The 288,358-nt window shown below is 41.1% G+C and overlaps 2 protein-coding genes across 5 annotated transcripts; one reads left to right on the plus strand and one right to left on the minus strand.

Annotated features, from left to right (window-relative positions):
* The first annotated feature begins 3,848 nt into the window (after positions 1-3,848).
* Positions 3,849-184,324, plus strand: DYNC1I1 (dynein cytoplasmic 1 intermediate chain 1). 4 transcript variants are annotated; one of them, XM_075704604.1, is made up of 16 exons: positions 3,849-3,956; positions 6,502-6,616; positions 9,231-9,372; positions 27,758-27,817; positions 31,836-31,951; positions 95,939-96,028; positions 104,899-105,061; positions 106,224-106,323; positions 111,313-111,438; positions 133,419-133,565; positions 137,807-137,920; positions 140,704-140,837; positions 143,496-143,640; positions 158,950-159,090; positions 165,384-165,509; positions 184,214-184,324. In XM_075704604.1, the coding sequence occupies exons 1-16, from the start codon at positions 3,849-3,851 to the stop codon at positions 184,322-184,324; spliced, it is 1,938 nt and encodes a 645-aa protein (XP_075560719.1). The 4 variants fall into 4 exon arrangements, with proteins under 4 accessions (XP_075560719.1, XP_075560720.1, XP_075560721.1 ...); XM_075704605.1 differs by having other exon boundaries at positions 9,282-9,372; XM_075704606.1 differs by lacking the exon at positions 27,758-27,817.
* An 11,828-nt stretch (positions 184,325-196,152) lies between these two features.
* On the minus strand, positions 196,153-272,604 carry SLC25A13 (solute carrier family 25 member 13). The gene is made up of 17 exons (XM_009484815.2): positions 272,557-272,604; positions 268,419-268,561; positions 261,751-261,866; positions 245,791-245,930; positions 239,468-239,614; positions 237,758-237,896; positions 236,835-236,928; positions 236,574-236,658; positions 234,308-234,392; positions 233,691-233,849; positions 226,706-226,758; positions 225,585-225,665; positions 213,022-213,162; positions 201,320-201,458; positions 197,398-197,556; positions 197,227-197,317; positions 196,153-196,342 (listed from the first exon to the last, which is right to left on the minus strand). The coding sequence occupies exons 2-17, from the start codon at positions 268,526-268,528 to the stop codon at positions 196,153-196,155; spliced, it is 1,929 nt and encodes a 642-aa protein (XP_009483090.1). The 5' UTR covers positions 268,529-268,561; positions 272,557-272,604.
* Between the last annotated feature and the right edge of the window lie 15,754 nt (positions 272,605-288,358).

Here is a 288,358-nt window from a genome sequence, read left to right on the forward strand (position 1 = left end):
GGCACTTTATCATCAGAGAGGAATTGGTGGCTTTGGGGCATGCTTAATCTTAACTGCTTGTAGACATCTGCTTTGGGAAAAGTGGAATCACATCTTAGGATACCTGGATTCTTTTGACTTTACCTGCATTGATGGTAAGGATATGTCTGCATCTACACTGCGGGCATCCAGATTTAGTGAGATAAGTGCAGTAGATGGTGAAGCCCCAGAACGCAGTCCTCGGAAGCCTCAGCGCTGCATTTGCACGTGGCCAGGTGGCTGCCATCCTGACAGGTCTGGTAACCCTTTGATGTGTAAGGGGAATTGGCTGTATTTCCACGCCTAAGAGCAGACTCTGAGACATATGTAATACGTACAGGGAAAACTGACATTTTGAAATGCAACAGTCCGTTTCATTAAAAGTCATGCCAGGAGGAGCATGCTCCTTTCTCCAGTAGCTCAAAGAGAGGAGAATTCCCTCAGAGTATGGGGAGTGCACGCAAGTGCTCTCTGTGCAAGGTGGTTCATATCCACGAATCCTGCTACATCTCAAGAACCTGTCTTAGCACTTGGGTGGAAGCTATTCTGGAGTGGGAGGACTCTCTCCTTTTAAAACTGTGTCACTTGACAGTAAACTGGGCCAAACAACATAAAATTTGAGCTAAGGTTCTACACCTCCCTTGGCGAGGGGAGCCCTAGGCTGCTGCCCTGCTATGAGAACTATTTCTACATTTAATGCAGTGTTCAGTGTGTTTGTTCCTATGTGTTCCTTCTCCCAGATAGGTGATTTAATTGTTTGACTACAAAATGTGCTCGTTACTCTTTCCCTCTGACAAATGCCTTCTCCCAGGCTGTAGAAGGTTAGGTCATACGTAAGCCTTGGGCTGTCATTGTGCACCAGAGAAGGTTAAAAGTAAATCTTTTTTACTGTTTGCCTTTATGTCTCTTGGTGTGGCATGCTTTTTGGCACACAGGGTAGCAATTACTAGAAATTTGTTCCCAGTAATGAATACAGAGTCTTAACTCCGTGGTTAATGCCAAGTAGAGTGATCAGTATGCTTGCCTCCTTGCTCACTGCTGACTTGCTGATGTCTGAGAAAGGTGGTTACATACCTGTGGTGTTCAATTTGTGCTAAAATGGTAAACAGCTGGTTTGAAGGTTGATGATAAGCTATTTGGGGGGCTAAGGAATGACTATAAAATATGCAGGATGAAAGTAACTTGAGATTAATTTCTTTCTATAACTCAGCTCTGGCAACATTCTTTGAAGGAAGTTTAATACATCATCTTTGTTGTATGTAAGATCTGTTTTGTTATAAATAGGGCAAAGTTATAATAGGATTTGATCACCCTGACTGGAGCATTGTAAAGAAAGGGCCAGGCACTAAACCGTTGATGCTCGAATCAGGGAAAAAGCTAGTTAGTTTTCCTGACATTAAGGGAACGAATTTTTAGAAAGCTGTTCATTGATATCTGACAAACAGCTTGAAAGGGATGCCAAACCCTCAGGGTTTCTGTCATGAGCCTTAAAACGCATTTGCATATTTTCTGCATAGAAACAGGAGCTCGCTCTCTGTTGCCAAACTGCAGAACTAAAAGGATGCAAAAACTCTTATCTAGTCCGAAGGGCTCTGAGGGGGAACGTCATAATCAGAATTCAAATGTGTGCAACAGATTAGGAAAATGACTTCAAATGGGATTTCAACCGTATCTGAGAGAGACCCACAAATCCTGAGCAGGTTGGTAGGCAAAGTACTTCCTACACTGCCATTAAAAAGAATGTTTTCTTCTCTGGGCATTTTTCCTGTAAAAAATAGCTCGCTGATGTCAAGTGATCACACAGATTAATGTTGATTAAGGTGCTACTGCTTGGTTTTATTGATATCAAATGCAGTTTTTCTGACAGTTTTGATTTCTCTTTCTCACATTGAAAACAATATCATCATGAATAGGACCAAAGTGGTGGAGGAATAAATAAATTTTTGTCCTCTGCCTACCGCCAGTGCACCCAGTGGTCCAGTTTGTTCAAGTTTAATGTTCTTCCTAGCTATACCATTTACTGTGAGTTGTTGTGGATCGAACTGGGAGTCCCCAAGCCTTGAAAGGGCTGCAGGGTACCTTGCCAGGATGGGAAGCTCTGCTGAAGTAAGTGCAGAATCTTTGACAGTGTGAGCCAGACTGGTGTAACTCCTGCTGGTGGGCTTCAGCTGGGAGTTTGATTGGCAGTGTTAGCATCTGGGGTGTGCTCCACTCACATATATGGCTACGCTGGCCCCTCTGGCATCCCTCATGCTGCTCTTATGCCTGCCATTTTCATTGAATGGTTTCCTCTTCTGATTCCACATATTATTCTTTTCTTTCATTAAAGGAAAATGCTTGCAGAGACAACAAAGCATTTGGGGCCAAGATTGCATTTAATGTGCAGGTGATGTTTTGTTGGCAATATCCTCCATATCATGGACTAAATAAGCCTTTATCATTTTGAGGAGGAAGCTGATGACTGCAGAGGAATTTATGATGGATGAAAGTGCCGTATGATTTTTAGCATACAGATTTACTCCCTGGTCACCCACCCACCCAGGCAGTAATGCAGGTGGAGTTCTCGTTGCTATTAACAGAGAGTTACCATTTAAATTTCCCATGCATCAAGGCAACAATAGACTTCCATTGCATATACGAGGCACTGCAATTGATCTGATTGATTCTGGGTTGCAGTGGTGGATGCGGTCAGTGGTGTGTGAATTAATAGAAAAGGCACAGTCAACTCTTTTTGTGAATGCCTATGTTAGTCAGGACTGTCTTTGCAGTAAAGGGCTAATAAGGAAATCAGTACTGATACAGTTAGGTGACAGCCCATAATGGTGATGTTGTTAGAAAATAAATAAATTATTCGTGACTTGTTATAGATTTGTGCAACACTGGTGGGGTTTTAAAACTGTAGAAAAAGATTGATATCGTATGTTCGTTAGAGATCTGGCTCTATTTCTGTACGATGTGACTTTTTATCTCTTTACCCTTCATTTTCAAGGCTCATATAACAACAGCATAAGTTGACAGGGATTTAAAACACAAAGAGTGTACATGGCTTCACATCACTGTCCTACAGAGAATTGTGTTTCAATGGTGGGGGAGTTCTTTCAGTAGCTCAGAAGAAACGGTTTTGCCAAGTTTGTGTGATTGGAGTCAAATCAGGAATATTAGGCATGTCTCTTGCCTCTTGGAAAGATGATCTGAGCACGAGACTGTTGGCGGAACAATGTGCTGCTTTGTTAAAGAGAAGCTCAGGTTTGCTGGGTTGCCTGGTTTTATGCCTTGTCTTCAGCTTTTTGGGGGAATGGCCCAGGTTTCCCTGGAAAGGGTGGAGGAGGTTGCTGTGCAGGGTAGCCCGTAGCTCAGTGAAGGTGCTTCCCGGAGGGGTGAATATGTGAAGGATACTGAGATGGAGCTGGTGGTCTGCATGGGGCTGTACCAGTGGACCAGGAGAGGATCCTGGGATGGCAGCCGTTCAAGGCACCTGCAGAAGCAAAAGCTATCATGTTTCCATTTTTTGCAAGTAAAATTGTTACTTGTCTGTGATATATGGGGCTGTTTGGGGCAGATGTAGTTCTCATAGTTAAAATTTAAATCCATTTGTGGATCTGGGTCCTACAGTCTGGCAGAGCTGCTGAAATAAAAATTATGAAACAAATATCCTGCTTTCTGCAATGTCCGTGTAGTCCAAGGGCCAGTGTTTATACAGAAATGTATTCATAGCAATTTTAGAAGCACTATTTTTGATATCATTAAGTATCTTTTTTTCAGTAAATAGGGAAAACATTTAATTCTGTTTTCACCTTGGTTTCCATAATTTTGTTTCCAGCAGAGTCAAAATGTCTGACAAAAGTGATTTAAAAGCAGAACTTGAGCGCAAAAAGCAGCGTTTGGCTCAGATAAGAGAAGAAAAGAAACGGAAGGAGGAAGAAAGGAAGAAGAAAGAGGTAAATATGCAAAAGCACCTTTTAGATAGCTCACGCTTGCAGAGGGGGCTTGCTAAGGTTTTGACATCTCAGTATTGTACACCCCAAGGTATCTGTCATGTGGAATGAAATTCTCAAACCCACATCAGTCTAACCTTAAAATCAAAATGCTTATTTTTAGTCAAGAAAGTTGGGGTGAGGGAATTGCTTTTAAAACCAACGCACTGTCAGATGACAACAGTTTAGACAACATGATGTGTATGTGTGTGTAGAAAGAAGAATTGATTTGCCACAGTGCTTTTTCCTGGGCTCTCCTTCAATGGAAAGCGAGTGGAGAGTGGGGAAAGACAGAAAGAGGGCTTACATTTTTTTCAAGCTAAACATGTATTTTAATCTAAATATGTATTTTTGTACTCTGAAGACTAGTTTGATTACTAGCTAAGGTAACAGATTTACAATTATTATTCTCCAGCAAAGTAAAACATAATTGCAATTGCATTTTCATCTTCTGGCATGGGTGCATCTTTCAGTTCTGTTAAAGTTTGATTGACATATTAGTTTATTTGTCCTTGACAATATGCATTAGGTTTTTCATTAAGGGATTTGTACTTCTTTTTATTCAGTCACTTAGTGGAATAGAGGTGAGAATTGACAGGGAGTGGATATTCATTTTCATGCAAAGTCAGAGAAGCATTAAGTGATTATGTTTCCTTTCCTTCAAATGTCAACACTTACCATAGTTTAAAGCACCTGTTATCCTTTACTAATAACTGGTTTCCTTTTAAACTGACACTTTAATATTGTACATGAATTTCATGGAATTACTGTGGAAATGTGATGTGATCCAAGAAATCAGCATTCTAGTCTGGGCTGTCTTTTTAATCTTTTTTCATTTGAGCCATTTTTGTGCAATTACCAGCACACCCCCCAGTGAGGCTCCTGGAGTCACTAGGGGAGTCCTCTGCAAGCAGAACTTTTAATGTTAACATTTTCAGTGTTCATTACTAGCCTGTTAATGAATTAGAGGGAAGGGAGCCAAGCTAATGGCTCGAGGAAGCTATTAAGTCCTTTCCTTTGTCCCCTGCCTCTGATTTAATGCCTCGTGGAGATCTTGTGGTGGTTGGAACTTTCCACTGGCCCCGATAGCCAGATTCAGCTGGGACACCCAGCTCTACAGATTACGCTGCGGTGCCTAACAGTGGCACCATAAATGGGATGCACTGGTATGTCTGATGGCCTCCTGGAGTGAAGTCTAACATTCACTTAGGTGCTTAGCCATGTACACTGGTGCAGAAGAGCTGTCTGCAACCTTACATACTGTGAGATACTTCAGGCTAGCTCATGGGAAGAGCTGAGCACAGTAACGTGCCTAGACTTTGTTGTTGTCTGCAAAAGCAATGTTCTTCTGCATCCTGGCCATGTCCAAACTGGAGAACAGGGGGATGCTTCTGAACTTCAAGGTTTTCTGTTGTGCCTGCACCAACATCAACTCAGGCACTGTGTGAGTCCCCTGTGCCCCACACTCTAGTTTCGGCAGAAAGGAAAACTTCTCTGTGTGGAGGCTAGAGAAGAGCAGTCAATTTAGAAGCAACTTCATGATCCAAAGTATAGACGCAGATGCCGCCAGACATTCTTTGTAAGAACTATGCTGGGATTGCTATATTTAAGACATGATAAAATGATAGACGTGACCACTTCCATTTTGTTTCACTTGTGTTAGTCGTTACTGCACCAGACTCCAAAGTGGGACATGGGTTCAGTTCCCTCCTCTGCTTGGGAGAAGGGCTGCAAGCCTGTTTCTTTCAAGAGAGTGCTCTAACCACTAGGCTAGGGTATCGGTGTTTTCCTTCCACCTTACTAAATTGGGGAATGATGAGCCAAATGTAAGGGATTCTGGCTAATGCAGATGTTGCTCCTCCTGTTTCTAAGTCCCAGTAGGCCAGAGGGGGAGGAGGCTAATGTGTGGAAGCTCCAAGTAGGTACAGATATCTAAGCAAAGAGGAAGGGGTCTTGTGGACCATTAGTTTTGGCTGTTAGTGCCCAGGGCTGCCAAAATCCTATTTTAGACACGTTAGTCCTTTCCTTTGCTCCTGTTAGATGTTGACATTTATGAGAAGGTATTTTTAGTGTCAACAAATGCTTGGGACCAAATGTAGGCCCTGAAGCTACATCAGTAAGTCCAATGGAATTTTATTTCTTGATCCTTGAGTAGGTAGGAAGGGGCCATTTTTATTCAGGGTAGTGATATCTGTTATTCTATGGCCAGCTTTTATATTAGCTGAATAAGTTGCATCTGATGAGTGAGAGGCAGAAGATGTCCATCAGTGTACTGTAAAAATCCTTACAAATATACTTGTAAAGATCAGTTTTCCCATTCATTCAGGGAAAAATATTGTTACTGATATATAGAGTATAAATTATCTAAGTTATAAATTATCTAAACGTATCTGAGTGAATTTCAAAGTGTACCTAAGCAGTGGCACATATATATATTTTCCACACACTTAATTACTAGAGCTGATTATATGTGGATGAAACTTTCCTGTTTTGTTTTGTTTTAACTCAGGCTGATCTACAGCAAAAGAAGGAGCCAGCTCAGGAAGATTCTGACCTAGACCGCAAAAGAAGGGAGACAGAAGCTTTGTTACAGAGCATTGGTATATCCCCAGAACCACCTCTAGGTATTTAAGAGAAGCACAATGAATGCATTCTTTCTATTAAAGCATGCTTGGCTTTTTTGATTTTTGGCTGTATTAGTGAAGTGAACTCTTCTGTTTGAATGCCTGCCATACCATTCACATATACCAGCTCATGGCATTTTGAGTACTTGTCATTGCCAAGAACATCTGTTTCATTTCTTCAAGAAATTTTTGTGAACATAATGCAGGTTGGTTTTGCATACCGGCAGTGATTTCTTTTCTGATGGACTGTTTTATCTTCTCTCACATCTACCTGATGACCCACAAAATAATATTATAAATGCTGTACTTCATTAGTCCCAAGTTTTGTTTCAAAAATTCAGATTAAGCATTCGCTAAGGAAGGAGGAGCATAGTCATTTGGGAACTCCCATTGATTTTCTTTTAAAATCAAGCAAAACTGGAGAGGGGAAATAAAAAGACAAATCACAACTAGCAAAAAGCTTATAATCAGATCAGTATTGTAGATTTTAGATCTGGTTTCATGTGCTCAACCTCTTTTTTGGTTTTGATGTTTCAGTTCTAGAATCTGAAGTTCTCAGTTTAAAAATACTTGTGGCGACATTTATAGTATCTGAATATTCATTACCTTGATTAAGTTCTGTCTCACTTATTGGGTGGCCCTAAAGTGAGAAATTTCCTTCCTTCCTTCCTTTCTTCCTTCCTGTGCTTTCTTCTCCCTTGAATCCAGAATCACTGTCACTATTTTAGCTGAAATATTGGCCCCTCTGGAGGTACCAAGCCTTGGCATTAAATTCATTGGGGCTGAATCTAGGATTTTACCCCTAGATATTCTTGCCTGTAATATTTAGGAAAAACTCCAAATTTGACAAAATACTGAAGCCTTGATTTAGGAAAGTACCTTGATGGATGCTTGGCTGCATATGCAAGTAGATTGTGACATTCTGAATTCTGAAAATGAAACTTGCATCAACCAACAGTTATTGAGAAAAATTACTATTTTTATAAGTTATGATACAGTGACTGAAGCTTTTAAATACCACTTCTCAGAAGAATTATCTGACAAGTAGTGGTTAGGGGTTTTTTATGTATCATAAAATATGTTTTGTAAATTGTATCGTGATATTATAAAATCAGATACATTTTTAATGTTCTAGCATTTAAACTACTCATTTTTACCTAAAAATGAGGTTATATTTCCTTATATTATCAACTAAATGCATATATTCAAGTTGCAAATTATCAATTCTTATCTCAGTTAATTATTTTGTGTTTGATATTATCAAAAGAACATGAAAATTCACATATGAGATGGTTTGTTTTAGTTAATAGTATTTTGTCCTCTTTCATTCCCTGTATATACACTCGCAATTAATATACAAAGGAGACTTTAATTCTGCCTTCACACATGCACATGATACCCAGATCCCACTGTGAATATGGAATACATAAACAGCCACGACATACCTGTAACCTGCCAAAGGGCTGTCACGAAAATGAATTCACTTTTCATGCTGCAGTCATTTCTGTGACAGTCTCTAGTAAGAATCTGCATGAAATGTTTGACCACATGGAAAATCCAAATCTCTTGACAGGTCTGTCATTGTACATTATAGAGCATAACAAAATAGTTTAAAGTTTTACTCCGTTAAATCTATAAAAGGAAATGCACATGATTTAAATCAAATGGGAAAGTTCACTCTTGCATTAAAACTCCTTTTTGTGTTTTATCTAATGTGGCTGCTTTGAAGAATACTTGCATTAAATCTTGACTGGAGCCATCTCTACATTTTAAATATTTTTGAGAAACCATTTTAAAAGAAATCAGGATATTTTTACTTTTTTATTTATTATTTCCTTGCTGAAGAGCTTTAACTCAGGCTGACCTTGAGCTATGAACTTCCTTTCCTGTTTCAGGAAACAGAACTGCCTTTGCATGAAATATGCTTCAAAAGCCCTGGCAAGCCGAAGAGAAAATCATTTCTAGAACTTTGGCAAATAGCATCTAAACCAAGGGAAAATTTTCCTTGAGTGTTGAAATCATGTCCCACCCAAAATGGAAACTTTACATGACCTAAATTACTTAAGAAAACATGATCACTGAGCAAACTAATATGTATTCTCACCATCTTTGGGAAATGATTTTAACTTAGCTGGATTTCCTTATTTAGCTTTTATTTTTGATGTCATATCCACACTGCAGCCTTAGACCATATCTAATGGACACTGGCTTTTGATTTAAATTCAAAATTTTAAAAGTATGCTTGTTCTATTGCCTACTTGACTTTACCAGAAGAGTTCACTTAGTTTTTTGACAAGACAAGCCCCTGATATTTCTTCATACTTTTAAAATCTTTTGCAAGTCAACTTTAAACTATACCCAAGAAAACAAGTGCCATTTTATTTCCACAGATATCTCCTCCATTGATTAACTGTAGATTCCCCTTGGGCTTTCAGTCCTGTCTAAATTCATGTCAGTTTTAACACTTCCAAAAGACTTAAAATTCACTTGACTCTCTTCCTTTTCTTTTTCTTTCCTTCCTTATTTGCTTTCACCATTTCAAACTCTCCTACTCACTCATCCACTATCATTTTGGTCCATTGGTTTTGATTTGTCTGACACTGCTCTTCATCAGTGCAGTCGCTGCATGTGTTAACATGGGATACCTGTTATTTTCATTATTTAGTCCCAACCCCTATGTCTCCCTCTTCGAAATCAGTGAGCACACCCAGTGATGCAGGCAGCCAGGACTCGGGAGATCTGGGACCCATAGGAAGGTAAGACACAGAGTTGATAGTGTTGAATAAATGTGGTTTTTTCACTTTGCTCTTACTTCCCATTTTTACCTTTGCTTCTGTAAATGAGAACGTGCTGTATCTAACGTGTACTTCTGTTTCTGCATTTTCCACTGTATGTTACCATCCAGTAAGACTGGTCACAGATGTGAGGTAAATAAATGCATGCAGCAAGCGGATCTTAAGCTATGAGCCCCACACGTCATATTGGAAGCAAGAGCCAAATTTATGCTTCTAAAATGGCCCACAGAAAGCTGTTAATTCTGTGTGGATATATACTAAAAACAGGGAAGTGCCCAGTGGCAGAACCTGCCACAGAATTCTGCCTTGGAAACTGAGGGAATCGGAGTTCTGTGCAGAATGGGTGGGATGCAGCATTCTTCTGGTTGGAAAGGGGTGATGAGGTGTGTGTAAGGGATGGGCACAAGAGCAACCTTATCTTTGTTGGTATGGATGAAACAGGAAATGCAGTGGCAATCCCAAGATAATTCCTACTGTGGAGTAGAAAAGAAAGGAGGATGCTTCTGGTAAAGGACCATATGTTTAAGTAAGAAGAGGCCCAAGCAACTATACTGTCTATTTGGAGAAATGTAAAACACAGGTCCTAATACCTCTTTTTGTATCAAACTAATTCAACGTAAAGGTGAGCTGCCAGCTCATCCAAATCTGTGAGCCAAGACTCTGCTAATCGCTTGAAAACACGGAGATTGCTTTCTGCAGTTAACAGTTGTCAGGAGTAGACACCATACCTCTACAGACATCAACACTAATGTCACAGAGCTTCAGGTCACCAGATTTCATACCACAGCAGCCTTTTGCTTAGAAAAATCACACTTCTGTAAGCTGAAATTATATTGTGTCCCCCTTCAGCCGGATGCAGATACCGTCCGTTGTGATGTGGAGGTTGCATAGCTGCTGCTGAAATCTGCTCAGCCCTTCTCCCAGGTCTACCCTCTAGAAGAAATGGAGGTTGTTAAGTAGAAAAGCCCTAGCCTGTAAGATATGGCAGTTCAAAACACAGAAAATAGTGTAATGCTACATTCATAAATAAATGCAGTAGACTTCAGCAAATCAAAGTACTTTGAACAGAACAAAAATTGGTTTTAAGCAAAGTACAGCCTGCTGTTCAGGATAAAGTTATTTCCCACAGTCCTACATGAAGCTATGACAACACTGGCTGGTGACTTCTAAATTCCTGGTTTTCTTCTGAACCTTAATGGTGTAACTTTTTTACTGTTAAGGTAGTGTAATGCCATTGGAAGAATGTACTTTACTGTGATCTACACTAGCACTTTGACTCTCTGTCAGCAACAAGCAATGAAAGCACATGACCACATGTCCTTACAGAGGAGAACAGAGTTTGTCCTCTTCAAATCTCACAATGTACTGCATTGTAGGCTTTTGTTTTAGATCCATGTTCTGGCTTCTTGTGGCCATACTAGGAATTCGGTCGGAATTCCAAGACCTTGTTTGTAGTCCACCAGTTTGCTTGCCATCCTCTCTGGTGTTGAAAGGGTTGTGTTGTGTGCCAGGAAGGCCAAGGGTGTTTTGTTTGCCTGGAGCGATTGGTTTGTCGTAATGGAAATTCAATGATGTCTGGTCCAGGCCCTGGGGAATCTCTGTAACCTGTGGATAGTATTGGGTGGCAATTAGTTTGTCACTGGGTGCAGGTAGATGTGGTTTGTGTGTGGTTGTGTGAATGAGTACATTCAAGCGTGCATGTGTGATAGAGCAGTCAAACTCGGAGAGGAAGATGTTGGTAGACCTGTCATCACAGTGGGTAAACAGGATGAAACCACCTCAGCTGTTTTCTCTCTGAGAGATGCCTAGACCATACTTCTGACTTATTTTTGATGACTGCATATATGAATGCCTGTTTATCTGTATAAGCAAGGTTACTCTGCTTCATTTTAATATATCTTTCCATTTCACTCTCTGTGATAGAGGGCACTTTCCCCAGATTCCCTCTCATGCCATCGTGCTTGTAAGATCTTCCCCTTTTTGCCATTCTGCTGCAAATTTGCTGTGCAAACAGTAGACTGAGCACAGGCATTAGAGGAGAGCAGATTAGTTCCAAAGCTGCTAATGCCCCAGTCTCAGAGATCAGGGCTTGTCTGTTGTTGCTGCTAACACTGCTGCAGAAATAACAAGCTCGCACAGGCTGGCAGAAATCCTGCATACAGTCTGATTACTCATTGCTGAAGTGTTCTCCAGAGAAGATATGGATATTAAACAAAAAGCTATGAAATCATAGATTTTGGTTCATTACAGGAGAGAGGCCCTGCTGAAAGCTTTGAAGAAAGCAAGGGATCTTCATACATTCCCGTTTGAGGCAGCAATTTCTGGTGCAGACCTAGGCTGGATTCATAATTCTGTGAGTTGGTGGCACTTCTGGTAGTTGTCAGACTTAATGTATTGGTCTTAATATTGCCAAGTATATCTGAGGTATGTTTTGACTGGCAAGCACCTGTGATTTCTTATAGAACGGTGAATGTAGTTTAGCCAGAAGTCCAGGTTTCTGACATCCACTTTTCAGGAAGGACAACGGATAAATCGGAGAGAGTTTGGACAGTGTTGTAGTAGTTGTTTAGTAGCGCTTAAGAAATAGGTTGGGTATGTGCTGCTCTTAGTTATCAGCCTGCTCTGAACAATTCATTAGAGCCCTGTTGTTGCACAGAGAGCGACTTGCCTATCTCCACATTGCTTTGCACACCCTGTTCTTCTGATGGCAGTGTTGCTTGTGCTACACAGATAGGACAGGAAAATGACATTACAGCCTGAACAGATACCTATCTCTGGATAGATGGGTTATTAGTTCACAGGGCTTTCTGTTATGATCTATTCAGACCTCACTCTACCTTACTTTGCAAGATGAAAAGTAACTGGTAACTTGTTCACCAAGTGTAATATTTATATGGGAAGCAACGGGGTTCCAGCAGGCAATGTGTAAGAGCAGCAAATTGTTTGGCATTGAAGCTAGACAAATATAAAACCAGAAAAACTTTGTAAAATTTTATTGGTGAGACAAATTAATCACTAAAGCAATTTACCTAAAGACTCTGTTGGATCTTCTGTCACTGGACATTTCTCATTCAGGATAATGTGCCTGCCCAACAGGCAGATAATAGGTCAAACAATAATTCATTCAGAAAAGTCTTACAGCTTTTTTGTTGCACAGGAAGAAAAGCTGCATGGTCACAATGGTCCCTTCTTCCATACGATCTATAGACTAGTAGTGCTGCTATCCTGCAGGACCATTGTCCATTATCTCCAGCACAATAGCTAGAGCAACGTTGTCTTTTCCCTGATGCCATTAAGCTTATTAGGAGAAGGTGTAGGGTATGCTGTGTAATAGCACTAAATTATGGAACCATTTCCGTCCTGTGCAGCCCAGGGGTTTATGGGTTTTTTTGCGGCTTGATCTTTAGTACCACATTTCTGTTTGTCATAGCCTTTTCACTCAGGATAAGACTAGGTTTCAGGAGCGTTCCAGCTTCCCCCTGAGCCATGACAGCAACAGTAAGAATGAGAAGATGTTAGATGAATAGCAGTGCTAGAAACTACTGACAGTTTTCTTTGAATGCTTTCAGTTGGACAGGAGAGCCAACTTTTTTATTTGGTGGTCTTGCAGATCCACAGATTCTGGAAGACTTTACTACCACTGTGCACTTAAGAAATAGGTTGGGTATGCGCTGCTCTTAGTTATCAGGCTGCTCTGAACGATTCATTAGAGCCCTGTTGTTGCACAGAGAGCGACTTGCCTATCTCCACATTGCTTTGCACACCCTGTTCTTCTGATGGCAGTGTTGCTTGTGCTACACAGATAGGACAGGAAAATGACATCACAGCCTGAAGAGATACCTATCTCTGGATAGATGGGTTATTAGTTCACAGGGCTTTCTGTTATGATCTATTCAGACATGACTCATTTTCCACAAGACAGTGTTGTAGGATTCCATGAAGATCCTGCTTGGAATAGAGTGTGCTTGGCTCTTTCAGGGTAAGTATTTTATTTAGGGACATTGATGCCCAGTGTCCTATTGCTGATGGTCAGCTTATACAGACATGCACAACTGAAAGGTAGATTTCAGCTAACTAGATTTGAGTAAATGTTGTGAAGAAAAGGACTGAGTTAAAGGCATTTGCTGAAAGCTTCTGTGCTGTAACATGGTGTGAAAGACAGATCTGCCTCTTCAAGACTATCAGTATGGAGCTTCTTCATGATAGCTGTATGCATCTCAGCCCTCCCTAGTAGGTACTCTGAACTTTTGCTACCTTAGTGTGCCAGATTGGATGCTAGCTATCATAGTACAACTGTCGTGAAACAGTGCCCATGGGGAGGCATGTTTTACTATTCAGCATGCCTTAGACATTCATGAATCTCATCATCTCACCATGCACACCCATGAACAGCATGTTTGTGTTGTCTGGGAGCATACACAAGGACAGACCTTGTACAGTACTTCAGAGCCAGGCAGTGCAATACCAGGTCTGGTGGGCTGAGCCAGCTCTCTGGAAAAACCCATGTCCTGTCACAGGTAGAGCCAGAGCACTAGGGTCTGTTCATGCTTTGCATACCGGCTCAACATAAGATAGCAGAAATATGTTTGTGCTGGAAGGATGTGCTCCTGTGTCTGGGTAGCTCTTGTGCTAATACTAGCCTGCATTGGTATGTATTCTTGTATTACCCACAGGCTTTCTGTTTGTTCACCCTGGCATATTGCACGCTTGGAGGAGTTGCATTTGTGGACCAAGGTGTGATTTATCTGTATGGTCCATTTTTTCCCTGTATCCTTCACTGCTCCTATATGTTCCCAGCTGCTTCATTACCCTACAATGGCAGGTTTGCACAGTAGCATCCCATTTATTATTGAGCTGGGTTGTGTGTGCGTGCGTGCAGTGAAGTCCCATGCATGCAGCACTTCCCTCTGTGTATTTTGTACTGGAACATGAGAATCCCATTAGGCTGCGTATAAGGTTTCCCACCTTCCATCTGCTCAGTAAACTGCACCGGGCTCAGCTGTCTTGGGCGTGTAAAGGTTAATGGTTGCCCTTCTTTCTGCAACAGCTTCATCTGTGCTCTTTCACTTTCTAACTTGCATATTTTGCTGCCCGTACATTTAGATACTTGATTGTTTTGTGGGCTTCCATAAAGACAAAGATAATAGGAAGCATTCTTCATCTTCTGGTAGCTTCTTTCAGAGGATGGTTATTTCAATGTGGTGTTTTATCTGCTGTAAAATCATGCAAGGTGGATTATTTTGTACTATTTCTCTCACAGTCCATTGGTTTTGGTGGGTTTGTCTGGCTACAGCTGCTCATTCTATAATTATTGTTCTTACTTGGATTAGGGCACTACATAATACTTAGTTTAAATGGTTCTTCCCTGAATTATGTTGTTGTTCCATTGCTATCACAGTTTTGAGATGTGTTTGATGCACTGAAATCGGTTAGCTTCCTTCGGTATGTGAAGTTTACTTGCAGTAAAGCAGGGTTAGTCCTTATTTAGATGAAGATGTAAATATTTAATGACAGTTCCAGTGAGAATGAGTTTGAACATAGCATTAGGTAGCAAAGAAAAGAAAAAAATAAAGGGAAATTGGATTTCTCAACAAGGTTTTGTAGCAGTAATATGCCATTTTTGTAGCAGTCATATGCCATAGAATTCAGACCACTCTGGAATCCTGAATGCCTCGTCATCACTACAGTTTCTTATTTCTAGATAAAGTACAGTACATGAGCAATCCTAGAAATAGAACAGCTGTCTGTAATGCTGGAGGACTTTTCTCTAAGGATCTGTATTTGGCTTCAGCTGTTGGCATAGTTTTTTGTCCACTATGTCAGTTCATCTTGCAGTTACTGTGACCTCTGAATGTGTTCCCAGTTGTATTCCAGACAACATAGTAGCAGCTGTCACATTAGGTTGGATGTCCTTACTGATAGTCAAGAGCATGTCTTCTTCTCTCTCATTCTATTTTGAAGTTTGTTGATAATATTAGTCTGCATTCATGTATGTTTTCATCAGATGTGATTCTGAGTTTCTTCCATCTACCATGACCACTTCGAGCCATTTGGGTATAAAAAGAAATACGCTAGGATATGTTTTCTTTCACTGTGTTGATGTCCACCCTCAGTTTGTACTGGCCAAGTGCAGGGAGAAACAGATGTAATTCCAGTCCTTTTTCTCTGCAGCATATTATTTACTCATTTTTGTATAGTTATTAGGTGTTTTGCTTTATAATGCAATATCTAAACATACACACGAGACGTGTGTTAATCCTGCATTGCTTCATGTCTGACTCTCAAAATCAAAAGGAAGGAGGTAGCTCTGGAGCATCTGGGCACTGAGTGAGTCAGAGCATGTCATCATTGTATTTACACTTTTACAGTTTTGTATTGAATCTTGCTCACTGTCAGTCAAGTTAAAAAAAAAGGCACCTCTAGTTAAGAAGTGTGCTCTTACTACGTAATATTTAAAATCACAAAGATTTTGTTTGCTGATCTCTCATGAGTGTATCTAAATGTCACCAAAGTCTTTAGGTTCTGCGCTTCTTAGGCTTTTTGCCTGAAAAGTCAGACTTGGCAACTCAGCTTTTATTTTCACTGTTTTATTTTTAAACAGCTCCTTACCTACTACAGTAATATGACACATTGACAAGCTGAAGAAAGGGTATCAGAATGCCATTCTCCCTTTTAAATGTCTGCTTTGCTGTTTAATTAGACAGATAAAGAAGGCAAAAGAAGGTGGATCCTGGTCTCTATTTCATTTATATGGGAAGGTCGGATTATTGTAGTAGATCATCTTTTACAGTCCATGCAGCATAGTTCCTATCTTCTCTTTAGTGATAGGAAACATCTCTTGTAGACATCTAACAAAACCATGTTTCTGTAAGATCTGCTAAAACCTCTGCTAACATAATGGTATCACCTAGGGCTTAGCTACTTTATCATTAAGTAAATGCATTTGACAGGTTCTGTGCAATGATGCTGTTTCATCATTTCCACTCAGCTTTGCATTACCAGCATTTCATTGTGTTACCATGTTCATAAATGATAGGGATCCTTCTTCAACTGCGACCAGTACAAGTGGGCCTGTGTTGTATTGCCTCAGGAGCAGCAGCTGTAATGATTATTAGTAGAAAATTTTTTTTATGGTGTTTTTTTAAGCTCAGTTTATATGTACAAAATGATTTTTAAATGGCTGTTTTAGTGGCATACGTATTTCATAAATGGGCTGAGCCAAAGGGAAGCACAGAACAATGTAAAGACTAAGGGAGCTACAGGAAAGACTGAGGGGAAATAACTGCTTTATGGTGACCTTCACTGGAATGGTATTTTATTCAGAAAAAGAAGGATTGCAACCCTGGGGACCATTGTGTAGTGCAGACATGAGTCTTTCACAGTAGAGAGTCAAGAGAAACATTTGCTTGGTGGCTAGAGGCAAACGGGATAACCTGTGGGATGCTGGCATTGCCACTTCATTTTGGTGGCTTTGGGATTGGTATGGGATGTTTGCCATTACATGGTAAGGCAGAAATAAACACCCCAGTTGTTACAGTTTTTCCCATATAATTACTACGACACCATCGTCAGGATCTCTTGGCACCCATGTTCTATCTTACAGTTTCCAACACTGTTAGAGGCCGAATTGTGCCTTAAGCCTTCTTGACCTGAATCATGCTGGCATCTGTGAAGGAGTGACAGCGTCAGCCTCCTCCCCTTGGCCGGGGTTGGGGGAAACCCTGGCTGTCTCAGCTATCTTTGTCCTAGGAACTCTGCTGCTTTTTAAAGCGACGCTGCAAATCTCTCACGCTTCCCACCCCCAGCCCATTTAGAGGACAGTAACAGGGCTGGCTGGTGCCCGGTCCATGAGCATGGGCTGCTGGGTGAGAGTGGCTGCATTGAGCTGCTTGCACACATCATGCCTTGCCCTGCATGGATTAGTATACGAGGCTGGAGTAAGGCAGGTTTCTTGCAGTCTTTTCCCTCCTTCTGTCCCTGCACAAGAAGAACCACAATCCTTCTCCTTTATATTCAATGTGTATTTAGGCCTAGATATCTGAAACCTCTCCCTGCCAGGTTTGGTTTTTTTTTTTTTCCAGCCTATAAACATAAGCAGACACCTTAGGGACTGATACTTGGCAGTTGCTTTCAAGTGTCTGTACATCTGACCTAGAAAGTAGGGAGTGTTTTTCAGTGCATGCCAGTTACAAAGTCAGAATGGTCCGTATTAATTAGAATCATCTGCAATCCTTTTAGCATGTGAGCCTGTGGCATCATTAAGGATTTTCATGCTTTCATTCCTAAAGGATGGCTAGAGTTCAGTCCTCCAGATCTTTGATTATTTTTCTCATTAGCAAGCATCTCCATGCTATAAATTAAAGGAGAAGGAAAGATTGCCATTCCCAGGGTGCTTCATAAAATGCCTTGGAAACCTGAGCCCCAGCTGCATCCAGAAGAAAATAATATTAATGTATAAAGCCCCACTTAACCGTTTAGGTTATCAGCCCAGCTGTAGTTACTTCTCTGTAGTTATTTCCAGGCATATCATGCATGTATTTAGTCAGGCAATCAGATGATTTTAGGGACTAAAACACTAATCCTCTTAAAACAATACAATTTACTTGCTAAGGCCAGCTCGGCTTAAACAGTTCTCTTGCACAGAATTTCATCTTGATTTAATTAAATTGTGTGAGATCACCTCCTATGTTAAACTGTTTAATATAGTTAAACTGGTACAGCTTGTGCGTGTAGATGTTTTCTCCTTCACTAGCCTATTGAAAAGCCTCTCAGAAAATCCCTATTCACAATTTTATGTTTAATCTGGAAAAATACAAAGAGCCTCTGAATAGCTACTTCAGTAACTCATTTTTTAGGAATTTTCTTCAAATCTGTAAAATGGGAATTGCTGCCACTGGAAAGATATTGGTAGATCTCCAGATAATTTTTTTTTCTTTTTTTCAGGGAGTTTTGAAACAGTTTAAGCATCCCATATTAAATTTTTCATAAGCAGAACATTTTGGTTTTCCATTTAAAACTGATTTTGATTAAGAAATTTTAGTTATTTAATAATTCAAAATCAGAATATGATTTCTGAGCTGGTCTATTAAAAATCAGATAATTGGTTCATGAAAACTTTTGACATTTTGACTGTTGATGTGAAAAATTTTTGATAGCTCTCTCAGTGAGCTCTTGTTTCAACCTAGTTGTAGCAAAAATCTCATCCTGTTCTGAAATGATTTTGCTGTTTCTAGCACAAAATAAATTGTATAAAGGAAGGGAAACACCAACTCTTCTTCCAGCTAGTAGTTACTGGATTTTAGCACTGAAGCAAAAATGAAAATTTGCTGAAATCTTTCACTACCTGCTTCAGCTGAATAATACCAGACCTAAAAATTGTAGGTTCCAGCCTTTGTGTTACCTCTTTGACTCCTCTGAAAGGCTATGGATTGTCTTTCCTAGATTTGACTAATAAATGTCACTTTGGCTTTTATGTGATTGTATCCAAAGCCCCTTGAAGTTTATGAGAAAACTTTCCTTATATGCATATCCATGGACTAAGTGTCCTCACATGAGTACTGCAGTTCCTTTAAAGCATCTGCAGGAGCTGATAATTTGTAAAACTTCTCCTGCCAAGTTTTTCTTTACATTTGTGACCATTTGAGTTCTATTTTGTCACATAGACTTACTCTTGGTGTAAAAACCAAGATGAAAATATTGTTTTAAAAAAGAATTTTCAGGGTTTGCTACAAGAACAAAACAACTTGTCCCTTTCCCCTCCTGAACATGGTTTTTTATTACTGCACTTTCAAAATGACTGCTCATACTATCCAGCACTTACAGTAAATCTGTGTCAGTTCACAGGCTCAGCAGAAGCTTCTAACTGTTTGACCTTCTGTCCTCGCAGATCCGGCCTGCTGCTGACAGTGACCCTCCTGGTAAACAGCATTAATTTGCAGACTAAGATTTCTGTAGCTATAGCATATAAATTGTGAGAATGACAAGGTTCATTACATTGCCAGGAGACCATATTCTGTAATGTAGACCTGAATCAAAGGACAAACTTTAAATATCTCAAATAAGTTCAGCAGATTGGGTGAATTTAACTGCTGATTTAATTAGTGGAATTCTGTGAAATGGGAATCAATGAGGTGTTGGTCCTGTCATATGTCCTTTACAATTAAAGGCATGCCAGAATTGTCCGTTCTGATTTAAACGTCAAATGGATTTTGAAAATTATTAAATACATTCAGCAGCATAGCCTTGATTTAAAAATTACTTTGGAACCTACATGTGTTTTAAATATTATTTGTCCATGATTTTTTATAAATATACCTTAAAACAAAAAAGAAGAGTATTTTAAAGTCATGCCCTTCTGAGTAGGGCTGTTATGGTTGCCAGGCAGCTGAAAGATAGTGCTGTGTGCTCAGGGAGGTCATAGTTGCTCTTTTTATTGGGGAAGACTGGAAGTCAGAGGTGTCAGCCTGCTTGGAAGTGTAAATGCAAACGCAAGTATCTGGCTGTGCTCCAACAGTGGTGCCAAACTCCTTGCTTGCTGAATGTATTACAGCATTTTATTTTATGATTAGCAGCCCAGCTCCAAACACAAGAACCCGCGGTGGTGTCAGAGCGTACTACTCTACAAGCATAAGTGAGCGTCTTGTTGAGAGGCACAAATCCTCCCTAACTGCTGATAACCATCTTGCTTATAATGTGCTTTCAGAAAACAAATAGCACAAGGAAGGTATTTTCTTTTTGCCAATCCTTTCAAAGTGGAACAGATCTGCAAAACAGAGCACAGATGGCAGCAGAGTAGTGGCTTAAATGCAAAGCATCAAGTGAGGCAAGTGGTATTTTTCCACCTCTGAGCAGTAGCTTTGAATCTTCTTTTTCTTGATGTATTTTGTTTTGGAGACACATTTTAAATGTACAAAAAATATCAGCAAGTGAAATTTATAGTGGAGACAATTAAGATTATAAAAATCTAGAATGAAAGGAATAAAACCAAACAGCTTATCTATACACATATATATTTTTAAACATCTGCAGTAATTTCTCACCAACAGTTTCTTAGTTCAGATTTTCTAATTAATGAAGAGTGAAGTAGGAGCTCTGGAGAAACTGATGAAACAAAGTAGGTAGAACTCTTTAAAATTTTATAGTTAAGTAATTATGCAGCCTTAAATCCATTCTGGCAATATTGAGACCTTAAAAAAAAAAAGTCTAGATACATGATAGATTACATATTGAAATTGCAGATAATACTGGATTGTAATTTGGTGACAATATTTGTTGTCATATTGAAAAAAGGCATTCAAACACATCTTAAGCGTTGTATTCTACTAGTGATTTTAAACCAGTTCTCATATCTCACAGTTGTTATATCCAGTATTTTTAAGAATATATGAGTTGGGTGGAACCTGTTTTTCAGTATATCATCCATGTGCAGGTGCACAGTTCTTAATGTAAGCAATTCTGAATCTTTTGGAAATTGTAATGCAGGCCTGCATTTTAACCATGGGGCTCCTTATTGCATTGAAGTAAAAAACAAGAATCCTGTTATTCTTCACAGTTTTGGGCTTTTTGGTTCTCTCTTTTTTCCTAATTCATTTGTTTTGCTAGAAAGAAAGCAAGAAGCAGACTGAACCTTGCAGGCTTTCAAGTAGCTCTCCTGTCAATGCTGTTAGCCCCTTGGCTCTTCATCAGGTGCTAGCAGGGACATGAAAAGGAGAGCACAGAATCACACCACCAAGAGTGGCTGAGGTGGGAAGGCACCTCTGGAGATCATCTAGGCGACCCCGCTTGCTGAGAGCAGGGTCACTTAAATCAGGTTACTCAGTCTGTGTCCAGTTGGGTTTTGAGTCACTGAAAGGATGGAGACTCCACAAACTCCCTGGCCAACCTATTCCAGTGTTTGACCACTGTCCTGGTTTCAGCTGGGATAGAGTTAATTTTCTTCCTAGCAGCAGGCATAGTGCTGTGTTTTGGATTTAGTAGGAGAAGAATGTTGATAACACGCTGATGTTTTTAGTTGTTGCTGAGTACTGCTTATGCTAGTCAAGGACTTTTTCAGCTTCCCATGCTCTGCCAGGCGCACAAGAAACTGGGAGGGGGCACAGCCAGAATAGTTGATCCAAACTGACCAAAGGGCTATTCCATACCATATGACGTCATGCTCAGTATAGAAACTGGGGGGGGTTGGCCGGGGAGCAGCGATCGCTGCTCGGGAACTGTCTGGGTATCGGTCGGCAGGTGGTGAGCAATTGCATTGTGCATCACTTGCTTTGTATATTATTATTACTATTATTATTATATTGTTATTATTATTATTTTACTTTATTTTATTTCAATTATTAAACTGTTCTTATCTCAACTCAGGAGTGTTTCTCACTCTTACTCCTCCGATTCTCTCCCCCATCCCATCAGGGTAGGGGGAGTGAGCGAGCGGCTGCGTGGTACTGAGTTGCTGGCTGGGACTAAACCATGACAACCACCCTCAAAGTAAAGAAGTTTTTTCTTATGTTTAAGTGGAATTGCCTTTTCTCAGTTTGTGTCCATTCCCTTTTCTCCTGTCACTGGGCACCACCAAGAAGAGTCTGGCTCCATCTTCTTTACTCACCCTCTCAAGTCACCCACTCAAGTTAGTTGGGCTGTTTCCCCCAAATTCTCTGTGGACAACCACCTCTGAAGTCTACTCACAGTTGGAGTCTGATTTGAGTGCTCAGAACTGCTGCATGGAGCAATCTCCTGTCTTTCTGTTCCTATGCAGAGAACCCACGGTGACATGTTTCATTGCTGGAACACTTCATTTAGGTGCCTGAAGATAGTGTAAATACCCATTTGTAATGTCAAGACCCCCTGCTACCCCAGATGGGGAAAATGAGACTAGTGATTTCTTCCTAACATTCATATAATTTTAGAAGCTTTACTCTGGTAAGCACAGGTGCTATGAGACTTCATATGCTGTGGATGACTCCATAAGTTGTCAGTGAGTGTCTCCTTCAATTCTTGTCTCTCAGTTTAGTAACAATCTATGCTCTGCGTAATGGGATTGGCCTTTGTCTTTGAAAACCTCAGCGCAGCTTAATCTGTAGAGTCATGCCACACTCTGCTGTATTTTACGGTTAGGAGGGCATAGCTATTTCCCACACAGAGGGTCATTTTAGGACATTGCTGTTGCTGCAAGGGAATATGGCTGGGTTTGGGACCTGTCAGGTCTCATGGTGCTTCATTAGGGATACATATGGATATCTCAGTTCAGCAGATAACTTGGGACTTGGTACACTGTCAGTGCAGTTTTCTCCTGGTCTGGAAAGCACAACAGCTCTTGGTGACAGGAGATGCCACAATATGGTGTTTGCTTTCCTCTAGTTCTGCTTGAAGGTGTGATTTGCAATGTGGCAAAGAGATTTCTACCCTGCAAGAGGCCCCTTGGGAAAGCAGGGTTTGCTGTTATTTCTGTGAGTAGCCTTTTTCAAAAGCATGGATTTTCAGGCCTGGTTGCTCTTGACCTGGGAAGGGAGAGTGGGGGGAGAAAAGAAGTCATGCAGAACACATGGCCTGCAGCACCAGCAACAGATGAGGCAGGATTTGATTTTAGCTTCAGGGAAGCAGAGTCAGAACTAAGCTCTCAGCATGTTGCACATGGGTTGAATGAAAAGTGTTGGACTGGGGCATTTACCAGAGCCAAGCTGTACTGCATCTGACCATGATTCTGGATATTAAATATCATTTTATGATGGTGATTTAATAAGTATATGTATTGGCACTGATGCCTTACATGTTTCATATACCATCACTGAGGCCAGACAGAAAGTTGTTTAAATCAGCTGGGAAGTTCTCACGGATTCCAGATGGTTTCAGATGACAGACTCCATGCTTAATTAATGCATTCGGAGGTTGGGAACTTTCTAAAAGAGTTCAAATATTTTATTTTATTTTTAGTTTATTTATTTTAGTCTTTTCCACATTTTTAATCTACATAATTGACATTATGCAATCAGAATAAAATCTTCTGGAAGTAAGGTTCCACAGGGCATTGTAACAGATGGCAGAGTGCCTGGTTTTCCATAGTAATAATAGTACAGAAAAGGGAATGCTTCTGTTCAAATTCTTTTCACCTCCCACTTTAAATTTTGCAATGGTTTCTGTCCTCTTAAAACTGTGCTCTGAATATCTCCCTAACGCTTTGGACAGTGTTCAGAATAGAAAAATGTAACAAGTTGCTTTACTATCCAGTCCTTTAATGAATGTATGACATCTGGATCTCTTCCTCCCGTTGGTTTCTTTCTGCAGGTTATTCCCCTACTGACTGGGGAGAAAGAAGATGCATTGTATCAAAATCATCTGGTACTTTTTCAGTACTGAGAGCTGAAACAGCACCAACATTAATGCTGTCCTAAATTTGAGGAAAAAAATAGATTATTGAGATCATAATACAGAGCAAACAGAGAATAGTAAAATATGCCTATCTAAAGGAAGAGAGTGAAAACAGATCAGTTTAAAGAGAGGTAATAACACTCGTACCTTGTCTACTTAGTGCAAGATCTAAAAGCCCTCATTCCTTTCACACTGCTTTAGAACAATCTGTTATTTGATAATAGTTACAGCTTTTTATCCTGCAGTCAGCCAAGGGCAGCCATTGTGCACCAAACATCTAAAAGGAAGATTGATAGCAGGGCTATTGTTTGTCACTATGTGGGAGACTTACGTAGCAACCAGCTTTGAAACAATGTTGGGTAGTTCTCATATAAAATAGTGTCTGTGCTGTCCGGGTGGTGGGAATGGGCTGATCTGGCTTAGTCCTGACCATGTTGCTCATGCTCGGTGCGTTTCCAGGGACCCTTCCCATGCTGTGTGCACTCGCAGGGGGAGGGTCAGCTCAGGTGGTCCGCAGGAGATTTGTGGAAAGACTGGAAAGTGCAAGCAAGCACTGCTTTTCCCTGCTTTGTCTAACGCTCATCTCTTTTGCCCATAAAAATGTTAAGGTAAAATGTTTTGTATCTCTTCCACATAGATCTGTGCCAAAATCCATTGAATCCATTTAGGGGGACTTTCACCAGCTTGTGCTCTCTGAAAGGGTCCAGAGTGGGAGCACCTCTGCCTGAGTGCTGACCTGCCGGTCAAGCAGTTCTCCTGGACCATGCCCTTGGCTTTGGGCTCTGTAATGTTACTCCCTCTGCCCTTGGCTTTGGGTGACTGGAAGTCCCAAAGCTGATTTCAGTTTTCTTTTATGAAGAAGAAAGAAAAAAGAGGAACGGCACATAATCCTTTTCTTCATGAAGAAATCTCTGGAGAAAGAACTCGTGCACTAGATTTGGAAAAGGTTGGCACCACTTTTTCATTGAGATCCAATGGCATTTCACAATCCCCACTAAGAGCTGTCCACAGGAGAACAAGCATAATGGTGATGCGCATCCAGATAATCAAGGAATGTCATATGCTACGTCTGCTCATCACAAACAGATTAGCTTTAATTTCCTAGTCTGGATGATGGCACAGGCTATTCAACATCATCTTTGGGTTGCTAATCCACAAAGAACCTATTTGTTTCTTTTTCAATGTTATTGCCATGGGAACTGGCTAAATTGGAGGTCCAGATTACATCTTTACTGTTCACTCACTTTCATTTTGATCTGCAGACATTCTTCAGGTGCCAGGAAGAGGCAAAGGACAAATCAGTATTGTTCCTTGAAACATCTGTCACTCCCTGTGCTCTCCAGCCAATGTGAGTGTAGCCACTTGCGTTCTGTGTCTCACAGGGCAAGAGACTTGAAACCTGAAGATCTGCTACCTGCAGCCTCATTTTCTGCAATAATACTGCTCAGCCAAGCTTGAGAGGACAACACAGCAGATTGCTTGCTCATCTATTTTTCAAGCCTTTGCAAGTGGTGACACATGATGCAGAGAGAGCAATTACCATTTGGAGCACAAATCTAGGAAATGTTTTGCACATGCACTAAAACTGTTGAAAACAGGTGTAATCAGGCGAATTGCTATTAGAAGTACGTATCGATGTCAGGAATGGTGAAGTCTCTATGCCAGAACCCAGATAATGAAGTACTTAAGGGAAGAACACATCTCCACTACATGTACTGACTGGTCTGCATGTAACAAAATGATGGCCTGAACCATAGGTGTTGCTATTCTCCTATTTTGGGGATTTGAGTGCTGTCTTGAGCGTGTGAAATCTCTGCATTTATTTTGTTTAGGCATTCAGCTGAGTACGAAGTAAATGTGCCTTCTTTTATAACTTGGTCTGGATTCTTAAGAGGTGGAATGTAGGAGCTATACCTCTTTAGAGACCTGTTGCAAGCTCTTGTTTTAATCAGATGATAATGGAGTTCTTTCTGACGGAATGTTTTTTATCCCTTGGGAAATTTTGTAGATTTGAAAGTGGATGGAGGCCGGGGGGTGAAACTGAAATGAGTTATGTATGTTTCCTTTTAAGTGTTTGGAAAACCTGGATATGCATGTATAAGTAGCCCCTAGGCAGCTATAAGATTAGAAACTGGAATCTACATAGCAGGTCCTAATATATGCTACTGACCTTGGTGACATTACAAGAGTCATTTTCACACAGATAGCACATTTAATGGCGTATCTATAATGCATTAGTCACTGATGCCTTTGCCTTGCATCAGGCATTCAGATCCTTATGTCCACTTTCCACTGTACTTGAGCTATAGTCAAGTTACAAGGAAAAATTCTGTTCTTTATTACTGTATTGTTTTGTGTCTTACCCTTTTGTAATAGTTTGATTTTGGAGAAGTCTTTCTGTATCACTGTAAAGTCCTTCATGCCAATACACATCACTATGGATCATAGAAGTTGAGGGGAATAAGTGCCCTCGTGTTGCATGGGAAAGCACCTTTGCATTACAATTCTTCATTCTTTTTGTACATACAGGGTGTTGAGATTGATTCTCTTTCACTCTGACATGACAGAATGCGGCACATGCCCTTGTCTGTCTCTCCAGAGAGTGAGTTGGTAATAGAATGGGTGAATTTACTAAGAGTACAGGAGGTAGCATAATTATATGGCTTTAAGAGATCTATTTCTAACCTAATTCAATAACTTGTTAGTTTATATGGGTGATTCATTGGCAGAGGTTGCTATTGTTGCAGAAAGGCTTGTGTAAATTGAGCATGGCTGGTTATATGGCTGGTTTTGGCTGAACCCAGTAATATTATGTTCTCTGTATCCTCTAAATTTGTATTCAGAAGAAATGAGGGGGAGTTTTTAATTTTGAGGACTATCATTATCCAGTGTGTCTGCATGACTTGCTTGCTTTAGTGAAGGAGTGCTTTCCTTTGCTTTAGCCTCTGCTAGTGAGAGCAATGCATAATCTAGTGTTCATACTACAGCAAAAGGTGCTCAGGAGCCAAACTTGTATTCCTGATTCTGTCATGGATTCTGGCAGTTTTCTTGCATATGAGATGTGGCTTTCTGAGGGAGAAAAAACAAAGTAAAATCAAGAGCCAGGGAATGAGTGGGCACTTTTGAAAATGTTGGCCTCAATATGTCAATTTTTGTATTTCTAAATTGGGGGATAATAAGTATTTTGCAGGACTCCAGAAAGGCTCTGTGAGTGTTTGCAAAGTGGTTCAGAGATGGTAGGATGGCAAGTTGTACTGCAATGCAAGGAACAACATCTTCACTTCAGACCACACCTCTGGAGCATTTGTACATTTGGTGACAGTCCCATATGACGGCAGTCCATTAAGAGACTGCCATAGATCTGGTTTCCCCAGATGTGTCATTCCCCCCTTCCCCAGAAATTTTATCTGGAGGAAAAGAAGAAGAATTTGTTTGTTTGTCCCAGATGCCCACAGAATATGTCAGAGCTGGTGTCAGTGTGCCATTTGTTGGCATACGCACTGTGTGATGTTTGAGTCGAGAGCACTGTTTTATAGGATGGCTTACCGTCAATCTCAGGAATGTGCGAAGGGCTAGACTCTTCAACGGAGTTCATGGCTAGTGCTCAGTCCACCTTATCATAAAAACATGATTACAATAAATTGTGCCTGCAGATTTTACAGATTATTGTGAATGCATCAACCATCATTGGAGAGGTAGAAATCTTTCAGAAAAAGAAAAAAATGTTTCATTAACCAATATCTGAAAGGAAACCCAGCTTCTTCCCTTTGTTTACCAATAATATGTAATTTTAATAAGTTGCTTGCCTTGTCACAGTTTGACATACAAACCTTGTTTGACATACTGTGGCTGTCCCTTGCACTTGGAGGCTGAATGTACTACGTAGAGCATGTAACTGATGAGATGGGGTTTTGTTCATCCTTTCAGTTAATTCTGTGTGTTCTTTTTTTCCCCCCACTTTGTGCTGCACGGCTGATTACCACCCTAGGACCTTGCAATGGGACACAGACCCCTCAGTGCTGCAGCTCCAGTCTGACTCTGAACTTGGGTATATGTCAGCTCTTTTTGTTATTTGTTTATCATTTCTTTGCAAGAATTATGTTGAAAATGCTTTCCAGTTGAGCTGGTTTTATGTGATTTTCATTTGCTTTGTTGACTCGAAAAGACCATAATTTAAGTTTCCTTTTTTTAGTTTCATCAATAAGAAGCTTCAGCAAAGCCATCTTTGTCTTTGAGTAAAAAACCAACTATTTAAAGAAGCTCTTGAAAAGATAAGCTGCTATTTCTGTTGCCTGAAGCACAATACAAATAACTATTTCATTACAGATGAAATGTTATTATTGTGACACTTTAATGCGCATGTACAGTTACATTGCTCTTGTTTGTACCTGTTGATTCAGACTTTTCTCTCTGAATCATTTGCAAGGTACTTTTTCCCCTTCTTCCTGTCATTGCCATAGTTATGCTGTTTCCACATGCAGAAACAATTTTCCCTTTTTCCTTAGGAGCTGTATATGTGCTTATAATTGTGTACTTAAATATGATCATAGTCCAAGAGTGATTGCCATCTTAGTTGAGTTCAGGCCAATCAAGCATTTTTTCAATTGCACTAGAGCTAAAATTAATATTTTCTAGTTTGGAATGGAACTTCTCTACCCAAAGCATCTGAAAAAAATAGTTAATTTAAATAATTTAGAAATGCCTACCTGCAGAGGTATTTAGGATAAACTGTTCCGCTAAAAAGAATAGGTAGCTGTCCCTCAAGTTTTTCAGAACCTGAGTCATAGGCAAAACCAAATCTCTATGTTGAAGAAATTACTCTACCTATGAACTTATGGGCCTGCCTGTCTGAGTCTCCAGGCAAGCGTCTTATTCTTTTACTACTTCATGTGAAATTCATTCACCATTCTATAAGAAAAAACACAATTTCCCTTTAACTACCGATGGACAGTGCTCCCAGCTGCTGTTAGGGCCATTCACCAGGAAAAGTGATCAGAAAGAGTTGAAAGCATCTGGTGAGCTTTCTACACTGTGTTTGTCCACATCCAGAACCATTAGGAATGTTTGTAATTTCCACCTGAGTGTGGCTTCAAATAGACCCAGCTTCTACAACTTTACCGTGACCATATCAAAGAGGTAGGGTTTCTTGAGCTGGTTTAATATACAGATACCTTTTAGAAATCTCAGCTGCTCTTTCCCAGAAGTTTGGATTAAAAAATGAGCACTCACAGGAGCAAGGTTCCTCAAATGGCTGTGCAAGGCAAGGAGGTTTATTTGACTCATGTAAAGATAACCCTGTGTATAGCCACAAGTCTTCAATCTTTTATCAGCAGTCAGTGCAAAGACACAAAAGCCAAAGAGTGAATCTACAGGTATACTCTGTAACAGAAAAATCCTGCCCCTTTTGAAAGAAAACTGTCTTCAAAACCAAGGCAGAGTTAGAGGGAGAACCAGACTTTCTTCTGGTTTCATGAGACTAGATTAAAAAAATACCAGTGCAAAAGAAATTCTGCAGTCAGCATGCAAATTATGTGTGTAGTTAAACATTTCTAGCAGATACATCTTTCTTCTGGCTCCTACAGACAGGAATCCATTTTAATGCATGGACGTTACTTACTGTCCTCCTACTGACATCCCATAGGCAGTTTTGAAAGGAATCCTTCAAAGCTTATGTGCTCTCTAAGATGAATAGTCAGCAGACCATAAATTGTAAGAATTGTGAGCACCTCAGATGAAAAATGGGGATGGGAAAGCAATAGACAGTTTAGTGCTTCCCTAAAAAGAACTGGAGACTAGAACATTACAGTCCATATTTAGTAGAGTCCAGATACTGAAAGGATGCTCCAGTTGTCCCTAAGTGCTTGGGACCAAGGGCTAGGCCAACTTTAGTCATGCAAGAACCATTACAGGTTGCTTAACAGGGGCAAAAAAGAACTAAGAGACCACATTCCTTCAGATGAAGAGAGACCTCCCTGTCTTCACCAGTAATTACCAGGATATGGGCGACACTAGACATTTGTACAGGCATCAGCAATTCCCAAACTAGAAATGTTTTAGATGAAAAATTCCACACATTCTGTCAGCATGGTGCTCTGGGACATAGCTCACTTCCTGGTTAGCAGTCTCTTTGTAGAGACTAACCCAACTAGCGCTTAAACCCAGCTCTCCGTTAGGATCGATGTTCCCCGTCCTAAAGCAGTTGAGGAGATACAGAGTGACCTCATGTGAAACTGTTGTTAGAATTAGGTGAGGTTCTAATTAGGCCCAGATTAGACATGTAATTAATTAGAGATTATACTTAACCAAGACCACAGTCAAAAAGCTCTTTCAATGCAGAAGGCTTAAGAATCTCAGTAAATGGAACCAGTAGCCTGGGGCAGCAGAGGGCTGGTTACATAGGAGAGTCTAACTGATCAAGTAGGCAACAGAGATTTCACATCTGGTGTTGAAGGAGGGAAAAGCACATGGTATTTTGCTGGGGTGGGATATTTGTTAAAGCTTGAATTCATCCAAACCCTCAGTTAAAGAATCTACAAAAATGTAACGCTACTAAAACTTCTGTTAGCTGAAGTATATCGCAAGCTGTAGAAGTTTGTCTGCCCCCATGTAGGATTTTCAGACAATCGTAGCTGTTGTTCATATTGGCAAAGTCACAGATGGTTGTAAGGAGGGAGACTTATTAATTTTTCCTCTTTGAAAAAAAGACTCAGAGCTGTAACAACTATTTCTGCTCTAGTGGTTTGTTACATGATACGGCTGATTCATACTGATTACCTGCTGAATCTAATTGCATTCAGCTTAATAACAACACTGCCAGTAAGATAGATTAGAAAAATAGATAGCTGATGTAGCATTAAGCAGCTGAAGAGTTCAGTAGGTGTCATCCAATGATGACAATTTCCTTTTGAGACTCCCATTTCCTTTGAGATCAATCTTAATTGAATACCTAAACCACTGTAAATGAATTAGACCAAAAAACCTTTGACCTCTGTTCTTCTGACAATCTGGAAAACAGAGAGGATATGGATAACGTGTATGAATTTTCTGCTTTTCCAAATTGCTCTCTCTAATGACATGGCAGTTCCGAAACATCATGTCCATGAATTTATTTCCCATAAACATATGAGCGTGCTTGCACTTGTTGATCTAGGCAACTGGACTTATTCAGTTGATTTGTTTATTCTGTGCATGTTCTTTTCTCTTCTGAAAGTTGGCATTTTTTCCAGTAGAACATTTGCAAGTAAATGTTTGTTTATTCTTCCCTCCCTACAGACAGTCAAAAATATTCAGGAAATAAATTGATTTCCTTCCCCACCCCCCACTCTTGAGTGAACTGTGTATGACTAAAAGTGTTCATGATCATGTTCAGCTGTCCCTCTCCTTTTTCCCTTGCCCACTTACAGTTAGTTGGCTTTACTGATTTATTTCATATGGTTTATTTAAAGTTAGGGAAATAGTAGAAAAAGAAGGCTATACTTGCCCTGTTCCAGCTGTGTCTTGGAGCTCCCCTCCAACCCTTACATTAGGACTCTACTAATAATAGACCTACATCAATTCCACTACTAATGACTCCTGCAGAAGGGAGAATCTCCTTCTTTATGGAAATTACCCACCTTGCAAATTAAAGGCTCTGTTATTGCTCTCAGGTGATCATCCGACAGTCCTAATCCAGTCTGGTTTACACCCACTGTGCCCTTTCTACTATTGTGTATCTCAGGCTGAGCATTAACTCTTTTGAGCAGGCAGAACATTGTAATAATGATGGTATGAAAGAGAATGTTGTGCATGTTATGAGGGGCACAAGCAGGTCATTTCTCTCTCCCATTTACAGAACCTCTCAGCAGTGTGGTCTTAGAATTCAGTGACTGTACTTTATTATGGCAAATGGTTCCCAGGTTAGTTTTCTTCACTGCGATTAGGTACTTTTATGCATAGTGTATTGTGTTTCATCTTAGCAAACACTGAAGTATTTTTTTTATCCTGTTCATAAAAGCAGACACTCTTGTTCCTGCTGCTGATTTACATTTAACATGACTAACCTTTTGATGTCATGTATTCCATCTTAGACGCAGACTGCACAAACTAGGGGTGTCAAAGATTACCCAGGTTGATTTCTTACCTCGGGAGGTGGTATCATACTCCAAGGAGACACAGACACCTCTTGCCACGCATCAATCTGAAGGTAAGATTATTATTATTCTTTTCAAAAAACATTTTCATAGAAAATAATTATTTGAGTAAGAGTTAAAGAATGTAAGAAAAATAATTTTAAATCATAATATAGCTACTTATCACATATTTTCTGCAAGCCAGGTATTGTTTCTGTGATTAATGGCTGTTCTGGTGAGAATAATTATAATAATGACTTTAAATTCAGCTGGAACCAAACTACTTCTGCCTTACAATGGGTTGTGCTTAGATAACAGTATAATGAGAACATATTTTCAAATAAATCATCATGAACATTATGAATATAATTAAAAGAGTGCTTTATTCCATTTTTCTTGCTTTCTTGAGAAAGTTATTCATTCTGTGCTTTGTAAAGAGGCCGTGATAGAAAGTTGCCCTCAGATATTTGGTCAGTGTAATTGTGTCCCCCTCTGGTAGGTGACTCTTAGGAGAAATTACAGTTTAGCTCCATGTGCTGAAAAAGGAGGCTTACATACTTTGATGTGGACAGTCCTGCTTTCTCTCCGCTGACAGATATATCATCTGTACTCATGGAGCTATTTGTTAGCTGTTTGGCTTTCCTGTTGATAAGTAAATATGTGGAGTAGTTAGTAGGGGAGTGCTGATCTATCTGTTCCTTAGACTACACACTTGCCAGTGTTGTACTGCAGAACACTGATTGCAGGTCAGTTGAAGCCATTTAAACTGAATGTAAAACCATACATTAGCCTGATGTAATTTACACACTATTTACACAGTAGAAGAAGAAAAACTGAAGACAGTCTTGACTGTAATTTTTGCTGTTAACAAAGAAGGATCAAGAAAAGTCTGTAGAACTTCACCAGGCTCCGTACAGAAGAAGAAGATTCAAGTCAGTTGCAAAAGATGTGTGAATAAATCTTAAATATAAGTTACTGTCAGGGAAGATACAGTGATAAACGCAGCCATTTTTTTTCTGCAACTGGGTTACCAGCTCTGCCTTTAAGAAACCAGAAATGAAAACTGCTGAGCTAGATACCCAGATTCTACTTTCCCAGAGAACAAGTTTACCTGAGTCACCTGTTGTCTGAAATAGTGCCTTCAAGTATAGACAACCCTGTTGCTTGGATGCTGCTTCTTGAGCAGCATGTCCTGACAGCTTTGCCTTCTCAGAGGGAGAGGCTGTCTCAGAAACCTCCCTAGTTCAACCCAGCTCATCTCTCCTCGTCTCTCTGAGGGCTGCTGAAGCCTCGAGAAGATGGGGCTTTCCCCTGAGGCCTTGCCTTCCTGGCTTGAGACCAGTAGGTGCTCAACCCTGTGGTGTTATCATGGAGTCATTGTTAGATAAGATGGAGAAGACACAGGGCCTTTATCCAGTGCAAGACCCTATGAATACGGGGAGTTGAAGGCATGGCTTTGATGTGTTTACCTCTTTCAGGCCCGCAACTCCAACTCATTAGCTGACATGACTTTCTGAACAGGCCAACCTCTCTTGAGGAAGCAACTTCTTCCAATAAGTTCTTCTTGCTTTTTTCCAAGGAGCTCTTCAATTATTACAAAATCCTTTTCTTGGGTGGACAACAGGACAACCTCCTACCCTTCAAGGAAAAAAAAAAAAACCAACAGTGTGCTGCTGTGGAGCCTGGCAGTCAGGACAGCAAGCACAGAGGGCAATGTGGCTTTTCTTGGTTCTCCCAAGACAGAGGAAGCTCTTGTCCCTCACTTGAATGAAAGAAGATAAATACAAACATAAAAAGTGATGGACTTTAAACTGCCTAAGCCAAACCAGTGATGGGAAAGGTCAAATGGTGATAAGTGGTTTTGGTGACTGGATTTATTATCTTTCATATTCTCTGTGTCATCATAGTCAAGGAAAAAACATCAACAAAAATGAAGTTTTAATATTTAAACAAAGAGAAAATATCATCTGACCACTTCCCTCAGATGCGTGGGGGAGAGAAAGTTTAACTTATACTTCCTTTCTAACCTGCTGCTAGGGAATTCTCTGCATGCTACTTGGACATCAATATGGCCCTGAATCGATAAAGGAGAGTCAGGGAAGTTTGGTTGTTCCACTGAAATGGTATTTAATTGCAAACTCTCTAGGGAGTAAATAAGCTCTGTGATTTTGGTCTCCCAAGTCTGATGGAAATGACTTCTCAGATTTTCAATCTCCCAAGCCTCTTTATGAATGCTGAGCCCTTCATACTATCACTGTAAACATGAACAGCAAACAGAGGGGAATTCCTCAGGAGAGGAGTTTTGAGGAGAAATCTCTGTGCTGTTCCTATGCATTCATGTGATAAAATATAGCCATTATCTTTTCAAGATAAATTGTTCAGCCATTACTATGGTTATGTGCTCAGTTACTCAGTATCTGAAGCCTTAGAGTTTGAGAAAAGAAAAAAAGAAACCCCTTATTTACTTAGATGAGTCTGACTTCAGCTTTCAGAATTCACTCTTTCGCTGCCTGCCTTGGACACTGGAAATGTCAAAATGCAGAATTTTAGGATGAGATTGTCACACGCTTGCCTCTGGTTTGGAAGACAACTAATGAAGTGTACAGCTGGATGGAAAGATCTTTCCTGTATGATTAAGCCACCGAAAGAGGACTTTGAGTCTGTTCAAAGTTCTGCAGCTTTTTTGAAATGTCAGTATCAGGTTTTCTGCACATTGCTTCTCTAGAAAGAAAGAAAGAGACTCTGAGGTACCTTAGAGTACCTGGAGAGGTACCTAGTGCTGTTCTGGAGCTCAGTGGATGTAGGCCTTTGTGGCAGTGACTGTTCCCCACCAAACCATATAAAACTGGTAAAGGAAAGCTTCGTTGTGGTAAGTACAGTGTGGTGCCAGAGAGCCAGATGCTATGAGCACTGAAGTCTCAGCCTGTCAGCTGCTAATTTTAGAAGAAATAGTGTGGCATTATTCTTCACTGTGTAAAAACAGATTAACTCCTCTTTTCAGAGCAGGTAATTCACTTTATTTCAGAGGAATAATGACATGTCATTTCCCCCACCCACTCCATTATTTAGGGAGATGTGTATATGCATCATTCAACCCTTTGATCACAAGGACCTAATTCTTTTGCTTTATTTAGGTCACAGTAAGCTTCAGCCTTTTCTTTTCTTCCTTGTAGGATGACTTCAAATACACCCAGATCTTGGCTCTGGAGCCTGAGAAAAAAAGTGCTCTTTACTTTTCCCTCCTTGTATAATTGGACTTGAATTTAGGTATTTGCAGGCATTAAGAGACATTTGACTTGTGCTGCTTTTTCCATTCTGGAGTTGATTAAGACCTAGACTATGCCAAATGTTTTCTGAGAGGTCTCTGGGACACATTCCTTCACTATACAGAGACTCTCACATTGCCCCAGAATGGCAGCCGCATGTAGCCTTCAGTGGTTGGACCCTCCAAAGCACTGTAGAACTGCCCTTTGCTGAAAGCACACCTAGGAGAAAGCAGTAATAGAAAAGCCGTGGCCTGACTTCTGCCCAGGATGAATCCCTCACTGCCATACAGCAGTGGAAGGAGGTCTGTATGTCGGCCTGCAAGCCACCTTTTCAGAGAGGAAAACAGCCTGCACATTCAAGCTCTGCTGGGTGCCCTTCTCAGCTCCAGCTTACTGTTTTCCTGCTCTCTAATGGGCCAGGAGGTAAAATCTTAGTGAGGAAAACATCGCACTGTACCTCCATTGAGAAGGGAGATACTCCTCTGATCTGGCTCCCCTCAAAACCAGGAGGGCAGCAAGAAGGTGAAGGTCTGTGAGCTCTCTGGCTTTGCTGGCCAGTATCAGGAATGTTGTTATTCCTCTTCTGTGAAGTAGAAACTACTTCTTCACTGGTAAAACAAGATGTTCTCACTTTCCTGGCTTGCCAGAGTGTGAGTGCAAATAGATTAGTCTGAAATGCACTTCTGAAAAAGTAGACGCTGTATACAGAGGAAGAAGATCTGACTTTCTAGAACAATGGAGGTCCTATGTACTTCACCTGTTTATCGTCTTCAACAGATGGTTGTTCATGTGGGGAAAACAAATGTGTTACCTGTGCTCACCTCCTGAGCAGGATAACCTCATCCTACATCACAAATGTTTGCCCAGTTCTGGCAAAGAACGCAATTCAGGCCCATGCTCCATCTGTTTATTTGCTGTATTCAAATAATGAGGATATTTTGGTTATTAGGGAAAGAGGAAAAATAAGCCCTGTACTCCATTTGGGAGTAGACTGGAATGAAGTGGCAAAATGGAGGTGAAACTCCAGAGGCTGGCTTGGGTTCTGCATCTCTCTGACACTGTAATTATCTCAACTGATGTTCCTGAAAGTTATCCTTTTTAAAGCACTGAGGGAGGAGAGAGGAATTCTGCTCACAGTCTAAGGCTCATGAGACCAAGACACACGAGTTTAGGTGATACCAAATGTAAGCTACTACTGTAGGGTGAAACAAAACTCTCTCTAGGCGCCACTGACTGCATTGACTATTTCTTCACTGACTAGCTTGATAGCACAGCATTTCATGTAGACATATTAATGTAGGTTTCTCATTATTAAGTAAACTGCGTATGACTAGAAGTGTCATACACTGACACTGTGTGAGGGCTGTGTTCTACTTTGAGTTTTGGTGATCGGATGAGGAGTTACCTGTGACTAGGACTGACAAACCCCAATGCTGTGAAAACAAGTCAGGCCTCTGGAAGCTCCATGATAAAATCCATAGATAAAGTTATTTTTACTTTGATTGCTAGGGGATGACATTTCCAGGTTTAGTCAGTGCGGAGTTCTGGCTTTGTCTATCCCATAGGATAATGTGCATCAGACCTCTAGCGCAGCAAATTCTGCACCAGGCCTGCTGTGCCTTCCTGTGTCTGAGTGTAGCTCAGCTCTAGCTCTGTGAATGCATGCAGTACTTAAGAAAAGCCAGTCCCAGAATTAGGCAAGATCATACTTGAGCTTTCCAATGCCCAATCTGTCTAGAGCTGATGGATCAGAAGCTGGGGGTTAGGTTGAAGAGCTTACTTTGGCTTTTGCCTTCCAGAGAATCTTAGAGCTCTGCTCCAGTCTGAAGAGGAGAAGACAAGTCTGGACCCAAGAATAGCTTTGAACCCCTCATTTAATAGGAAATGCAGATGCACGTTTCTGCATTGCCATGCATTGCAACGTATGCGTCAGGACACATAAAAATATGCGTGATGGAAAGGCATCGGACATAATTGGGGGGGAAAGCAGAGACCCTCTGTTGTAAACAAAAGGTGGTGTTGGAAAGCAGAGCAGAACTGGGATAGAAATCACTACAAAAAAGAGAAGACAACCTAAAGATGAATCAGTGTTAAAGCAGAAGTTCTGTTTTTAAAGAGACAGAGCCTTAGAATTAGTACTAATGGACACTAATTTTGTAAGAAATATTATGGTCTATCCTAGGCAGTATCGTGTATCACTGAGTGGTTTTAGTTAGCTATAAAAATCTAGTTTGCCTTTTCTTCTCAAGTCTCAGTCCATCAGAGTCATACTGTGGATCTCAATAGCTGGCATAAACACCCTAATTCAAGACCTCTTTGTTTGATTAAATCAACAAAGCTTATTTTGTACTGTTGTACCAGACTGTACAAGATTGGATGAGACTAGAACGAAGCGGAGCAAAGATTTGAGGCGTTGCACTGCATAACAGTCTTTCCATAACTCCCCTTTACGCCTGTCACAACTGCATCCCCTTTTCTAAAGAACAAGATTTCAAGGGTGGAATGTTTATTTACTTACTTTGGGTTAAATTGGGCATAAAGAGCTGTCACAGGCATTCAGGCAGCTCCCTCTGGTGGTGAAGCGATGAACCGACGCGTCGTGCCCGAGGGGGGCGGGGGGGAGGGAGGGAAGGAGGGAGGGGTGCTGCTGTGGCCCGCAGCAAAACACCCGCCTGCTCTTTTGTCTGAGGCGAGAATTATGCTTAACAGAAGATGCTTGAGTTGCATGACTGAAATGCCGTGTGAATGTAAGTGCTGGTGAAAGACGTGTGAGAAGAGACCGAGCTTGTATATAAAAACGTGGAAAAAAAGCAAAAGATATTCTCTAGAAATGTAAAATAAAAGCCTTGATAAGTCAGTTATAGGTATTATGACAAAAATCCAGGGGAATAATACGCTAGTGAAATCGGCTGCAATCCCTTTTTCTTGCTGATCCCTTCTTGAAGTAGAATCCTAGAATCCTAGAATGCTTTGGGTTGGAAGGGACCTTTAGAGGCCATCTAGCGCAACACCCCTGCAGTGAGCAGGGACAGCTTTAACCAGATCAGGTTGCTCAGAGCCCCAGCCAACCTGACCTTCAATGTTGCCAGGGATGGGGCCTCCACTACTTCTCTGGGCAACCTGCTCCAGTGTTTCACCACCCTCATTGTAAAAAATTTTTTCCTTATCTCTAGTCTAAATCTATTCTTCTTCAGTTTAAAACCATCACTCCTTGTCCTCTCAAGTACAATTAGTAAAGCACAGTTTGTTAAAATACACATTCTCCAGGAAAGCCACATCAGGCTGGTACCAGGTATGGTAGGTCTGTGTTCCACTGCTAGCAAGCTACAGACATTAGGTATATACCGCTAAAGGCTTTCTTCACCAGCTGGCTTATGATAATTTTACATAGTACAGAATTAGGGTAGGGCTCGGCTTTGAAAAATGTGTTTCTGTGGTTTTTGTTGTGCAGAATAACGTATTTGACACTGACAAGGGTTTCTTCTGGGAGGAAGAATGAAGAGGCCGTAGTCTGTGGTCATGCACCGTTTGGTGTCTGAGGGCAGGAAGAGACATCAAATGTCTAATCTCCTGAAATATGTAGCACACATGGGCTAAAATAGGATTTCTGTAAGGCAGTCCCACTCATTTCTAAAAGGTGGCCTGTTACATCCACAGTCTACCGGTATATTTATCAGTGATCATTGCTGCAGTATTTGCTCCCATTCTGTCTCCTCCCGGGTCCTCTCTAAAGACTTCTGGAGAAGGGTTTTTCTTATACTCAAGATGGCTTTCAGATAGTTTTCAGCAGAGAGCCCTCTTAATGCTAAACTGTTTTCAACAGGCAGATCTGAGAATTTATTAAGCATCAGTAATTCTCTGGGAATTATCTACTAAGAACTGATTTAACAGAGAGAAGATTGGCTCTGGTCACACACAGTAGGAGGTCTGAGGAAGGAAAGCTCTTTAGGGATCTTAGACTTCATCCCTGATCATTTCATTACATGAGGACAGAGTAATTTGACTCATTGCAGCTCCTTCACAATCTTAACAAAATCCTGGGAGGGTCTTCTGAAAACCAGGCCCACATGCATGGGAGTTTGCTGCTCAAAGTAGCTCAGGCCTTCTGCAGACCCTGGCTTCTCTTGCACAAGGTACCTCCGCATCAAATGCAAGCCCAGGAAACACATCTAATAATTCCCTACAAGGCTGGAAAGAGAACAACAGATTTGTCATGGCTGGGCCTACACCTTCTTTAACCCACTCAGGCTCCAGAAGATGGGAAACAAAACAGAAAGGTTAACTGCCTTTCTCAGTGAAACAGGGAACCGGTTTTGAGGCTGTAGCTGCCTTGGAGAGGATTGTGCAACTGTCTCTGTGCATGGAAGGAATACTGCTTGAAAGCTTCTGCAGATAGCATAGAGAAGGACCATGCTCTACCTCCCCTCCTTGCAGATCCTGCTTGATCCTAATGGATGATCCTTGCTCTGTGCTTTTGAGCAAGTGGATCCCATCCTCCACCGAAGAGATGGGAGGCTACTTTATGCTAGAATAAAATAAAAAATACTGTAGTCAGCTCCCTTATGCAGAACCCAACCTGCTCCTTTAGTTGGAGTGGGAAGTTAAGTAATTGAGTGAGATCCTGGTACATCTGGTGTCACTTGGTGGAAAACAAGAGCTCTGATATTAGCAGCCTTGACCTCAAACTCCTTTGACTAGTTGCAAGTCATCTCACAGTGCCTTTGACCCGTCTTTGTGTCCTGACATCTGAAACTAGCAGTGATCCATGAATTCAGGGAGAAGCCCTGTAACACCTGTATGCAAATTGAATCCTTTTTGGCTGGAAATGAAAACCTTCCTCTAAGCCTTTCCGTTCTGGAAAAGATCCTGGCCATGTTTTACACATGAACAACTGCCGTATTGAGCTGATTTGTTATGTGTTCCCCTCAAGCAACCAAATAGTTCTAAGCTTATTTGCAAATATATGACTATCAGTATGTTACAACCAAGCTTTAACATGAAAACAGAAGGAAACTATCCCACTAATGAACAGGACTGTGATTTCCCCAGTCAACAGTCAGTAAAGAGGCAGTGGCCAATTTTTCTCTATTTGCCATTTTCACATGTTCCTAGTTCTCACTTTACCATACTTTATATTTATCATTTCAGTAGTATTTGAATATACTTTGAATTAACAATGTGTTGTACATATTACAATGCTCAAGTTAGAAGTTAACAGATACAAAAATGTAAAAAGGGGGAAGTTTGGGCTAACAGTGCTTCCAACAGAACAATGAAGACACAGCTTTTTGTTTTCTTCAGAAAGAAAGCATGCTTTTTCCTACCATCCCTGTAATTCCTTCTTTAGCCTAATGGATGATGCCTATTCAGTATATACAAGAAAACTAATACCCAGCACCTTCTATTGCGTATTTAGTAGCCTTTGGCAAACTCTGTGCTTTGTAACATAGACCAATCTCCACTGGAATTAAAGACAAGATTAAGAAAAATGTGCATTGCAGAAGTAGCAGTTATTAATTCTTAGTGCTCTAATTAACACTTCATCTTTCTAATCCTGTAAGCAGATACAAAATCAGTGCTGAAATAGACACAGGCCATAATGTGGAAAGCCCTTCATTAGTAGTGTTAAAAAGATGTACAGAAAAAAACACTGCTCTGTTACTTCACACTTCTCAATTTGTTTCTTGGCACTTGTGACTCAAAGAAAGGAAAAAGATTCACATGCCAAAATCCCCTCCTCTGTTTTAACCCATGCTACTAATGTACTGGGTCAAAAATTATGCAGCTGAAAATTCTCCTGTTCATCACCTCTCTATCTTCAATTCTATAGCTGAGCCACAGCTTAAGAAGCTGGCCGATTGTGCCCCTCTATACTCTCCTTTAATTGGCTCATTTCCATAGGAGAGGCCACCTGCCTTGGATAGAGGAGTGTCAGCTGCTTGCCCTCAAGACTAACTGGAGAGGGAGCCAAGTGGCTGGGTTGGGTAGAGTGAAGAGGGTTTGCCACACGCCAGATTATTCCCCACCTGGAAGATGAATGGGGATGCACCCCAAGCTGGGTCTTTGTTCACCAAGTGTATCTTCTCAGCCTGACCCGAGCACCTGGGCAGAGCCTTCCAGTGGCAACCCTGGGCCCCTCTTCTCCCTCCCAAGAGCCGCTCCCAAGGTTGTGTAAAGCCATGCTATATTTATTATAATGATGAATTGTAGATCTCATCTGAAGTACTTGAGAATCCCTCCTTCAAAATCAGTAGTAGCTGGATCCTTTCCAGAGAATCCTTCTGCTCGCTTACACAAACTCTCAAGAGTTACTATGAAAACTGAAGAAAGGATGTGGATGAAGAAACTTTTAATGAAATGGATATGTCAGTGAAGTAAAAGTCTCAGCATGAATTCCCACTGGCCACTATTAATAGAAGATGGAATTCTCTTTTGCTGCAATACAATAGACTGTCTCCACAAATAATTTCACTTTTCAGCCAGACCCTGGCTGCCACTTGCCCATATATCTTATTTTAAATAAACTTAGCATAAATTCACTCTGAGCCACAATTAATTTAGACATATGTCCTAGCCATAAACCTCCAAAACAGTGCTTGCTCTTCCTGCAAGTTAATGCCCTACTTAAGGCAGAGAATATAATCATTATTTTTCCAAAATGTGTTGCACTTGAGCCATGAAGCTTCACACTTATTTTAAGTCTATAATTGCATGTTGTTGCTGTGGATACTCTTTTCTTTTTTTTTCTTCACCCCGCTTGCCTTGTAAAGTTTGCCACATCAGAGCTCAAAATGGGTCCAGCTCCTCTAAGTTTGGCACAAGCAGATCCCTGCACTTACGAAGCGCCTCAGTAGTGGCTGCTGGGTTTTGAGGACTGTTTCAGGTCTCACTACTTGGTTTGGAGCTGAACTTTTCCAAAGGTCTGGCCCCAACTGTGGAGCTGGAGAATTCTTGAAATTTTAGCCCTTAATCATGTTTTTTTCATGTTTCATTTCTTGTCATCTCCACCCGGATATTCAGGTCTTACTCCCCCTCTCCTAGGCACCAGTTATTCAGCAAAGACATGCTTGAAACAACCACTCATCTGCTGTGAAGCACAGAAAGCACTGAAGATTTTGCCTGTGACTGCGTGAAGAACTCTCTATGGGCTGATGCTGCATCACAGATAATGTGCAGGTTGAAAACACAGCTCAAACCAACCTTCCAAAGTGGAGTCTCAAAATTACCTTGACCTGTTGTTTTCACAAATGGAGGATGGAGGACATATACGTTGTGGTGGGATGACTTCGGTCGCCCACCTAGCCTCTCTCTCACTCCCCTTTCCTGAACAGGATGAGGGTGAAAATAAGATGATAAAGCTCATGGGTTGAAATAAGGACAGGGAGATTACTTACAGTTACTATCATGGGCAAAACAGACTCAGCTTAGGGAAATTAATTTAATTCATTGCCAATTAAAATAGATTTGGTAAGAAACAAAGACAAAATTGAAATAACACCTTTCCCTCACTTCTTTTTCCTGGGCTCAACTTCACTCCTTCATTCCCAGCTCCCCTACTTCCCCTCTGCCCTGAGCGGTGCAGGGGGGCAGGGATGGGGGTTATGGTCAGTCCATAACAGCTCTTCTCTGCCACTCTTTTGTTCTCATACTTTTCCCCTGCCACAGAGTGGGTCCTCCCCATGGGCTGCAGCCCTTCAGGATAAACCTGCTCCAGCATGGGCTCTCTAAAGCAGCCATAGTACTTTCAGAAAATGTCCACATGCTCCAGTGTGGAGTCCTCCATGGTCTACAGTGTGGATATCTGCTCTGGCATGGTCCTCTCTGTGGGCTGCAGGGAAATAACTGCTCTGCTGTGGTCTCTCCACAGGCTGCAGGGGAATCTCTGCTCCAAGCCCTGGAGCAGCTCCTTCTTCCATTTCTTCTCTCACCTTTGTTCTCATAGGCCTGTTTCTCACACTTTTTCTCCTCACTCCTCTCTCTACCATGTGGTGTTTTGCCCTTTCTTAAATATGTTTTCCAAGACGCACCAGCAGCATGGCTGATGGGCTCAGCTGTGTCCTGCAGTGGGTCTGCTATGGAACTGGCTGTGTCCAGCATGAGGCAGTCCCTGGTCTCTTCCCCCAGAACTCAGACTCCACCCCTGCAGCACCTTCCGCTACCAAAATCTTGCCACCTACACCCGATACATACACGTATTTAGAAAAATTGGTAGCTTAGTAGCCAAAATTCAGATGTTTTTTGTATGACCTGCCTGGGATCAAGTCTTTGCTTTGCCTAATAGGCAAATGCTTTAACCAGTAATGTGTTGGGTGATCTGGGATAAGTTATTTGTTGGACCAGCCACCAGAAGTGTAGTGTTTGATACTCTAGCTGAATGTTCATTATCATCATGACATAGGACTGATCTGTCTCTGGATATCTAGAGCAGCCAGCCTGTCTTACCCTGATATTTATGCATCTGAGACAACAGTTTAAGCATCTGAGACAACAGTTTAAGGTTTCTGGCTAATTTGGGTCCCTCTTGTGTTTTCTGGTGATAGAAAACTAGGTGATAGATTCCTTGCCCTGGAGGAGATCCATTACTGAGGATGCTGAGAAATGGTAGATGCTTGCCTAGACCAGAGGTAGGAGCTTGTTTCTGGTCAGGTCAGCTACACAGGCTATATATTTCTGTTGGTGATCCCAGAGAATGATCCATGCTGCCTGTGCCAAATGGTATGGATTGGCTCATCTGACCAACCGTGTTAAAACCTCAGAATCTCTTGGAGCAGTCAGTTGTACCCATATTGCTTCTTGTCAGGCTCACAGTATACTGTGGTAGCTATCCCATCATCTTATATGATGAGACAACATGAACTCTTCTTGTATGTATTTCACAGACTTCTTACCTGTGAGCATGAGAGGTGTTGGGATTCACTTGGAGGGATGATCCACACTAAACCAATCAAGGGTAGACTAGACTAAACCATGTCCCAAAGTGCCACATCTACCCATTTTTTGAACACTTCCAGGGATGGTGACTCCACCACCTCTCTGGGCAGCCTGTTCCAATGCTTGACTACCCTTTCCGTGAAGAAATTTCTCCTAATTTCCAGTCTAAACCTCCCCTGGCGCAGCTTGAGCCCATTTCCTCTCATCTTATCGCTAGCTACATGGGAGAAGAGACCAACACCCACCTCACTACAACCTCCTTTCAGGTAGTTGTAGAGAGTGATAAGGTCTCCCCTCAGCCTCCTCTTCTCCAGACTAAACAACCCCAGTTCCCTCAGCCGCTCTTCATAAGGCCTGTGCTCTAGACCCTTCACCAGCCTTGTTGCCCTTCTCTGAACACGCTCCAGCACCTCAATGTCTTTCTTGTAGTGAGGGGCCCAAAACTGGACACAGTATTCCAGGTGCGGCCTCACCAGCGCCGAGTACAGGGGGACAATCACCTCCCTGCTCCTGCTGGCCACACTATTCCTGACACAAGCCAGGATGCTGTTGGCCCTCTTGGCCACATGGGCACACTGCTGGCTCATGTTCAACCGGCTGTCTACCAACACCCCCAGGTCCTTTTCGGCCAGGCAGCTTTCCAGCCACTCTTCCCCAAGCCTGTAGTGCTGCATGGGGTTGTTGTGACCGAAGTGCAGGACCCGGCACTTGGCCTTGTTAAACCTCATACAGTTCGCCTCGGCCCATCAATCCAGCCTGTCCAGGTCCCTCTGCAGGGCCATTCTAAACTCGAGCAGATTGACACTCCCGCCCAACTTGGTGTCATCTGCAAACCTACTGAGGGTGCACTCAATCCCCTCATCCAGATCGTCAATAAAGATATTAAACAAGGCTGGCCCCAAAACAGAGCCCTGGGGAACACCACTCGTGACCGGCCGCCAACTGGACTTAACTCCATTTACCACAACTCTCTGGACTCGGCCACCCAACCAGTTTTTTACCCAGCGAAGACTACGCCCATCCAAGCCATGAGCTGCCAGCTTCCCAAGGAGAATATTATGGGAGAAATATGTGTGTCAAAAGCTTTGCTAAAGTCCAGGTAAATGACATCCACAGCCTTTCCATCATCTACCAGGCGGGTCACCAGGTCATAAAAGGAGATGAGGTTGGTCAAGCAGGACCTGCCTTTCATAAACCCATGCTGGTTGGGCCTGATCCCCTGGTTGACCTGCACTTGCCTGTTGAGTTCACTCAATATGAACCTCTCCATAATCTTTCCTGGCACCGAGGTCAGGCTGACAGGCTTGTAGTTCCCCGGGTCCTCCTTCCGGCCCTTCTTGTAGATGGGCGTCACGTTGGCAAGCCTCCAGTCATCAGGGACCTCCCCTGTTAACCAGGACTGTTGATAGATGATGGAAAGTGGCTTGGCAAGCTCCTCTGCCAGCTCCCTCAGTACTCCTGGGTGGATCCCATCTGTCCCCATAGACTTGTGAGCATCCAGGTGGCGTAGCAGGTCCTTAACTGCTTCCTCCTGGACTAAGAAGGCTCCATTCTGCCCCCCATCCCTATCCTCTAGCTCAGGGGCCTGAGTACCCTGGGGATGACCGGTCTGGCTGTTAAACACAGAGGCAAAGAAGGCGTTAAGTACCTCAGCCTTTTCCTTGTCCTCAGTGACAATGTTCCCCCCCACATCCAGCAAGGGATGGAGATCCTCCTTGGCTCTCCTTTTATTGCTGATGTATTTATAAAAGCATTTTTTATTATCTTTTACAACAGTGGCCAGATTGAGTTCTTGCTGGGCTTTTGCTTTCCTAATTTCCTCCCTGCATGATCTAACAAGGTCCCTGTACTCCTCCTGAGTTGCCTGCCCCTTCTTCCAAAGGCAGTAGACTCTCCTTTTTTCCCTGAGTCCCCACAAAAGCTCCCTATTCAGCCAGGCCGGTTGTTTTCCCCGCCGGCTGGTCTTACGGCACGCGGGGACAGCCTGCTCCTGTGCCCTTAAGACTTCCTTCTTGAAGAAGGCCCAGCCTTCCTGGACCCCTTTGTCTTTCAGGACTGCTCCCAAGGGACTCTCCCAACCAGGGTCCTGAAGAGGGCAAAGTCTGCCCTCCGGAAGTCCATGGTAACAGTTTTGGTGCCCCTCCGCTTAGCATCACCCAAAATTGAGAACTTTATCATGTCGTGGTCACTAAGCCCAAGACGGCCTCCGATCATGACATCTCCCACAAGCCCTTCTCTGTTAGTAAACAGCAGGTCAAACGAGGCACCTCCCCTGATAGGCTCGCTTACCAGCTGCGTCAGAAAGTTATCCTCCACACACTCTAGGAACTTTTGAGACTGTTGCCTCTCTGCTGTGTTGTATTTCCAGCAGATGTCCGGCAAGTTGAAGTCCCCCATGAGAACAAGGGCTATCAATTGCGAGACTTCTGCCAGCCACTTATAGAACACTTCATCTACCTCTACATCCTGGTTGGGTGGTCTATAGCAGACTCCCAACAGGACATCCGCCTTGCTGGCCTTTCCCCTCATCCTTACCCATAAGCACTCTACCTTGTCATCACCACTGTCAAGCTCTATACAGTCAAAACACTCCCTAACATACAGAGCCACTCCACCACCTCTCCTTCCCTGCCTATCCCTTCTGAAGAGCTGATAGCCCTCCAGTGCAGCACTCCAGTCATGAGAGTCGTCCCACCACGTTTCTGTGATGGCGACTATGTCATAGCCATCCTGCTGCACAAGGGCTTCCAGCTCCTCCTGTTTGTTGCCCATGCTACGTGCATTGGTGTAGATGCACTTGAGCCGGGCTATTGATTTCGCCCCCAACGTTGCCATGCCGCCCCTGGGCTCCTCACTAGCGGGCCCGTTTATATCCCCTTCCCCCTTCAAACCTAGTTTAAAGCCCTCTCAATGAGTCCCGCCAACTCATGGGTGAGAATCCTTTTCCCCCTTGGAGACAGCCTATCTGCATCAGCCGCCAGCAGGCCCGGTGCCATGTAAACCTCCCCATGATCAAAAAACCCAAAATTCCACCGATGGCACCAGCCTCTGAGCCACCTGTTAATCAGGTGAGTTTTCCCATTCCTTTCAGCACTCTTAACTGCCACTGACGGGATTGAGGAAAACACTACCTGTGCTCCCGATCATGCGACTAATCGCCCCAGTGCCCTGAAGTTCCTCTTCATTGCTTTAGGACTTCTATGTGTAATCTCATCACTGCCCACCTGTACAACCAGCAGCGGGTAATAATCGGAGGGCCTTACGAGGTATACGAGGGTATAGATACATATATAAAACTGACCGCTACAAGATCTCACCACCTGGCAAGTGAAAGCCTTGGGGACAGTGCAATGGAGTGAATGTCAGGAGTCTTATCTTTGTTACAATCTATATGTGTAATTCAGATCAAATCACAAACTGAGTTACTGTGACTGCAGAGACATAGGTATATCTCTTCATTTACCCAGAGTGGAGACCACTAACAGTTTAAATATGAACTAAGTGAACTCACAGCAGCCAAATTTATTACAATTTTTAGCTGTCACAGAGCTACCTGATCTGGCAGCATGACTGATGCTAGTCCCCAAGCTAACTAGTTGCATCCTTGTTGAGATACTTCAATATTTCTGTGTAATCACATGCAATAGCTCTACCTTGAGGGGCCTAGCCTATTTGTATAGACTTTCTATGGTCAAAAGAGTGAGACAGACCCTTCCAGAAGGCAATTTACCCTACCTATTGTATTTGTCATAACGCTGAAAGAATTACCTTCTATTTGTGCCTTTCTTCATTGCCTATAGGACTTAGCCAATACATTTCAATTATAAGCTTCATTTTTAGATGGTTGAGGTTAGATGAGATAATTGCCACCATTTTGTGATGGGAATATGGGCAAATGTGTTATGCAGTGTTTTTCTGTCGATGCCTGAAACAGTCCTGGGACTATTATTATTGCTATTTCTTTTCTTCAGCTCCTTCATCTCTTAGCTATTCTCCTTTGAAGTTGCTTGTTGTGCTTGCGTAAAAGCAAAGTGAAAAAGCAGGCATCTGATTTTCCTCTGAAACCTATGTAATTGAGGACAGCACTTTTACAGCTGATATTTAAAGGCAATAGGACAGAGAAAAAATAGAAAAATGACTTTGCTGTTTTGTTTCTTCAATTAAATGGTGTTTTCATACTAGTCAGAGTACTTTATTGTGTAGACTCAATACTACACTTCATGTGCTAATGTTGATTTTGATCCACCAAGCTAATTTTTGTGTTGTATAGTTGCTCAAATGCATGTTTCTGTCACATTTTGTTCAAGACATATGCCTGACAGTAAAGGTAGAACTACAGCCCGTCAAATTCCTTGCCCCAAAGAGCACTGAGCATCAAGTGGATACAGATCTATATCTAAAATTTATGGCACCATGACTAGGAAATGGACAAAACCACAAGTCTGTTTGCTGACGTGTAAGATGGGGAATATACACTTTTGTCTGCTCTTTCCCCACTTTCAACCATGTCACATAGGTTGTGCTACTATTCACTTGACGTGTGATATTTCTTGTATCAGAACATCTTAATGAAGTATGAAACATGAATACCCAACCCTTATGTATTAGCTATGCAGTGAGTATGTTTTCAGACCTAATTACTGAATTAGTTAGTACTAGTTTACAATTATCCTTAATAAGTCTGGATTAGGAATGGTTAGTAAAAGTAACTTTTCTGTTTCACAGTTCATCGGCTTGAGATAATTTAGTAACAAAGGCTCATGTTGCAATCAGGGAAAGGACTCCCACTGACTTCAATGGGACCTGGACTGGGACCAAAATTAAGTGCTTGCCATGAGTATAAATAGCTGACATTGTCACTGACTCATCATGTGAAGCCCTTCAGTACATTGTAGAATCATTTTATTTGGATTTGATTAAACATAGAAGTATTTTGCAAGGCTTTTCAGCTTTGAATAACGAAGTCGTTTACATAAGAGCTAAGCAACCACATAGCTATCCTCTTTTACCCTGGTTAGTAGGCTTGATCCTGGAAATATTTATGCATGCTCTGTGCTCATGATTAGTCCCCTGGCATATTTGATTGTCTGACATTAGGTATGTATGTGTTTGCAGGAGGAGGTATGGTGCTGTAACATTCATTTGTTGTATCCTGCTTTCCTGCTTTGCTGATAGCGTGCAAGCTCTGAAGGGCAGGAAATGTAATTGTATATCATACTTATCAGTATGGGATGTAGAAGTCATGCTGTAAAGAAATACTGATCATTAAAAATGTCTATATACATATATGTATGTTTTAAGGGGAAGATATGCTTCTTTCCTATATTCCAGGTCAATTCACTTTGTCAACTGCTAAAAATGTGCCTTTTATTATTAACACCTTTTATCAATCCAATGAACAATAGAAACAGCGACCCTGCTCCAAGACCAGCCACATCTTGCAATAATTTCTAAATGCCCATATTAAAAATAATACACTTACTCCAACTTTTTCAAAATGTCCCAGGGTGAGCAAATGCTTTTGTATTATTATTAGTTTTGACAAACCTGATTGTGTGCTGGCCGTTGTTAAAGGGTTCTATCTGCCTCCAAACACAGTGAGAGACAAAGAATTTTTAATGAATTTAATTAAAACTTTATGTGGTTTATGGTGTTCACCTCCAGCTGGTGTGCCATTCTTCTCTAGTGAATGAAGTTTCCTCTAATGCATAATGATGTGTTTTATATGAGGGATGTTTGAACCCCCTTCCTAGTAGCCCTGAGGTAGTTTCCATGGTATGACACAGTGGTGAAGTATTTAAAAGCAGGTCTCTTAAACTTAAGTGAATTATGTATATTGTTAAATGCACATGCATGAATGCGTAGATATGAATCTTAAAATAAGTTTAAGAATCCTTTTTTTTCACCAGGAACAGTCTTTGTGGGCAAGCTTGTATGACCCATGCTGCTGAGCATTTGTCTGTGCAAATGGCACATTGACATGAAAGGGTCTTGTTATTTAACTGCTTGTATTGGGAGTAGGAAGTTGAAAAATCTGGTCTCCTTTGGTTAACACACTGAAAACTGACATCTGTACTAGGCACAAGGTCCTGATATTGATGGGCACTCCTAGTGCTGCTGTAATAAAAAGGAACAATAACATGCAGATAGTCCTGTTATTAAATGTTTCAGTGCATTTTATGAGACATGCCGAGACACTGCAACAAGGTGGGTCATTCCCATGGCTGGTTAGCATTACTGGTGGAATTCTAGTCCTCTGAATCTCTCGTGCTGGTGGGGTTTTCATGCAGCATCTCTAAATAGGGCATTGGCTTGTCTGCCTTCCCTGCAAGCTGTGTTCAGTCAATATTCTTCTGTCGAGAAACAAGATCTTGCTAAAAGAGGTAAGCTGTTGATTTGTTTTAAGCACTTGCTTTTCAAAATCTTGAGCCTGGGTGCGGCCAAACTGAAGTACAGAGCTGTCTTTTTGTGGTTCTGTGGATGCTGACATCTCAGTTGTGCAAGAATCTTGAACAAGTTCCCCAGAGAAGGAATGAATGAAGCAAGATGTCTTGGACCAAAGGAACAGGGCTTAGGAAGAACTCACATCTCTACAGGGAGTAGCGTGATCCCTGGAGAAGTCTCAGTAATGGAGTCTACAAACTTTTAGTGGTTTTGCAGAGACCGGAAAAACTCAGATGAATGTTGAAAGGCATCTTCATAAATGACTCCTCTTGTTCTAATGTTTGTGAGGAATTGGATAGGAAACTGGTTACAAAATCACCATGTGCCAGCCTCACCCTTTTATATCATTGACCAACTCACTGAGGTGGGGAGAGCCCTTTATAAGGCCTCATTGGTAGGTGACTAAAAGGAGAAGCTGTTCAGGAGGTGAACCTTCAGCGTATCAGCTGGAAAACCAATAATCAGTGGTTATCTGGAGATAACTCCTTTTTCATGGGGAGGGATTTCAGGTTTTGAATCCACCTGTGATCTTTAACAGTTTATCAAGGACTAGCCAATAGTAATAACAATAGTAAATCACCATATGTATTGTTCCTCAACTGATGAAGAAACAAAATGATACTGGAGAGGACCAGTCATAAGCTAAATCAGAAAAAGTCTTTGGAGAAAATACTGAAAAAGATGACATTCAGTACTTGGTGGAATGACAAAAAGCTGAAGAGATGCAGGAGTATCATAAGCTGGCAATAGGGATGGACAAGAAGTCAAGATGAATAGAACAAGCAGGCAGACAAATAATAGATTGTAAAGAATGAAGAAATAATGAAGAGGAAGTGGAGGAAGTCCTGAAAACCACAAAGACGTATTTGTATTTTCCTAAGAAATTAAGAGGATGCTCCTGGAGGTGGCAGAGGGAAAGGATGTGAGGAGCTGACATCCTGCACTGGAAGAAGTCTGACCACGGACCAATGAGTCATCTTGTTGCATTGCTTCTGATTCCAGATGCTCTGATTGCAGTCTCCACTGCAGTTTTGCTCATTAGAATAAATGAGAAATAAACTTGGTCTGATCAGCTGCAGTGTACTCTTCAGAGAAGGTAAGGCTTCTGTCAGTCAACACAGAGAGCTCTTGGACTAAATGCACCAGAAGCTGAGCCGTCTGGCAGTGTTCTGTATTTGGGGGTCTGTTGTCAGCTAGTAGACTAGATATTGCACACTGTAAATAAGAACAACCTTGATTTAGGCTGGGAGTGAAGGTAGCAGTCTCAGAACTGCCACCCTGTGCATCCCGGCATGGGACGTTTGTCTCTGGAGGTGGGCAGAGCCAGATGGAGGGAAGATCACACAGCTATAAGGTCATAACTTCATCATGCAACATGGGGGTGTGCACTTCACTATGCACTATCAGTCAGGACATCAAAGGCTCTGTAACTCACCTCCTGGTAAATCAGTGCTGCTCTTTGCCTTTGGTTAATGTTGTCAAGTGGTCAGGCTTTGAGGCTCCTGTCTATATTCCTCTGGTCTCCGGCTCTAAAACAACATTATGTTTAACTAGTACCCTTTGTTCCTGGAGTTGCTTTTGGCAAGCAGTGTTGGGAACAAAGTAAAAGAAACCTGAGAAGGACTAAGGCTTAGGACTACAAGGGCTGAGTTTCAGCTGCGTCTGTCCATGACACACTGCTAGTATTTCATCAGCCTGTGGACAGTCTTGACAGTGGACCAGTGGGTCCTTTGCGGGCATAAGCAGAAAGGCAGGGCCATAAGAAAGTGTTGGAGTCCAGGTGTTGGTTGTAGTCTTGCTGTTAAAAGCGGAGAGAGAAGAAATCAAGCAGGAAAGAAGTAAAACCACTGAAACCAAAGTTTTATTTCCATGGTTTGTAGATACTTTGCACAAAGTGGCGAATTAACAAAGGAGGAAGATGCATGAAAGAAGATTTATAGCAGGTTTTATTGGCACATGAAACTGCCACAGCAACAATGAGGTTTGAAGAATGAGCTTAGCTTGAAAAAGGGGAGCTTTCTCAGCTCAGCTGAAGGATAAAGCGCAACCCAGCCTGTCACAGTCCTTATGCAGAACAAGGGCATTGTATAAAATGCTGCTGCTGACAACATTGTGGTAGGTAGTCAAGGTGCAGCCAAGATACACATCCAAGGATGTGCCATAGGAGACACTTGTCCTTCAAAATACACTTCTAGGTGACCCCAGTGGGAAACTTCTAGATGATTTGGGCCAGTGCTGGATTTTGGAAGCAAATCTGTGCATATATGTTCATAGTAACTTTTGGCAGGACAATACAGGGAAACAGAAACAGGAAATCTGTGCCACTCACTCTTTTACCTATTTTAGGGACTTAGTGAAGCACAAAGTGATTTAGTGATGGAATGTCATTAGGAGGTATTTTACATACCTGTCTGTATATACAAATGCCTGTTTCTTCTTCTTTGTTTACTTTAATGTGTCTTAGGACTCAGCCTTATCCTTTAAAGATGAGTTTCTCACACTCTTCTAAGCATACTGTCACTGCCAAATATATTGTTGCAGAGCAGCAGCATGTGATGAGAGTAAAGTGATTTTTGGTGCATTATTTCATAGCTTTGCAGTTGAAATATTGCATGATCATTGGAAAAGAGATATATCTGCATGTACATAGACTGACATGTCATTTTAGGGTGAAATAGGGTAATTTTGATGAAAAATACGGATAATTAGTAAGATATGCTATAGATATCCTTTAAGTATTCTTGGATTGGAATCGCTGATTCTGTTCGAATATAAAGAGAATCTTATAAAGATAAAAAACAATAGGAATAACAGACTTACAAAAATAATGGACATTTAAGAAGTCTGCCTGTATTTTTCTTTGTCTATGGCTTCAGGCCAGATTGTCCGTGTATGGAATGTCCTTAAAAGCATAAGAAAATTATACCATATTTTCTTCAGTAAAAATATGAGATTTGGCTCCTGTATCTTCCTTAAATGCTTGAAAATCCCTGGATCAAAGCCCACAGAATCTCTCCTGAGGAGATTTGAATATGGACAATTATGCAGCAAACTATGAGCACTTTTATGTTTTCGTTTCATTTACTATTTAAGTAGAAGTTAAAATGAAATAAAAAGATGTATCATGTCTTATCTTGACAGGTTTTTTTTCTTTCTTTTGGAATCCAATATTCACACTGTCTCCAAAGACATAATGAAAAATTCTGTGTAGAATTAGTTTAAATCTTTCATCCAGTATTCTTTTTGTTGAAAAATAAACTCTTTGAAAAGCAAAACTTTATACAAAGCTTGCCAGTATTGTCAAAATGACACACTTTTGTGACCTTTGCTAAATCTGCATAAATATTTCAGTCACTTTTGGCTGAGTATTTTTTTCTGCAGTTTAGAAAATACTATGATATCTGTGTCCATGTGATCAGCAAAAATCATGAGCACCTCCTTTTCTGAGGGCAAATTTTTCTCTCCTAAACTTACCCACCCATCTGAAAAACACAGTCTTCATCTTTGAGCCCTTTGACACTCTTGGTCATTTTAGTGAAGCGACAGCAGGAGTTATGCAGGCCAGGAAGCTGTGTAGCAGAGGATGTAATTCCATTGTGGAGGGCATAAATCAATTATCCGTGTAGCATATGAGTCAATCACTGTTTTGGCAGTACAACATACTTGTTCAGTCACTTTGCATTGAATGGCACTTGCCACATCCGACTAACCTTCTGTAGGCGTGTGTCATGTAGCCAGCGATAGCCATTCCCTTCTTGGACTCTAGGGCAGAAATACTTGCTGAAGCCAATTACAAAATCTCCATTGACAAAGGTGAGATCAAGGATTTACCGTAGGGATCTAAATCCCCTGTGTAGCTGGGCTGCTTTAGAGCGTTGTATCAGACTATACATTTACATCCGCTTTAATGCCCTCCTCCAGTCCCAGTGCTGTATAAAACAGCTTCAATGTACCTGAAAGTGAGGCCAGAACAATTTGCATCCATTTGAATGATTTGCCCTGAAGTGATAGCCATTTGAACCATAATGCCATAGGAGGAAAATCAGCAACTTAGTCTGAGACCTCCTCCCCCTGCCCACCCCAGCCCTACCATCCCATTCCCAGGCCAGCTTAATTAGGTTCTGCCATAAGAAATCTAGCCCAGAATTCATTCATGTCAGACGTGGTACTGCACAGGGAACGTGGAAAAGCACCTAACCCTATAACTGAAGGAAGCTGTTTGGTAGACGCTTGAGTCTGCAGCATACAGTAAGGACTTGGTATCGAACAGCTCTTCAGACTTCCTCCCAGTGCACCACTGATTCATGTCAGTGGTCACCATTTACAACATGGATTAATGAAAAAAGACAATGTATGTAAAATAATTAAAGTGCTGATCATTCTGCAGCGTAGGGCTGACTCAGAAAATGATGGTCTCTTTGCCTTGCTGGTGGGATCTCCTGCTCTGTTGAGGTAGACGTGCATGGGCTTCATATCATTAGTTGGTGGTGTGCTCTGGAGTTGTTATAAATATGCTCGTTTTGGGTCAGGATTTAAAAAAAAAAAAGCGGTCTCTCTGATTTGTTGTAATGACGGTGTGCTGTCTGCACTGTGTCATTTTCTTTACCCTTGTAGTGGGATAACATACAATTAGGGACTGATGTCAGCCTGTAAAATTTTGGTGTAAAATTTTGGTCGCACCAAAATACCATACTTCTTAACAAAGCTGGCAGACGTGTCCTTTGGCAGCAGCTGCCTGCCATGTGATTTAAAACTTCCTGTCACTATAATTGATGTGTTTTTATTCTTTCCACTTCCTGAAGCCTGATCAGAATTAAAATTGCTGTTGGAATTTCCTGTCAAAGCAACTCATTTATTCGCTGAGCGGTGCACTGACAGTACTTTGATTGGACGTTGCCTTCAGCTATTCTCGGGCAGAGAGATTGCTGTGAATTATGCTCCTTGCCCAGGTTTGACTTCCCTGCGTGCCACATCTGCAAATATATACAGATTGTCCATCATGTGGTAACCTTGTCCTAATGAAAACTCCACATGTAAAATGTTAATGATTTGAATATCAAACTTGGCCACCTGCTGGGGCCCTGGCTTTTGTGTTTATTTAGGAAACCCCACAGAGTTTTTCAACTGGTTGTCTCACCGTAACTTTCGTGTCGCCTACCAAAAAGGGCTCTGCTACATTTCTACACTAAGGAGAATTTATGCCCTTTTTCGGCTTTCCTTTAAAAAAAGCTAATGTTTGTGTGGGGTTTTTTTCTTTAATTTTCTGCTTCAGTATGCTATCTGCATTCCTTCCCAGAGGTGGCTGTGTTATGCTGCCATGTGGCAGTCCTCAACTGTTACTGCAGAGAGTTTGTCCAGTGCTTTGGGATCATTCAGGGTGAAAGATGCTGTATAGATGCAAGTCATTATTATTTGCAGTGTGAGTGCAATGTGGTGGTAATTCTGCCTGTTAGGAGAGTAAGCCGTTAAATTCACTGATGGATGAATCATTCAGTTGCCGCATTTGTAACTTTGTTTTCCTGCTAGAGTTGCTTAGAGAATTACAGGTTATTTTGGGAAGCTGAATAATGGATAAGTATTGGATTGTTCTGCAGTTATAATTGACACATTGTCACCTCAGAGTAGAATAGATATAGTGATACTTACTTAACTACCTTTGTAAAGCGTTTTGATAACCTAGGCTGAAAGGTACTTACAGCGCTGCAAAGTTTTACTGTTATTATTAGGGGCAATATATTATTTTTAAAGTTTTAACCTACATTATTTTGAGGATGTAGTGGGAGTCTAAATATTCATGTGCAGTCTTCTTTCCTTGGCCACACTGAGTGCCAGGTAGTCTTCCAATATTTTAAGGAAATGACCATGACTATTTTGGCTGATAGTGGTGAGATCCTAAGTCTCTGTATGTGATTTGCGCTCTACCTGCAGCTAACGGAAACAGCCTCCAGTAGAGTCTAGTTGGTGGTGTAAGCTACTGTTGGGTATTTATAAAATCTACCATTTTTCCTACATTTGAAAAAAACACAAGATTTTTTTTTTTTTTTCCCCAAAAATAGTTGCCCTAAGAATATACTTGCCTTATATTCATTCTGTTTTCTTTGCGGTCAGGAACTTGGACTTTTTACCCAGCACAGAGGCAAGTAAACAGCATGCTCCCTTCAAGCCTCTGCAGTGCCTGCAGGAATAGAGCAGTGTCCCTGGGCTTTCCAGGTCAAGAAGTGGGAACGGGGATGCAGCTGTTTCATGGAGATGGGAAAGTACAGTTACAAAGTAAGAGCTGTGGAAGAGAGTGGGTTACAGGGGAACGGAGGTTCAGGGATGAACAGTGGGGAAGCAAAGGAATGGCTTTGCTTTAAAGACCAGCACCTATCTCCACCTGCAGACAAAGTGGCAGGTCTCATTTGTATTCAGGGTCACTCTGCATTTAGATAAACTTGGTATGTAGGAGAAAATACTGAATAATGTGTTTGAAAGAAGATGCCAAAAAGAAAGGTACAAAGTCAGTAAGAGGAATGTCCAACCATGGGAGGCAGGAGCATTAACAGGACCATGAGGTTTCACTGACCAAGTGATACAGTCAGAAAACTGGAAAATTTGTATTTTACTGAAGGAAAGCAAAAGTAAAATCCTACTGGGGAAAAAAAAAATTGGCTCCTACTCTGAGGGTCAGGACAAGCCTAATAACTGCTAATGACTCGTTTAAGTGCAGGATTTAATGAAGACTCAAGCTATTCAAACCTTGGTCTTTTGGGCAGGGCTGGATAGATGAAACCTCTCACCAAAGGGAGGATTACAGAGGTCCACATGCATGCATCATGAGATACGGCAACAGGCGCCCCACTGGCCAGTCCTTAATGGGGGAGATAAAGCCAGGACATCTGATCAAGGCAGAGGGAAACATCACATTTAAAGAGTTTCAATAGGTCACTCACTCACTCACCCTAAGTAGACACCAATTTCTATTTGAGAAGCTGTAGAGATGAGGCTGTGCATTGCAACATGTTCGACAAAAGAGGTTCAAAGCGAGTCTCTGGCTCTGGGCTGGAGTCCTGCCTGCGATGCATGGTGAGGGGGAAGCGCGGGCAGACTTCTGAAAAGGAAGGGAAAGAATAGTCAAAGTGAGCTCAGTTCTCCTGATGTGGGCTGTGTTTTTTTTTTTTTTTCAGGAGGGGGGCCAGGATAAAGAGTGAAATATAATAAAAAACACAAACAAATGCACTCGGTATGCTGCTTCTTCAGCTGCCACGTCAGCCCAGCTGTAAATGCCCAGTGTCGGAACAAGCCAAACCAACAGTGCCTAAGGCTCCAGGAAAGACATAATGCTGACACAACAGTAACCGAGTTCCCAACTGATTTCAATCACTAGATAAATATCAGTTTCAACCCTAAATGATATTCTCAAGTAATTGTCCAATGCCCAGTTGGGCTGGATCGGTGCTCCTCTGGAACCAGCTCAGGCCAACTTTAACTGCTTGGGAGTGCATGGCCAAGAGCAGACTTATGTGCTGGAGCCTGAAATGCCATTAAACGGGCTGTAGTCAAGAGGACAAAATGCCTCGTGTGTTTAGTCTAATACACCATGGGACTTGTTTGCTACAGTTACAGTATTAAAGCTGTAATTATAGTCAGTGAACCACAGATGTACTGTAGCCATAGGGTTTAAACAGGGTGTTATTGCAGTAGAAACCACCCCCAGTAGGTTATAAGTTCAAAGGGTCATTTTCCCCTCTCTGTTTAATCAGATACTCAAGCCTACAGACTTCTTAGTAATCATCATCAGGTATTTAACATCTCAACCTGTTTTATGCAGTCCCCTTGGATTGATTTTAGGTTTTTGTTTCTGTTTCAAAAGAAAAAATATAGCTTAATGCTTGCATATGACTATGTAGTAAGTATTTAGTGTGAAGCGCAAATGGAATACCATTTTTATGATGTGGTCGTTAGATAGAGGTATGCCACCCTGCTGCAGTTGAGCCGCATTGAACCGCAGCTCTCAGTAAATAACGATGTAGATGCTTTGTACTTGAGTGGAGATTGAAAATCATAGCAGAAAATGTGGATTTTGGTGCAGGAAAGAGCAAAAATAGTCTGAGACAGTGCAAGTGCAGCGTATTTGGAGATGGTATTAAAATATGCTTTTTTATAATGTTAGAACAAAGAGATTTGGGGTTTCTGACACTGTCAGTGCCATTGCATTGTGGCAGTCTGTATGGAAATGGTCTGAACGTGAACACATGCCTTTTTGCTAGCAGGTATAGGTGTCAAGTCGCAATCTGAAGTGACTGAGGAAAAATGTCAAAATTCATATTCTTTTTGCTCCCTGCACTTGACAGACAAAATTTCATATTGAACCTAAAAGAGATGATAGCTGAATATTGACTTTCCATTTTAGCAGTGAGCATAACCATTTTTTATTTCTGATTAAGCAGGACTGTAATGGTTACCATGTAGGAAAATATAGGTAATATTAAACTGAAATATGTCTGTCTAGGGATCCATTCATTTCCCCAAAATAGCCAGTTTCTATTTATATATGAATGTCTGTATGTTTATATATATTTAAATGCCCCATTTGCTACACTGGTTTTAGCTTCTTGTTAGCATCACTTCTTGTTAGCATGATGTTCTACAGCACAAGGCAGCTGGAAAAGCGAAACATGTGTTCAAGAATTTATGCAGTGTCTTTACTTTCTTTCATTAAGAGAACTAACAATAATAGGTGCATATTATAAGTTAGCAGTGTTAAGCAGTATGTTATAGCCATGTCTGACAGACATGTTGTTTACATTCATGTTTTATATTGGTGAAACTGTAGCTTTTTTATCAACATGACATTTTTCAAATGCAATATTTATACCTCTTCTTCCATACAGAGGAAACTTAGTCATCTAAAAACATGATATGTTTTAAATCCACTTGTCTCCTTTTCAATAAGAAAATATTTCCAATTATTTCCCCAGCAAAGTACATAAGTCAGCATGTTCTGTATTCCAGGCCTTCTATTAATTGACGAGGGGAAAATTTCTCACCTCATACTAACAATAACCCATCTTATTTTAACACGGCTGAAACCTTCTCTGTGGATACGTACAACCCTCCCTTGTTGCCCTTAGCAGTTTCTTTTGGGCTGTGTGTACCCTCATTTTGTATGTGCTGTCTCTGCCAGTGTCAGTGGGATTTGTTCACATCCTACCATTTTCCCAGAGGAATATCCTTGCCTAAACTGTCTGAACTGTGATCTCTGTGGACCTCGGAGACAGCTGAAAATACAAAATCTTTTCTTACATACGTATACCCCAGGGATATCATGTGATAATGAGCTCCAAAGTCTAATTACACTTTATATGAAATGAATATATACCTGGCTTGAAAAGACATCTCTGGCACTGAAGTAAATATATAAACAAATAGTTAATTAATCTAACTGAATCTCATGTCCTTAAAGAAACATGCACTGCCTGCAGTACTATCTTATTGTGGTATACAATCAACAATACAATATGCCAGAGATATTCAGTAACATAAATGCCAGTCTGGATCAAGCCTGAGATCCATCCAGTGTAGTACTTTTATTTTCAACAACATCCAGAGCAAGGTATTTCAAAGGAAGGTTTCAGCAACTCAGAGCAGGCAGAGGTGGATAATTCCTCCCTCTTTTCATCACGCTCAGAAAAGATCTCTCTCAGTAAATTGAGATTGCTTTAAATCCTGAAGCATAAGGTTTCATTTTTGTTCCCATACTCTTCCTTTTAGCATTAACTATTACAACCTTGGATATTACTACTGTTTCAGTACATGCCTACGCTCTCGTAAGACCATAACCCCAGCAACATCCTGTCATAATGAGCTCCAAGGTCCAATTACACCTTATTTGAAAAAAGTATATTTCCTCCTTTCAAGTTTGAATTTGCTGCTGTTCAGTTGCACAGACTATTCTCTGGTTCTTGTACTATGCAATAGGAACTTTAGACTGCAGCGTAGCAGCTCTGTGTCGTAGACACACCAGTACCTGAAATGTGCCTTTATTGTCAGCTGGCCCTCCAAATATTATCAGCTTTTCTCATATTCACCAGTGGATCAAATCCATGAAGATAAAAGTAGCAAGAGACAAAACCCACCACTTGTAAGGAGAGAAGAAAAATGATGATGCTCAGCAGGGAGTGTTCACCAGGTCAGTGGTTAGTTAGGAGAAGATACTCTCCTAACCTTTTGCTGGGTGCTCCTGGTGAAGGCTTCAAGGAATGCCGTGCTTATTGCTCTTTGAGCCAGCCCCTTTGAAGACCCCAGCTGCAGCCCGATCACCGAACACAGCATCTGTCTTACCTAGCTCACTATGAAATGCCTTGTTTATGTTAGTTGTTAGGGTTGCCTGTATAGTCAGGGACATCTCTAGAGAGCAGCAACATAAGAATCTAAGGTGGGATGAGCTGTCTTCAGGAGATGCCTATTTCAGCCTGTTGACCACATGAAAAGCCCTGATAGCTTGCTTAAACTAGACTAAATTTAGGCAGGAGCAGACCCACCCCATATCAGCAGGCAGTAACTGTGGAGAACACTTCAGTGGTCGTTGGCCCTCCAACACAATCACATGTCACGCATTGTCTGGCAGGCTCCGCTGCAGGCAAAGTGTTTGAAAGATGCTTTGGGAAAGAGCAGGAACATATCCGTGCAGCTGACTATTTGCTTAGTAATCAATTTCCAGTGGTCAGAGTTTTCTTCCACATTTAGACGAGGCAAGTAATGCTAGACAGCCCCCTGATTACTTCTTATTTCATACAATTGCAGGTTGTAGCAACATTTCTCTTTTGCTGTGCTTATACTTCCTCAAGCTTTCAAAAAATACTAGGTCATAAGACAGAAATAAATCCATGCATTTTAGACAGCTATTAACATGTAATTCTGAATATTTTAGAAGAATATGTTTGTGTGTGTTTGATGATGAGCTGATGTGGTAATTAGATTTCTTCTCTACATCGGCATGCTTTTTAAGGTCCTAAAGGGGAATTTTGTGACTGTGTGTATTCCAGAATTTCACTCAGTGATTACACAAAAAGTTATTTGAACAAATTTGGTAAAGAAACAGTAACAGGTACAGTGCAAAGTGCACATAGCTTGTCTCATTTTTGCATGGTTTAGGCAGTCCATTAATTAGAATGGAAAAAGTGTAAGCATGCAGACAGGTTGGTAGCCTGTCACATTATCCTAAAGGAGGTAAGTAAAGAAAATGGACCTATGCAATATTATTATTGCACTTAGAGAAAGAAGAAAAGAAGGAAATTAGTGAGCAGGAATGGGGAAAAAAAAAAAAAAGGCAGTGGCTTTGGTGGTTGTATAGCTTTATAGATTGATTGTCTGTGTTATACCTTTTTGGTTCTGCTTTGGAGAGTGATATTTTTGCACATTGCAGTCTCTGCAGTACTGAACTAAGTTCAAAATCTTCCTTTCAGCTGCTCTGCACATCTTATTTTACCACAAAGCTACACACTTCTTCTGGATATCAAAAAGACATCAATAAATTAATGAAGCTGATTTTTCTCTAGATGTACAAAGTGAACACATTTGATCCTTATCACACTATCCCTGTTCTTTATAAACCTTCTGTACTACTTTATCCTGGTTTTTCTGTTGTTAGACCCTCAATCATAAGAGCATTGACTGCATTTTTATGGAGTTCAGCAGTCAGCTGCTTTGTGTTGCTCATTTAGACCTATGGGATGTACCTTAATTTCAGTAACAGCGAGATGCAATGCGGTTTCAGGAAATCTTATATGGTCAAATGGCTTTGACACACGTACTTGACATGGGAGAGCTCTTTCTGGCAAGTGGCTCTGCCAACGGTCTGTACCATCTGACCATTACAGTGGGCCTGATAACAATGAAATATAATTCTTTCTGGTGAGAACATGAAGGGAAAAAGGACCCACAGATGTCACTCACGCTACTCAATGCTCTACTGAATAATGCATGGATGCTAGAGTACCATGGAGATGCAGATTATAGAAGAAAAAAATAGAAAGGCAGCACCTCTCTGAGAGGAACCCGGGGTTCTGGATGGCATCCTGCTAGGACTCAGCCAGATTTAGAGACACTTAAAACACATGTAATGGGCTCTGTGAATTCTACCTTTGTAAATTCAGGCTGATTGTAATTGCCATATAAAAGGAGAGTCCTTGTGCATCTGACCCTTACTATTATATTTATAAGTGTCTGTTCTGTTAATTGATGCCATTGGGATGCGGAGAGCCTTATGTCATGCACACTCCCCTGCAGTGAAGGGCTCCTAGAGCCCAGCTCTGAGTAGGTCCTCTTTGCTGGGAAGGAATGCAGGGCTGGGAGAAAGTTGTTTTCTGAGATGAATTGTAGTTGTTTCCAGCCAGAACCTGGCCTTATTTTCTGCCAGTAAAATAAAAACAGCTGAATTAGTTTCTGGATATGAATTCCTTTGGCACACTAAAAATCTTAGCTGTCTCAAGCCAACCATTCTTCTGAGCCCATTATGGAGATACACCAGAGGAGAAGGTACAATAGATTGATGCTGTATTCCCCCCAGTTAGTTCTTTGGGAGATAATACTAGCTAAAGTAATTTAGAGCAGCCCTGAGGCTCCTCTAAGCCATGAAACATGCACAGTGGTTCCAAGGTTTGGGAAGGAGGAAGGCATAAGGGTGAGTGAAAGGTATCGGAGCATGGTTTAGGATCTGAGCCAAAGTTGCTGCAGTCAGGGGAGGTCTTTCTATTGACTTCAAAAGGTTTTGAATCAAGCCCTAAGGATGAAGGAATTGAAGTCTGGCTGGTTGAATTGTAATACGAAAAGGATTGAGCTTCTCTGACAGGGGTAAATTTCATCCCTCCTTAGCTGTGAGACAGAAAGAAGTGTGTGAAGTGTGCCAGCTGCCCCAAAGATGCCATTCTCTGAAAACTATCTTACCTGTTTTCCTGTGATACTTTATGTATGCTTTTGCACATAGTGAGGTAGTTTCATGAAGCAAGCTCTTGTCCTGCTTTCTGGATAAAAGAGCTGGGTACTCTATTCATAGGTGTGATTGGTTGAATGTAATCTCTTGTAAACATAGAAAAATAAACTTGAAATTCTGCTGAGAACTTGATAAAGAGGAGTTCAGTTTAGTGCCATTATAAAGAGTCAGAATTTTGTGGAGATGGTATTGATTTGTTTTCATGTAAACTAAAAATTACAGCTGCACATACGAGCCGGTTTGACTTTCAGTGACCCCAGGGAACTGTCTCTTTCTCTGTAGAATAAAAGCCTGGAAGTCTCTTGCAATCATGTTGTCTCTTTTGTAGATTCTGTAAGAGTTTGCTTATATCTACCTGCAAGCAAAAAAGGCAAAATAATGTTAAGTGAATTTATACTAAAGAAATAAGTTATTCATAAAAATGCTTCTGTGTAAATATGAACAAAAGGATTTGTAGGATCTGGATTTTTGTTACTTTTTTTTTTCTTCTCACTTAATTCTATGTCTCTAGTTAGGAAGTTTCTTCTAATAGTGTTATAAAAGTAGTCGGTACATATACAAAGCTGTAGTTGGGGAATGAAGATATGTTCTTTTTGAATTATAGAGAAGTTAGGGCAGAGCTGTGATAAGGAAACAAAGATATCTGTAGTAGTGAAATACTACAAATAAAATAGTTGCATAAAATGAAAGTCACAGACTTGGTTCAAACTATTGCAGTACACTAATGACTACTGATAGTTGTTTGTGAAACCAATGTTTTTGCTTTAGGAGCTGGGATTCTTTTTTTTTTTTTTTTTAATTAGATTATTTTAACCTGCAAGAAGAGATTGCTGTATGTGACATTCAGGGGTGTGTGATATATTTAAGTATGCAAGTTGGTTTTTTAACAGTAACATTTTTTGGAATGTACTGAATTGGTATATTTTGAAAGTAAAAACACGTTACACCAATCAGTTACATGAAACTGGATTCTGTGTACCGGGTGTTAACAGCAGAAACCTCACACAACACTGGAGCACCAGTTTAACTGTTTCTTGTGGTCTAACACACAACTTGGCATGTAGGGCATATGCCTTTGAGATGGACTTTTCATCAGGGTGAATGACATGTCTTTGTAATGTACTCCATGCAAAATCAGCAAAATAGCAGTCTTCAGTTTCATCAGTTATATACTTTCCAGGCAAAATTTTGTATTTGCACAGACACAAAGCTACAGAACAGAAAAAGTTTAACCACAAACATCTTGATAAGTATACAGACATGCATTCTCCTGCGACTGTGCTGTGCTAAAATGTGGAAGAATCTTGAACGGCTGAGCTGGTATGAAAGATGAAATTTAAACCTCGACCATTGTATTTTCACTGTTAATATGGTAAGAACAGTACTAATACTCTCTGTCTGTGCCTTTAAGCTGTGAGTGGCAGTGTGCTTTGCAATGGTTGGTGTCACTCTCCTTATTCTTTTAACATGTAAACTGCAGTGCTGCAAGTCAAGTCGTTTGCCTTGAGTAATATGAGCCAGTGGCAGAAGCAGGACTTGCCATCCATGTCCTTCAGTTTTCTTTCTTTCCAGGTAGACTATATTGCCTCTGACTGTATCAGTGGAACAGTAAAAGATACTGATTTACAGTAATGTGTAGGGGTTTATCTAGAAAACTGCAAGGAAACAGCCAGTAGAGTGTGCTGCTCTCTTATGATGAAACGAAAAAAAAAAATCTTTAGTTGTTGGTTTGCTTAAAACCTCCTTAATAGCTTTTCTTTTTATCATTCCTTAATGTAAAATTATTCTTGCCAGGTTAGAATTTATATCCCTTTACCATTGCCTTTTCTGGAGTGGCACTCACAAAATCAGCAGGTAAAACAACTTTGAGTCATGTAGAAGACACAGTGAACCCCGAGCCAGAAGTACAGTATAGGAGAGCAATGGAGTCAAATTATCTCATTTTTCTTTCAGCCTGAAGTTCCTATTCTGAGAGTCCCATTCATGAAGGTCCAAAAAAAGTGTTTACATTCCCCCTTTTCCAGCTGACCTTACCAGTTATCCTCTGACCCTGTGTTATGATCTCAAAACATCTGTGAAACCCTGGCAACTTCAGTATTTGGGGGAGGGATAGGGAGGGAGAATTGAGGTTGTACAGGATCTTTCATCGCCTTTTGCTTTGGTTATACAGACATTGCAGTATTTTCGTGCCAGAGCTTGCATAAGAATATTTAAAGTAGTTTAATGAATTGTTTCTGAAAGACTCTGTGACACTGTTAGATTATCTTTTATGATGTTGTCATAAGGGTTTGGGTTTTGTTTGCTTTTTTACAAATAACTTACTAGAAATAGCATTTCTCTGTGTGTCCAAACTTTTCCCTACATGACAGTTTCCCACCAACTGGGAATGGAGGTGATAAGCGTCCTTTGCAGCTGGTGGGTGCCACTCTTGGCTGGCTGATTAGCTGGCACAAGATGTATTGTGACAGCATGAAAAATGTCGTGCGTTGGCAAATGAACCCATGCCTTCTACCACGCACGCCGCTTTTGGGCTAGGAGTTCAAAAGGAAGAAAACATGAGTCATGCCTCAGAGTGGATGGGTTTTGCTGTTCACTATAATTTGAATAAGCCTCTATCTTTAATGCAAAGACTAGGAGAAAAGATTGGAATAGTTCTTCATATTTATTTCTGGTAAAAATCAATTTAACGAAAAGAGGGCCCATATCTTCCTAGGTTCCACAGTATCCAATTTACAATTCAGCTTGTTTTCAGACTTTTGTATAACAAGAGAGGATCTCTCCAGATTATTATTTTGGTTTTGTATCAAAAAATACTGTCATTAAAACAAGCCCCGCCGTTAACACAATCTTAATTATTTAACTAGAAACATGAAACTAGAAACATGAAAATTTTCTGTATTCATAGGCACAAAAATAAAACCAGTCTATCAGAAGAAATTTGATTTTAATGTTAATGAGTTGAGATTTCTGGAAACAATGGGAAAAGTAGCCATAGTTAAAAATATGGACTAGATAGGTAAAACTGTAAGTGTGTGTGAGATCAAAAGAGAACAGTACTCAAATGTAGACAGCTCTTTGTGGCTTGTATAAACAAGTGCTCCTGTTGTTACTACCTCTGTTGGAGCTGCAGGCATCATAATGATCACAGAAAACACCATGGAAAAGGGCAGATTTAGCAAATGCCTAAGATGACTGAGGGAAGATCACAGCTTTCTTAATGACATTTGTTTAACTTTTGCAACCATATATTTAGCAGGATAGGAGTGGACTGACTTAAGTCATGATGAGCCTTTAAGAACCTAAATGCATCAGTGCCAGAGGATGTAGCAAAATCAGTGTGAGGGTCTGTACTCCCTAATGTGGGTGCCATTTCTATTAACACATAGGGGAAATATTTCTGGCGTGATTTCCTAAAAATACTCTAGCCATGGCTACACACTCAGAAATTAGGCAAGTCAAGATTTTCCTATATGCTCTATAGCAGGGAAGGCAATACAAAGAGAGTGTGAGCCTTCTCTGAAACGACACTGGCTACGTCTGTGCCATTTGTGGGCACACGGGGCAGGGGCTGAGCTGTAACGCATGGCGGTCTTCCTGACCTGTGCTCCCACTCTCCATATTGTGCACCCTGGGGCATAGCTAGGGCAGCTGTGTTACAGGGTTCCAGGAGCTCAGGCTTCACCTCTTCCATGTTCTGGGTCATACACAAACACATGTTACAGCATGGACCATGTGGCTGCACAGGGAATTCGGGCAGACACAGGAACTCTTGTCCCACACTTATCTCCTGCCTACCCTTAGCAATATGTCATGCTGGCATACCGTGATCATCTCCTTGCCAGAGATGGAGTTTATACGTCTCTCTTTTGACCCCAGTCTTGCTCTGAGTCTTTGTGACAGCACCTCATTCAGATTTCTGGGCTAGAAAACTAGTCCAATTCTTTCTTCACCCCATTAATGAAACATGTTTTCCTTTGTTGTCCATCCTAAAAAAAAAACCAAACCCACCAAAAAACAAACCCAAAAAAACCCAACAAAAAAACCCCAGATGCATACATGTACACACCACTTTTACTGTAATCTGTGGGAGGTGCACAACTGACATGAAGATGAGATTTCATACTGCTTTCATTTGGGGCACTATAAGAATTGACTATATAAAGCTTTTGCAGTATCACTGTATATACATATGACATGAGTTCAGTGCACTAGAACAAAGTGTATAGTGTTCAGGAGGCATAATCAACTGTGCTTAACAGAGTATTTAAGTTAATTAAAAATTTGAAGGTGCAAAATATACGAGATTGCTAAATGAAGGTAGAATTTAGCACTGTAAGAATCAGTAAGAGAGATCATCTCAAATCCTGGCATTTTCTGCAGGGAGGAAGAAAATAGAAAGAGCGTGCTTTGTGTGCTTGTCCTTTGCCTGTGTGCCTTTGTAATATAATTACTAGGTAAAAATGTAACAGCATAAGAAAAAACATGGCGTGTCTGAATTAAGTACAGCCTGCTGCATACATGCATAGGAGCAGAGGCTTCTGTTAAATTCCTGGTGTCCCTGTGCAGCTTGTGAAGTAGGTGCACAATTTTTATTTACCAGCAAAGTCCCGTACTTGTGGTGCAGTTATACAAATACTCAGATTCTGCAATAGATATCAGCATGCTATCGTCGTTGCTGTATGTATTAAAAAGTTTGTGAGAACAAATGCTCCTGCGGTACATGCTTCTAATAACACCCACTGTCTTTTTTCCTTGGCACTTCAGCTTTCCCTTTCATATGGCTTGCTCTTGTTTAAAAGAACAATATATATTTAGTTTGCTGCCAGAGCTATGCTTGAGTAACGCTGTCTGGGGTGATAGACTTGAGTTTCCAGAGGATAATCTGAACATCAGCCTCATTATCCCAGATGTTGACACAACAGACACCTATCCCAGATAGAGGAAATATGTCAGATGAAGTGCACGGCCCTTACAGCAGCTTTACAGTAAGACAAAACAATCTGGAGCACTCCAAAATTTGGAGAAGGGCTGTAGCATGGAGCTTTTACAAGGAAGAAGCAGTTCAACAACAATCGTGCATTGAGGGCTCTGATGTTCTAAGGTGGAAATTCTGCTCTCTTCCCAGCAGGCTGTCGCGTTAACATGGTCAAGGTACAACACACAAAAGAACGTGGTTAACTGCAGGTGGCTTTCGGCATCAGTCCAGAAGAACTCAAAACCTGTGTCTCTGTATGCATAGCAAAACACCTCAACCATTAAGCTCTGTGTGCTCTTGTAAACATCTCTCTTATTTATACACATGTGTATTTGCACACTCCCAGTGTATAGGTTTTGTCCATGTGAATCCCAGTGTTTACATGCCTGAGGGACAGTGTGTAAAAACTGCACCCACAAAATTATGTGTATCTAAACCAGGCTATCTCGGGTCTTTGAAAATATGACATTTGATGTTAGAGAGAGAGACGTATTTTATCCTCAGAAATAAGTGCAAAAGTTATATGACTGCAGTGGGATCTAGGATTTCTAATAAGAGAATGCCTTTTTTGACCCTTAGGAAACTGTAGAATGAACAGTTTTTGAGAAGCTTGTCAAGCTAGGTATAAGTAGATATGTGACAACTATCTGAAAAGATTTACCTAGGTTTCCCAACACAGACAATTTACATTTTAACTCGCATGTGGTTACATTTTTTTTTCCCCAGGTTTAATCATTAAACACTGAAAATCTTAATTTCATCAAATGCAATCAAAGAATTTTGTATAGTAGCAATTAAAAGTATAAAACTAGCATTCGAGCTACAGCAAATTAAACAGCTGCATTGGAGTATTTTTAGCAGTCATCCCAATCAAAATGCACAAAAGGCTTTTATTTTTTTAAGGAGTATCTGCCGGGTGTAGCTCTGGTTTCCGTAATTCAACAACCTCACTAAATATACACACATACTTTTAAAAATTCAGTTACTGATAAGCAAGAAACTGTATTTTTTTCCTACAAGGCAACTTGGGTGAAAAAGTTCAGAGGGCTTGTGCTGACTGAGTTGCTTTTGCAGAAGGGGAGCTTCCAGCTGTAGTTGAAGTGTTTAAATAAGGAAACCAAGAGCTACTTTGTTGTTTCTGTTACTTTTACTGTACTTCATGTGTGGCATTGAGTTTTCCATATTGTAAATGCCACACATGAAGCCAGAGGACCTTGTTTCTCATCATTCCTAGCTCCTGCCACGTTGTGGCAGTAGGTCTTTCTATTTATTTTACTTTTTTTACTGAAATGCCCAAGCTTTTGTGTGTAAGTCAGCCAACAGAGTCCTACATAATCAGCTATATAATTAACCAAGTGGTAGTTCTGAGCTTCAAGTACTGACATGTTCCACATCCCTACTCTGTTTAGAGACCGAATGAAGAAATTTGGAGAAATTTTAGGAGCCTGTGCAATTTTGAGTTGCCCAACTGTGGGAATTTGCCTGCATCCTCCTACTCAGGGAGATTTAAGAGACCCCAGTCCTGTTATGCAATGATACCTAGAAATATAGAGAGGGTCACAAGTTTTGTTTCTGTCCTGACCCGCCTCGAGTCCTTTGACCAAGTGTTTGAATGCAGGATATAGAGAGTATACTCACAAAGAGACAAAGTGGGTCCAAGGCATTGAGTAGAGGAAGAAGTTTTGGAGTAGAAAGGAGAAGGAGCTAGGTGGGAAAGGCACAAGTAGCTCCATCAGTGTATGCACTCATGGAGAAACCTCTGGCCTGCCTCCAATACAGCCATGGAGTTTGGTGTAACTGTGAGGTGGGTTCACAGCTTCTCTGCAATCTGAGCAGAAACCTGATAGCTTGAGTTATCTTGAAACTGTTGTTGACAAACAAAACCCATTTGAGTCATAGTATATGAAATAGTCATAAACTGGCATGGTTTCATATCCAGTTCTACCCTCAGCTTCTCCATACATTTTTTTTTTTTTTCTGAAAAAGAATAAAATAAGTGAACATCCTAGGCACCCGTTGGGACAGAGATCCTACTTTGTCTAGTAAACACTTAGGGAACCTGCATCTTGTTCTTCTGTCTTGCTGGCCCTGTGCTCAGAGACGGTATTCTCTTCCATTCTTCTTCTAGCTTCCTTCATCTTCCTCTGTTTCACCCTTTGCTCCATCTGGCTTTTGGGCATTTCTGATGTTTTACAGATCATCTCCTGTTTATCAAAGCTGTTCTCCCTAGCCTAGTGATTCACTTTGTTGTTTCTCATGAAATGCTGTGCTGGTTTTGGCTGGGGTAGAGTTAATTTTCTTCATAGTAGCTAACAGGGGGCTATGTTTTGGATTTGTGCTGAAAACAGTGTTGATAATGCAGGGATGTTTTAGATACTGCTGAGCAGTGCTTACACAGAGTCAAGGCTTTTTCTGCTTCTCACCCCACCCCACCAGCGAGTAGGCTGGGGGTGCACCAGAAGTTGGGAGGGGACACAGCTGGGACAGCTGACCCCAACTGACCAAAGGGATATCCCACACCATATGATGTCATGCTGAGCAAATAAAGCTGGGGGAAAAAGAAGGAAATGGGGGACATTCGGAGTGATGGCGTTTGTCTTCCCCAGTAACCGTTACGTGTGATGGAGCCCTGCTTTCCTGGAGATGGCTGAACACCTGCCTGCCAATGGGAAGGAGTGAATGAATTCCTTGTTTTGCTTTGCTTGCATGCGTGACTTTTGCTTTACCTATTAAACTGTCTTTACCTCAGCCCACGAGTTTTCTCATTTTTACTCTTCTGATACGCTCCCCCATCCCACTATGGGGGGAGTGAGCGAGCGGCTGTGTGGTGCTTCGTTGCTGGCTTGGGTTAAACCACAACAAATGCATTAGCTTAAACTTAATGAACTTTCACTAGAGCTCTTTCCTGTTACTTGCTGCCATGAAGCATCAATCAGTATCACAACAGTAAGTGCTAGTTTAGTGTGGATGACATCTTTAGAAGGAGGGATGCAGCTGAGGAGGTGAAGGGAAGTGGCTATTTAGAGCTCAAGTCATCAATTAAATTACTCAGTGATAAAGTCACTGTCTTGTTCTTTAGTGATGTTCATGTCATGTTGCTGTGTGGGGAGGTGGTGATGCATCATTGCACTCTAGTGCTTTGTGATGTTGTATCAGCGCTGGAGATATTTTGGGATAGTGCCAATATTCTGCAAGCTTTGTAGGCACGAGATGCTATAATGAACAAGAGAAATAATTACTAAATCGCCCCTCCCCTTACACTGGGAGCTGGGACTGGAACTCAGCTTTTGTTTAAGTGCATTTCCCAGAGTGACAGAGGCGGCCTCCTTGCTGCTACCAAAACCTCATTCTCTGGCTGGCTGGAGAACATGTTTTCATACGTCTTTATGCCTGCTTCAGGAAGTGACATTATGTTTTTCACTGCACTTCTGAAACCTTTCAGCCAATGCTATAAATAAACAAAACGTGTTACTGCTTCGTGTAGGCTACTGCTATCAAGCTGAGGGCCCTCCAGACCTCAGCATAGCTGTTTTAATCCCTAGCATCCGCCTAAAAATTTACTCTGACTTGAAAGGAAGGGACAGGATGTCATTGACAGTTCCTCTGAGAAGGTTCCACAGAGGAAGTTTTTTCTCAGAAGCTGTTTGGAGGCACTAGTGAGTACAGCAGAACTGGGAAAATATGGCCATTCAAAACAGGGAGTAACCATCTGAAGAAGGGAGAGACTCATGAGCCCCCAGTTTACTTCATCAACTGACTTGCTCCACCACACTGTCTGGCATGGTAAGCCTAGAAATGTTAGTGAGGCTGCTCTTAGACACCTAGCTAGGACAAAACATCTGTGCACTGTCAGCCAGTCCTGGCTGTAGCAATGTGCAGCATGTAGTGTTCACCTAAATTCCTATGATTAAACAGTTCTGTTGCGCAAGACTGCTGCCTCTGAATTTTGTAGACCCATGCTTTTGGGAACTGTAGCACACACTGAAAGCCATTTTGCTATTAACTATTGACATGAAAATACCGTCCTAAGTATATGGAACGCATGGTTACAGTGGCATTAATTAAAAATACTTCTAAGTCTACCCTGTTGCCAGTGCCTGAAGAGGTTTCTAAGGGATTTCACCAGCAGCACTGTAAATTATTTGTCAATGAATGATGAAATTGGGTTGTTTATACTTCAGGGATAACGTCTTCATAAGCAACTGCCTGCCCGCCACCATGCTTAATATTTTTTGCCCCCTTCAGAAAGGTGTCTAAGGTGGGGGTCTGTTGTGGGAGTTAAGATACCATGTCCGTATTTCAAAAGGCAAGCCAAAGCCCTTCGATTTGGTCTCCGGCTGAGAGAAGCACACGTTTAGAAATTACAACATTGGTATTGGCTATCTGGAGCTTTAGGAAGTGGCTGAGAGCTGGCAGTCAATTAAAACTGGGCTGGAGTTCAATATCAGAGTTATGCTGCCTGTTTTTGTAGGATGTATTTGAATCCCGGGCTATGCTGCAATATGGTTTTGATGTAGAAGTATGTAAAAAGGAAATGTAACCCTTAAGAAGCTGTCTGCATTTTCTGGTACAGACAGGTTGTTCTACATAACTCCAGTTCAGGACCATATTTGGTCTGGAAAGTTGCACCCCACATACTGTGGTGCAGATTCTGATCCCATTTTTTTGTGGCATAAACGTGGGGTAAAGCTGTTAACTTTGCTCCTTTGAGCAAGAAGCTGTGTTACATGAATATCGGAGTGTGACCAAGGTCTGTCTGTCTGTCTCTAGCACAATCGGCTTTGGCATGAGTGCTGCACAGTGGCAGAAATAAGAGATCGTGCTTCTGTCTGACAAGGAAAGACGTAATCCTTCTACTCTAGAAACAAACACGTATGTCTAGTGGTTCAGCCCCAAACTTCCCGGCTGTGCTGTGGAAGATCTAACTGATCATAGCAAATCTCCGTGCCCAGCATTTTTAAGCAGCTGGTTTGTACAGCTGAATTCACAACTGCTTTTATATAAGGACCCTGACTTTTTCTTTCTTTTTTTTTCTTTTTTTCTCCTTTTTTTTTTTTCTTACTGTGGCACCTTTCAGTGGTCAGCATGTTATGCTTTACTCACACAGATCAGGACCCTAACAGTAATTTGCCCTGTCTGCTCGTTCTGAGAGAGGTGCCCAGATCTGTTAGTGCTATCACATTCGGTGTTCGCTGGAATATTCTTGCTCTTATCAGACAAAGCAGATCAGATTCGTATTCCAGAGACCTGGTTTTTTTTTTTTTTTCTTTTTTTCCCAGTATGGTTTGGGGCTTGTAATAAGAGCACTTGGGAGCATTTGCAGCACTGTTGTGTATGCATGAAAAATACCACCTCCCGGCCCCACAAGTTGGAGAACAAGTTTCGAAAAGGAATATTTGCCCTGAGGGCCTTCCCCAAAGACACTGAAACTAATTAAAAGGCTCCCATTAACTTCAAGAAGTTTTGGATCTGATCCCCAGTGTTTTTGTTTTCAGAGAGCTGACTGTAGCCGTGGTTTTCGAGCCGTGGTGCGAGGCGGCTTAGCTCCGATGGCGTTCCCAGCAACCGATGCCCCTTGGAACAGGCCACAAATGTGTAAAACAGATTTGCCTTTTTCCAAAACCATTCTCAGATGAAACCATTTAAACCCAACTTTAAAAAGAAAGGAAATAATTGTTCCATTTGCTTTAAGGGTTAATTATGCTGGCTAACTAGACTATGCAATAAGGAAAGGATGCAGGGATCTTAGGCCTAGGAGTGAAGTCATGCCCCTTACCAGTGGAGAAAAGAATGGTAATTGCCTGCTGTGAGTACAAACATATTTTGCTGGCTAGCAAAGAAATGGCATTGACAACTGGCAAATCTACTCTGCTGAGGAAAAAATGTATTTTTGAGGCAGGCACACAGCCAGTGTTTTCATTCGGGAAGTCTCACAAGTGGAATCAAAACTCTTGCGGAGGTAACATGAAACTGTGCGTTAGAAGGTTGTTTTTTTTAATCCCACATTTAATTCTGTCAACATTTCATGCTGGAATAAGAAAAATATTCGTTAGGTTCGTTTTAGTCAATTCCTCTCATCTTTTTTATTCCCCTCAGTTCCTTTCTCCACCCTCTCCTCAAGATTTCTTTCAGTGACATATTTGTTTAGAAAGCAGTGGTCCTTAGGAAAATGGTGATACGGCCTCCTCTCAGACATGCTATGTGAGCAGCACCGCACGTTTCGAACTTGGCCCTGATTTGGGGATGTGCTGACAACCAAGGATTCACATAGAAAGGGTGGTCTGGTGGACAAGTGGCAGGTCTGGGGAGCAGCAACCCATCCAGCACCTCTGATGCACCCATGTCTTCTGCAGCCCTTCCTGCCCTCATATAGCGATGGCAGTTTTGCAATTAAATAAGAATTGTAAAATCACCATGTGTTAGTGAAATTCACTGGAGATGAAGGGGCAGAGCTGAGGCCTCAGAGATGGGGCAAGTCTTACACACTGCATCTAATAGTAGTAGGTACAGAAATTAACTGGTTTAGTGTATTTATGGATAGAGTCCTATGGTCTTGCCTGTAAATACATTTAGGCCTTACTTAGGTCTAAGAAAAGCAGACAAGCCTCAAGATGGCCATACTGGGAGTTGTTTGATATTGAGATCTTCCGAAAATCTTCTCTACAACGTAGATTTGCACCTAATCTTTTTTAATGTAATTAAGAAGTGAGCGCTTCTGAAATATTCACCCTCTGCCTTTCTGCTTAAGGATTTATAAAGAGCTGGAACTTTGGCTCATAAATCTGTGTACAGGCACTTAAACAAATAGCCTGGTTACCCAAAGTGCTGAGCACTCAGCCTTTCCGGTTGATTTTCTAGGGTTTGGCCTAAAAAAGGCCTATAGAGCTGAGCTCCCATTCTTTCCTTTCCTCCCACACTTTTTAGTGGTTTAAACTGTGTTCCTCTCTATAGAGCTTCACTTTGCAGTCATCTCTGCTGCATTTCCTGTATATAATTTGCAAAGTGAATCACTTAAATGTTGCATGCAGAGTCTGAAATCGCAGGTATCCTGCAATTGCCAGAACATGATGCCCTTTTTGTACCAAAAGCTTCATTTCAGCAAAATTCTTTGACAACCCCATTTAAACCTCTGCTACTCTTTGTGTCTATCCTGGTCTCGTCATGCTTTGATATATAGCTTGTAGCTGGTGTATGTTTTTGGTATTTGTCTATTAGGAATTAGACTAAGGTCACCTTCTTAATTTATATAGTGTGGTAAACAGCTTTCAGTTAGCAATTCCTTCTTGCCGTTGGACAGAATTTGATCCATAGAAGTGAAAGTTCCTCAAGACCATTTCTTTGTATCATTCGTTTCCCCAGTTGTTACTCTTCCTTATAATTTGAACACTGTAATAAATGCTCTGTTGTTTTAAGGTTTAGCTTCGAAAATCCATTATGTTCAGTCTTCTGATCTTTGTTGATGCTGTTTGGTGTGGTTCTGTATCACAAAGAACCTTAACTTAGGGGGAATAATGTATCTGATGCCATAAATTTCTAACAGAGCATCTTTTTTTCCCCTGTTTTTGAAAGACTTCATAAATGAGCAAACTTGTTGCCAGAAAATTGGTTTGTTCAGGCTTTTCTATTTGTTACAGAACAAGTAGCATAACAAAATACAAATGTGTAACAAAAAGTTGTGGAAGAGTGGAAGAGCTTTTTGAACAGGAGCTATAGAAGGCATTAGCATGGCCTTATTTGTGGATGAACTTTAAAAAAAAATATTTGGAGGCAGGAAATAAATGTTTTATTTTCTCTAGAAATCATTTGCTGTTGTGTTAGAGTTTTCTGTTCTGGCAATTTTGTGATGGCACTTGCAGTGGCAAAACAGAGAACAAAATAAAAATTCCTGAACTTCTTAAAAGAGTAAAAAAAAAATCTCAGATGATTGTTAATGCCAGGAAGAAAAAAAGAAGATATTTTAATAGTCTGTCTGGATTTCCTCTAAACAAAGATGAAAGTAATTTTGGAGGGAATGCTGCTTAGAGTGGATCAAGATTTTTTTACCCTGCATTGTTTTATAGTACTGCCAGAAAAATGTAATTGATGGAGGTAAATACTAAAGATAAAATATATTTGTCGTTAACTCTGGGAATTTTTTTTTGTCTTTTTACAAAAGCGTGTATAATAACTTTAATGGGATTGAAAACTGAGGGGCAGACAGAAGTCCTCTATAGAGTCAGGGATACAGCGCACCTGCCTCCCATCTTATTTGGCCTGGGTATAAATAGAGGGCTTTGGACCAGGTTGCCATTAATCTCTCATCTTTCATTATTATTCAGTAATTTAATCCACAAAATACTTGAAGTGGTATATTGTGACCCTTTGATTTCTAAATTATTTTCCTCACAAGATCTTTTTCTCCCTGTGTGTTTATTGCATTCCTGTGCACATGGAAAGTCTGGGTCTGCTAGCAAGGCCAGAGCAAAGTTTTCCAAACAGAAAACAGTTCACCCTCACTTTTGAATTGTAAAGTACTTCTAAAGGGAGGCTGGGCCCTTTTAAACATCAGAGGAGAACTGAGCGTGAACAGACTTTGCAGGGCTGAGTCCTTCAGAAGCAGGGCTGGCTTTGTGCCTGAACTTGCACTCACTGAAATCATGACAGAGGTGTGAAATAGAGCCATGCCTGTGGTGTGTAAAATAGGCCTCTGTATGGAAATGAAATGTAGAAGGATGTTCTAGATGTGTTTCATTATTGTAGGCTCTGGAAGAATTACAGAAGTAAAAGAACAGCTCTTTCCACGCTCCTTCTGCTAGACACAGATAAATGCAACTCCAGTGGGAGGACGCTGGTCTCAGGCTATCAAAAAGGTCAGGACAGAGACCCCAGCTACAAACACTGTATGGGTAGTTGTTCGTTCAGAAATGCATTTATCATTTTTTTAGTAAGTGCTGCCAATAGGAATGTTCAAATAAAAAATCCCACAGATTCATCTTCTGTCCAAAATTCAAACAACTCATATTTTTGAAGGCCCAGTTAGCTTCATTTTTAGTCAGTTTCCACAAAATCACAGAATGGTTGGTGCTGGAAGGGACCTCTGGAGTTCATCTCTTCATCATTTTCCTCTATTACCTTTTGGGCTTGAGCGAACCCATGAAACAAAAATGTAAGCAAGCTGCAAAATACTGTCTCTGACCTGGATGAAACCTGAATGATGTGGGGATTAGAGAGTGAAATATTTTCTTGTGAAATTTCCAGTGCACTTTCAGAAAAAAATAGATGTTGGAATGAAGTCGTCTAAACTTTGGAGAAACATCTGAACTCTGGGATAGTCACCAAAACTAGACTTAAAAAAATAAAAAAAAAGAGTATTAAAATGCAATGAATGTTTATGAAAGAGGCAAGACTGACATCTGTGGAGATCAAACATCTCTGCTTAAGGCCGGAGCTGCTGGCAGCATGGGTTCAGTCAAGGCTGGGCTGAGGTAGTGCTTTTCCTCAAGTGAACTGTGTGCCCCGTGTCCTTTTAACTCTTCCGTTCTGCTCAAGGATCACTCAAAAAAGTCTCCATATTCCCTGTTCAGAGTGTTAGAAATGTCTAGCTGGTGAATTTTATAATTTACATCAATGAAAATTGTGATTTTGTTATCAGTTTCCATTCCCCTTTACTCATGTCTTTCCCAAACTAGTTGATCAGTATTACTTTGGTGTCATTCCTCCCAGAAGTCAGCTGGTACAATACACATGATGGCTGGGTAGTTTTACCTCTCAGACTGACCTCTTGTGATCTACACCCATGGCTTCTTCTCCTCACATATGTGGGTGGCTCTCAGAGCCACCTACCCCAAAAATCACAGTTCCTACCACCCAAAGAACTTCATAGATACACCTTAACTTTTGTAGAGAAAATATGCTTCTAAAAATAAAAGGCTAATTCAAGATCTTGTCCTTTTTCTGTGACAACCAACCCATGTGTCAGCTACTGGGAACACCTGTCCCTTAGGCTTGGAGAGAGAGACTCAGCTCTTCACCCCATTTCATTGCAATCCTCTACTGGAAATAGATTACGGACCACTTCAATAATTGCTTTCTTTTGTTTGTTTGTTTGTTTTTATTTAATAGGAAAAAACAGAAACATTCTAAACTGAGTTCAAAGGGAACTCGGTCATCTCTATTTCCCCATCCAGGAGAAAAGGGGTAAAATCTGTTTTGAGTTTAGCTATCAATCTAGAAGTAAATTGAATTAAATACGAAAATGTTTGAAAGCCGAGTTGTATTTCATTCCAACTGCATTGCTGATTTAAATGGGGTGGTGGAAGGGGGAAAGGGCTTAAATATTCAGCATTTTTATGATTAAGTATCCCTTGTGCCCCAACCACACCTCCTCTGAAAACAAAACACAAAGCATGTTTGGAACAGCTTGTTACTGCTACGCTTCAAGGCCCCGATGCCTGTTCTATTAAAGTATAGCCCAAAGGAAGGTGAAGTGCTGAGCTGCACCAGTGCATGTTAGCACCGTCTGTTTGAATGTGCATGTGTATGCTTGCACATGCACATTAGACATTGTACAAACATATCACAAGAGCCAGAGCCCATGCTTTATATATGTTACAGTGGACTTCCAAGGCAAATGAAGGAAAAGAAAAAAAATGTTTCCTGAATTAAAAAGCGTGCTAGTGGAAGAAAATGTCATTTGAATGATCAGTGGGCAGAAGGAGAATAAAGCTATTTAGAGTTTTTCAAGGGCAGGGAAAGAAAGCAAGTGTGGCCTTTAACTCTGAATTCCATGAGCAAGACAGGGAGGGAAGTGTATCTCTGCTATTTATTTCATGTAAGGATTTTGTACTCTACAAGTAGTCTGTGTCACTAATTTGTGTAGAATATTCTTCGGTCCTTACAGTGTTAGGCAGGCTCAGCAGGGTGACTGATACACCAGCTGAAATGAGAAAAATGACATGCATAGAGATGAAGACTGCTATTCACCGACATGTAACAAAAGGAAATAGTACGAATAAGCATGTTCATATTCAGCATACCCAGGAAGTCTGGCATGAACAGCAAAGCTGCCATCATCCTGCTGTAGTCTTCACGCAGTGGTACTGGTTCAAAACCCAGCAGATCTTACTCACGTTCCTGGTGCTAAAGACCTCAATTCAGTCACTTACACAGCCTTTTTGTGTAAGGCATCAGATCGAAATACAGAGCCCTGGTTTCAGTTCTCTTCTCTGACACTTGGGCTATGTCTTTGTTGTCATGAGGGTTCACAGTCTGCTGAATGCCTTGATGCTCCATATTGCCTGACTGTTGACTTGCAGTCTGGCACAACTGTGAGCCAGCTGTGATCTCCAGGTGGAGAAACTCAGCTGGGTGGGAACACAGCAAGACACTGATCTGAGCTCAAATCTCACCTCCGCAAGCAGGATGGATGTAACTGGTTGAAGCCACACGAAGCCAGGAACATGAGCAGACATCCAGACATGGCTAAATTGGAAAGGGTCAACACATCCTGAACTGGGGATTCGTGAAATGGGAAATGATGAACTGAAAGGACAGACAAAGCATTGGGCCGAACACTGAGGCATGGTCTGAGTTGTATCAGGGTCCAGACAGAAGGTAACACAGGGAGCCTGTGAGTACTGCTGCAGCAAACACTACAGGAGGAAGCTGGGTTGGTAGTAATATTTATGTGCCTCTGATGAAGCTTATCTCCTTAATATTTGTAAAGAGCTCTGGAGCGCACTACGTGCTAGATTAACCTGCACTGATTATGCATACGTTTATATGGGAAGACACGTATTTTTAACATTAATTCTGCTGCATGTTTAAATGAGACATGCTTTACAATGTAATTAAGAAACCCTTCTTTTCGCACAATTGTCAGCTCGCACTTTTCCCACTTTGCTAATGCCTTCAATGCACAAAAGCCATGAAGAAAATCTTTCCGTGACATGATGGCATTACCAGCTCTTTTCAAGTGGGAGGACTGTACTCCTACACAGCAGATTTTCCCTGTGTTGTGGTATTCATGCAGCAAAGAGCTGTACTTCTGAAGGGTTTCTTGTTTAAGCTCTTTCATGCTTCTTGCCTTGGAGACTTCTTTTAGACTTGTAGCCAAGAGGAGGTCAGGAAGTGCTCCGTGCTGCAGCTTCTTTTTCTGTATATGTTTCTATGTGGTTCTCCACAGATCCATGGAACACATTCCCTTCCATCTCTCTCCCTTTCAGAGTAGTTTATGTTTCATTATTTGCAGATGGAAAAATGACAACTTGACAAACAGGGGAGGATCTTTTTATTTAAATCGTCGTCTTCTTTCAGGCTCCCATGCAATGTAATGGGGTAATACTGAGAATGCAAAAACCGATCGGATTTTATTTGCCCAATGCGTGAAAAATGAACTTCCGTGCACATTTCCATGTGAGGTTATTTTTAGCTGTCATTCTGCTGATGGAATTTGCCCATCTTCGTGACTTTCCAATTTGGCCAAACTACTGATGCGTTTACTGATGCCTTTACTGCCTTTTATTTTAGGAGGCTGAGTTTGGCTTTATAAAGTCTGTATTCTCATCTCTTTTGTATTTCTTTTTTCATTGCTAAGCACACAGAGTAACAACCAGGGATAAATGAAATCTTGAAAAAGCCACTAGGAATTCAGCAGCCCGAAGCATCCCATCTAACCCAAGAAACACAAGCTCCATTCCCCAGTTTTGTTTATTCTTTTCCTACCACGATTTACAGCCAAAACACACTAGCTGCGCTCACTCCTCATATCCCAATCACAAAACCAGGAAAGGCTTTCCTGAACTGAGCAGCACTGTTAAACCTTTGTCTAACAGTTTCAGATTCATTTAACTGTGAGCACAAAGTTAATCAAGTTTCACAAAGATCTGGGTGTGATCTCAGTGATGTTAGTAGGAGCTCTGAAAAGCGGTGGAGTTTGAGGGCAACATCCTGCCCGCTGTTTGCGCAAAACTTCTTCTCTTGTACTTCTTTCCCTGCTATTACATTTCAGTGCTGTAGGGGAAAGCACTGACAGGACAGCATAAGGCCATCAGTCAGAATGGATTCAAAATCTTTCAGTGGCAAAACCAAGCAGTGGGGAAGGATGGGACAGGCTCAGAGCCTGCCTCAGCGTGGAGTGATCTGCTCAGGGAACCGAAGGTGGGCACAAGCTGTCATTGCCCGACCATCACTCTGCCATCTTCCACCTTTGCTGGGCTGCCCATGTGAGAGGCCAGTGCTTCCAGTTTCCTCCCTGCGAGTGCAGGGCCAACGACTGGAGTGCTTTCCTACCCAACTGGCTGATCTTCTTGTGCCTAAAGCCAGCCTATTGTGTAATGCTGTAATCAGGAGCAGCAAGGCTGTAGCTGCATCACAGCAGTGGGGTTGGCAGAGCTGAGCTCGGGGGTTTTTAATTAAAGAGGACATCCTTCTACCTTTCTGCACTACTGGCCCTCAAGTGCAGTGGATGGTCTGATCACTGCATTCCCTACTTCATTTCGCATTTGTGTCCACAGTAAGAGATGTAGTACACCCCAAGGTCTCTTCCAGCATCCCAGTTTTCTAGCATAGCAACTGAGCTTTGAAGTGACTTGTGATCATGAAATCAAGCAATTACTTCATAGCAGCATATACTGTCATGAGTCTGTACTAAGAGCCAGGAGCAACCCCCTAAACTTTCCTGTATCCTATGTTATTGGAATAGGTGTATTTACAGAAATTGATGTCATGGAATCAAAACAAAATGCTTCTTTTTTGTCTGTGTTTTGCTCTGAATCATGGTTGTTAACTGAAGTATAACTGAGTTCTGCTGTTATCTTCCACCTTCTCCCCCCAAAAATCAACCCATAAAAAACCTGTCTGGATTTTAGCCACCTGGTTATAGTTAGTTTCTTATTTTAAAATAGCTTTCAAAATAGATCAGACATTACACCGTTAAAAACAATTTTCCCTGTAGGTATTGAATATCAGACAGGGCTTGTAGTAATAACTGATAGGTATCTAGAATAATCTTCAGTATGGACTGAGACTACAAAGATCTGTCAATCACTACATTTAACTTTAAACACAGATGATTTGAATTCGTGTTAGCAGCATGAGGAAGTCAAAAAGATGGAATGGTGCTGTCGGAGAAAAGATGATAGGATTACCTCTGCTGTTAGCCTTTCCTGCTACTTGTTTGAGATACTAAATCAAGGTGAAGTTTATGAAAAAGGCTACAACGGGGGTTTCTAACTCTTCATTCCTGCTGGGATTTTCCTATTATAAATCTGCTGTCAGAAATAAGTGCTTTACTTGTGGCTTAATTTTATGCAGGCACAAACACCTTGGTTCAACACGTTTTGCCAGAGACAGTTTTCACTGTCTTAATGCAACAGAGTCCTCATTAACAGGGACCTGTGAAAAAGAAAAATGCACACATGCTCTTTTGTCGTTGGTCATTCATGAGCAGTCCGATGAAAACTGAAATAAAACATAAATCCTGAGGTGGTGTGGAGCCAGTGTGGAGACATGAGTGTTTGAATCACACAGCTTATGTGAATTATCCATCTTGAAGAACATTACACTCCACCTTTTGAATGAAGTTTCATTAATGTGGTGGAAAGCTCACAGTTTCTATTTGTTCTGCTGTGGCTGCTGAATTTAGCACTACCCCCAGTGCTCACCCCCAAAGCAAACACCTCTGTTGTGGTGATTTTTCCTTTTTTATCCAACTATATAACAGTACAGGCAACTAAGACAATGGTTTCTGAGAAGCTTGTCAGACTTGCTTGGGCAGTTCTTTCTCCATGCAAGGGCCATCAAGACAGATTGGTAGTACTTTGCTGGCTTCATAATGCATTTGTCCCATTCATTTGGAGTTCCGCGTGCAAAAATAAAAAGTCAGAATCAAGCCTCAAAAATTATAAATACCTGTTTGCGTATTTCCTCCTAATTTTGGCACTGCCTGGTTGTGGGCTGTGTTTCAAATGCGCACCAAGTAGATTTGTCACTGGTGTCTGTTACCTTGTTCTCAGGACATGGATGTGAAATTTGCCTTCAGGCACTCAATACTGGAAGTATGACTTTAAGTTTGTCCCATCTAAAAGAAATTATTAACCTGAAGTCGTAGGAGAAGGTATCTCGGATCACAGGAAAAGAGATCTTGTCATTACTGTGATGAAAGGCATCCTTACCCCAACCCAATGCGTGTTTCTGTGTTACTTTAATATCAGATTTTAAAATCCCCGCTCAACTAAGGCTGCATCCCTTAGGCAGTGACAGCATTAGTCAGGCCCAGAAGGAATTCCTTCTTCATGCAGTGCTGTGAAATTTCAAATTTCAAAATATAATTTTGTTCCAGGTTGAAAGAAGACTCCAGCATACTGAACTCCAGCTTAAGTAAAATTGTGCCTTATTTTCCAGTCTAGTCACTCAACACTTGTATGTTTTAACAAAACCAAAATCTTTTCATTTTTATTTGCTTCATCTCATATTTTAAAACCCTCTAAAAGTAAAAAAATATTAAAAGTACTTTTTAATGGAAAGCCCCCAAAAATCCATTAAGAAAATGTGAAAACAAGCCATTTTGATATTGCCAGAACTGTCTCTTTGTCTTGCTTTTTTTAATCTCCCCCCCGCCCCTGTCTTCCACAAAGAAAGGGGCACCATTTTGCAAAAGACGAAGATTTTATGGAGCTGCACCTTTTTGACGGAATATGGCTCCAGTGCTGCTGGCTTTTGTGATTGGCTGTAGATGGAATAGTCAACCGATGAAATATAATGTGCTTCGAATTATCTCAGCAGAACGCTTCGCTTGCGGTACATTCATTGGCATGTATGCACATCGTGTTTCCTCAGATCAGGATGACAACCTCATTGCTGGCTGGCTTGTGGCATCCCAAGTTAACACATGTAAACTTCGCAGCTGTGAGCTGTGTTACAACCAAAAGGACGTAGGGGCTGAAGCCAGCAACTTCTTTCTTTTGTTGCCCTCTAAAAAAAAGTCTGTGCAGAGATGCCTTTTCAAGTGAAGGACTATGAGGTAGCATAACCCCCTTTATTTTATCTCCGTTTTCATGTGGTTCTCCTGACTTAACGCCCCTGACTATAGCCGAGAGCTCCCAAAAGCTGGCTGAAGAGAGGGTCTTTACAGTGTTTAGGGGGAAAAGGGAGGATTTTGATTTACAGGCAGCCTGCTGTGTGGCACTTCAACGCATCCATTTTCCCAAGTGTGACAGGTATAAAGTAGCCACAGCAATTATTTTCCTGATGCGTCTGAACTGTGAGGTGGGAACAGGGGAGCATATTCCAGTGCATGGCTGCGGTGCAGTTTAATCTTCCTGTGTACCCCATCTGCAGACGCAGTCTGCCTGTTTAGATCGTCCGAAGCTACTGGAGTCTGTTGAGCTTAAGCACAGAAAAACATTCCTCGTCCGCCGAGCTGCAGCGGCTAAGCTGGGTTTTAACCATAGCAATTGGGAACTTGGGGGGCGGGGACTGGTTTGGGGTTTTTTTTTAATTAGTGTCTTACAACCCAAGTTCTCAGAAAAACCTTGAAGTGTTCATCTGAGAATCCAAATCAGAGGGCATTTCGGTGTCAAACAGGTAGCTGCAGGTGGGTATGGCTCTCGGCGTGCACAAACCCCCAGTTGCAAGTAGGGGATTTTTGATATCTGCTTCAGGAAGACCGGTGCCAGGGGGGCTGGAGAGGGGCCAGGAGGAAGGAAAAGGCCTTCCTGGGGGGTCGGGAGACTTTGAAGTGTGACCCCGAGCAGAAGCAGGGTGGGAACGGTGGGAGCGGAGGTGAGGGGCAGCTGGGGCGGGCAGCGGGGTGCTGCGGCTGCGGAGGCAGGGAGGGGAAGGCAAGGGTCCGGGAGGAGGGCGTGCGGGCCGGAGGCTCCCAGCAGCGGGGACAGCAGCGCTGGGACCTGGGTGCTCACCGGACAGGTTGCAACAAGCAGCTGGGGGAAACCGGCTGTGTTTTCTAACAGCTGGTTTGGCATAATGAAGGCTGAGCAGCCTCCAAAGCAGCCCTGATCACATGCCCCGGGGGAAGCAATGGCTGAAGCATCAGCCTAGGGATCAGGAGACCAGGGTTTTATTCCATCGTCTGCAGCTATTTCAGGAGTGACTTTGGGCAAGCAAGCTGATGTGCTTGCGCCTTGGTTTCCCCCCTACCAAAAGGTGTTGCTCACCTTGATACCCCCGAAACTGAGAGGCTAGAAGCAGAAGCCTCTCCTCTCCTGGTGCGGTAGGACAAAAACACTGAAATTAAAATACGGCAAGTTCAAAACTGTCAGAGGGAATTCCTTTTTCACATACGCTGATGCAAATCAGCACTAACACCAGTGACTAAGGGGAACTGGCGTCAGTGGGAAACAGAATTAAGTGGGGTCTGTTCAGCGCCTATATAAGTAATAAGTACACACTCATCAAGCCCTGACCCAGCTATTCTTCTGTAGTTTAATTTTTTAATAAAACAATTTTTTTGCCTGCCTTTTTTAAGACAAACGTTGAAATGAACCTTTGCTCATGTAAAATGCATTTGCCATATGACTAATGGTTATTCTTAAAGCGCTGAGCAAAGTGTATTCATGTGTGTGTCAGGCAGACAAAGCGAGGGACTCTGTGTATTTGCTGTGGTAATTGTTTATGAATATAGTTGTTTTTTCCAATTACCCTTTCCAATTGTAATACATCAGCAGTCTTGTCTCCATTTCTTTCTGTTGAGGTTTGTGTGTAAGTGTAGAGATTTATGCTTTCAGATATTTCAGTTACAAAAGTATATGCTACATCTTAAGATTGATTTTTATTCGTAGAGTGCCATAGAACAGAGAGGGATAGATTTGTGGAAAAGATGGAGTTCAAAGTTAAACCATGGTCATGCAAACAACTATGTGGCCATATGGCTAATTTCAGGGGCTTGGACTGAAATACTATTTCATATCCAAAAAATAAAGGAGAAAGTCTGAAAGGCCAGAACTCATGCTAATGCCTGCAGGAGACGTTATGCCCAGAGTTAGGGCTGGAGAATTTGACCCAAAACATATTAGTGTGGCTTCATGGACGGAGACACAGTATGGAAGTGGAGAATTAATTTCTTCCACAATAGCAAGATTTTGTAACCTTGCTCAAGCAAAAGCATGGTGGAAGATAGGAGAGGTGGCCTGTGGAGTATAAAGTCATTTGCACTTGGAATAAATGAGTCTATGAGCGAAGTCCTAGCCCCTATATGTCAGCAGTAAAAATCCCACAGACTTCACTTGGTCTACGTTGTACTTAAGGTTTTAAGTACCTAGTGCCCAGCTGAGGCAATGGTCTTTGGTGACTGACCTCCGAATCAGGCACTGTGTAAATGCCAGATACATCATCTCTCTGTGTGTGTCTGTGTGTGTGTTTAATATGAAAGCAGCTTTTGTTTTACAATTGCTGCTAGTGCCATAGGTTGTGGGGACTGGTTTTCATTAGCATACTTAGGCTTTTGTGATTTAACACTATTACATGATCTGAGTGTTTGAAAATGACTTGAGCAGGCCCAATCCACAAAGTCTGCCACGTGTCTCAGTGCCCTTTCCCAGGGCAGGAGTCATTTCACACTGCTGGCACGACGTGATTTCTTCCAGCAGCACAGCAGGAAGAAATCCTTACAGGTTTCAGAGGCTATGAAAACCTGCATGGTTTAGCAACCCCTTCTACATCCACAGAAACGAAGGGTCTCCGTTGCTTTCTTCCTCAAGGATAACACCGCCGTAGTTATACTGTAGCAGGATATTTTAAATTTATGCTATTTGGTTTTGGAGCTAGAGGTCTGTAAATGCTGCTGTAAGGCTTCTGCTGTTCGACTATTATTTCATGTTGGCATTTTTATTTGAAGGCCCAACCATGGCCAAGAAAAGGAAACTTCTGTACTTTTCTTTTTGTGTTACATCTTCCAACTGGAATATTTTTAAGCACAATAGAATTGAACATGAGCTTTGGGGAGGGAGGAAGAGGAGAAAAGGGAATCAGCTAGAAGAGATGATGACTCCAGTGGGGTACTCTGCAGTTTAGTTCTCTGGGGACTGAAAAATGCTTTCAACCAGTGTGATGTTGCAACAGTCCAAAAGAGGAGAGAAAAATCCATGTCTGGTCTAGACCGACCAGAAACTAAAAACAAGGGACACTTTGAATTCTGAGACTCTCACCACAACTGAAAACTGTGCTCAGGCCAAGTAACTGGAAAATCAGTTTCTTGGGTTAGAGAAATGCTTCCCTGAAGAATCAGAGGCAGCTTTCCATTTTAATTGGTAAAGAAATTATTATATTCTGAAGCATTGATTCTAACACTTGAACTTGTGCAAAGGTTTGCAATCAAGGCTGTGAAGAGATTTGGATAGTTTCATATGGACCTTAGTGAAATGCTACAGTAAAACATTTTTTTCTGTGACATTTTCTTGCCATTTGGCTGTGATAGTCTATCATTTGTCACAAAATGGAAAAATAAGATCTGTCTTCATAATGTACCAAAAAGAAGTCTGACTGCAAACACAAGTCAAGAAGAGGCATAGGGACTGGAGCTTGAGTGGTGAAACCCTAGATCAGGAGATGGTTATGAGAAATCGTATACCAGGAGACCTGAGAGTCCCCCAACCAGGAGTAATTGAATGTGGTAATTGTTAAGGAGAGCTTTAAAAAGAAATGTTGAGTAAAAATTACTTACAGGGTGCTTGTTTTAAGAGGGAAGTGTAGTAAATTTCAGGACAATTTTTTAAGTGGCAATAGTACAGGCACAGCCTATGCTGTAGGCAAAATAAATTTTCTGAACTAAATGACTGCTCTCAGTCAGTCAGGCTACAGTGTTTGTTTTCAGGGTGAAATATGTATTTCCTTCATTGCACTGGTACAAGGATGGCTGAAGCCTGAGAGGAGGACTCTAGGGATCTGGTTGAAATGCCCGGCAATACCACCTGCTCCTTATGGGATGAGGGGTGAATTTTGCAGAGATTTTCATTGAAGAACAAGGGATAGGATCAGAAAACTCTTTTGGGATGTGACAGCCTGATATGTGAGTAGTATTTCATATTGCAAGAAACAAGAAAATTTGAGATTTTTTCTCTTAGTCCTGCACTTTTAAAACTGGTGTATTATTACTATTCTGCTCACTGTGGAACATGTTAGGCTAAACATGTTAATTCCAGGGAAAAGTGCCTACAATCTTCTGGATTAAAGTGATATGTAAGCACCAAACATTGTCCACGTTATTTTATGATTAAATTTTAAAACAATATTTTCTTCAAAAAGATTCAGTGAATATACTTGAGTCTGGTAAAACTAATACGAGTCATACAGCCTATATTTTATCAATATGTGAAGCCTCTCTTTTACACAAGAGCAACACAGCACTTCAAGATAACAAAGAATCAAGGGAGTTTGAAGATGCTAGCCAGTCCGTTCTTGTAGTGCTGTGATTTATTTTTGCTCTTGCAGAACTGCAGTCAAAGAAGATACAGACAGACCAATTTTTTTAGATGATTAAAAAAGGTATAGATGGAAAGTGGAGGAAGAGTGTCACATGCTTCTGTTCAAGTCCTTTAAGTGCTGTGGCCATATGATAGTTCCAGACATTCATTCATCCAGTTTTACCCTTTCTTTTCCTGATGTTCCCTTTTCATCTGACGGCCATTAGAAAGCATGACTTCTCTGTACTAGTTCATAAGGACAAGATGATGTGTTGGGAATGTGCTGTATCAGGGATGGGGAACTCTAGAAAGATGACTTGGAACATTTTATGTTCCTGCAATGCACATCTAAGTATCTGTCTGGATAGGGGGCAGAGATACCTTGCATGCATATGATTCTTACACGCAAATATGCTTGCAAGCTCAGGCTCACATGAAATTCTCATCTGAAATTTGTTGCCTGTTGCACAGAGCTTAGGCGAAGATCTGTTCACCTCTGTTTTTTCAGTACTCAGCAGTGAGCAGTCTTCCCTGCTTTGGCTAGCTGAAATACATTTTAGGAGGCAGCTGCCTATTGCCAAGAAGAGCCCGCATGCAAGAATATTTCCATCTGGGATGACTAACATGTGCCCAATGTACGTCCAGTCTCACATCCCACTCTGCAAACAAAATCCACTGATGAATTAATTCTCTTCTTGCTTCAAAGGGCAGTCAAAAGATGAAAGTGAAAAACTGGACATATTTCAGAAAATTACATTATATGAAAAATAGGTCATTCAGCCAGATTGCAAATCATAGATTTTCAAAAATGTGAAATGTCAAGCAGTCCTATTTGAAAAAGTATGTGTTTCCTTGCTTGTTGCATATTTTGCTAGTGATGGAAAGAATGTGTTCAAAAAGGAAAGATAGTGTTTTAACTCCTTCTCAGGATAATGCCAACAATATTCAACTTGTTTGATCCCGGCTTATGTCAATATAGACGCAATGCATTTGTCCTTGCTCAGTTTGTAATTCTTTCATGACAGAAACAGCAAAATTAATTTGAACAGTTGTAAATATACAAGTGATGCAACAGTTTCTGGTATTTCACAGTTGCAAATATCAAGTCTGCTTCTTGTGAAGACACTTGATTTTATTGAATGCGTCATATGCATGGCTGATCCTTCTCATGCACTGAAGGAATGTCAATGCTGATATAAAACCCCATATAATAACCCACTGGCTTCTCATATATCAGTGACTCAGGCAATAAAATATATAATTGTGATGCTAATTAAATTGTTATTTTAAAGATATGTCTTTAATAAAGGGATTGTTTGTACCTACCCAGAATTAAAACCAGAGCTGCCAGTCTAATGCAGTATAGCTGTCAATACTTAAAACAATACACAGAAGCTGCAATTTCTTAGCTAGTCTCAGAGGTGCAGGTCTGAGGAGGTGTAAATCCTCCACCCAAGACGAATGCACAACATACTGCCTGCTGTTTAACTGGTGGTACATATATTAGCAGAGCAGAGGCCTATAATTACATAAATCCTCAAAAAAATCGGCTGTTTAGTAAACCATTTGAGCAGTACCAGTGCTAACTGCCTAAAACTGGCAATCCAAAACTCAGCCAACAAAGAAAATGTTGACCCAAGCAAAACAGTATTCATTTCAAGAATTAAAACCCTAAGCCAGTGTCATGGGCAGTCCTCTCAGATGTAATTATTGTATTCTAGATTGTCCTGAATGTGCCCGGTATGTTTTTCCATGCTGTAAAAATAAATACAGTGATTTAAAACCCTGGAAAGTCCAAGTAGGTAATAAATAGTCCAGTTCTGTAGAAATGTGGGGTCTGACTTTCTGAGATCATCTGTGCTCTCTGTGAACATTTCATCCAATTCAGCACATCTGGGCATTTCTTCTGCAGGTGCCGGGGCTTAGCCACATGCTTACAGGGCTTCCCCCCTCCATTTATTGCGATTGCAAAGTGGTGATCCATCCTCGTGGAAGCCAAGGCGAAGGCCAGGCATAGAGCAGGCTCATTGGAGCTAGTAGTTGGGCAACACTCGAAAATTAGTAGTTTGCATGCAGATTAAACACAACCAGGTTTGTAGGGAGAGATCATACTTTTTTATTAGAGCAACTTCCGTAGTTGGAAAAAACAGGCAAGCTTTTAGACAGACAAGACCACTTCTGGTCTGGAACAGAAGCAGGAGTGTTCAAAGCTAAGTACAAGCTGAGAACAATTGCTCTGCTTTTACTTCATCATGTTAAACAAAGCACTGTTAGGACTGATTGGCCACCTCCTAGAGCCTGGAGAGTCATCAAACTGAGTTAAAAAGAAATGGTATTTGGTCCAGCTATGTCAGTCTATATTAATCCCACATACGGCTCCACCAGCTTCAGCAGGCAAACATCTTTAACCTAAGCATTTAATGATCATTTCCACTGAGGAATTGTTTATTCACCGTAAAAGGCAGGGGGGGCCTTAGTGGGCAGGACTCTAGGCTGAAACTCTGAAGCCACCTCTCTATTCTTCACTCAGCTTCTGGTCTACTGAGTGATCTACAGTGATTAGGTCTATCCCTCAGCTTCTGCGTGGTAAATGGGCATAATAAAACTGCAAAGTCCTTTGAGATCTACAAAGGAGAAGTGTTACACAGCAGCTATACACTTCTTCATTACTAGCTCTTTTTCATGTGGTTCCTTTAATAGACATTTGGGTTCTGATTTAGATCTTCTGAACAGGGTGTAACACTACTGGTGCTAGTAGCAACTCTGTGTTTGCCAAATGTGTCTAGAAGACTCCTGCTACTGTGATGTAAGCAATTAAAAAGTTATTTCTCTAAACTTCCCAATGTCAGATATGCTCTTAAATAGGGAAAGGCTATTTGTGTTCAGGAACTACAGAAGCATCTTCATCTCCCTGGACAATTACTGCGATGGCACAGCCAATCTGAGTAGGCACATGTGGAAACAAGTAACCATGTAGATGCTCACAGGTTTTCCAATAAATGTATGATAAATGTTATCTTTTTCACATTTAAGTAAAACACCGAAAATCCCGAAACATTTCCCATTATTCTGTAATGTATGTGTATGTGCACTGTCAAATGTACAAATGCATAACCATACTTAGGCACAATAGCAAATTGATGTACTATGAACATGTATAAGTATGCATAGGTTGGCATTAAATAGTGCACAATATCAAAAAAAAAATATGGCAAATAAACATTCAGGCTGCAAAGCTAAGCAACATTGGATATTGCAGAATGCAGGTTTCCTGGGCATCCGTAATTAGCCCTTTTGAATATGTATGATGATACAGTTTTAATTACATGATAACATGTAGGGGTTTTTTCCTTAACAGATTCTTGCTTCAGCCAGTCAATGAGGAGTCGGTTTTTTAACCCTTATGTTTTTCATCTTCTTCCATTTGGTGCTCTGGCCTCAGATCTCATGTTAATGCACATGGTCTAAGTGTTAACTGAACACAGAAAACATTAATCCCCTTCCAAGCTTTTGTTTCTCTGCTGCTCCCATGACAGCATCTTAATACGCCCCAAATCCTGATGAACATACCTCTGCAACACATCTGCGCGGGGTGAGAATACTATTATCTTCACAATATTATTGCCATCATACAAAACCACTGAAGCACAGGGAGAAAAAGGACAAAAATGTCAGAATGACAACTTTCAGCGAAAGCTGAAAGAGAGGGATGTGGGAGCTTTTGCATGCATATCATTTCCCTAGCACTTTCTCCACTCAAAGCACAGGCCCGGTTGACTTCAGCTCTCACCACTTCTGCATTTCAGGCCCCAGGTGTCTCTTGTTGAGCACCCAGAAAATGAGGCCAAGCACTCAAGAGGGAGGAAATTCCAGAATGATGTCATCATGCCTACACGTGAGGAGAGGGAAGGAGCTAATCGTGCCCAGGCAATCCAAATTCTGGCATTTGCTAACATTTTAGCATTTGGCTCACAACCATATTGTTCTTTTAGCTGAGTTTCTCTATGCATGTGTATACATTTCTCTGTAAATAAATAAGGACATCTGAACTGTGTCTAACCTGCTAAAAACTCTTGCACTGCCTTCCCAGTAAAACTAATTTATTGTTGTGTGTGCCCTTGGAAAAAAGGCATGGCATGTGTTGCAATAGCCTTTACTTATTTTTCCTGCTGCAATTAAATCTAGGGAAAGCTAGGGAAACTTGGTTTTGATCGTTCCCAGAAGAGGAAGGGAAGTGAAGAAGATCTACCTTAATAGGTGCTGAAGTATCAATACACCCCTTGCGCTAGCTGTGCCTCAGCCATTCATTCTTTCTCTGCTTTAGAAGTAGGAAAGGACAATAGGCAGGCAAACAATTTGGCAACCAAAATCCAGGGGATCAAGGACTTCTAGGTGACAGGGATCAATTTGCTTCACTTCAGTCTGAAAACCCGCTACTAAATCTCAAGTTTTACATTTCTACATCATCCCTATCCATTAGCAACTCGGGCATTAAAAAGCATAGCATGCTGCCTTAAAAATCCCCAGATTTTCAATTAAATACTGGTTTATTTTTGGTTTGCTTCCTGCAAGTTTTCTCAAACCATTCCTCTTTTGAATCTTCCCTGCACAAACAGACAGGTTGGAAACAGGTTAAAAATGGAAGCTGAAATCCATATGTAAACAGCTGGCTCCAAGAGCTGGTGCTCTAGGGAATGAAAACTTGTAATGCAAGACTCACAAAACTCTTGTGGGAGTTGGCTTCATTAGGTATCTACCATAAGCGTGTCTGTGTGCATATATCTGTACACCGTTGTGATCCTATCTGTGTGTGCATCTGTACCTGAGGTTAGCAGAGTATTCACTGCCTGCTGTGTCGGTCACTCCTCTCTCTTCTCACACTTCTCATCTGTGCTTTGAAACTGGGAGTGCCTCTCTCTTTCATACATCCCCATCTCCGCTAGCGCCACAGACTGATGGCAGAAGGACCTTTTTTTACCCCTCCTATGTGTGTACAGTAGGTGAGCTTTTCTCACTGACTCTCTGCTGACTGCGTCGGATATTATCTAACTTTCAGCCAGTGGACAAAGCAAGGTGTTTACCCTGCTGAACTGAAATTCCCTGGCTTGCTCTCTAAAAGCTCTTCTCTATAGCCCTTCTATATAGGGTACCCAGGGAAACGTAATTGCCAAGTGAGGCATCGAAGGGAGGCATTGTGAATGCCCTATCTTTGCCCCACTCCTAGTGGCTGTTTCCTCTCATGCTCTGAAAAATCCCTGATAAAGGGGTGGCATTAGTTAGTAGTGTTTTTAATTCTGGAAATGCCTCCCAATCCATGCTGGTTTCCTCCTCCCTTCCCAGCCTGGGGAGCACGTGGCTATCCCTCCTCCCTGATGACTGGGGGGCCAATCTTTCCCTCTTCTCCTCGCTGCACTCACTAGCAGTAGGGGGAGTGATGGCAGATCTTATGCCAAGATTCCCTCTTTTTCCCAAGAGGGAAAAGCATATCTGCCCATGCTGAGACACTTCCTTACAGTATGTGGCTAAGCAATGCTCTCCAGCCAAGATGTCAGCTAGCAACATGTGCTCTGTGGGCTTCTGGGGGGAGAAGTCCTAGGATAGGCAACGTGGTGGGAATAGTATGGTGCCTATTACGTTATTGAAAACAAAATACAGCTGCGTGTTACTGTTGGCTGAACGCAACCTGTCAGCACCAACATCTCCCCAAGAAGCCAGGACTGACTGCAACCAGCCTTCGCAGAAGAAGGTGCCAGTAGCCGAGCAGTTGGAGAAGTGTGACATGTTGCCCCCTGCCCACTTCCAGGCCGCGTTAACGCGGCAGTGTTAGAGCAGGGATTGTGCCTGGAGAAGTACCATGTTGTGAGGAACCGTGTGGTGACAGGCAGATTGCTCAGAAAGCCCTGAAGGAACTGCAGCAGTTTTGTTGACGGCTGAATGCCCCAGGGCTGGGACAACATGCATTCTCTCATGCGATGGACCGACCCAAGACACCAGTGGTGCTTGATATGCCTTAATGGTGCGTCAAGCTCCAGAATCACTCCAGAATAATTCCTCCATAGCCCACAGATTTGCTCATCCTAATTGTTAATTACTGTAACTCACTCTTTTAGGACCAGGTCTATTTTCAGTCTTCGTAGTTCACTGAATCTGGAAGACTGAGCGTCCCTACCCTCTCATGAGTGTGTGGGTTGGGTGCTGGCCCTGGGCACTGGAGAATGAATCACGTTGCTGTAACTGGGAACAAGTAATGAGGGTTAGGTACGCTTTGAGCCATTTTGGTGCATCACTCTCTTTCCAGCTCTGCTTGTATTATGTTTTGGTCTGGACAATCAGAACCCTTGTAACTTCAGACAGACATCAAGGAATGAATGGTTTGCCCTCCTGAATAAAATGAGAACATGTGAGTGTGGGGAGAGAGGCGAAGGGAGAGAGGTATTTGCATAGGTCAGGAAAGGTCATTAAAACATCTGGCAGTAGTAACTGACATGTGTCAAGTTTTAGTGTTCATTAAATTCGTATTAATGCAAGAATGGTTCTTAAGCTCCGAATGCCACTTTTGGTTGCTGTGTTCCCCCAGTTGATGGTGATGACTTTTCAGAGCTGTACCATGCTTGTTTGCTTGCTAGTGGCATCTGACCTGAGGTCAGATTTCTATTTAACCCCTTCCTGTAGGTCAAAAGACAAATTAATCTGGTGAGAATTGAATTGGAAATGAGGTGTCTGGATAGCAGGTGTCCCAACCATGGAATAGCTGCCAGGCTGAAACATGTTTGCATCTGTTCTTATGCCATCCAAGAAGTCATCTCCGAGGTCAGGGAGATATTCAGCTGACATCTGAGATGGGAAGTTGCCACAGGGAGCACAAGTGGCAGGTGCCCTGTGTTAGCAGATTATCTTGCAGTCTGGGGGGAAATTTCTGGGAGTGTCACTTTGAGTATAGATGTAGATGTTTCCACTTACTATGCACTTTGCTTTACCTGTGTTTACTACCACTTTATAATCATAAAGAAGATACACTGTTTCCCTCCCCCTTGAAGAGGTCAATCTCACAAATCTTTTTCTTCCTTTTTTTTTAGAGGATGAAGATGATGAAGAGATGGTGGAGCCAAAAGCACAGGATGACTTGGAGACGGAAAATCAAGACCAGAAGCAGGAAGTGAAAGAAGGTACTTTAAAAAATGAAAAGGATTTTGTTACAGCTTTAAAGGACTGAATCCTGCAAGTAGTTATTCTCATAGGTAGTTTCCATTATTGAGAACACTGTGAAATCGAAACAGTCACCAATTTTACTGATTCAGAACCACAGGAGTGGCATAAAAGCAGAAAATTGTATCCCAGTGACCCAGCTGGTAGGTCTGAGAAGCTTGTGAAAGACACAGGACTTCGGCTGTTTAGAAGCAGCAACATGTCCTCGTAATTTGGGAACAAAGTAGAGATTCTTGGATTCCAGGACTGGTGCTTACTTGTCCTCTGGCTCAAATAGCCTGCTTACATGAAAGATTTAAAACGCAAATGCCAGGCATTCCAGCGGCTCCATAAAGTTGGTTGGTCTTCAGAGGTACTTAGAGCCTATAACTGTCTGCCTGCTTGAGAGGGGCAAACTTAAACCTACTGGTGGTCAGGAATCTTCCAGCAGAAAACCATTTCCCTGGAAAATATTGACTGTCAAAATAAATTTTTTTTGTAGGAGCTGCCCCCAGGGAACTTAAGGTCAAAACTGAAGCCAGGCAGGTCCAGCTCTTCTATGCATTTCTCTGGATTGAGACACTCTCCAGGGTTACAAGAGACAAAAATTCAGGTTACTACTTTCTGCTGCAGACAAGAGACACGTGTCAAAGTGGTGCATGTCAGCACTGGATGTGGTAGATATGCTGGGTGTCTCTTGCTTGCTTCTCTTGGACCTGTTCTAGCTTTCGTAATTAGAAAAGGGGTGTGAAATTTGGTCTTCCTCATCTGGGAATTTACTAGAGTATTGGATAGTCTGGTGTGTCGCTTTGAGCAGTTGATGCTCACCACTGTGTGGAGTCGGGGAAAAGAGCTGAAATATCAGCAGCTCCAGTGGGAGAGGAAATGAGTTCCTTCTCCAGCATTTCTTAGCTCTGTATTGCCAGGACTCCTCACAACGCTGTTTACCCTCTTGAAAGGTAACTTACTTCCTCAGGTAGGGCCTAAGCCACTTCTTGCTATGGTGATCATTATCAGGATGATTCTGTGACCTTGGCTTTGTTTTTCACAAGGTAATCTCACTATGGGAAAAATATGGAGTCGTTTTGCAGAGAAGCCCATGAAATCGTTAACTGTGCATACAGCAGTGGATGCTCCTTTCTCATCCAGGAGAGCCTGGCATGATTTACATCAGTGTCCAAAATATCTGAGTCTGGTGTATAGTGCCCACATTCACTATCCTCACACACTGAAGTGAATTGCAGTACCAGCCATGCTGTTTTGATTATAAATTGATCTTTCTTCCTTCTTAAGAGTATCATAGAAATCACCCGTGCCATAAATCCTGCAGTGTCCGTTGCTCACTAGGTCCTTGTAGAAACACAGAGGGGGTAACTCACTCCTCCTGCTCCTCATCCTTCTGCTTCTCCCACCACCCCCAGCCACCGCTGCCATGGGCACAGGGGAGCCGCGGGAGCCGTGGTGACAGCAGGAACAGGAGTCACACAAGGAGTCTGCAAAGGCAGAACTGAAGACATAAGCAAGAAATATGGCAACACAGAAAAACTTACTTTTTCCTGAAGATTATCCTTCCCCCTAAAACTGTGGGGGGTCAACTCACATATGGGCTCTAGCAGTCACTGGACCTAACACAGTATCTCTTTTACTGATGACAACAGGAAGCCATAGAAACTGGTATCACTGCAGTTACGCACTGTCCTGAGTTGCCGAATGTCTGAATGTCCCTCTAGTATTCAGCTTACAGCTGATCCCACCCCCATTTATTTCCATGTAAAAGTAACACTAGCAGTTATACCTGGGGAGAAAGCACAAACTCCTGCATGAAGAGAAGAAGAAAAAAATCTAACTACATTCCTGAACTGATTTATTTCACTTTTTCGTGGGCTTTCAGGTTAGCCTTTTATGTACTTTGCTGACCAAGCGCCACCACCATCTTTTATTTCTTTGTTGTGTTTTAGTCTCGGGGCAGTGCTCCCCTTCTCTGCCTAGAAGACCCCCCCAGGAACGGTAGATCAACTGGGCTAGTTTAGCACTAGTCTCAGACACACAAACTGCAGGTTGTAAAAGCAAGGCACAGCTTGTTTTAGCAGAACCGGCTTTGGGAGGTGCTAACACTTGACTGGGTTCAAGGAAGAAGAAAGCACGCTCATTGCCTGACAGAAAGTGAATTTGACTTGCAGTATGTGTTGTGACGGATAAAATAGTGGTGTGCTGATGACTGGCATTAAATGCTGTGAATCAAATGAAGCAGTCGTCCCCAAATTGACAGGGAACGGAGTCCCATTTTTAGTATTTGGTGTCGTTCCGTCTCTGTTGGCTTTAGTCCTTTCGCCAACAAAACCCTGTTTTCCTCTCTGTTGTAATCACCCTTCTCATGTTCTGAGCAACATTCAGAGTTTGAAGCCATCGTTTGTGTTTCATGGAAGTGATTAAAACCATGTTACAAGTCAAACAGGAGTTTAGAAGAACATTTCCTGTCAGTGCTGCACTCTGTGTGCCTACTCAGAATTAATAGCTTTTCTGCAAATTAGCACATAATGGGTTAAAAGCATGTTTATGTTGGCATTAAGTACTCTGGCTTCTTTTTCTCTGCAAGGCAAGACAATATTTTGCAAACTTTTTAAAGAATCTCTAATAGATATTATAGTGGCGCCATTCACACTGCTATATAGTAGTTAAGGCTGTGTCAGCACTTCCATTATGAATCCTGTTTTTCAGGGATTTATAACCCAGCCGTAAAAATTTGCTCTGGGCTGAAATTTGGTTTCAGCTCAGGGAGCACATTTTTTAACAGATTAAAAAAAATCAGCATGGCCTTTTTTGAGTTATAGGAGTGTAAGAAAAAAAAACATGGGAGAGAGAAGTGTGGGGAGAGAAAGGCAGACAATTTTTTCATGAATATAACTCAAAAATAGGTCAGGATGAAAAATAAAGATTGGATCCAGTCTGTTCACTCTCCTTCTCCCCAAGCCAACAGGACAGGAGTGCTCTATTTTTATAATGGTATTTTAAGAGGAAATGTGATTTTTTTTTTTTTCTCTGTGGTTTATAGGTAGTCCAATTTAATTCTACAGACATTTATTGCATGCTTAATTTCCTTGTCTTCCCCCCACACCTCCCAGAGTTGCTCTGTGGGGTTTGGTGGGATTATTCAGCAGGCACACAGTGCACCTGCCATAGGGCAGCCTGCCTGGCCCAACACCTCTTGCAGCACTTCAATGCCACAGAGGGGCTAAGGGCAGAGGAGCAGCTCAACCCCGCCAAAGCGTTTCTGGTGTGGGAGGTGAAAACCTGGCTTGTTGACCATTTGAAGCATATGAAGTCTTGGGACATCCTTGTGTTTCTTCCACGGGGCTGCCTGTTGTCACCCATGTCTCAGGTGCATGGTCTCCCACTGTCCTTGGAAGAGCCCTGTGTGGGATACCTGCTGGTGAACTGGGCTGGGCTCTGCCTGTTCCCAGCCTCTCCTGACCACGTAAACAAGAGACCAGTCCCAAACTGTGGCATCAAGTGGGTTGGGGCTTTCCACCACCAGAGAGCTCTGGAGGTCCACCTAAGGCGCCTCTTTGTGTCAGTAGAAACCACATGAACAGCAGGACGGGCTGGGTCTTGAAATTGGGCCTCAACCTGCATGTATCTGAAGCCGTGGATAAATCCACAGAAACCTGCATGAAAGACTGTGATGGGGGAGGCTGGGATCTGCAGCTCCAAAGACCTGCTGTGCCCTCCCCTTGCCCTGGCCCTGTGCACGGGGCTCGGGTGTCCACCCAGCAGGCTGCGATGGGGGAGATGGTTTAGCTCTTACCAGCTCAGGCTTCAGTATCAAAGGAGGAGGACAGGTTGCCAGCTTTGCCCCTGTGAACTCGCTGGAGTTTGTAATAGCCTGTAACGCCAGAGTTTCACCGCGGCCAATGCCGCAGCAAGCTTGGGTGTGCTGACCCATCCTGATAGCCTGGCTCAGGTGGGCTCAGGGATGGTGCTCAGCATGACCCCTGGAGAAGCACCATCAATGGGAACAGCCCTGCCTGGCACAGTTTTGAATTTAAGGTTCCGGACCCTGCTACTCCAGGACTGAAAAATCCCTACGTGCACCTCAAAAATCTCCCTTTATATATATATATGATATTCAGCAATTGTGCCATGCAGGGACTTGCGTTTTAAATCGAGCACAACCCGGGTACGGCCCGTATCAAACCAGGATATGGCACATATCAAGCCTGACATGAAAGTGAGAAGCACAAGAAAAACAAGAGGATCATAGTTCTATCGGCAGACAGGGACTAAAAACTGCTGAGAGCTTCTTAGCACCTTGCAGTTCTCACGCTGTACGTTTCTACCATCCTTGGTCGTCAGCACATCTGAAGTTTACATGGGTTTAAATACATGCTGAAAGAAATAATACAGCTCTTAAAAGAGTTTTACTAATCTCCTCCTGTCTCTCGTTATATCTCTGGGCTCATAACAAGGCTGCTTCCTGCTTTACTGTTTTTATTAGTTTGCCCGTTCTTTCATTCACCTACTCTTTCTGTTCTTTTTTTCTTTTTTGCCTTTAATGGATTTCATTTCTTTTGTCAGGTTTTTACAATTGCTTAGGTTCCAGGAGAATGTTTTTTTATATTCCATTCTACTTATTTAAATGTGGGCCTTTTTTCTGTTTGGTTTTTTTTTTTTTAAATGTCTTTTTGCATCCCTTGGGAAAAGACTCGAATCCTGGTATTTAAATATTTGTGTATTTGGTCCTGCGCTGTTATCACAACTATTTATATTATATTTACTACAAACCTGCTTCTGCCAGATAAGAACAAGTCTGCAGCATTTTTTAATCTCAGATCCTAAAAATCCAAGGAAATGTTTTCATATCAGGTTTTTTTTTTTTTCTGTTTTGTCCAAGGAAATTTGTGGACAAAGGACCTGATGTGAAATACGGTATTTCTGAGGATCATGTTAAATCACATGTGAAATAGAAAAATGCTCTTATTTTTCAGAAGTGTTGAATAAATCTGTTGTTTTCATGTCACATTCAATTTTTGTTACATATTCTAGACCCTTTTGCTCAATGCACAAGTGTACAATGTCTTTCATTATGGATATACCTCACATTTTGTTCCCCTGCGGTGTCCTCTGTGCACATATAACTGCACAGTGTTTTAATTTTAAACGAGAATTCGATTTTATTTCATACAGCATTACACATTAACATGAGTACAGGGCTTCTTTGATACACGTTGTTGATTTCATAACCCCAGAGCCACCCGGACAGCATTCTGCTTGTGGGTGCGCGATCCCATCGATGTTTCAGTGGGTCCGTGGATAGACGGGATGCCCAGTGGCCCTGTTAGGCAGAACCTGGTGGCTGCACCATGGGTCCTCCTGACGTGAGCGGTGCGGGGCCACGGATGGGTTCAGCTCCTCCAGGCGGGAAGCAGAGAACAGGCACAATAGTTCATTACGAAGCCACGGTGTAGAAACAAGAGCAAAGTATGGGTCTTCCTTTGCAGGAGCTTTCATTGCACTCCAGGCAACAAGCACGTAACTTTTAGCACTGGTAAGCTAAGCATCGCACTAGGCTTTGTTAGACACGGAAGGTTAGATGTGGTTTGTTTGTTTTTTATGCCAGAGAGAGCAGATACTTGAAGACAAATGCTGTATTCTTACAGGGAATTTCTGAAGATATTGTCACATCATATAGGTGTCTGTGACAAAACAAAACAAAAAATACTTTGATCAGCTACTTAGGTTTCTCAGAGTTTTCCTTGAAGAGAGCCTGTGTCTCTTGAAAGCTGAGATCAAAGTAACTGTAAGCTCCCAGATAGGAAGAAAAATTGCAGAAAATTACATAGATTCTTTTTATTTTAGTCGAGGTAATGGACAGACAGGGAGAAGGAACAAGGGGAAAACGGAAGTGGCTCTGAAAGATAAATGGTTAGAAAATCTTCATATTTGAAAGAACAAGCCTGTCTGTTTTGGTTTTTTTGCTTATACTTCATGTATTTGCAGTAGTTACAGCAATGTTTTACACTGGAAAAAGTAATGATGTTAACATTCTTGTAAGAAGAGATTGCCTCAAATAAAACTTCAGAGGCAGCCAAATGAAAGAAGAAAATAAGGTTAAAATATGAAGCCTAATATCGCCAGGGGGCATCTGGTGTGTCAGTCAGATGAATGAGGTAAGCTGATTTATGCCCTACAAACTTTAGCCAAGGTGTTTCTGATGCCGAAGAGGGTTTAATAGACTGCTGGCCTCCCACAGATCATTGCTAACTGCAAGGGAGATCTTGCTGAGGTAGAACTGCAATCATGTGTGTCTCCATTGCTTGTGAACACTCCACAGCTCCCAAGCTGTTTATTTTTTGCCTTTTCCCTTTCTATTGATTTTCGGTTGTATTTTCTTTGCCAGTTATAGTTGGCAAATGGCCGAGTAATAAATTTATATTTCCAAGCTGTAGAGAGGATTTGATTTAGCAAATAATTTTTACCATTTGGAGCAGTTTAAAATTAGTTTTCCAGTTGCCTTTGCAGTTATTTTCTCCCCTTTTATGCCATTTTGCTGCATTGTCATGCTTGTTGTCTTTGATTCTCGGAAAGCGATGCTTTAGTGGTGACAGTGGGATATTGCCTCATTACAGGCTTCCTTGCCAGATGAGTTCCCTTAGTGCCAATTACTATTCAGCAGTGGATGCTGCAATAGGTCAACCTGTACTTTTTGCTAGTCATTCTTTTTTTTTCACATGCATTGCTTCTGTCTAAAGCACTTAGAGGCAAATTGTGCTCCTGCCTTGGTAATTGTTGCTCTGCTACTCAGGGGGACCGTGCAGGGGGACGTAGGTATTCTCTGGATGTGTGGAGCTCCACAGGGACCGCTAACCTGGTGGTAGGAGGCATAGGGCCAAGGCCATAGGAGATCATCAAAGGCTAAAGTTTCTAACTTCTTAGCTGCTTTGTCTCCTGAGGGCCAAATTGCTCCTCCACCTTTTGCATTTTTCCTACCCTCTATATTCAGCCCAAGTGTAGTGCAGAGATTTTGTCTTTCAGAGCTAACGCTTCGACCAGTTGAGGCAAACCTAAGCGCAGTGATAACAGCCTCTCCCAACCACAGGGAGTGCTTTGAAAGCAAGTACACTGAATACTGGGGGAGCTGAGTACTGCAGTAATGCTGACCATGTCACTGCTCCTGCCTGCTGTTGCGCCTTTCCATCTGTCCTTGCCCCTTGGGCTTGTGGTGGCATTGTATTTGGGCACTGCAGCTCACGAATCTAGTGTGAACCACAGGAAAATCAGATGGCGAGCAAGGGCTACATCTCCCTCATAGCTGAAAATAGCTGTGTGGCATGGCACAGCAACTGGAAAATAATTTCAAATTGCAACTATAAACCGTGTCACTCATTGTTTAATTAAACACTAAGATATGTATGACAAGGCTGGGAGTTAAACTTCGATGTATGCTGGGTGTTCTCTGAGGCACCATGCTGAACTATCTTTTTTGGCTGCTGGTGTTTTAGCCCAATATGGCCCTGGGAGACTGCCAGGTAATTTTGACAAGTGAGCACCTTAAATCTGTAGTGTAAAGCCAAGGCAGGAGACCTTTGAGTGACAGTTAAACTCTGAGTCTCTGTGATTTTGCAATAAATATGTTTATGATATGTTGTTCAGGTACCTAATTATAAATTTGAACAAAATTCTCTGTTAGCATAAGTTCTGTGATGTCAACCAAGCTTTTCATGCTGGGAATTTAAGCTAGCTGCAACGGTGGTTTGGTGTAACTGTGAAGATACTAATGGCATTTTTTTGAAATAGAAGTAATTCTGAAATATAACTAAAATTATGGTTTAAAAGCACATGTGGGCAAAGGCATAACTGATATACAACATTGCCTCAGTATCAATATAACCCTGCTAATGTAATTGAGAACAGAATTTTGCACCATAGCAATAGCAGCATCCCAATTTCCTTTCCCTCTGATGCTCACATTTGTGTTGGAATTTACCAACAGGTCATCAAACTGGTGGGGGCATAGCATTGGTGCATCCTGCAAAGACAGTATTTTTCAAATGAAGGGCCATACTGGAAACATTGGTTTGGAAGTAAAGGTTTAGCATCTCTGCGTACATGTAAAGAAGCAACTTCATCTCGTGGGGGCCAGGCTATCCTGATCGGTGCCCGAGACGGCTCCTACCCCCTCCCAGGGCAGCTTTGGCGATGGCTCAGTGGCATTTGTTGCTCTGGCTCTTAAGATTCCTCTGCAAGGAATAGAACTGCTTTAAAGAAACTGGTGTTTGGTCGGTTGCTTTTGATTTTGCTGCCTCAGAGAATATGTTTTGTTATTTACTTCATGGCTTCACAAAAGCTCTAAAGCAGAGATAGAATTTATCAGTGACACCAGGGAGAAATGGGAAGAAGTGAAGAGAGAGATTATGTGAGCCCTTTTAACACAAAGAACTGTAGTATAAGTTAAGAAGATTATTTTATCTTTGGCTCCTCTGACAGGTCCCCTGTTACATAAGTGTTCTGCTTTTTCAAGTTAGGTATTGCCTAAACGTCAGTCACAGCCATTTCCTGAAATAGGAACACGGCGTTTATTTAATTTGAGGGGTTTAAGTATTTTCCATTTCAGAATAATAAATATATAAGATATAGGATCTCTTCTATGTAAATGCTAAATTCTGGGAATATACAGGAGTATGTTTATATATACTAAAAAATTCTTAGTCATGATTTTAAGAGTAAAGCTTTGATTTTTGTCCTGACATTGCTACAGCAAGCTTTCATGTCAAAAGAAACCCACTGAAGATGTTGATTCATTGGGAAAGGGGTGAAATGTCATACTCTTAACTACATATTTTCATTTTCCAAGCTCCTCCTAGAGAACTGACAGAAGAAGAAAAACAGCAAGTTCTCCATTCAGAAGAATTTCTGATATTTTTTGACCGGACAATACGTGTAATTGAGCGAGCTTTGGCTGAAGATTCAGACATCTTCTTTGACTACAGTGGCAGAGATGTAGAAGAGAAAGATGGGTCAGTTTGGGGTTTGTTTCCTTTTGTAAAATAACCTTTATAAAAATAATTCCAATGCCAGGAAGCCTTAATTTTTAAACTAAACTAAACATTTTTATAGTTAAGAAAAGTTTAAAACTTCTACATGAAGACCTGGGTCACTTTGTTAGCCTAAATTATTTTGTAAAATAGCTTCATGCTTTATTTCTCTGGGTTTTTTTCTTTGATGTATTATGCAGGTGGTTTAATTTTTTGTTTCATTTTTGGAGATGAAATTTCAAATTCTGAAGAAATTAATAATTGAAATAGATAAATGTGTGTGTACACATGTATAAGTAGATGTGCATGTGTATGTTCCAGTGTGCTTGTATCATTATGTTTCTATAAATTCAAATTGCTGTTGTTTATATTCTACTACTGCCTCAGGTCTGTAATGGATCCCACTGTGCTATGCATTGTGTGGATGAAAATGATGATCTCCCAAAGTGTTTGCAATCTAAATGCATAAGACGAGAGGTGACATGTTGTGTATTCAGCAATTGATAGGGGAGTAGAAGAAGCAAAACTTGTTAGTACAAGAGGAAGTATTTAGATTTCAACAGCTGCATATCCGTTGAAGCCTCATGGCAAATGAATAGCTGCGTTGCACTGAAGTTACTTACTGGAGGTTACTCTAGAGCATCACCCCTGTGACGAGCTAAATGCATCAGTGTGGCAGCATTGGATCAGCACTGAGCTTCAGCCCATCCTAATGGTGCCAGAAGGCATCTGCCATCTCCATTGCTGGGAGGAGGTGCTGTAACTTTAAGATTTCAGGAATCAAAAATAACAGAGATTTGGCTGTGGCTTGGAGGTGAAGGTTCAGAAAAGGGGGAGCTGAATGCCAAGGCCAGGTTCGGTCCTGAGAGACACAGGTGGCAGAGGTGGCCCAGGGTGACCCAGAAGAGTCAGGAAGGCAGTGGGAAATTAAGAAATGTGGTTTTGCAAAACAGATGTAAAATTTGTTCCTTGGTGCAGATTTGTTGTCAGCAAGACAGTCAGTGAGAGCGATGAAACCAAGGTGGCAGACTTCCCCAGGCTGGGCAGAGATTTGAGAAGTAGTAGTCAGAAACTGTTGCATTGCTTTTCACAGCATTTGAATGCTGGTACTTCAAAAAGTGTCACTTTGTTTGAATTCACACAGAGATGTTCAAGCAGGAGCCAACCTTGCCTTTAACCGTCAGTTTTATGATGAGCACTGGTCAAAGCATCGTGTCGTCACCTGTATGGATTGGTCTCTTCAGGTAAGATGTGGAGTCAGGAGGTATGTTTCCATATCCCTTCCAACTTCACCGTAAAAAAATACAGCCAGCCTCAGTTTGCCCTTTGTTCTGCAGACCATGAAGTTATTTTTTAGCTAACAGCAGGGCCTTGAATGAGCAAATGCATGTTTCTCCATAAGGAAGAGTAGTGGGCAATAATGAAGCTGTCATTTTTTTTTTATATGTTACTTGGTTTTCAAAAACAGGATGTTGTATTAAAAGTACAGGCTAACAAACCTACTAAGATGAAGGAGTCTTTGCTTTTCCTCCCCACTCCACTCCAGCACATGGAAATTTTTTTAGGACAAAGGTTTAAAATTAAACCAATTAGAAATAATTTACTAAATATGTAGCAATTGATTTAATAAACAGTTATACATAATAATATATAAAATAAAAAATAAGAATAGTGAGGAATAAAATTTATTTTTCTAATATACTAAAACTCAAAATGTGAAAGTATCTGAGCAACTTGAAAAGATTGAAAAGAGGTCTTTCAAAAAATGCTGGGTCCTCTCTTCAAGCGATGGAAGAGGAAGCTGCAGCTGGCCAGGGGGCATGCTAAAGCAGCGTGCCTGGAACGTATCCAGTTTCTGCGCACCGCAAAACATTGTCATATTGCAAAATACAACTGACGATAGAGCTGCTTAAGCTTCCCAAAACCAATACAGCTGCATCAGCAAAGCACAGAAACCAGGTTAATTAGTTACTTCATTGGAGAGCTAGGATTAGCACACACACACATCACCACAGGTCCTGTCAAATTCATTCGGTCCCAGTTTCGCTCCAGCCACCCTCATCCTCTCTGCTTCGTCCCTGTTAGCCTGTTTCCTAGGTTCCAGCCTGGAGCAAAGCAGCTGGTTTCCCTGGGGAGGAAACCAGGGAGACTCTGCTCCAAGGTCCACAATACAGATAGAACGAAACTGCTCCAGGAGGACATAGGCTTGAAAAATGTGAATGCAAGCCAGTCTGCCTAGCTGGCCCCAAACCCCGCCTCAGGCGTGCCCTGGTGTGTCCAGAGCCCTGATGCAGCCTGGTGTGGGTAGCAAAGATGCTATAGATGTAGCTCAGCCCAGTGCTAAGAACAAGCTTTGCTTAGCCTAATCGTAGAAGCAGCTGCTTTTTCTGCACCATGTTAGGTGGTGTGTGTGGAGACAGCATGTGTTTAAGGCCAAATATGCAAATGGTGCGTGCGGGCACACACGCCAGCGGATAAGAAGCACGGTGACTCTCGCATCCATCCTTCTCCTTCCCCTTGAAATGGCAGCAGGGCTGCTTCCATCCTTCCAGGTACTTCTCAGGTAAGGTGGCAGCTGACTGCATGGAGGACGTGGCAGGCAGCAGGGAGGAGACAAGTTGGAGGGTCTCACCGAGCATCGCTGGTAGACTGTGCAGGTCTGGCTGTCTAACCGGGTGTGGTGCACAACAGCCAGCCACAGTGAGGCTTCTTGTAATATCCAGCTTGCGCCCTGTGTGTGAAATGAAGGATTTATCCCTTTGCTTTCATGCAAAATATCAGCTTAACAACACGTATGCACCGGTGTGACGTGGGTGGCCTTTAACCACATATGGATTTCCACAGAAATCAAATATAAGCCTGAGGAAACACTTATCTTAGGTTGTTCACTTGTTCAGGGGCTGGAAATTACATGGAATTCTTATCTGATATTTTCCTAACAGGCAGCTCTTACTGTATTCCCAGGGCAGCAAGAAAAAAAGCCGCCTCAGAAGAGCACTGCCAAATGTAATTGCTCAGCCTCTGGGGCTCGAAGGCATGTTCTGCTTCCCACCTCTTTGTTCCAGGGTGGCCCCTCCTGCCTTCCCCTCCGTTAACTCTTCACGCTCAGCTCCCTGGCACCCCAGCGGGGGCTTCTCTGCCCCGGCGGCTTCTCAATGCTGGGGGCTTCTGCGCACCACCCCACACTGGCTTGGGAGGAGGGACTTGCCTCCTCTCTTGCCTGCTTCGAGGTGTATCATGTGGCAGGAGCTGGAGCCGGATGGAGGTATTTCACCTAACCACTAGCTCCACTTCTCACTCACGCTCCAGGACATGGCAGTGTCCAGTATGCCAAAGGATAACTTGAATAGTCATGGGAACTGCAGAACACATTGCTCAATTTTCTGCGATAAAACTGTTGCTGCAAAACAGCCTGGAGGCAAATAGAAGCTTAATCAAACAAAGGAACTTGATGCATTGATTAAACAAGTTATTCTGTTCCCAGTCACATGTAAAATATGGTCCCAAACATGTGGGATCATTCATACCATTAAAGCTAACCCACTAGCCCCTTGATTCTTTTGCAGAGCAAAAGGAAAATGGCTTAGATGCTTCATCAAGGATCTAAGGGAAAGGCCCAACAGACTGAGTATAAACACAGAGAGTGGGATCACCTTGCTCTGTCCATGAGGAGGTAACTTAGCTCTTCTAAAGCCAAGAAAACCACAACCTCAGGGGTACTGCTGTGTCTCTCATGAGTCTCAGGTGGCAGCCTCGAATGCTGTTCCCACAGCACCATTTCCACGTTGTTTTCAGTTGCAGTCACGGGACAGCTGGGCACCTGGTGAGGACCAAAATTCTGTAAACGCAAGTAGATTGAATGAAGTGGCGAGTGTGCAATGTCAGCGTGGATTTAGGGTGCTGTACTTAGCTTGGGTTTTTTTAAGAGTCAAAAAGCCTCATAATGGTGTTGCCCAGCTAGGTACGACCCCAGCATATGTATAAACTTGAAACTGTATTTCCAGTCAGATGCATAAACTGTGATTGCAAAACCTATGTATAGACCACCAAGACTTGAGTCAGTGTTTGTTTATGGCCAGATGTGCTGCCAACCAGAACACGCTCACTAAACTTTCCAGGAGCGTGAACCAACCCCAAGGTGCCTCTAAACTGGTGCTTCAGACCTGGTCACACACCCTAGCTGGCTGCAGTCATGCTGGTGGAAGGGCTTGTCACTTCTGCCTGCCAAGGTATCTGCCCCTTCATGACGGCGGCCTCAGCTGCTCGTGTGAATGGTACCTAACCTGTTTGGCCAAAACGAGATGCCCTGACAAAAGCCTACTGTGCACGCTGTTTACTTGGACCTGGGCCATCGTGGGATGAAAAGATTCAAAGGAGAAGCTGAGCTTGCTGTTCAGAAGTGGTTGTAATCTCTGTCAGAGGAAAGAGAGAGAAGACGGGGGTGAGATGGGTGAGAGCAGTGGAGGGCAGGCTGGCACAACTGTGTCCGGAGAGGTGGTGTCTCAGGCGTGGGATTAAACCACCCTCAGGTCTCCCTCAGTTCTTGAGGAAGGAAAAGATGTGATTGGTCTGCTGCATGTTCTAAATCCCATGCAAGTGATTTGGGTGCTAAATTACCCTTACAAGCTGTGCCAGCAGCCAAGGTCTGCCAACAGGTAAGTACAACCCAGTCAGAGCTGCCCCAAAATGGGAAAGAAGCAGCTATGGTGGCCACATGTTGTTGCTGGTTCTCCCACACTTGGGTCCAGGCTTATTTGGAACGATGAGCTTCAATAGAAAAATCATCAGCTCCATGATGTATTATTATCCATGGAAGTGTACACAAAGTGGGAAAGAACAGCTGCTGATGGCAAAAGTTCTAGCTGTGCGCATTATTTCTTCCAAATGGATTTTGAGAGCAGAGAGTTCAAACCCCAATAATAATGCTATAAAGGGTGGTGGTTTTTTGGGGTTTTTTTTTTTATTTTTAAAATGCCAGTGTGGACCAAATTCACAGCTCCCAATAGTAATATTGGCAGTTTCTTTGTCCCACTTCCTTTACATCTACCAGCTGCACTGTTCCCCTATGAAGTGGTGAATGGTTTGGCAGGAATTTACCTGGGAAGACAAAAAGTGACAGTGATTTGCGGGATCATTGAGAAATTTTGAGGGAAAGCATTCCTAGTTTACAAGAGGAGGGTGTGGGTCCTGCGGAGCTTGGGCTGCTGGCTGGTTGGTCTTTTCTCTGGACATGCCATAAGATCCATTGCCTTCCTTTGACTGTTTAGAGGGAAGAACAGAGGCTACCAGAGGTGCCTGGTGTCAAACGTGTAAGTGGAGAACTGGGTGCTATTGTATAGGCGAAAGTAATTGAAGTTTTGTGGGCAAACTGTTACTTTTTATGGTGTTTTGAAACACTACAAGGTCATCAACAGAATGCGCAAATCTGATTATTCATATATGATATTATGTGCATGTGTATATATGTGTATGTATATAAACAGAGCAAATACATATGTGTGTGTTGCATAGCTACTTCTGTACATCAGTGGATAATGGGTGCACAAGAAACTATGGATCTGATTTTAGAGTGCTCATGCGTCGGTCTTACTGAGTCAGTGGAATTCAAGGTCACCTTGTGCTTTACAAGATGACCTCAGCATCTTGCAAAATGGAGCTCCTGTGAAGAAAATGTTTTGTTTGCTATTTGAATCATCAAGAAGAGCTTTCAAGTTGATTCTACGTGTAAGTTAATAGGAAGAGTACATAATGAAATAAGAAAAAATAGTTATCAGGGATGCTGAAAAAACTGTGAATTTCAGAATAAAAGCAAGTCAACGCCATGGTCATAGTGTTTTTCTTATCAAAATCAATTAAGACAACAGTTTGTCCCTGAAGAAATGGTTAAGCAAATGCAATAGAATTACTCAAGCTTTCAGATTTTTCCTTTTCCTTGCTTTGCATTCCCTTTATAAATATCCTGCTAGTTCTCTTTTCTGAGAATTACCTGCAGAAAATAACATTGCCTTTGTGGTATCTGGGAATAACTGACAGAGAGCAAGGAGCAGGGGCTTTAAGGATGTCAGGGACAAGTAAAATACCAAAATGAAGCTGAATACTATGATTGGACTTAGTGTGTAGTATAATTAAAACCAGATATTGCACATGTAGTGTGAGATTATTTCTCTCATCTGATTTTGCATAGGTTCTTCATCATTCATCTTATTTCATTTGCTTTTTCTTTTTCTTTCCAGTACCCCGAGTTGATGGTTGCCTCTTATAACAATAATGAGGATGCTCCACATGAGCCCGATGGGGTAGCCTTGGTATGGAACATGAAGTTCAAGAAAACCACACCGGAATATGTTTTCCATTGTCAGGTAAGACTGAGGAAGCCATTAATTTCATGCTAGACAAAACAGAGTTTACTACATGGTGCATCTGCCCACTGTTTATATGAAGAGGTTGAGGTTAAAAATAGGCATTTTTGGAAAAAGTACAAGCGGCAGTCCAGTGTTTTTAGAAGGCAGCCAGCCTTCTCAAACAATACTGAAAGCCTGTCAGGGCTGCGTGTCATTCTTTGTCTATTTAAAACAGTCCCTAGGAGATTTAGTTTATAAAGCCCCTGCACTTATGAAGTAACTGTGGTGTACCACTTCCTCATCCAGGCAGCAACATATGCTTTCCCACCCACGTTAGCTTCCTCGCATCCTCTGCACTCCAAGCTGCCTACCCTTGCCTTGGTTCTGCTCAATATCATGTTTTGCCTTTAAAATTGGGAAGTATAGTTTGCATTTCTGGGCATGCATCTTACTTACAGCTTGATAAAAATGGTCTCAATTAGAAGGACTACTCCACCGATTCCTGTTTGACTGTCCTTTAGATTAGCAACCGGTGTTTCACTCCACTCAGTACTACTTTGTGACCATACAGTTTTAGAAGTTTATGGACAATTCAAAAATAGTTGGGTGTTTTATTTCTATAGGTCTGTTTACTCCTCTTTTGCCACTGCTTTTGTGCGTGAAATGGCACAGCCTCATATTGACAGAAATGTTCTGCTCATTGGCTCTATCTCCATCAAACTGTCCAAACTGTGGAACAGGGCTTGGGCCAAATTTCCAACCTCTTCATTAATATCCGTCTGTGGTAATTAAATACAGGACAGTGGCATTCAAAAAGTCATATGGAAAAGTTTCAGCAAGTAAAACTTAACAATCAGAGATTAGTAAAATGCAGATTATTCTGCGGTAAAAATTGCTTCTCTTGGAAGGATATGTATTACCTGGCTAATTGTGTAAGCTAAGTGTCATTTTACATTCAAGGACCAAACATCTTTTTGAACTAAGTTTATGTTTGGACTTGGGTACATTATCAGATGTAACATAGTGGGAGGGAGTTGCTGGAATTGAAGTTACTGCTTCAACCCGATTAAGTAACCTTTAATTCTGGGCATGTTTTTCTAATTTGCTATACTGAAAAACAACTTCACAAGGAGTCTAGGCCTACACAGCAAATATGCCATACAGATTTATATACATATATGTGTGTGTGTATTACCTTTGAAATGAGAACTTGTATTTTTCTGGATATCATATTCGGCGGACTGATGTGTTCTTTCAGACTGCTTAAGATCTTAGCTCAGACCCCATGTTTGAATTCTTCTAGGATGCACATGCAGCTTAATGTTTTAAAGAAAATATTCAAGAGAAGAGATTGCCCATTGCATCTTCAAGAAGAATAATCCTTAAACTAGATTGATTTTGCAAGATAATAACCAGATTCAGAGTAGCCCTTCTGAGAACACAAAGGGGAGATTGACTATAGACATAACAATGCGCTCTGTTAATTAAAAATTCTATCTAGGTTTAAAAGCAGGTACACTTGAACAGGGGAGGTATGAATCACTAAATTGAAAGCATTGAGACAGGCTACACTCTCCATTAGAAAAACACACATAGGACAAAGTGGTGGCCAGAGATTTGGCCTGGCTGAGCTTCTGTCTAATTCTCCCATTACGTTGGATGTCCCCTTTTTTAGAACTGGAACCTTAAAACCTGTAAATTGAGAGACACATGTGGCACTGTGCTTTCACATGCATCCTGGATTCATCTTTCAGTTAAATTAAATCAGTTCTTCTGTCCATGAGAAATATTTATTTTCTTGGTCAAACTGTCCCACAGATAATTTGCATTGTAAGACCGTTATGAGTTGGAATCATGTTTGAATCACCATTATGGGGCTTCTGACATGTGGAGTATCTTCTGCATCTCAGATCAGATGGGGATACCCACATGAGATTAAATGAGGAAGCAAAAAGCTTGAGACTTGGTCTCTTGAACACAGGTTTTGTTCTAACTGACTCAGATGGAAAATAAGAAAAAAAAATTATCTTAGCTCAGAGTCTGGAATTCAGTTCTGTAGATCATCAAGTTATTCTGTTAGTTAGTGGAAACCAACTGTATTATTAGTCAGCCCTATATCATTTATATTACCATTTTGCAAGAGAAACATTCCCTTATTCAGTCCTGATTCAGTCATTTCTCTAGGTCTTCCGTGAGACAAGCCCAATTTTTCTTCCACAATACATGACCTTATAAAAGTCCAGCCCAGCAGCTAGAGATGAACACACACCTTATCATTACAGCTAGGTTGCCCAGATATGACAAACGCAGTACTTTGAGTGTATTTTCCCAATAGACCTCTAATTTCCTTTCCAAAGACTTTCTATAAAAACATGGTCTTAATAAATACGCTATGGTGCTGACTAATCTATCTTTTGCATTTCAATTTTGGGGCTCTCAGAGTGAGATACAAGCAAGTAGAAACTCATTTCAGATGTGACTGTTGAGGAACTCATGCAAGCCATTTCTGAGAAGCCAAATCAATAAATAGGTTTATGAAGCCATTCCTGAGGAACTTCTAAGAAATTCCACCTCAGGAGTTCTGATAACATCAATAGAAATAAATATGTGAAACATCTCTGGACAGCTAAAGAGCTGGTTGAACTTCAGCAGGTAGAACTTCAGATACCTCTTGTGCACATTCAGTAAAATCTTGAACCTAGGAACCACAATGTTTTTCTGTCTTTCCTGATATATTATACAGATTTAAGTGAGATGATCACCAAGGAATTTCTTAATTTTCTTTACCTCTTTCTATGACTTTTTGTAATTTTACATAGGATCATTGAAATTGTCATACTCAGAACAACAGGCTTTCCCAGTGCCTTTGCTGAAAGTTGCCAGAACCCAGGGGCTTCCACTAAAGTTGTCTATCAGCCATGGCAGACAATGATGCAAAAATTGACCAGCAGTGATGGTTTTTCCTAACTCCAGTCAGCAAAACATTTGATTTCAGTCCTCAAATGTGAGGGATGATGTTTTCTGTAAATGTTTATCTCAGCTGTTGTCACTAATGATCTTACTGTTATGAATTTTTTGCCCAATTTAAAGTCATATTAGGTTGTTGGCTCATTAATACAGTGTAGGTGGTAGTAAATTTCATAGCTCTACAATATGGTGTGCTACAAATACTGGGTTCAACTTTAGTTAGTATGCATTAAGGAAAAAATTACTCTCAGCCAAATGGACATGTTTACTCATTAATTCATGTGAACTGCCATGTGTTCTATCAAATCCTTTCTAAACAAAACAGTCCTACTGGCTTCTACTCTCTCCTCCTGTGGAATATTTCTTTTCTTCTATGTGTTTTATTTTTTCCCTTCTTTGGGTTTTTATATTTCTACTTTACCCAGTGATGTGCTGACAGTATTTTAGCTGGGACTCCCACAGATTTTTTCCTCTATAACTCATCATACATCTCTTTACCACAAGGTTAGAAATGGGAAAACGAGGAAGAGTGAGGGATGGGGCAATTTGTTCATTTGTTTTCCTATGCAAGCAAAAAAATGTTGTCTCAGAAGCAAAATCAAAGTGGAAGGGTGATATCATTTGCCAAAGGAATGAACATTCAGTGCTTTCCTTAGGTAGTGAGGAATAAATTGAGCATGCAGTTAATACTGCAGAGTGCGGACTGGGAATGTCCTTGTAGGGAAGAGTCAGGGATGTCCTTTTCCCCCATGCTGGAGCATCACAAACTCTTGGTGTAATCCAGTGCATTCCAAAGGCAAAACCCAAGCCTTTCAGAAGTACTTTATGAGGCCCTGCGGATGAGTCATCCCTGGTTGGGTTGGTTTGGCAGTATCCAGAGAGGGAATTGAATTCCAGCAAAGACATGGAAATCACATTGAGTCTCCCTCGTTTTGGTGGGAGAATTTTAAGCAGTGGTTCACACTGCTTCTCTCAGCTACTGTTGGTCTGTGTTTAGGTGGGAGTGACAAAAATGAAAATAGTATGGCACGGTTATTGATTATATGACTCAACATGAGCTCAATCCTATCTTGATTTATGCAATGCATGGGCCTGGCCTTGTATGTGAACATTCCTGTACTATTGATTGATAGAGTAGCATCAGTGATGTTTCTCAGTCTTACCCTCTTTCTTAGAAAGTGCTTATAGGTCCGTAATGTGTTTTTTCACTCAACAAACAAATAAAAATCTACATTAGCCATTAATTATGAGGATTATTTGTAATGTAATGCACGTTGTTTATTTACTGCTGGTCGTCTCTGCCCAGGATGTTGTTTCTGTTTCCTGGACTGATCTAACCTTTCTAAGCCAGTGACCTGAAGATATATCTGAAACTTTGTGCCAACGTATCTGTTGAGTGAGGCAAATGAGAACTCAGACTGTCTTTGCCCTAAAGTGGCTAGTTGAAGTCTGAGCTATTACACCCTCCCTTTCAGCAGGGCCTGTTAGCATGGGTACGGCACTGCTTTTATACCAGATCTCATCGCTTGTGGGTTAAAGCTGATCTACAGAGACAGAAGATACAAGAGAAAGAAATAATCAGTGGGTCTAGTGGACTTCAGAATATTGGAGATGATTTGCTTTCTTCTGGAACTAAACAGGGATTATTAAAGTTGGTTGAGGTATCTGGACCTCAGCTTCAAACATCCATCACTTCAAGAGAGGTGGGGTGGGGGGAAGACAGCTAAAGATATTAGTTTCGTGCAAATAAACCAAACTGAATTTTACTTTCTGATTTGGAGGACTCTGCATTGTGTTTGGAAAGTTTGATGAATTCTGTTTTCCTACACCCAGTCTAAGAAAAAAAAAAATTACTACATTAACTGCATTTTGATTTATTATAGATTATTTCCTGATCTATTAATTTCCTGTCTCTCAGCTGTGTTTTTTCCAAATGTCTCAAAAGGGCAGTGAGAAGTACAAATCTGACACTTAGAAGTAACTCCATTCAGCGTATTTTTAAGGAAGGAAAGCACATGTGAAGTAGCTTTTATTTGAAGAAGAGTTCTTTCAAGAAGTCAGATTGACTTTTAGCATAATCACAAAAAGATTTCAGCAGTATATCACTTTTAATAGCTGCAGCTATTTCTGTCCTTTTCCTAAAATGCCATGCAGTCAGATTTACTTGGTTGGTTCCATCTCTTTACTAAACTGTCAGTTTTTTGTGGGATATGGGACTTGTGTTTTCTATTTTAATTTCAAGAAAAGCTGTCCATGCTTGGAAAATATTGGTAGATTGGGTACAGAAATCAGCCACTCAGCCGCACCACAAAATGTTTCATTCTCCCCTAGCTTTTTTGTAGTGGCTTCTATACACTGTCATTAAGTTATGTGTTTGACCACTCTTCATTGCTTATCCTGGTGTGGTCTTTCCCTTTTCAAATGAATGGATGGAGTCAGAAATGCGTATCTTAGAATTAGATGCACTGAGGTAAGTGAAGGGCTATATTTAGTGGCCGATATTGGCCGTAGTTGCCTTTTTTTTCCCCTGATTTGGTTCCTTTGTTGTTGTCTGCTCTTTCAAAATCAACATAAATTCCTTCAGATGTGCTTTTTGCTCCAGCAGCCTGCCTTCTAAAGGTGCTGAGCGCCCAAATCCACGAGACTTGTGTGCAGAGCAGGCTGAGGTAACAGCATGAATGACTAATATCCTCCTTTTCCTCTTGTCCTTGAGTTTCCTTCACTGTGGAAGCCAGACCAGAGCTCAGTCCCAGAAATTTAAAAGAAAAGAAGTACTAAACCAAGTTTAATTGTCAAGAAAGTATGCTTGGAATACTTAAAAAATAAAGAAAATTTTCTCTGATAATTATATTGGTGTTTTTCCACAAAGACTTCCTCACTTTGTTGCTGCTATCTAAGTGTCAAGTAAGGATTCAGCTCTTCAGAGCCATAAAAGAAATGACAGCCCCTAAGCTCCCTCCAAGCTTCCCGGAATTTCCAAAGTAAAATCAATCTGAAGAACCAGCAGCACATCCAGTCCCAGAGCTGACTTGTCTAATTCCTCAGTTTCTAGTGAGAGGAGGCACCTGTGGTCAGTCTTTAAAGTGCTGCAAATCTCAGAGAAGGCATGTGGCTCTGAGCTCACTGCAAATTTTGTAAAAAAAACCCAGCTCTGGAAAAGGCTTTTTCATCAAAAAGTGTCCAGTTGTTAAAATAGAACTGGTCGACAGAAGGTAAGTAGGTTTGATGGGTAACCACTGAAGTCTGGTGCATGGTGGGAGAATGAGAGACAATGGAAGAAGAGAAGTTCAGACTACATGGAAGGAAAAGGCTTTTCCCAATGAGGACAGTCAAGCATTGAAGCAGGTTGTCCAGACAGATTGCGCAGTCTCCATCATTGTCTTTTCAAGACATGCTGGATGAAGCCCTGAGCAACCTCATCTAATCTCACAGCTGGCCCTGCTTTGAACAGGAGATTGGACTAGAGATCTCCTGAGGTCTTTTCCAACCTGAATTTTCCTGTGATCCTATGATCCGGGACGCGAATCAGGTTCTGCCTGGTTTTGTACCAATTCTCTGGTAAGTTGGCCTCTGAATGTCTGTCTTTGAAGATGCTGGTGCAGCTCCCATACTGGGAATGCTCCAGTACCCAGGGACCCAAATTTGTTGCAGAACTTCTTCATAGATAATAGAGGTTGTTTTGTTTTCACTTTGCTTCGTTTCCTGCTATGCATCGTTGGTAGGATGATCTTTGTGGAGCTGCATAGAGCTCTTCTGCGCCTGTTTTCCAGGACACTTTGTTGCTCTTACATTTGTAACTACGTGGTCATTTGTACACTGCATTTTGAATTAAAATCTGGGTGAATTTCCAACTGTGCTGCTGGGGGAGGAGAACAGTTTCAGCTGTGGCTTGTGTTAGAAGGACATACTCATTCTGTTCTTATTTTAAAACTTTTTTCCTCTGTTGTGTTATGTTTATCCAGGCTGGAACATAGAAATGCAGAGCACAATTTGTGCTGTGAGGATTTCAGTAAACACGAGCCCATGTCTTGTCTGTTAGGCTTTTGGTTTAGATTCTTCCTCCCATTCTCAGCTGATAACGGCTGTCTTTTTTTGCTCCTCTTTTTGGAGTTTACACCAGTTCTGCCTTTGATGATTAAAAATAACTATCATTTAGCCTAAGATAAGTGCTCCAATACTTGTGGAGAGATTGTGTGTGAGTCAGTAGAAGTTACACCCACACATCCAAAGGCTGAGTGTAGTATTTGGAAAATGGTTTTTGGTGTCTTAGGTGAGAGGAGAGAGGTGCCTGCAGCAGATTTGTAGAGGGGGCAAGGAGGACCAAATATACAAGAGGCAGAGTCTCCTGTCTCACAGATACTACTGAATTCAGAGGCATCAGTGGGGGAGGACAGAAAAGGCACTGAAAACATGGAAATGTGTATTCTGTCTTGGGTGCTACAGTGTCTTACACAGTCCTGAAATCACCAGTATGAAATGCCCCAGGTGAACCTCAAGTCCTGCTTTACTGCTGAAATGCCACAGCTGTTAATGTGGCATCTGCTAGCATCTGCAGCTCAAGAAAAATGATGCCATGTTTTCCACATAGCCTTTCAGTCCTAAAATCTCTTAAAAATTACTTTATTTCCACACAAAATCAAATCATAACATTTTTCCTAACAGGAGTGGGAGAAGGAAACCTTCCAGGCAAGGTTGGAGAGAAACTAACCATCATTATTTAGACTGCAAGAATGCCAACTGGATCCACAGAGTTGTATGCCTTCCCTTGGGCTTACCTGTATCTTTCCTAACCCTTAGCAAAGTTGGTTTTTCCATCATGACTCGGATCTATTGCTCTCTTGTGCAGAACCCTGAAGAGCAACACACTCATCAAAGCCAATGTGTACACTATAACAGCAAAATTGTGTATCATATCCCATCAGTCTGTGAAATGACTGCTAATACAAAAGGTGGGTGCACTTCCCCTGTTAGTAATTAACATTCTGAATTACTTGAGGACCGTGTTTATGCATACAAAGTCTGCTAGCAACAGAACGGTCCTTTGCTTAGAGCGATGCTTAACATAGATCATCTTCCTCATTTGAAACTGAGATTTCAATTATGAATCAAAGATTTAGGAAGTGACAAATTGCATGTCTTGGATAGAAAATTTTAGGTGGTTCCTGCTTCTAAGCCTTTTTTGGATGGGGTAGCTTATCATAAGCTTAAATGATATGCTGTCACTACTAGCAATAGCATTGTGCTTTTTGTAGGTGTTAAAATAGTGATTTGTAATGAATCTGTACTTAAAGATGCTGTTTCTCTTCTTAAAGTTCATGTATTCTTCCTTTCAGACCAAATATAAAGACTATATTGGCCACTCAATACAGCAGGCATTCTTTTTTTTTTTTAAGTTTCTTTGTTTCCCTGATAACTTGCATTGTACCTTTCTGAATTACTGGCATCTAATATGCAATATGCAGATAATGCAATTTGGAGAAAGCCTAACCTTTGAATTTGCAGAGTTAGACATGCAGTATTTTTAAACTTTTGCTAGCTGAGGAAAAAAAAAAAGATCTCAGTCAAAAACTATATTTCATAAGAGAAAATTATAGTGATATTGATGGTTTGCCAAAACCTCAAGCAGTGACAAAATCCACAGAGTGTCCTGAAAGAGATGCCTTTGCAAAACCATTCCTTTGCAGATGGCTTAGATTATTGATACTTATAAACACATGACATTATTCGTTCGACTCAGAATTTTGAAAAACTCTGTTGATAAAAAATGCAAATTTGTCACACTATCCCAAAATCGCAGAGAAAAATATCACCAAATCCTGCAATTGTTCCTGAGGGTGTTTTATGGGTTAGTAGTTGTTGATTTGGTTACATTTCAACATGACCTAGTGTAAAATATTTTAAGAAAAAGGGAGGGAGGAAGGAAGGGAAAAAAGAACATAACTTTCCTTTGTTGATGTGAACACTACATTTTAAAGTTTTTCTTGTATATCTGAAACTCCCAGTGCTACAAGGGTTTTGGGTGAACAAGAAATGCGGGATCAGATGTGAAATCAATAAGTCATTGGGATCCTTCCACAGAATTTTTTTCCATAAAGGATATAAAATACCATGCAATTCCCTAGCTGCACTGCAAATGATGGATAAGCAGCCATAGGCATGACTTTTCTGTTTGGGTTATGTAACTGTTCTCAATACAAGCTACTTGCAACGGAGAGTACATTTGGTCCAAATTCGAGAAAATTATTTTCACCTCATGATTTTTGTCTCTGTGGGAGCTCTATGTGAGGAGTGAAGCCTCTTTCTGTGTTACCTGGCACAAAATATAAAACAGTTACTCTTCTAAAGTGCTGTAAAAGGCCCCAGAAACCAAGGAATCCATCATTACAGCCCAGGATACAACTGTCCTCTGCCTTAGGTCTAAAATCAACAGTTTTCCACCCTCTGCCCCCACAGCTGGATGACTGACAAGTACTTCCCTGAAAAGAACTTTTGTATACAGGCAACATTGATTTAATGATGATTAACGCTCCCTGCTTCCCACAAAGGGAAAGCAGAAGCACGTGCTGACTGGCTGAGATATGGGTATTATCCTTGGAAGACATTTCCCATGTGGGGCAGAGAGTCTTCTGGAAGGTGACAAAAAGGGGAGTCTCTCTCAGTCTGCTTAGAGACTGCCCAGTAATTCTTACTGTGCGAGCACTGCTCTGCATAGTGGTATCATATTTGCTGTCACTGTAACGATGGTTATAAAAAGTGAGCCTTTGTTAGTAATAAGTGCCCATATGAAGTCATACATAGTGTTTTGTGAAAATTTCACGATCCATTATATAACCTAATAACAGAATACGAATGATGACAAATACCATAGATTTAACTTTCACAAAGCAGATCTTTCTCATGAAATTTTATTAAAACAGGATTGTCTTTATCATGAAAAGTATCAGAGAAGAAAAGTTAAAGTACATTTATTTCAGCGTAAGATGACAAGCAAATGTCCTACGTACAAGAAGCGATATGCTTTTAAAAACTTGTCATATTGGAGAGATCAGAGTGTTTTCATTATCTCTACAACAAAATGTGCCAGGGTACATTAGGATCTATGATTAATTCATTTTGATTGCTCTGACAACAACATTTAGTGTTTTTGTAGCTAAGATAAATATCAATTCCACTTCAGTTTCATATTGTTCATGAACATACACTGAATCACCAGTCATTTCATGTGGAGAAAAACATGCTTAACATTTGCTATCTCATGTTTACATCTGTAAATAAACAGACTAAGGTCAATTTGGACTGAGTTAATAATGTATAGGAGTTGTGCAGAACTGCTGTTTGCCATGAACTGTCTGGGGTAAATCCATTCTTCCTGGCAGGAGAGTGATGCATTATAAAATGTCCCATCACTGGTGAGAGTGGATGACCCAGGTGAGCTAGTTTTGAGCAAGATGTGGTCCTCTGTTACTCCAGGAGTCAGCAAATATAAGCTGGCATAACTATGCTGATTTATTGTAACTAAGCCTTTGACCCTGAGACTGGAAAAACACTTATCTCATTCCTTCCTCCTCTCCAAGACTACTCATGGAAAAAAATAGCAGAAACCAAACAGCAGAACCTTGCAGGTGAGGAAAGTGGGATGTGAAATTTCAGGAAACTAAGGTTTGTTTGGAGAAAGGGGGATTAAAAATTGGGTCTGTAATGGGAAGTAGTCATCTATTCCTGCATGGCCTTAGCTGCTCCCTAATGCTCTATGGGTGCAGAACCAGGCTACTCATATCAGAACTTGTTCAGTCATTTACTGTAGGAGACATGAACAGTGCAAAGGCAACTTGTGTTCCCACGCTCATTCTTAAATACAGACTTGCCTGTGGTATCTTCTGCGTTTCCACTAGATAGCTGTTTATCTGTACCTTTCAGTCTCTCAATCCTCATATCTATGTACAATGTTTAATTAATTTTCAATTATTTCCAATGAAGTAGTGACACTACTTATAAATGATACATCAGTGAAAATGATGGATTTGGGCAAATATAATAGCCTGTCAGTCTTCAGTAGAGGCTACAATTAGATCAAAAAGATAAGAAAAGATTACTGTAATTATTTTGACAGTGAACTGATAGAAGTTTGCCCAAGTGACACAGACTACAGAGTACAAAATGCCAATTGCTTAGAAACAAGTAAAGTAAGATATACCATTGTCCCTTTGCTCCCGTAGGACTTCCTGCAGAAGTCGCCTCATAGCATTAATCTGGAAAATCATGTGACCTATCTCCAGGAACAGGCAAAGCTCCATTCAAAGACTTGTAGGGTCCTTGATAAGTAAAGAGGGGTCCAGTAAGTAGAGATTCATTCAGTTCTGGGCTCCCCAGTGCAAGAGAGAGCTGGACATACTCAACAAGTCCAGCAAAGGGCCTCTAAGGTGATTCAGGGACTGGATCATCTCTCGTATGAAGAAAGGCTGAGAGGGCTGGGACTGCTCAGCCTAGAGAAGGCTCGGGAGGATCTTCTCAATGTGTACAAATATCTGATGGCGGGGCAAAGAGAACGGAGCCACGCTCTTCTCAGTGGCACCTGGTAACAGGACAAGAGGCTAATGGGCAAAATTAGAAATGCAGGAAATTGCATTTAACCATAAGAAAAAACTCTTTTACTCTGAGGGTGATTGAGCACTGACACAGGTTGCCCAGAGAGTTCATGGGGTCTCCATCCACAAAGATACTCAAAACCCAACTGGACACAGTCCTGAGCAGTCTGCTCTGGGTGACCCAGCTCTGAGCAATGGGTTAGACGAGACAATATCCAGAGGTACCTTCCAACCTTGGCGATTCAGTGAGTCTGTCTCTGACACTTCATGCTCCTTTTCCCTTGCCTGTAATTCTGAGGTTATGCAGAAGCCAGCTGGGCCATGACTGTCTCCAATTCTACAGAGTCTTCCCAGGGTCAGCTAAACATGAAGGCCTCCTTCCTTCCTCTCTGAAAGGAGGTCACTGGCTCTCAGAAGTCCTACATCAAGAAAGCCTGTTTAGGAAAGCACGTACCAATTTGCTTGGCTATGAGCAGGCTCTTGAGTCTCTGAAGTTACGGGGGACTTAGAAGAATTACCTACAATTAAGTTAATGGACAAACATCATCCTTCTGAGAAAAGATGGACTTAAGTATATAGATAAGTTCTTTCCTCAGCTAGGGTCTTAAAGCGTTCTTGGTCTGGTATATTCAATCTTCTGACCATGCCTGGGTTCTCATGGCCTGTGCATTTATTGGTGGGGTTTGGGCTGAGTGCCACACTTGAGATTTATCTGCAGCTCCCTTATAAGCAGCTATCACTACTATGCCCAACTTCACAGGCTGAGTTGTAGATAATTGTTCTTGCAGCATCTGTACTGGCTTCTAATTAATTTCTGGCTTCACGTAGTTTGATTGATTAAACACGTGGTTTGGAGAACTGCTGCCATAGAAACCACCAAGCTACCACCACGGCTCAAGAAAAACTCATGTTTCTATTCCTGTTCTCCAAGCCTGGAATTTACTATCTCTATGTGCTCTGTAAAGCCCAACTCTGATATTTCCAGAACTTACCATCAAGTGATATCTGGTTTGCTTTCTCTGTGAGGAGAAGAATCCAGGACAGCAGGATGCCAGGCAAGCCTAGCCCATACCTCACTCTCCAGGGTATCTTTTCTGCTTTTGCATAGTGCTAGATGGGGACCACCCTGGATAGTGACTCTTGAGCCTTGCTCCTGAGGCCAGGTCGTGGTTCCAGCAGAAAGCAGACTCTGCCGGGAGATGTGCAGCAACAAGAAGCTTAAGTCCTTAGCCTGGTGGCTGGGGCACTTTGCAAGCATAGGGCTGAGCTGCCAAGACTATATCTGTATTTTATATTAGGTAATATCAGAGAATATGCAGAAGTGATTCAGAAAAAGTGACCAGAACTCCTGGACTTGTCCATCCCAGCCAGGTTCCCCAGACATTTGCTAGATAGAAGTGGCTTCACCTTCATAGATGCTTTTTCCTGGAGTTGCCTGACTGCAATGCTTGTAGAGGGCTTTGGTTTGTGTGATGTTTTGCGTATGTGCTTCTCCAGCCCTATCTTTCATTTTGCAGTGCATAAAATATTCCTCTCCCCTCCCAAACCTGTAGGAATGCAGAGATATGATGATGAATAGATTGACCAAAACAGGCTAAACTGAACCGTTCCTCTTTTTTTTACTACGGTCTCTAATCTTGTTATCTCTATTCTGCCATCCACACACACGGATAATAATGCATGGAGACGCAAACAGTGCCTTAAGGCTATGCCAATGAGATGGCCTTTGAAAACTTGTCCTATACTAAATACTCTGCCTCTTTCAGGAGCTTCTGGCACTGACTGCTGCAATCTCTACCCTGCTTGCCAAAATGAGTGCTAAAGAGAATGAAAAAGGATTAGTAAAGCATCAGTTTTCATTCTTTATTAAATTATCAGGATGTACTTACAGTAGATTTAATATATACACAGCAGACTATGTATAGGGTATAGTTTTCAAGACTTAGTGCATAGCATATTTGCCACAGCAATTGTTGATGTCTTAGTTAAACTGTCCCTAAAATTCTGCAAAGACAGTGCCCTCAAGCATATTTCTTTAGAGTCTGTAGGGAATGAAGAATTAAGTGTTTCAATGGTGCTGAAAAGTTGAATGTAAAATCTTTTGTTTCTCTTCAGTTATTGTCCCTTCATGCATTACTCCAGACAGTTCATTGTAACTTACCTTACTGATTTTCTGAGCCCAGATGAAACCCAAACACAACTAAGCTAACATGCAGATTGCATTACCACTTCCACGGGAGGGTGGTCATACAGCAAGATGGAGGTCGCGGTTTGGTTGAGGTTCTTTATTTGGAGTAACACTCTGTGTTAAACAGCCTTTTAATATTAGAAGTCCAGTCCAATAAGCCCTTTTCTGACAAAAAAAAAAAAAAAAAAAAAAAAAGGAGGTGACAGTTGAAACCTGACATTACTTACTGTTGAAAGGAGAACTGTATACATTCTCCATAGCAAACAGTGCACAAGCTGAAAATAGAAGACTCACATCTTGCCCTGAATTAGCAATGAAATACAGTTGGGAACGGATTGTTGCTGAATCTGAATTTTGGCTGCTGGCAGACCAAAACTGTTAAGACATTAATTTATGTTCCAATGATGTTGAGCTAGGTTTATAAATGTGGACAGGTGCCTAAAGATGAAAAGAAAGGCAGGCAACAGGATTTGCCAATGCACTTTGCAGCACCTAAATACCTTTGTCTCACCAACCAGCCAGTGTGTGGATGGACACCTTTTGTGTTTGAGATGCTTTTTAAAACAGAAGTCAAAGTGACCAAATGTAAATGTGTGCAGAACATTAAGGAGGTTTCATCACTAGAAAATTGTGTAAGAACCACTGCTTACCTAATGGCATTTCTGACCTGTGCACCAAGTAAATTTTTCAGGTAACATTATTATTTGGTCAGTCCTAGAGGCTTCAACCAGACTGAGATGCCTTTGAAAGAAATTTGTTACAAACCCATCGTACAAACCCTCTGCCCCAAAGAACTTGCAGCTGTAGTTAGGGGTGGTGGCAGGCAGTGACACCATTACCCATGCCCTGAGCTGGCTGCATGTATAGAAGCTCTGGTCCAGAAGCCTTCAGCTAATACTGTGCTGAAACTAGTAAGCCCTTCTGCATGCAAGCGGAGTGCTGGAGTGCCAGTGCCATGCTCAATCTGACACCTACCATCTGTTCCAAATTCTGGCCAGCCTGCGGTATGAGCGGGGACAGCAGAAGGTCTCTGCGCACCATCTACACATGCCCTAAGGCTCCAGGTCTGCAAGGGTGGTGCAGACCCGTCGCTTCAGGCTTGTGAATAATTTCATCAAAACAATTAAGGGTGCTCTTGTATAACTGTTAGAGTATCATGACCTAAATAAAACAGACAAACCAAGGAAGTGCTTGCTTCTCCAACATGCAGGCACATGGACATTAAGGATTTGACCCTGCGATTTGATAAGCAGCCAGGTCCTCATCAGAGAAAACAGATGAATTTGGGTACTTAGCATGTAAGCAGTTGTGTGGAAAGAAAACTTGATTTTGATGTGCTCTTGTTGTGAAATTGGTCCTTATTTCTCCAGGCTTTAATTCTCTCATCCTCAGTCTAACAAAGAAAGTAGGATATTCAGCAAAGATTGTATTCTTCGGCTTGCATGTATGTGTAGTAATTCAGGGTTAGTAATTCAGGGTTAGTAATTCAGGGTTACCAAATTGATTTGTTGTTGCAGTCATGGATAAAGGCAGGCAGGATCTCCCTGTATTGCACTTGAGAAGTATCATGTTTATCTGCTTTAGCGATACAGCAAACAGTTTTGCTGCTTTTCTGAGTCATCACAACACCACCGAATGAATAATATTAGCAAATGCACTTTGCAAAAGGGCTGAAATGCAGATTCCCTTTTGGCAAGGCAGCTTGTGGACTTTCTTCTGATTATTTTATTCTTGTAGTTACACAGGCTGAACCTGCAGTTACAGAGATGAAAGTAGAAAGCTTGAGCTTTCTGCCCTGCTTAAAATGAAGGCATGAGGCTGGATATTGCCTTTCTGCAGACTTGGGCAGAGCGTTCGGATTCTGCTGCAATGCTCAGATGTCAGCACTGAGGTTAGATGTCAGTTACCTACCCTGTAAACTCGGCTAAGAAAGAGCTGCATTTCCTGACATACTCTTTTCCTTCTTTTTAAGGACTTAGTACTTTTTCAATAAAAATAAATTTAATTTGTGGCTACATTTCAGCTCCATTGGTTTGATGGTATAAGTGGAGCAATACCAGCTTTGGATTTAGAGCAGTCGTGTGGCTGAGTCTCTCTGTGCAGCTTTCATGTGGTTGGGTGAGACATTCTTAGAATCCCCAAACATTTTTGAAGATCCTAAACTGGAGACATTCACAATTCTTCCCTCCCTTTCTACCATTAATCCTTCATGTTTTAACAAGCACTGAAGTTAATACAGCCTCCACTCTTTCCTGTCACACTGGGCCCCCCTCCCTCCTTTCTTTCTCTTGAATAAAGCAATCTGTTCTTTCCAGTCCGTACTCTTGTAAATCAAAGGGATAGATGTTGAGACACACCATAACCAAGTATAAACTTCCTTTTTTTAATTAAACAGGATTCTGACATTTGGTTTAAAGAAGTGTTTGTTTGGTTTTATTTATTTTTTTAAATACGTGAAGGATGTCAACTGCTTTTGTTTTATTTTTAGTAGAAGATGAATTTTGTGTGGTACCACAGATAATCTCCAGCACAAAATATTTCAGATGCTGTTTTGTAGTTGAATAGGAAGAGAGCTGGGAGGAGCAATACAGAAGTCTTGGCATTTGAAGCTTTTAGAATTAAGAGTTAACCTGTTTGGTAAAAGTTCCCATACACATAAATCACGTTTTAGGTACTTTTTCAAATTTAATTGGGAAAACCAGTTGTAATTCTGTTGCTAGCCTCTCTGTCATTTGCTTAGTACCATTAATTATACTTAGACATTTACGCAAAACACAGAAATAACCAGATTCATAATAGCTGATACTAAAAATAAGCAAGACTCTTGGAAGGAACGTAGTCTCTATTTCACTGTACAAACCCAGGTATCTCAGTAGCCAGGGCAAAGTCACCCTAGGATTGCCTCTTTCAAGGTATCTCACACCTTCTTTTGTGGTACAAAAAGGATTAACAGGGCACTAAACCAGACAAACCAGTGTTCAGATCTGATACCGCTACTTTCCATGTTGATTGTCAGTCCTTGTCCTGGCAGGAAGCAAGGGCTTTATGTAGTAACTCATCTGCTGTTTTGTTTCTAGATGATGATTTTAATCCACCCTTGCAGTTGAGATATATCACCTGTATCTGTTCTGGGGCCACATATAAGTGTGTGTAGCAATGCAAGCACGAGGAGATTGCCTGGCCAGAAGAAAGTAGGGCAGCTCTCAGAGGAACTAGGAGTACTTAGACTCTTCAAATGCTGTTCTTGATGAGCAGGAGTGAGAGCAGAAGGTTATGAGTAAATTGTACGTGTACTTTTGGCCTTTGTCATTATTTATTTATTCCTGAGGAGGACAGGCATAAGTGATCAGCAGTCCAGTCCCTATTCTTCAGTTCCTATGGATAAAGGACTATGAGTTTGGCACCTTTTCATCGTTCTAGCTAAGCAAGACTATCACAGCTTTGTCCCTCTGCTCTCAGTCCCTCTAAGCCAATTCCTTCAAGCATGGAAAAGGGTCTGCCTCTTCATCTCAGCTGCTGTTAATTTTATTGCCCGCTGTTGTCTGTGTTAGACTGACCTATAGTAGCACACCACAGACTGCAGTGCTTTTTCACATGTGTTTGCTCAGCTAGAAAAATCTACCCAGGAGTTTCCTGAGTGCCTGCTGCAATATAACCTGGTATTTTGGAGTCTAGAAATGCCTGTGAACTCCTCAGATCGCTTCTTCCCACTGGCAAAGTATTGTTTTGAGATCCATCTGGTGTCAAGTGTAGGCATATGGCACCAGTATGGCAGCACTGCCTATGGGGGTGGTTTCCTGCAGAAGAGGTCTCGCTGAATGCAGTAGTCGTTGCCTATTGAAAGTCATTATTGTTTAGCACCCAGGTCTTTGTGAACTTGTTCAACTGGTGGCTGGGCAGGGTGCCATCCGAATCTACGGACATGAGCACAGACAGCTGAGTCTCTGGGGCCTTACACACATCAGATGTGGGTACTGAGGTCAGGCTTCTCAGTAAGGAGAATCTAAATGACTGTCTGTCCCGAGCATGTGTATCTGTGGTTGAAGGGATACGCCATCATTAATCCAAATCTGGGCCGGATTAAGCTTCTAAAATAAAAACCAGCTCTGCCAGCCACTTGAAGAGGGCTCGGGGCCTGTTTGAATCGAGTGCATCAGCGGGAAGGGAGGGAGGAAGGGAGGGAGGAGGCAGAGGCGGCTGAGCAAAGTCACCAGCCCCTCGCCCCTGTAGCGCTTCTCTCCGTGCGGGCTGAGACAACCTGACAGCTGCCAAAACAGGGGGCCAGGGTGTGCTGCCTTCGTCCCTTCCACTGCAGCCTTCTCCAAGGGCTGGGAAACACGTTTCTGAGGCCAGCCCTCTCTTTGCCGTGACAAGAGCACAGACATTTCTTGCTTTGTTTCTTAATTATGTTTTCAGCACGGTTCTTGTAACAGCCGGGAGCAGAAGCTTTAGCATTCAGGGAGTGGGATCGCCCATTTGCCAGACAAAAATCTCAGGTTTACCAGCCTGAGCCTGGCTCTCCCTTTTGCCTGCGCAGTGCTCCGACCTGGAGCTAATTCTGGCTCACTCGTCTGGCCCTTTGAGAGCTGCTCACCTCCACGGACAGGCAGAGCACACATAGGGGATGAGGCAGCAGCACCAGCATGGTGGCACCCACCAGAAAGCCATCACCAAGATACAGGAGTAGAAAATCTGGGTGGAAGATCACAAAGCCAGAAGTACCAGAAATACTTTAGTAGGGTTGCTGAGAAAGCTAAGGAGAGACAGAGAAAGCTAAATCCAGTAGACTGTACTTGCATAGAGGGAGAAAACACCAAAGCATTAAGCTAAGGTGAACAATAAAATGATGCACTGCGCAGAGCAAGTACTGGGGTTTGCCTGTCTTTTGCAGGTCCTGACAGCTTGCAGACACAGATGCTCTGTGGCACCCATAAAAAGATAATGCTGGGAACCTCCTATTCTAAATGCCGCTTTTATACTGTGGACATTAAACTCTCTGTGGAATTGCCTTCTGACATGATCCCTCTTACATTTCTTTACGCACTATTGCTATATACCATGAAACTAGCTGCTTCTGTCCTCTGCAATGGGTAACTAAGCACCTACAGCAAATAAAATATGCCTAACTAGAAAACTGGGAAGTTTTATCATGGTTATTGGAAAGTGCCATGAGATTTCCCTAGAAAGGTGTGGTAGAAGTGCAAAGAGGGATACACTGTTATTTTAAAACCTGACCATGCACTGGTTCCTCCCCCTTTGAAGTCAGTGGCAAAACTCTGTTTTAGAGGAGCAAGACTGCTTGAATCGGCAAACAAGAGGCAGCCTGGAGGCAGAAGAGGCTTACAGGGAATGGTTTCTGCTGCTCTCCTTGAGCACAGAGCTGTTCAGACAGACTGGAGACCTGTCTGCCGCTCTCTCCCATTAAGGCTAAGAAATGAATGCTTTTAAAGTTGTGAAATGAATGGGCTGGATCTTACAGCCCTTACTCATCTGAGTCCTGCCATTAACTTTAAGAAAATAATCACTATATTAAGTGGTATGGAGTGGAGTCCTTAAATTGTGAAATTCTAATATTTGAAATAAGTTTTTCCTTGGTAGAAAAATAATATTGACATAATTAAAAGGATGTGAACATTTCATCCGTTGAAGAATGCAAGTTACTTTGGAGCGATACGTAAAACTAGAAGCAGCGCAGAGGGCTTAAGTCCGTGTCATGTCTGTAGGTTATTTTTGAACTTTATGAAAAACACCCCTTAGCAGTTTATATCCTGACCATTCAACTGTATTCTGGGATTCTGAATTCAAAAACATGCTAACCATGAAAACACAACATTTAAAAATACACTGTCCACTTGGCTTCTTTGCCCTGCTTCAGAGTCTCCCAAGTTTGTTTCGGACAAACTGAGAACTTTGTTGTGGAATGACTGTTTGAATTGGGGTTTCTTAAAATAAATGTGGAGCCTTGTAGCTGCTGCGGAGTGTACACAGTGGTGGAGCTGTACTATTTTAAAATCATCTGGCTATTTTATTCGTGTAAGGATATCTGTCAGCTTACTTGCAAGGAATGAGAGGGGTTGATTAAAACAACTCACTAGGCCATTAAACAAAGAGATAAAATGTAGAACATGTGCTGTAGGGTCGTTTTAGTTATAATATATGGGGGAGCTGTGGAAACCGGATGGCAGCTGCATTGTAGCTGAGTTTTAAGCCCTTCTTAGCAGTACCAAAGTCCTGTTACTCAGAGGTGGATTTTCTTATCTGTAAAGCTAATAGGTCCTTTGGAAACAGTGTTTGGAAGCTAACTTTTGTTGCTACGACTGACCATAGTGTAATTACTATGCTCAAGCACTTAGCTAGATATGGACTAAAATAGGCAATTATGTATACTAATCATCTAGTCATTAGATACTAGACTATATAACATCAGAGAAATGTATGCAAAAGCTTTAGTCAAGAAGGGGAGGGATCAAAGATGTCAAGTGAACTGTCATGAGAATCCAGACATAATGGGAAAGAAAAAAGATAGTGGCAGCTTATTTCATTGTCTTGGTGATCTTATTAGGTCAAAAAAAGAGTATTGAACATACTGCTGTATGCTATGTCTACTAAATTAATTTAGTACATAATCTAGCTTTAAACAATAGATATCAGGCAGCCACATGAATTCAGTAAAAACTATTTAAACTTTTTTGCTTTATTCTTATTAACCTAGTTACAGACATCAAGAGTTAGCATAATTAATTATAGGCCTATCAGAAGGGGTTTTAAATCTCTGGTGTAAGAGTTCAAACCAGTTCTAGCCACTAGAAATCAGGATGAGGAGCAGTAAGGAAAGAAGGCAACACATCTGCCCACATCAAAGTTCTTACAACTCCATCCACTCCTGCCAGAGACAGGGTCATCAGCTAAGTAGACACTGGGTGTAGTTCAGCTTGGCAGCTCCTATGTTCTCAATTCCACAAAGTTTACTTAAATGTCTGCAATGCAACTGAAATATGGTAATTTAGTTAACCCTTTGTCATTGAGTAAAATGGGTTCACACATAGGAACATCACCGCTTCAAAATATCCAGTCATTAAACTATAACAAAGATTTCTTACCAATACTCAATGGAAACAGCCAGACAATGAATTTTTAAGAATGCAACCACTAACAGTGAATTTAACTGTCTGACTGTAATTGCCACAGCAGTTCAAGTCTTGCTCTGTGTCTTGTAAGCATCACTAAAACTGCCCATGAAAAAATGGCATTTGCTTCTGTTTGCAAACTGTCTTTATTAGTATGTGAATTCTCAGGAAACTATATGAATGCTGTAACCGTTGCTTTCCAATTTGCATAAAACAAAGACATAACATCCAGGACCAATTATATAAAAATGGGAAATAATTCCTTAGAAAGAGGATGGAGGACTTGAAGGAGTTACAGCTTGTTGCTCTTGGTTGTAGCTGGTTGGCACATGAAGGTTCTGGGGACTGTTCCCTTGAGGACTTTGGATGCTGTATGTTATTTTAAAGAGACTAGAAGGCAGTAGCTGGGACAGATACCCATCTCCATACTGGCTTGTGGGGCACTCTACCCAACAGCCAGGGTAATGGTTACACCAGTCTGGCTCCTCAGCATCCCCAGCTAAAGAAAATGTACAAAGGCAATTCAGCTGTCATTAAAATGAGGAAGAACTCGTTTCTGCTCAAACAGTGTAAGGGAAAGTGTGATTCCCTCTGCTATTAAAAGAGGACCTCTGTGTAGCAGAGAAATCAGTCATCGATCCAACAATGAGACATGGCTTGTCAGCTGGTGCTCTCAAGGCAGCGCACCTTGAGGTGAACTTTGGAGGGTCTCTCACAAACTCAACTCAAATTGTTTGAGAGTTAACAGCTAGGGGAAGAGCTCTCCCTGATGGGAAATCATGGGCCAACCTCTGTTGGGTTGGAAGTTCTCACTTTTGGAAATTAAATTAAGCACTTTCCCATCACTGTCATGGAGAGGTTATCTCAGGTTTTTAGCATCACACTAAGACTCAGCCTGTGGTGTATATATTCCCTAGCACCAATGGAACTACACATTTTAGGGTCAAAATTAGCTCTTTGCATGTGTCCTGTTGGCTTTAGCAGAATTACTAGTGTGCAAGAAATATGAATAGAGCTCTTACAGTAATTTGTAAAATACAAAATGCTAATTACAATATGCTTCCTTAAGGAGAGAATTGAAGATGACTGACCATGTAACCCCTCTCTTCTTCTCTACCTGTTTTACTCCAGTCTTCCGTGATGTCTGTCTGTTTTGCCCGCTTTCACCCAAACCTGGTCGTTGGTGGAACATACTCTGGCCAAATTGTCTTGTGGGATAATCGCAGTCACAGGCGCACTCCGGTTCAGAGAACTCCCTTATCTGCTGCTGCTCACACGGTAAGGATAAAAATCACCTCCTCCTTTCCTTAGAGGAAATGGTCAGCAGGGAAGTGGAGCTGCCTAGTTGTGTCTAGAATGCTGGTTGCCACACAGATGAAAACATAAGTGTGGCCCTTGATGGGAAAGAAATAGGTAAGAGAGATGTACAACCACCTCCTGTAAGTACTTAACCATCACACTTCGTACAGTCAGGTCAGGAGATTATCCTTCTTTCCAAGGAAGAGAGCAGGATCAATTACAATGTTTGAGTGGGGCACCTTTGTGCCAGCACAGTGGCACTGTGACTCTTGCTCTCCATTGCCTGTAAAGAGAGACAGGTCACTAGAGGGACTGTGTGACTGTCAGTCCAGCATGGCAGGCAATTTGAATCATTTATTGTTGTCTTGTACATGAGTTTCTCTTTTGAACCAGATTAGACACCTGCAGTGGTCTCAGTGGAGTCCTGTAAGTAGACACTGGTGCCCTTGAGGAGAATGGGTCAGTTTGCTTCTGTTTTCCAACAGAGCAATACCTAAATGCCTGTCATGGTCTCCTACTCCAGACAGGGCCATAGGGCAGAACTTGCACAGTGAGGGGGAGTTTGTTTCAACAGAATGATGTGGAAGAGCATTTTGCTGACACACACAGATACCTGCAGATACAGTGATGGTGGCACAGGGCTCTGGTGATGTCTGGGAGATATACAGGCAGAACAGTAGCACAAAATGCCTGAGAAGGAAGAGAGTTTCTCTGTAATACAAAGATGATGTCTGTGGTAGAAGACTCTCTTACATTGCAAAGTACTCAGATTGTGCTGGAGGAAGAGACAAGCCTGGATTGCCTGCTAAAGTGTCCTCACTCTGCTGTGGCGCTGACCTCCAGTCCATCCTGCACTACGATGCTGTGCATTCTTGAGCTCTCCTCTTCCAGAGTTTGGGCTCAGGCAGCCTCTTCATAAGAGCTGGAAGGTGTACTCTGTGGATGGTAAACATATCTCATCTTGGGAGTGGCTTGGGACCATTCCTGAGGGGGAAGCAGAAAAGAAAAGACAGGCTGAAAGGAGGAGAAAAATGTAATAGTATGATATAAGAATGCAGAAAAATGCAGATTTCCTGAAACAGAAGAAACTGAACTACACAAAGCACTCTGAGAGATAAGATAATAATCTTGTTCTAGGAGAGTGAAGGATCAGACAAAGTGATAGGTCTTTTGCACCTCCAGCTTTTACAATTTTGCGATTCTTACTTTTGGAATTTGCAGATCAAGGTTCAGCTTTTAGTTGACTGTGACAACATAATCCCTGGAGTTAAAAGACAACTCCAGAAGCCATGCCACGTGAATTAATGCAAAAGATTCAGCGTGGGGCCAGTACTATGATGGCAAGTCTCTTATATTAAAAAATGACAGGTGTGCACAGACATGCTTAGTGGGCCAGGCGGTACAAATATTTTTCCCTAAATTTCCACTGTCATGAATGTTGATGTAATAATCTAATGATCTGTGCCATGGGTTGCAACTTCAACATTGCTTTTCATTTCCCTAATGGTTTTGCTCATTTTGTCACCAGTAATGTTGTTCAATCTGCATGAAAAGAAACAGTCTCTCCTGGAAGCGCAATTTAGAGATGTAGCAGACCAGAAAACTAGTGGCAAGAAACTGACTATCACTGAAAATTGAACAACTGGGACTCAAAATCTAGTGGAAAAGAAAAGATTAATGGGAAGTAATTTGTTTACACTCAAAAAACGTTTAAGACAAAATTGTACCTCCTGGAATTATACATTAAACTAGTTTTATTATTGCAATAGAAAAATATGTAATGTTTTGCTTTTGACAAATATAAATAAATGACTTTCAGTTGTGGATGGGCACTTTATGTGCTGTCATGGATTGGTGTAAATAAGTGTTTACACAGTCTAACGTGAGGAAGCATGTTTTTAAGGACTGATCAGATTTTACAATAAGAGTGCTCACTTTATGTTCAGATATAGGAATCACATGAACTGTGAATGAAGTCTTGGTTGCACAAGGCTGGCTTGAATCCTAGCTGCCAAGAAAAAAAAAAGGATTAAATTAAGACAACTCTACTGTAGCCATGTTACTCTATGTACTGCTAGATACGTGAGTTGAATAGTAATTTTTTAATTTGAACTTACGCCATATATGAAAAAAGGATTTTTCTCTTTTCTTTCTCTTGCTTTGTTTATTTGAAACAGATAGAGTGTGTTGTTATCACTGACTTAAACCTTCCTGAAGTTCAGTATCACAGATTGCCGCCTGGATTCACCAGGAAAGAGAATTCTACCCACAGCTTACTCACTAATTTCCTTTCACACCCACCACACATCTGCACTTGGGACAACAGGAAATTTTAATTAAGACAAAAACCTCTTGCATGATGATTTCATTTCCAAAATAAATAAAAGCAAGCTGGCAGCGACCCTTTGAAAGGAAGGATCCTGTTTAGACTTTCTGTTACGTACAGTTGGTTGTCTTTTTCATCCATTTTCCTTACATCTTTTCATTTCTGCCGTGAGTTTTATTGTGCGTGAAATTGAAGGCTGGTAGCCCTGATTAAAGCCAGACCTGGCACACTGAGGTGCTGCTGGAAAGACATGGCTCGTTCTCTCCCTCCCCCCTAAATATTCTAGATACTCCACTGCTTGCTTTCGGTTCCTTGCATCCACTCTGTCCCTCTCTGTTTGGACTACTGGAGGTCAAACACCCATGAAAAAATAGGTCTATGCTTATTTCACACATCACTATGTGCTAGCCATGTTTAGCACTGGGGTCATTAGCTCACCACTAAGCAGCAAGAAGGTCTGTTGTACAAGGATCATAGCATGAGACACATGTGAGGGACAGACTGGGGTTCCTTTGATGATCTGAGGGAAACCAGGTGACTGACAATCTTGAGAGAAAGAGAAAATCAAATTGCATCAAAATGAACCTTGTGACTTACTGGTGTGCACAGGTGGCCTCCGAGCACAAGGTACCATTTCAGCAACAGTTGCTGAGTCCAACTTTGGTGTGTGCACACACACTGTGCATTCAGATGCTGCCCTTTTTGCACTTAGGGAGGGGGCATTTACTGGGCCTGCTCAGGTATCGAACCTGAGAGCTAGCCAGTGCTCTGAAGATTTCTGCTTTTCCTTACTGACTGGGTAGGTGACCTGCAGCTGGATCTTAAAGTAGTCTAAAATAAGTGGTAGTTCTGCCATTCCTTTCAGCAGGAGTGAATGCTATGTTTCTAACCCTACATGGAGTCAGTTTAGAAGCTCTATAGGGATCTCTTTTAAGTTGGTCCTAATTTTCTTTAAATAAGGAAAGTATTAGTGAAAAGTATTTTTTCTTCCTGGAGATGCAGGTCTTCTATTCATCAGCAAAAGAGGCAGAAAAATACAATTTTTCTTTGCTTGACTTGTGTATATGTCTTACCCTTAATTCAGCAGTATCACTTGTACTGGTCAAAGGAAATTACATCTTATTGTTCAGTCTGACTGATTTTTCACTCTGGAGATTGCTGAACTTGAACCATCCCTCATATGTCACTATTGGATACCAGATGACGCTTTAGGCTCAAAATGTTACCAGGTTCCTTGGAAAAGGAATAGGCCAAGTTTCAAAGTTTCATTATTGCATACTAAGTGGAATTCGGCCTCCATGGAATGACTATGCTATGGTGAACCAGGTGTAACACCCTAAATTTAGTCACTCCACATTTATAATGACAGATTTAAAAAGGTATATTGGCCAATGCTGGAGAATGATGATGGACTTGTTCATGTTTTTCAACTGGAGTACATTTGCAAATATTTAGCATGCAAGCCAAATTCTGGAAAAGTTCAAGTTTTATGCAGCTGTTTTCTTGAATAAAGTTTTCATTTTGAGTCCATTTGGACAATTTGCCTCTTTCTGCTGGTTATTTTCAGTGTCAAAAGCCATCAGTAGAATGATACATGTCCCTGTGGGTGAAATCTCATCCACATAATTCAGTATTTTCACAGCATTACTCAGCTGCGTTGTTTTATTATGAGGAAAATGAAACTTTGAAAACATTTCCGCCTCCATAACATACCTCTTAAAATTTAAATTAAAAATAAACACAACAATTCCTATCTGGCAAAAGCTGAGTCCTGTATTTTCCAGGCTTTATGTGGCTACTTAATCATTCTTTAAAGTAAGGTATGAGACATTAGAAATTTGTCTGTGAAGATGTGAGAATGGCTCTCTGATTTCCAGTGTTAATGTGTTTTCAGCATCCTGTGTATTGTGTGAATGTAGTTGGAACACAGAATGCGCACAATCTCATTACCGTCTCTACGGATGGCAAAATGTGCTCCTGGAGCCTGGACATGCTCTCAACTCCACAGGTGTGTTTGTTTTCACCTATACAGGGGAAAAAAAGCACCTTCGGTAGAGCAGGATACCTGCTTAATGGAACATAGCTCCTAAAAGCCAAACCTCACATCCTATACAAACTAAACCCAATGGATGCACTTGAAAGAGTACAGCTTGCTTCCAGCAGTCTCTGCTAAGAGCCAAAACCCATTTCCTTTACCACAAATCATGTAATTATTGTAATACGTTAATACATAGGTCAGTTTCAAGTGAAAATGAAATAATCCATTTTAAAGCACAGTAATTACAGAAGTCGCCTGTGGTATAAATTGTACTTACTCTACAGCATTGTTTAACAAATATAGACTAGATTGCACTGCTGCTGAACACACCCTAGGCACTATGGGTTTCCAAGGCACACAGTCAGAAAGCTTACTTTGCTGCCTGCCTTCAGTAGCCAAAGGAACAAACAATGCAAATCAGAAGTTTTAGAACTAATTTCCCCCCTCCGGAATGTTTGCTACTATTGTCTCCCCCCTGCCCCCCCCACCCCCCCTTTGTATCAGAAATGAAAGGAAACCCAGGAAAATTGTCCAAACCACTAGTGATTATAATAATGGAAACTAAAGAAAGAATCTGATGCTGAAAAAGGTCTGTAGGAAGCATCTTTTAAGTGTTATCTTCTGGAGTAGTACATTTTCTATTCCAATGTATCACTCATTTTTTATACATAATTTCTTAAAAAAAAATTTAATATCATTTTTACTAAGCATAATGGGATCTTGTTTCAAAATGCTGTGTAGAAACTCCTCTTAATGATTCCATTAATCATCCATTAGCCACGCATTAATGTGCAATTAATATCAAATTATTTGCTTTTCAGTGTTGACACAAGAGGTGGGACTCCTCTATCCTAACCTTAGCAATCTAAAAGTTAGGTCCATGTCAAGTCTAAGCTAGTAATTTGAGTTCCCTTTACAGTTAATGTAGAGAGAGAGACTGGACACTTCTGGAGGACAAGTCATCCCATCCCAGTGTGAAATACGATTTCAGATACCCACCCTGGGGTACAGAACTGTCAAATCTTAGGATGGAAGGGGCTTCTGGAATTCACCCCATCTACTCCCCTACTCAAAGTGAGGCCAACTTCAAAGTTAGATCATGTTGCTCATGCTCATCTGATGGGTCTGGTAGTTGTGTCCTGGGACTATGAGAAGTCAATACGCTTCTGGAATAGAAGTGGAGGCATCTAAAATGGCCCAGACATCTATGTTTAGGCACCTGAATCCCTTCCCCAGTTTCTCACTTAAACATGAAGAAGATAAATCCCATCCTTATGTATTCACTTACTGGAATACTAAGTTTTGAAGCAGAGGTTTGTGAACATCTCAGTTCTGGTACTTCATCACTCAGATGGAATTCCCCTGCTCCAAAACTGGCTTTCAACAAGGATGGGAACACGCCCCACATTACGCTGAAGTTTGGCACATGGCTCATGTTGATCTAGAAAAGAAAGACACAGGACTTGACGTCAAGCTACATGCCATAGCTTTAAATTGGGAGGAGTAGAGTGTTGCTGATGTGTGTCAGTCTGAAACTTTCCTAAGACACAGATCCAGAGCACCCGTGTACAGCCATGGTGTAGGCACTGGGAGAAGAGAGTCCACCACAGTATCTGGCCATGTCTCCACAGAGACACTAAACAATGATCACACCCCAGAAGATTTTCACAGAAATATATGGTCCACAGGTGCTCTGCCAGTGCATTTTCCAGGTCTTGTTTTCCTTTTTAATAGAACCAAATGTAAAGTAGAACCAAAGAAAAGTATAAACCAAGCAAAAGTATTTCTCTATGCAGCCCTCTCTTCTCACAGGGATGCACACTTTCTTTAGCTACAGCAAAAAGCCCTTCTGAGAAAAACGCTGCAGGCTTTGGCCCTGGAAGAATAGCAGCTTAGACATTTTAAACATAGAAAACCTACCCACTTAAATAACTAAAAATGAAAATTGCTAAATCGTTCAGCCCCTTTGTGGATTCTTGGGTTACACCATTTAGGCTGAACAACCAAAAAGTTGTGCAAAATCTGCTCGAAGCATATGCATCTTGCAATGGCCACAAACTGCTCATGCTGGTTGTACTTGCAATAGCAAAAATGGGCATGCTGATTTACTTTGAAATATAGATACCAAAAGAAAATATGCTTGCTGTTTTGTAGCTTGATGGTGGAGTCTAGAGAAAGTGTTTATGGTTACCTCAGAAAATCCCTGAAAAGCAATGCTTAGAATGGTGGTAGTGACAGGACCCCAACTTTTTTATTTTGTTCTGCAAAGGGACACATGGCACAGTCTGATAAATGCCTCAGGTGCACATGATATTACACATCTTTCCTGACAAACAATTGATTTGAAAAATGTTTGTAAATAGAAGGGTATTGCATGTTTTATTAGAGACTGGGACTGGCAAGCGTAACCATTAAGGTATTATCTTTAGTTTCTGCACCATTAGATGTTAAATTCTCACCTGTCATCTCTGCCTGATTTAAGATGATGTAGCAAAGACCAGTGCCTTCCAGCCACTCTCAAACATGTGACAGGCAGTGGCGGGGATAGCAGGAGCAGTGCATCCTAGTTTGTGACATTGCATCGCAACGTCCTGTGTAGAAACTGAAGTCCTGTGGCTGGGTCAAATGATTTCTTCTCCCCCTCCTGCTACCCTGTGTAACATTTAGAAATTAATTAGGGGGGAAAAAAAAAAAAAAAAACCAGCCAAACAAAAGGATGATCACAGAATAATAACAAAGACCTGTTTTGGTAGGAGAGCATGGAGCTGGCGTACAATAAGTCCAAACCAGTGGCGGTTACAGGAATGGCTTTCCCAACTGGAGATGTCAATAACTTTGTCGTTGGCAGTGAAGAGGGAACAGTCTACACAGCCTGTCGTCATGGAAGGTGATGTTCAGCATTTTGTACTTAAATACCATTGCGTAGCTGTGTTGGCGTGAGGCAGCCAAGTGTATGTGCAGAGTGTTTCATGTTTTTTCTCTTGGATCAACAGTGTCTGTACTATTCTACTTTGAACGACTAGGACAGGAATCACCTGACTTTGAGCATCTGTGCTACAGCCTGTTATACTGGAGTAGTTGCCCCAGGCTCCCTGTGTAGTTGGTGGGAAGCAACGACTGCTCTTAGGGTTTGATTTCCTCTACCTTTTTCAGACATCTGCCTGAAGAAGAGATGACTGGGAACTCAGAAATGCCTCTTTCTCACCTGTGAGGTGAGACAGAGGTCTAGACAGCTAGCTGAGATGTAGGTATCCATGTCTGGGCAGGTCAAATCAGGAAACAGTTTTGTTGCAGGGTAATCAGGCCTAAACCACTCATAAGAGATGGTAATCCACTTTATTTTTTACCATCCTCAGCTCCATCTTCAGTCTCCATGGGCATATATCAGAGAAGAGCGACCATGGGTACATGTGCATGTGAGAAACAGAGCATGTATGTCCTAATGCACAGCCCTCCAGCACCAGGTATCCCCGCACAGCACTGCAGGCTGCGTCCGCGCAGCCAGGCTAAAGACTGAGCCCTGCTGGCCCCCGCTCTCAGTGGGTGGTTTGGACATGCCCACCCTCTCCAGGAGAGCGAGAGGGTCTTGTGGTACATCCAGGAGCCATGCCATACCATTTGCCCTCAGCCTGGGCTGCCGCCTGGTTTACTTGTTAACACGGACGTAGCCGCAGTGTGCCATGTGGGTACGCAAGCTCTGGCTGACGCGCTCCCAGGACTGGTACCCTGTGCTCTCTCACACATGGCGGTCATATCCCTTCCTTGTGTAACCCAGGCTGTAGTTTAATACTGCAAGTTCCTTATTTTGCACCCTATAAATCTGCGGGATGCTAGCGTGCTGTTAGCTTCTGGTAGTAGTTTCATCCTCTGGAATGCTTGAAAGGCTTTTGTAAAGAACAAACTTTTTTCACTGGTAGATTTAAAGCTCACCCCCACACGTCAGTAGTTTGCAATATTCTCTGAATTCATATTTTGTCATATTCTGTGTTTCTGTTGACTAAATAGACATCGATACACTGGTTTAAGATTGTAAGGCTTCTATTACACATTCCTCATGTTGTATAAATAAAGTTTTACATATATTTTGTTCAATATAATTTTTATATTAAAATATTTTTATTTTAGGCTGACCACTGACTGTATTGCAAAATTGTGTCTATTTAGGCATTATACTGATAGGCTGTGTGGCAGCTGATGGTTTGAATTAGTCTTAGGCTGCTAGGATAAATGAAGCATGCCCAAGGACATTTCTCACCTCTGATCTTTCAGACATGCCTGGTTTGTTCCTCACACGAGGAGAAGGGTGCCAGATGCTCTTGTTAGCCCACCTTTTTAGAAAACCTGCTGCTGACCATTGGCAAACGCACTTCTTTTCTGCTCCTGCCTGTCTTTCCGAGAGCTTTTTGCTGTCATCCCCGTTTTATTTCCAGAGGATCCTGTGTCCTTCAGCCCAGCACAGTAGAGAGCCATCTGTTATTCTGGAAAAAGGTGTGTCAAAGCATAGCAGACACACAAGGTGCTCTAGAACTCCCCTTATCCCGCCAACTACATGGCAGACAGATGGGGATAAAGTAAGAGGTGTGCTTTGTACCCAGCACTGCAGAGGCACTGCAGAGCTCAGCCCCTGCTCCAGCACTTGCCACGAGCTCTGGCAGAGGAGCCCAAGAGGCCACACTGTCACGGTCAACAGGAGAGGTGAGGGGACACCATGGCTAGCGACATGAGGGACCAATTTCTTCCAGTGCAGCTCCTCATCCCTTTGGGCATGCTGTATTCACATTGGCACAGGGCTGGCAGCTATTTTTAATGTATTTTCTTCCACTGGCAATTTTTCTATAATGTAACTAAAAGGGTAATTTCATGATTCCCCTCTCTGTATACACTGACAACTGATCCGGTATCATTTGCTTCCAGGAAGAAGAAAACTGCACACATTGTCTGTTACACAGCGTTGTATTTTTCCTTCCTAATAGCTATTCTAGCCTCAGGCTGATGAAATGCACATCTCCCCTTGTTCAAAGTAATGACTGTATGGTACCTGATCACAGCAACAGTTCCTTCACTTTTTGTGAAAAAGGATTTGCTTCCTAGTGACTCAATTGACTGCTGTGGAAAGATATTTTACAGAAATAAGAGAAAAAGAATTGCTTACGATAGGTCATTAACATATTTGCATTTTTATTTTAATGGTTATTCCTTGTGATAATGGCTTACTCAGAGGCATAAGCTACAGTATAATTATAATTTAGAAGTATTTTATAATTATACATAAATGTTATTTCAAGCTACAGTAGTAGACAGTGTATGTAAAAGTGAGTAAGGTGAGTCTTCAGAAGTAAGAGAAAGTCTCCCTGTGCTGGATCCTGAGCATTAATTGTGCCCACAGCAGTAAACCTCTGCAGGCAAAGGCCTTACTGAAAGGAGAGAGATTTACAGATTAAATGGAACTTTAAAAGGAAGCAGGAGCCTAAGAGTAAAGAAAAATTATGTTAAATCACCAGATGTTAAATCACTCTCTGAATGCAAATGTCTCTTCTTCCTGCAGTAAAGCTGGCATTGGTGAAATTTTTGAAGGCCACCAAGGACCTGTCACAGGAATCAATTGTCACATGGCAGTGGGTCCAATTGACTTTTCCCATCTCTTTGTCACATCATCATTTGACTGGACAGTCAAGTTGTGGACCACAAAGGTGAGAAATCCGAGCTGAGGTGGGATGGGTAATACTGCTTGTGAAAATGCCATTGTCAGAAATACTTCAATATTGTCTGTATCAAGTCCTAAGAATCAATTAATTGAAAGGCTGTGTTTAGAATAGGCATAGTGATAAAATTATAAGTAAAATATATACCTAGTGTAACTGTGTCAACCATATTTGCCCTGGAGCGTACCCTGCCCTTTAAAGGTAGCTTCAGCTGGCCTGCACTTCAGTATTAACCCTAGTGCTGAGCAATTTCACTAGGCAAGGAGATCAGGACGTCTTGTACAGCAAGTCATCAAACAATCCATCCAGCACTCCCTGTGCAGGCTAAATTGCAAGGCTAATACTATGTACCGTGGTGGTGCAGCAGCAGGAACACTTTCTTCTGATGAAGCAACAGGGGAAGCACATGTACAACTTAATGCAATCAATATCACTCGTGAAATTCATTGCTGTAGAAGGTTGTGATAGCCAAAAAGTATAAATTGTCCCAATGACATTAGACACTGATGGCTGGAAGCAGGGAGGAAATACATGCTGCAACTTACATTCATGACCACCATGGATCTGTTGCTGACTACTCTATGGCCGTGTCCCTTTGACCTCTTGCAGGGAGAGCACTATGAACAGCAGAAATTAATGCACAGTCCTATGAAGCTCTGAAACCCCAGCACCCCATAGAACTGTATGAATATAGGGTAATGACAGCATGAGTGAAAACTGACTAAACAGACCAACCTGTTTCATTGTACAGGCTGAGTGAAACATGAGAATGAGAGGTAAAATCCTAATTATATAAGACATCTAAACAGTTATTTTTGTGATACACCAGAGTAGAGAACCGCCTTCCAAATGCCAGGCTTTTGTCTTAACCGTGTCTTTATGCCTGCATTTGGTTCACATCTTGAGCTGCATCTGGCAGAGTTCCAGTACTAGAAGCTGACCCCAGTCAGGAAGTTTCTGAGCATGTGTTCCTCCAAGACATCAGGACTTGGAGATACTAGGACAGATGCACAGCAAATACAGAAGTGATCAGAAGGGCTCACGTGACAGCCTTGTGCTGGAAACAGAAGCAGTTACCTAGATAATAACTTGAATCAGCTTCCATAGTAGCGTCACAATGCATTTGTTAGCGGCCTGACCCAATATGCATGCTAATTAACAGGTATCTTTTCCTGATCAACAGTGACCGCAGCTGACGGTTTTGTCTTGAGCATTACATTTTAGGAAACTTGTTATGAGAAAGGTGTATGATTTACCTAATTCGCGTGTAACCATATACATCAGTGGACCCAGCCTTAACCAATGCAGAAGTGGTCCAGGGGAGTGGTCATGGGCAGGCTGGAATGGGTCTGGGATGGGTCCTGGGTGGTAAACGTTAGAAAGGGCTGCAGGATAACCAAGTGATGGAGACCTTAGGTGTTAGCTGTTTGGGGCTGTTCGGTGTCTGAGGTAAGGGAGTCCTGGACAGTGGTAACTGGTGGCAAGGGAATATTGGAGGGTTGAAGTTGAAGCTGAGTAAGGGGGAAAGAATTTGTGGGGACTGGGGGGAAAATGAAAGGCAGGTACTGAATTCCGAATATACATGTCCAGAAAAGTCCAGGATGAGTATCTGACCCTCAGCTTGAGGTTGAGTATGGCAATAAGGGTCTCATACATCTGCAGCTTAAATGAAATTATATTAAGGGATAATAAGGCCTGGTTTTTATTCTAAACTCCTGGGACTTCAGAAGTTAGCAGTAACACTAACACAGCATATTTTGGGCACAAAGACACTGCAGTTAGCAGTACACAGTTACCCTTGTGGAAGAATTCAGTGCCAAAATGGTTAGGTCAGATTCTGTTCAATACAGTCAGCTTCCAAAGAACCAAACCATTTAAATTTCTAATAGCTATCAAGCTGTGGCTCACTTGGCAAGAGGGGCTTCCTGAAAAAGCTGTTTTGACCTAGCTGATGTGAGCTGTGATGTGCATGTGACACACTACAGCACCACTCAGAGCTGGAAGCTGCGTTGCTGTATTGGATCGCTTGCTTTCTTCTGGAGCAGGTTTGAGCAGTAGCAGCCCCGGGCTGCTGCGCTGCCAGCCACTGCCCTGTGCAGACATCCTCTGAGACACTAGACAAGTTCTTGAACTGTGATGAATGTTTTCTTTTTCTTCCAGTTTGACTCCAGCAGAAGTTTCTTTCCATACTGCCTGGATAATTCTCTTGGCTGGAGCTATTACATATTTGTTTCTCTTTGTTCAGTTCCCATAGTCAGGGCCTGGTCAGTCAGTGGACTTTGAATAAATCCATCAGCATGTTTGATACTCTGAAAAAAAAAGTGGATTGATATGAAGCATTGAGTGCTACTGCTGGTTTATGAGAGTTTACTCAGAATTGTTTTATTCCTTTGGTTTCTTATTTGTAAATTCAATCTCTCTATCAGCATCCAATGCCATGTTGCTTTCCTGCTCCACCAGTGTTGTCTACTTAATCCTGTGCACATTATCCTCTTTGGTCATGAAATTCAATTCCTTTCTGTTTCACAGGTTCAGAGTCAATGTCCAATTGCAAAGTGAACCATAAAAGCTCTGTGTTTGTATTGTCTATTGATGTTGTGTAGCACCCTGGCGTGCTTACAAGAAAGGCACTTTCATAGCAGGCATTTGACCGATGGATTGAAAGCACCATCTCCCTTGAAAACTCTGGCTTGACATTTTATAATCTGGTTTTGTGGTTAACACGTTTTCTATCCAAAGGCAGTTCAACCAGGTGACTGAGAATAAGGTTTTCACTAACGGAAGAATGAAGGTTTTGTAGATAACACTAATACAAGGTTCACATTATCTCCCATCATATTAGCCAATAATTAGATCCCTGGGTGAATAGTAAGCAACCAAAAGCAACAAGACAAGAAAAGGAATTTGCAAAGATAGTCACTTGATAGCCAGGGCATTACCTGGTTCCTGATGAAGTCAATAGGGCTTTCAACTCAAACTGATGCTACACCATGTAAGCAAGTCTTGGATGCAGAGCTGTCAAAGGGAAGTCTTGATGTGAAGTGTCTGCGGAGCTCTGCCCTTAATTAGGTATTGTCTGTACGATGCTTTGAAGAGGTAAAGTGCTAAGTGGAAATGCTAAGTGTTGTTAATTAATTAAGCACTAAGCCTCATGAATGAATAGCATGAGGTTAAATAATGAAATGTAAGTATTGTTATTATTACAGCAATTGCTGTTTGGAGTGCAAATTTTTAGATATTGTGTCAAGGGACAGGAGCTAGCTTGGAATTGTTAAAGCATAGCAAAACATAAGCTAGTTTCAGCTAAAGCCTAGAAGATGGCTTGTTTGCTGCTGAGGGAGTTAATAAAGGTCTGGACAGAGAGCTGGATTTTGTTAGCTCTTTCATCCTTCACATGTCTCCTTTTATCTCTTACCCTTCCACTGAGGGGAGGTGCTAATGACTGTTTTTCTCCTCTTGCATCTATGCCTAAGTCATGCTCAGATGGGCAGCTGACTAGAAGAGAGATTGGAATAACTGTAACAGCACTGCTCTATCCCCATCCATGCTTACCTCCCTCTTTGCCTAATGTTTAAGTAACAGTGGTGAGTGCCATAATCAGGAGGGACAGAGGTGAGTACGCTGTAGTAGGACTACCACGTAACCATTAGCAAGGACAAATTGAGCCAGAGGATGCGTGCCTTCAGTGACAGACTACCTACTTTTGTGTCTGTGCTCAGTTTTGCCTTACTAGCATGTGCATCAATGGTAGCTCCTTCCTAGTCCCTCTCCTTTGTCTTCTCTTATGCTCTTCACATGCTGCTTTTCTCTTTTGGTGTCCTGTGTTGTTCCAGTCTGCAGTCTGTTGTGCTTTTTGAGAAACCATGTTTTAAACAGCAAAAATTCACATTTCTTTGCTATGTGCTTTCACATACATTTCTGCACCCTCACTATCTTATGCCTATCTGTTTGCTGATTAACTTGGTGTGACCCAGTCCTCCTGACGCTTGCAGTAAATTATTTTACCTTGTACTTTCATATACCTTCCTATCTGTATATAACTTCAAACTCCAGTGGTTTTAATTTGGTGTAGATGTTGAAGACTGTCTCCTTAGAGGTCAACCTAAAGTCTATCAGTAGAACAATGCAAAGAAGCATGTGGTGGTGGTGGTGGTGGTGCTAAAGATAGGTGCCTCTAGCCCCCCCCAGTCCCCTTCCCTAAAAGCCTGGCTGATAGGATCTGATAGGATCAACTTGATAGACCAAACTTATTGTGATGGAAAATGGTGTCGCAGAATGAATCAGAGCATTACGTGATTGTGTGGATTAGTCACCAAGAAAACAATGCACTCACAAATGGGCAATTTTTGAAGTTTACTAAAAACAGGGCCAGGTTGTCACCTTTTTTAAGATTAAGTACTTACTATTTTTTACATTACAAATACCATGTATCAAGCTACCTGGTTACTGGCTCAGATTTTTTTCTGGTATAATTTCAATCACATTAAGTGGGTGAGTGAGAGCCTCTTGTGTGACGGATAGCATTGCTTGAAGTTAAAGATCCAAATAGAAATGTAGTCAAACATGTAGTCATGATAAAAGGACAGTAAAATTAGTGAATAACGTGGTGAATTCTCCCTCATGAGAATTGTTTTAACTGTAATTGGAAATGCTGGAGTCAATGACTTGATTTAGTGAAGTCCCGTGGCAGGTGATTACAGTGGATCACAGATCAGAGACACTGATGTTAGTGGTTAATGGTATATAGCATTCCCCTGCCTTACGGAAGATGTTCCTGTTCCAGTGAATATGCAGCTGTTTACAAAGAGTGTAGGAGCTCTGTAAGAGTATCCTGTAAGCCACTGGTTTGGGCACCAAGCCACGCTGCAAAGGTCTGCCTGAGTAGGACTGGAACATGTGTCTTCCCTAAGGGGAGGAGGTGCTGTGATGATCTTGCAGTTTTGCTCTGAGCTGTATCTTGTGCCTATGAACAGCTCTGGTTTCACTGAAAGTAGGATCTTCTCAGAATAAAGCTTTGATTTTAATGTGCTGATGCTTCCTGATGAAAACCAGTTTTGCCCACTTGGGGCCAGCCCTACTTTCCCAGTCTGTAACAGGATCAGACTGGTCCCCGACAGTGAAATGGACTGGTGAAATGCCGAGGTTACTCATGTACCTTATCTTGCATACACTTAAGTGTAGATGAGAGCTGGACTTAGTGAAATTTAGAAAGTATCACTACTTTCAATCTTGAACCTGTTCATTCTTAATGTTATTTTCTAAGCTTTCCTAAATCCTTTGGGCCATATTCAGTCTCCTCACATTAGCACATGAGGCATTTTAGATGACTTACTGCATACGAAGTTGGATCCTCCTGGATCCTGTATTATTTAGGGCTTCCATACTTTGGTTTCTTATGCAGCCACTGGAAAGAAGTAATTGCAATGCATACATTAGACATCTCTTGGAGGTATCACCATTACTTCCCACCACTGACTATACAGGAGCCCAAGTCTGGCAGATAATCAGTTGTTGGAGCTTTTGATGGCTTTCTTGCATCTGGACAGCCTCAGGTCGTATCTAAACTGGCAGGTGTGGCAGCACTTCTGAGCTCCTGGGTCTGTTTTCTTATTCTGGCTTCTTCCAAACCACTACCAGGAAGGAATCAGCCTCTTTATCCCACACTACACACACAGAGCTATACCTCATTTCTGCAGCCAGAAAAGCTAAGGTACAAGCAGAAGAAAGCCAGGGTGTGCTCTGACCAGATGCTAAATCAAACTATAGGGGTGTCAAGGCCTCTGGCTTTCTGCACCTACCACTCCACTGAACCTGGATACAATCTGTATCTGTCTCTAGTGCCATGGTGGGTGATCTCAAAAGGGCCCAGAGAGTTTAGGGAGGCGTAAAAAAATAACATCAAGAAGAAAAAGAGAAAAAGAAACAATGTATTGTGAGGGAGACCAAAACTTTAGTCTATTTTGGGAGTAGGTGGACTGAATACAGACAGTTCTCCCTGTTTTCCTCTCTCTGTGGAATCCTTTACTAATCCCTCCCTCCCATTGATTTTGGTGGGGCTCAAATGTCTAGCTCAGGGGATGATTTAACCTGTCTTATTTTGGATACCTGGCTAGAATGGTCCCCCCCACTGCTGCATCACAACACAGAGCTCCTTCTTGACTCTGCTCATAAAAGAATCACCTTCCTTTGACAACACTGCATTTCCAGTGCAGGCTTTTCTCTTTGATAAAAGCAATTAAAATGATTAATCTGATTAATCACTGTCCAAATGCTAATTTTATCTGATTATAGGAAAAGACAAAGGGTGATAAAATAGCATGCTGGATTTCATGGAAACGGTCTCTCTGTGGTGTGAGTTCAGAGTTTTGAGTTTTGTCCAAAAACAAGGCAATGAATGAATTTGCTTCAGAGCTCACTTTCTGTCAAAAGGCCAAGCTGACTTGGGGAAGAGGGTGGAGTTGCCTGTTCAGACAGGATTTTTTTAGTTTTTGCCCTTTACCTCTGGAGCCAGAGGTCTGGCTCTCATCCAGCTGTACAAAAAAGAAGATCATGGTATTTTCTAGGTAATTTTAAAGAGCAAAACCAAAGTGAAGTCAGGTGGCTTGAAATCAGCCCCAAGTTCTTCACATGAAATGTTTCTCATGATTTTGGTTTTCGGTGCAGCCATATTTGAAAAGTGATAGGAAAATATTCTTCAGCTGGCCAACATACTTCATTTACTCACGCGAACCATGCTTCTTCTTTGTGAAATGCTTTGTGAAGAATGGTGCGCACACACACATAAAAATAAAACAGTCATCTAAAATACTGAGGCTGTTCTGAAAAACTCAGTGGGCTAAACTCTATTTCAGAAAACCCTAACATAAATCCAGATGTAGCCAGTGAAAGCTTTATTTGCACGTGGAAAGCAGAATTGGATTTCAGGAGCTCGTACAATCTGTACAAAACAAAGTCGTGATTCCCTTTTCCCCTGAAATCAAAATGCAAACCTCCCACTGACTGTTCTGTTGCAGAATTACACTGGAGAATTGGGCTTACATGTAATAGAGAAATATTTCAGGAAAATTATCAATATATAAAGCCCAGGACTTCTTCCCTAATGGAAATTTTCTCCCACCTGCTTCATGCAGCCGTCCTTTCTCTGCTATGTGAGAGACTTTTGTTATGAGTAAAAAAAAGGAACTGTATTCAAAATCCTACAAGATGGAGTCCTCTTCAATAATAATGAGCCTCAAAATCATTGCTTGCTGACCCATGAAAGCTTTGCAGGCATCCTGGTGGCAGCAGCTACAAATACTTATCTTGACTGTTCAGCAGACGGTGCTGTAACATCAGGCCGTGTCAGCCATCCTGCAATGTTCCCCATGCTCCTGCCTGCACTTTCTAGCAGCTGGAACTGCAGCAGCAGAGTCGCTGGAAAGCCTGGTAATTCACCGAGTCCACATGCAATGCTGGGCCATGATGAAGTAGCATTTTCCATTAAGAAGAAAAATTGAATTTTCAGGGGCCTCATATTGAATGTTCCTGTCGGAGTCACAGGGGTGGGAAACAACCCCCTGAAACCACAGCTACATTATCCCACTCCCCTCCTCGCTTCGCAATTTGAGCTAAACTACCTCTTTTTAACAACTTGAGGCCCGAAGCAGGGAGACCAGTCCCATTGACTCCAGCAGGAGTAGGCTCAGGACGTAAATGCATGCCGCTGCCTCTCCTGCATGACAGGAGAGCACTAGCACAGTGATCCAGCTTCTCCCAAAGTATCCCACTCGCTTTCCAGCTCTGCTTCTTGATCCCACCTATGTGGGGTATAACCAGGGAGTGACAACTGGAGGTAGAAGACCAAATCCGCCCTTCTTCAGTGTTTCACTCTGTGTTCAGTGTTTCCTCTGACCAGGATTTGGTGATTCTTCCATCAGTCTAGCAAAACCATACCTGGCTCGTATTTCTCAGCAAGTCCCCCAAGTACTTCTCTGAGAAAAATCCATTAATATAGTAATATAAAGGCAGGAGTATGAACTACAGAACATGTGAATCAGTTTGCTAGGCAGGAACAATAAGACCTTCTATAGTGTTTTGAGCTTCTTAAAAGAAGAAATAGAGCCATCTTTAAAAGTAGGTAGAAATTCCAAAAGAAGATTATAGTATTTCTAAAGAAATCTCGTGACTGAAATGCATAGTTAGTAGGATACGAAGAAGTGCTCGCTTGCTGAAAGTATATTTTAAATAAAAGGTGGAAAACTTGATTAACATTTAGCGATGCAGTCAGCAGTCTGAGGAAATACAGAACAAATGGCAAATACCTGTACAGGCTTCTCCACTGTTGCCATCCGCACTGCATCCAGCTTGATGTGGGTGAGTGGAGCAGGAGGTATTAAACCTCAAGCAGTGGAAACCTGTAAGCACAACTCTCACAAGTGTGGAGTGAGAGGGGGTCCAGATAGGGAATGAAACTGGATGATCTAAAATGAACAAACAAGCATACACCAGCCTGGACAGTAGGAACTGGGAAGAAAAGTGAGCTGGGGAACACTGTCCTCCCTGGTGCCTCACTATAACCCAGTCTGCATATTAGCTTCTTCATAAGATCTTTCTTAAGCCTGTTTTGTAGAGTTTCAAGGCCTTACCTACCTTCTGATGTTTGTAAAGTTCATCTGTGGCAAGCAGATATCATTAATTCATTTAAATTTACATTGGACATCAAGTAATACACATTGATATCAAACTCACTGAAAATAGTTCCTCAGCTAATATGCAGTGAAGAGGAATGCCATACTTTCTGCTTTTTTTCTTCAGAAAGTAAAAAGGTCTTTTTCCATCACGTAACTGGAAAGGCAGGGCAGAAGAGAGCTGGAAGACCAAAGCGAACAACTGAAGTCTAGCAGCACAGCCTGAAGGTGTCACATCTCTGCAGAGGACTTCAAACAGTTAAGGAAGATTAACCAAATAAGCAGTTTACCTGCCAGTATAGCTTCCAGACTACGTCCACAGACCCCAAAAGCTCTACTGTCTGACTTTCTGATGCTCCTGAAAGTCAGGTGATGTCTGACTTGCCAAGTTCTTTTATTTTTTTTCTCCATGCCACAATATTAGACATTAAGATCGGTTCTCATTCAAACTGCCTGTGCCAATCATCAAACCTTTTTTCCTTTGCTTCCTTCTTGTATGCTCACCCATGACACTTTGACTTTGAAGAAAACCACAAAAATGTAATCATCATGTTATCTCCAGACTTGGTCTGCTCTCATAGCCCCTTTCCTTTCGGTCTCACCCTTGTCCCCTCCTCCATCTATAATAATTCCCACATGTTTATGCAAAAATATTGGACTTTCTTTTATTATTGGCAATTAAGAGAGGCAACAGTTTCAGCATCTCCGCAAGAACAATCATTTCTAAAAGTGAACAGTTTTCTGCCTTGACTGTCTGCAACTTCTAGGATGCCAAAAACCAATCAGTGTAGTAGCACTACAGTACTTAAATAAAACAAGGCTGTGAAGAGTGTAGGGATCATTTCCACAGTTTCCACGGTCATTTTTTCCCCCCCTTTTGCTACTGAATCTAAAAGCGAAGCCTGTTCCCTTGCCCAAAAATGCAGTTTAGACTTGATTCAGTGACTTAATAACCATCTGACAGTGAGATGACACAACACGTACATAGGTCATAGCCCAGTGAAGTGTCCTTTGAGCCCCAGAGGCTCACCTGTGATTCAGCACTGACTCTGACTGCCAGAAGGAATTTAAAGACAGGTAAAGGAGCTATTACTCATGTAAGTCAATTTAGGGCACCTCAGTTAGCCAGTAACATTGGGTGGCTAAAGCTGAAGAGCATAAACATCCCCCTTTTGCTTTCCCATTGCCATCCTTGAAGATCTGGCTAGTCCTGGAAAAGGTGGAGCGGTCTGCAAGTTGTGAGTTGTATAGTACCAGGGTCTGTGGGATAATGATACCCTTCGGGGAGAATGCAGACAGGCTTTCCTGAGCCATCAGGGATGTACCTGTAACTAGTGCCTCTGATTTATGGCATCTCGTAACAGTTCCTGGGATTGCTGTAGCTTTTAAAAGCTAGCATAATCTGAGCTAAGTCAAGTCCCACAAGCATAATATTAAAGCAGGAGCTATTGGATTATCCTAAATTATCGTAACTATTAGAAAACAGATTTGGGAGAAACATGGCAGTGCAGAATTGGCAAAATTCCCATGGAGATCAATCAGTCTGAATAAAAACCAGGGCCTCTTAGACTCCATACAAATGGAGAACATGACGGCTTACAAGAGTGGTAGAGCCTTACACACAGCGGAGGACTGACTTCCCGCCACAAGAGGTCTGCACAAGTAACCCCAAACAGCTAACATTTGGTGACCCAGGAAGGAGACTGTTGAAGGAGGAAAGGTCAAAACCAGGGTAAAGCTGATTTGAGGAGTATTTGCCTCAAAATTCCCAGCAGCTTTTAGTTTCTGCTTATACTATCTGCATCTTTTGGGTTGGCCTGGCTAATTGGTAGGACCAGAAAGGAAAAGATGAGCCTGGATTCAGCAAAGTGTCTCTCAAGGTGAAGACTGCGCCTAGCAGCTAGGGTCTACAAAACAGTGAAAGAGCTCAGATCTTAACCTGACTGGAAGTCCCACAAGCTGTGCCCTATCCCAGTTTCTTTTGCATCCCTCTGGTCAGTGTGACACCGTAACACTTGCTTTAAATAAAGACAGCAAAGTTTTGCTTCCTTATGCGTTATCTATGCCACAAGAGATATCTTCCTTTGACACCATTTTGTAGGGGGTTTGTTTTTTTTTTTTAATGAATAAAGGCTATTTATACAATATTTGGTCCCATAGGGGCCAAATTCATAGAATCATAGAATGGTTGGGGTTGGAAGGGACCTTAAAGATCATCTCATCCCAACCCCCTATTCCCTGGTTTGTTCAAGGGCCAGTCACAAGAGCAGCCATGCTGCTCCGGACCGCTCTGGCTCTGCTCTTTCCAAGTGCCCAAGAACCGGAGCTTGAGCCTGAACAAACACATCAGCTTGTTCAGAAAGTTTCAGTGTGAAGGCCTAATGAATCTGTCCTATTTGCTGCACACCTAGAAAAATCAAATTAGCTTGAATCAACTCACAATACTGCACAACACTCATGGCTGTTGTTAAAACTGTGTGAGCCGAAGTATGGGCTTGGCTTATTGTCTTTAGAACAGAAGACAACGGAGTAGAAAGAAAGAAGGGGAGACAACAGAGTATGTGGTGTCACCATACATCTGTGCTGCTGAAGGTACAGTCTAGGGAAGTACCTTTAGGTGGAGCTGACACCCACAGAAATGGTGCCAACGTGTAAAAACGCTCCTTTCATGAAACAGGCAAAGCCAATAGCTTTTTCCATGGCTTTTCAGAAGTCAGATGCTAGTTAAAACCTGTGGATATGTATACATTCCTTTATATGGATAATTAGCTACTTTATGTGTGGCGCCTCCTGGATTAAAGAAAATTCTTCTATGCAAATAAGAAGTGGAATAGACTGGTCAAACTTATATGTGGAAAAAAAGACCTCTTTTATATAAATATGTAGTATTTATTTAGGTGAGTTTCTTATTTCATAGACAAGTGCTAATTCCTAGACAGCTCCCATGTATTTAATATGTTCACTCTGCATTGTTCTTTTAAACAATACCCATATAGAAACACTGAGGATGAACAACAGATTTTGATGACACGCTTAAATAAATGAGAGAAACACACATGTATTGGAATTGGCTTTTTCCCCTAAATGCTCAAACCCTGTCCTAACTGAAATCAGTGGCAAAACTCCATCAATTCAGTAGGGCCACATTTCCACTCCAAACTCTCTTGTACAGTAATAAGTAGATTTGGTCCACGTTTGTCTGAAGATACTGCTTTAAACTATTTCTTCTGTTCTATTGAATAACAGAGTGGGTTGATATTTAAGAATGAAAGCTCATCAAGTTTAAATTTCAGTTGTTTTATAATAATAGCCATATGTTAGTTATAGATTGTGTAAGTCTGAAGTTTTGGTAATTTAAAACTGCTTTAAAGTGACCTTTACATGGTTCCACATTTCAACATTTTCTAAAAGTGGTTGGTATTGGTCCTTACTCATAAATCCTTACATTAAAAGAATCTGCAGGCCTGGGCCCTTAGTTAACAGGCTTACGGTAAGGAAGTCCTGCAAACATTTATATACGCACTTAACCTTACAAGGCGAGTCTTCACAATGAAATCAACGTAACTGCTCTCAGTGGGCAAAATCAGACCAGGATGAAATGTCAGCTTTTAAGAAAGGTCACTCGCTCTTACTGTTGAAGACAGGATGCTAAGCAAGAGGGACCTCCAGCCTGACCTGATGCAGTCATCATGTTCTTCTCTAGTTAAACGGTGTAAGACAACAAGGCATAGTATGGGAAATATTTTTTTTTTTTCCACTGGAGGCTGGCCAAGCTGGGAGGGCAGAGATACTGGGGGCACTACGAAGGCTGTAGCTCAGCTCCACTACCACTGCCTGGTGGTGCCATAGGATTTCTCCCTGATTTCCCAACCACACTGCAGTTGATCTTGCCTTCTACTTGGACTGCTCACATGGCTGCAAGTTCTTATTTCCTTACAATGCTCCACTCCCAATTCATCTCCATTCACTGTCTGTCATTCCTTGTGTGTCTGAGATCTTTCTCAAAAGCCGTATTATTCCTCTTGTCCAGATTTTCCCTCTGAATTCCAATCTGAGTATTTCCACTGTTATGGGAAAGGTAATACACGCTGCATATCTGCTGTGCTTTTGACCTCAAAGACCAGCACTCTGAAAGTGTTTTTATTTTGCTAACAGGGAAACTGAGGCACATCAGCTAAAGCTATTTGCCAGAGATTGTACAGCATGTGAACAGCAAGATACAGACTAGAACCACATCTCCTGATCTTTCCTTCTAATGCTTCGGTCTTTAGGCATGAACTGGAACATAAGCTGGCAGAACTAAAAAGAGCATAAAAGTGCCGCACACAAAATAAGATCAAAACAAGTTTTGATATGTTGACAAAAAGGAAATGCTGACTGAAATATGCTCTGGATTGATGGATATCTTAATAGTCCTCTTACTTCTGTGGAATTTTGTTACTTCTCTCATGACATTAAATGTTAAAGTGCTATATGTACACCACATTTCCCATGAATAAGAAAAGTACCAGCCACCTAGCAGTCAAACAGATTTCCTTTCCCTTCGGTGTACTATTGTGTTCAACACCCATTTTTCCAGCATTTAGACGGTTGATGTATTTGAACCTAAATTAGATGTTTTCAGTGAAAGTACCCAATACAGCAGATAAACATAGTGGATCCATATGGCCCACTCTAAACGCTATTTCCCAGCTAACAGCTGAAGAGATTCACTTTGAAATTTCCTATTAAATACCTCTGCCTCTTCAAAAGCTTAGTCTTCATTTGGCCCTCAACCCTGCAAATGCTTTAGCACAGGCATGTAAGTAATTCCATTATCACGTGTAAGTAACTCCACTGGTACTGATAAATATACTAAGCAGATACATATGTTTGGAGAACAAGGCCTTGTTTAGGTAAGAAAATATTCTTGTAATTTTTTTACTTTTCTTTTGCAAAACTCCAGCCTTGGAAAAAAAATGAAAATGCTATATAAATTTGTGGCAATAAGCTCAAATTCTAATTTCATTTTATTGTCACACAAAACAAAATGTTTTCTATTCTTAGGAAATGCACAAAAAAACATTAGGCCTGTTATGAAAATCTGGGACCTGATCCTGTAATCATTCAAAGTGTCTTTCATTAATTCAAGTATGGGAAAAACTGGCCTATAGAACCCGATCCCTTTGTATCTTCAGTATTTTTCCAAAGTTGCATAATTAAATCTCTGGATGCTTTTTACAGTTTTTCGTAATACCTGTGATGAACCGAAACAGAGCTAAATTATTTAGAATGCAGTACTGCAATAACAACACGTCACGTGAATACCCACACATAGGGCAGTACAGCGATACACGCGTGCACGCACACACGCGTCCATGTGCTGAGCGCAGCGCTCGCAGCCCCAACACGGAACGAAGCACCGCGTAGCGTGGGAGGGCTGAAAACAAAAGTGGCGAGAGTAAGCAGATTGCTTTATTGTTGGGAGCTAGTAACGCCCAAGAGCAGAGCGATACCATAACCGCAGTCGGTGGGAAAAAACGACGTTCTTTGGGGGAAAAACAACGCACGGCCACGCAACGCAACGCAACGCAGGCATTGCCGATGTTGTTTGCTTTGTAAGATGAACGGGGACGCGTTCCAGAGGGACCTGAGCGAGGTATTCTGTAGATGCAAGTTAGACATTTACAGGGGCACCCTGCGTGAGCCTTATTTCCCGCGGAGGCCTTCGTGAGAGGCCAGGGAGGCGGCAGGGCCGCGCAGGCAGCTGCCGGCTGGGGAGGCCGGGAGACCCTCCGAGAAGCGCCATTGTTTAGATTTCTGTCGCCAGCCGTGAGAATACCTAATTTCTTTCATCTCTGGAGTCTTCATTATCATTCAAATTTCATTTTCCATTAATTGATCGGGGATTAGCGAAGCCATTATGCAAAAATTAGGCAAGCCAGATGCGATGAATAATTCATGGCGGACAATTACACTTTATTCCCGGTGTACTTCCTAACTTCCCTCCGACTTCCCGCCTGCTGGAGACGACGGCCTCCCCCCCGCCGCCCCAGCCCCTCCGGCCGAGCCGGGCACGGCTGTCGGCGCGGAGCCCCGGCGGGGCCGCCGCGGGGCCGGGGCGGCCGGCGGGAAGCCGGGCCCTGAGGCGGCCGGCGGGGCCTGAGGGGTTGGGGGGGGGGTGCGGGCGCTGGCCCCGCCCGCCGCTAGGTGGCAGGCGCCGCCCGCGGTGCGCGCGGGGCCGCGGAGGCCGGCGCGCCGCTCCCCGCCGCGCTCCCCAAGCCTGAGCGGCTGCGGCCGCAAGCGCGGTTGGCTCGGGTGGGCGCTGCCCGCCTGCCCCCCTGCCCCCCGCGGCCCCCTCCCGCCGCCGGGGTGCCGGCCGGCAGCGGGAGAGGCAGCGGGAGAGGCCGCGGGCGCTCCCCCCCCCCCGCCCCACCACCCTCGCGTCCCACACCCCTCACGCCGGGCATCTCATTTATCCCACCGGACAGTTGTTGCCCCATTAAAGCGCAGTCCCACCCTTCGCGAGGACCTTTCATCTGGGGAAGTTTTATGACACTTTGTAAATGTGCAAAGTTTTTAATTAGACTCGCCAGACAGCCCCAGGCAGCACTAGCGCCACGAAGTCTTCATGCTTCTCTCTGCTTTACAGCACAACAAGCCGCTCTACTCCTTTGAAGACAATGCCGACTATGTCTACGATGTCATGTGGTCGCCAGTGCATCCCGCGCTCTTCGCCTGCGTGGACGGGATGGGGCGCCTGGATCTGTGGAACCTGAATAACGACACCGAGGTGAGGCGGCGCGGCGGCCCGCCGGCGGCCGGTGGCGGGAAGGCGAGGGCGGGCGGGCGGCGGGGCGCCGGGCGAGACCTTAACCCTGTGAGGGCCGGCGGCGCGGCGCTGCCGAGCACCCCCCGCCCCCCCGCCGGGGGTCTGCGGGGGCGCCGGGCTCCCTCAGGCCGCGGAGGAGCCCGGCGTCGGCCGCCGCCCGCGCCCCGGGGCGCGGCGGGGAGGGCAGGTCCCGCTGCCGGGGGCGCCTGACCGCCCCCTTCCCCCGCCCGCCCGCCCGCCTCCCTCTTTCCCTCCCTCCCTTCCCCGCGGCGGGGCCGCTGCTCTCGGGTACCTGTCAGGGGTGGGGAGGGCCGGCTCCGGCACCCCCGGCGGCCAGCCAACACAAATAAATAGCCGCGGTGCCGACTCGGGAAGGAGCCTCCCTCCCCTCCCGGTTATCTTAAGGTGCGCTTTCAAACCGCGCCCGTTCTGTCGGGTTTTAACCTTCCCCCCCCCCCCCCCCCCCCCCCAGCCCCGTTTCTGGCGCAGCCCGGCGCGCTTCGAGGCCTCCCCTCGGCGGGGTGGGCACACCTTGGCAGCCCGGCCGCAACCTCCCGCCTGCGGCCGGGGCCGGGGCGCCGGGCAGCCCTCCGCCAGCCTCCCCGCCTCGGCAGCTGCTTCGTGTTTGGCTGGGAGACTTCATTTCCCTTCCTCTTCATCCTCTGCCCCAAATCCTCTGGGGATTATCGCTCGCAAGCCCCGCACCAGTGCCTCCAGCGTGCCCCTGCATCTCCCCTCGCCTCCCGCCCTTCTGAGTCGCTAGCTACTCCCCTTGGAGTTTTTTAAGCACAAGGCATCTCTCCCGCGTGTTATTTGTGATTTTATACCCTCACCTTTGTTTATCTTTACAATTTGCTGTGAAACTTAAAGGCGCGAATGAAAAAAACCCGAGTTTTCTTTCCTTCGCTGTTAGCTAAATAGCCGGGACCACTGGGGAGGAAATGGTGCACCTTTAAATTTCACAGACGAGAAAGGAATAATCAGAGAGCTTTTTGCAAAGATGGAGAATGGTAAATACTGTATTTTAAAAAAAAAGTCATTTTCTAAACTTGCCAAACACCCCTTTTTCCTCCTATTATTTCAGATTTTAAAAAATGCTGCAGACTTGTATCGATACTACCTTTTCTGGATTTGAGTTTCCCCAAAAAATGGTTTTGAGAAAACCTGTCGTGTCGCTTGAGGTCAGTCTTAGATGGCCAGCAATCAGTATTCACCACGACAATCAAAATACTTTTCCACAACTGAAGTCTTGCGTATTTTTATTTAATGCCATGTAAAATTAAGAACAAACAGACTGTAAAAAAAAAAGTCACGTATTTTTATTTCCAAAAAAGGAAAGACCGAAGAGCAAGCGGCAGTATTTTCCCCCCATCCACCCTATTTTTTACAATTTTTTTTCCGAGATTAGTTTGATCGTTAATACGCCTTTCACATAAACATGCTATACATTTCAGACAGAGTAAAATACGGGCGCAGTTTATGGCTTCCAGTGAGTGGTGCTTGCCATAAATAAGCATGGACAGGTAAGAGGAACCAGCACCGGGCGCTGCATTGTCAAGGGGAGCAGTGGGGCCTTTTGAAGTGCTCTGAGCAGGAAGCAGCGCAGCCTTTTTAATTAGAGCACATACAGCTGGAGGATATACAGGAGGAGTCTCCTCAGAATTTATTTTGGGAAGGGAGGGACATATCCTTCAGGTGTTCTCATTAATGCAGGCTTAAACACGGAGCATAAAACCCAGCATTTTAAGAAGAAAAAAAAAATATAACCCTTTCCCCCCAAATACCAGGGCTGAAATCCTGCTCTGCTTGAAATCAACTGATGTTTTGCCATTTAACTCAATGAGACCGTAATTTCTTTCCAAAAAATTAGTATGGACCGCTTGATCCCATTCCCGTCAATAATAAGGCTGTATGTAGAAAACTGCTGATATATTTTCAGTGTGTTTACATATAAATACATAGGAACATCAGGAAAAAAAATTAATTTCAAGCGCGATCCTGCTTTTCTTCTGCATGCAAGGCCACCCCTGATCTCACAAATGATTTCCATTCCGAGAGGTCAAACTCAGCTCTCATTTAAGGATCAGACTGGAATTATTTCCGTGGTATCCGTGCTTTGTATTTTTATGAGAATCGAATTTGGGCCTCTGAGGCAGAAATACCATTTGGTGTCCTTACTGAGCACTGATGAAACAAATTTAAAAAATCTCTATAAATGATAAAACTGGCAGATTCTGAACAGATGAGAGGTTTTGTTATGCAGGAGAAGCAGCAGAAGTACCACTGCAAGGGAGAACTGTAAGCAGTTCTTTTAAACATCATAACTGAAAGTGATCGTTGTTTGCTTTTATCCTCTATCTGGTAGGTCATAATTAGTTTATAATTTTCAAGATTTCTGTAATTGATTACACCGTTTAAGTCTGCACTGCTATTTGCTAAGAAAAAGTCTTTGTCAGCACTTTTGCCTTTGTAATAAGAAGTCTTGAAACACTTATTTTTTAGACCATTATTACTTTTAGATGTCAGATATGATGTCAAAGTATTTGTGAAGACGGTAGAAAATGACAGGTATATTGATGTGTTTAACTGCCAGCTATTGATAAAAATCTCTGTGTAAGAACTAGATATGATTGATTTTAATGACACCTGGTTTTGTTTAATTTGGGAAATAACCCAGATTATTATTTAGGTATTATTTTGTAAACCAATTAAGAAAATACGTGGTTTTAGTTACAATATGTTACCTTCACATTTTTGAACTGTAACACAAAGTTTCCACTAGTATTACTCCCCGTATTTATTAAAAACATTTCTCCTGAGAGCTAGATGCTTTCTGAGCAAAATAACTAAAATCATTTGACTGTATCACGGATTTAATCAATCTAATTATTCTCAAAATCTCAGTGTAAAGTAGTAAGGGTATTTGTGTGCTTCGTGTTGATCTGTGGATACCAGAAATTGTTTTTGTAATAGCAATGAAAGTCATCGCATTTTATTTTATATTTGATAAATGAATATAAAAAGCCTTAAAAAGCAAAAAATCCTTACCCACGCCTTCATTCTTTTGCAAACTGAATATTGTTTTTAAGGATCAGTATAGTGAGGTTTGCAGATAGTTTCACGGTACCAAATGCCAATTTCTTACCTGTGTGTCTGCAACATTTCTTTTTTCATCAGGATTGGAGAAGGTGTCTAGTTTATTGATGAGTCTTGTTTACCTATGGACTGATATTAACTGACTTACAAAATTGCTTATTTCTGCTGTGTTATATCCCATTCAAATGTTTGTAGGGTTTGTTTGCATGCCATACCTTAGCTTTGAAAGTGTGAAGATGGTGTCTATTTCTGGAAACAGATTAACAGACGTATTTGCAAGCAGGTTTTGACACTACGTAAGCAATAAAAGTGAAAAAAAATAGAAGGTATATTCTTATCATGCAGTTTTTTCTGACTGCATCTTTCTTAATCTGTTACCTGTTAAAATCTCGTTTCAAAATTGTTAAAAATCTGACAAACACCAACTTCAGAGAATTTATGAAGTGTTTCAAATGTGATTTTAAAAACATAATGCTACCATTATAAAATAAACTCTTATCTTTGAAATCTTAAATAGGCATGTGTAATTTAACCTATCACTATTGAGAGCAGACAAATCTATTTTAAGATGCTATGGTTTGACTGTATTTCTCTCCGTATCACTGGAGAAAAGGCTTTTAATTTCGATTTTTAAAGACTGTTTCATTATTGCTTTTTATTTTGTTAGATAGCTTTGTGGAATAGTAACAGGATTTTAGAAAACCATCGGGTTTTGGAAAAAAACATGGGTTGTGTCTTGTGTCTGCGGCATGCATGCTGCTTATTTTTATGTGGAACACTGAAAGAATGCTGTATTAACAAAAAAACCCCAGCTTTAGAGTTATGTATTTCAGCCTTCTGAAAGATTTTGTGAAAATTCAGTGCCTTAAATATACGCTGTGTATATTTGTGTATGAAACAAATATCTTTGATCTACAGTTTTCTGAGAAACATAGCTGGTTAGTGGATTAGTCCTCTAAAATGTGGCATTTAGTTGTTGTTTGAAGAAACCCATTTCCAAATGTTATGAAATTAATTTTGGCTGGAATTAAAATAGCTTTTTTTAAAAAAATCAGTGATCACAAGAGCAAAACTTACTTGTTTTCTACTGTGATTTTATCATGGATCAATGACCCCATGTCAGATTTAGGCCGTTGACTCTCGCCCACTCAGTAGTAACAGGCTTGGAACGAGGAGATAGAGTGTGCCAGCTTTTTTGGGAAATACTGCCTTGGACAGGACCAGGCATTGCACAACGGGGAGATGAGTCCAGTAGCTTATTTGCATTTTAATGATTTCTTAAAGGGGGGGGAGGATGGTATTTGCTTTCCGATTGCTATCCCGTGTTATTTCTACATCATTCTGCAAACAAAATCCTCTTGCATTTCACGTGTGGGGCTCAGGACGCCAAGGCGAAGTCCTTTGCGGAGGTGACGCTTTAGCTTGGCAGGCTCGTTGTGCTCGAGGTGCCAGTTTGGTTTTGCAGCCTTGTGTCAGGGTCGGTGAGGAGGAGGAGGGAGGAGGAGTGGGGAGTCCCCAGGGGGAGAGGGGCAAGGCAAGCAGCCCCGCTTTGCAGCCCTGGCCCTGCTGCTGGCGTGGCTGCACACGCGCTGCAGCCGTAACGAGAGTCTTGGGAAGTCTGCAAAGGTTCAGCTTCCTACCGTCACTCATCTTGTGTGACACAATGAAGGCATTAGAGCTGAGGAGAAGGAGATTGGCATGGGAGCTATACAATGTTTGTTTTAAAATTATTTTTCTCCTGCGTCTTTGGACTTATCTCACAACTACGGTATAAAGCTACAGCCAGAAAACCGAGGTGAAGTCAGCAAAATACTGGTTTTGTTAATCTTGTCAGTTTGTCAGTGTTCAAACCAGGCTTTAATACCACCTTCAAGCTGCTTTCTTCCTCCTTCTGCTGCACTGTGCTGACAATGAGGACAGAAGGAGGACCTGTCACTCCTCCAGAGGTAGACGGGACTCTCATTCCTGTCCAACTACCTCTTCTTGCCCGGACTGCTCTCCAATTCCATGTCCATTCATAGATCCCAGGACACTCCCTTGTCCCCATCTCAGCATGTGCCTCAGACCTGTTGCCACAGATGGATCTGGTGGAGGAGCTGCTTTTGCAGCTATCCTATCCTGTTTGCCCTGACCTAAAAAGCATTAAAGCTAAAAAGCCTTCTTTGGAAGACCGTCATGCTGAGCTACAGGCTCCTTGCTCAGGTAGGTTCTCCTATTAAAGGCAGCTGGGTGGAGCATTAGCAGACTTGCAGGTTACTGTCATTTGTCTTAGGAGGTGACCTAAATCAACTGAGTGATCTACCTGTGTGGGACAAACACCCACACAGTTCCTTCCTCCTGCAGCATCTTTTGATGCCCTCATTCCAGTGTAGATTACAAATACTTCTCCTAAGATTGTGTTCACTGCTTTATTCATCCCACGCATTAACCAGAATCTTTATGTATTCTTGTGGATCACCTGTTAAGTTGGTTGACTTGGGGCGGGGACGGGGGTTGGAAATTAGACAACATCCAGGTGTATTTAAAGCAGAAGTCATCTCCTGGGGATGTAGAAGAGAATTGTGGGCATATATTGTAGGAGTTCCTAAATGTCAGCTCAGCTGTTCTCATTTCTGCTGTGTCCTCGCTCTGAAATGATTAGCTCAGGACTTTTCCGACGTAATACCTAAGTTTCAACCTCTGCATCTAGCCACAGAGGTGAGTATGGATTTAAAGGATGTGTCAGCATGAACACAGGGATGTGTCTGCTGACCGTCAGGTTATCTGGGCCCGAGTCAGAGGCCAGAAGCCAGGGCAGGACTGAAGCCAAGTTCTATCCTCTCTTGGTTCCTGGTAATAAGTCAGTGACTTCTGAGAAAGAAGCAGATCCACTCTCGTATGTGTCCAAGGTTAAGGGGTAAAAAGTGTTTTGTTTACTGCCCTTTACTGTGGAAAAGTGTTCCCTGATCATTCTAAGCAATCTCTTTCCTCTTTTTAGCACATGTGATCGAAGAAACAATGAACTCTTTTTTTTTCTCCCCCCAATGAGGGTTGTATGTTTCTTCCAGCAATGCCAAGGGACTTGTGACTCACCCAGCTAAGCAGGACATTCAAAACTGACCCCCGGATTTGCAGGCAGTGTGATTTTATTGTCCTTCCTGTTCCTATTATTTTGACAGGTTCCCACAGCCAGCGTCACCATAGAAGGAGCTTCTGCCCTCAACCGTGTCCGCTGGGCCCAGGCTGGGAAGGAGGTAGCTGTTGGTGATTCAGAAGGCCGCATATGGATCTATGATGTTGGAGAGGTATTATTATTAGTTGGTTTGGTTTTTTTTTTTTTAAAACTCAGCTCCTGGAGAATGCCACATCCAAGTTTGAGAAAAGATCATGTATCGTAACACACGAGTAGGACACCTCCAAAGAATAGGCCAGATTTCTTTCAGTGGAGTCCCCGTTGATTTTGGGTTGCCAACAGTGTGTTAGTCATAAAGCTACCTTGCAAAAGAGTTAACTAGTTAAAGTCTCATGAGAGAAGTCTTTTTTGAAAGTTTTCAGTGTTTTTAAAACTTTTTTTTTTTAATGGGTACAGTTGGAAGAAGTTACAAAGGAGCATAAGGAGGAAAATAGAGGTGCAAAAAGCAGCTGTGTTGTTCTGAAGTTGGTCCTGAAGGGTTCACCTTTTATGCTCCAGTATCTCTTATTTTGTGACTGGCTTAATGCTGTAGATTTTTCTCAGCATGACACGTACAGAATACATCTATTCTTTTAATACTGAATAATGCTGAGTATGTCTGAATATGTGCAGAAGTACTAACAAGAGAAAATGAGAGGTGTCATTGTGGAGGATGGTAGGTGCATGTGCGATAAAGAGTATGTAGGTGCTGAGAAATAGCAGGATACATGTTCTGTGTCCAAGGCTGCTCTCAATTCGCCCTGCTACATCTTATAAAAAACATCTAAACTGCAGTGTGTTTGGCACTGATGGAATCCACTTCTTTGTTGATGAATACGGTATAAAGTGTTCTGTCGGCATTACAATCCCTTGGAACAGTTAAGGGTGAATCTCTGAGCAATCAGCTTTTATGTAGAGAATTTGTTTTCCATCATTATCTGTGATAGGATACTGAGATATCCATCTCTACACAGTAGGGAAACATTATAGAATACATACAGAATTATCTGTAACTCTCATAAAGTGATTTTATGGCCCATAGCAAAATTGCTTGTGCATGACTCATATTTTTGGATTGCATTCACTTGTGCAGGAGCTGCCTTTCCTCACAAATGTTTGCTGAAACTTCTTGCCGTATTGTTAGCATAATTTCTAAATTGTCTAGGGTTACTGCGTTCAGATTTCCAGTATGACACTGGCAGGTCAGGCTGTTTTTATTTATTTTTCATTTTTGCATGACTGTTCCAAAAAGGTGGTTTTTCTGTCTTCTAAGTGATACGACAGGCTATGGAAATGTCTTTGATGACAGCGCATTCTGATCTTGTCTGGGAGTCTAGACGGGCTGTAGAAATGTCTCTTTTTGCATATCATATACCAAATCATTCATAGGATTGTTCATCCCTGCAAGCTCACCCAGGAGAAAATAGATTTAGTGTTCTATGCAGAAGAAGTAATATTTAAGTTTTTGGCCTTTCTTCTGTATAATCAGACCTCAACTTGCAAAATGAGTCACAGTGATACACTCAGATCCAAAAGAAAGACAGGCTTCTATTACTTGAAAAGGAAAAGAGAGTCGTTCAACAGTATTTATTTGTGTGAGTCCAGATCAGTGTTACATAAAGTGTTCTGCTTCACGGATGTTGCATGCCCTGCCCGTCGCCTCAGCGTCTCCAGCTCAGCTCCATACACGCTTACGCAAACAGATGGATGTCCATCCACATGGCTGCTGACAGGCTGTGGGCCATTGCCACCCCTCCTCCTCTTCTGTAATGAATGAAGGAACTCATTAATTTGCTGGCTGGTTCATTTTGGCAGTATCAGTCTCTGCAGTAATTCCTGTACCAAATTTAGGAAAGGTGGTCTGGGCTGCAACAGCTTCAGATACTACCAGGGCTGCTGTGGTGTTAGTGGCTTTTTCTGGTTTAAAAAAGAAGGGTGCTCACATATTCTCCAGCACTATTCTCACTATGAAGCCTTAAGGGAGATGCAGAAATACTTTGCAGCTCAAGAGCCTGGAACTGAGGGCTTGTACAGTGAATAACAGCCTCTTCAGTCATTAACCCTCTGTGCCAGTCCGTAAGGAGCTCTCTGATGAGTTATTCCGTGCTTAGCTGTCCTCAGGCATGACGCACAGGGGATTCACAGCATGCACATGCACTGGCAGAAATATGGCAGTCTTTAAGGCTCTCTCTTTACTTAAGTGTGTAGACACCGGCCAGTTCCTTGGCTCAGCTGGGGTCCTCCTTTGACTGTCCTTTTTGTATAGGTTTGATTCTGGGATATGACAGGGCTGGTCTGACGGTTTAAAGGGGCAGTCCTTCTCCCCCTGCCAGCCAGCATTAGCCATATCCCTCGCTGCCCAGTTTTTGTGCCGGTAGCAGTGCTTGTCACAGCCCACGTTGTGGGGAGGGAGATAGATCAGCAAAGAAGTATTGATTTTTTGTTTTGTTTTGTTTTGTTTTCCTTGGGGTGTTTTTCTCCATGAACTGACTCTGTGTGAGAGTAGATGAGTGAGCACGTGGCTGGGGGCAAGGGGCTTGGGAGCTGGACCGTACAGCACCTGGCAGCACCTAGCTTTCATACCTGACCCAGCACTATTGCAAAGCCTGACACTAAGCCATGATAGTTGACCTTTCAGCAATAGCATTCTACCTGTCTCCTACAGCATCAACTTCTGAAAAGGCCTCATCACTGGAAGTTCTCGTCCCTGCCTGACTGATAACTCAGTAGCATCCACTTACTTGAAGGTGCATCTCTCTGATTTGGGAAGACGGGTGTGATTACTCGCATTAGAAAGTCAGCAGGCCACTTTACAAAGACCCTAAATACACTCACCAAAAACATTAATGCTCCACTTATACTACACCCTTTTTAAAACCTTTCTTTTCTCATTACTATTCCAAATATCACATTAGATCAGCTGTAAATTCATAAAACATTGGTTCCATCAGAAAAAAATGTTATTTTTTTGTATCATAATAAAGCACAGTGTCTTTGAATTTCACGTTACTGTATAAGCAATTTTTCTTACCTGTTTGAACAGACAGAATTGACTCCATGAATTTTGATCAGAGCAGAAAACATCAGGATATCAAATCATTAAGGAAAAAATTTAAGTGACAGGAATTTTTACTTTGGTATATTCATCACAGTTTTAAGGAACTATTCTGGAGAACAGTGAAGTTCACTGCTGCTATTAACCCATATGGTGTAAAGAGAAAACATTATATGGCCTACATGAAAACATAAGACATGAGGCCTAACCTTGCATCCTTTGTGAAGGCAAGGAGTGTGAGATCAGGGCTGTTTCACTTGTGTAAGAAGTTAGGATCTGGCCCTTTTTGATATGTTACCAGTCACAGTCTTTATGACACAAGAAATGGCAGAAGCATGAAGAACATCTTGGGCATCCGTGACCAGGGAGTTAAAAATAATGGTGACATTTTCATTTAGGCTATATAATGTTATCTCCTTAGAGTATGTACTTTCAGTTGTTTGATTTTGGCATCGTGTCTGGAAATAACTGAACACATTTATTTTCACAGTGAGGGGTCTATTTTGTCCTCAATGTGCGTGCTTTATGCCCATTAGCATTAATGGGAGTTATACACACACTTCCAGGGGAGAGGAGACTTAAATAGTCCATATAGATGTGCTCTTGTGGATCAGTAACCACTGATTTACAGAATGTGAATTATAAAATGAAATAAAAACCCAAACAAACACACAAAAATCTGATTGTTTCAGTGTGATGGGATCTTAAACCTATATAACTTAAGCAGAGAATATAACCAGTCATTGTAAATACACTTTACTCTCTGTAAGATCTAAGTATTCCAACGTTTGCTGGTCTTGGAGTTGAGATATTGTTATTGTGATAGTATGTATAACATATTTTAGCTTCTGTGATCTTACAGCTTATTTACTGGGCAGGAAGTTTTCTGTATGGTAGAAGTTGATTTTAACAGAACATGGACCACTGACTATAGATTTATTCACATGTCCAGATGATTGATAGTTAGACCTAACTGCATGTCTCTCTTGTAGATATATTTTCTAGAAAGCTTGCTCCCATTGTGCATGCTTCAGTGATGTTACACAGTTGCCGCTGTCATAAATATTCTCTAACAACCATGTTTGTTGCTTACCTGGCTTATTGAGAATGCTCTTTGCACCTCTGCTTGTGAAAGAAGCAGCTTCTCATCCACCTTCCATTATTTCTTTTTTTTTTTTCCATTAATTTCTTCCAGGTCATATTCTGCTTGCACTGTGAATAAATAGATAGAAGCTGTAAATAAATGACTTATTATTTGATTGTAATAAAATATGAAGTAAGTTTGCAGCACAGGACTGGAGAGTTTGTAATCACAAGGAGCTTATTACTGCACATTATTTTGTTAAACTAGTTACAGGACAAACTATTGCATCTGTTTTGCAGTCTTTCAGACAGTTGATTCTAATCATGCTTTTAAAGGGCAGCTAGTATGACAGGTGGAGCTGGAGAAAAGTAAGAAAAGGTCTTTCCCTGGACCATCCAGTAAAGCTGGCTCTGCCTAAGAAAGCAGTTACCTGGGAGTCTTTACACGGTTATTACCTCTGTCCTTGTTTCCTTGCAGTGAAATCAGAATCATGTTGATGTTTATGTGACTTTGTTAGGTTTCAGAGTTAATATCTCCTTAAGCCCTTTTAGGGCTACTGTGTTAGGTTGTTTGTGTACTTCCCCATTTGCTCCATGAAGGGTGTTAATCCCGTATGTCATTTTCAAGTACATGACCAGTGAGGGAGGAGCTGGCAACTGCCTGAGATATGTGGATGAAGTGGTACAGTAAGGAATATCCCACTGGTGCCTATAAAATAATTTCCTTTGATTTCACCAGCCTTTAACAGCTGCTCTGAGATTCTCAGGGTTCTAGACAGAAGTGCATATTTGTGACCAACTCTCACATTTCAGCATGGCTATTGAGTCACTTATTTTTCTGGGTAGAGTGGGGAAGGGTTGGTTCTTCGTACTCCCATCTTGAGATCCGTGTGTTTCACATGGAAAACATATCCAGCATCTCTTTCATGCAGTTAAAAATTGCTGTAGCCCAGAGAGAGAAATATGAAACTACGTTTTGTGTCATGTAGTTATCCAGGTAGATTTTCTAGTAGGTTTACTTTTGCCATCATAAAGCTCCTGTAGAGCATATATTGAGTTAGGAAATGTTTTTGCCACAAAAGCAGAGTTGAGACTCGCCATAAAATATTTTATTTTGAAATCTGTGTTGAGTTACAAGTATTCTTGGAACACAGATAAATGGCTCACACACATAACGTGAAGGCAAATTTGAGCAATAATAAGGGGTTGTGCTTACAACCAAGTTTTGTTCAAAAGCATTCAAAGATCAAGTGAGATACAGTAGCTACAACAACATGCACAGTCCAGGCATAAAGGATAATTAAATGGATTGTAAGGCAGTACCTGAATTTCACCATTGATGTTTTTGCTAGGGAGGTTGGAGCGCTGGCCTCAGAGAATTTTAAAAGCATGTTTCAACAAAGCAGAATCTCTTAAGAGTTGTTGGAAAATGTAAATAGCTAAGGTTTTGATTTGCTTCCCCTCTGCCCCCAGTTTTATAATGTTCAGTCTTGAGAGACTTTAAAAACTAGAAGCTCTTAGAGATGAACCAAAAAAAAAAAAAAAAAGAGAATGGAGAATGACAGCATACTGGGAACTCCACCTTTTTACTTGAATAGTATCTGAACTATTGAACAAAACAAGCTCTTCGTCCCTCATCATTTGAATTTTGACTGATATAGCCAGTATTTACAAAGGGATTTTTGAAGTAGGTTAAATAAGAACTCCCTAATGAAAAAAATGCACTAGTTTGAAATCAGTCAATTTAATTACTGTGTTTTATGAAGGCCATTACCCATTGCTGATTACTAGGGTGATAAAATCTTTAAGCTTTGGTAGCCTCCATAGGGGGTGAGCCGATCTAAGTAGAGCAAAGTCCAGTCATTATCACCCTAAATACTTGTGTTTCTCATTACAATATTCATTACTTTAGGTTACTGTGAATGCTTTGAGGTCTTTATGTAAGCACTGGTTTATTCTCCTGTAGAAAAGCAATGTTGTTATGTTGATAAGTTAAAACCAAGCATTTATATACTTTTACAGTTTAAAAGGAGGCTTGGCTACATCCAGCCATAGAAATGCGTACATGTATGCCTGTGAGTACGCCTATATGCTCCTATTCATGGCTGTGTGCTTGTAGGCACAGTCGTAGTAGTCTGATAAGGAATGGAAAAGGCTATGAGCTACCTTGTTCTTTCAGTCCATGTTGGTACTTAAATAAGCTGGAATGGAGACTTGTGTTCCTAATAACTGTCTGTATTAGGGAAATACTTTTCCAGATTAACTAATCTGATTTACCCAAGGCTGGTTGCTGAGGGTTGGAGCTGTTTATCTGTGCCAGTCTAGGGCCTTGCGCATCCCTTTCCCTGCCACCTCTTGCACATCACTGCCTCTCTGCCCTTCTCACTCACCTTCGTCGTGGCCTTCTGAGAGACAAAGCAGCTTCATAAACCCCATGTTATTTAAAAGGCGACCTCAAAATCGTTTTCCCTCTTGTTTAGAAATGTGTATTTTTTTAAAAGAATGCTTGAAAAATATCAGGGAGAGATGTGGATCTGGGCTACTGGGAGAGGAGAGTAGCCTATAGAAAGAGGCCTGAAGAACTTGGTGTGACTAGCCAAGTCTGAGCCTGGTGGCAATATAGGTGATTCATGTATTTACGGAGATAGGAGTGCTTGGGGCCGGAGAGAGAGAACTAGTGAAGCTGAGGACACGCTGCCACCAGCGCCTGTGACTGCAAGCTAGCCATGTATTTGAGTCAAAAATTAGAAGAATATTTTTAGCTATCAGAAGGCTGAAGTTCTAGAGCGGGTAGGGACAGTGGGACAAACAGCTTCTCAAAGTGGAGCCTGTCAACAGGATTTTGTGATGTGCTTTTGTGTGGTACAGCAGTGGGTCGCACCTGGCGTACAGGGTCACTCTCCTGCCCATGCCATGATGCACACTTGTTCTTGGTAATGACAGAGTTTCTTCTGTTTTGCTATATATATAAATGAACATGAAATTCCACTTTCATTTTACTACCGGAATATTAATTGTTAAAACTAAAGCAGGAAGTGCCAGATTTTTAACGAAGATACCCTTTCTCTTATTTGTTGATGAGACAGTGGAATTAAATGGGCATTAGTGAAAACAGACAGAAGGGGGCGGGGGGATTAAATCGTCATCCTGAAAATTCAACTGATTCTATCCTTACCTTCCAGTTACTTATGATGAAATATTTCAGTAGTTCTCCAGAGATAGCTTAGTAGCTCCCCAGAGAATTTCATGGGGTTAAAAGACATGAGTTTCCAATGTGATACAAATATCTTTTATAAGAATTCCTCAACTCCTCATCATATGAAATAAAAAGCTTAAGAAAACCAGTCAACCAACCAACAAAAATCTGGCTCCAGTCCTTTTTATTCATTTGCACACTACTTTTAAAGCCGACGTATGTTTCCTTTTCCCTTGCAAAGGCCCAGATCCTCCCCCTGCAGAGAGGATCAGAGAGAACAAGCCACATGTGACAGGAGTTAATCATGTAGCTTAATGCACTATTAGAAGGCACTCAGATAACGAAGTGATGAGAGCGGCAGAAGAGAAGCTGTAAGAGATCATTCCCTTTCTGCACAGTAAAGCCTGCAGGAGGGGGAGAAGGGAGAGCTGTCTGTGACAGTCTTCCTGCCGGTATTTTCCGGCTGAGCTGGGAAACACTGTAAAGGGCAAGACAGAAGGGGGAAAGGCAAGCTCCAGATCGGATGTACCAGTCCATCCACTGTATGTTTAGTGCATCGGCACTAACGGTGGCTTCACTACTAGTTCCTCAGTTACCATTTCTCCTGAAAACTTTTCAGGAGTCTTAGTGGAAGAGATAATCTGGGTCCAGGCTTTCCATGGTAGTTGTAGGTGAGGCAGTGGAAGCTGAGCGAGTGCTTTAGCTGGTCTGCCCCGTCCTGACCCTGCGTCCTGGAACGCTGGTGGGGGACAGAGCTGAAGTCAATGCATGCTAATAGTGTCACGGAGTATGTATTTTAAATAGCTAGTTAGTCTGTTGGGTGATATTTTCTCTGAAAGTTTTTTATGACCTTTCTGATGTAAAAAGAAGCGTTACTGAAAAATGTTCATAGCTTTAAGTAACAGAGAGTATGGAAAGGGAAAAGTACCAAATGCAAAATTCAGTTTAAACTCAGTTTGTGCAGCAATTTGCAAATTTCATTGAAATTCATGTGTTATCGTTGTGGTGTTAAAACACTTCTGAAACAAGAGCTGCTTTGTATAATTAATTTTCTTCATGATGCTTCTGTGGTTTCAACCTGTCACATCCAGTAGCAGTTTTCATTTTGAGAATCCTTAACTACGTTTTCAATCTTTTTCATTGTTTGCAAAATGGTCTGTATTTTGAACATGAAAAAATATTTAATTCATGACTTGGAAGGTAACAGTTAAACCTAACATATCAACTGAGGATAACTCTGGGCCTTAATACACCCTATGCGGCAGCTAAAATTCCATATTCAGTGTTTAATTTAAATGTGAAATATATCCTCCAGTGCCTAGAGTGATGGAAAAGTCTGTGTCTGAAATGAAAAGAAAAAAAAAAAAAAAAGCCCAACAAAACAAAACCCCCTGCTATTTCATGGATGAGCTTTTGCAGATAATGGAATGTGTGCAAAATCTCAGGGAAGGCAGCAACTCTCCTGCAAACCAAAAGCTTTCAGCAGTTCGTAAGCTACTTTTGGTGAGAGTCCATTTGCCAACTGGGAGCCAGAAAGCTGTGGCAAAAGCCCTTTACAGTTCCTGTTCTGCCAGATTTCCTGGCGTGAATCATGGCGTGGACATGGCCGACTTGGTTTGGAAAGGAAGCAAGCTGAGCTGAAGACACCATGATTTATTTCTTCCCTGAGGCAATAGTCCTTCGCTCAGCTGAACTTCCAGGGAGGCACCTTTGCCAATGCAGCTACCCCACAGGCTGAAGCTCTAGTATTTCGGGTAAAAATGATGGGACAGTTCTTCCAATCAGTGTAGCTGTCAGTAAAAAAAATGTGGATATTGGAAAGAACAATAGGTTGAAGGCTTCTAGTTTTGATCCATTTGGTATTTTTAGGCTTTCTAGTGCAATGATGAACTGATGCCATAATTTGGTAGAGGAGGAATTCTCTTGATCCCTTAGCTCCAAGCATTAAATGTTCTGAAACTCATGCAAAAAATTACAGGAGTTTTCAGTGACTTTGAGAAATGGCAATCAAAGCAGGACTGAAATCCCCGTGGGAGACGAATGGCAGGCAGCATGCCTCGCTGTTTTTCTTAATCAACCTGCAAATTGATGGCATTACACAAGTGGTGGAAAGGTAGGAACTGCAACGACTTTGCCACTTAGGGCACCACCTCTTTTGAAGCAAAATAGTTAACTTTTCTGAAGCATGGCAGATGCTCTTTCTGCTCCCATAGCTGATTAATTATATTAAATCTCTTTTGTTTCCAAGGTCTTAAACAGGCTGATAGTCTCTGCCATTGAAAGTATCACTTGAGGAGATCAGTAGGAGGGGATCCCCACAACATGACTGGTGAAAGCACCCTGGTGAGCTTAGGAACAGGCTATAAGCCTGTAGCTGAACGTTTGTTTTTTAAATATAAGAGGCGATCTAAGGAAACAAAAGTAATCTAAATTTCAACTTTCAGTCATCTCTTTCAAGATGACTGGTGATTACTCGGTATTTTATCATCTGTAGTCGATACCAAGTGCAGCCTTTTGATACATTAATTAAGGGAAGCATAATCTGTTTGATAGCTTGGACATCATTCTTTCTGGTTAATTCAGGAGAGCATGAGCCAACTCTGATATTCTAGGTGGAACTGTAGCATTGTTTACAATTAAAGATACTTTCCACTTCCTTGTTTTCTTTTCCATATGCCCTATCAAGTTTTAATCCTTCAGGCTGAAGTTTTCCATAATTGGTGTTTGCTTCCAGCACAGGTTTTGTTGTTTCTTACTTTTTTTTAAAAAAAAAAAGATTAAAGACAGTATCATAACACAAAATTAATAACATGCTCAGATTAAGGGAGTTAGCTTTAACTCTGACATTTCCTATCTTTGAAGTGTTACAGTCTGCAGTCTTAATGTTCTGTTAACATGCATTTGTGTGTCATGTATGTATAATTTACAGACTACACTTTAGTCTGTTCTCCTGTTAGACTGGCATCGAGATGACTGCTGCAGACAAAGAGGACTAAGTTTAGAAAACAATTAATGGGCATCCAAATGCTTGAGTTCCTATGTAGGCCCTTTATACAGTGTATCTTTGCAAATTATGTATAAATTATTAAAATAACACCATTGTTTGCTTGATATTCAAAACATAATTTACCATCAACTATGTAACAATTCAGCAGCTACTGTTCTCCTTAGGAGAAAAAGTCAAGTTTGCTGAAAATGGATTCAGTTTCTGTTTGAGATTAAGCTTTTTTTTTTTGTCATATAAGCTAATATTTTGTCTTCTTTTTACTATGGCAGCACTAGTTAAATCAGACCCTGCTGGTGTATTGCAAAGAAATAAATCACAACAGACATTAATCTAGATGAGGGCTAAGTAATTAACTTCATAGAAGGGTGGTATATACTGTGTCTGTGACACTAGACTGACTGCTGTGCATAGAATAAATGCAGTATTTAGGCTGCCTATGGTATTCCACCCCTTCAATTAAGTAAACAAATATATATAGAGCTACTCTGGAGTGTATCCTTTGTGGTCTAAACACTGTATCTTATTAAAATCATCTGCATGCAGTATGTGGGGTTTGAGTTCCTGCCAGTGGTTTCATCCATTGTTAACAGTGATGCTCGGCTCTCCCAAGAGTTAAATACAGTGGTACTATAGTTATGTGAAAAGGGTGCTCTTGGTTACTTTGGTGGCCATTTCGTTGCATATTACCTCCCACTTTGTTTCCATCCATGTGTGTGGCATAGGGTGTTGCCTAGAAAAATATAGGCTTTTTCAGGAAAAAAAAATCCATATAGGTTGAGAAAAATATCAAAGGCGGTCTGTAATTGATTCTGGGGGGCAAGACCAGGGCCAGAATAGGTGCATGCCTGCTTGCTTTATGTATGCATATCAAGATATTTAATATTTACATATCTGTTTTCACCTCAATCATAATGATAAAACATCTGTTGAACTCCAGAAGATAGGATCAGTTGCTTAAAGTGGAACTATAATTCTTGGTTTTCATTTGTAAGTATTACGATCTTCATTCTGCAAGTGCTCTCTTTTACCTGGAAAATTAGACTGATTGTCTGTTCTACTTTTTAGAAAACATCAAGCTGAAGTAGTTATATTTTATCATCGTTAAAAATATTTTTACCTACAATGTCATAACTGCATTCAGATGTTAATCCATTGCACAAAGTATTTGCAGCAGATTTCTTTTCAATACAGCACTTAATTTTAGAGGGTGATATGGACAATATAGGTTGACAAAAACTCTGCTTAGAGAAAATAGCTAAAATTATATTTGCCTGAAGCTACGTTTATTTGATGATGCTGTTAAATTGAAAGAATATATAAATGGTGATAAACCACATACACAAATAACTTAGTGTGAAGTCTGAGATTTTAGTCATTAAAGTTAGTTTACCAGACTTGCTGTTTTCCACAAACTCAAATTAATCTGAATATTTTCTAAGCTTTAATCAGGTATCTCTTCAAAGAGTGTTTAACTTGCCCTTCTCAAAAGTTATAATAGCAACAGAGTATTTTAGAGATGAGAGGAACATTAATTTTCATATAGTTTTTATTTTCCCTGCTGGACATGAGATTTTTTTGCAAATATGGCTGTGTTGAAGCAGAGGCAGGATTCTGTAAAATAAGATCAGCCTTTGCCTCCAAACAGCGACAAACCCAAATGCAACTAATAAAAGATGCGTGTTAATCAGAAAGTTTCTGATCTCCAGGAGCATCGTGACTAGCTATAGAAACCCATCAATTTGGATCAGAACAAGGTTATCTATATACAAAAATAAGAAAGCATTGTACTTCTACGAAATGTGTTCGAATGGGTCGCAGATTTTTGACTCGGGAACCGCTGTCACCCTTAAAGTGTATCTTGGACCACCATGCAGGCTTGTCTGCAAACGTCTAATTGAAAACAGTGTGTGGCAATTCGGTTGTGCGGGCCGTCTGCAGACCACATACTTTGGCAGATCGTTCCAAGTCGTGGTGTAACGGTTCATTTTCAGATTCTCCTTTTACACCTGTGTCCACGGGATGTGTGTGTTAGAAGCGATTACAGACCGTTCTGGTTGGAAAAATTCTCCCCTTCAGAACAACCCCTCAGTCAGAGACGACACTGAGGAAGTTCTTCCCACGGCTGTTTTTGCTTTGAGGTGTCTGAACTGTAGGTGAAGATGGAAAACAAATGTGATTATGAACCTGGTTATGAACCTGTGTCTCGGTGCAGGTTATGAACCAGTGTCTCGGTGACAGGTAGGTTGAGCCATGAGGTACAGTCATTAAAAGGAAACGCAATAGGTTGAACACGGACGACTGTGCTCCCTTTGAGCCTGTGGGACACTGGTTTCTCCAAAGTGGAGGCTGCTGCTGCTGCAGTTGCATTTTACCTCCTTCTCGGGAGAGTCCCCAGCCCTCAGAGGAGAGCTATGCTGGGCAAGAGCGTGGAGGGATGAAGCCAGGAAGAGTTTGTCCACTCCCATCCCAAAGATTTACAGGCTCCAGGGAAGGCGAGGAGCCAGGAATAAAGTGAAATATCCTCAATGAATAATTCATTTGCTGGAAAGTGGTTTTTCAGGGAAACTGAAGCTATACAGAGATTTGGACAAATTGAGCTGAAACACTCTCAGCCATAAAAAAGATGGATAGGAGGGGAATATATGAAAATCTTGAAATATGTTGTAATATCTTATTTCAGCTTTCTGGATAGATTCCTTTAAAAGGCACATTCAAAGTTTGGGGTTTTTTTGGTCTCAAATTCATTCTTTTTTTTTTTTTTTTTTTTTTTTTTTTTTAAATAGACCTAACTTAAAAGAGCAAATGTTACTAGAAGGTGTTAAATGATCTGAAAATGAAAAGAAATTTATGTTGATTTGTGTCTTCAGGCACTGGTTTCTTGTTGCTTTTCTGCTTGCTTGGGGAGCCCAGTACTAGCTGACACAAATGGCGGCATGGAGAGTAGTCTGGTCAGAGCATCTCCTTTTCCTGAGTTCTGTCTTACAGTTTTAAGAGTAGCAGTGTTCAGTGAAGTTGCTAATAGCAGAGTTTCTGGGAAAACATGGGAAATACAATTTGTGTTTGTAAGATCTCTGGTGTATGGATTGGAAGGTCTGCATGCAGAGGAAGTCTCTGCCTTGACGAGAAGATGGAGAAGGTTGTTCCTGGTGAAACTCACATTCATGCTGCTACCTGCGACTACCTGGCCTGGCGAGCCTCAGGGGAGAGGGCTCTGTTGCTCCCTTACCAGATGCACGTAAACCATCTTTTTGGTCACTATGAGCGTTGAGGAGGGCACGTGTTTGTGCTTCAGGGCTGGAAAGCTAACAGGTAAGTGAAGTGCTTGACTAGAGCGATCACCCAGGAAACACAGAGAAGCTTCAGAAGGTTCAAAAATCCACGGGCTCTGTGGTGGCACCATGAGATAGAGTTTTATTGTGCGCTGCATAAATTACGTAGAACTGTGACACATCAGCAAGGCAAAGCCAGGTGCTTGTCAGGAAGATCCTGGCGGTCATTTCCCTTGGGTCTGGTCATTTTATCCTTTATCTACAGTGGAGAATAAGCACAAGTTGGAACAATCTTACCTTTAAACCTTACAAGCCTTGTTGCTTCAACCCCATGACTCTGAGAAATGAACTTGGGGGGACCTACTGTGGTTGACCTATGTGGCCCAGCTAGACAAATCCCTTCTTTCCAAAACCAGATGTTGTTTAGATCCTCTCCAGTCTTGAAAGCATAGCTCAACACGTCGTCACCCAAAACAGAAGAGGGTGAGAATTATACTAGAGACAAGGGGCTTCTAGCTGGCCAGGATCCAGCCACCTCTAGCAGATGGGAAGGAAAAGAACAAGAGGACAGGGAGATCTCAGCTCCTAATTTACAATCCTTTTGCTGTTGCATCCCATCATCTCACTTTCTAGGCCCTTTGTATTCTGTTCTGTCCAGTCAAGAGTTGTCTTCCCTTGGTATATGTACATATGGTAGACTGGGGAAGCACAGGCTGGGAAAGATTCACATAAGTATAATGTTATTTATCTGTAACAAGATAAACTGATGACTGTAACGCCTCACAGGAACAGGCAGAAATCTATTTAGTGTTACTATCTGGAAGCTGCCCCTGGGCTTGCTGAAATTACCAGTCCGCCTCTCTGGTGCTCAGTATTAATCGTGGCTGCTGCATATCAGCCCTTGTGTGCAGCACGGAGCCAGTCGCAATCTGGGGGCTCAACGGAGCTGACTTCGCGTGCAGGTCTGAAGACTGCTGCCTGGGAGGTGCTGCCCAGGGGGGCTTTCCTCTTCCGGCCATGGTATTTGTGCTGACTGTTCAGCCAGGAGGAGAGTTATCTTCTCTTATCCAAAATCTGCTTATCTAAAATCTTAGTAACGGAGGTGGTGGAAAAAGTAATTCTGAGAGTTTGCATCATGTAAGTTGGTTTTCTAGTATCAGCAAGAAAAACAGTTTGTGAACTAGTTTAAATGATAAAATCTTAAATGCGTCTAGTATTTAGTATGTTATATGTCTGTTATTTGTTATGTGTTATTGATCATGTAGGAAGCACTTACAGATACTCCTAGATATGGAGTGCTTTTAGAAGAATATTTTATGAAAGTGAATTGGGGATCTAAAAAGTTGATAGCAATATAAAAAAACTTTGGGTTTGGGTTTTTTTTTGAGAAATGTCCCAAGTTAAATATTTTCACCTGATTAAAAATGGGTCATCCTAACATCTTGAGAAGATGTTTTCCTATACTAAATTCTCACTCCTGTAACCAGCTGAGTATGTGTAACTTCACAAGCAGAAGCAGGTTTATTTGGATGCATAAACTTGTAGTCACACTTGCAGGTCAGTAGGCTTGCAGCTTGAACTGTTTTGATATTTTAAAAGCCAGACAGAAGACAAAAGTACCCCTCTTCCAACAGCTTAGCAGACAAAGTTTGGCTGAAGTCATCACCTTGCTTTGATAATACTGCTTTTTCCTCATTAGAATTACTATCTGACGCACCCTAATTGTACCACAGTATTTAAGTTAAAGCAGTGTGAGTAATTCAGTCAATTAATTAGGTGCAGGTAGTGCTTACCTTCCATTGTTGACGGGATCAAAGGAGAACATTTAATAGCATTTATTTTCTTATTCTGCTCCATACCTTAGTGTCAGTTCATTCAAATAACCTTCTGACCCAAATATTAATACAAGTCATATTAAGTTATTATGCTTTGGTGAACATTTCTACCCTGCATTGACATCGTGACTGCAGGGACTCAACATGTGCTGCTTTGTAGTAACTGGAAGTGGACAGAAAAATGGCAAAAGCACCAAACAAGTGAGGAACACCCCGATAGCTCTAAACCTCTGCCCTTCCTCTGTGAAGTATTTCCTCATTTCTTCCACCCCTCCCCTGGTATTTACAGAAAAAACTTGTGCAGAGAAGCTGAAAGGGAGATTCCACAGATCGACCCAGGCCTCCAAAACTTGTGGGTGTCTGTGCCCAGCTGAAGGAACTTGAATGGAAAATGACTGGAAGGGGAGCATTAATTCAGACAAGAATTTGAATTGGAGTTTGTGGATGCTTTTGGTTTTATTTGTGGTCTTTTGCAGGGTAACTGTTGTGGTTCAGTATTGGGGCCTTCACAGAAAGAAGTGGGGAGGAATAAAAGTCAATTTTTCCTTCGACTTCATTATTGCCTAGGTTTCCCTCTGCATCCCTGAGGAATTTATATTAGAGGGGTTTATTCTACTAACAGTCTATTAGCAGGATTGGCCCCTCGTTGAAAGCATGATACAATGCGTGAGATTAAATGAAGTAAAATAAGATGAAGTTCTAAGTAATTAGATTGTGTATGGGCACTGAATGTTTTCATCTCTGTGCTAAAGGCATTCACTTCAATCATTAATTGTTTTGTGAACTGAGTCATTAAAAAAGGCCCAGGTCTTGCTAACACTGTCAGCTAACAGTAATGCATGTAGTGCATACATTTGTGGGGAGACTCTTCAAGTTTGGGATACCAAATTGTTTTAATAGGCTGGACTTTGATTTTATTTGTCTGTGGCCATGCTGTGGAGTAAAGGAAATTAAATTATCTCAGTGTCATAAATATGTTTCATTTTTTTCTTCAGAATGACATACTGTCCTCTTCAGGCATTTAATACAATGTAATGCTGTTTAGGACTTTAAAAGACAGGGAGAAATAAGGCTTTATTAAATTCAGTAAGTCCCTTGCCTAAGGATATTGTTCCACTTTAATGATTTTACTACTTGAAATAAATGAGACTCCTTTCATGTTTGCATTCGAGAGTTTGATAAATGACAGTGCCGTACACATCACCAGAAATAAAATCTTTTAGGACACAAGCAGTAGTAACAGGTAAATTGCTCTACAGCTGGTTTTGGTTGCATCTATGATAGAAGGATCTCTGCACTGTCCCTTAACGCACTATACAGTAGCTTGTATAGGTGTGTGGCTGTGACCAAACCTGTGCTACAGGTACTTGTGTGTTGCTGCTCCATTCTGGTGTTACATTTCCTGCTGAAGGTTTTTGAAAGAACAGAGCTGTCTTTCAAATAAAGACCATAACAGATCCACATCTGTGCATGTGAGTGTGAGAGACAGCCGTCTCAAATGATTTACTCCTGTAATTCTGGTCTCCATTCCTGGGAAAAGTAAAGGAGAAAAATGCAAAAAGTGGAAGACAAAGAAGGGAAGCCCAGAGAGTGCAGCAACACCTATTATTGAGGGCCGAGATGGCTTTCACACAGATTGCATTTCTCAGTCTGTAGCCTTAGTAAATGCTGAACTGTACTATATTCAGTGTTTCAACAGGCAAAACCCCAAACTTGTTGTACACCAGCCCTTCATAATGTAGCTGAGTCATTGATCTATACGCTATACATGGGAAGCTTTAAAACACAAGCTATGTTTTTCCCCAAAATATTGGATGTAGAGGCAAAGCTAGATACAAAATAGTTGAAAAACTCATCAGTGCCAGTGAGATACAGAGGAGATACTTAGATCCAGTCTCGCAAATTCTTGTCTGTAGGATTAACGCTGAGCTTGCAGCAGTGTACCTGGAGCTTCACACGTGGTTAACGTTGGGCATACAAGCTCTTTCCCCAGCTGGGCTTGCAAGTTCATGTAATAGAGCCTGTTCTTAGTCTTCAGTTGCATGTATTGCTGTTGCGATGTAAGGAGAGGAGAATAATTTGTGTTCCAGTACAGCCTCGTGTGCACCTATAATGTGGTAGTGCCAAACGGACGTAGCTAGCCAGCCATCTGCATGGCATTTTTGGTGGCGTTTTCAAGGAAGTCAGTCAGTACAGATTGAACATTGGGTACCACAAACCAGATTAGCTACAGTCATACTCATTCTTGAGTCCAAAGGCATCCATTTGCTAAGGTGGACAGCAGTTCATTATATGCCCCGCTGTTTCTAAACAGTTGCCACCTTCAGTACCAAGCACTGCATAGTATCTTGAAACAGTTACTTGTTCGTATTATATTCAGGACATGATCACAGGGCTTCGGGAGGGCAGTAAAAATGTGCATGGTTCATCTGGGTGCTTGTTGCCCTTTTCTGGAATTTCAGTTAATGAAAACAAAGTTTGACAGAACTGCTTGCCTTTTTTTGGTTTTTAATTATCTCAATCCCAGCTTGCATTATCTTCCAGAAATTGCAGCGTTGGATCCAGCTGGAAATGACTGCAGTATTATTTTGCCATAAGACTAAAGAGTTTTGTCTGAAAGTTTAGCTGTTTAGATTACACATCCCTCTTGAAGCCTAATGTTCAAGAGCTCTTCATTAGAAACATCAATGGTATTAAATGGAAATGGATCTTGCATGATGATATAAAAAAATCAGACCACTAATGCAGTATCCAGTTGGTATAACATTTCCATTTCTAGTAATTGTGAAGTCCTTAACGTAGAGGAGGGTAACTGAAATAACACAATATATTTATTTTACTATTAAGAGCTTTAATGAACTTCAGGAAAATAGTTTCAATACAGTGTTGTAAAAGCTCTGTTACCTTGCGTGCAGTGACCTCGGTCCTGCAAACAATTACACTTGGGCACAGCCTCGCTGACTTCAAATGGCCATCTCACGTGTGTAAAGTTAAACGTACGTGTATATACTCGTAGAGATCAAGGCCTCGCCTTAGTTTGGAAAATCTGGAATATTTTAACCAAGGGGTAGATTTTGCAACAACACTCCAGCAAGAAACTTTTCCTTAAAATCAAGCAGATAAAGCTTTTTTTCTCTGCCACTGACTGTAAAAGCTCCTTCTAGCTGGTGCGGAATAGGAAGCTGCCAGATTTGTCCTGGGCACTCGGCAGCCCTTCACGGCGTAACCAGCCCCTGGCGGGTTGGTGAGGCCGGTGCCTCGGCCCTCCGCCATGCGCACCCGCACGGATTGTGGTAGGAGCTCTCCTCCCAGGAGGTGCCTCGGGTTTTGGGCCGGAGAGATAACCGGCTTCCCCACGCCGTCTCTCAGTTCCCTGTGGGTTTCTCCCCCAGCTGGCTGTTCCGCACAACGATGAATGGACGCGCTTCGCTCGGACCTTGGTGGAAATCCGCGCCAACCGAGCGGACAGCGAAGAGGAAGGGGCGGTGGAGCTGTCAGCCTAGGGGAAGAGAAGGAACAGCGCCCGCCGTCGCCAGAACAGCAGCCTTCCCCCGCTGAGTACGCCGGTGTTCAGTGTCAGAGTCAGTCTTGCTGTGGCTTTTGATGCCAGTGTACGTGCCAGTATTGCTCAAAGCATTCCATATTAATCACGCTGCTTTACACAAGGCTGAAAATATCCAGAGCATTTTCATACTTTATATTTCTGTCTGAAAAGTAAGAAAGAAAAGACAAATCAACCCTTTATGGGTTTAGTTGTTGCCTTTTAACTACTTAGTAGCTGTATTTAATAGCTAGGAACCCCTGGTTAAACTTGTGCTCACATTGCCCTTCTGGCATAGTCCTATTAAATCCATATGAAGCCAGATATGATTATGTGCAGATGTGGTGTGCTTCACTGTATGGGACTGGGCCAAAGACTTTAGATGTGGTGTTTCACATGGTGACTTACATTATGAATGGATGTACTATACGAAAGTTGCTGCTCCTTATTTATTGCGGTGTACTGCATGGAACATATTTATTTGAAAGCATTAAAATAAACGATCCTAAAGCATGTGCATAATGAGAGAACTGCATTGTCTGTGTGCTGCTGTAGAGGTTACATTAAAGTCCACATAACAATTACAGTACATCAGTTGTGCTTAAGATGTAAGATCTATAAAGGTTGGCTTGAGTGGATGGAATGAGTTTCCTTTTTTTTTTTTTAAGATGCCTATTATTTCTAGGCACTTTAACTATATTTCAAATACAGTTGGTCACTGATACTTGTCATGCAAGTTAACACTAACAGTCTGACAAAGGGTTGTGGTTCCCGAGTATGACACTAGTATTGGCAATAAAATGTATCCAGCCCATTCTGTCGCAGTGTGGTTAATCGTTCCTTGCCAGCAGCGCTCGGTGTGTTTATTACCGGTCACTGGCGACGCACTGGGAAAATGTGACTGCCCCGACTCGCAGAATGCTCATGCAGCTGCTATGTAAATAGATACCTTCGGCTACGGGGACTGGCCAGTAATGGACTTGTGTGCATCAGATCCCGCTACAGATTTTACATGAGCAGACGCTAATCCATGTCAGTTTCTAGGCTTGATTTTTTTTTTTCCTCCATCCCTAGCTGTGCATGCTCCCTTGCCTACACATGCGCATGCAGAGCAGCACCGTGCTGCCGTACACACTAAAAGAAAAGGAATAGGAAAGACAAGGCCTCCTCAGACTGTCTGGAGAGACAGGTTGGGATAGGGGACAAGGGAATATTCTCCGTTACGACAAACTCTTGTGGCTTAAGCAAAGAAATAGGGTGCAGACTGATCTCAGTGAGTGCTGTGGCCCAGAGGGACGTTGGTGGATGGTAACCTTGGCGGTGAGGCTGCTGGTTACGTTCGCGTCACAACATTGCTGAGCCAGAGCAGGGCTCTGACACCTGGGTTTAACAGTGGTGCACACTCACTTGGGCAGGCAGGTGAACCACTGCAGCAAGAAACATTGAAAGTCAGACGGCAACGAAGATTTTGTACGTTAGCTTGCAGGGAACCGCCTCTCATCTTTGGGCAGTCATCTTGAGGAATATATCATCTAATGCTCTTTAGAGCTATGGTCAAGCCCAGAACCACTGGGAAGTCTCTGCACTGCTGAAAGCCAGAGTGGGCTAAGAAAACCTTTGGAGAAGCTGGATTTCCCTTATCCTTTTGGTGGTTAGAAGTAACTCCCAGGCAGAGTGCATGGGCTAGTTTCTTCTTCGTGGTGGGACCTGAAGACGTGTCCCAGTGCCTGTGGACACGTGACCTGAAGCTATCTCCCAGTGCCCATGGAAGCATCCTGCCCATTGGGCTGTGGTAAGCGGGGTCTCCCCCCAGATGGACTAGTTCACACAGCACAGATTTAGATCTGTCCTTGGTCTGGTGGCTCCATGAGACTGGACCCATGCATTAGGCAGCCTTGTGTTCCTGCTGCTCCCCTGGGTACTTTGGGAGCTGTCCTGAAGAACCAGTGTAGCACTCGCAGCACTTTTATAGCTTAAAGGTGACGGCTAATAAACAGCCAGGTCAGACACCTGTAAAACAGTGGTTTAGACATCATCTCTAGGTTTTTGGGTTTTTTTCCCCAGTCTCTCCCTGTTTTCCTTTCAAAAATCGTATGTCAGTATTGTATCAGGAATAGTGTGGCCAGCAGGAGCAGGGAGGTGACTGTCCCCCTGTACTCGGCGCTGGTGAGGCCGCACCTGGAATACTGTGTCCAGTTTTGGGCTGCTCAGTACAAGAAAGACATTGAGGTGCTGGAGTGTGTTCAGAGAAGGGCAACAAGGCTGGTGAAGGGTCTGGAGCACAGGCCTTATGAGGAGCGGCTGAGGGAACTGGGATTGTTCAGCCTAGAGAAGAGGAGGCTGAGGGGAGACCTTATCGCTCTCTACAACTACCTGAAAGGAGGTTGTAGTGAGGAGGGTGTTGGTCTCTTCTCCCAAGTAGTTAGCGATAGGACGAGAGGAAATGGGCTCAAGCTGTGCCAGGGGAGGTTTAGATTGGATATTAGGAAAAAAATTCTTTACGGAAAGGGTAGTCAAGCATTGGAACAGGCTGCCCAGAGAGGTGGTGGAGTCACCATCCCTGGAAGAGTTAAAAAAAAAAAAAATGGGTAGATGTGGCACTTTGTGACATGGTTTAGTGGACATGGTGGTGTTGGGTTGATCATTGGAACGATGATCTTAGAGGTCCTTTCCAATCTTAATGATTCCTAGTTTTTACTTTCATTATAAATGATCCAGCCACCAAGCCAGGAGGCATGGGGTTGCTACTCTACCCTTAATTGGTTTAGTGGTGGACTTGGTAATGTTAGGTTAATGGTTGGGCTGGATGATCTTAAAGGTCTTTTCCAACCTAAACGATTCTATGATTCTACGATTCTATGTATATGGGCAAAGCGGAGGCGGTGCAAAGTGGAAGGAGGGGAGGCACGCTCTGGCCCATGCTTGTGGGTCACAAGCTGAGGAACACCCGCACACGCAGATACAGGGCAAACTAGTGCTGTCACTGGGCAGAAGAGGTGGGCAGCTCGCTACCCTTCAGCCCCCTGTGCTAAATCCACACCTGAAAGTGCAGGGACATCGTGCAAGAGTACGCTGCGCTGAGAAGGGAAGGGTGTTTAATCAATGTTGTCTCCCATTCATCGTAACCACTGCAGTGGAAACAGCTGGCAGATTTGCTTCCACTTTTTCCATATTACCTTTCAGTTTTTGGAACCTAAGGTGGGGTGGGGGGGGAGGGCTGCATGTTCACCTTCCAAGCTCTTCCTACTTTATGGCATTAATAGCTTGTAAAATGCTTTTAAGAGCAGCCTCAGAAGACCTTCAGCATTTGTTGCTGTGTGCAAATGAATATGACCAAAGTCCCTTTTTTTTAAATTTTTCTCTCCTTTTTTTGAGTGGGGTTCAGCAGTACACAGAGGGAACAAGGAAAAGACCCGGATTCCCACAGAAATGACCAGGTTTGTATATACAGAGCAACAACATGAAAGGGCCATTACATGCAGCTGAAGCAGATGGAAGAGCACCCAACAAGAACAAGAGGCATTTACTCCCCTTCTGCTGGTCATGAGTGCCATGCGGTGGAGTTTCTGACCAGCTCTTGTTGCTGCCCTTCCAAAAATCTCCAACAGTTTTTGTTTGATTGATTGATTTTCCTGCTGCTAAACAAATAGCTCCACCTTACTGGCTTTCCAGAAGAGCCTGTACGACAAGATGTTCCTCAGAATCTGCCTGGTAGGGAAATAAGACCAGCCTGGTTAGCTCAGTTGGTTAGAGCGTGGTGCTAATAATATCTGTTGGAGCGACAACACAGCAGGGCATAAGCAATCCAGGAGGTTCCTGGAATGCATTGATGATAATTTCCTTCTCCAAGCGATAGAGGAGCCAACGAGGAGAGGTGCTGTGCTGTACCTTGTTCTCACCAACAAGGAGGGGCTGGTGGGGAATGTGAAGCTCAAGGGCAGCCTTGGCTACAGTGACCATGAAATGGTGGAGTTTAAGATCCTTGGGGCACCCAGGAGGGCACCCAGCAAGCTCACTACCCTGGACTTCAGGAGAGCTGACTTTGGCCTCTTCAAGGATCTGTTTGGTAGAGTACAATGGGATAAAGTCCTGGAGGGAAGAGGGTCCCAAGAAAGCTGGTCAGTATTCAAGGATCACCTCCTCCAAGCTTGGGAGCGATGCATCCCAAGAAAGAGGAAGTCAGGCAAAACTGCCAGGAGGCCTGCATGGGTGAACAAGGAGCTCCTGGACAAACTCAAACACAAAAAGGAAGCCTACAGAGAGTCAAAGCAAGGACAGGTAGCCTGGGAGGAACACAGAGAAATTGTCTGAGCAGCCAGGGATCAGGTTGGAAAAGTTAAAGCCCTGATAGAATTAAATCTGGCCAGGGACATTAAGGGCAACAAGAAAAAGCTTCTATAGGTACATCAGTGATAAAAAGAAGACTAGGGAAAATGTGGGCCCTTTCCAGAGGGAAATGGAAGACCTGGTTACCTGCAATTGGAGAAGGCTGAGGTAGTCAACAACTTTTTGCCTCAGTCTTCACCAGCAAGCACTCAAGCCACACCGCCCAAGTCACAGAAGGCAAAGGCAGGGACTGGGAGAATGAAGAACTGCCCACTGTAGGAGATCAGGTTCAAGACCATCTAAGGAGCCTGAAGGTGTACAAGTCCAAGGGACCTGATGAGATGCATCTGCGTGTCCTGAGGGAACTGGCAGATGAAGTTGCTAAGCCACTATCCATCATATTTGAGAAGTCGTGTCAGTATGGTGAAGTTCCCATTAACTGGAAAAGGGGAAACATAACCCCCATTTTTAAAAAGGGAAAGAAGGAAGATCTGGGCAACTACAGGCCAGTCAGTCTCACCTCTGTGCCCAGCAAGATCATGGAGCAGATCCTCCTGGAAACTGTGCTAAGGCACATGGAAAACAAGGAGGTGACTGGTGACAGCCAACATGGCTTCACTAAGGGCAAATCATGCCTGACAAATTTGGTGGCCTTCTACGATGGGGTTACGGTGTTGGTGCATAAGGGAAGAGCAACTGACATCATCTACCTGGACTTGTGCAAAGCATTTGACACTGTCCTGCATGACATCCTTGTCTCTGAATTGGAGAGGCATGGATTTGACCGATGGACCACTCAGTGGATAAGGAATTGGCTGGATGGTCGCACTCAAAGAGTTGTGGTCAATGGCTCAATGTCCAAGTGGAGACCAGTGATGAGTGGCATTCCTCAGGGGTCGGTATTGGGACTGGCGCTGTTTAACATCTTTGTCAGCGACATGGACAGTGGGATTGAGTGCACCCTCAGCAAGTTTTCCAACACCACCAAGCTGTGTGGTGCAATCCACAGCTGGAGGGAAGGGATGCCATCCACAGGGACCTTGAGAGGCTTGAGAAGAGAGCCCATGCAAATTTCATGAAGTTCAACAAAGCCAAGTGCAAGGTCCTGCACATGGGTCAGGGCAATCCCAAGCACAAAGACAGGCTGGGTGGGGAATGGATTGAGAGCAGCCCTGAGGAGAAGAACTTGGGGGTGTTGGTTGTTGAGAAGCCAACATGACCTGGCAATGTGTGCTTGCAGCCCAGAAAGCCAACTGTATCCTGGGCTGCATCAACAGAAGAGTGACCAGCAGGTCAAGGGAGGTGATTCTGCCCCTCCGCTCTTGTGAGACCCCACCTGGAGTACTGTGTTCAGCTCTGGGGCCCCCAACATAAGAAGGACATGGACCTGCCGGGCAAGTCCAGACGAGGGCCATGAAGATGATCAGAGGGCTGGAGCACCTCTCCTACAACAACAGGCTGAGAGAGTTGGGGTTGTTCAGCCTGGAGAAGAGAAGGCTCTGGGGAGACCTCATAGCAGCCTTCCAGTACCTGAAGGGGGCCTACAAGAAAGCTGGAGAGGGACTTTTCACAAGGGCATGTACTGATAGGACAAGGGGTAATGGCTTCAAACTGAAAGAGGGTAGATTTAGATTAGATATAAGGAAGAAATTCTTCACTATGAGGGTGGTGAGGCACTGGAACATGTTCCCCAGAGTTGTGGATACCCCATTCCTGGAAGTGTTCAAGGCCAGGTTGGATGGAGCTTTGAGCAACCTGGTCTCGTGGAAGGTGTCCCTGCCCATGGCGGGGGGGTTGGAACTAGATGATCTTTAAGGTCCCTTCCAACCCAAACCATTCTATGATTCTATGATAAATACAAAATTATCCTTTATTTTCAGCAAAGAGAAAGCATCTTCTCCAGGCTCTTTTGCCTACAAACGTCCAGAGAACAGAAGGAAGAGCACGAAGAGTACGCCCCATGCTTTAGCACTGCTGGGATGCTGCCATGCATGTTCTGGGCATGGAAGGAGTTAGAAAATAGCCTGGCTCTACTTTGGGGCCATGGCAAGTGAGCTTTCTGCGAAGGACAAAAAACTGTGTGCTCAGACTGAGCTGGAGAGCCCATCAGAACCAGAAGGGTAAGAAAGAGCAAACCCAGCCAGGGAAGAAGCAGGCAAGTGGCATGTGGAGATGAGACATACGGGCTAAGAAGGGAAAGGCTGAATTGAGGTTTAGGATGGAGGACTGTGAGGTGGATGTGGAAGGACAACTGTCCTGTGTTTGATGAAGGGAAGACCAGAGTCTCCCTTGATTTCAGTGCCAAGGATCAAAGTCATACCAACACAAGTGAGAGGCAGAGGAATGGCATGGCCAGGGACTTGGGATTTGTTCTGAAAGGAGCTGTGAAAGGACATGGGGAGACATGGCAGGTGGCACTGGGGTGGGAGCTGAAGGCATTATCTAAAAGGGGAAGCAGCATTACTTCACCTTTGCGACGTGCTCTGTTCAAGAGACCCCATGGCAACAGAGGAAGAAGATGATGGCTGGGGCACACTGAAAGAGCACGTGCACAGCATTGGCCAACCTGGAACGGGGCCAGGACACACAAAAACTGAGTGTGTGGCTGGAAAGCCAGGGCCATCATGTAAATAATAGCACTTGGACCAAGTGAATGTTTGAAAGGTGAAAATGAAATGGGCTACCTCACAAGTCTGAGAGCACCACAGATATCTCCATGGAAAGGCCATCAGAACAAGTGGTTGCTGCTTGAGACTAGGCTCAGCAGAGTTGCCTCAAGCTTGTTACTTCGAAGAGAGAAGGCATGTAGGCCAAACAGTGCTGAGTCGCAACGATTGTAGTGAGGTGGGTGTTGGTCTCTTCTCCCAAGTAGTTAGTGATAGGACAAGAGGAAACAGGCTCAAGTTGCGTCAGGGGAGGTTTAGATTGGATATTAGGAAAAATTTCTTCATGGAAAGGGTAGTCAAGCATTGGAACAGGCTGCCCAGAGAGGTGGTGGAGTCACCATCCCTGGAAGCATTCAAAAAATGGGTAGACATGGCACTTTGGGACATGGTTTACTCTAGTCTACCCTTAATTGGTTTAGTGTGGACTTGGTAATGTTAGGTTAATGGTTGGACTGGATGATCTTAAAGGTCTTTTCCAACCTAAACGATTCCATGATTCTATGATTCAGGAGCTGCAGCATTTTCCAGTGGGTACTCAGCAGTGCTCCACAGTCAGTCTTCCAAGATGAAAGGTACTTCCTCTTGGGTCCAAAACCAATGCTCCAAGCATTTGCTACTTCTGAAAACAAAGGAGCCCCTGCCATGTCTTGGAACATCATGAGTTCTTACAGCAAGTGACAGCCTGCATCTCTAGTGCTATGGGAACAACTGGGAATAGGTTCCTTCACACAAGATGTATTGGAAAAGCTCTCAAGAGTTTCAGCAACCTTAGATACTAAGGAAACAAAGCATAAGACTGGAAACCCCTCACAGAGCAAGACTGCATCCCACGTAGAATGGGATGCTCCCAACTGACCAGTGACAGACAGAGGAGACGCTGCTATCACCAGGGCAGCATCAGCCCTAATGAAGGACTCGGTGCCGCTTCCAGGAGTAGCAGCCTGTCCTCAGGAAGCTTACAGGACTGGTTCTCCTTCAAAGCATTAGCACAGCTACTGCTGTAGTAGCACCACCGTGCCTGGCACACACTGGCTGCACAGCCTGGGGCGTGAGTGGGCACGGAGGGAGGCCAGGCAGTAACTGGAACAACTGGAACAAATCTTGCAAGCAATGGTACTGCTTCCCAGGGTGATAAGGAATAGTGCAAGGAGCAGTTAAAATAATGAATATGCATCTTAAAATGCCATTTCTGTCTGAAGGGCAACAGACACCTTGATGACATCCTCGCGTTCAGCACTGGGGAGAGGCTGCCGGTGCTCACAGCCTGAGCTCTCCGTGGCCCACCACACACGAAACAGAACTGCCCTGCGGCACGTGGCGTTTAAGAAACCACTTCATCCCAGGATGCTTGTGTTATTTGCTGTGTTTGAAGGTTTCTGGAGACACTTAAAATATGAATGCCTTGAGATTTCTATATTCTCAACCACTAAATAACTTACAAATGATCACCGTCTCTGGAAATCATCTTCTAGCTTATGCAAAAATGGCAAACATTTCAACCGAAAACAGAGTCTGAATTGCACAGAAGTGTTTAAACAGCAAGGTTCGACGGTTTCTGTTCATCCCTCTGCCACGTGTGTGCTGAAGAACCGAGGAGCTCAGCAGTAAGCAGCGTGCCATGCGTGTACATCATGAAGCGTATGGCAGGGACATTCCCGAGCAGGCTGTCCCCTCCTAAGGAAGATGCAGAGCGGTTTGTCAGGTTTTGTATTTTTAGCAGGTTTAGAAAAACCTGCCCAAGTTATTTTTGAAGCCTGTGGTATGTTTGCTCACAAAAGCGTCCCCGCAAACTGTCAATATTAAGTCAGCTTAAACCCAACCCATTCCCTGGGGACCAGGCAGAAAAGCATCCTTCAGCTTCTGCTGGACCGAGAAACACAAATACAGGGTAACTGCTTCAGAGACTCCCCCACCCCACTCTCACGCTGACAGGTAACATCACCAGTATTCCATCATTTCTTTTTTCTGCAAGTCCTGCCAAACGAGGTTACATTTCATCCCGTTCCTCCCACACTTCGCAAAACCCATCCAGCAACCTGAAGAGGACAAACATCTAAACATTGTCCTTGGGGCACTTTCTTTGTTTGTAAGGCAATCTGACAATTTCTTGGCCTGTAAGCTTTTCAGAGCAGGAATGCATCCTTTTGTGTCTGGAAGAAGCTGACTGTGGGCACAGATCTTCCCCAAGATCTCTCCGTCCTCTACTGGCCCTGAAAAGAAGGGCGGAAGGACTGAAGAACCCCCCAAAAGACAGTTAATGGGGAAGGGCCATCACGGGTGGCAGTGTGGGTGTCAGTCCAGCCTTGCTCATCTGCCTGCCAGGGAGAAGATGAAGGCTGTGGCCTTCTGAGACGGACCTGCCATAGGAGAGCTGTGCCTCAGCTTTGTCCCCGGGCTGGGAGCTTTGTCCCTTCATCCCCGGAATAAAGGGTAAGTCATAAATATGCTGCCAGGCCTGGGAAAGAGAGGGCACCAAGTAGGCAGGGGAATCGGTCTGAGTTATGATTTGCTTTGTAAAACACAAGCAACAGTCTTTATCATATGAGCCAAGAAGTTGTGCAAGTCTTACAGTAACCCAGCTCTAATTCCTCTTCCATTCCCAGCTGTGAGGCCCTGGCTGCGCTGGAGTTCGGTGTTAGGCACCAGAGGGACCGGGGTGTCCCTGTCCCAGCTGTGCGAGGAGGGAGCAGCTGCTGCCTGAACCCACGCACGTGGCCAGGCACTTCCTCTCCCGGCGCGGGGGGACCGTGCAGCTCCGTACTCAGACATCTTCCTGAGCTGCTCGCTTGACAAGGTACATCAGGCAAAAGTGAGGGATGAAGTGTAAAATCACCTCCTAAATAGCCTAAAATCTCAAGTGTCAAGCACAGGCAGTTCCCAGTGAGAAAGTTTAACTTTTATGACAAGCCTGAACCAAAAATCCTGACAGTTAATTTTGGAGTAATACAAGGGGCAGCTTCCCCCCCTTTCTGAAATGAAGGAGCTGTCATTTGGGGAGACTCAGATATACAGGGTGAGAGGTAGCAGCCGGCAGCTGTGAGAGCCCAGTGCAGAGTCTCTGCACACTGATTTAGCCAGACTCCAAGATGCAGCAGCAGGTAGATGTCATCTTCTCCCCTCGCCTTCACATGCATGAGCACTGCAGATGCTACTCCTGCCACAACTCCATTTCACTGGTAACTTCAAAATGCAAATTAGTCCAAGGGAGTAATTTTCATGATGACCCAAACACAAATACAATAATAGAGCGATTTCCATTTCAGTATTTCCACAAGTTATAGTACAATGTGATACTGCATACCTAACTCATTATTCTGCAAAGATATTGCATCTGTGCGTTCCCTCAGTTTACAGTCAACATTGAAGACACCCACTCTCCACCCCAAGAAGACAAGGAAGACCAAATTTTTCCTGCTCTTAAGAGGTATCACAGAAGACACCCAGCAGTACCTTCAACTAACTAGGTAGTCAGACTGTTCCTAACACATTACCCCCCCCCCCCCCCCCAAGTAATAAAGGTAAAAATATCAAAGCTCGCTCCAATCCTGGTTTTTGACTGAGAAAAAAAATTTCATTTTTTCAGTGACATCTACACCAACCCATGTCTTTTCCACACAGGGGAATTCAGGTAATTTGTTCTCAAGCTGCAGGTGTTTTTATAGCCTACATGACCAAATATTAACTTTATCTTAACCTAACTTTATAACTGAAGTTGAACAAGACATTTGATGTACCACGCCATTTCTGTAACAGAATACCATGTGTGCATCTGTTTGAAAGGTTTATTTCTATCTTCATAAATACATAATTTTCTAAACACTGTGCAAGGCACCAAAAAATTAAGTAAAATCTTTTCTTTTAGAGTATTTTAATCTCTTTTGACTCAATGAAGTAAATAAGAATCTGAAACCACCTATTTGCCAATTACAAGCCAGCAGTTAAGGCAGGTACCATTGATACAGTGCATGAATTTTCTATTGCAGTTATTTAAACAAGCAACGTTTTACTATAGAAGTACATATACAAACTGAATTCCAAACACCAGCAACCGAAGATAGGCACCTAGTTATGAAATTTCCTTGTATGTGTAGTAGAATGCCAAAAGTTCTGCCATAAAGTGCAAAGACTATGGACAATAACACTTTCTTTTGAGCGTTTTGATACCAGTAACATAATACAACGGCTAAACATTTATAAATGTGGTTTCCATTACAAAAACATGTTCCACATAAAAGCTTCATAATACAATCCAGAAACAGAACTTGTGCGTGTACATATTTAAAAAGTTGAAGCTGTACTGGCATACTTAGGTACCGGGTATATATTTGCTGACCATTACAGACACACACCAAGTTTATAACCAATTTACATGTACAGTCAAAATCATTCCGCTTTGAGCACCGTGATATCCACTGAGTTTTTTTCCATTTGAGTGACTATGTGCGACATCCGCCCTGGTAATCTGCAACCGAGCATCGCCTGTAAGATGATCTGGTTAACAGTTCTCACCCAGCCCTCCCCAATAAACGGAACCTAAAATTAGTGTCTTCCCAACACAAGCACGTGTCAGATGTGGACGAATACATTCATGGTCCCAAACTTAAAACAACTGGTGAAAATTTCACAGTGATCTGGTTAAGGAAGCACAAAGACAAATGATTACATTTAAGATGAAAATTGCCTTAAAACTCAAATGAAGCTAAACTTTTATATGATGAGAAGCTAAAGGAACAAAGTATTAACCAATTAGAAAAGTGGCTCTTTCCCAACTAATAACAAAAAACCTACAGCAATAAACTTAGGGTCCTACTGCTGCAGCAGCCTTTGAGGTAGGTGGCGATGGCTTAAACCGAGGTAGGTAAAGTCCAAACTTGTTTTCAATCCCTGCAAAAGTGGCAACTGCCAATTTATAACCACCAACATGGTCAGGGTTAGGAGCAGGGAGCGTGATCCTAGATTTAGGAACTGGCTCTGATCCAGCTGGTTTTCTGCAAAATAATAAAAATAATAAATTAATTTCCATAGAGTAAAACCAGTATTCACAAAAATGTCCTCCATAAAGTAAGCTGAATGAGATATCTGAGTGTACCTCCCAGTAACTAACTAAATTAAATGCTACAATGTAATGAGAAATACCCTGTTTTAAAACCTTCCAGAACAGCTAGGAGCCTTCATGTTGATTGAGTATGGTCAAATCCAGATAAAATTTGTAGCGCATTAATCAAAACTGCAGTGTGGGGGACCAGAGGTTCGTAAGTCTCTGCCTACAGTGCACAACCGATCCAGGAAGCTAGCAGAGTTTAAATAATTTTTGTGGTGGCTTTCAAAGTATTGTCCTAAACGGTCTGCAGCTGCTCCTGGGATCCCGTTAAACAGCAATATGCACATCCATCTGTATCGTCAACAAAGGCGGGAGGCAGAGCTGAAGCTCTGACAAACAGGTTTTGGACTTGGTGACACCTATAGACTTTTTTGGATGTCAAATGCCCTGCCTGATTAGGGGCACAGCTCCTCCACCAAACTAATGAGGACTGACGCAGAGTGTATCCTGACCTGGCAAGCATCACATTTCCCCTGCAGTTACATCCCCAGCCCATTATTCAGCCTCTCACTGTCTCTGTTTACACTAACGCAGGTCCCCAGCTTGAAACGGTGATATAAAATGTGGTAATGTCTTGCTGTGAAACAGGTACTGGAATATCATCCCAACCTCCACCAGTGTAGTGCGGCTTAAATAATATTTACAAAGCCTTTGCAACATATCCTCTATAATAGCAAGACCCTGATTCTGACATGTCGAGGAGCACCAAGACCCACGCAGAACCAAGCGCAGCTTCAGGGTCCCAGGCAGATTCAGACACCACATACTTACATGCCCCCGAAGTCCACGTAAAACCATCTCTGCAGTAGCTCGTAAGTCACTAGAGTTACACCAAACTGAGGAGAAGATCGAAATACACGAGCTTGAAAGAAAAGAAAAGAGTTCCTAAGTGACAAAAACCACAATTAGAAATCACTTAGGCATCAAAGCTCCTTTACACACCTCCTGCTCCTTTCCACAGAGCCTTTGGACCTTCCTCTCGAAGGATCTTCACAAAGCAGTCTACAACACCGCTGTAGGTCGTCTGTCCTGCCCGGGCTGCCACCTGTAGCCTTGTTTTGATCACATCCGCGGGGGTCACCAGAGAGGCTGCAGGCATACCTACACAACACAAAAATCATCAAGTGAGTACCACCGACCTGTCACATATGCTACACAACTCATTTACCCAGGGGTAACCGTGCCTTTCGTCCTTACAGCAGGAGAATCCAGCCGCATTTGATTTAAGCAGAAGCTGAGAAGGAGAACAAGCAACAAGAGGCAGCCGTTGTGGACGTGGCTTCACTCAGAGAGAGCTTCTCCTAGAGGAACAACCATATCACATGCTTCCTGCTGAGCTGGGAGGCACAGGCTGGATTTTTCAGTGCTAACCAGAAACTTGCATAGTTAATAAGCACAAAGTTTTTGGAGGTGAGGTCGATCTTTCCCTTTCCTTTTCACGCCTCTCTGTGGTTCCTGGCATTCTGGTTGCACGCTGTGCTAGAATAGCCTGTACACGCGCACACACACACACCCCCCACGCAGCAATGTCACCGAGAACCAGATAATGCCCTGCATGCTCAGCAAGGCATGAGAGCTAAGGTTTAAAAAAAGGGTCATTCTTCTCATTAGGAATGGCAGACTGCTCAGCTGCAAAGCCACAGCTGACATCCTCAGCAGAACACTTGGAGGAAGATTTAAATTTACCCTGGCAGATAATCAACTGAAAGCAAAAAATACCAAATTACCAATGGGTGGTATTTCTAAAATCATTCCTATCCAAACTGGGGCTGCCCATGATTAGAATTGAAAAAAAAAAAAAAAAGGCAAAAGAAAAAAGCACCGAGACTGTACCCAGAAGACACTGTCTCTTATGGTTTTATTACTTTTCCATTCTGCATCTGTTCCAAACCAACTTGGTCAGATGTAGATGCATAAATCTCCTTTGCTTTTTTTTTTTTAGGCTTAATAATTCTGTAACAACTTTTGTCCAAACCAGCATGGTCTGGCTTCAAGCACCAGAGCAGCCTTCCTGCAGACTGCTCGAAGAGATGTAAGCGTGTGAGTATCACCAAAATAAGAACTCCTCCTCCTCTCCTGGACCCCCCAAAATAACGCACAAGCTGAACTTGCACAGAGGTCAGTCTGGCAGGCAAGTGCTAGAACCCGGTAAAAGTTTCTGAACTCCAGAAATGTTGAAATTCCTCCTTGCTTAGCCTTACCCACACCAGGATATTGGTTGAGTCTTCAATTTAAAGCTGGACTTTTGTCCTTCAAAAGCCAACCAGTGTTTTCAAGGAAAACCAAAGGACATACTTAGAAACAATTCTGCTTACTACACATTGACTTCCATCTCCTTAATTCCTCATTCCTTATTACTGAGGATATTTTGCAGTTGAAGATGTTTATAATCCTGTTTTTAGGAGCTATGTGTACAGGACAAAAGACTTTACAGACAAATAAAAATTTACAGGTTGCTGCCATGAGGAGCTTACAATTGAAATGAGACAAATGGCACAGCAGGAGCTGACAATAAAAAAGAGGAGTGAGGAGAGAAGGAAATTCATGGAGGCAATAAGCAGATGGAGCAAATTAAGGAGAGATCCTGTAGCTGATATGAGAATCATCTCAGAAAATGCCGCGGCACAACAGGTTGAGACATCTGGTGAACAGTGAAAACCAGATGCAGATCAAGCTGGATGACGTGCATGTTGCATGTGTCCCTAACAACAACAAAAAGGAAGAAAATACACCCAGCACAAGCAACACCTGCTGGCAAAGGACACAGGTGCGCATCTGAGGACGGCCAGCTTGCACATCCCAGCACCACGGGGCTGAGGAAAGGCGGGGTCTCCCACACCCAGACGGAACGCATGCACACGTCTGAAGTCCGATGACCAGGTGAGATCCCTGGCCAGAGCAGAGACATCAGCCCAGAGACTGAGCCAGCATTTCAGAGGTGGTGGGGTTTTTGTTTTATCTTCCCCTTGACTTTCTTGTGGCAAAACAGCAGACGCATATGCTCCCACCATGCTTTACTTGTACCCAATAAAATAAGTTCCTTGTTTTTTAAACAGTACGATGAGTGTTGTATCTTTAATGCTCTAATTTGCGCATGAGAGTTAACCTAGGATGGGATTCACAGGAAACACTGGATAAAATTCACATTATAGCTAGTTTGGTAAGCCATATCAGCAACAATAAAGACTGCTTCTGTGCCTGAACTTCAAAGGGATGGTTATCTCAGTCTGCAATCACCTGACAATGGCTAGAAAGAGAAAAATAGGAAAATCTAAGAAATGACTTGGCTTAAAAATGCCAGCTTATGTTTCAAGTCTGTAAATATGATCTAAAGTTCAAAAATTGTTTTGTTCCATTAAAATTGGTGAGAAATAAGCTGGCTGTAAGCTCCTGTTGGGGGGCTTGGAGGCTGGCTCTGGTTTGGGGTGGGGGAGGGGAGAGGACAAGGGTTTTTAAGCACCAGTCATTGGAACACAGCTGGCTTTCCTAGTGCCAGGTCGATTCCTCTGGACTATGAGCCACTGAATACAGAGCAAACCCAAAGAGCTGAAGCAATATGTTTCAACAAGACAGACTAACTGATCTGCACCGTCAGGCTTTGGCTATATCCTAAGCCCAGATACTGGCCATAAAAGGTCCCTGGCTCTTCAAGAAACACAGCCCCATGTATAATCTTGACCAAGAACAGTTTCCCCAGGGAGAAGAAAGCTTAAAATCAAACGAGAAAACATAGCTAAACCACCAGCCACCTATCTGTACTGGATTCATGCCACTCCATCATTTTTCTCACCTGGCAGGTCACAGCAGCCTGTCAGGGGCCACGCTGGAGGAAGAACTTGGCTGCAGCTCAGAGAGACCAAGCAGCCTGCAATGAACATGATGGAAACACCTGCTGATGGGAGACCTCCTGCTTGCTAAGCACTCTCCTAAAGGTCTTGTTGCACAAATTTTCAAGCCCATTTGTTTTCCAAAGGGAAAACCTTGGACATAGCAGGAGCAGGACTCACCAAGCTGCCTTCTCCATGAGGCAGCTACGAAATGGTGGTCCCCTTTGGGTGCCGCGCCAGGGACCAGCTACACAGCAGACACAAAGGCAAGCTCAGGCTACAAAGCACGTCTCTGACTTTTCCCTTAGGCTCTGGCGCACTCAAGTTAAATGCATCTGTGACATGTTAAGCATGATTTGGCTCTCCTATCCACTGTGTAGCCGACTAAAACAAGTAAGTGCTCAAGATCACACTCAGCATCTCTGTCATATCTGGATATGCTAGGAATCAGCAACCTATGGCACAACAGAAATGTTTGCAAGCTTTTCTGTTTTGTTTCATATATAAAAAAAAAAAAGGTAACATCCTCACAAAGCCAAGTAACTGCATGGGATACTGTGGGTAGCAACTAATTGTCATCATTTTGTCACAGGCTATGTCACTGTGCTTGGAGAGCTGTACTGCCGGCATGGCTTTTAGACTCCACATACCAAAATTCAAGATTCCTTTGATCATAAAGAATTTCACAAATGCCATGATTTTATTTATAAGCCATTTCAACAAAACTTTACCAGTCAGCCAGCCACAAACAAAAACGGCACAGTAACTTCACAAAGAAAGATTATATATGATGATAAAACATCAGCACTTAAATCTTTCCCTTTGTTTTTCCTCCTGGACATTGTGATTACACCAGGAACTTACAGTATCTTTATTTTTAACATCAGCTCACTCTACAGCATGGTAGCTTTCTGTTATTTGGGCACAAGGTTGCAAAATGCATACAGTTTTTCTGAGCTTTTCAAAGTTCTCACTGCCATAACTATTGCGCTGCAGGTACAATACAGTGGCATGCAAAAAGAAATCTGGGCACTTACCAGCTATTGATCCAGCCAAGAGCAGATTTCCAGGGCTAACCCTCCCATCCTCATTTGCAAATGAAGCTTTCAAATGAGCATAACAGGGGAAGTAAATGGCAGAGAAGGGGATGTCACGCAAAAAACACGCCTTAGCACCCTGCGTTTGAAAAAGAGAGAATGAGCAAATTCAACATGATGAACTATGAACACGAGAGAACAGAGCAACATTGTATTTTTTTTGTTGCAAAGGGCTTATAGAAAAAGCAATTCTTTCTCTCAAAATTTTGAGATCCTTGTATTTCACCCTGCTGAGGAGCGTCTGTGTATTGTTTCTTGGTTCAGTAATTTCCATCATTGTATTTATCTTGCCTGCTTGCTCTCCCTCACTCCCTGGTACTGTAGTTATTTGCTGGTAATAAAGAAAATGCCATGTGTTGAAGTAAACTCTGATAACACCTCTGCAGAATTTTAAATAGTTGACATTGTAGCCATGCATCTGTAGTGGTAGTTTAGGATGTGTCCGAAGAAGACTGAGCTACGGGACAGGTCTGTCCCCCCTCATTCCCACTTACAGTAAATACTTCAGGGAAAATAGTGCCCAGTCCATGCAACTATGCAGACACTGCAATTGATAATGCAACATAAATTGAGAGAAAGAGGGAAAGAAAGAGAGTAGGGCCATAACACTCTTTTGCAGAATGGTAACAGGATGATTTACTTGTGATTTTTGAAGTACAGGTGATCTGGGATACAGTTTGCTTCAGGTAAGTTTCAGCTCTTACTGTTAAATGTGCCTCGCTATCCATTTTGTAAGTGGTACAAACAGCCAATGAAGTTACCAGCAATACAGCTGGCTTCAAACCTAAGAGGGTGGCAAACAGGCAAGGGAAGTTTTGGGACAGCAGCAGGCAATCAACTGTTCTTAAGCAGGGGGAAAAGCAAAAAAGCCACTAGGGGAGGTAACCAAAATAAAATACCAAATACTATCCACGTTCCAACAGCAAAAGTGACTTGCAATCTGCCTTTCCTCAGTATGGAGATCCAGAGGACACCAGAGCCTGAACACACCAGGACTGAGACCGGCAGGAAGGCACAAACAGGAGGTGGCTTTGGAAAAAGGGTAAAATCCTCCAAGCTTGAGAAAGAAATGGTTTGCGGATGAGCCTAAGCCTCTTCTCTTTGAAGCGAGGGTGGAGTTGCGGTGAAACTGCTCGAGGTTCATCCATGAGCCCTCCCAGGGTGCCCTTGTTACTGTACTTCTCTTGTGTGCAGCCCTACCAGGGCACGGCTCAGTGCCAGACATTTCACAGGGGACATGCTAATATGCACAGAATTTAATTAAATCTAATGATATGCCTGGACATATCTGTAAGCTTAGCTTGTACTATAATAGCAGTTAAAATATAGTGCTTATCCAAGTTGGATGCTGGTTATCAAGCAAAGACGCAAGAGCTGCAAGGTGTCAGAAAAACTGAAAAGACGCCTTTCAGTGAGGCAAGGCAGGGGCGGGCGAGCAGGATGTGTGACCGGAAAACCAGGTCCTGCGAGCCAGTTCACAGGAGATGCTAGTAAGCGCAGTCTGCAGTCAGAGAATGCCTCTGAGAAAATAAAGATTTATCTAAAACCAGCTGTTAGATCTTCTAGTCAGACTTTCTGTGTGTCAGACTCAGCTATCGAGCACGGTGAGCACATGCTCTGCTGCAATCTCAGGTGCTTTCCACCTCACTTTCTCAACTTATTTCTAGATGTTTTCAGACTGAGAACTGACTGCTTCCCTGACAGTCTGTTTGGAGGTTAATGACTCCTGCTGTTAAGACCCTTTGCCTTGTTGCTCAGCTGGATTTGTCTGATTTATGCTACCAGTTGCTGGTTCTCATTATGCCTTTCTAGATACACTAAGGAAAATGCCATAAAGGAACTCGAAGTGCTGCCGTTGCAGCCGCTCCGCTGTTTGCCCGCACTGAATGGGGTTATCGGCCACTGAACAAAGGGATGCTGGGCTGGATTCTCCTCTCAAAATTACCTGCAAAGCCCGTACACTTTACCCTGAGGGCACAGAGAAGGTGAAGCTTTTGTCTTCACCAGAGACACAAGAATTCTGGCTTCTCATGCGCAACAGAAGCCCGTTTTACAGTCTACCTTCAATCTTCACATAAAAAGACAAGACTGGGGTTTTTACCAAGTTCTGTATGAAAAAGCAACTTTTTAATGATCAAATGTCTGCACTGTATTCACCTCACAGAAAAATTATGAAACTCACTAACGAAACATTCACAGACCAACATGGTTTCTTCAAAGATTTATTTTTAGAGCATGCTTTTCCTCAGAGCAAATCTCCTCACTGCCTTTGCCCTCAGGGCACATTACTTTTATTTTCTTTGCAATGTTGTCATTAAACACTGCGCACATTTTTTCCTCTGCATTTTTTTCATACTCTGAAATATCTCAACATAGTTAAAATAACTTATGGAAATCAATAAACTCTAAATGCGAGCAACTCTTAACTCAACCCAAGCTGCTAATATTCCTCCCCCTTCATTAAAAGGCTCTTTTTCATGGGGCAGAAACAGCATACTGTGAATATCACTAATAATATACAGTCAGGTACAGAGAGGGAGGGATGTCCACCAACTCAGTTGGCTCAGTGTAAACAAAACCTGGATCAAAACTTGGATCCACTTTAATAATAACCCAGCTTGGCTCCGGTCCAGCATCGCAACAGTCTAAAGTTTCCCCCCATCGTTCCGTTTAAAGTCTGGGAAAGCATGTTTAAAAGCAGGCCTCATTTAACTTCAAGTTAATCATCCGCAACCAGCCTAGGCCAATTAGGAAGGCTTAGGGAGATTGGCCACAGTATCTTGAAAAGCAAAAGAAACATTTATTTTACTTCTCGCACCTTTTTGATGTGGACAACGTGCTGAAAGCCAAAAGGAGTTTTAATCAATCCCCAGAAAGCTGTAAGGATCATCCGCCCGAGTTTATTCTGGCAGCCAGGGTGCAGACCTGCCAGGCATGAAATTGTTGGGAGATCCTACACACCAGGACATGCGCCTCCCTCACACAACAGCCAGTTGGCTCCCATCTTCAATCTCTTTAATAACTTTAAAGCTCTTAATCTCGGATAGTATCTCACTGAATAAACCAACGGAGGAAAAAAAACCCTGATTGTCAAAGATTCAGATAAATAAGCCCAAGTCAGTGCTGGGGCAGGTTCTTTAGCATGCTAATTCCTGCTTATACCAGCTCTACCTGCAAATAAGGCTCTAAACAAACTATTTCTACTACAAGGGGAGGGTAATTATACTGACAAAGGCACCTCTGTGTCGGGTTGGGCAGAAGGAGCCGGCAGGTCTGGGAGACGCAGGCTTAACCTAGTCTCCTGCAGTGAATGCACATTGTCTAGTGCAGGGGGAAAAATGCCAGACTGGGGGGACCTAGCAGCATTCAAGACAACAGTGGTGCACCTTGTCTGAGAGGGTTATTTAATGCTTCTGGCACCTGTACTTACAGCCACCCCCTCTTTCTCTCCTTTACAGGTTTAGAATTTATTTGGCATGTATAATTGTTATTTTGATCCTATAGCTACAAACAATAGGCAGCATGTCATTTCTTGATCATTTTGCATTCTTCGTGGGTTTTACTACAGACTTAACCCTTTGGAATCGGAGCCCTAACAGCACCTAACAGGTTTTGTAACAGTCAGTCAAATATTACTGGCATTTGCTTTCAAGGGCTGTAATTTTTTCTACTGTAAAATGACATTGCCTTAAAAGCTGCTATGGGTTTTTATTCACATATATTTATACCAACCAAAAATGAAACTGATTTAGCACATCAAGTTAGAGGAATAAAATGCTGATTTCAAATGCTGTGCCAGCAATTCAGATTCAGTTTGCAGACAAAAATTATAGCACTTCTTAGTTGGAAGGGCTTTTTTTCTGGTTATTTTTGAAGAAAATTTCTGAAGAGCAGGTTCTCACATATGAGAACACAGTCACAAATAGGCATGGTGGATGCAAATTAATGTAACTCAGAACTTTTACTACTCTGTTTCATACAGTTATCATCCTGCTGTAAACCCACAACTTCAAGAGGTGAAATACCTCACCTGTTATCAAAGCGACCAGGTGGGAGCTTGGTACATACCCTTGTCACCTGAGATTACACTTTCCAGGTCAACACACCAGAAGCCCATTTATGAAGTTGTCAAAAAAATTGAAGAGACTTTTGGAAGCTTTTCTGACTAGTTTTGGAAATGCAAACTGCGTTGCCGATATCAGCCAAAGCACAAATCTGAGATAAATACCTTCTAGTAGTTGTAATCATAAACATTACCACAACCAATGTATCCTTTCCTCAAAGAGTCATTTACTACTGCATATTTACCGTCTTCTTGGGATCACAGAATGACTGTTGTGCAAAATTATGGAGTGGCCCTCTTTGTTATGCTGTAAAGCACTATTCAGAATGATTATTTATAAAAAGAGTAATATTTTATTAAATATTTTATGGCAGATATTATATGGATATGAGCTTCTATGCTGTACAAAATAAGCAGATGTACTTACAATGTGTATTTACATGAGCACTCTAAAGATGTCTTTCAAAACCAACAGAATACGAATTCAACTGACTTTAATGGGACTTTATGCATATTACTGTGTAAGACAGGCAGAAGACAGAAAATATATTAGCTAATCTTGTACGATTACCTCAATATTCAACTGTGACCAGAAATTAAATAAAAGATCCATTAAAAATATTGAAAAACAGAAATGTATCCTTTCCCATTTCTGCCAACACAAATGACCTTTTCCGTTAGGTTAAATACTTACCCTGCATGGGATCTCTATATTTTTAAGAATAGCTGTCATCTACAGAACATCTGTAGCTAAAATAGAATTTACTAGTCATAAGCTTCCATGCCCTCATGCTTTCACAGCAACAATTACTGGCAGAAAGAAGACAAATAGAGGAAACAAATTCCTTCTGCAAAAGTGCTGTTATGTGCCTCCCCAAAGGAGCAGCTGGGTTTTGAGAAGTACAACGTTTTAACATACTTATTTACACAAGTAGTTCAGAATTTTAGACAAAGGCAGAAAAAAATATTTGCTTTCTAGCTTTAAAGAACTACAGGGGTTCAACCCAACAGTTAGCCTAATGAGCTGTATGTGTCAAATCTTTTTATTGCTGGAATTAACATGCATTTTATTTCTAAGCTGCATATCATCACAGAATTGCTAGTATCTGAACACCCAGTGAAAGTGCAGTGAATCTGGGAGGAAGCTTTGACTTTAAATTGTACTTATTATGATGGACAATTAGTTCAAGTGAAAAAAAATGTCTGTTTTTCCAGACTTATTCATCTTTACTTCATTGGTGGGGAAGGAAGAGAAGGAGAGGAGATCTAAATTATCTGACCTGGACCTCTATGCACCATGACAGCAACTTTCCTCCAAATAAAAACTTTTAGACTTACAAAGGTACACCAAGATAATACTGATCTTCAAGGACAGTCTCCTCAAAGCACTAGGACGGTCCATTCCACCGTGCAGAAGGTTGAGCAACCATGTCAGAAGGCCAGCATGGATGAACAGGGAACTCATAATTGAGCTCAAATACAGAAGGTAAAAAGGAAGCACAGATGGGTATGGGCTACCCAGGAGAAATACAGAACCACTGCTTGGGCATGCAGCAATTGAGTCAGAAAAGCCAAGGGTCAGCTGGAGTTGGATCTAGTAATGGATGTGAAGAGGGAGTAAAAATGCATTCTGTAAGCACATCAGCAGCAAAAGGACAACGAAATTAATTGTGGGGCTGTTACTCAATGGGGACAGGAAACCTAGTGACAAAGTACATGGAAAAGGCAGAGAAATTACTTTTGCCTTGCTTTTTACTAGTAAAATCTGCCCTCAGGTCTCTCAGGTCCACGAGCTTACCAGAAAAGTCTGCAGGAGCACAGGATTACCTGCAGACCGACCACTTAAGCCATCTGCGCATACACAATCCGTGAAACCAGAAGAGATACCTCCAGTGGTGCCGAGAGAGCTGGCTGATGTCGTTGTGAGGCTGTTATTACCTTCAAAAGGTCAAGTCAGTCAAGGGGGTTCTGATGACTAGAAAAAGACAAACATCACACCCACCTTGAAGAAGAGTAAGAAGGAAGATCTGGGAAACTATAAGCTGTTTGGGCACACCTCTGTCCCTGGGAGCTTTATGAAGCAAATGCTCCTGGAAGCCATTTCCAAGCATATGAAGGGCAAGAGAGAGATTGGGAACAACCATATGGATTTACCAAATCATAGCTGACCAACTTGCTTGCCAGACCTGTGGATGAGGGGACAGCAATGGATGTTGTACACCTTGACTATGAGCAAGGTTTTTGAGATGGTCTGCCATAGTCTCTTCCCAGCTAAATTGTTGGAACATGAGCTGCACTCTCAGCAGATTAGTGGATGATACTGAATTGGGGGACTAGATAGTGTGCTATAGGGCAAAGCTGCTATTCAGAGAGACCCTCACAGGATGGAGAAATAGGCTGACAAGAACATCATGAAGTTCAAATCAGCAAATGTGAAATCCTGCATCTGGACTGGAGTAGCCCTGTGCAGCAGTACAAGCTGAGGCTGAGTGGCCAGAAAGCAGCTTTGGAGAAAAAGTCTGGAGGGTACTAGTGGCCAAGTTCAGTATGAGTGAGCAATGCTTCTTTGCAATGAAGAGAGACAGCCACACCCTGGGCTTAGTAGCAAGGGTGCAAGGGAAGTGATTATTCCTCTCCATTCAGCTCTGGTGAGACCACATCTGCAGTCCTGTGTCCAGTTCTGGTCTCTCCAGTACAAGAAAGATGTTGCCACGCTGGAGTGAGTACAGTGCAGGGCCATCAAGCCAGATGGGTAGTCCATGTTGTACAAGGAGAGGCCGAGGGAACTCAACTCTGAGAAGAGCAGGCTAGGGGGAGACCTTATTGCTCTCTTCAACTACTTTAAGGGAGGGTGCAAGGAAGGCAATGCTTCTTGGAGGTGCACACTGGAAGGATTAGAGGCAATGGACAGAAGCTCGATCATGGCCAATTCCAATTAGGCATTAGAAAAAAAGTGAGGGTTTTTTGGTTTTGTTTGTTTGTTTTAAACCATGAAGGTGGTCAAATACTAGGTCGGGTTGCCCAGATGACCTCCAGACTGGCTTTCACCACAAATTACTGATTCTAACATCAAGTCTGCAAGCAGAGTGGAGCACAGAGCAGAGATCTCAGCAGAGTACTACTGTGAATTGTTTTGTGTCACTAGCACAGTAGAGCACCACATTAACATGCCCAAAAGAATATTAATCTCACTAATATAGAGCGGCATCAAAACTACGCAACCCAGCTTCTCAGTGATCCTCAAATGGCTATTCATTTGGACAAGAATGCTGGGATAATTACAATCATAATCAATACAAGATTCACTCAGCTGGATGCAAAAAGGGTTTACATAGCATTTCCTTTGTTAATTTGTTGACATGAGACATAAAATTTATTTGTCTGTGCCTTGGTTTTCTCTGTTAATGCAAGACAGGAACACTGAAATTACCTATATCAGGGGTGTGTGGGCATTTTATTTTAAAATCCACAGCAAGTGCTTCAAAGGTAGAAATTAATACAAAATATAAGAATTCAAACAAAAAGCAGTAGGTCCTGTTAAGTCATGCAGGAATTTGCCTCATAAAGCTAAGACCAACATACGTAATTCTTCGCATCTTCTGGCTGCAGTTATAATTAATGAAAGTACATTCTTCCTTGCAGACTACTATATGGGACTCTTACAGATTTTCACCTGAATTTCAGCATAAAAGATTCATAGGAACTAAGCAGAGCACGCCGGATTGATCTATGGTGGCATGAACAGCTTTCAAGATGATTTATTTCTGAACTGGGTAAAGAGAATTTTCACTGCAGTCCTTGCAGTGCAGTAAACAAAACAGCACCAAAGCGAAGAGAGAGAAACAGAAAAGCCAGGGTGCAGCAGACTGGATGACCAGGCCTGATTTAAGAGGTTTGTAACTTACCAACACAGAAGTAAATTCACATTGACGAGCAATGGAAACACTTCAGCTCTACTATGAGCTTGCAGACTGACTGCTAATGTTCTCATTCATCACCAAAAACCAACCGCTTAAAAATATCCATGGCTCCTACTTTGGCTTCTCGTACTATTCTGCCCTACTTGGCCTCATCTAGACAGTGGCCATCTTATCACAGAATCATAGAATGTTTGGGTTGGAAGGGACCTTGAGAGATCATCTAGCCCAACCCCCCTGCAGTGAACAGGGACTGAACCCATCTTCACCTTTTCCAGGGACACAGCACTACAGGCACTTGATATCCATTAATCCAGACATCAGAAGCGAATTATTTGGGTGGTCAGTGGTGGAAACTGCTGTGGAAAACTACAGTCAACACTTCTTAGAGCAGTTTTACAAGAATTTCTAACAAGTCAAGTGGAAAAAGAGGAACATGATGGCCTTGAACCAAAACTGATGGACTAGTTAATTTTTGTTGGTTTTGCTTTCTTTTGGCCACAAAAGAAAAAGAAAAAAAAACAACAGAAAATAAATCCAGACCATATCAAACAGAAAAACAATGAAAACAAAAAATTTTGTTATCAACTATGAAATTAAATATTACATTTAAATTTTGGATTGTTAACAATTTTTTTAAAGAAAATGTAAGGAGAAAAAAAAAAAAAAGACATCCATTTATTTCAAATTAAAATTCCTGAAATTAAAAGTCTAGAATTTTGCTTTCAACACTTGCAAAAGGAAGTTAATAAGTTGGTCCTAAATCATGGCTAAGATAGACCAGTGTTTAAACAGCTGGAATACTTACATGAAGGCCCATTAAGCCTATAAACAAACTCCAAGATTCACAAATAAAACTCTTTTCTAAAAGAAGTATCTATTGTTGTTCTTCTGCAGCAATATGTATGGAGTCTGACTTAGATCTACTAAAATAAGTACATTCAGGGCTCGAGGTACAAGCCTCGTGTCTTGTGACAGCGACAAAGCTAAAACAAAGACTTTAGATGCAAATGAGTGGTTCGTGTTAGAGTGAACAGCATGAAAAGCAGACACACAAAATCCTCATTTCTCTTTTATAGTTTTAAAGCTAATTTGACTCTTTAAGAGTACAAGCATTCCAAATGTACCAAGATATTTGAGTTCTCATTAGTAGAACATTTATTATTATTTGACGTTCACTTGGTCATTATACTCACTAAATTAATTCACTAGAAGCACCACCAGAGAAGGTAGCACCTACCAAATCTAGTCTTGACTGAAATTCGTTTTAGACTGTTGATGTCTCTGGGTAGCATTTATGGGGCTGGTGACTTTGATGCAATGAGTTATTAATCCCTGCCTGGCCTCAACAGTACTGCCAGCTTCAGCGCAAGCATTCAGGAGAGGACTGCTTTTGCCTCTAACGCTGCTGTTCCACAAGCACCTCAAGGCAGTATAAAACTCCTCTGATACAGACTGATGGGTTCCCTGTGCCATGAAGCTATTCCTCCCTTCACCTGGGTACAACCATCCTGAGGAGCTACAGAGTGAGCTGGTCTGGGTTCAAAATAAACTAAGCCATAAGGAGGGTAAGGCTTTAGTTTTAATGAGTTTCCTGTTCCAGATCATTATGTGGCTGCACCAACACTCTTGCTGGCATACAGGAGAGGGGGCAGAGAGGATTGCCCTTTCTTTTTTGGCTACAGTGCCCAAGTGTTTGGTGAACAACAGCACAAACCTGCCCAACGACAGAGCTAGCCATGCCTAAGGGTGCACTTGACACAAGCCTACTGATCTGGCTTGTGCTCTGTTGGGTGGACGACTGTGATTGGCATGCTAAATTCTCTAAGTTTTGTCAAATCAGTCAAGTTTTTGTAGGCAATGAATCCAAGTTGGACATACAGAAGGACATGAACACAAGGAGCGGAGTGGGAGGGTGGAGAGAGACAGAGACAACAGAAGAGTAAAACCAAAACAAAACCCTTCTGTGGCTTTTTTTGTGGAGGCAAATGTCCTTAATGAAACAATGAAACTGTGTAGCTTTTGAGTAAGTAAGTGCCTGTTTCAATGCAACATAGTGCTGTAACCAGCTCCTGTTCAGATGTATTCCTTACAAATATTCACCAAGTATCTACTCTAGAAAATAGAAATAAGTCATAATACGACTCAAGACATTAATGCCATTTAAAAATGGAAAAATGTAGCAAATTCTTCTCAGCCACCAACAGCAGGTGTTCAGGGGAAAAAAAAAAAAAGCTAACTTTAGTAAACTAGTTCATCACTCTTTCTCATTTTATGTTTTATTTTTACTAGTCCAAGTAAAAGTCAGTAGCTGACCTCCATTCCTGCACAGCCTCAGGGATGCAGACTATTTACCATATCCATGTTTTCAGTTGTAAATGTTGACCTGATCAACACCATAATGCCATTTACTAGGAGTTTACACAATAGCATCAGCTTCAGTAAAACACCTAAAAAATTAGCAAGTCCATTTAAAGGGAAAACCAACTCCCCATTAAATCCTATTCAGACCTGCAACTTCTCTCCAGGCCAAAACATACATACATCTACTCCCAGGCAGGCTTCCTCTTTGTAATGTTAACAGAACAATTGAAAAGGATCGGATGGTTAAAAATGGAGATGGAATTCAAATATTGCAGGGGAGGGGGATGGGGATCATTTGGTGGTTTTTGAAGCATCTTCAATTTACAGTTGCACTGCTGTAAATAAGAAACAGAGGAATGCTACCTGCTGCACTGGAAATACTGTGGGACAAATAGGTAGTGTGAAAGCTTTCGCCCAAGAAGTAGGCTGAAGAATCTGAAGAAACACCACACAATGCTCTGCAATATATGGCATTCATTACAGTTTTTGTTTCAATACTGTGTGTAATAGCTATCTCAAAGTACAAGACCTTTCATGCTCCCCCATATATAGTCTCCTTCATCTAAAAGTAGAAGGCAGTATGTTAATCCTTTAAATTATTTGGAGCATACATCCTATTAGATTCAACAGAAGATGTTTCTAATCCTGCTGCAGTCTAACATTAAACCTAACTTTATTTCTACGTATTTACATATCTATGTGAGGACAGTAAAGTAGAAAGCAGAACTGTAGAGTTTGTAGCATAGACTCATAAAAGCAGCTTTTTCTGGTATTATTTGTAGCAATGTTGTTCTAAACTAGCAAGGGGAAGCTTGCTTTAGTAGTTTATGCTGGGCTCCCACTGTCTGTATTTCTTCACTATTATTGTGCTGCAATTAATTCCCATCACCAGATTAACAATGACATCTGGGAAAGTTGCTGAATCAAACACAGAAGAGCAAAAGCACATCTCCAAAACTGTAAGCTCTGTATCATGAAGCAGATGAAAATAAGTTTATTTTTACACCAGGCAGAACATCAGGAATCACAAACTAATCCTCAATGAACAATACTTAGACTTGCTGAAGTGAGAAAAGAAATCTTAGTAAGATCCACAAGAACCACATGCTCAAAAACACAAGTTTCTTCCCTTAGTCAGAAATAAAAAATGAAGACAAAATATCACATAATAAGGAAGAATTCTTTTTAAAGTTCAATTATGTCCACCTATGAAAGTTTCTGAGAACAATGAAACGATGTTTTGATTTGAAATATTTGTAATTGGCTTTTAATGCACGTATATACTAAAAAAAGCATACCTTGTAGAGACCAAAGAAGCCTAAGTCCCGTAATACAGTGAGGGCACTAACTCGTGGACCAGTAGTAATTTCTCCAGCCACCTGTAATCGAATCTTGACAATTTCCAGTGGATTGGTAAAGATCACTTGAGAACCTCCAGCCTGAAATTAAAAGTGGAAGGCAGTACATTAACTGGTTACGTTATTTGCAGTGTACGTCCTGTTACATTCAAGAGAAGGCATTTTTAATCCTGCTGCAGTTGGTTAAGCTATAAGCAGACAAGAGCTTTAGTATTTAACGAACATATATAAATTATACATGTTCCTTTTCCGGGTTAAGTATAGGTGGCCCATCCACCTGGGTCAAATTTGGTAATTGTTGTCAATAGGGGAGAATTTGGATGTAACGCGTCATGATCATGAGCCCCATAAGTTAATAAACTGCAGCTCACAAGGTAAGAAACCTACCCCGCCCATGAGATGAGTGGTCAGGGAAAACAGAGAGGAAGCAGGTCAGCCACTGCAGGACACTGCACTACATCAGACAGACACTAGCTCAATTCTTGCTGCAAGAATACATTCACCAACACCAATTTATGCAATACTGACAAGCCAAGAACATTGTAAAGCAAGTAATGAAGTGAAAGGAAGAATTAGTAACTAAGTAAAGAAACTGAGATGTGCGTGCCAGTACTTAGAAAGTGAAAACATACTATTGAAGAGAAGAAGTCTGGCAGAAGCTTTTTCAATTTTGGCATGAGTTCATAAAACAAAGAACACATGGATTCCAAAGACCAGAACTGCAGATACCTTTTGCATTTTTAAAAGCCCACGGAACTACCAATTTCAGTGCCATTAAATGCTGTTTGATTCAAAACTCTGAGCTCCACAGCATTATTTGTGCACCAGGTAATAAAGAAGATCTACAGACTTAAGGATTCCATTAATCAAGAACTGCTAAATGTTTTTAACATGTCAGTCTCCATTTGTTGGGAAGGCATCATTCAACTGATTTTGAAAGTTAGTTTTAAAACAACACAACAGTGGCAAGCATTTTAGACTCCCTGCTAGTTCTAGTAAAGTTCATTTCATTCACAATATGTACTGCAGGGCATAACCTTTCTGCTACACTGACAGATTCCAAGTTAAAAATTTGAAACAAGAAAGAAAGGTAACAGGAAGGTTACCCAAATGCGTTCAAAAAATGCTCATTCAAACTCCATCTGGCCCAAATTCAACAGAGTGTCATTCTAACTTCTGTTAATTTCTTAATTATGTAGCCCAACAGCTATGCCCTTCTCTAGGTTCTGAAATCACACAAGCTATGCAAAGGGCAACCCTCACCCTCCCCACAACAAAACAAGAACTATTTTCTTCTCGAAGGCAATGACTACAATGAAATAAGCTGCATTTAAAAGCACTTGCATCTATCCATGTCTAGTATGTAAACACTATGTGCACATCTTTTTTAAATTATCCAAATGTTAAAAGAATTAATCATAGCTCAGATTAACTATCATTCAAAATAAAAAATATGCACAGTAATATGGTTTAAATAATGTGCTGAAGAAATGGCAAATCGCACGAACAACTATTCTTGTCTACCACTTAGACTGAGCATACACAGTGTGGTTACAAATTAAAGTCTTTACATAACCCCCAAAATATCCCAAATGTTTCCTATTTTGACCAGAAAAAGCATGCTCTTGTGTAAATCAACTGGTTTTGACTTTCAAATTGGCATAATTTAATTTAACTGCTTTTACCAAACCAGAATCCTGGTACATATAAAACTGCTATTCTTGTTGCCATCAGAAATTAGACTGATAAATTATTTGGCACATATGCTGACTTCAGTTTTGCACTTAAACTGAAACATATTAAGTAAGTAAGTATTCAAACCAAAAAACTGAGACAGTTTCTTTTACTTGTCTACCCATCTTGCAAAGTTTCAAAAAAAAAAAACCCTGGAAAGGTCTTTATGGTGAACTACAAATTCCTGTGTGATAAACATTTTGGTCTATGTATTACAAATATTAAGCATTCCCACATGCCATCACACATATTTTTTTCTTAAAAGGATAAAATCCCAGTTGCAGGTGATAATGTTAATTTGCACGTTTGCTATACCACAGCCATCCTCATACCAACTGATCTATGTTAGTATAAATAAACTACTTTCTCTCAGTATGTATTCTTGCAATTCATTGTGCCATGACTCCATGGGAAGTGTTCCTTTAATTTTCACTATGGGAAAACCATATTAAAATTTAAAAGATGACAACAAAATTAAGTTTAATTTATTATTATTATTAATGCACCAAAACACTGAGCAATTTAAAAATCTATAAAAACGTTTATAAGTGAATGCCATATTTAAAGAAAGGAAACAGAAACATGTATCTGATTTGAAAGGAGAATAAAGGCAAATAATTTCTGAATTCAAACAAACGGGAAGTACTTCAGGTGCTAGCACATACAAATGTTTATGTCTGCATGTCCAACCTGGCTGCGTCAACACTTGCACCATTAGATGTTTGTGGCTCTGGGTAAATCACACAAGATTTCCTTTGCTTCAGCTTGCTATTTGAAAAAGGGGGATGCTATTATTTACCCACCTCATATAATCAAGCTCGCTGCATTCAAATTTTTAAAACTCCGAGACCTGCATGCATCAGGTATTACTAAAAAGACTACTGGAGTTTTGCTGCTCACAAAGGAGGTCTGAAGACATTGGAAATTTCCAATGAAGTCTTTCCACAATACTGTCTAGGTACTAGCCCAGAACTCCCTGAACCACCCTTGTGATCCTCTAAATTTGATCAAAGATATACTCCAAAAATCAAATGATGAATAACTGAAAGCAATGAGCCAGACAATACCAGACAGAGGGTCTCCATAGGAGGGTTTCTACCACCTGCCTGCTTTGCGATGGAGAGGAAGTCTGGTTTATCAACCAGTGCAGAGGCAGTTCTAGCGGTAACAAGTACAGTTGCCTGGTGGGGAGCTTTTATCACACTGTTATTTAACCATCTATGCTGGTAACTGCAGCTCCTTACTCTCAGAAGGAGAGGGAAGCAAACTGGAGATGGCTACTATACTCTCTAATGAAACGATTTCTTGCTTGTCTAGTACTGGTAACTCCTATTGTGTTATTCATCATCATAGTATGCAAGCGTCTCATAAATATTAATGGTATTTCCTCCCAGTGCTCCTGTGAGGACAGTACAATGACTCCAGTTTTACAAGAAGGGGATTCAAGGTAAAGAGGTTAATTGTATGCCCAGTGTGTGCGTTCCCCTAGCTCAAACACACGCCAACTTCTAAGAGTCTCCAGATACCCTGCTCTCCAAAACAGTAGCTTGAATCACAATAGCATGGCTTCTGTCTTCTTTCTGAGTTTTTGCATAGTGAATGCAATGAAAGAAATCTCATTAATGTATTTTTTCCAGTCTCTTCAAGGTGCTAGTATAAACTGTTGGAAAAAACAGACAAAACATGATCAGCATATCGTATCACCCTGCTCATTCATTCTGTTTGGCCAAAAGCTGCTGAAGAACACTGCCTTCTTGTTTGCTAACTTTTGCAGCTGAAAGTGTATTTCATTTTAAAATTTTAAAATATGCTCCCAAAGGTGAAAATTTGAAAACTATTTTTTTTGGCCAGAATAAACACAGTTTAAGCTCAGGTTGCTCAAGCTTAATGATTTCTCCACTGTCACAAATATCAACTTTATCAACTGTTTAATATAGCTAGTTCCCACTAACACCAATTTTTCTATACTGAAGTTACAAACTTGAATACCCTCAACTCTGAATTCCTTATCACCTCTTCCAATCATTTTTTAAAGAAACAAATCATCTGACTGTAAAAGCAAATCTATTACTTTTCAGTTATTATCCTGTGATTAAAATAAAAACTGCAATTTTGAGTTATTTATAGGAGTAGATACCTAGAGGTACTGCATAGATAATTATCTGTAAGGGCCCACAAAGGGCCCGTATTATTCTGAAAGAATTTAACATTTGACCTAATCACAAGCACTTAAGGTCGTTTGATGTAAAGCAAGAAAATAAAAGGGAAATACCTCAGTCATCCAAGAACTCCTCATAACACACACAGCTAGAAATCTGCATGCCTATAAAACGTTCAGTGTGCTTTAACACACAAACAGCTAGCTATGCATCCACACACATGAATTTTTAAAAACAAGCTGGGTTTTTTTTTGTTTTTGCAGTTCTTCAACTCTGCGCTTGGTATGATATCACCCAACAAACACCTCTCGATGGCAGTATAGTCTTGTACAGTAATACAGTACTGTCTATCACTTGCCTCCTTCTACTCTCCTACTTTACTGAACGGGAGAAGCAGAAATAGTTGAGGTAATTGTTTTTGTCCATGGGGAAATAAAATGCACTCTGTAGTGAAAAAAAATTAGTTTAGTAACAACCACTTAACAACACTCCAGTTTAAGAAGACAGAATGTTTTCTACTTCTTCACATGTTCAAATCACCTTGTAATAAACTTTACTGGAAAATAAACAGATTTTCACCCCCGTCATTACACTAGGACAAGAAATTCCTGTTCTTTTTAATGTAACTGCATTTTGTGCCCTTATGAGATTAGATAAGAAATGAGCACACCAGACCCAACTCTCCTAGGGCATTCACATCTCCATTTGAAAGCTTCGCTGTAGGTTCTGAAGAGAATGCAGCTTGCAATTCAGGAAGAAAATTCTGTGTTTTCCATCCCAGAAGAAAGTACTAGATTCTTTGCCTTTCATTGCTACTGACCATCAACTGTTCTTGTGCCTCTGATTAACCTTATTACCTACTGCAAATCATCGCCTTTTTCCTGTTCTCAGCTATGAGCATTTAGGGTCAGCATAGATCTTTCTTCTGCATCCCATACAACTTGTCACATACCACATTATAAGGTTTCATGGATGTGGAAAGGATTACTACTGCTATTAGAGTGTTAATATTTCCCAACAATATCACCCAGGGATAGCAATTATGGCAATTAATGGCAACCATTAAAATACATAAGCAGCATATTATATAATTATCCAAAATCAACCTTTGCAAAAGAAATCGTCTACTGTGTCTTGGTTACTCATTCAATTTACAAAAAGACAAGCAGGTGCAAGTTCCAAAATTTTTAGTCAACTGTTTATCACATTCAGTCATACTGAATATCGTGTGCTGTCCCAGGCCCTTACTCCTTGCCAGTTCCAGATGCAGCCTGTTTTCCTGTGCATTTGCTAGCATCCATTAATCCTAATTAAAGTCAAAGTTCCTCAAGTGCTGAGGATTGTACAGACACAAAATAAAGATTGTTCCCCGTCATAAAAAAAAATCTAAATTAAAAACGCACTCGAGGGATGCAAGAATGGAAGAATTACCATCCTCATTGTGTAATAAAGGGCAACTAAGGCACAGAACTATTAAATGATTTACCACAAAATCACATACTAACTCTACGACAGAACAAGGCTTAGAAGCCAGATTTACGGAGTGCCACTGCAGCACTTCAAACTACCTCTAAAAGTCTTGGTGTTTGTATGGCAAAAGATCCCAAGAGCATCAGATGAATTGTGTTGAGCTGCTGCAGAGGTGATTTCACTATGGACTTGCCTGTTTCCAGAAGAGCTACTGAGTAACAGACATCTGTCCAAAGTGACTGTTTTTCTCACATATTTCAAAGGTGACAACCTTAATTACATGGCGCTGTATGTCAAGGGCAAAGCATACTGGGTTCTCAAAAGCTTGGTTCTGTGTTTGTTACCTTTTTTCCCGGTAAAGCCAGGCTTCAAAAATCCAGACGAGCCATCTCATGCTATTTTGCATCCTCTTGTCTGTGGTCCTATCTATACAGGATCCTCATAAAGCTCTTCAGCAATGGGAGTTCATATAGCAAATACCTTTTCTTCAGATCACAAGGAGATTTCCTGAGCCCTCAATCATCTGCTTTTCACTACACCGACCAGGCTAGCACAGAAACAGCTTTCATGCTGCTCAGGCAGAACTGTGTTTTTCTCCAGCTAATCTTTCTTGTCTTCCAAGGACAGACTTCTCTTGGTCTGGCTAAGGCTTTGCTTTGGGCAGCTCAAACAGCGAACACTGCTAGAATCGCAGTCTTGTTAATGTCCAAATGTACATAAACCGTAAAGCAAACTCCTTCAAACACTCACGTAAAAGAGCTCATAAATAGAATTGCAATTAGTCTGAACAGAAGTACATTCCTGCTACTGCTTCAGACAGATTTCCAAGACTCAGATACAAGTCGTGACAATTTCCCTACAATAGTTTATTAATGACCTGGCTAAACAGAAACAAACAGAAGTATGGTTTGTTTATAAGCACTGACCAAGTCTGCAGTGGGAAAAAAATTAAAATTGTGGATTCGATATTTTCCACGTTATAGGTAATTCAGCTCTCAGAAGCCTAGCCAAAAAATCAAAGTGGAGCCTACTTGATTGGCATTATAAAAGCAATTAAGTTAGAGACCTGTCAAAGATGTTAACATTTGGCTCGGTCTGCTCTACTTGTCTATTTTGACTAGTTGTAGAATCATTTAATGATTTACAGACCTTTCAAGTCTTAAGGCATGGTAGCTGTATTAAAACTGTGACCCATTATTTCTTGGTCACATCATAAATTACTGTGACATCATAAATATCTTCCTTTTTCTCACAGAAAGCTAGATTTTAATTCCTGATTTGAGTTTGAGGCTTTAGGTTTGGGTTGGTTTTTTTTAACCTGCACTGGTAAACACTAAAATATTTTACTGCCTGTAAAAGAAGTAGTAATAGAAGAAAGGGATACGTAATAAAATATAATTGTCAAAACAATTACATGTTTTAAGCTGTAATGTATGTTCATATAAAATTTTGCAGTCATTATTTCTAATACTACAGTAAAAAATTAATACATTTCAAATGGGATGAATATTAAGTATGCTTGTCGGAAAATATTGGGCTTTTTAATAGTTCAGAATTGTTCTGTTCTGCAATCAGAAACCTATCAGCCTAAACCTATCCATCCCTCCTTGCTTTACAGTTTGAAACCCCCCCCCCCCTCCTTTTTTTAGGGGAGAGGGAAATGAAAAGGAAAAGAAGGGGGGAAGCAAAAGGGGAAAGCACTTCTAATTTGTTATGGGAAATATCTTTGGGAAAAAATTAAAATTAAATTCACTAATCTAAAAGGAAAATTCAAAATAGAGTGAAATCATGTCCTGCATAACTCCTTACTGCTTTCAGGAAAGGCCGGTTTAAACAGGTATGACTGAGTGAAAATTTCAGCAAACTGTTCTTTAAAACATCCAAATGTGCAAGGAAACGTGGGGTGAGGTCAAAGAAAAGCAGGAACTCTACACCAGGAACTTCCCCACCCTTTGGTACAACCTCTTGGAAGGGCTATCATGTTACTGTATGTTGCCTTCCCAAACTTCATTATGAGGATTAAATCTAAGATTAGCTGAAAATTAATCAGAGACAATTAAAACAGAGCAGTGTTGAAACACAACCGTTTTGTAAATGTGAAGTTAAATTTAAGTCCAGATCTAGCTGGTGTTTTTTGTACCAAAAGTTTACAGTTAGTTTAAATTATTTTCAGTATGCTGAAAATAACTACAATTACAGTGGCTCAGAGGAGAAAACTATACTTTAAAAATACCTAATTAATTATAGTATATTCTGTTACATTATATTAATTATATTAAATAGACTTCAATTAATTTATTTAACAACATAAATTTTATGTACAAAGAAAATAGCTTTAAATTTAATCAAGAAAAAAACCAATGTACTAGGAACTTCTGAACCTTTCCTTAAACAAGAAATGTGAATGTTGGGCTTTTACACACGCAGGTAGAACTCCCCTTGAAAGTAATGGAAGTTACATTCCCTGACTACAGGGAAAACAGACCTCTGAGAATAAATCCGTTAACAGTTCAAGAGATGTATGCCATCTGTTTTCAAAGCTAATATGAGCAATCATCAAGAAGATCATCATTACTTAACTATCTCAATAAATAATATCAAAACTTTTCTGTGTGATAGCAGTTGTTAGGTTTTTTCAGATACACATGCAGAGATTTTTTTTCCCCAGCATACATAATGCTCAGTTTCATTTTGCCCTTACTCATAGCTCAGCCCTCCTTGCCAAATATGACAGAATTTTATCAGATTTAGGTTTCTGAATAATGAAAGCAAGAATGACACCTTCAGTCTCCTTTAGCCTACAACTTAGAGGTGTCTGAATTTTTGCAAGTAAGGCATCTAAGAAGTGTGGGAATGGCAGTCCATCCACTCTCTATCTCTACTGCAATGCAACAGAGAAAATGTAGCTCAGATGTGGACTTATCTTTATTACTCTCTGAAGCATAAATGTTGTAAGTAGTTTGATAAAACTATTTGCACTGGATTGGTTATTTGGCACAATTCATCTGGAATTTCACATCATATTTCTTTACAAAAATTAATTCTGGACAGGATTTTACACTTTCTAGATGAACTCCATCTTAACCGTATCTAATTTTTATATTCCATAGCAGAGTTGAGGTTGTCCAAGCAGGTCCAATATGGTTAACTTTATTATGATTACTATAAAGTCTCTAGAAATATGCCTAAAATTGTCTTGACAACTTAAATAAAAGCAGATCTGTACGGGGTCTGTAATTGTAGTGTGCTACATGATTTAAACTGCCTAATAGTGAGCACACACTGAGCAGCTGGGAAGGAAAAGACTGTGTATACTCGGAAAGAGGAGGGAGAGCAGAAGGAAAGGTTAATAAAGCAAAATGTTTTTCCCTTTTCTTGCTGAACATTAAGCCTCCGATTTACCTATAGAATTGTATTACTATATGCAGCCAAGGCAACATACATTATATAGCTATTTTTTTTAGTCATGCTTTAACACTTCTTCTGGTTTTGTTAATATTTTGTATGTATTTTATGATCACTCTTTATTCTGCATCTTTGTAACTCTTTCCTGGTTACTTCCAGACACACAATGTAAATTTTTCAATTAAACATGGAACTGCTTTATTTAAGGATCTAAGCAGAACGTCTGTCTCACCTACAAGCTTAGTGTTAAAGTTTAGTATTAGTGTTAACACTTCAAAACCCCCAAAATAATATTTATGCCATTTTACAAACAGAATTTTCAATTGGTTAATATAACTCAAAAATAAGAATAATGACCAGTACTGTATCAAAAAAATCAGGTTACTTTTAACAGAAGCTTTTAAGTGAATTAAGTTTAAAAGAAGCAAGCAGCTAAACTCGGTATGACTAGTGATTATTTTTAATTTAAAATACATAATAAATTGAAAGACCATGAAAAAAAGCTTGCAGAAACTTCAAGATTATTGCCACCATAAAAAAAAAAGATTTCAAGTTGTACTTACAGCTTACCCAAGATCATCCTTTTTTCAAAGAATCCCTGAAGGTAACTTATAGCCTTAGCAAAAATCAAATCTAGCATATTTGTGCACTTTTTCATTCAAGGAGGTTAAGTCAGATTTGTGGTTTAGATGCTCAGCAGATCCTAGCTCTACAGTATCATTACGCTATGTCTTGGAACTGAAGCTTTTTACTAGTCTAATAATGATAAGGGCTATATAGGATTTGCCATGAGTGATGAGAGTCCTAAATGCACAGCAGAGACCAGAGTTCATGGTGGGTGTCAGGCATTCTGCAAATCTGGAAGTTACATATATTTTTATGGGTAACAAATAGCATAGTCAATAGGAAAATTTCTTACAAACAAAGGAGATGGAAATTTTGAGTTAGTAATTTACATAACAACCTTCTTTAAGATTCTTTATAAAAATATCAAGGTTATACTTTTAATTATATTCTTGGGGGGCTCAAAAAACAAAATCTCAAGCAGCCTATCACTTTCATCTTCACATAATAAAAAGCTATGAAACAGGCTGTTAACAGAACTAAGTGCCACGAGGTCATGAAGTAAAAGATCTTTTCTATTTTCTTCTTTTCTTCTTTCCTTTTTTTGCAGGAGAGAAAACAGTTTACAAAACAGAAAAAGACTTGTTCAATGAAACAATCAGCTTTAGTTACAAGTGCAAAAGTCAGCCATGTGTACTAATTCTCAGTAATTATGATGCAAAGCGAACTTCTTGGGGACTTAAAAGTCAACGCCTGGCAATGTTTGGGCAAACAGTGGAGTGGAGCTACTCAGGTGATACTGACCCCTTCAAAGCCCTTTCTTTGTGTTACTGAACGACCCAAACCATCCAAGTATCCACTCAGTCCTCCCTTTCTTAGGTATTAATGCTATACTGTACTCACAGGGCTGGTATTTAAAATATTAAAACCTAACATGCATCCCAGCACACAGCCCTTGCATAAGCAATGAATACACTCCAAAGAAACAGAAGCACAGAAGAAGAAAAATTTAACATCTGTGTTTGTAACACAATCACAGCTGAGAATTAGATGCAGAGAGCAGAAAGGTGATAGGGCAGGTGTCTTTTATAAAATTCATCTTAGTTGGATGCCCCTTTTCAGACTCTTAACACACTCCTGCCTTCTTGCCTCCCACATAAGTGATTACCACATTGTGAAATGAGGTAAAAATCCAAGACTGAACATTTTCAAAAGCATTCACCAGTGTCCTTGGTGTTTCCACAGCAAAAACGTGGGTTTCATGTTGGCTTAAATGGGACCAAAAAGTTAGGGCAATACAATGCTGAAAGCTATAAGAAAAAGCCTGTCTTTGGCATCTCATATTTTATGCGTATGTTTACACCATGAGAGAAAAATTCACCCCCAAAAAATAGGCACCACTTGTAATGAGAGTCTCTGTTGCTAGTCTGAATTGGGTTTAAAATTACAAAAAAACCCCAAAGACCACCTGCAGAAAAGACAAGTTCCAACCTATCTACCTGGCACTAGACTATGCCCTTAAGTGGAGCACTCCAGTTAAAAGAAAACTCAGGGCATTCTGCCACCGCACGTCTACTGCTACAACTTTATGCAGAATCTCATTGTTCATATATATTTCAAATACCAAACAGGACAAGCCAACATTTACAGCACATTTAAAATATGTCTCAAGCCACCGATCTCTTAAAGCAGATCCTTAGTTTACAACGAACTACTGGCAAAAAGCTTGCTGCAGCATTCTCATGAATGACAGGTCTCTGTAAAGAGTGCTTTTTGTACTGCATTAAAAAATTCACAGCAGTCTGTAAAAATAAAAACTCTAGATCAAATGACATTTTAAATGAAAATTTTGCTGAATTCTCTATGGCTGCTATGTTCATAAGACGTTTTATTAGTGTAAGGGGCAAATACTTTTTACTCTGCAAGCACTTTATTGCATTTTTCCTTCATTTACAGCATGCTTTTTATTTAGGGCTTTAGAGACCCACATTCTTCTCTCCCCCCCTTCTTTTTTCTCCCCTGAATGCTCCTAAAGTTACAGAACAAGGGGATCCTACCTGGCAGTCTACAACAGGTCAGTGATCAAACAGAAGGAGCAGTGAGACAGCAGCCAAATCCTGCCCCATCTCCTGAGAATTACAGAAAGCCAGGGCTTCTCAGCCTGCAACGCAACCGAGCCACTGCACCCTGAGGCTCAGATAATCGTAGTAGTATGCTCTCCGCAAGCACATACACCACTAATCTCTGCACCTACTGAGGTTGAGATACAAGCATTTGTTTTTAAGTTGCTGCTCACTGTAGTTTTCAACACAGGTAGAAGCTGCTTGAAAATGTGACCTCATCTGTCTTATGACAGCAGAAACAAAGATAGATTGAAAATATACCAACATTGCTCTGCCCCAGTGATCAAAGCCGGTTTAAATAAACAGTGTTCTTTATCTGTAAAGTGCACTGGTCTTTGAACAACTGTTCATTTTCCTTAAAGTATTTACATTTGCTTGAACAAAATCAATACACCAGATAAAGTAAGCTGTAATATGAACAGACAAAACTAGACCAAACCGTGAAGTATTATCATTTATCCAGTAATATGCCCGTTGTTCATTAAGATACTACTTTGTGCAAGCAAAAGACTCTTAAAAACTTAGTGGGTTTTAAATACAGCCTACATTCAGGAATGCATTATGTACTGAGTTAACATTACACAGCCTACGACTGCTATGAACTCAAAGAAGCATGAGTAGTTTTTGCCATTTCAAAAAGCCAGTATCACTGCAAAAAGTGAAAATTAGTGGGCGCAATAACACATCAGGAAAGAAGTGACGTGGCAGAGTGGGTGCCACAAAGTAGTAACTAATTATTAACTTCTGGAAAGGTTAGCATGAATCCTCTTTAGGCCATAAGCTACAGCCAAAATGTATAAAGACACAATCTTTATTAAGGAAACAAACTCTAAGCTGTGAGAATTATACAGCGCAGTTAAAAGGCACGATGCACAGAAACATTTACCCTTTCATCAAGAACGGCTGGCCTATCTAGGAAAGAACTGAGATGCTCTAGTAGAGTCTGCTCTTGAACCGGATCTGTGGTTAAACAGAAGCCTTAGTCCACAGTTACTCTTACACACTGCACTTTCATGAATCTCATATGAAGGAAATTAAAGATACTTACACAGCCACCAGCAAGAATTTCTGCAGCCAGTGGGACAGAGCCATCTTTAGACATAAACTTATCTCTCACAAAATCATTAACCTTAAAAAACAAACAGTTATGAAAGCTGATAAATTAAAAGGTTGGAGAAAACACTCATCAGCTGCAAATTCTGTGCAACTGAAAATGCAAATACATCCATGAAGCTACTAAGCTAACAGATACCAAACAAATCCTAGATTTTGTATGAAATATTGTAAAGTTGACTATGTATTTCTTTCTAACAAAGATATGCAACATAATTCAGTTATTATTAGAAAAAGATAACAATCACTAATTAAATAATCTGAAAATTAATGATAAAATCATTTAAGATTTTAGAAATGCTCACTACATTTACAAATTTAAATATAATTTCAAATTAATATCAGAATATTCAATAGTAAGTCTTAACACAATAATAATTAAATTAACAGCAGCAAGTACCTTTCTTTTTTTAAAATGCATATTTCTAGCTTTAGTGAATACTAGCTTCTTGGTGAATAACCAATACATTAAGATTAGGTTCTAATAAGAAATTCTTCACTGCCTTAAAATCATTCAAGAAACAACCACATTGCAGAAGTAAAACATTTAGGAAAAAAAATGCATGCAAACAAGTTCCTTTCTTACCAACACTTCACTCCATGCTCATATTATCTCCTGTTGCACTAGAGTTAAACATACAGAAACCACACGGAGATACAAAAACAAATATCCTCCAAGTCCAATAAATAAATATTCATTTTTGCTAAGAAGTGAAACTAAAGGCCTGCACTACTTATAAACAAGCCGATGAGCTGAACAAGTTGAATAAGCTTGCTATATTTTGGAGCGAGTCCAAAAATAAGTTTTCAGTAAGATTCTTAAAATGTACATATATATATCTGCATGTGACTTGTATGCCACTTGTAATGTTCACGAGTCAGATATAAACAGTTGCTTTGTGCTTTTTGTAATTAAGTTTGTATCAAGTAAAAATGATGGAATACACTCTACCATATTGGTGACACAGTAAGGATAAAAATCGTTAACGCGCTAATTGTAATTAGACGGACTTTACAATGTGGAGAACTGTGAAAACAATCCATTTGCAAACTTACAGTAAGTTTTATGGCCTTCTCTGGTGCTACTCCTAATAGCTGCGGTAACAGACCTGTAACATGGAAACAGAGAATTCAATGCATCGAGTAACTTGGTATTAACTAAACAAATCAACAAATATATGTAGAGATCACCACCTAGAAATGGGCAATTTTTACAGCAATTTTGTGTTATTATATTTAATGAGAGTACTTAAACATTCCATTTTGAGAACAAACTTTGTGCTACCACTTCAAGTGCTACCACTGCCTATACGTATTTATTTCTTTACCTTTTTTAAATCCGTTAGCTCACTTTAAATTATTAGCTCACTTCACGCTTAAACACTAATACAGATTTGCCAACTATGTTTCAGTACTCTGTCCTAAACTAACATGTATTTTCTGCATCTAAAAAAAATTAAGACTTTGTAATTAATTTTGTGAGATACATAACGCATCCACTTCAAAAACCACGACACAAGCGCAGTACCTTTTTCTGGCAAAAACAATGGCACGGGATGGCAGGACCCAAGGGGATAGGAATCAAAATAATGCGAAACATTCAAACATGTACGACTGCATTCTTGAGCTTTTTGCCCAGCTAACTCACCAGTTCTTAAAACAAAGGAAGTTATGCTGCTTTCTTCCCAGGTATGGAATTTCCTATTTTATTTTGTTAGAAGTGATGCGCTACAGAACTGGAAGTGGGAATCTCTGACTGCCAGCTTCACTTGCTTGAAGTGAACGGTCGATATTTTGTAAACTTTTGGACGACACAACCTAAAAATATGCAAATCTTGCCAACTAAGCCTGGGGCTAGAATGGTGTTGCAAGCATTCATCAGCATAACAAAATTAGGACACCATTCAGAAACGTGAGAAAACCACCCCAGCTAGAGTTCCTGGTGCAGACCCCTTTGTTTTAGTAGCTCAGGCAGCACCTTTGGGTACTTTCTACAAAGCCTGACGTTTTCACCTCTCCATGGTTTTGTTTTTGGGGAAAAAGACAACAATTAAGGTTCCACCTCTAAGAGCTAACTTGCTGAAAACCATTTTCCCAAAGAGCTAAACATCTGAATAAGAAAGAGAAAAAAGTACAAGCACTGGATCAGTGTATTCTTCCATCCTGCTACCATCCATCAGCTTTACCGGTTACTACTGATGCTCTTAATAAGGAAATGACGTTGGAGAATAGCACCATTTGGCTTGTGGTAGCAGGAGGGCCAGATATATTTATATACTAATGCCTTTAAAATTTTGCACCTGTATGAGCACTTGTGTTTTTCAAGTGTCAAAAAGAGTAATTAATTGAGCATACAGCTGATGTACATATACACCTAACATTTATCCAAGACAACTATGTTGAATTATGATCATATGGCTGAATATTCAAACAAAAGAGTACAGTAACACTGAGTTCATATATAGTTGCTCAAAAAAAAGAAGAGATTCTGCAGAGTAAGATAATTTGAATTTCTTAAACAGTTTTAGTTGCACGGGTGACCTGAATCCAGGCTTCAATGAAAAAACATTAAGACAGTCAGAATTGTGTAATTAACTATTACATTTTCTGCAGCACTATGAAGAAAACACAAGGATATAAAATGAACAGGATTTTTTCAGCTTTAGCCTTATGCAGAGAAAATTATCTTTGTAACTGCCATGATATTTACGTCTTGCTATAGGACATGTGTGGCTTTGTATAGACATTATGACTAATTAATTTGTATCTTCAGAGATTAAAAAAACATTCCATTTACTTTACAAGCACACTATCTGATCCTAAGCCTAATCCAGTAAAATTAGAGCAGGTCTGTAAACAGATATGTAATTCCAAAAGAACCTGGAGATCATTAATTTTAAAATCACATATACATACATTACTACACCTAAGCTATATATAACATGGCTTTGAAGTTATATCGTATCAAATAAAATGCATTCTAAAATATCAAGATATAAAATTATAAAAATAGTCCAGTTGGACATCTGTATGAACCTCCAGTTTTGGAAGCAACATAAGCAGGACAAATCAAATTCATTTTCACTAGACTGATCTGAAGATGGCCTTTTTACCATTTTTCATTTTTCAGCTCCTAAGACTTTGCATTTGTAAAGGCACTTGTAAAATTCCAGGAAAAACATGTTTATCTTGGCACAAGTTATTTTTTTCCCATCTGGTCCACTCCGCTTGCACTTAAGTCTGAATGGGACTGTTACAACTCAAAACTTTCCATAAAACATCAATGTAGAAGAGAAAGATTAAATAGAATAGGTAGACGTTACAAAGACCACCTCCCCCAAAAAACCCCCCCCCAAACCCAACTGAAAAACCAAGAACCCAGAGTGTTTTTCTCTTTTTCTCTCTCTACTTCACACACAATTTTACAGTATAAAAGTGCTTTGTAAGTTTAATTACAGATAATGCTGTGTATGTCTGCTGCAAGATAGCATACAGTATTCTAGAAAAGGTAGCATTAATTTTACTACTGCATTTTATAGCCTTGCCAGATACCACCTAGGCCTACTGCCTCCAGCAGCTTAGGAAGGTAGAGGGACTCTTCGTTTGCTCTCATACCTATGTAATAAAACTATCTGCAAGTGATATCTCTGCATTCTATACATTATGACTATCAAAACTAAATTATCTTTTCTTTATCCTTTTGATGTGAGCCCTGAAACATTGTTGAAAGATTTCTGAACATCTTTATGATGGTAAGTTTTGGAAGAAAGAAAGCACATCAACGGACACACATGAAAATGTCATTTTTCTGTTGGGATTATCCTGACACACTGGGAATTTTTCAGTGTTACTATGCATTAGCAGATCAGCAATATGACATGTGCACAAATGTAGGACAGGCTTGGAAATGTCTAACTGTCTCAAAAATGTATGCCTCTCATAACATCAGAGAACAACATTTTGCACATAGGTGGCCTGCTAGTATAATAAACAGCAAACGTTATTCAACCCATTTTTATATATCCAAGGCTCTTTAGTAGCAATTGCCACGTACCACTTCATATTTTACACACTATCACAGTAGGACTCTATGGGAAGGTGAAGGTATATGCAAGACACAGCACCAAGAGCTGCATTCAGAGTTTGCAACATCATACAAGTGACTGTCTGAAAGTAGTCTAAATACATTGTGAATATACATGCAATAGCTCATCCAGCCCAGCTGTGGTGATGGCATTGAGTAAAATAATCTTATTTGGCCAACGTATTTTTTCAGACATCTAACAGTGAAACTTCAGTTTCACACTGTGTAACGGACATGCTTTTCCCTTCATATTAGAAAAACCCACTGACTGAAGGTGTTGCTGCTCAGTCTAGGTAAAATGTTTGAAACCATTTGGACATCTGATAGAACGGCAGCAACAGAATACTGTCAAATTTTTCTACTACACAATTCACACAACAAATTTGACAATTAATCACCAGTTGCCATTCAACACAGCTCCCTCAGACTGGAAATGGGGTATTTCTTGAAGATTTTGTGCTTTAACAGAACGTTGGTGTAGAATAGGCTTGTACTTCCATGCTACAAAAATGGTACTTCATTGCATACTTCTGGAGGAAAGCTTGTGTCACGGTCTTGTTGTATCATTAGCATAGGATTCCACCAGTAATAATGAATTTGGATGATTAAAATCTAAGATTAGAAGGCATCTGAAGTCACTGCAGTGCTAGAAGCACCATCAGAAGAAATAAAACTAACAAGCTGCTTAACAGTTAATGATTACAGATAACAGAGTCTTCCACAGTATTTCCTACCTTTTCATCCTCTAGGAGAAGTGGCTTTAATAGCATGGCTACTGAACATTTTCGTGAGCTACATTTTATCTGTGGTACTTACATTTCTCATAGAATTTCTATCAAACGTAGGTGAAATAATCTCTATTACATGCACTGCTTAAGACTGTAAAGCATTCTGTGACTTACTAGGTGGACTTCTGATTAAAATGATATTAAGAAATGTAGGTGACCTCATCAGTTGGAAGACAAGTTGACAAATGAGAGCTTCCAAAATTTTCTTGTATTTGCATATATATAAATACCTGTGAGTTTCTAAATATGTATTTCAGGTATAAATGTAGACACAACAGTAAATTATAGCTATATGAGATGAGTATTCTTTTCAGCCATGCTGAGAAAGAGACAGATGAAAAATTTATCTCAGATGTACAGTCTTAAAAAAAAAAATGAACCTAACAACACAGCATTTAAATAATGCATATTATAAAAGATTCTACAGAGGATTATATCATTTGGTTTTTTTTTTTTTTTTTAAAAAATCAAAGTATCTTCTCAGTGGAAACACTGATTATCCTTAGAATCAAATTCACATTAAACAAAATTTAGCGCTCTCTTTATATCCACAAGATGGTGTAATTTATCCTTATATGAGATAGTGGTTAAGAACATGGTGGTTTTGCCCTTTTCAAGTTTGGAATAAAATAATGATACAAAAAAGAAAAATCAGTTCACCTCACCGGATGGAAATATGTGCCTTGCATTAAAAATATCATCTGAAATGGCTGAGTTCAGAGTAGGGTTTATAATTCCTGCTTGCTTTCTTACAGTGCGACGTGACAAAGAGATCACTGCTCCAAATGCTTCTACTATAATCTTTTTAAAAGGTTTTGCATCACTATTCACCTAAGCTGAACAACTCTACCAATGACTACTCCCCTCCTCCAGTGGTGAAAAAACCCCATGTCTACTTAACTCTGAACCCACCACAGTGTAAGAAAGAACACCAGTTACCAATGAGCAGCAAAAAGTAACGTACTCTGTGGTCTGTCTTACCTAGTGTAGTATTTAAGACTAGAATGAGATTATTCTTGCTATAACTTCACTGCATTAAATTGGGTGAATATACTAACCTATAAAATGTTCCTTTCAAATTTTCTTGTCCTCCCAAGCTTAACCAGAAACCTTCATTCTGCACTCAGTTGCTCAACTTTCTCCGACATGATCTCCTTAGAAATCAAGCAACAGTCTGAATTTACAGAACTGCACAGAGGTAGCTCCACATTTTCAAGGAGTTTTCTCTATTTGACTCTTTTTGAAGAGAAGTTAAATCAGGGTGCCCTTTAAGTAGAGAATCTGTAGAAACGCAGGTCTCAATTTGCCTCTGAAATGATGGGTGTTCTTTGCCATCACACAATTTCTACTATATAATCCAGAAATGAGATTATTGCCCTGGGTTAGAAGTTCAGCTCCACCAAACTGTTTGAGATTTCACTATTCAATACTCCTTGGAAGACTGAAAAGTAGTAAAGGGGATGGGGAATGGAAAGACACGCTATACTGATGAAGGTTCCTAAAGTTCCCCAAATTTTGCAATGAAAAAATCACTCCAAAACCATGACAAGCAAATGGAGTTAAGAATACACATTTATGACATTTCTGAGGTTTGTTTTTCCAGGTGAAAAAATCACTGTGCTTCAGAGTTTCAATGAGACAGAAGCAGGTAATAGTGGAATTCTGCATATTTATTCTTTCAGGATCTTGGAAGAAGCAGACTTACATTTGCAGGGAATACATTTTGTTCTTTAGCCAATAACTGGGACTTTTTACAATTCTGATTGCTGTAAATCCTTACAAAATAGAAACCATGTCAATACTCTTTATTAAATAAATTACTAGGCTTACTCAAAAAATTGCCTCAAACTCAGTCAATAATAACAGAGCCTTTCCATTTCCAATTGTGCTGAAATAATTACAAAGTCTGTATTTTGCGGAGGAGCTACTTAGCCAACCTCCAGTAACTCAGGTCATATGTTAAAAAGTGCACACGTATCACACCACTTACTTTTAATGTTGTTTCACATGTTGTCTTATAAACTGTTAAGTTTTTTTTCAGGTGCATATAGCTTTCCCAGATCATAACAATATTTTACTGAAATCCTCTGTTCTTCATTCCTGACTCAACTGCTTCTAGCAATTAATTTCTGTCATTACAATATTCTTGTTTTCAAAAGTTAAAAAAAGTTTCTAAGCAAGCCAGCTAAAAATGAAGTAAATAACACAAGTTTCAAATCCTCCCCAATGAATATGGCAGAGGGGGATAAGAGATTTCAGTAACTGGGGTACCAGAAACATAATTTGCTTTATCTCTGTGACAGAGAAGAACTGCAGTCTCATGCAGTTCATGATTCTTTACGACTACTTCTGCATTACCTGAACTTACACCATTGATGACATAACTGGGACAAGGACAAAATAACAAAACAAAAAAAAGCCACCATCTAACTGCAGGCACTTACCTAGGATACCCAAAATGAGGATGATTTACATCTTGAACAGACTAAATGAGCTTTGGAGCTTTCTCCATTGACTACAAAGGGAGCTCGGAATAGCTAACTTCATGACTTGGGTGTATTGGTCATGTATATGACCCAGCTAATCTCACTGGCTGACTCAACAGTGACAAACTAAGAAGAGGTGTACATAAAACTTGATAAAGATGACTATTCCCAATGATTAGTGAAGCACATGCAACTGGTTCAGAGAAACCTTTTTGTCACAAAAGATACCACAAAAGGAGATCTGGTTAATAACAAGGTACCATATTTTCTCTATGTTTTTATGTTTTTAAATAGAAAAAAAACAGGTAAGAAAGAATGCTGAAACAAAAAAACAAAACCAGGTGATCTAACTTCTACCAAACAGGACAAAATATTCTTGGTACTAAGGGCTGTTAAGGAAATGAAAACTTGACTAACAGTATATTTTTGCTGTAGGAAATTGCTATTGTTGCCCTACTGCACATGAGGAAGGAAAGGACAGAAAGGTCCTACAGAAATGTTCTCATTACAATGAGGTTTTAATTATCAGCAAGTTTGCAAACCCTTCACCTATACCAGAATAGAAGCAAATGTGCAAACCAGGTAAAATTGAAGTCTTAAGAAAATAAGCTTAAAAATCCAGAGTTCCACTGAACTCTTGCTAGTATCTTATCGTTACTATATACACCACCTTTTAAACTTACCTCTATAAAGCCCAAAGAAACCTTCATAACGTAGTACTTTCTTGAAGCAATCAAAGCTGTTTTTATACATAAGTTCTCCCACAAAAGAACCTGTAGAGCGCTGGTTTTGCATTCGAGTTTTTACCAAATCAATTGGGTAGACTGCAGTGGCTCCAACAGCTGCAAATAAAATCAAGCTATAAGAAAACATGATTTTGCATTTGCAGTGTTTGACTGCAACTGTCATCTTCCCCATTTGTATCTCAAGTATCAGTTGTATCTTTTTTCTCCATGATATATTCTGCATACATTAAACTACCTCCCACAATTTTAACCAAAAGCACTTCCTGGCCCTACCTCATTATTAATCTGATTCTTCTGAAACTGGTTTGGTGACAAATCAGATAGCAACACCACCTGCAAACTCTAATGGCTCGTAAATTCCAAACCTCTCGTAGACCAGATGACCTCTTCACCTTCCATCTTATAGTCATCCCATCCCTTAGACACAGCTTCAAGGGAAAGACTGAGAAGCCTTCCATACTTAAATGAATGGCAGAAGGGGAAGAAGGGCAGAAGAAAAGAAGAAAAAACCCAAGCAGTGAAGATGAATATTCTTTTGCTCAGCCATGACTAACCTCCAGCAACTGAACCAAGGGCAAACCTGTACGCTGATTCTGCAATCTGGATGAGAACAGGTCGAGACACATCGCCTGGAGCTTTCTGTCAAGACAGGATTTAAAACAAAAGCAAAGACAAGAAAAATAATCAGAACATCGTATTTCATGAGAGAACATCTCATGATCAGACAGATGTAAGTATAAAGATACCTGGAGAAAATCCCACAATACGCTGAGGATTTTGTTTTCTATTATTATTTCTTTTCCAGTGATTTCTAAGTGCCATATAATGTAGCCTCTTCAGATTGAAAGAGCAAAGAAAAGACAGACTGATACTACAACAGAATTATGCAACTCCAAAATCAATGGTCCAAATGTGCATATGAGGGCACACATACTGCATCTTAAGTAATTTATTTTCTATAGATAAAAGCAACTCCCGTGTGGAATTTCTTTCTACTGTCACCAAAACCAGGTATACCTATTACTTCTCAGGCTATCAAAACAAGTACGCAAGCATTGTTCATACATATTAGCTAAAGAAAAATAAGGTTTCATAAAGCACCCCCCCAATTTCATTTTGCTCACAGTCTATGAGTGCTAGATTCAACCCAATGAAAAATAAATTCCAGAGGTGCTCCAGATTTAAAATGGCTAGTTAATGAAAGAAAAAAATTAGGAAGTTCTGCAGGGGTGTTAAGTTTTACATACTTACTAACACTTTTTGTAATACTTTTTTTTTAGGATACTACAAGTAAAAGGAAAAAAAAAATACGGATACATTTTTTCTTGAAAATGTGTTTAGGTTTTAGCTAATATTCCAATGTAGCTGGAGCTGGCCAGAAAAAAAATTGAAGGTATCAATGTAGCTGAAAATCTTTTCAGTCTCAGCATCAAGCAGCTGACATTAAAAAGGAAATGGATGGAAAAATGAGAAAGTAGGACACATGTGCAGAAGAAATGGTAAGATTTAAGCAGGTTCATATGTCCTAGCCTCTTAAAATGGCATAAATCATACAAGCACAGACAGTGGCCCCAAAGCAAAAATTGAAGAAGCTGCTACTTTCACCATTGCATTTTTGGCTACATTTTACTGCCACCTATTGTAACTTACATTACTTGATATTCGGTCCAAAGCAAATGCTTTTAACTCCTTTAGGAGTCTTCTAGGAATAGATGGTGAGCTTTTGGGAGCCAGCTCATTTGAATTCATCCCAGCATAGTCAACATTTAGTCACTGCTCAAACAAACAGAAAACCGCCACCCTAGATACTGTCTTGGAGTGGTGGTGGGGGTGTTCGTATGTAGGGGAAGGAGGAGAAGAAGAAAGAGAAGCAAAAGAGACGCATGTGTACACACACACACACAGGCCTGGCTTATGGCCTGGTAGTCCTAAAAATGTAGCCTGCATCAACTCATTGTGGTCAAACTGGCGTCTCTGCACAGACCCAGAGCAGGAAAAAAAAACCCAACAAAAAACCCCTTAGTCTCACAAGACACAAAGTTAAGACTGCCTTAAAATAGAGACAGAGAGAAACAGAAACAGAGGGTTAGTTTTTAATCTATCTGTATAGAAACTTGTGTCAATAAAAATACGAGATATGCTAAAATAATATGAAAGCTAAAATATCAACAGGTTTGACATTTAAACACTCCTATTTCTTTTTGCCTCAAACACAACAAAAGTTCAACTTCTGTTATACCACTGAAAGTCAATATCCCCTAGTTTTCGGAAATGCAGAGAATATTAATGCTTTTACTGAAACTGTGATGGTAGACTAAACATAATCTCTCCTATTTTGATATTCAGCAGCGCATAAGACAAAGCAGAGAATACTCTGAAGCCAGGAACATGCATGTGTGTTCAGAACAAGGGCTGCCATTTAATAGGCTAGATGCTGAATTTACCATCCGTATTTGAAGCAGGAAGTCTTCTTTCCTCATTAAAAAGAACAAAGAGCAACAGAATCACAAAACATAAACACCTTAATTAGGTATACACCTAACATTTACTGACTGGCTGGATGACACTCATACACATTTTATCTTTCCAAAGTAAATTACATTTAACCTGTCAAAATGCAGCCCAAGAGAAAGGGGCACAAAGAAGAGATGGAGAGGACATGACACAGGTTAAAAATAAACTCTAACAAGACGATACTCCTCACAGATATTACAGAACAGAAGAGAAAAGCAACTTAGCTGACAACACAGAAGGAGGCTGGCTATCTATTTACCTGGCACTGGAAATAGGCAGTAGCATCATACTGGCTTCTGTTCTTACCTGCCTCTGAGCCTCAGCCAGGTTGTAGGGTAGCGTCCCTTCCTCCAGAGGAGCAATTCTTTCAATATCAGCTAATGTCATGCGCCTGAGAAAATTAATTCAGCTTAGCGTTTGCTTAGAGATGGGTTTTCAGATCACAAGAATTTACCTGCACGTGACCACTACAGTACACTCTCCTATACTATAACACCACCTCCCACTCCTTCCAAGAAGGAGAGAGGACAAAAGGGCAGAGACGAGGATAGATAATTCTCCACTTACCCCCGTGGCTCATATAGATCTGCTAACTGAAACAAGATGTCAACTTCCATGGGTGTAACCTGACCAAATTTCTGAGCTGCCAGAACAAACTCCTCTGCAACAGAATAAAAGTACAGAAAAGAAAAACTAATCAAACCAGAACAAATTATCCAGAGCACCCCAGATTGCTTTATATTTTAGTATTAAGTAGAAGGCGTTGGTGGGGAGGGAGAAGGGGAATAAAAGTGACCCACACAAAAGTGTTGCTGCCACTACATAAATGCATGTTTTAAATGGTCTATCCTTCATGCAAATAAGTACAACGCTCTGGTCTTGAAGCTTAGCGCTATCAGCAGGATTTAGGATATTTGACATACGGTATCAATCAGTTGTAGGTCAGAAGGAAAAAAAACAAAATAAAAAGCAAACAGAAAAAAAAACAGGAGTCAAGAGATGTGGAACTTTTCATGCATAGTCCCAGTAGGCCACATTAATGAAACTTTGGCGTTGCACAGGGAATTCTCTATAAAAGTGGTTAGATATAGCAGATAACATCTTGTTCCAAGCTTGTAGATCAGCTTACTGTGCCGCCAATACAAGTTTATGGAATTCTTCAACTACCCTTGAAGGTCACTTTAATAGGCTGCCAATTTGGCAGGAGTCCTAGGAAGTTTTTTAAACTTTTAAATATCTTTACATACTTTCCTCACCCTGCCCCCACCGCCAGTTTACTAGGACCTTTTTTGGATTGAAACAAAATGAAAAACCTGGAGGGTGGACTCCAACAGGAGTGTACAAAACAGAGCGGCGTACCAAGGAATGCTAACGAGGCAGGCTTTCTCTCCCCTCCCATTGATTTAAAAGCATACAGATGAGGTCTTCCCCTCCACCCGCCCCAACCAAATGCCCAAGGAAACTTCCAGACTGCAAACATTTCTACCAACCCTTAGTGACTTCCACATCTTTTCTGTTTCCAGCCAGAGTACTGTAGATCTTTCTAATGAGCTCCATGTTGTTAAGGAGAGAATTAAATCCATTAAAATAGGAAAAGCTGACCTGATGGGAAGTGGTACCTCCAGCAGCCTAGAGTAGAGACAGTAAAAGAAGAAAAGAGAAAGGAGACTGTTATAAGACTAAGGAAAATCTTGAAATAAAGGTTTTCAAACAATGTTCTTTTACAACAGCAACAGTAGCACAGGGTTGCTTTTTTAAAAAAACTGCAAAATAAAGAAAACTATGAAAGATTCTTATGTTACTGAAACTAATCATGACCAGAATGTAAAACTCTCCCCACCCTACAAACCTAAACAAATACATATGCAGGATTATAACAACATAACCAGTAGTAATTTACAAAGTTCAAGTTTCAGTACTGCTTCAGTTGGAAATGTTTCATAAGTTGGCTTATTTCTAGTAATGAGGAAATCTACTTCTACATGTAAAGTATATTACTATACAGAAAATTTCAACAAAATCAAAACATATTCTGAAAAAGGTCAACTGAAACATTTAAATTCACAGGCATTTCAAGTCATGGAAAACCAGCAGTAAGCTCTCAGGCTTATATCAGGCAGTCAAACAAAATGGGAACAATAAGGTTCAAACAGTTATTCATTCTCAAATGAGAACTGAGCCTAAACCTTTATTTTAAAGTGGTGTTGGGTCTGCACACAGAAAAATTATTGGATCAATTCCCTATTTAAAGTATAAGATCAGTGATCAAGCAAATTTCTGAAAACAATGCATAAGCTTGCCAAAATTTAATTGTCCTTGAAGGAGAATCAAAAATCTTATCTTATGTTTTATGAGAGAGTATATGACCCAGGAAAGCTGATAACAAGACTGGGGAGAGAACTGAGGAAGAAAGTATCAGATCTCATTGTCAGTCCCTAAGTCTTCTGGCTATGCTTTTTGCTGTACGCTTCTTCCAATATTCTGTCCAGAGTTTGCAGTTCTCGCCACTTCACACATCGCGCTGGAATTCTCCCTTGCAAGTCAAAGCAGAACAGATTTTTTTAAACCTGGATATAGCCAGACTTTGGATTACTTGGAAAGTACTACTGCAAGTTCCCAAGATTAGAAACTGTGGTCAAAACTGAATGTACCTTTTTTTTTTTCTTCCGTGAAATTGCAGAATTGTAATATTTAATTTGTTTTATACACTTCAAGCTGAAAAAAAGAGTATGCTCAAGTGTAACAACTATCAGTTAATACATAGTGAATGTTCTTGGGTGATGTTTCAGTTCATACACTGTCCCAGGTGCTTGGAAATTACCCTCAGGAGCTTAGAAGTGACATTACAAAGCAAGTCCTTGGAGGATAACTTCCTAAGTGGGATGCAATGGCATTTTGACATATTTGAGACAGTCTACTGTGATGGAGTGACTGGAAATAGTCAGGCAAACTCTACATTTGTACGCCATTACTAAGGTCCATCTACCTGCTTTGACTTTTGTCTCAGGAGACCAGGAACACTGAGGATATATATTCTGCAATAAGAGTTAACTTTCATATGTGTACGTTAATAACTGCTAAACTTAAAAACATGCATCCATAAGCTGAACTACGTGCCACTTAGTGTTCAAGGTACATAAAAAAGGAATCCCACGTCTGTATCCCAGGTCTTTCCCAGTTAGGATACCAGAACTACTCACAGCTACTAGACATTCTTCTACAAATGGTGTCAGCATGTGTGGCCGGATAGTGACCATGATGTCCCTGAAGTCCATAGCTGTGACTCTTCCGGCCTGAGCATTGTCTCGCTGCACAAAAGCTTGTTTTGCATGTTCTAACTGTATCTCCTGAAAACATGGGGGAAAAAAAAAACAGTTAGGTTCAAAATCATCACCTTAATAGTTTGATTGTATATAATGCAATCCTACAAGATATCTCATACTTAACAAAACACGATTACATGTAATCCAATTTGAATAGGATATAGTATGTGTAACTTTCAGCCTTTTCTATCAGTAGTAGTAACAGGCAGAGATCAATCACAAGCCTTATCTGATGCAACCACCTGATAATCTCATTTTGTGATTCAAATGTACCCCTGAGAGAAGAGGGGAGAAAAAAGGCATTTAATCTCTCAAAACGGTATCTCTTCCTACTGTGACCTTCATAAATTAGTTAGACTACTTTCTTATTTTTTTATTTTTCATTTAAAAGAAACAATCCTGCACAGAGAGTAATTTGATAATACATATGAACTTTTCGTTCAGTTCTACAGGTTTGCCAAAACCAGAAATACCTTTTGGTGATGCAGTTAGATTCCCAATCTATATTGCTTTGCTGAACGGAGGAAAATAAATCATTGCCATGTCCTCCCTTTAAATTTCAAGGCTTCTTCACTGGAAATACGGTGCTTAGTCTGAATATATATTCATAATCAGTTATTCAGAAAACGGAATCAGAGCAAAAGTATGTCAGCAATGCTAAGCAAGTCTTGCAGTGAACCGTGACACTATCCTAGTATTTCCATTATATTTGCAAATATATGCCTTAAAAGTTATATTAAGCCAAGATTCAGGCTAGTCAAGAATCACCAGCATGACATATTCACAGTGAATATGATCTCCTGTAAGTTGATATTTATCTCACAGCAGCATTCAAGGGAATAGAGGGTGAAGGGCGAAAGGCAAATTCATCCGGCATAGGATCTGACCTGCCGGAGGCCTACAGCCACAATCCCTCCTTCTGCTCATGCCACGGCCACCAATGCATGCTGCCGCTCAAACCATGCTTGTCTTTTCATTTCAACCTCCTGACGTCTCCAATTTTAATCCTAATTTATAATTAAAACACTGTACTCTGACCTGAAAGGTATGATGAAAACATCCTATTAGGCAGAAGGAGGAAAGGAGTGGGGGGGAAAGGACTCATCAATGTTCCAACACTGCATTTCACTCACAGAATTATACAGAAATTTCTGCTTTTGATGAGAAACGCTTGCAGGGGTTATAATTTGGAGTGTTACAATTTCAGTTCTGTCATGTTTCCTTTACATTACAGCCCCCTATGTGGAGGTGTTACAATTCAGCAATACTATTCACTCTGGCTGGATGCAGCCATATAAGCTTTTGCTTCACTCCAATTGTGACTGTAATTTCAACAGAAATTTGGAAGCAAGCAATTTTGGGAGGTTTACGGTGGGAGGAGCACAAGAACACAAAAAAAACTTCATCAGCTTCAGGCAGGCAGCTACTCACGAGGCAGAGAGCTCTGAAGAGGAGTTAGGTATATTAACTCTTGTATCCCTAAATACTCATCACCTGACAGATGGAAACGTATGAACAAATGAACAAAAATGTTTTTCATTAAGTGGCAGCATCACCAAAGAAAAAATAAATTTAATTCAGCAGAAGGATTACATGGGAAACTGTGAATGTTGCTTTCTTCTCCTCTCATTCAACTTGTTTTAACCACTGAAACTGCTGGCAGTATTGTGCTGGCAGAATCCAGCACTAAAATGCAGTAGAAAACCTGGACGCCACTTGCAGAAGTCCGATCTGTTACCATCTGCGTACACCCATCAGCAAGTTTGGAGGTACGTATACCATTTGTGGGACCTTGGCTGAGAGTGATGTCTCAGCCACAGATGCAAAGCGGGGCTCACGTTCCAGAGAGATATATTAAATGCATGTTTCTTGTCATCACCCAGCTAATTGCGAAAGGGCTGTACAGTTGAGTACAAGCCAAAACACCCCATCCTCTCCTTGCTAACGTGATTCCTTTCAACCTTCTTGGTACATGTGGAACCCACTAGAGAGAAGAATTATCCCACTTGGTTAAACACATGGTCAAGGACTCAGTGCCGCCATTTGCCTGTACTCTCATCAGCTAGGAAAAAGCCACTTAGCTGAAGATAGACAGCAAGACAAAACTCTGAATAGGATTATGTCAGTCGTCTTCTCCCTATTTGCACCTCCTCCTTAGTTCAGAAATGAAATGGTTTAAGCATACTGCAAATAGATACAGAAGACTCATCCCACCTTCTCAGAAAGGTAGGGTCTTTTTAGGCTACAGTTATTTTGAGCTGTGCTACGCATTTTCCAGTTGCACTGAGCAGAAAAAAGGCACAGGGACTTTCAGCCACATGACATTCCCAAACCATGACCATGGCAGCGACACAGCATACAAGAACATGCAGACCGTTACATGGTAACACACTTAGTCTCAAAACTAAATTTCACCTATAAAGTCTGTCACAAAAAAAACCCAGACAGATGTCACTTCTCTAATCACTGTACATTGCATAACAATGTAATAAACTCCTTAAGTGTTTAACTCAAAAGAAAGGCTATCTATCCCCTCAGTCTCCAAGCCTGAAAGTTGAGACATCTCACAGCATGACTAAATACGTTTCAAAATGAGGCTCAGTAGCTACTAGCAATTTATCAGGGAAATCTTTACGAGATGTTCATAACATCACGTGTGCTGTGTATATGCAGCTAATATAAAAATACCACCTTAAAAGAAACTGAAAAACAACAAAGTTACAGTGTTTAGAGATGCTATCTGACTTGCAATAATTTTTATTTTCACCTATTTCAGTCCAATATTGCTTACCTAGACAGATTAAGGTTTAAAGAAATACAATCCTCACTGCTTTGCAATAGAAATTACACATCCTAAAGAACCTTCTCTGTAAACTTAGATATACTTAGAAAACAAGCTTCCCCCTTGATGCTGGAAGTCCAAAATTCTACCAGGTAGCATATGACTTTGTGAAAAACTAATTTGCAAATCATGGCAGGCATGCTGACACCAGAATTTTCATGAAATTATTTCGTATCTAGAGATTTTACCTCACCTTTCACTTACAGCTCATTAAAAGCGTCTTTGCTTTCCACTTAGATAGCAATTTATGTTTGGGTTCCATCCCAATGGATCTACAAGTCATCAGATACGGTACAATCCTTTCCACTGGAGTAGATCCCGGGGTTCAGTTGTAAAGAGTACTACTTTGTTAACTAATACGCTGGGCACAAATAAATTCCCAGACAATGTGGAAATGGATTTACCAGGACCACATATAAGCCTATGTTAAAATTCATCCTGTGGAATAGATTTTTACATGCTGAGAAAGGGTCTGATGTTGCTCTTCGTGAAGCAGACTTGCCACTTAAGTGATGATGCAACATGACCATATCCAAACAGACACAGATGTGAGGGACATATAGTGAAGATACACGAGCTAATTTTAAGGTAGCAAAATGAGAAGTAGGGTAAAACAACACACCTTGAGCTCTGGGTTGATGCAAATACATTGCTAATTGTATTAGAGCCAAGCAGTTTGGAGGCTATATTTTTGGGCATCTCCGTTACTGTAGACCAAGAAAGTGCTGCCAGGATATATTCAGAATCCCACCTAAACTCTTCTTATTTAAAGCCAGAAGAGATCCATCTTGTGCATGGATAAAATATACTAACATTATTTTCCACGTACCTTCAGCTTTGCCAGAAGTGATGATTAGCCCAAATGCTGCGACAGGTAATGAATATGTAACAACTTCATGTGGCATAATAGGACCCAATGTGAATGAATTTGAATCTAGCTGGATTATTTAATTAAAAGTGGCAAATTGCATTGTACTTACAAAGCAGTACCTGAAGCGCCTTACAGAACCATCTGGTCCATGTTAAGTGCAATGTAAAGAGCATTCACACATCAGGAATGCAGAAAGGTAATTTGGTATCCACTGTGGTCTCCTGCTGTCTAAGGGCCAAGGTCTAGACATCAGACCAAAGAGACTGATTCATGCACAGGCAAGAATGTCAGAAGGAAAGGCTGGGTACCAAAGGTTACAGAGCTTAAAGGAAGATTTCTATGCCTGTGAACATTAACTCTCCAATTTGCACTGAGACTCATTTCTGTGCCCAAACTTCAGTATCTGTAATACAATGCTGCAAGGCAAGAATCAGCAAGGAAACTTCTGTGTTTCAAAGATTTACAGTTCTAGAAAGTGGGTAAACAGATGTACCCAATTACTGTGACTGAGCATCCTAACAGACTGTACTGACAGTGGACAACTTCAGCAGAGTCTTAGGACAATTAATTTATTTGAAAGTCCTTACTGCCTGCACCAAAGCTGAGAGCATCTTTACTAGCAGCCTCAGAACTTTTCCTGAATGCATCTCACCTCTCTAGACGACACCCAGAATTGTCATCCTTGTTCTCCACGTTTATGCTTTTCCTCCCTCTTTCTGTCCTGTATGGATCATCAACAAAAGGGCTGCCTGGCTAATGAGGACCACTGAAGTGTTCCAACACAACCTTTTACTCTGCACTGCAACTAGCTAAGATTCACTTTTGCAGTAAAGCCAGTTAAAAAAAAAAAAAAAAAAAAAAAAGAGGCGGGGCAAGACACACCAAAACCAAACACAATTCTCCCCAGAATATGATCACATCCAAGAAAAGTCCTTTTAGACAAGGAAAGAGGAACACCCCTCCATATGATGAGGAAGCCTAGTAGTTGGGACTCATCTCCAAAGTTAGAAAACTCCTGCCCCAGCTCTTGCTTTTCCTAATTCAAAGAAAAAACACAAAAGAACCCAAAGACACAAAGCAAGAACTCAAATCTTCCAAACACCCAGCCATGAGGTTACAGGCTCTTTTCAGCCTGTGGCTCTAACCTCCCTCACCGGCTCCGCACCCCCCCCCACTTTTTTTTGGCAAAAAAGTGTCCTTTTTTTGCATTCTGGGTTTTTCTTCATGTTTTCCTCAGATCTCTAAACAAACAGATCCATGAGGCAAACAGGACTGGTACTCTCTTAAGACCGTGATTTTAATCCACCAAAATCAGGATACATGAACACCAGAACATGTGCCCAGAGAATTTTTTTCCTAATCAAGTAACACACTTGCTTTTTTATCCAAAACAGGTTCTAGTTCACTACTCTCTCACAAAACTGGTCTACGTCTTAGCTACTTAGGAGTTACAATAGTCAATACAAAACCTAAGGGAATATGATTTAATCATGTGATACCTGACGTCCTCTTCATACAAAGTTAATTAGGCTCTGTTCTACAAAGTCAATTTGAAACATTTGTCTCAATAGCATTATCTTAATTATTCCTCATCAAAATGATACCACCTCCTACTGTGAACTAACATACTTGTGTAAACAAGAAAAGAAGAAACCTTGCAGTCTTGAAGCAGGTTCCCATTTTAAAACTCTCTAGTGTAAATACTAATACAGGCATTAAGTATTCAGAAGGAATACAAATAAGAAACTCACGTGTTTTACCACTTCAAGGATCACTTTTCCTACTGGAGACTATTTTTAACAGTACTGCTGAAATACAAATAATCTGTTTATTTTTTTATTAGCACAATATTTTGTTTTCTGTAACAAAGTACCCTAAAGTGTGAATAGCCAAGAATTCCTTGCAAAAGAAAGACTGTATTTTATTCTCTATATACCACATTTCCCTGAAATACTCTTAATTCAAAAAAGGTCAAAAGTAAAGAAGTATGTGGAAAGGGCTTGCAGCAAAACAACATCTTTATTGGATATCAGCACTGAATTAAATACAAATCTGGTAAACATGCTGTTTACAGACAGTATTTCTTAATACCAGTCTGACAACTGGGTCCAAAATGTTCAGTACTGTTATTTAGCATTCTTTGACTCATGCAATTTAAATATACAGGTGATTTTCAGACTTTGAGGTCTAGGTTTTTGATTTCATGTCTCTGTCTATATAACAGTGTAGAAAAGATCACCTTCTGTACACAGGTACCAAAAACGAAAGAAAAGAAAAAAAAAATCCAGCTAGCCTGAATCAGCAGTTTTACCACAAGCATATCCTATTTATCAACACACCATTAAAGTCCAGTACTCTGACTGTAAAAGCCTACACTCAGTCTATCTTGCAACTTTTCTACCAGCGTGGTATTTGGCAAGTTTGCAAATACTTTGATTCTTGCATTCTTCTTATTACTCTTGACAAACTGTATTGTATTAGACCCACCAGTAAAAACTGGGTGAACTCCGCATATGTTAGGTGTCTTTTTCTATCTTTTCCAAAATGCAGCTGTACAAATTCTGAATTCCAGTTAAACGGAATGTGTTGATGAATTGTGGTCTGGCCAAAAACTTGCTTAGCATCCTCTGGGAAGAAAAGAAAAATGTTCATTTAATAATAAAATAACAACAGATACAAGCATATATTTATACAAGTGAAACAGATATGATATTTTCTAACAGGAAAGCAATACTGTTCATACAAATTAGTAGCATATTGTAAAGCAAACCTGATTTTTTTTGTTGACCAAAATCGTAACAAACGAAGTTTTGAACACTGTCACAAACACAATCTCTGAATAATCTCTTTACTTGTCAAGTTTTATACTCACAGCATTTGATTAAAGAGACTCAACTAGATATTTCAAGTTTCAAAGTCAAGCAAGAAAAGATTAAAATTAAAAGACAAATTTATAAAAAGATGACTAAAGCTAACCAATTTTCAGTATAATCTTTTCAAGCTGCTAACAATGAAAGTTTTGTGTCACTATAATTCAGGCTTTTGTATTATTCCCAGAGTTCTCCACATTCAAACAAATCAACTACAAAAATACCAGCATTTCAAGATCCACTTTTCTGTAGTTACCTTACAGGAGCAAAGACATGCAGGGCAGGGGATGGGGGGGGACATGGCAGGCAGGAACACAAACTTACCACCACCTCCAGCACTAAGCAGACTTTAACCCTAGACCTCTGCCACAAGGAGGGGGACAGTGCGACAAGTTTGTTTGATCACACCTAAATGCAAGCTTCATAGTTTAGTTCAGTTTAGTAGTCATAACTGGGCAATGGTTTATTAGGGGCTTGGCAGACTTTTTGGTAATACATGGCATTTTTGGTGAAGAAAAAACTATTTGAAATACAAGTCGTACAATCAGTAAGAAGGACCATGCACATTGCTGGAGCGGGACTGTACGTATTTTAACTAATGGAAACAGCAACAAGATCTGAGGAAGTACTTGTCAAACAACAGCACCCACTTCAGTGTGATAGTCTGTCTCAGCCAAAAATACAGGGCAAAGATCTTCTGAAGACAAGCTCAAGGCCAGAGGTTCCCAACTGCTATCTACCTTCCTAACTGCTGTACAACTCCTCCAGCAACTCCAGCCAAGAGCCAGTTCTTGTCTCCTGCCAGTTCCTGCAGGCATGAAGAGCTGGTTCTCAGGAGACACTCCCTACCCACAGGCAGGGCCAGGAGCTGGTCTCCTGCTCCTTTCACACTTTGTGGAATAAAGACGAGGAGCCCAAACCCAGAGCTCCTGTCTGTCTCTGTGAGCAGCAGAGCTGGAAGCCAGTTCCCAAGCATGGCTGGTGCCTGGGGGCAAGGAAATCAGCACAGCTGTGTGCCTGCCTGTGTGTAGAACAAGCTGGGAGCCACCTTGCTGGAGCCAGCCTCTGCCTACCAGGCAGGCCTCGGAGCAGCCTTCCAGCTCACCCCAGCACCACAAGCAAAGGTGGGAGCTGACTCTTTGGAGCCATGAGGTCTCGTCTCCTGCACAGGCTGAGTTCTGGCTTCTGGTTCAGCCCACGCTGGCCAGGCACGGTGGCTCTGCTGACCTGGGGGAACCCAGCCAGGGTAAAATTACCACTTTCAGGCAAGGAAGCAGGGAAAAGTGAGAGCGGGGTGGGATGGCCAAGAGCCAGGAAGATGTGAGGAAGTCCCCAAGTAAATGTAGGATAAAGACATAGGAAAAAATGGTCCCAAGGAGGTGAAAGGAACAGGTGCCCTGCCACACAGACCCAAAAGCACTGCAGTTGGTGTTACCCACAAGGACAGCTTGTTCTAAAGCATGGGGGCTGTTGATATTCTGGGATTCACAGGGAGAGCGGAGATGATACTGTAAACCTCTTCCCATCCCTCAACACAGTCATCTTTAAAAACACGCCACCCACTGATCCCAGGGAATCAGTGGTGAAAGAACAAGTTGGATTTAACTTACGAACAGAAAGACTGACCCCGTTTAACCTCAAATTCTTAAAATTCAGAACTTCAAGCCCTAATGTCCTATGAGAATTTTCTTCAAGCAACGTCAGACAGTGCCCCCAAGACAGGATTGTTCATTCATGTCTTCAAGCTCCATCACAGCCATCTTGGATCTTGTCTGCCAGCATTCTCCAGGAGCAAAATTCTGCTCTCGGGGCAAAAGGAGGGAAAGACAATCAGTTCAGGGTGAGGTCCTGTCCCTCTACTGAATGTCTTTTATGTAGGATGCTACTGACACAGCTTGAGGCACCTTGCCACATGTCATTGGAGGTCACCTTTATAAAGTTCCTGCTTTCTGCCAGACTTCCTTCCCCACCCCTCAAAAAAGGGAACCAGCATGAAGAAGAGAGACTGTGATGTCAGCAAACAAGAGGAAATGAAGGCTGTCTCTTCCTGGTAGCAACCACTCTGCTTTTCCAGAGGAATGCAGATATTCCCGGAACAGCTCCATTACCTGTCTCTTGCACAGAAATCAGATGCTCACCTGCTTCCTCCTTCTCCCCCATCCCATCCCTGAGTTTCCCCAGACTAAGACACTGATATTGTTTGGATGGGATTAGGAACAAGTCACTGTTTACCAAAAGCTGAATGTTTGGCTCAATTCCAGGTTTGTCTGTGTCAGAGAAAAAAGGTGCTTTCTTACTTGATGTGAGGTAAGAGAGAGGAAAATCTTAGCTAGTATAAAAGCAGTGTCAAATTCCTTTTGATGGGGCCAAGCTCCTAACAATCTTTACTTCAACTTTTAACATATGAAAGTTACAGTGTTCCGTGATTATGCCACTGTAATTTTATTTTAATTAGTTATCATACATTAGCTATCTTGAAGGAACAATGCTTCTTGCTCCCCCAATTCTGTGCCTTGTAAACCCTCCTTAGTTGTGGCCCAAAAAAATTCCAGCTCAAGAAAATCAAACATCAAGAAGTGAAAAGAATGGTAATTTCAGACTAAAGACAATGTTTAATTATTGGCATTACAAATGTCAAAGTAACTCACAGCAATGGAACTTAAAACCTCATCAAGCCAGCTAGGAATGTAGTAAGGTATATATACAGGGCATCTGCATTCCCTTGTCTATTTTAGAGATTAAAGGCTACACACAAGCCTCAGAAGTTCATATAAGTACAAATACCCTTCCAAACAGTCCAAGCAGGAGATGTGCACTTAATTTTTGCTATGACTTGGAAAACACAGACTACCACATTAGTGTAGGTATTTAGTACAAGAGCAAGAGAACTCCCTACACTACTTGATCTTTTCAAAATCATACTGTATATTGATGTCAATATGTCTTAGCAACTAATACCAGCTGCTTTTCTGAACAGAGTGCATGTTGGATTATACAGTGCAGGCAGCTGCCTGGAAGATCGCCTACTGTGCTTCTACTGATTCCTTGATGGCACGAGACACAGTATCCTGTTTGCCACTGCATTTTTACACATACCCTGGACTTCCTTTTCGCAACTGTTTATGGTTCACAGACTCCTATATTTGCCCAGTGGACAGCGTTTTTCCTCTTTCCTCGCTAGTCTCATCACTCGTTCACCTACAACAATGTCACTGACTCTCACCTTGCCTGTAGTCAGATTGCCCAATTCAGACATAAAAGACCATTCGTGCTCCATGAACAAGTCTTAAGTGTTTCAGCCTGTGATTTAACCATCAGAATGTATCCAACCACACACTAGAACTCACTCCATTATTGTTCAGTTCTAACAGCATCATCTCCTAATCATCTAAGTCCAGTATTAAAATAAAAAATGGACAATTTTAAAATGTAGTTTCACCTTAAACCTGCGGCTGAAGTTCCATGGCTACCCATAAGTTGCTGAACTAAATACAGTAAAGAACAGCAATGTCCTTCAGTAGCCAGCCGTTATTGTGTTTGTTTAGACTTTTTTTTAAAGGAATCTGTTTCACAGAGTCACAGAATAATTTGTGATGGAAAGGACATCTGGATGTCATCTGGTACAACCTCCTGCCAAAACAGGTACAACCAGTTCAGGTTGCTCAGGTCCATGTCCAGCTGAGGTTTGACTATCTTTAATGGTGGAGATTCCACAACCTCTCTGGGGAACTGTGGTTTGATCCTAAATCGATATATAATCAAAATATCTGATAAACTGAAGCTTTTAAATCCGTATTAAAAACACTGTTTATTTGTTTTAGTTTTAAAAAGACAAAATGTCAATGCTCCACTGTCTGGAGCTGTAGGAGCACAAGATCTAAAGCTAGGAAAAGATACAGCCCTTTCTGTGTTTGCACTGTTTGAACCAGAGCTGTTGGGAAGCAAAACAAACAACAGGTTGAAGGAGAGGATTTTAAATATTCATTTTTAGAAATCCACGCTGTCACTTGTGTCAATCTTTAAAAAAACTAAACTTTGAAACTCAATTTTAAAATTAATTGCAAAGTTCTATAACAAATAATTGGTTTTGCTCGTGCTGCCTCTAATTAAAGAATAGATACCTTGTCATTGGTTTCTGATCACTGTACAAAAAAAGATGTTCTATCTTCCCTCCAGGTGAACTGCCTGCTGGTCTACAGTGGGAGTTTTGTGTCCTTTGGGTCCTGGAGACTTTCTTTTATCCAGTGTATTGACGTCTATGCTAAATGCTTACTGTACGAACAAGTATACTGCATTCACATTTCCATACCGTGATTAAGAATTGCAACCAGAAATAAAGAGTTCTTTGGAATAACCACAGATGCTCATGACACCATAAAGACCACTGGATTCCCCAAGTGAAAATTATCTATTTGGAAATTTGAAATTTTAAAAGGAGCAAACTGAAAGCCATTCTCCCACTCAGGAATCCTCAGCTCCTTCTACACATTAATCAAGTTTATTGGGAGAACTAGTCACACATGCCATCTAGTCACTTGACAGAACAAGCTACTAAAATCTTTACAGGCTACAGAACATAAATAGCTGGCGCATTAAATCTGAAATTCTTTCAAACTATTTATTTGCAGAAGTACCTAAATGTTTCATGCAGTGTCATTGTTCAGTCCAGTGAAGTTAATACTATCTCAATGCACAGCTACAAAAAATTTCATGATCATCTACAAAAATCCCACTCCCTTTACAAAATAGCTGCAACATTCCTGCAGAAAAGCTGTCATTTGCTTTATTTTACGTAATTTATGTGCTATATACATTTTATATATGATGTATGTTACACCTTTATGAATTTAAGCAATTTGTGCATGGTACAGAAAATCTGTACCAAAACCTTGGGCCTTGATAAAAAATGCGATTTACCCTGATGATAATGGTAATAGCAACTTCTGTAAAGAACACAGGCTACCTTCTGCAAAGAGGAAAACAAAAGACAAATTTAAAAAGACATGAATTATCGTAAGTTAACAAGAGTTCCACATGCACTGATAACCTTTTCAAACCCTCCTGGCAGTAACTGCTTCTATATTCATCATACTTAAGGCCCTGAAGAGGAACATAGGAGCATTATAGCTACAACTTGGATTAAACGAAGCAAAATTAATGCAAAGAGTGTGGAATAGATATTTTAGTATAAAGAGATAAGGTTTTTTAAACCTGAATATGCAAATCCCTGTCAGTCTGCTCAGACAAAAGGTGATACCTTTATAAAATCATGTTTTGTTAATGGTTAAGCACTTCCGTTCATGCATTTGGAAACAGTTTCCTTTAAATGGCTGCAATAAAAAAGTGCATTTTTTTCAAAGCCATTTAAAATAACTCCTACACAAAAGAAAAGGCAAAGAAGGAAGTCCAGTCGGTCGAATTAAACTACTGGTAAGAGTAGCTGTTTCACTATCATGACTAGGAAACACCAGCACCTTGCCAACTGCCAAGCCAGACCTAACCTGACCAAGAGCTTTAGCTCAGTGGAGATTAGAACAGAATGATTTCCACAAGCTTTGCAATGGGTCCTCATTGACCATTTGAAATAACTCCACATTTTTCCATAATCTTCACGACCCTGAGTGCACCACCAGGTTCTGCAACCTCTTCCCCATGCCCCATCCATGAGCATGTGGATCAGCGTCCGTACAAAGAGCTACGAGAGAAAGCTGGGAGAAGGATCATCTCAGGTCCTTGGGCCTCCTTGCCTGCGCCTGCCCACGTACTTTGGTGACCCCCAACCTCCTGACTTGGCTTCCCAGCCTGACCTCAGACCTGCCTTGTCCCTGAGGACTTGCCTGGCGTTTGCTGGACTCTTGGCTGAGGCAGTGTGGGACTGCACCCCTTGCTGGGTGGTCTCTGCCCAATGCCCCTGCCTCTTTGCACCCTCACTCAGCTGCAGGCTCGTGTGCCTGGCAAAGCTGCCGGCCCTTGATGCTCCTGGCCACAGAAAAAGTACAATAAACTTGTGCAAAAGCACATGTGTACAGAGACTTGCATATATACATGTCAAAAATACGCAAGTAATAATATTTTGTATTATCTTGTTTTACTGGAATTGTTTGGGTTTATCCAAGGCTTGAGTTGGCTTTTTTTGGTCTGGGTTTTTGTTTTGTTTTGCTGGGTTTTTATTTACTGTTGTGAACTTCAAATACACAGCTAGCTCCGAGTTTATTTCTATCCTTCTACGGTCTGGCACTAGGACCGTTCCATAATGATGACTTTTCATTTTGGAAAACGTATGTCCACATCACATCTGCTCAGCTAAGATGTGAAATCACAGGTAGTCCAAGTACTTGGCTGGGTTGTCCATTTATCCGCATTCATCCAGAAGAGTTACAACACTTCGGAAGTACAAGTGCTACAATCACCTTCTTGATCTCCCTGCTGCTTTGTCAAGGAAATGGGCTGAAACAGTTTTATAGTGGCCATGTCGTAAATTAAACACCACACTGGAATAGCTTGATTACTAAGGATTGCAAAGGAAAGGTACTCATCCCTTCAACTTCCCTCAACAAAGCAGTAAGAGCAGGAAGAACTGTCACAGCCACCTTCTTTCACAGGTTAGAAGCCCTGAAATAATACATTCATGCTGTATTTTCACTGTCTCTTAATTCCTTGCAAAACATGGACCACAACCTATTCTGCAATTCCGAATTTAAAAAAACCCCAACCCTAAATTATGTTCTTTCCTGCTTAAAATATTACTAGGAAGGTATCTGGCAGAACACTCAAACTGAAGATGGCACAGTAGAAACGGAGAACATAAGTTGAAGATAATGGGATTATTACACGACTCAAGAAGGGGGGAGGTGATTTGAAAAAAGATAGCAGCTCAGGTCACTGCAATTTATCTGTGCTCTATGTTGCAGTAGCGCTACTGTTTTAAAACAGATTCATTCAAAGGAGTGCAAAACCCTCCATTAGTGCGCCCAATCCATTTAGACTAAGATCAGTTTCACCTGCACCTGAAAAATGTGGCTGCACATATACAATGCATATAACCACCTAAAAAAACCTGAATTCACTTCTTTCGATAATTTTGTGTGTGTGCACATGTGTATGTGGTAGCTTATTTTTTTATAGGACTAGTTACTCCAAATGCAGAGAAAATCCCCAAAGACAAAATTAAACTCAAATAATAAAAATGGTAATTTTAACCAATTTAGCTATGTTGAGTTAGTCCAGCTGTGGACTAGTGCTGAATTGTAATGGACAAGCAGGCGTTTCCGCTGCTTAACATAAGCCAGTGTTGCTTGCATGTAACCAAAGCTGTCATATCAAATTCAATCCCCCCATTTCCATGTGGGTAACTGAAATCATCATCTGGACTCATTTCTGTTATCCCTATCGTGGAGATGTTAAAAACACAGGACTTTCAGAATCCAGACTGACTCAGCACCTTTCTTTACACTGTCAGGGACTGACTTCGCTGTAGTTGTCCAGGAACATGTATTTACTTCAGAATTCACACGACCGTTTCCTACAGCAGTTTAATATACCAACCAAAGTGATAAAAGCAAACTCCTGGCTCAAAGAAATTATCCTAAACTTTGCACTTTACTCTCCAATACAGACTTGAGAGCTCTGTTTCTTTAACAGCTATTTTGCTTAGATAGATGGTATTAAAAAAAAAAAAACACTTTCTTGCAAAGCATTAACATACATTTTCCCCCACTTAAATACTTCAATTTCAAATGCACCACAAAATGTACTCCCACAACAGTACCGTATTAGTATAAAACTATTTTAGTTCAATTAAAATGTCTAACTATCTACCCCCAAACCTACCTAAACTGTAATTTTCACTTTGAGCACTTCCAACAGGTTCTCAGTTTTGTTTTCTTTTATCAGCTTATCAAATCAGGTCCTGCATTCCAAATGTTGGAAAAAAAATAGTCATTAACTGCTAGGTAACAGCAGATTTTCCAATTTAGAAAACTAAATTACACACACCGCAAAAATATGTGCATTTTGCTATCTGAAATTTCATATTAAAATTTGTAATAACAAAACACTTTCCTAGCTCTTAGGGCCTGCTGAAGTTTTTACCTTCTAATCTGTAATTCCAGGACAATTTGAAAAGGGGATGGGGAAAAAATCAAAATAAAAATCAAGCTTCAAGTGGTATAGTGCTGCTGCCACAGTCTGAAATATATTTGGGTGTGGAAACTTCTGGTTTGTCCCCAAATGCTGCCTAGTAATCATGTTGAGGGTTTTCCCCCCCCCCCCCCCCCCAACAGGATATACAGCTGTATGAAAGATGGCAAACCCTCAGCTTACTGTAACCAAAGAGTGACCTCATATAGTTGAAATTTACTCTCAGATTGGCTTTTTCCCACCTCCTCCACACCTATTTTTTTCTTTTTAAGTAGCATGAACTAGCAGCAGAAAGCACAATATTTTAGCCATCTGAGCATGTAGTATTCTTGAATTATCCCACCAACTGGAAGTGCTCTCTGCTACCTCTGTCTTTTAAAATTGGAGCCTTATAGTCAATCGTGCAAATCTACAGTTAGCCTTTCATAAAAAGTGGATTTTTGACCCGCTGAACTGGAACAGCTTCTGAGTAGTTCTGATCTCTGACAAGATACCATACAACACATACATGCCAATCTGATATTGATGTGCATCTACATTCAGTTGTTCAGAAAACACTGCTCATAAGTCATTTAAAAAGTTCCCCAAATCAGAGTGGTTCTTTTTGTAGTACAAACTGATCATTTAAAGAAGTGCAATAAAGCTCCACATATATGAAAAAATGGATGTCTTCACAATGGTTTTTCACCTCCAGGTAACATGCTAACATCTGAAGCAAATCAATGGAAAGCAAAAGCTTATGATATTTGTTGGGCTGCCCTCATAAAATGAATTGTTTGACTCGGCACATCTCCAGACAGAAAAGAGACTGTACTGCGACAGCCCCAGCAGAGTGCCAGCATTCTTAGAGGCAGTCACAGCAGGGCAGAGAAGCTGGAGGCTGGAGTCTCTCGCTAAAAGTGGTTGCTTCCACTCAGATGTGAACCACGTTGATTTTGTGGTTGGAAGAAGCAACAAAGGCTGTACAGCACCTGTTGTACACAGAGGTGAGATTAAGACCAGTACTGCTAACCAAATGTCTTTCAGATGTCATAAGTAGACTTTAAAGACGACAACAACCAAAAAATCCCTCCAAAGCCCCCAACAAACCATGAAGTCCAGTACGAATCCTAACAAAAAGTTCAGCATGCATTCCATTTTAGGAGAGAGGCACTGGCTACTGAAAAAAGTTCATTTACTTATAACTTCACTGCCCTATCCAAACTTTTCAACAAGGATGGAGCAGTCTTACAGGTTAATTTTACGTTAATGAAAACATTATCACGAGAACGTGCTTGTGCCCTCATGAATTTTCCCAAAAGAGATATGATAATCTTCAAGCTTCAACCCTCTACTGAAAATGTTCTCACTTTTAAATCCCCTTACCTTCCCCCGGCTCTGCTTGTTTGCGCTCTTGTCACTTCTAAAAACTATGAATTCATTTCCTCATGACATATCCATACAAGCCTAATTCAGCTTGGCCCTGATTTTTGACTGAGATACCAGAGCACATCTGTTACCTCTGCTAAACATTGCAAATACCCCAAAAGGCAGGCTTTTTCCAAGAGTACCATCACTTTCAGCAGTTAAGACTCTGGATCCAAACTTGTCTGCTGCTTCTGTCCTCCCTGGATGTAAGGGGAAATAACATGGACTTATATACAGAATATTACATAACTGGCTTACAGAAAAGGTTTTCAAGAGTTTTCCAAGATGCAGTCCCTTAAAAATATTTCTACTTGAGCTGTGCATATCCGTAATTTCAGTTCACTGGCCACAGCCTTACATTTCTTCATTACCTTTCCTGGCCTTCTTAGAAGTGAGGAACAAACTGCCAGAGCTCAAACACCACAGGTTTGGAAAGCACTAGGCCCCACAAGGGCATAAAAACTAAATTTACCCCTTCTGTCCTGAAGAAGAATAATGAAAAGAACAGATCACTTCCGCCAAGGAAAACAGCATAACATGGCTAACTAAAAATACCACTTTTATTTTCTCCATATAAGACAGACAGCAGTTGATGCACATGACATGCATGGAGAGGCTGACGGCATGGGGGTTTCTCAGCCTGGAGAAGGGTGGGCTAAAGGGGGACCTTGCTGCTGTCTACAACTACCCAACGGGAAGGTGAAGGGAAGACAGAGACGCACAGTGGAAGGAGAAGAGGCAACGGATGCAAGCTGGAACATGGACAATCCCGACTATGCACCAGGAAATTATTTTTCACTGTAACAGTGGTTGAACACTGGAAGATGCTTGCTTATAGAGGCTGCAGAGTCTCCATCCTCAGAGATATTTAAAACCTTGATTGGATGTTGCCCCCAGAGCAACCTGGTCTTGATGGCCCTCCAAGGGTTTGAACTGGATGGCTGCCACAGTCTCTTCCAATCTAAACTGTTTAATGATTCTATGATCATTCCTTGGGTTTTGGTAATGAACAAGAGATATGCTCAGCCTTCAGCCTGATGTTTGTCAGTAGGCAACTTTGATTTAAAAAAAAAAAAAAAAAAAAAAAAAAAGACAAAACAAAACCAACAACAACGAACAAACTGAAACACCAAATTTCAGTTCTGGATGACTTAGAAAACTCAATTGTATTTTCTAGACCAAATGAAACACAACTGTGTAAAAGGATGGAGCTTCTCCTAATATTTAAAATGACAGATTTACTTTATGACTAAACAGGCTTTGTTTTACTTAAGATGCCTTCATGAAAGTCTGCCTGGTTACATAACATTTTAGTTAAAAGAAAAAACAAAACAAGAAAAACGTGCCAAGTTGACATATGTCTAGAAATTCTCAAAAATAGTATCAAGAAGATTTCAAAAATTGTTTTGAAGAAAATAAATATACTAACAAGTCTACCTTATATCCCCTTTTAATTAAAACTGGCCATTATTTGTGCAAAATCCAGTACAAACAACAAAAAATATCAGAGACTGTTTTGCATTTGTAATGTTGCCGTTGGGATCATCATATCCAGGCAACTATCATTTATAAACCAACAAATGTTTCACTGTGTAGGTGTAAGCTAACACATCACTAGCTACAAATGGTTTCTAACCAATTTGAACGAGCAATGGAAACTGCACTGAGAAATACTGAATATTGCAATATATCAGGTGATCAAAGCTTACAGCCTCAGCAATTTATTTTGGTAGTTCAGATTTAGCTTTTCCTTGCTTTACGTGGTATTGAGTGTACCAGGCTGGGCATCACTAAGCTAGATGTTGTGCAAGAAAATAAAAGAATTACAGATCCCATAAGAAAAGCCAAGTCATACCAAGCAATTACAGAGCAAAGCATAAAACAAATAATCCTCTGTAACAAAAGCAAGAGCTAGCTCACACAGTCTGAACCTAATCCTTTGGTCAGGAAAGCAATTGCGAGACTCCTGTAATAATTCTTTGCATACTGAAAAAGTATCAGAGCGTTATCATAAGAGGCAAAACTCTGAAGTTCATCACAATAGCTGTATAGCTATTTAAACCTCTGTTAAGAGCTATGTGCTTTTAGAAAGTTTACAAACAAGTATTCAGGCAATTCAAGTATCAGATAAGCAAACAGAAGTGCTTAGTAAGATTTATCCTTAATTAATGTGTTTATCTAAGAACTGTACTGATATAATTAATAACAGAAGCAGAGACCCACAATAGCTGCTGTCTACATGTAAATAAAGTTTTGTTTTGAGACAAAAGCAGAATACATGGCTCGTTTCTGCAGCTGTTACGCTAAACAAGCAACAATTTGGGGTTTGGTTTCCCCATTCCCTTCACATTTTTTCTGGGTTTGGGGGGTTTTGTTTTGCTTTTTTTTTTTTTTAAATTAAAGGACTGACTTGTTTTACAGCATACTCATATTTCTCAAAGCAGCACAGCACAGCATCCATTTTGAAACAGCTTCAGGTTGAATTACAGGACCTTTAAAAAAAAAAAAAAAAACCCAAAACCAGAAAAACACACACTATACCACAGCTACATTTCACTAAGTACGAGAACAAGAATTTCTGTCTGGTGGGAAATTCTACTTTAAAACAAATCAGAATGAAAATCTTCAAAGCCAGGTTCAACGCCGGCTGGCAGCACAGACTCGGGCAATCACATCTCTTTTTGTGCCTTTCCCTTCTCTGTGAGCAAAACCAACATGGACAACACTTATTTTGCCCTTCACTAGAGCTGCGAGAACTGGTATAAGGAAAGGAAAGTTCCGGCCCCTGGATATCACTGCTGTGTTATTCACAGCTCAGAACTGTTAGCTCCCATCATTTCATTTATCCATCTGAAATTAGAGATGGAGGTTAAGACGACTTAGTTTTTAAACACTGACATTTTTACCCAACCATCTCACCTTTTTTTAGACGCCATCTAGTAAAGAATTTCAAAGGGCTCTGCTTCTTTAATGAGGCATTAAAATACAGTCATACGACAAAAAAGCAACTCTACTAAGTCTCTTAAACCCCTGGACTTACATTATCAGCTTTTATGTGCCTGTCAACACTCAACAGTAAGAAGCAATGGTTTGCTCTTTGCCTTGAATTTAAAAGGCAGCTAAACTTCCTCCCACTTTCCTGCTGAGAGCTTTAACTCCTTGCAAACTGTCAAAGCTTTGACACTTCAGCAGCAGATAAATCTACTGCACGATGCAACAGCCAGGTGTAGTCTCAGTCAGCCACTGGCCACTAATTTACTAGTGGCCATTTCATTCACCTCAAAAAGCAATAAACTAGAAATACTTCCCCCCAACCCCCATACACACACTGCTTGCGGATCAGCCCTTTTAAATAGATGCTAGCTCTGTCAAAGAACCAGGTACAGTTAACTTGTAACTTGAAAGAAATGAAACATTTAAAATTGTAGAGATGTCAACATATGGCTAAAAATGCAAAGGCATTTCCAACCCAGAAGCTAAAGTGTAAGTGCAGCATTTTTCAAGAAAACTAAGTGCAAAGTATTAAATACTGGAACTTCTTTACCCAGAACATTTCTCTAAATATCCACAGCCTGCATGTGGCATTCAGCGTCAAAGCTCATTGACGCAAAGCCATTATTAATTTGTTTTACAAAGGTGCCAAGCTAAGTGCACCTGTAGAAGAGTAAGATTTAGATGATTTGCTTAGTAGAAAATGTGAAGTTCACAGCTGGGAAGCCCTATATTCCTTTTGGTATAAGTTAAAATATTTATACCATTATCTCAATATACAGAAAAACAATGACTGCACAGATAAGCCATGCTGTTTCTTTACAACAATAAAATGAGATACTGACTTATAATGGGATCCTTGAGACACTACACTTAACAGCAGTATAGTGAAAAATGATCCTTTCCCTTTTCTTCTGTTCCTTTTACACTGTAATTCCACAGTACACAAAACCCCTATTTAAGTCTCCTAACCTTGATAAGGACTTGATCCCGCTCTCATTCAAGTCAATGGAAAAAGATCTCATAATTAACCTCCAAGATGCATGACTGAGGCACTGAGTGGCAAAGTTACAGGACAGTATTGTAATAATTTATTCATGAAAATACTAGGGGTTTTTTTCATAATGGCGGGGGGGAAGCTTTGTTTCTTATGACAGAAAATTGAAACTAGCTTTGTCTAGAGGTCAACCGTTTCTGCTGAGAGTGCACAACACTTCCTCCCTAATCCAGGCGTTTGCTGGGGTGGTAGCCACAAGGTACTATACAGAAGTTATAAATGCATTTATGCTTTCAAAGAGGGAGAGGAAGGAATTAAAAAAAAGCTATCTGAGGATCTGCCAGTGTTGGCATGCCTCCTCTTTCAAATACCTTAAATACAGCCTGGCATAGGAGTTTCTCTCATCACTAGAAGGACTTCAATGGACTTCAAATGCCAAACAAATCCCTTGACTCACTGTGTCAAACCCCAAGGGAAGCATTTGCCAGCAGGAAAAATACAAACAAGAATGCCAAGAGTTAAAAAGTTAAGTCGGACTGATTCAGCATTCAGATCAAACGACTACAGCTCTTTCTAGATTATTAATGAGTGCTCCAAGCAACCGGGGGCTCTGACGCAGACAAGAACCTGCACATCACAAGCATTCCAGGAACCCTGGTTTGTCTGCGCTGGAACAAAACCTCTGCAAAATATGTGCGCCCTCCTGATTCAAAAGCGTGCCGTCTCTCGTTGCCTCTCTGTCCACACACATGCACAAGACTGTCAGGCACAAAATACTTCCTTCATCAAGGTGATGATCAGCAGAATTTTTCTGAAATTCTTTCAAATCTTTTAGCATCTGTAGTAATTTTTAAAAAGCTGTTCTAACAAGTAATATTGCACACAAAAAGCACATCTTTCACAACCTCAACAGACAACCAAAATAATGAAAAACCAAAACAGACACAAGAAGAGACAGCAAGTCTTCTCATCAGCCACAACTTCAAATACAGGTTTTTGGAGATGGTAGAAGGAATATGATGATGCTTCAAGCAATGTTAACAGGATCTTGTCAGTTCAAATGGAAAGGGAAGGACTTTTTAACTGAGCATAAAACATGTGGGAAATACTACCAAAAGACAAAGGACATGTGAACTATACATTTCGGAAATATACACTTCGGAAATATACATTTCGGAAAGACAAAGAGTCAATGTCTTCCAACTTTCCTTTTACTTAAAACTGTTTAACAACCAATCAATAAAACTTGAAATATATGCATAATCATGTCCAAAGGTAGCAGACGAGAAATAGCAATTTTACCCAGTGTAGGTACTTAGGGTGAAAAAATCCCCCCTACTTTTTGAAGTACAAGCTCAATGTCTGAAGTTATTCAAAACTGTTAATTTCTCAATCCTTCTTCCAGACAGAATGGCCCTTATCATTAGGCAGGTGGCAGACAGTCCTGGAAATACCAAAAGCTGTCTCTATGGTATCTAGAAATAAACAGCCCCCATAAATAAGTTTTAAACTGGCCTGAGTATTTGTCATGCTGTCAGTGCAAATGCCACACCTCCAATGCACAGCTGAATTTTCGGGAGGGGTGGGGTGGGTAATAATGGATTTATTACTGTAAAATCTCACAGAAGAAAGTTTTAAGCCTTAAAAGGAAGCCAGCTTGAAATATAGCCAATTTAAACAAAAAATAATTCAGGGTAATTTCAGACTCAACATTCACCCAAGTCTTCTGGCAACTTTCTTGCGGTTTTACAGTCATTTCCTACAGTCACCTTTCAGTGCTGTTCTGAAGACCTGCACAAGCATGCTAGGGAAGACAAAAAGAGAAGTGACCCATTCTCCAGAGAAAACCATGAAGATGACCATGACCTTGACTTCATATTGTGCACATGTAAATGGTTAAAAAAACTCAACCAGAAAGTTGCTTGGCACTAGTGTAGTTCCACTACCAATCGCTGTTATTTCCTACAGTAACAGAAGGTGCAACAGAGTTTAGCGTAAGTAGGGATTTTTAAATGAAGAGTGTACATTTAAGAACAGTCTTACCGAAAGTAACTTCTCCTTTGCCAGTCTTGTCAAACAGCTGAAAGGCTACTATGAACAATGCATCTGGAGCACACAGGACTGACTCAAATGCCACAAACTCCTGAAAGGATATCAACCTAAGGGATGAAGGAAAAAGAAGAGCTATGAAACCACTTGCTTGCAGAAAAATGAAATACAATATAACATAGATTATACAAAAGAAATAAGATCACAAACAAAATGTGTACAAAATGTTATCAATAGAGATTAAATTTTATCCTAAAATGCCCTATCACCAACGCTGTCAGGAGGCCTTTGTATCGCTAGATGGAAATTACTTTGTTGAACAAGGAACTACTCCTCTCAGCAAGTCACAACAGAACATAAAATAAGCAAAGCACTCAGCCTGGCTACTCACCTCAGCTTTAATATCTAACTGAACTGCCCTCTGGGGGAGCCTACCTCCCTCCGCTGGCAAGACAGAGAGCCAATAAAGATATGAGTAACTTCCCTCAAGACTCAGTACTTAGGCTTTTGTAAAGCAAATCCATTCAAGACCTACATGCTGCCACTCACTTCAGAAGGAACCGATCAGAATGTGTTATCTGTTTGCTAGCAACTTGTTAGTCATCCATCACAGCCCTCCAGTTCTGCGTGTTGAGTCACAAATTTCAAGCAGTAGTCTGCATGTTCTTCCTCAGGCCAAGAGCAGTTTATTCAAATTCATCATTACAGCCAGGTTCCCAATATGCGAGCACAGTAGCAGAGCAGAGATAAAAGCAGAGATGCCCTTCCTTAAGTTAGTTAATAAGCAAAAATACATAATTAGACAACTTGGCATTGTTTCCAGTGGTAGATTTGATACAGCAAAGACCTTGAGCAGATCTAATTTCTCTGGGTCACACCCAAGAGTTCAAATGGAGATCAAACTCCTATTCTTAAAGAGGCAAAGGCCAACAATTCTTCTGGTTTGCTACTTCTTTAATGTCTAGGTTGTACAGTTTAAAATCATCTTCAAATGTGCGGCTGCAGGGCCTGCCAGCAGTCTGGGATGTTTAAGATTGCCCTCTCTCAAGGCTGCTTTATGTCAGCGTAGTAAGCGCGTAGCTTTAGTGGGTTCACATGACAGTAGCTGGGGAACAAAAATTTATTTCTGAGAAGCACAAAAATTCAGAGTAACAAATGTCAAGAAACATACACAAAAAAAAATTATTAATTTTTTTCCTATTAGAAACTAACTGTATCCTTAGGACTTCTACTCAAAATGACACTGCAGCTGGTTCAATGAAAACTTCCACTCAGTATGCGATAACAGTGAAGAACAGTGTTTGAACAGGTCGGAAAAGACATTCATTGCATCAAGTTACAATGACCCATGACTATACAGCAATTTCCAGTCACCCTGTCTTAAAGGAATTAATTTCAAGTCACACAGAAGTGTGCTTGCGGCACATCAGCAGCCAAACATCCACAGGGTAACAGAAACTGATTTCCATGAAGAACATGAAAACCCGAGAAGACGAACAAAAGAGGACATTAAAAAAAAAGCATGGCACAGAGAAGGCCAAAAAGCAGTTCTACTTCACTGCCCTCAATATATATGCACTAAATAAAAGTAAAAGAAAGCATACGTAGAGTCAGAAATAGTCTAACAAATAATTAGCTTGGGGAACTTGCCACCATAGGTTATTATGTAGTGTGAGAAATAAATAAAAAGAAACCTCCTCAGGTATTCTTAATATTAAAATCACAATTGATGATGCCAGTAAACATATAAGCATGACTTAAGCTTTACCAGCAAAGAAGCCAATGACTTACTACATATGCACATGTTAGCACATGGGCAGGCCACTGAGTCGTTTATTTTAAGCTCCTTGGAGCTCTCAGTACTCCCCACTGTTAGACACAAAATACAGAGATACTCAGTCTTTAAATGGAAGAAAACTTCCATCTCTCCTAAGCCAAAAGAAATTTTTAAAAATGCAACATTTCCTTCAATTTTAAAGCAATATAATCACAACCTACTTAGTTTTGCATTTATGCATATTTATTGTTACTGTGTGACTTACAGCTTATAAAAGCTCATTATTATCCATTATTATTGGTTACATACCTGACAACTTCTACAACAGCAACCAGATACACAGCACCAAATTCTTCTATCCCAGAGATTATAAAGCCCACACATAGAAAGAACAAAATAGACAGCAGGCGACAAGACTCTAGAATAGGATTGTTTAGAATTAAAAATGTAAAATATCTGCTACCACCATTTTGATAAAGCTGCTTTTTGTATGAAACAACAACCAGCCTATGTCCTCACTAACAGATCCCAACACAGTGATAAGAACACAGAAAAGAAATACAGCACCTATCCCAGCAGAATCCTAGCACCACGCTAATAACATATTCTATGTTATTAGGCCTGGATTTGATTAAAACTTCACGTATTAACACTGCTGCAAGCTTTTATACTGATAGAAGCATTCTTTGTCAGTACTTGCAAGTAATAAATCCCCCAAGTCACAGATAGATGCTTAAAATAACCCCATATCCATTTTTAAAAACAATTATTCATAGTACTAGGAAGATTAAAAGTGTACAAATTGTGTGGTTCTAGCCAGACTATTAAAGAAGAGACATTAATATCTGCTGTGCCAGCTGAATTCAAATTAACCCAATTTTTACATGTTAATTAAACCAGCTATTTTCTTCTTATTGTATTTTTGCTCCCTAAGTAGACTAGCCTGCTAGTGATTCCCAACAGATCTATTCTAACAACAATGACGTATTCATTTACTTCTATTATGACCATACAATACAGTAACTGAGCAGTAATTTTTCACAGTCAATTACACGTGTGATTCTTAATGCTTAAAGATGCTGAAATAATGTGTACTACATAGCCATATGCTCACTTCTCTATACTGCACAAGGGTAGTTGCCTGGGTAACACATTTTCTCTCCGGTTCAGCATCACCCTTTTGGGTTTAGCGTAACCCTTCACTGAATATCATTAGGTGTCATTAAACAGCACATATTAACATGGACTTCAATATACGACTTAAGAGTTATTTTATGTAACTAAATAAGTGCTCATTTATGTTACAAAAGCAGAGAAAAGCCTAGTGATTTTAACAGTGCAAAGAGAGGAAGCTGAAATGTTTACAAAATTCTACTTTGATCTTGAAGATATACTATCCAACTGGTCAAAGTCTTCCTTCACCTTCATGTCCTCATTAACAGTGCCAACACTGCACAATTTATTCAGGAAGATTGAAAACCTAATATTTAACAAGCATCCACACACAAGAGCTACAGTCCAAACACAACAACTGAGTATGGTGCAGCAAGACTGGTATTTACTACTCTCTCCTTTCTTCCATGCTTCTTCTTTTGGTGCTTACACCCATGCACCACACAGACATGATGCATTCCCACCAGAGAAAGTCCGCATGTAGCCATGCAAAGAAAAAAAGCCATTACCCAGTGTAATAATACATACAAATGCAATGATGAAGAGGTTTCTTCAGAAATCAATGCATATGTTTTTACTGTATCAGCAATTTAAACATGATAACCTAATGGGACACAAATTGAAGCTACATCTATTATTTTACGCTGCAACCTAGGTAAACTAAGTATAGTGTAAATTGGTGCATTAGGGGATAAATTTATATCCAATAATAATGGAAAATGCTGGCATTTCCAAGTGTTATTTTTGAATAGTTTGTCCTTCCTAAAAATAAAGCATACAGTATTTCTCAGTAAAGTGTTAGTTACTACAGTCCAAACAGAGATGTGCAGTAAATACTTATTGTGTTAGACAGATGTTTAAAAGTACAACAGAAGACTGAAAAACAGTATGTTACAGTAGGCAGGATGGAAAATGCCTGGCCTGTTGCTGATACGCCTTGAGAAAGCCACTGTATTTTGGGGGAGTTTCAGATGCAGCTGAAGCCAAATGAAACATTTTTTTTTTCAATTAAAATTAGGAATGAGAAGCTTAAGGCTAGGAACCAGTCAAGGCTCTTAAGTCCGTTTCATACAAACTACAGGGATGCGATATAACACTTTCAAAAAATCTGTGTTATTACCAATCGACTACTTTGAAAGGCTTCTCTGACCATGGGCAAGAAAAGCATTTCCTTCTCTTAAAGGAAACCTTAAAAAGATGCCTCCATAAGAGGACAGAAGGAAAGCCTACCTCCAAATAACCCTATGCCCTGACTTAAGATGGGGGCAAAACTTGCTCCCATGGCAACAGATATTCTCAGAACACCAGAGTCTGCCTTCAGAGGTAGATAAGCAACTCCTGTAGATACCCTCAAATCCTTAATCTCTGGCAATGCAGGAACTGTGCTAGAGCTGCATGAGAGATTTTGTCCACAGCAACCACACTGAGACTGTAGGTAAGAGCTACTGTTCTTTACACTCCACATTCAGGATTCTTCAGTTCTGGTGTTCTTGCCCATCTATTTGCTCTGCTCATGAGTCAGCAGCTCTTGTGCTGTCTGCTTTCCACCCATGTGACTTACCCATTTTAGTATTTCTCACTGATTACACTTGGTACCTATACCTAACTTCTCACCAAAAGCAGGAGGAGTTAAAAAACATTTTCAAAAGTGCCAGGAACACTCCTGGTGATTTTGGGCTCAGACCCTTTTGGTGAAGAGTGGTCATGCTCACCAGTCAGATGCTTCTTCAGAGCAAAACCAGGATCTGAGACAGTCTAGAAATGTCCTAGCAGTATTTTCAGAACTGCACCACCTTAAGCCACTAATACTATAACAAAATTAACTTGCATTGCTCTTGCAAGCTATTTTATACTAGAAATAAAGCTGAATTATTGAATAGACTTGCATGATCTTAAGACTTGTAAGTCTCTAAACACGGACCAGCCTATAAAAATGAACACTAACAAAAGCAGGTTTGTACTTCACTTTAAAACTAGGAGCTCTGAACTACCAAGTTTGAAAGAATTCAACAGGAGAAGACCAGTAGGTCTTATTGCCATCCCTAGGAGATTTCATTCCAAGAACCAAAAAGCAAGTGAACCCTGCTTCAGACGATCACTCTGCAAATTACTTTATATACGGCTAGAACAAGGTACAAATGCCTTGCCAAATGGCAAAAAATGCTACAATGCCAGGTTACAGAGATGAATGCTACTCACTTTCTGAACTTTCCCCATTCTTTCAGATATTAGCATAGCAGCTAAACAAGAAGACAGCCTGAATTTCAGAAGAGACTCTCCAAAGACATGTTAGGAACATGCAGTTCCCTGCCACTGCACAGTCTGGACTGCAGAAACAGTCTTTACCCATGGCAGAAAGCAGCAGTTAGAAGCCTCAGTACTACACCGCAAAACTCCTGTAAGATCATGCCAAGTTATGAAATCCCAACTTGTCAACAAGTTCACATAGGCTACATTTTTACATTTTGCTCTTCCTGACACCAGCTTCTGCTTGTGAGGGAGATCCAAATCACAAGGTATGGATTATACTCTCAATCTTCTTATTACAAAATGGATTTGAAGCCGTGCAATTTGGAAAATGCCATTTTTGCAGGCATCAAATCAAGGGAAGAAATCTGAGAAATGTTTAATGTTTTCAGTCAAACGCTATCTGAAGCCACCACTTTCTTGCTGCCATCATGCCAATGTTACCAATATAACCTTTTACAGAATTCTTCTACCAGGGGTAACAATCATCCCATTAACTTGTCTGCAAGGTTTAAGGTGTCCAGCTGCCAGATACATGAAGCTGGCTGAGCAGAAAAGAGAGCACACAAACTATTGCAAAAGTTCTCAGTTATGCATGCATCTGTTCCCTAGGAAGTCTGCATTCTCTAGTCATGTTTTATTTATCTCACATTTTACTCTCTGCAACCACTGATATGAGTCATGCCTGAAGCTTTCTGGTTTCTAAAAATGCCACAACTACAGACTTTAAGTCCATAGCTAATTATTCTAAAGTTTCTCTAAAGATACTTTAAAGGCAGGGTTCAAAAAATGCATTCATATGGGTGAAGAGACAGCTTGCCTGGGCAAGTACCAAAAGCAAAAGCTAGGATTTCATTAAAGAAGGGGGGAGGACGATGGAGGGGTAGCTAATCTTGCCTATTGGCAAAGTCAGCCTTTCAAATGCAAACCATGTGCAACCAACTTCACTGCTGTCTTCCCAAGATTGCAAAGTGGCTCCCTAAATACCTTAGTTGCTCCTCCTCCCTCTTAAGGGAAAAAACAGTGGCAAAAACCTTTAACAGTGGTACGGCAAAACAAAGCACGGGCACTTTTTTCTACAAGCTCTTCCTACACCATCTAAAGTTATTTTGGATCGCTATTTGAATGTGTTTGTGACAAATATATAAAGTAAACAGAGACAGAAAGACTCGTAGAAGGAAAGGAAAGAGGGAGTTAGGGGAGCCAGCCAAAAAACATGAAAGGTTCAATGAATTAAAAATAAGTAGCAGACAGAAAGGGGTTTGCTCAGCTAAATGGTACATGCAGCCCAAAACATTGTTTCTACAGCATCCACTTAAAAGATACTGTATTCTTTTATGTATCTGCAGGCAAGAAAAAAAAAAAAGCAAAACCCAAAAACAAACCCCGCCACCCTTCGGGGATCAGACTGTTTTGAAAGAATGGTTTTGTATTTTTTAAATGAACAACATAAAAAAACACTTACCCATCTTTTGTCTGATCCACCACACCTGCAAGAAGCTGTACAGTATTTGCATTAGGCAAACCATCTCCAATTATCTTCAGGTATCGTGTGACAAAATCATTTGGAGACATGAAGAATTCGCCATTCTTCTCCACACTTGCATACTGTTAAATGAATACAATATTTAGTGCCTCAAATACACTCTTCTCCAGGTATTTATTACCACTACTCATAGTTTCCAATCAGGAGCAAGCTTACATTACAGCAGGTAAGCCAGTTCTGCTCTGAAGAACCTGCAGTCTGCACCCAAACAGGAGAGAGTAAGTGGGGAGTTACTCGAGCGGCTGAAGGTTTGGCTCCCAGCCAGAAGAGTGGCAGGTATACAATTATTTGTTTGTCATGTCAACAATTTCTCCATGGTAGTCTAGAAAGAGTTAATACTCCAGTACCAAATGTTTTTTTGAAGATGAACAAGAAGCACATATGCAAACATGTATGTGGCACCTCCGGCCCACTGAAACTATAACAGCATCAGGATACTCCAGCATATTTTATTTATCTGAAATGACTCCTTTGGGATGAGAAGGTAGGTTTACACCTGTGAAATGACTTCACAGTGCTAGTAGAGTAGATGATCCTACAGGAGTGTCCACCTGGGGGTGCTGTTCTAGAGGAACTCTGCCATATCACCTTCAGCCACGGCTGGTCTATAAGTAAAGGAGAACCTACAGATATTCCTCCTTGGCTGAACTGCTGGAAGGAGGCCACAGAATAAGCATTTGCAGAAAAATGTAAGAGAAAGCAAGAACTTGGACACCAAGACCTCACCAAACACCACCGGCATACATTACTCCTGCTTTATACCACAGTTACTGGCATACTACTCCAGAAACAGCACTCGACAGACCCAAGCCTGTTTGCTCCCAAGGGAAGCCTCCAGTAACACATTACACATCAAGGAAAAGAAATATTAAAGTATTTTGAAGATAATACATAAATAAATAAAATTGCCTTTATTACCACCCTTAGCCTGATTCCTCGGTCATCCCCCAAAGTTTAAAGCCCTCATTTTCTGTAGAAGGATAAACCTGAAATCAACCCTAAAAACATTTTTCAAGGAAGGAAAAAGGATAAGGACAATAATTAAAAGAAATCCCAGGCAACATTTGCAGAACCATGTATTCACTTCAAGGGAAACAGGTCTGTCTCAGGATAACAAATGTGCACTGAGAACAGGAACAGGAAAGCAACTGTTAATTTCTTATTCTTTTTTAAGGTAAGGTAGGACGATAAACCACTGCTGCAGCTCCCCACAGAGCATTATCCACACTAAAGTAATAAATAAATTAGATGCCTATTGCTATTTTGTAGCATACTTCAAAAACACATGTTTTGTTTTACACTGCTAAGGGAAGGAAACTGCCCGTTTTCATTTCACAGAGCCACACTGGTGCCTGCAGAGTACCGTTATACCTGCAGTAGGCATATAACTCTCAGAGGGATGCCAAAGTGTAACAGTAAGTAGATTATTTTATTCTAGTGCTATATAAATACAGTCTTCAGGTACAGCAATATCTTCAAGAAACAAGGCTTCAGAGAAGCAAGCCCAAACAAAACATAACTTGCTTTGGCATCTATATATTGGTTAGCATTTAAGGATTCATGTTTCAATAGACACTGTTCGTAACGCAAGCTTTCTAGTTGATACACTGCAAGGAATTTTCAATTGTATACTTTTATAAGAACTAGCAGATCAATTGATTTCAATGTAATCATTTGCAGGGAGACAGAATCTTTCAGAATCCCAGCCTCAAAAACTTTTAACACAGCTGCTATTGAGAAACAAATCAAATAAGTCAGACAGCCTATGCTTCTATATTTCATTTTTTTCTTCCAGGCTAACCCCCTGCTAGGGCACTCAATAACAGAAAACAGCACAAGGTTTCAGTGTCCCTCTGCTTCTTGTCACTGTGATTTACTCAAGTGCATTTGAAATCCAATCACGTACTCTATACTACATATAGAAAATGACCTTGGAAAATGTCAGCTTGATCACTTTGACTAAAATCTAATCTCTTAGGGGTTATGGTAGAAGACTTAGAAAAAGTAGAGTTACTCTTGGAAATTATCATAACAAAAAGAGAAAAACATCAATTCTATTGGTTTTGGAGGAGAGACATTAAAAAATGGTTCTTTACAATTGTATTTTTCCCCACTTTGGCAATTATACCCACAGAGAATTTGATATTATACAATAGTACTTAATGGCTTTTTGGTAACTTATTTCCATACATTTTAGATAGTCACACATTAACCAGTTCAACCCCATTTTAAATAAGATTTGCAAACATTTTACTGGGCGTTTATGTCTTAAAAACCCTAACAGTTGACTAATCAACTGTATTTAAACTGATAGCTTCATATTTATTTCTACACAGTGGTTATCATCCCTACCTGGGAAGCATATTTTTTAATTCTTAATTGAAGTAGCAAGAACTGCTGTCAAGTTATTTTATAGGTGAAGATCCCACAATCTGCAGAAGCAACTGTATTGGCCTCACCACTTTCAATCATCTGAAGCAGTTTAATTAACACTCTGGCCATCACCTATCTGTAGAGCACAAAACAACATACCACATTCAGTCATCCTTTTTCCTTCTCAGTAGTAAGTGGCATAACAATTTCTGTATTACACTGAACAAAACATTCAGCTCATGTTTCATTACTCCGCTAATTGAGACCCCTTCTTTAAGTGGAAGGGGAAGCAGAAAAAGGCAAAAAAGGAGCTGGAGGTGGTATTTAGTGTCCTCAACTGTGACCCATTCAATCCACCAAAACTGAAAGCTGAAAGAGCTACAAGCTTCAGAAAAGCAAGACAGGTGACCCACAGGCAGGTAGGAAACAACTTTTACACCATTCTCAGCAAACCAACCAACCCCCTCACCACAACTGAGAGCTGCCTCACACTGCAGAAGGGACCAGGCTTCTCTCTAGCACATTTATTCCCTTCCTCAATGCTAACATCTTCTTGGGTCAATGGTCTACTCCCTGTCTGCCTTTTCTGTTGCCTTGCTCCTGCTCTTCAAGCATTTGCCTCTGAAAATCCCATTATCCCATACTTTTTCAAGAGTCTCTTTGCTCTCCTGACAGATACAAGTTCCAGGACTTAATAAGTTAAATCCTGGCTTTCTCAACTGAAAATCTGATTTCAGAGCTATAAATACTGACAGTGTATGATAAAACTATAAATACTGGCAATATACATAGTGACACCTACACGTACTGTTAATAATAGCTCACAAGGGACAATGGAAAACACGCTAAGAAGTGCACAGAGAGTGGGGCATGATGCTGGAGAGAGGGAAGGTGGAGGGAGGAACTTGGAAAGGTATGAGCTCTCTTAGGCACTCAACCCCTTCATAAAAATAATTCAGTTACAACAGCTCTCTGCAGCACTGCAGCACCTACCTCACATAGATTCTCCAGACCCACCAATTTCTGTACTCGTTTTTCATACCAGACTCCCAGACTAATACAGACACTGTACTAATAAATCTTAGGAACGTTAGGAATAATTATTTAAGTTTAGGAAATGGGTCAAAGAAAGCCATATTCCAGCAAAACACTACAGCACGCTTCTCTCAAGTATACAAGTACACGAGTCATTTCATCACTTGCATACTTCTACAGCAGGCAAACACAGAAGGAATTTTAGTGAAATAAAAAATATGGCCACCACTTCAGAAGGTGAGCTTCCCAACACTTCTACAAATTAGAGAAGAAGAAATAACCCTGAAGGAAGGAAGGAAGCAAGGATGGGAGAAGACAGTTTACCAAACGGTCTAACAGCAAGGTGTCTACACGAACATTTTACCATCAGTAGGAATAATGTTGAAACTCCCACCCCATTCTCCGAACAATGCGTTTTTTTCTAAGATAGTAATACTTCTTCTGAGTCAATACAATAATCACTCAGGAATGTATCTGACTTCTTGGTGAGCATTGTTCAATTCTGATAATGGTATTTAAGTCTAACATGGTAATAATACAGTGAATGATTAATGGTTGGAAAAACTATCAAGAGTTGTATGCTGCAATAAAGGAGCGAAAGATATGAAAAATTTAAGCAGAAAGAGTAAAATATTTACTTTATACATACCTTCAAAAATATTGTTTTCAACTCAGCTGGATCAGCTCTCTTGGTTAGAGCCACCTACAAGTAAATACAATTACATTAATATGCATAATTTATACAAAAGATGTCAAAGTGTCATTTAAAAGGAAGAATTCAAACAACTGAACAAGTGATGAAAATAAATGTTCACCTTAGATAAATTAGGTACTGCTTTAGCTGGCCATGCTTATTTTACTCATTTCACATTTACACTAAGTTATTCATCATTTTTGTTCTAACTGTTTCCCTTATGCAACCCTGCAATTCTTAAACAAGCACACATTAACAAGTCTTAAAGATATTGAAGTATCAAATCTTTTCAACATACCTCTCCGCTGGGATTCAGCACTATACCATCTTTACCATATAGATTTTTATACTTCCAGCATCTTTCAGAGTACCATTTGCAGCCCCCAACTGATAGATGGTAAGAATAAAATACTCAGACTTACAAACGTGTGCAAGAAAGCAACTCCCTAAAAGACTGAATTTCAAAGTAATTATTTGGTTTACTGGTACTTCTACCACTTACTTCCAACATTTTAAACTATTTAAACTTACAGTGGAGACCTTTTTGATGACATAAATTCAGAAAGCACAGTACCTAGATTTTTCTGCAGATCAGACAACTAGTCAGTTCCAACTAAAATCTAAGTTACATTTATCACCACAAACCCAAAGTAGGAAGAATTTTTTTTCCCAAAACACTGAATTAAAAAAAATATTCTATATCCACTATGGAGTTAAGCCCATCAGTATTTTCCTTGTTGACATACCGTGCCATCCATCTGCTGCTTTTGGCAGTAAGAAGAATCATCCCCTCAGTCTGTGCCTGCTATACAGTTTCCCTTTCTTTCTTCAGGATATTTAGAGATAAAATCGTGCTTGCCAACATAATAACCATCATCCAATAAGTCAACTCAGCACATCAATCTATTTCTAACAAAAAAACTTACTTTGCAAGCAAATCTGGATTTTCAAAAAACTTGTGAAAAATCTCTGTAATGGGGAATAAACAGCCAAAGGGCACGACGTAAAATCTTTACCCTCACCTAAGAATTAAACATCAGAAACACTATCAATAAAACATGACCACCTACTTTTTTGACTCGCCAGAGCAATGGTAGACTGTAAAGGCGAATGTGACTGCAAGTGCATTTCTAGTAGCACACTAGACTACTGCAGAAAATGGTAGTAGATTGTGAAAGTCTGTACAACGGCATTATATCCTCACATGTACATTTAATGAAGAATCTTTAGTAAGTTTTTCCTCACCCTAAATGGGTCATTTAACAACTAAAAAAAAAAAAAGACACCACCCCGCCCCCCCAAAAAAACAGAGTATTTTAAGAAAAGTGTATGAATAAGGCGTCTTATAAAATTTTAGAAGTTTTTTTAAAAGGGAAAAACCACACCTGAACTTATGCTAGGACTCAACTGAGAGAGTCCACAGCTGGAGTCCCAATTCTGTGTTTGCACAGAAATCCATGTGGAGGCAGTTGCAAAAAATCAAAGTGTAATTGTGAAGCTGGGAATCTAAAAATGTGTATTTTCTAAAGTACAAGTTGTCCTAAATGTAATCATTGCGTAGTAAGCAGAGATTTACTTTAACCCCATTTGTAAAAATCTGGTACTCTAGAGCAATCGGGAGCTTTGTGGGGTAAAAAAAAAAAAAAAAAAACCACCCCAACGTTTCTATACTGCTGCAATGCAGGATCTTGCCACTATACAGGCAAACAAAAGACACTTCAAACATCTGTATTCATTAAAAATATAATTGGTATCACACTTAATCTGCCTAAAAGTTTAAATTTTATACCGTCCCAGAAATCTAAGCCTAAAAAAAAACGGATTAAAAGAGCAAAGGAAAAGGGTACATGCTGATGGCTGAACTTCCACTCATTTTCCTTTGGTTTCACTGACATTAACCATCTTGGGAAACTCGGGAGACAAAATGTGCTCACAGCCCAGCTGCCATTTTTCAGCCCCCTTCTGATGGGGTTTTTTGGGTTTGGTTTTTTTTTTCCAGCAAGTTTCTTTCAAACTATATACTGAAAGACAGGCTGAAGCTGGCCAGGTCAATGAATGCGCAGCAGCACTGCAGACTGGCAGCCCAAGCAGAAGCTGCAGACCACGGCTTCCCTGTATTTCCTGCAGTCTACTTCCACACTCTTCCACTTCCCAGGAAACAGGAGAGGAAAGGGAGGCTTAGCACAGCGTAACGGGTTGTTCATGTGTCACCCACCAATCTCCATTTTGAAAGGTCTATTTGATCCCAGTCAAGGAAAAGACCCACTATTATGTTATGCTACAGCTTCAGAAGGACCAATGCTAACTCAGCTGTACCAGTGCTAAGAGGAGTATTTAATTCAGCCTTTCATCCATCCCCAGCTGTGGGCAAAGCTGAAGCTGCACACACAGACACAAGAACTGATCCTGATGACAGGCATTACTAGCAGATTCCCCTTCTGGAAAAGGTCAAAATATCACTTTCAATACCATTCTGAAAATTGTTCCCAGTTATGTTAGCAGTTGAAGGTGGGCTAAGTAACCTGATGCCAAGACTGCAAGCCAACAGGTAGCATGCCTGATGAAAAGTGAACCACAGACACAAGCTGCTTCTCCTTCAGTCATCTCGGGTGATATTTACTGACTTTCATATAACTGGGCTTAGGTGATGTGTTTTGTTACTGGAAAGACTTCTCTATTTCACTTTATCTCCTCTCCATAAATAAAAAAAACAGCCTGAGATAAAACCAGCTATGAGCTGGTACACGACATCTCTCTAATTGTGTGAGGAGGCACTTGATAAAGAAGATCTGAGGGAAATAATGTTTGCTACTGCTCTTTACAAAGAGATGTTTTGTAACAGACACTAACACTTAAAAAAAACCCCAGTAACTTTTATTAAGTAAGGTTCAGTGAAGAAGGCTCTCCAGCAAACAAGTTATTTTTTAAAAAACAGCAGACAACACGGAGTACAGAAACTGAAGTGCAAGATTGTAACAGAGTCAGGACATGCTACAGAAAAGACTGGGATAACATACAGAAAATGTCAGCAAGGATTTTCATTCCCAAAGTAGATTCTTGAAAGTTTTAACCAACATGTGTATATGTGCATTATACTGTATAGGAAGAACCAGACAGCACTGTACATCTCAGGCAATATAAGAATTTAATTTAAAAATGCTGAATCCCTCCCATTAGCAGTGACTTTCAGCAACAGGAGACAGAGGGTGCACACTGAAAGGGAAAGCTCTATAAGTGAGGGACAGTAACACACAGGCTCATTTGCACACTGGAGCTGTTCATATCCTTAGACTCCCTTGCACCTTGATCTTAACTTCAGCCCGTTTTCTCCAGCAGAGCTCTTTTCTCCTTGTTGACTTATGCTCGATTTGCACTGACATGCATTTTCAGTCTCGCTTCCACCCTCAACAACAAATGCAAACAGATTCTTCCCAGAAAAATGTAACTGTACAACAATGCAAGAAAACAGAATCCACTGGGAATCAAAGAAAATTATATTATATTTCTAATCAACTCTATTAATGTATCTGTCATACACAAGAAGGAACAAGTTGTCAGATGGTATGTGATAGCAAAAGATACAGAAGGACTAATAAAAGTAGTGAGTGTGCTCCACCCAGTAAAGAACCAAAACAACATGAGTGGGCAAGAGGGAAAAAAGGCAGTAGGAAAATCAGAATTAATGCCAATATAGCATTAACCTAATGGCAAATATAAAATGTTTGACCTTCTCACCCTTATGGTAAAGATCACTTTAGTCACCACCATTTGGATAGAGTAGAAAGGTGATGGGGATCCAGTAACACTTGGGTATTGCTACAATATTCCAGAAAGTTTACTGGGACAACAGCAAGTCCTAACCAAAGACAGAGAGATAGACATCTCTAACACTGTTTCTTCCTCACAGTTTAACCTGAATATAGCTCAAGTGTGAAGCAGAAAGTTGATGGAGGTAAAGATGACCCCCTCTACCTCATTTTCTTTAAAAACTCCTGACACCAAGCAGGTAAGATGCTGGAAAGCAGCCCTTCTCCAAGCAGCGAACCAGAGCTCTGGCAGGGCTGCCTTGCTGCCGGGCACTGGTGAGGTCAGTCAGTTTAATTCTAGAGAACACCATCTATGGGCACATACAGACAGAAGATGTTTGATGAAAGGCCTAACAAGTGATCACAAGTTCTAGTAGCTTCATGTTGAAATTAAGATTATTTTTTTAAAGTTTTTCCACTCTTAAACAGGACTAAAGAATGCAATGTATTTGGCACCACTAAAAGACCTCAAATCAAGATTGAAACCTCATGGTTTCTAGAGGTATTCTTCAGTTTCATCACAAGTTATTGCGTCCACCTGTAAGACTCAAACACATGTGGCCCAGTTTATGTAAGAGGTCAGATTAGATCATCATAATGTTTCCTTCTGGCTAAAAGTATACATATACACTCAAAACGTGCGACTCCAAAGGAGATCAAGCCAGGGCTTGACCTTACATTCTTGTTTAAATGAGTGACTGCAATATCAGAAACCAATTAAAATGCAGTTACTGGCCAAGTTTGAATTCAGACCAGAAATCTATTAACACTGCGCAGGTATTACCCTAAAACAACACTCCAGTTTGTATATTAATACAACTAACTTGTTTACATCGATGAGAATCACCTTATTCCATATTTACACTAATACTACCACAAACATACACAATCATTCTTCTAACCTAGCAACTTGCCTTGGTCACTCTCCTTCATCACACACAGCATCATAACTTACAAGTATTCTGCATCAACATCTGTCCAGGGCACCGTCTCCTGTTTTAGCTGCCCCAATAACCATTTTTTGTTAGCCCAACATGTTTCAGCATATTCTCACCTCAGCAAAAGCACAGTCATTCCTTTTGCGCAACAGAATCCAAGTAAAGAACTTGACTGTGATCTGAAATGGAAAGCAATCTACGCAGAACTCGTCATCACAGGGAAGTTTACAAGCAGGATGTGGACCAGCTCACCAACCAGGGAACCAGACAACGGCAAGAAGAGCTGGCACAGAATGCAGACCAAGAAGACCTTCCTGCCAGACCTCCCTAACAGTAAGCTAAGTATTTCTCCTAGGAAAATATAATCAGATGGCATTTGGCATACCTACCCAGAGGATTAGGGTAAGGAGCACTTAAGAGAAGCTGATAACTACTAAGCAGGTACTTCTGTCACATTCAGTCTGATCAGTCAGAACAGAGTCAGCCTTGAGACTAAAACATTTATTTTCTAAAAACAGTTCTCATCGTCAGATTCAAACATTACAATTACATTTTGCAAAAGTCTAACCCTATACTAAGTAGCAGTTACTGCATTCCTTTGTCTAATAACACCTAGCTAAGAAAAAGAAATGTTATTAACACTAATCAACAAAGTCTTCTCGGATCCTACAAGCCGATTCAGTATGCAGAACTACAGAATAAACACTACTGAAACTAGAGTTGTGCTGAGTCTACCCCACACAATGGTGAAGCAGAACAAAATTTGCTAGCTAACACACAGCAAATCTCAAGCAAAACTATTCGCATCCATCTTCACTCTGGCACAATTATAAATCTCTGGGCAATTCCCAGTCTGCCTTCTGTACCATGGTAAGTGGAAGCCTCGCTTCCCCCAAGTGCATCAAAGCTAACAGACCTACTTTATTGGGCAATTACCTGCTAGCTTTGATCCTACTTTCAAAGTCCCAAAGCAAATGCAGCTGGCTTTTTCATAAGACTGTTCTCACACAAGGAGATTCCCAATAAACCATAGTATTTTTGCACACAAACTGATTGGGAACCAATACACAGTTATCAATTACATACACACAGAAAAATGCTTGTCCCGTTTGTCCAATGCTTCCAGGTAGGTACAGAAACAAAGGTGGGAGTAGTATATATCTCAAGGAAAACTGCTACAAGAATTTCCAAGACTAGCTAATTAATGCTATGTAAAAAGACATTTAGACTGTGTACTTCTACAATTTTCCTACTTAAAGACCTGGAAAACCAAAGGACCATAAAACTAGGCCGATACTAAGGTAAAAATAGCTAGGCATTGTCATTGCTCAGCAAAATTGTTTAACAAAAGGAAAAAGCATCATACTGTGACCAATACTATCCACTCCAAACTTTAAGCATGTATCAGAACATGCAGTTAGGAACAAACTGGCCTATTAGTTTGTAGTCAGCCTCTGGACTAGGACAAGGATGCAACTGCTGTCATTCCTACAACAAAACATGATGCACTACACTACAGCGAAAAAATGAACGTGAAAACCAACTCTGTGAAAAACAGAAATTTCTCTTTCACTTTTCACGTTGCTATCAGAAAAAGCTCAGCTCTTCAATCACTTTCTCTAGCTATCATAAAGTGCTACAGTACTCCACATCAGTCCATCTTCTTCCTCAAAGTAATATTCCCTATTGTCTCATAGCAACTCTACACACGTTTTTACTCAGATGATCTTCAGGACTGTGATCCAAAGATACACACGCAAGCTACTTTGCTACGGCCATTATGTAATATTAACATATCCCAATGTATCTCAGCAAAGTAGAGATCACCACTCACTTGAAGAAATGTAATAATTATACATAAGATATATCAGGGGTTCTTCAATAAAAAAGTCTCTTTCCAAATGAGCTACTAATGAGAATGGTCAAACGACATTTCCATCAACTCACGGGCATTTTTCAAAAATACCCGCCTCCTGCTCACCATAAATGGATGGGATGATAGATGCTAACACTCTTACTTTGCTCTCCCTTTTGCCTCCTTACACCTTTTGGAAATGGAGGCATATCTAAGCATGATGAATGTCAACCTGCGCAAACATTATTTGGTGGCTACCTCAGCCCAGTTCACAGACTTTCCCTTTTGATTCTGTTACAACAGTGTTACTGTACAACCAATGCACTGACCATAAGCTCAAGACATCAACTGCCTCATGTTCATCTTCCAAAAGCAGTCATCCCAGTGCTAGCAATTTGTCTTCTAGAGCTAAACTTCAGGCTTACATCTGGCAGGAAAATAGTCATCTCACCCAAAGAAGTGAAGGATAGGAAAATTCTCCAGTGTAACAGCAAGATCAAAAGTAGTTCCTGGAGGAAGCAGAAGATTAAATACTTGTTATCACTCAAAGACTGTCAGGGAGAAGTGGCAGACTATTAGGGCAGCATGAATTTTATCTGGCACCCAATGTCATTAGCATAAAATATGTATTTGGACCAGGATTAAGCAATGGGTAAGCCACAATTAAGACAGAAGGCCATTTAACACCATGGTCCTCACAAAGTGGCACCTTCAGGAAGCATCGTCTCACATCTGTGCAGAGCACCAGTGAGCTCTGGGAGAGCCACGGCTGAATGCAACTGTCCTGGTTTCGGCTGGGATAGAGTTAATTTTCTTCCTAGCAGCAGGCATAGTGCTGTGTTTTGGATTTAGTAGGAGAAGAATGTTGATAACATACTGATGGTTTTAGTTGTTGCTAAGTACTGCTTATGCTAGTCAAGGACTTTTCAGCTTCCCATGCTCTGCCAGGTGCACAAGAAGCTGGGAGGGGGCACAGCCAGAAGAGTTGATCCAAACTGACCAAAGGGCTATTCCATACCATATGATGTCATGCTCAGTATAGAAACTGGGGTGGGTTGGCCAGGGAGCAGCGATAGCTGCTCAGGAACTCTCTGGGTATCAGTCAGCGGGTAGTGAGCAATTGCATTGTGCATCACTTGCTTTGTATATTATTATTACTGTTATTACTATATTGTTACTATTATTATTACTACTATTTTACTTTATTTTATTTCAATTATTAAACTGTTCTTATCTCAGCCCAGGAGTGTTTCTCACTCTTACTCCTCCAATTCTCTCTCCCATCCCATCGGGGTAGGGGGAGTGAGCGAGCAGCTGCGTGGTGCTTAGTTGCTGGCTGGGGCTAAACCACGACAGTAACATACAAACTACCAATGAGCCTCTCCAAGGTCCCCATGCTCATGGTGCTCAAGGTTCCCAACAGCTCAACGGAGACAATCACTCCTGGTTTCACCTGGCTCCTAGCTCCAGCCCCCAACACCCAAATGCTCACTCTGCCCCTGGCATGGCACAAAGCAACATTGACAGCCTAAATGATTACATGTTTCTGCCAAGATGAGTCACAAATAAAAGACTCAAAACAACAGATATGATGCTGCACCACCAGGGAACTTCTTGAGAGTCCTGCACTGCGCCTGACACTACGCAATGCACATAGCAACCTAAAAAGAAGTGTCCCATGACTTATCTGAAATCTTCATAAATTACAGAACCAAGAGAGCAAACAATGGCAGGAACAGACACCCTCAACAACGTTACAAAAGGTTTCTCTGTGATTTTCTCTCCCAGATGTCAATGCAGTGGAAGTTATACCGTGACACAAGGTCCCAGTGAGTGAGCAGGATCGGTTGCAGCAATAAACAAAATCCTGCTGCCCTTTGAAGAAAGCAAACCTGGAACAGTGCCATACAGGAGTATCGTAACAGAATGAGCTGGTCTTAGATAACCACTAATTCTGTGATAAGGAAAAAAAAACATTATATGGATGTGCAATCAGTGCCTATAAACTTGTGGAAAGGTCTGTCTCAAGTTGTTGCTAGAGTAACTGTTGTTATTTGTGACTTCATGCTTGTGAGGGAGCAAGTGAAAGAAATGCGCTGGAGAAAAGTTCCTATACATTACATGTCTTGACTAATAATTGCGTGACAGGAATTATGTAGGAATAACTGACAGGTAAATGTATTTTGTTTCGGTGTTGTGTTTTCTTCTCTGAACACAGAAGTTCACTTTTCAAGATCCTATTTATAATCAAAGCCATCTATTCAACTCTATTCAAAATGCTACACCTCAGCAGCTCAGAGAACTGGGAAGGATGTGGGAGTGGGCATGAATCCCTGTGTGTGCATGGATCCAACTCTACAACCTTAAAAAGAACAAAAGACAGCTGCACAATGGAAACAGCATCACACACACGAAGCAAACTTATTAAAGGCTATGTATGATGGGACTCAAAGAAAATCTTAAGTCATGCGGTCAGGAACCTTTCCTTAGAGCTAACAAAAATAACAGCAGCATTCCATCACATACTTGGGCAAATAATAACACTGTGCTACCTGAAACAATAAGAAAAAAAAAAGCATAGGTTCTTTTCGTCTTTTCTTTTTTGGCTGTACAGCACTCAGCACAATGGAGTACTGGGTTATGGGGAGCATGCCCATGCTCTGTGACAGCTGAAAGAGTGACGGTAACTATCCACCTGTCCCAGATAAACATGCTAGTCAACCTCTGACTATGAAAAATCTGAACTTTCAAATAACAAAATATCTCTCTCACCCTTAAAGATTTTTACCTGTCATCTCGAAATACATATGCCAAAATATGAGTTTGCAAACATGCTCTCTTTTGTCTGCAAGCAACGGTATCACTGTTTGTCCAACTCCCATCACATGGGTTTCAGTTTTAAATTATTAGATCACCTCCCCGAAGACAGGGCAAATACAAAGTAAAGGCAGTTTAACATTTTCTTTTACAATTCTTATCTTCAGTATTAACAATAAACAAATGCTTGGTGCGTAAATATTAGGAGATTTACAGAGTTGCCACAGGCCACTGTGGGCATGTGACCTTCATTCTTGCTAAGGACCTGAACAGAAAGTCGAAGCTATCCAAAAGGGCACTTGGAAATAATTTGCAGTTTCATGTGGGAATATCAAATAATCCAATGAAGACCTAAATTGTTTATGTAAGGCAGTGACCGTAATACTAAAGGTTTATCTGCCAGTGACTTGCTGCAACCCAGTCAAAATTGTTAGTGTTCACAGTAACTCTCCGAAATTTGCAAAAGTTGAAAGACACCTGACAACAACAATTAAAAACTTGTCACCTCCTTAAGAAACTGCAGCATTTTAATACATTTTAATTAGAAACTATTCTGATTTTAGCTTGAATGATTTTGGCTTCTTATCTGTGAACCTATTTTATTACATATATTTGCATAAGGCAATAACGGTTTCATTAAAACATTAAATTTACTGCTGCTGCATAGCCCGCAGAATATTTTTATCATCTTTTGGTTGCAGTGGAAATGCTGATGATGTCAAACTGAGCATTTTGATTTAAAGACAGGAATTTAACAAAAAAATCCTAAAATTACTTCCAGGCAGGCACGTTTAGCAGAGAGGAAAACAGAATTAAATCATCTTTATTTGCCAAGAAAAGGATTTGCATTTTCTTTGGGGGCACTGCAGTTAAACTAAAATCTAAAAATGCCAGATTAACCAAACATGGAGCAGAGTTTAAGATACTGGAGAAATTCTAGCACTATTCTTTCAATGTCTCATTAACCAGGAGTTCTTCCATTTAATTCCTTGGACACTTGGGTTGATGTCAGCACCCTGGCATCACCAAACAAATTCAGAGCAGTACATCTGCCATCCCACAGTATGCTACTGGTATCAGATGTCAACATTGTTCCCTTTTTGTCATCAACTGTAAAAAACATAGTAAAATTCCCAAAACTTCTTTCTAACCAGTTGACTGAGCCCTTTGAAATGCAAAAAATTAATGCTTTGCCTCATGAAAACGCTGGGTTACTCCTCACAGCTTTCACAACCTGTGCCAGCCCAGGAAGTCTTCAAGCAGTGAACAGAAAAGCCAGGAGACCTCCCACTAGTTTTCCTTATATATCCCTTCATGTAATCAAACTGTGGGTCACACACAACACAAAGTACCCCCAGGCTTTCAAAGCCACGAAAGAATTTTAGACACATATTCTGTATAGAACTTTCTAAAAACACTGAAGGAAAATAGCATATTTGACAGAGTCTTTTTGTGCATACTTTGCTAAGCTCCTTCCACGATTTTCAAAAGTTCAGTGCCCTCTTTTCCTCCTTCCCTCCCCATGTATCCACAAGAAAAAGGGAAAAAGCCGGTTTACTATCCTTAACTGGTCAATGGCACACAGAATAAGCAACTATTAAGTGCTATTTTAATTATACAGTATTTGGGTTGAATGTTTACACACTTGAGAATTAAGTATTCTGGTTTGGACTATTCTCATAACTGAGATGCTAAATCTACCAGTTACATGTAATGGAACACCAAAAGCAAATTGCAAGAGGTTTACAGCCACTATAATTTTTCTTTACTGTGAGAAGAAAAGAGAAGCCCAAAACTTTTGTAGTACAACGTTCACAATGCAGAAAAGACTGAACCCACTGCTTCACACCAGTCAGCCTTGAATGAAATGATGCAGACCAAGTAACTGATTTGGGCACATGTACAGATTAAAAGCAATTGTAGAAAGTTTGTTGTTGCCATGTTTTTCTTCCTTTTGAACAGCATCAACATGGGACTAATTCATGATCTTTACAAAGTAGTTTCCAGTTAGAATGACACACAATGGCAAGCAGCGTTAGACAGGTGAAGTGACAGGAAGGAGGAAGGCTGACTTGATGTCAGTGACAAAAACTATTTTAATGGAAATGTGAAATTATTCAAAAATTTCTTCCCCTAACCACGTGAAGATTTCTCTAGTCAGATTCAGACTGCACAATGGGCTGAGCGCAGGAATCAGCCAGACACAGTATTTTTACACACCGCATTTTTTTCTAATGGCTTTTTATACTTCGTGCCACACTTAAAGGTTTCTTCTGCCAAAGATCTGTTAAATCAGTGATGTTCCATCAAACAGTAGTTGTCAAACATGATAAAGACCTACAATAATAAAATATGTGACCAAGAGGTTTTAGTAGCCGAGGATCCAGGAAAGAGTGGAAATAGGTCGTATTTCCAAGGCACAGAAAGATGACAATACTAACAAACAGCCTGCTGTTTGTTCAGTAACACTAATTTTCAGACCTCCTTTCTTCTATCCTAAAATCAGACCTATGTATCAGGTCATGCGATGGATGGATGTGACAGGAAAGTCACGTAACAAAGGACAGATCGTAATGCTCACCTGCTAGTGCAGAACACATCTTTCAATTAAGTCCTTTAAGTAGGGAGCCTCCCACCCTGCTACTGATAAAGGACAACATCCTAGTCTCTCTCCCACACCGTAACATCGCACACCAGACCAGAGACTCAACTAAGAAGCTGTGGTGGGCACCTGGCATAAAAGAACTGCAGAAAAAACGCAAAGCTACACCACAAACACACGAAACTAGGAAGAAGCATTAAGCCAGGAGATCTCATTTCTCGGTGTAGGAGACCACGTGTGCACACGTTTGAACACAGACCTCCAAACCAGAGTTGCGTGCACAGACGTAGAATCTTTGTGTCATGATCCTGCTGACGGCATTTTATGTTTTGGAGATGTTACCTCCATTGTGACTAATACCTATCAGTCTTCGATGAAAGATGTAGTCAGATGCCGCTCAAGCTACTCCAACACTGAATAATTTGCTCTAATTTATTCCTTAAAAAACTATTCTAATTTACTGCTTTACTTAGATGAAGTGGGCACATTTGCTAACTTCCCAGAATTAAATATCCATTGACTGAGGCAAAAACCCAAAACCCTGAGTAAGTGATGGTTCTATTGGCTGAGAGCTCAGGGAAGTTGGGATAAGAAACGGCAACTTAAATATGAAGACAATTAGAATTTCTTCCTCCTGCTGGCTGGATGATTGGCATTTGGCTTGGGATCATCCTTGTGAAAGCATCCTCCCCTGTTGACTAAGTGCACTCTTAGGCAGTATGCAAACACTGTCAGGAAGAAGGTAGAAAAACGTGTCCTCTTCTATGACTTCGTATTCTGAAATCTACAGATATTTTTTGCAGTACACAACGTCAGAAAGAAAAACAAAAAACAGAGAGTGCTGGTTGTTGTTCTCTCCTCATCTCCTTGCAAAGCCAGCACTAAAAAAAAAACTCCAACCTCCCAAAGAACCTTGTATGAACCTTCCATTTCCTGGTAAGTTTAAACTTATCCTCTCAGATAGAAACGAAGCTCAGCTCCAGGAAAGCACATTTTTAAATCTTCAGTGAATAAAGATCAGACAGTATTCACCTACAGAAACTGAAATATGTGAAAAGATAAATAGAAAATTGTGCATGAAACTGGAAAAATCTGTGGTCAATGGCATTTTATACAACAATCTGAATTCCAGTAAATCAATTTCAATTACAAAGGAAGTACCGACAAGATTACAGTGTCACAAATGGAGAGAGAGAAGGAATAATCTCTATAGGGGAAATAACAAATGGAATTCAAATACATCAAATCACTGTTCTCCTCCTTTTCCTAAAGTTTTAAGAAAAAATTTTTCAGCTATATCAGAAATAATCAGACTTTGATCCCCTATGCTGCCCTCCCTGTGCAGTTCCACAATTGCTCAGAAATGTTATGTTTTAAATTCACTCAACAGCTGTTTAGCTCAACAGCCAAGGTTTTGATACTCCAGAACACTAATTATATAAAGGCATCTGAAGGAGGAGGGAAAAAAAGTCAACTTCTATCTATTTATAAGGTTGGCTAATAACTATGGTCATCTAACTACACAACACCTTCTTCCATATTCTAGCTTTGGAATTAAGGTTGCTCTTTGCAATTCTTCAATTGCCCTAATCATCAAGGACGTAACAATCATAGTTGTGAAAAGCACATGTATTACTCTTCTGATAGGTCCCCATAATTGCAAAAATAGCCTTTAAAAGCCTTGAAATTTTTATACTGATGAAATTTTTTTTAAAAACTAGACTTTAAGAGTTTGAGGGTCTATTATGTTCACATGGGACTGATTTATGGTGGGACCTGAAGATTGGAAAATAATTAAAGATTACATGCTAATACCCTTCAAGTAAAACTATTTTCTTAGCATTTGTTTTGAACGGAAGACATAACCAAGTCCCAGCTATATAATTTGTGGCTAATCTCAATATAACCAACGATAGTTCTACAGGTAACTACAAGTCTAGGATTATCATTGCTGGCTTACCAAAACTTAGACCTTAGCAGGTCAATCTAGTTCTGTGTTCTGGCAGCTTTTAGAAAATAATATATAATGATCAAAAAGCATTTAATGTGCTTTAAAAAGGTCAGTTTCTAAAAGACTCTTCTTCAATTTACAACATATCATTAACCATTTGGCTCCCTGATCAGTCTGTTTTGCTGTCAGACATTCCTGCCCCCAATACCTGAGAGAGTTGCTGGAGCAGTACATTCTTTATCTCCTTCTGTGAAGCACTGCACTTCACAAAAAAGGCGATCCTCCATGTCTGAATAAAGACACATGTCTGTGCATTTCTCTCCACATTACATCAAATTTAATTAATCTAGCATTATGCTATAAGACACAATGTTAACATCTTTTTTTCACTATGTGCACCTATTTTTAATCAAACAGAAGCAGTAATAATTCAACCAGCACTAATATGACTGGGAAGTCTTCACCTGTCATAAGGACAGTTTGTGGAGCAAGAATTAACAGTTTCAAGAGCAGTTATCTGTCCTATTCATTGCAATCACAGCTACCTAAAATATTAACAGTAAGACTGCCAAAAATGTGGAAAGACTAAGGAGACAAGACAGGCTCATATGAAAATCTCCAACATCTAGTGAAAACAAGAGGCACTAGTTGACCGAGAGCCGGGGTGAGAACCAAAATTGTCTCACCTTCTCAGCTTCCACAGCAAACACTGAGGTATAACCATGCCCTACCTAAAATCAAATGAAGCTCTAACTGATGGCAAGCCCCAGATCCTCCAAAAAGCCTACATACAAATTCAGTAAACTCAAGCGATGGTGCTTGAAAAGGAACACAAACTGTCAGGCATAAGAAAGGCTGCTGAGGGGACAAAAACGCTCTCTATCCCACAGACAGGAGATGTGGAAAGTAAAGAAAATGTGTCACTTAAGAATGGAAACGTATTTTAGAATAACTAAAGTAATCACAAGTTGCAGTGCTACTATTTATTACAAGAAACTCAGATTGGATATGTTTTCCAAATATGATCTCTGGGTTTAAAAAAAACCCACAATGATGACTCCCATAAAAGGTCCCAGGTGCCTGTTCCCAGAGGAATATAAACCTCCCTTCAGCTCCGGTCTGAAGCCTTTGAGATTGGGTCTCCTGCTGAAGAGATGAGCAAAGCACCAGCATTATTTATGCTGACACAGGCTGGCTGGTAGGGAGCAAGACTGCGGTGACGTGGAGGTCATAGTCATAAAGGCAACAGTAACCTAAAACACAAATGCATGAAACCTCTTTGTAGCTAGGTTTTCCATTTTGACCTTTATACATTTTAATAGGGATAATTGTGTGGTGTTGAGCTAGAATTGATCAGCACTGTTAGAAAAACATGGAGGGACCAGCCAGGCTAATCAAGGCAAACACAACCATAAACTTCCCTAAAACAACAGGCAGTTATTGCTTCTACAGCAAAGTCAGTTCACATTTGAATACATAAATAAGGTAATCTTTTAAAAAACAAAACCAACACAACACTAAACCATTTGCAAGGGCAGTCTGATTTTTTATTTCTGCTTCCATGGAAAAGCCACGTCAAAGTTTTCCTTTTAAAAATGCTCCGATCAGTCCAGTTACTGAGCTATATAGAGAAAATGGGACAAAAGACTTTCAAATAGTTTAGTATAAATATTTAAGAGAAAAATGGTGACAAAGTTTTCTTGGTTTTTCAGTTCCATTTTTTACTTTCCCTCTTCTGAACATTTAAACTGACTGTTGCCCACTGGCATTTAAGTAAGTAGTGGGTAC

This window comes from Pelecanus crispus, chromosome 2 (assembly GCF_030463565.1).
Source record: "Pelecanus crispus isolate bPelCri1 chromosome 2, bPelCri1.pri, whole genome shotgun sequence".
Lineage (NCBI taxonomy): Eukaryota > Metazoa > Chordata > Aves > Pelecaniformes > Pelecanidae > Pelecanus > Pelecanus crispus.

Bases quoted from the DNA above. Each gene is read 5' to 3' on its own strand.
- DYNC1I1 (XM_075704604.1), top strand. From the start codon at position 3,849: ATGTCTGACAAAAGTGATTTAAAAGCAGAACTTGAGCGCAAAAAGCAG. The intron at 140,838-143,495 runs GTGATGTTCAGC...TTCTTCCTGCAG, and splicing joins ACAGCCTGTCGTCATGGAAG to TAAAGCTGGCATTGGTGAAA. The intron at 159,091-165,383 runs GTGAGGCGGCGC...TTATTTTGACAG, and splicing joins ACCTGAATAACGACACCGAG to GTTCCCACAGCCAGCGTCAC.
- SLC25A13 (XM_009484815.2), bottom strand. From the start codon at position 268,528: ATGTCTCCAAATGATTTTGTCACACGATACCTGAAGATAATTGGAGAT. The intron at 237,897-239,467 runs GTGAGTAGTTCT...TCTCTACTCTAG, and splicing joins TAGAAGAATGTCTAGTAGCT to GCTGCTGGAGGTACCACTTC. The intron at 233,850-234,307 runs GTTAGTCATGGC...TTTTATTTGCAG, and splicing joins CCTTGGTTCAGTTGCTGGAG to CTGTTGGAGCCACTGCAGTC.